The following is a 288,358-nucleotide window of genomic DNA, read 5'->3' as shown; positions in this document are numbered from 1 at the left end:
AGACTTGTGCATTTTTACGGGTGGGAGTGCAGTGTGGTTTTTTTTTTTTTACGGACATGGTTTGTACCAGAGGGTTTCTGACATTAAAACAACTCGTAGAAAGTTTTTTAACCCTATGAATGCTGGGTACGTGATACTGGCTTCAGACCAGCTATTTTATTTAATATCCCCATTACATCTTGACGCGGCTGCTGCTGCAGATTTACATTATCAGTACAAGTTGATTGAACTAAAAAAGGTACACATTGCTTCTTCACATCTAGTTTCGCATTTGGAGGAAGACTCCTGCAAAATCTTTCCTTCTGGTAGCTCCGAAATCATTGCAGCTCCTCACTATCTAATGAGTGAAGACTTTGGGGGGTTTGATTGGTAAAAACCAATAACCAGCTCTCACATTCGGCAGTCCGGGTCTGATGCCACTACTATGCCCCCTCCCTCTATCCCCCATTCTTTTTTATCGACTTTTCTCAAGCACGTTGGTTACACCACTACCTTGTATTAAGAAATCTATTCTACTCTAGTCCTTCCCTATTTTAGACTCGTACAGATAGCATAAACCTTTAATACCAAGGCAGTGCCACAGTGTTCCCCTGTTTTATGTGACATGGTCCCCAAAGTACAGGCAGCCCACTTAGTCTCCTAATCTTTTCTGATGGCTTGTCCCTTTCCCTTTAACTCCGACCTAGGTGATGGTCATTAGATCACTTTGGCTTTATAAACCTCGACCATGTCGCTGACCATGAAACATGGTGCTTTTATTCATTCGTGTTGGCACTAGTTGGGAGAGAATGCTTCACCCAGTCACCCTTTTGCTGCTAGAGGGGCATGTACAACAAGGTGTTCCCGCTTTCTGTCACTAGGTCACTTCGGTCCTACGAGGCTCTTGCTAAACAGGTCACGGTCATTGGGTCACTTTGGTCCTACGAGGCATGGACTGTTTAAACAGGTCATTATGTAGGGTGACCATACGTCCCGGTTTAGCAAATACAGTCCCAGATATTCATTCACGGTTTTTAGCTTTCCCCTGTTTGAACTCGTAAAACTAACGTAAAAAAAAAGAAAAAGAAAAGTCGTACCCCGTACAAAATAGACACCGCATGTTTTATGGGATCGGTCAGATCAAAGAATAAACATTTTAAATATATTGGTAAACTACTTAAAACGATTTATTAATATAAACCAAACATTTGGTTCGGAAACTGAAATAAATCAATAATACAGCATAATTGGGGACGCTATTAGGCAAATACCATTACAAAATATTTATTTTTTTAAGTGATGTAATTTATTTTAGAACCAATTTTTTAATGTGCTCAGGTTTCTAGTTTTGAAAATGTAGTTCTACATTAAGTACAGGTAGTCCTCGCTATTCAACGTTTCACTTTACAACTAATGGCATATCCAACGCTTTACAATGCAACCCTATGGGCCGTTTTTCGACACCTGAATGCGTTACCCAACGCTCACCGCCACTGATTAACATGGGACTCGCTTTACAACGGTTTCACTATCCAACGCTACCTCCAGAACGGGTTCCGTTGGATAACCGAGGACGGCCTGTACAGATTTAGCAAGGGGTGTGTTATGGGGATACGTATATGTTGCGATATTCTCCGCCATCACCGCCATTGAATCACATTTGTGGGCAACTGGCGATATTCTACTTTATCGGGTACAAAAAAAAAAATGTAAATGTATCTCCCGGTCAGTAGGTAATGTTAACACTACCTGGAACTTTCACTTTCATTTCAATGCAAGTTGCAGGCGAAAATAGACCTTTAAAAAACCCTCACCTCTTGCAAGCTGCGTTGCATCTGCCGCCTGCAGCGTGAGAAGAGTCTGGAAGCAATCTGAGGACTGGGGACTCATCATCAGATTGTTTATTGTAGGAAAGCAGCTAGGTCAAGAGCTAAACTCTACCCCAGCGCAAATATACTCACATATTGATACACCCCTTTCATAAGAAAAACAGGAAAGTAATATAAGACAAACCTATTCGGGTCTGACGGGCAGAGATGTATATTTATCCATAAATCTCTGTAGGTGAATGAGCAATGTTGTTCTAGAATATATGTTTTTCCAACTCACAATTTGTTCTAGCTCTCGGTGTTAAAGAAACTCGGCCAATCCGTGTGTAAACGGAGCCTTATCGCTATTAAAAAGGGACGCTTCTTAAAATTTGCTTTCATGCGTGCCGGCAGCAACACATAGCAATAATTGGCGTTGGCTTTTTCTCTCTTGGGCCCGTATTCAGGATGCTGTGACGATGTCTCCCCAGTACTGTAGGAGTGCAGCTGCAGTCACAGGTACAGGGCTGAAATATTCTCCAGCACGGGGAAAACTCCTTCACGGCATATTCAATAAGCGCCTCGTAGGGGTCAATTATATCACGACACACTTCCAAATGCCCTTGAACATTTTCTGCATACACAGCAATAAGATACAAGAAGTTGATCTTCATAACATTTCTTATATTTGAAGCACATTATGAGCCGACATTATTTATGCCATATCTAACTACACAGATATGTTTACCCCCCCCAAAAACAACAAGATTAAAAAAAGAGGGTTAAAAAAAAATAAGACAGGTGAGTCCATGTTCAATATGCTATGAAGCACCTTCCCCGTGCTGCGGAAGAACTCAGCTCCAGGCAACTCAATAAAACTCAAATCTTCTCCAGGGCAGGATTTGCAGAATATGGACTAGGGGTCCAGAGCCGAACAAATGTTTGTTAGAATTCTCCTGAGCTTACAGTGCAGTGTAAATATACAGCATGCAATAGAAATTACTGTAACCCTTCTGGCCCGACTGTAAAGGAGTTTACATGGAGTTGAACGATATACATGGCAGTGCTCAGTCTCTTATACCCTCGGGGTGCTGGGTCGGTGCAAGCTGGGCGGGGATATGCAGATAGAATAAGGATGGGCGCCAGGAACTTTAATAGTACAAAAAGAGCTTTATTCACATCCGTTTTTAAGGCTCGCCATACTTCACGTTAGACATATTAAAGCAGCGAAACGTGAAATCTTATATGGGGTATTTTTTGTTTTTTGTTTTTTAAATAAATCAGTTCTTTAGTATTAGTGACTTTATTTAATTTAATTTTTTTACTTCAACTCTCTGATTTCTACAGCAGGTTTTAACCCACCTCCCCAGCAGTGCAAGATCTTGCATCACTTTCCTGTTTGTGATCATTTGTTGCCAATGTTCCCAGCAGTTGTAACAATAGTCAATGTTACCTTAGTAATATCAGGATACAATGTAGCTACCGAGTGAAGGATTGATTAAACCTGAAAGGCGGCCATTTCGTTAGGCACATAATCACGATTTTTACAGATTCATAACAGGAGCACCAAACGATTGCCTGTTTAGGTAAGAATGTAGAATTATGCATTATCACAAGTTTTACATTAAAATTATTATTATGTATTTTTAAAGGGGGACGAGGGGGTAATGTAGTATTGCTGCTTTAACTGGGGGCAATCATACATTTACTCTGTGCTTCTTCCCCTGGTAGCCCACACTTCTACCCTGGGGAGGTACTTATGCTCGTTTCTCTTCGTATTGGTTAGATCAGGGGTGCACAAACTTTTTGCTCTGCGCCCCACCTGCCTGCTCTCCCCCACTACTCACGCCCCCCCCCCTTACCTTGTATCAAGCATCAAATGACAATGCGGGGTCATGTGACATCACGTAATGACGCGCTGCCATGGCGGCAAGTCGCCCAAAGCCGTCTGAATCAAGGTAAGCGAGTAAGAGTTCTCACGCAGTCCCCAGGCATTTAATTTAAATGCCTTAGGGAAGAGCACAGGGCCTCTGTAAACACCATGCGCCCCCCCCCAAAAAAAAATCTCGTGCCCCTGGGTTAGATTGTCAATCTCTTGCATAGCGTCAAAAGTGCTCCATCTCAAGTTGGTCCTTGTTGGGAATACACTCTGCTTTCTGGGATCAACATCCCATTACTGTGTACTGCATACTGGATCGGGAGTTTACCAAGGACTTTACGGTGGGGCCGATCCTATTATGCTCCGGAGCTACTACTCAGAGAACTCCTGCTAAACACTCCTCTTCCCACATCAGAACAATCTTGGGCTATTATAGGCGCCAACAATACAGGGCAGGTTTCTCAACTGAAAACAATAAACAGGGAGAAAACACTCTTAATACACATATCTATACACTTAAACATATTTACAGGAATCGCGGTGAGGCTCTCTGCTAGAACTGCGAGGAACTTGCTTCTAGAACATTGGGTGGAGATGTATATTCTATCTTCCTATGATGATATTACTGGTCACAAGACATGCAAGGGAGTGACAATCCCTTCTTCTGCAGTGTCATCCTACATCACATGATGGGGAGGGACAATACCAGTGTGATACCACCCACAAATACAGAGGGGGGGGGGGGGGGGGTTCAACTAATATAAGTGGCCCGGCTGAAGCTCCACCTATAAATACAATTCTAAAACTACAACTATAAGGGGGAGAGGGGGGATTATGATTTGTCAAGACCCAAGATTCTCTTCACAATTCATCACATTAAAACAGGTTGTAATTAAGTAACAGCAACTTTGATGGATGTCTTTAGCTGAACAGTCTAGCAGGTTCCTAAGTAGCAGATTTTTCTCTAACGGATAAAGTCCTGCGTCAGAGATCCTTATTGATAATACCAACCGGTTTTAAATAATTTATAAGCCTTTAGTTCTAAAGGTATTTATTGACAGCTTACAGGTGATTAAATATTTTGAGGGCTACTGCCAGCCAATAGCAGCCCTCCTCTGGGCCACTAAAAGCAATAAGGTGTTTAACAATGTAATGCTGAAGCGATGAACCAACAATGAAACTGTGCTTGTATAATGAAGAAATATTGATAACTGACTTCTTCCCATCAACATACGGACAAAATTACAGTCTTGGTCATGTCTGTCTAAATGTATTTTATCTTCCGTCTGTTTTCTAAGCTGTGCCTGTCCAAGGAAGATATCACAAGCTCTGCTCCCGGTGACAGGAGCACAGAGCATGCAGTCAATACCTGACATCTGGCTTAAGTGTCATTTTATGCGAGACACAGTGCCAAAGGGGATTAAACGCATTGCGCAGCAAGGCATTCTCGGCCCTTCTAGCACTTGAAGGGTTATCCAAACAGAGCTGCAAAGTCAAGAAGCCAAAGCCCGGGAACTTACAAATCTTCTGTTTGAGAGGGTTTTGGAAACCTTTAAAGTGTTTACTTGTGTGTGACAGCTGCCCTTTTGTAAAACAAGGGCCAGCAATGCAGACATGTGTCCCATCCTGAACACAAAGCTTCGGAGATGCAAACAAAGCAGCAGATTTACATTTAGCTGGTCCAATATAACAGCTAGTCCCTGCCATGGCCAAAGCGGCAGGTTTAATAGGATAAATGCATGTGGACTAGTTTTTTTTACTTTAAAAAAAAATAAGAATAGAGCTCTCTTCTGCTTTAAGGAATAAATGTTTGTTTGGCCTCCGCACAAAGCGATTGTCCGATACAATAACCATAACGCACCCTCCAGGTGCTGCAACAGAAGCAGAATCAATAAAGGCCAGGATTGAAGTCTGGCCTAAAAGCTGACACTTCCTTTGCTTATTCATACAGAACGATCCATTACCCTTCCAGTCTTGCAGTGCTATATGTATTTTCACTGATTTCCTGAAAGTGAGATCATGCTGAGATAACATCCAAGTATAATCAGCTCCAATTTATTTCCTCACGTGGAAACCTTTATAGACACAAGAACCCAGTGATTCTGAAAACAGGTTCAACGAGGTTAGAAATTGGGTTACAAAAATGATTTACACGAAGTGTTGTTTCCTCGACTTCTCCTTGTAATAAGGTCATTGTTTTGTAGTGTTGCTTAAAATCTACAGTCAAAACATTTGGCTGCATGCGAGCTGTCACAATGTAACAGGTGAACTTCAAAGAGGTGTTCCATTATTATTTTTTAAACCATCATTAGTATAACTTGCTTCCTTAGAAAGATTCAAAATGACTATGTGCTTTTTTAATTTTTTTTATAAATAAGTTGTGTAGTATTAGAGAACAATAACTGCACCTCTCTCTCCCCCCCCCCCCGACCCCCTACTCTTTACGCTATTTTAATTATCATTAATGTATTAAGTGTCCTTGGGTTGCAATAGCAACAGTTTAAGGAACCACAGCAGTTCTTCAATTGTCATAGTCGGCCATATTGGGTGCCCTGGGAAGCACGATCTGCGCTGATTATAGGTTGAACTTGATGGGCATACGTCTTTTTTCAACCTCATCTACTATGTAACTACATAACTATGATTGATCACGGGAGAACGCAGCGACCGGCAGCTTAGATTATTGCATTGCCGTAAAAGGTAAGGAACTGCAACATTTATTTTTTAAAAATATATATATTTTTTTTTTCTGAAGTAATGGTTTTCCTTAATTGTTTCTTGTCAAAAAAATGTATATGTTTTGCTATTCTCCTGGTCCACTGAATTCAAGAACATCAGCGATTCAAAAATACTTCAGCCTGTCCGATTGCTTCAATAAAAAGGTATCTATCAGCTACATTTAACCTATGAACCATCCCACCGCTGAGAAAAATTTAGTTTCATTCCCAGAGACAGCGGACACTTAAAGCTGCAGTTCAGTCTTTTTTTTTTTACATTTATTTTTTTACTTCAATAGTTTTATGTGTGCAATCTCTAATTACCTAAAGAACAGTATAGCTGCAGCTCAATTCGTTTTCCATGTATTGATAGGTCGAAATTTGGTGACATATTAAAAGCTGGGATTTGTTTATATTATGCTTGACTGGCAGTGGAAGCTCATGAATATTCATGAGCACTCCTGCACTGACATGTGCTAGAGGGAGGGCAGGGCTGACAAAGGGGTGTGCCAGGGCTTGTGACAGGACATGAAGGGGCAGTGCCTTAGCAAATGGCTGTTAAAATAGAATACAAGAAAATTGGTCTTTCAAAGTTGTTTTTTTAAAAACAGAAAATGCTAAAAGTATTTTTTCTTACTACAGAACTGATTTATTAAAAAAAAACAAACATGCAGGATATTGACTGAACTGTAACTTTAAAGACCACATCCTCCTCCGGCCCTTTCATTGTCCCACGCACACGCTTTGGGTACATTCGATTCTTACAGACGTGTGGATGTTTGAAAAGAAGGGATGGAACTAAACACAGAGACATTTTTTTCCCCCCATTAATTTGATACTCAAAATATTACTGTATTTGGCTTCAACCCTTTCATATAAAAACTGCAACTATTCAAACACTGCAGATGTGCAACATATTTATATGAGATATTTTACCTTTTGCCATGAAAGGGGTTGATATCAAAGTCTACTAAATACATTATTTCAAGATATATAGTGGATTACATTTTTTGTATTTTTTTTGCATGTTCTTGTATAGCGCGGCTAGTTTTTTTTACGTAGCGTTTTAAAGAGACATTTTACAGGCACAGGTCCCTGCCCCATGGAGCTTACAATCTATGTTTTTGGTGCCTGAGGCACAGGGGGATAAAGTGACTTGCCCAAGGTCACAAGGAGCCGACACCGGGAATTGAACCAGGTTCCCCTGGTTCAAACTCAGTGCCAGTCAGTGTCTTTACTCACTGAGCCGCTCCTTCTGCATCAATAACCAAATTATGGCACTTTTCCCTTACATCTCCCTGAGGAAGGTCCTGTTTCTAGGACCGAAACGTTGGACTTGATGTACCACTTTCACTAATACATTTGTGTTGAAAACCACCCTTTGTGTGCGGTCTCTTCATTACCAGACTTCGGAACGGTATCGTCTACATATAAGCCGGTCACACCAAGGCCTATATCTACAAATCGTTAAATTAGGGCTCATAATGAAACGTTCGCCAATACAGGAACAGATATGTTCCCTGAGCGAACATGGTATCCTCAATGATTATTATATACAAAAGATATCCAAACATCATCTTACTTGCATAGGCATAACACCACGTTATTATAGTACAACTATCTTCCAATAACGTAACGTTATGTCAAACCTTGGCAATACTCCTATCCCGACTCGAAATAGGGCTTTTGTTGAAGTGGAGAGAAAGAAAACCGAAGATGGAAAAACTGCCAGAAAATAAATCGGGTATTCAAATTATTCCTAATTGTGGCGTTACACCCATCTGACCCTATTTCAGGCTCTGGATGCGAGTAAAGCCAAGTTTAGGTATGACATAACTAATGTACTGTTAAGTCTCCACGTTAACCATAACAGGCTTTTGTGGATATACGATGTTATGATAACTCCTCATTTGTCATTATCACCAACACCCATTATAGTTGGCTTGCTATGCTCTTTACGTTGTGTTATTGTGCCTTAAAGATTACCAGTTAGTGTCAACGTCACCGTGTTAGTTTAACCCCATGTTAAGGGGCTTAATGGCACTTTAGAACCTAGGCATATGGTTTGTTTTTAGGCATATACAAGCTCAGAACCCAATATAAATATATAATACTATGGGTCTACTTTGTGAGCTTGCCAAGATTGTGTATGTCGAATTGTAAATAGTTGGGGGGTCTGTGGCCCCTCTTAGTTTAAGCTCACCCATCCCACCTCTATTTAAATCAGCAGGTCCAAGCGCAGTCAGGTCATTGAGCGATTTCTTCCCCAGGAGAAAGGTGGCGATGACCCTTCAGGAGAGAAGGAGCTTTACAGGTGAGAAAGACACTGACTGGCACTGAGTTTAAAGCAGGGGAACCTGGTTCAATTCCCAGTGTTGGCTCCTTGTGACCTTGGGCAAGTCACTTTATCTCCCTGTGCCTCAGGCACCAAAAAAACAGATTGTAAGCTTTACGGGGCAGGGACCTGTGCCTGCAAAATGTCTCTGTAAAGCGCTGCGTAAAACTAGCAGCGCTATACAAGAACAAACAATTATTATTAATTATATTATTATTGCTGCAGAAATAAGCTTGGGAAGTATCTTTTTTTTTTTTTTTACTATATTTATTAGGGAACTTTTTTTTTTTAACCAGTTTTTACTGCAGTGTAGCTCACACATACTGCACATCTACATTGTAGACACGGCATACACGTGATGCATCCCGTGCTGTTGGATATAATTGTTTTGCTTCCTCTTATCTCTACGAAGTGGAAGAAATACAAACGCCTCAGTACAAAATAGGTCGTGTATTTACCTGCTGACAGAGTATACACCTTGACATGATTGCAGGCTTGACATGTGTTGGCCAAAAAAATTGAACTACATGAACCATACTTTGGAGAAGAAATAAACATATAGCAATTAACCCAATAATGAATCAGATTGGATGTGCATTGGGGCTTCTTTGTTTACTGGGGAGCGGGTTTACTCACTACAAATAATTGTGTCTGAAAGTGGATGGAGAACTCCATGCAAAGCTGCAGATCTGACAATATTATTAGCATTTCCAAGTCATTTTCTTTTTCTCCTTGGTTGGAAAATAAGACATGCGTTCACACAATGGCACTAGTGTTAATGAGCAGTGTGACTTTTTGGACACGTTATACAAAAGGCCTTCTGTCATTTTCCCTACACATCAGCAAAGCCCAAGAAACTTTTCCACAATTTATGACCTGGTACCACAAATGGGAAACGTATAGAGTATGTCAATTAAGTACATGAAAAGAACATGTTCTCTCTTGATTCAAGTGTACAATAATATATTGGTCCCACAGCAGACATTACTGCTTGCAGGTTGAAATACCTTTTAATTGGGCCAATATGAAAGTCATACATAGATGATGTTGGTTTGAAACCAAATAAATCCCTTATTCAGGTGTGATGGTTTTAATAGGCTGTATATGTACCAAAGCTTAGATGTCATATCCTCTCTGCTTTTTTTCTTTCTTAAATACAACTTATTTCACAGGCTGCTTAGCAGAGAAGAGGTTACAAGTTCATATTTACCTCTTTTTCTACAGCAAACGGTCTAGCCATCTGTTCTCAGGTTTAAGAGGAATTTCTTAGCCAATTCCCTTCCTCGCTAAGAACCTTTCACTTGTGGTATTAAGTTCAGTCTTCTCATCCTGTTTTACAGGTTCACTTTTCACGGACTATGGTTATAGGTCTCCTTAGGCCCAAAACTGCTTAATAATTATTTTATTTTACAACATTTTTGGTAGCCAGGAAAGGTACCATTACAAGTAAACTGGGAATATCCAAAGTGGAAGAAAAACTTTCTCAGATGATTTGATACACAATAAATTTCCTTCGTAGACTTTAAACTAGACAAACGTTAATCAATGTTTTAATGGTCTCTTTGAAACTGCAATAGAACAAGACTTTCCTCCATGCGCATTTTAGGAATGATCTAGTAAGAGAATATAACAGTAACTTGGCACATAATTAAGTTACTATGAAGTCAAATGTCATATAGAGACATACACATGTTACAATTCTCGTCCTGAAAGTTCACACCATCTTTTTTGTTTAGGAATGTTGCAAATCAGCAAAATGTTCATACAAAGGCAATTTGTAATTACTGTACACAGTATTACAACATGCTTACTTCTAGCTTTTTGTATATGAATATTGCCAGAAATGTGCTGCGTGTGTATTGTCGTCAAGGAGCTTCCCATGGATCCTACTCAACATGCTCCATGACATGGAACTCAGAGATTATGGACATGGTGAAGTGGCTTCACAGCATATTGAATAGAAGCCAACGTGTTCGTGGTTGGCAGCTTCTGGTGGAGTTTCAGGTCTTCACAACTCTCCAGCCACCACTGCCCAATGTTTGCCAAGCTTGTGAACTTGCACAAAATGTTTTCCCAAAACGTACTCGTGTGGAAGCCTTGTGTGATGGGATTACTCTAAAAGCCCTTATTTACACATGAGTAATATAGCACAACAAAATGTTGATCATATAAGTTGTGGTGTCACGGAGACTATAGGCAACCCTTATCCCTAAAAGTATATATGGACACAATGGTATCCAGCACTCAACGGAAATAAGGAAGAGATTGAAGCCATTCAATGATGTTTAAGAACCTTTTGAGTACATTTTATATTTTATTACACACACAGTGTTGATCATATAGAACAATAGTTAATTATATTTAATTTAAAAACACACACACACGTACGTTTTAAGTTATGGTGGGTGAAAAAGGCAACAAGAAACCTCCACCGTATTGCATATAGCAAATAAAAAGATCACTTGTGAGCACATTCACATGTCTTAGGCAGGTCTGCCACCCTGCCTTTCACCATCATCACCCAGCATACAGTGTTTCCACTGCAGCAAGGGATTCTGGGAAATGACATGCAAATGAGCACACCGTGTCACCATTTGCCTGAAAAACCATTGTTAGTTACATGGAGCCCATATAAGCTAATGCTCGCTGTTAACACAGCTTTAAAGCACAGCATGGGAATCAGATGCAAAGCCAGAGAAACCATACACAGACATGTTTCAACCTTAATGGGTATCAGTGTGAAGTCGGTAACGGTCTCACCTCTTGCAGCTGATCAAAACGAGGTGCCAGAGGCAATCTCAGTATACAGGAGTCCCTTAGTTAGCAGCGGAACACCACGCACACTATGTGCTTGCGCGATGACGTCACAGTTCTACGCGTTTCCTCAGCGCTTGCCGACTTCGTCTGGCACCTCATGTTGATCAGCTGCAAGAGGTGAGACCGTTACCATCTCCCACTGTGCCTGCTCTCACTGTGACTGTCTGCGGGCGTTTCTGCTGTGTGTGAGCGTCCCAGCAGCAGGTCTAAAGGCAACTGGCTTTCAGTGGGTATACATAAAGGTCTCCCCCATCCATCACAGCTGATCTGTACCAGGAGTCTGTGTGTAAAGATACCTTTACGTGAATTTTACTCTTTATGTCTTGTAAGTGTGTATTCTCTACCTTACATTTATTTAAATACATTTTATTTCCCCTGCATCATAAGATAATGCACTAGGGGAGTGCGCTTTTTTTCTCTTTTTTTCTATACAGTACAGGCATACCCCGGTTTAAGGACACTCACTTTAAGTACACTCGTGAGTAAGGACATATCGCCCAATAGGCAAACGGCAGCTCACGCATGCGCCTGTCAGCACGTCCTGAACAGCAATACCGTCTCCCTACCTGTACCGAAGCTGTGCGCAAGCAGGGAGACTATAGAGCCTGTTACAAATGTGTTATTTACATTAGTTATGCACGTATATGACGATTGCAGTACAGTACATGCATCGATAAGTGGAAAAAAGGTATTGCTTCCCTTTAAGTACATTTTCGCTTTTCATACATGCTCCGGTCCCATTGCGTACGTTAATGCGGGGTATGCCTGTACTGGTTTGGGAGTGATTCTCCTGTGGATGAGCAGCCCCACTCCTACAATTGCATTGGATCTGGCTATTGGAAATCTTTCCCCTTTGTTTTTCTAATGAATACCCTTTTTCACTGGACTTGTGTTTGATGGACTGATCTCTGGGATTTGTACCTGGTACTTAGAGATAAGTGTATTAGTGCATGACCTGTATGTGTTAGCTCTGCTTTGATAGATATAGATAGATATAGATAGATATATAGAGATCTAGATCTATATTTTTTTTAACGGAGTTCATTATATGATCAACACTGTATGTATTAACCTTCTGAGTAAATTTCATATTTTCTTAAACATCACTGATTGATTTAAACCTCTTCCTTATTTCCATGGAGTACTGGACACCATTGTGTACACTTTCAAATCCCTGTTTGATAGAGCCACATATACCAGGGAAATGACGTAGCAAGGTAACAAATATTTCATAATTGAAGATGTGTTTGTTTTTTTTAAATAAAATGAAACCTTTCATTTCAGCTCCGGGGAACCCCTGCTCCCCGAGATACTGACCTTCGTAGTGGGTGCCGTAGCAAGTCCACGGGTTTAAAGGTCCTGCTCACCCACGCCAATGGGAAGCCACAAATGATGACGTCACGGCTTCCCATTAGCCCCACACAGCCCGCATGAGTGGTTACCGGCATCCCTTACGGAGGTATCTCAGGAAGCAGGGGGGCCCTGGGGCTGAAATTAACACGGTTCAGCTCCGGAGACCCCCTGCTTCAATCCTATAATACGAGAGGGAAAAAATGGAGGAGAGCAGGATTGCTGCTTTAAGTACTATGAAAAGTCTAAGGGCAGGTCCCCGCTGGCTACTGCAGCACCTGCTGTGGCAGACGCCGGGAGAAGAGCCCTCCCCAAGGGGGGGCTGCAGCGCGCAGAGTTTTTCAGGAACACCTGAAAATGGTGATGGCCACAGGCGATGGAGCGCATGGCCACGGGCGATGGAGCGCATGGCCACGCCCCCCGGCGGTTCAGCCAAGGAGGGCGAACCTGCCAGGTGACGTCATGGACGCGCCCCCGTGACGCCGCCCACCCCCGTCTTTCCCCCTGCAGCTCCCTGCAGACCGGAGAATTCAGCTGCACGCGATGAAAATATCCCAGAATGACAGTATCTGCTGCTTCCAATGGAGGCTAGCAAGGACTCACACCCAAATAAGGGCAACATGCAGTGATCAGGATTGATTTATGGAAAGTGCGCTGGACACAGACATTTCTCCAAAACAGAAAAATACTTCATTTCGCAAGTATGTGTTTAGGACAATGAAAGGAGAAGTATTCCAATTTGATCAAAATTAACAATAAATGGGGAGAGGGAGTTGTCATCTGGCAGGGATTGGGAATCCCGCATTGCTGGACATCTATGTTCTTTATAATCATGTTGAATGCGAGACAGAGAGACGGGGAGGCATGGCAGAGAGACGGGGAGGCGTGCCAGCGAGGGCAGAGAGATGGGGAGGCGTGCCAGCGAGGGCAGAGAAATGGGGAGGCGTGCCAGCGAGGGCAGAGAGACGGGGGGGCATGCCAGCGAGGGCAGAGAGACGGGGAGGCGTGCCAGCGAGGGCAGAGAGACGGGGAGGCGTGCCAGCGAGGGCAGAGAGACGGGGAGGCGTGCCAGCGAAAGCAGAGAGACGGGGAGGCGTGCCAGCGAGGGCAGAGAGACGGGGAGGCGTGCCAGCGAAAGCAGAGAGACGGGGAGGCGTGCCAGCGAGGGAAGAGACGGGGAGGCGTGCCAGTGAGGGCAGAGAGACGGGGAGGCGTGCCAGCGAGGGCAGAGAGACGGGGAGGCGTGCCAGCGAGGGCAGAGAGACGGGGAGGCGTGCCAGCGAGGGCAGAGAGACGGGGAGGCGTGCCAGCGAGGGCAGAGAGACGGGGGCATGCCAGCGAAAGCAGAGAGACGGGGAGGCGTGCCAGCGAGGGCAGAGAGATGGGGAGGCGTGCCAGCGAGGGCAGAGAGACGGGGGGCGTGCCAGAAAGGGCAGAGAGACGGGGGGGCATGCCAGCGAGGGCAGAGAGACGGGGAGGTGTGCCAGCAAAAGCAGAGAGACGGGGAGGCGTGCCAGCGAAAGCAGAGAGACGGGGAGGCGTGCCAGCGAGGCAGAGACGGGGAGGCGTGCCAACGAGGCAGAGACGGGGAGGCGTGCCAGCGAGGGCAGAGAGATGGGGAGGCGTGCCAGCGAGGGCAGAGAGACGGGGGGCGTGCCAGAAAGGGCAGAGAGACGGGGAGGCGTGCCAGCGAGGGCAGAGAGACGGGGAGGCGTGCCAGCGAGGGCAGAGAGACGGGGAGGCGTGCCAGCGAAAGCAGAGAGACGGGGAGGCGTGCCAGCGAGGGCAGAGACGGGGAGGCGTGCCAGCGAGGGCAGAGACGGGGAGGCGTGCCAGCGAGGGAAGAGACGGGGAGGCGTGCCAGCGAGGGCAGAGAGACGGGGAGGCGTGCCAGCGAGGGCAGAGAGACGGGGAGGCGTGCCAGCGAGGGCAGAGAGACGGGGAGGCGTGCCAGCGAGGGCAGAGAGACGGGGAGGCGTGCCAGCGAGGGCAGAGAGACGGGGGCATGCCAGCGAAAGCAGAGAGACGGGGAGGCGTGCCAGCGAGGGCAGAGAGATGGGGAGGCATGCCAGCGAGGGCAGAGAGACGGGGGGCGTGCCAGAAAGGGCAGAGAGACGGGGGGCATGCCAGCGAGGGCAGAGACGGGGAGGCGTGCCAGCGAGGGCAGAGAGACGGGGAGGCGTGCCAGCGAGGGCAGAGACGGGGAGGCATGCCAGCAAGGGCAGAGAGACGGGGGGCGTGCCAGCAAAAGCAGAGAGACGGGGAGGCGTGCCAGCGAAAGCAGAGAGACGGGGAGGCGTGCCAGCGAGGGCAGAGAGACGGAAGGCGTGCCAGCAAGGTCAGAGAAACGGAGGCGTGCCAGCGAGGGCAGAGAAACAGGGAGGCGTGCCAGCGAGGGCAGAGAGACGGGGAGGCGTGCCAGCGAGGGCAGAGAGACGGGGAGGCGTGCCAGCAAGGGCAGAGACGGGGAGGCGTGCCAGCGAGGGCAGAGAGACGGGGAGGCGTGCCAGCGAGGGCAGAGAGACGGAAGGCGTGCCAGCGTGGGCAAAGAGACGGGGAGGCGTGCCAGCAAGGGCAGAGAGACGGGGAGGCGTGCCAGCAAGGGCAGAGAGACAGGGAGGCGTGCCAGCGAGGGCAGAGAGACGGGGAGGCGTGCCAACGAGGGCAGAGAGACGGGGAGGCGTGCCAGCGAGGGCAGAGAGACGGGGAGGCGTGCCAGCGAGGGCAGAGAAATGGGGAGGCATGCCAGTGAGGGCAGAGAAACGGGGAGGCATGCCAGCGAGGGCAGAGAAACGGGGAGGCGTGCCAGCAAGGGCAGAGAAATGGGGAGGCGTGCCAGCGAGGGCAGAGAGACAGGGAGGCGTGCCAGCGAGGGCAGAGAGACGGGGAGACGGGGAGGCGTGCCAGCGAGGGCAGAGAGACGGGGAGGCATGCCAGCGAGGGCAGAGAGACGGGGAGGCGTGCCAGCGAGGGCAGAGAGACGGGGAGGCGTGCCAGCGAGGGCAGAGAGAGACGGGGAGTTGTGCCAGCGAGGGCAGAGAGAGACGGGGAGGTGTGCCAGCGAGGGCAGAGAGAGAGACGGGGAGGTGTACCAGCGAGGGCAGAGAGAGAGACGGGGAGGTGTGCCAGCGAGGGCAGAGAGAGACGGGGAGGTGTGCCAGCGAGGGCAGAGAGAGACGGGGAGGTGTGCCAGCGAGGGCAAAGAGAGACGGGGAGGTGTGCCAGCGAGGACAACAATACACATTGCACTGGTAATTTCTCAGGGAGCTGCTGGTTCAGAAGATATAACATTTTGCTGGGGACAAGTTACAGCCAGCATTCAATCAGCAAAGTAATATATTGTATAGTTTTTACTGGAAATTGCCAGAACATACGAAAAACAAAGCCCAAGTATACAAATCAAGAACAATTAAAAATGTAAAAAAAAAAATGCAACTGTAACATTTCTGATGCTCAATGAGTTTCAGGCATCTGCAGAAGTGAAACGGTTAAGACACGCCACATAAAGAACTATGGTGATACGGTATACCTGTATACATTGGGAATGGGAATTGGGAAGCAGACACCTTTAATATACACCACTAGATGGCAGGCTTGGTCAAGGTTTAAATATTGAACGGAGTTATTTAAAACGGGCTATTGCAATGGTGGGAAACTTGCAGGTCTACATAGGTTTGGGAGTATCTACACGTGGTTCCTCTAACCCAGGGGTGCGCAAGTGGGGGGTGCAAGATTTTTCTGGGGGGCCGCAGCATTAAATTAAATGCCGGGGGATCACGTGAGGCCTCTGCAATTCTAAACTTGCCTTCACTCTGCCAGCGTCAGCACTCGTGACGTGACATGACCCCGCGGTGTCACTCGACGCCACCTCCAGGTAAAGGGGGGGGGCTGAGCACCAGAGGAGGAAAGGCTGGGGGGCGCAGCAGCAAAAATGTGCGCTCCCCTGATCTAACCACTTGTAAGAGGCCTTATAAAGTCTGAAGTGGCTATTTTCAGCTAAAAAAAACCATAGACGTCAACTGATGTTTTTCGCCAATAAACAGCCCAAACGCCTTGATATTTAAATTAACCGTCTTAATTTAAATATCATGTAATACAGTGAAATGAATTACATTGAAAATAAAAAATAAACCTAAAAGTCTGCTGAGCATTACAGAAAACCCCGACATTGGCGACCTCAACAAACGCGCAGTCTGATTTTCAACTAGTTTTCCAAGGGAAGCAAATCGAAAGAGAAAAAAGGAGTATTGTGGTGCAACTTAAAATGTTTGTATCATCTTACCTAAAAAGGGAGTTTGTGTGTGAAAAATTACACTTACAGAAGCTGCTTGAGCTGCTTTGTACCACAGGCCATGGGCAATTTACTTTGATCGACCACCCACCAAATATTTCTCAAGGAACCTTTTGTTCATAGTTCTGCTATCCCTCCCCTGCTGTCTGTGCCACAATTTTGAAAACACAATGCGAACTTGAACGCAGCAAATCTGCAATGAATGTGGAACATGGTTAGTCTATTCTGCCTGTCTCCTCCCTGTCACGTAAGCCCTAGGCAGTCTAGGTTGACACAGGTCACCCTGTGGGCTTTCGACCCCCCTCATGCTCCTCGCTGATTGAAAGAAGTGTGGTGGTGACTCGTGGCCTGCGTATAGCCTATCAGGTATAGGTACAGACCTTGAGTCCTCCCCTTCTGGTTCCTCAGAGAGGCAGTGCCAAATTTAGTGAGTCTGTTACCCTCCTTCCTAAGGAGTGGGAGTGAGAGTACCCTCTCCTCCCTGCTGGGAGTGAGAGAGACCAGTCAGGCCTCATTGCTGACTGGCCTGGAAGTTCTTAAGGCTCCAGACTCAAAGAGCAAGCACCATCCAGAGGCCTGGGATCCTCTGAGACCTATGCACCGCTGTGAAAGATCAGTAGTGAATGCCACAATAAAGAACCCTTTGTTACTTTTACACCTGCCTGGATTTGAGTCAGTGGGCCATGTACTTCAGATGGGACTGCCTCTAGGATTCCTAGAGCCTAATAAAACTGGAGGCGCTGACCAGAGAATGAACCCGAGATTACATCAAAAGCCTGTCCTGGTCTCCTTTCCATCGCAGACAACTCAGCTCTCCTGAACCCTCACAGGTATGCCACCCCACAACACGTATCTCGTAGGGGGTGGTTGTACATGTGCTACACATGATAGGGGGGATATTAAATATTCCCCTATTTAACTGTATTTCAAATTATGGGGGGTGTGGGGGGGAAGAGGAGAGAAGAGAGAAACAAAAGTATGTACTCTGAAAACAAATGCTACGTGAAAGTTAATAACAAAAGGACAGACTTCTTCCATTAAGTCTGTGGAGTTAAACAGGGCTACAGCCTGAGTCCCACTTTTTAACATATACATCAATGATCTTGTAGCAGTCATAGAATCCTCCTCAGCACCTCGGCTCCCCTTGGCTGGAACAGAGATTAAGTCTCTACTATACGCAGACGATCTGCTCCTGTTGTCACCAACAGAACAAGGTCTCCAGCAGAAACTGGCAATTTTAGAAAAATTCAGTCAGACCTGGGCACGCTCTGTGAACCTAGACAAAACCAGAATAATGGTAGTCAAAAAATCTAAAAAACATCCAACCATATCGCATTTCACATTGAATGACAATGCACTGGGAGAGACAGCGAGCTAAACATACCTTGGTCTAACAATCAGCTCATGAGAGAAATTTTACCTGGACATAAATAGTCTGAAGGCCTGCAGAGCATTTTATGCAATAAGGAAACAGATATACCACCTCAAACCACCAATAAGAGTCTGGATGAAAATATTCAACAGCATCACACTCATCCTTCTGTATGGCAGCGAGGTGTGGGGTCCTGTGACATACCCAGACTCCACAAAATGGGATACCAGCCCAACCGAAATACTGCATCTGGAATACTGCAAACACCTTCTCCAAGTACACAGGAGTACATCAAACAATGCATGCCGGGCTGAGCTGGGCCGCTTTCCACTAAGGCTCACTGTACAGAAGAGAGCGCGGACATTCTGGGCCCACCTAAACAGCCATCCACCGTCTAAACAGTGTCATCAAACAACTTGTCCTCAGTCCAAGAACAAAACCCTACACAGATCAACAACGTGCCGAAAAAACAAATCAACTCAATCGCCAGCGAAATGAAGGAGCAGTATGTGACTATGTGGGAAAATGATATCCAGCGCTCAAAGAAGCTGGAGACCTACCACAGCCTACAGGGAGAATACACTGGCAGCCTACCTAATGAAGGTAAAAGACCCAAAGCAGAGACAGACCTTCTGCCAGTACAGAATGAGTGCCCACAGCCAGGAAATAGAAACAGGCAGACACAGACAGAACTGGAAGCCCCGGGAGATGAGAATGTGCCAAAGATGTAGGCTAGGAGAGGTAGAAGACGAAACACACTTCCTGTTGCGTTGCACACAATACTCTGAAGTGAGGAGTGCCCACCTGGAGAAACTCACAGCTCTCATCCGGAACTTTAATAATAAAGAAGAGAACCAAAAAATAGTGATCCTCCTGGGAGAAGATGAAACCACAGCAGGACTGGCTGCACATTATATCACAGGCTGAGAGACGCCCACTAACACCCACATCCCTATGTGTAATTGCCACCAATGTACTGTGGAATCATTTTACCCTACTCCTTGCTATTCATGCCTTCGCAATACTGAAATGTTCTTTCCTCATGCCAATAAAGCTTGGCTATTACCACTAATCAAGCCAAAGAAGGAGGAAACAGATTCAGGGCAAATTCAAAAGCAATTCTCACCAAGAGAGGTCACTCAAAGAGCAGACTCTAGAGTTAGGCTGCGCTTATAGTGCCGGCGACGCGACGTCACGGCAAAACAAATGCATTGCCGCCGTCGAGTGCGCTTATAGTAAGCGCGACGCGACGGATGGGTCGCGATCCCTGGAAGTCGTCTCTATTTGATTTTCCACCACCGTCGCCTGCACTATAAACGCAGCCTAAGGAAGGGACCGGGAGACCAGTCTGGGTCATTATCAGTTCACAGCTTTAACTCCTCTGGCGCCAGGGTGAAATTTGAAAGGGCTACGTAAACGGAAAGGTGTATTCTTTCTGGTATGCAGTACAGTTAAAAAAAAAAAATAATAATAAATAAAGTATTTTAATACTGCTTCTTACAAAATAAAAAAAAACAAACTCAAAGCGCATCAATCCTTAGAATATATAGGTGATAAGTGATCGTTAAACCTTGTGATGCTCTGAGCAATAATTTCCATTTAGGTTTTGTAATGTAGCACTCTGGTATCGAAATGTCTTCTTGTACATGTGCTTAGGGTTGCCATGTGGCTTCTCCAAAAATACTGGACACAATGGTGAAAGGTGTGACGCGCTCGAGACACACACACACACACACCTCTCCGCTCCATGTGGTTTCCTCCTCTCTTGGCCCCGCCCTCAGGCTCCTGACACCTCCTCCTGATTGGCTGCATTACCCAGCAGCAGCCAATCAGGATGGAGGAAGCTGCCCAGCCCCGCTCTCTCCCTGCTCGGGGAAATCCCGCGGCTCCACAAGCCGGTCAGGTCACTATGTCTAGAGAGGTAATACCAGACACATACATGTCCAGTATTATCTCATTTTTGACTTAGTGTCCAAATACAGGACAGTCCGGTCCAATACTGGACACCTGGATAATGTGCATGTTCTTGACCGTTTCTTCTTTTTATTTGTAAGGTGCCAAACTACACTTTAGTGCAGCACAATCGGGAGGGGGGGAGGGTTGGAAAGAAATGCACAAAAACAACAGCATTTTATTACAATAGGTAAGAAACCTACAATCTGAAACACAGCTCTTTTGCTCATGCCGAAAAATAAAGTATGGGGTATGTGAGATTGATTCATATTTTATAATGTTCAATAAGATCTGGAGAGAGAAAAAAATGAACGTTGTAGTTTTCCAAGTGTTTTCACCTCAAACCATTATATTTTGGAGGGTCCGCACCATTTAATTTATAATTGCCCACTTTTCATCAAACTGCTACCAAGTCCTCATTATATATTCATTATTCAGGATGTAACACAAATAAACCAGCAAGGACTGTATTGAAATCAAGTAAGCCAACCTGTCCCATTATACTTGGTTCATCAACAGTAAATCGCTTCTCCATCAATCTAGAAACATATTACAACCTCAATATTGGGTCACAATGTTGGCTCACCTCTTCCGATGTCAGTAGGTAAATAGGTGTTAAAGAAGGAGGAGCGTTCAATCCACAATCTAGACCAAGACTGACGAGGATCTGTGCCAGCACTTCATATCTCGTGGCGTTGCTCATCTTGAGAGAATCGAAGGTCTCCTTAGCATGACCAGTTAGAGACTCTGGTCCTACTTCCAATTTTACCTGCAGGAAAGAAAGAAATATTTCAAAAGAAATCCACCACGGTTTAAAAAATTAAATTATAATAAATGTCATTGGCGAGGGATTAAGAAGAGTACACAGATGGGGAATCCCAGGTTAGAATCTTCCGAGAGGAATTAACAAATAAGTATATAAACAATGCATATCGTTGTAGGTGTTCAATCTACGTTTATTTCTTGGTTACGAATATATCATTAACAAATATGTGAGGACGGAGGATAACATGGCGCACGACACTGGCAAGTAATGGTGCTCAACACCAACACCTCAATGCCCCAAAGTTACAATTCTAAACCTTGCGATACTTTACACGATGATGTATTTCTGCATCATCTTGACGGAGCAACCATTTTCATTCGCGTGAATTCAATCCTGCTCCATATGTATGAAGCATCTTATATCTGACGCTGAGCAAAGGTTATACTGCCACCTCAGAACAGGACAATTGAATGGACTCAACCCTGCTGCATTATAAAGATGCAAACGTTTACACATCACTTTATTCTCTTGCTCCGAGCAACTCTTTCCCCAACTGCTCCCCAAATTGCTGACACAGGTCGAACAAACCTACACAAAGCACCTTGATACATTGACACAAGAGTGATAAAACGTCAAAATGGATCAATATGCGTGTACTTTAAGTAATGCTCCAAATCATTGGAACTAAACTGTATGTTCAGTTCAGCATACAGTGGGAACACAGACATATGTGTTAGCAGTGAAAACATGCCAGATTTTCACTCATGCTCCATTCAATGCTCTGTAAAGCCATCTTCCCCTTTCTCCAGAAGATTTTAGCTAATTTCATTCTGATGGGGCTGACCTGTTCTCCTGTAGGGAATAGGGACCAATGTCTGAATAAAAACAGCCACCCTGAAGACATGAATAAAATGGAGCTACAAGAAGACAATCAAGCGGTGAAATCCAATGAAAAAAACTAAATGTCTTAATAACAAGGATGAGAGAACAAAAGTTAAGTGGATACCACCTGCGCGTTTCACGCTTTATCAAGAAGCTCCCAAACAACCATACAGAACGGACGGCAGAGCCGTGAGCATGCGAGAGCATTGCTTTTGGACATGCCTTGATAGGGTTGTTCTGGGTTCAAGGCTACTGTTTATGCTTACAGTGTGGAAGATATTTATTGCAACGTCATATCTGGTTACCATAGATGAAAGTACTCTGAGTTAGAAGGTCCCAGAAGGCGCTATTTTCTAGTAAGAAGTCGGATTCGTGATTATACATTATTGATAACTCAAGGGAGCTCCTGACATTATCTTTTAAGTACTAAGCGTTATTTTTAGTGATTTTTTTCATGCCCCCATATCTCTGAGCACCATAATCCCTCTGGACTTTGTACATCTTGAAGACATGGCTTATACTGAAACCCTCAGATACCTTACAGTTTGAGGAACGGTTGCTGCATTCATTCCTCTGTTAGCGGCGAGCTCCTTTCTCGCTTGTAATGAAAGCAGAAGATCCTGCTTACTTTATGAGGGCTGTTACTGCATTTTTCACAGTTAGGCCATGGGTCCCTAATTTAGCTAATAAAAACTTTTTAGGATTATGGGACCAGAGAACTGGCATTTTAAATAAATGCCAATAATAATGATGATAATAATATTAATAATCTTAGCCATACTGTATCACAACTTTTCCCATCATATCACAGTTTGAGTGCCTTCACTTAATTATGAATCTCGTGTTCACTGCTATAAGAGACTGAGAATTTAACACTTACTGTACATGCGATTTGTCAGAAAATCAAGGAATATTCTAGTTTGGGGAGTTGAATATAAGAAGTAAATTATGCTACGTATAATATTATGATAAGGAGAATTCAAGGAGAAAACTACTGTATGTATTCGCCATTGTGTTCCCCTTTCAACTTTTATGGCTAATCAAGTTGAAAAACGTACACTGTAAAACATGAACTCCCCATCTCCAAGGTGTACGGTCATACATGCTACTTATACATTCAAGTGTTGTGCACATAAACGGCCCTACATTAAAATAAAGAATGACAGGCTGCCAAAACCAGTGGTAACGAGTTGATTAATCCTTAATATGAATGTTGACAGTTCCATACAACTACCGGATTCCATACCGAGCAAAACGGAGATTTGATAGCTCATAAGAACGCTAAATCAATTATCATATAATACACATTTTTCATTAGGAACTTTTTGCGAAATACACAATGATAGGTGAAATAAACACAACATAATATGTTTCTCTGAAACAGAAAACTGCCAAGGAATTTCACTCTGGTCCATGTAATCATGATAAATGGGAGGGGTGTGGGGGGCGCGCAGGGGGGGAGAAATTGTATAGAAAAAAAATCGTTTTTAGATTATTAACATTAAAATTGAAAGATAAAAAAAATTAATTAGAATTAAGATTGGTTAAAAACAATATTTTGCTCTCATTTATAACAGTACATTGTTGATAGAATATATGATTAACTATAAGCACAAACAGTAATAACAGGAACAATACCTGGCAGAGAACGGCTTCCCCTCCATTGTCTCCATAGGTTTGGTGAACTATCATCAAGTCTTTACTATCACTGTTTAAATAACCCCATGGCTCCACTTGGTTATACTTTTCACAAGACTGTTCCTCAAACACTCTGCCACTGGCCATCACATCAAAACTCATTGTGTCGCAGTTGGGTCTGTCAAAAACCATAACCTGAACGGTTCCCGTTAGTTCACATTTGTTCCTTATTGTCACACTGCCAAAAGTAAAGGAGGAAGAAAGCCCCAACATTTTTCCACCTTTGGACAAGTAAGTCATGAACTGGTCATGAACATCAGCAGAAATTGGATCCTCCGCTGCTATGACCAATAACAGAGAGTTATCCATCCAAGGAGCTTTATGAACTTGATCATCCGGAAGGGGATAAATAACATACCTGTCTGAATCAAAGCATTGACGGAGGACCGACTTAACTTGATGGACACGGTCACTCGGTGTGGAGCCTACATATACAAGCACGTTGGGGGGCTTCCCAGTCTCATTTAATCTTGTATGCTCTTTTACCCAACAGCTCTCAACTGGGTTGTCTTCCAGGCTACTGAAGTCATCGGGTAGGTCGGGAATGTTCTCCGCTGAGGCAAACCGGACAGACTCAATGGTACGGGTCTCCAGTTCCAAGCATTCATGGCAGCTAGACAGATGCAGATGATGATGATGATCCCCGATGGCCCCCTCTTTCTCCCGGGGCACAGTGTCTTCAATCGCTTGGGGATATCCATTGCTCCCTTTTGGAGAAGACCCTTGAGTGCTTTCAGTCACCCCCATTATGGCTTTATCCGTCTCAGAACAAATCAAATGCAATTGTGGTGTGGTTGTACTCGCTGCTGTGGTCAGATCGGCGTCCTGAGTTACTGCTTCCTTATCCTCCAGAGATAACTCATTGAGATGTACAGCTAAGAATATGGAACAGTAGAAGGTTACAATAAAATTCTTGTATGATTACAATTTTATTTGTGGCTGGTCACTAAACTTTGGGTTATAATTGTCAATCTAGAATTCTTCCCATTAATGCATGTAAGGTACACTTTATCCTGAAGACAACGTTCATTTTAAGGGCTATTACATTTAACCTTGAAAGTGTCTGTGTGTGTCTGTGTGTGTCTGTGTGTGTCTGTGTGTGTCTGTGTGTGTCTGTGTGTGTCTGTGTGTGTCTGTGTGTGTGTGTCTGTGTGTATATATATATATGCACACACACACACACACACATACACACTATTGAAACATAATACAGAATTGAAAGTACAATAAAAGTATTGTTAAACTGTATGAGGCATCTACGGACTACTGATTATTCATCCAATTGTAAGGACAAAGTGGATTAGGATTAATTGCTAATCCATTTGTCTTCTGCTTCTCCTAGAACAGCACAAACCTGTCCATCCATTCTTCTGTACCTGATGTTTTAGCCTGCTGACACAAAAAAATAAAAAATAATCTATTTTCTAAACAAGAAGAAAGAGAAGCCAGTGCAATTAGTAATGAATCTCAATGCGCTGCAGCCTTTGCGTATCTCAACACTACAAATCCAAAATGTCCGCTTCATGATTTTATGAGAAGATTACCACCTTGATATCAGTTTTTTCTTAGATTTCCTTTTGTATAAATGCACACATTTAGAAGTATATTCCCCAAACATTCTTGGGCTATAATTATTTTTGTACATAAGTGACTCCCAACTGTAACCCGGTCTTCCTCACGCTCGGGAATGTCCTACTTTTGCATCTTTATCAAATTTCGACCAACATTACTTAATTTTCAGGTAAATAGAGAAGCCGTGTAAACAATTAAATATATTGATATATAAACATATAGAGCAGCGGCACAACTTGAACAATTTTTTTTTAAAAATGCCAAGAAGCCATGTGGCCGTATAACAATCTCAATAATAAACCATACATTACCCAAACCGAAGACAATGACAATACAGCACACAGTTGTACAGTGAAAAATATATATATTGCGTCCAAAAGGATTCAATGGTAGGAAGGCAGCGGGGACTCCTGATGCTGAAAAGGTCTCTTTATTGAATATACATATTCCTCCTTCGCGTTTCAGTCCCAGCTGGGACCAAAACGCGAAGGAGGAATATGTATTCAATACAGAGACCTTTTCCTCAATTATATTAGTGAGCCACTGCCTTCATACCATTCACACGACGGGATCTACCACGGGATCACACCCGACATCGTATGGGGCACATCAATTCTTTTATGCCGGTACAGTGAGCACTAAAAGGTGCGAGTGACAAAAAAAATAAAAAATAAACCTTTTTCTTAAGCCCAAAAGAAATGCCAAAGTTTGATTCTGGATTTCGAGAAAGGTGTTTCTTTTGGACGCAATACATTTTTTGTTTTTCACTATACAACTGTGTGCTGTATCGTCATTGTCTCAGATATATATATATAGATATATAAATATAGTTTGCGAGGATCCCTAGAGATCCAATATACCGGAACAGCACAAGAGAATATATAAATATATAGATTATAAAAAAAAAAAAATCAGTCATAAAGAAATGAGAAATACTTATGAACAGTGGTTGACAAATCACCAAAAAATCTACTCGCCACACAACAAAATCTACTCGCCACCTAGTACCAAACGTGTGCTGCTTGGGCCAATATTTACTCGCCCGGGGGTTAAATCCACTTGCCCGGGGCGAGCAAATGTATAGGTTTGTCGAACACTGCTTATGAAGGATATCAATAGATAAAGCGTGGCTTGCATTAAGACACACTTGCTTAAAGAAGTATACGAGTAGCACGGTGGCTAGTACAATACACATGATACATAAAGCTTGGCCCCCTGCAGAAGTACTTCCCAGAAAGCCCTCGTACTGTCTCTGTACGTTCATCCTACTTACCAATTAGATTGCAAGCTCCTCGGGGCAGGGACTGCTCTTCCTAAATGTTACTTTTATGTCTGAAGCACGTCTTCCCATTATGTGTTATTTGTATTATTTGTTATTTATATGATTGTCACGTGTCTTACTGCTGTGAAGCGCTATGTACATCAATGGCGCTATATAAATAAAGACATACAATACATACATGTCATGTAGAAAGTGCGCAAAATAAATTCCGTCTCAGATTATCAAGGAAAGCCAAATGTGACCAATCCCCACCATTGATCTGAAAGCCAGCAAAGCTAAAACATTAGGGTCGTGACATCGTGTGCTGGCCATTTTTCATGTTTGCAGATAGTAGGAGCTTGACCAGGTGAACCTTGCCGCCTACTTTAAATTGCAGCCAACACGACTGGCACTTCTTCCATTTCTTCTCGCTTACAGGCGGCGATAAAAAAAACATGGTTTCTTGTGGGCGTTACAGAACTCTCCCCAGTATCGCAAGGGCTTTCATCCTCAATAATATACTTTCGTTCTATGATAATCCTTTTGGTTTGTTGAATGACTGACTCTTTAATGGCGAGCCAACGGCACTCGCACGCTTGTTCTGGACTGATCAGATCTTGTTTGGGGATGCGTAGACCTAGTTTCTGCTATTTAACCCTTTGAGTGCCCGAGGGGTCGTGGCGACTTGGTCCCAGGGCCCCTCCGACAGTGCGGTCACTGGATAGATGGCGTCTTGCACTCCAGGGGAACGTAGGACGCCAACTAACCTGGAAAAAACAAGCCCTTTGAGTATGGCGTAGAGACTACGTCCAGCGGCCCTTCCAAGGGTTAAAGCAGCATTCCCTCCATTTGGGGATTTTCTTTTTCACAATTAGAATTGGGGGAGGGGGGTTGGGAGATTAGAGAGGAATTCTGCTATTCCCAGTGACGTTTGGAGATGGATTTCTCATATGGAACGAGAAACACTGGCACCTAAAAAAGGTAAATATCTTGGGAATCATGTGAGCTACAACTAACACGTTACAGCTGCAGGGCGCTCGCTCACCCCCTGGTCCCGATTCTGGCTAAAAACAAAAAAAAGAGAGGGGGGGGGGCGGGGTTCTGCTATAGCCCTTTCAGTGCCAGAGGGTCGTGCAAACTCTGTGGCCGGGTCAGATGTGAAGGACAGGGGGCAGGGAGCCCCCTTTAGTGTGGTGCGCGAGCGGCGCTAGTTCATGCACAGCCCCTAAAAAAAATGAACAAAGGCCAATGACGTCCAGTATAAGGCCCCCCCCGGGGTGATACTTTGACGTACACTGTACTGCACTGAAGGGGTTAAACTAGAAGTCCTTCAGTGCCTGTGAAATATACTGATGTTGGTGAATGAGTTAATAAACAATGCATGCCACACTGGGTGTTACTCTAATCTGATCCTTATGTCAAAGCACAAAGCAGAGACACACACACACACACAGGAACAAGCTGACATCAACCAAAAACTAAGCCATTCATTGTGGTCAATGTCATGGGGATACCAGCAAAAAGAAACTCGCCTACAAAACATCACATGGTAACTGATTTGTGGAATCAAAGGCCAAATCCCGCTTATCCACATATTAAATGTGCTAACAAGTGAAACCGGGTGATGCCTTGTCAAGCAACATATACGGGTTTTGTAATAGTACTGAGACTGCTGATTGGGCCACCTGTGCTGAAGCAGGGATATCCCCAATACCTGGCCTGTTGGTTGCCCTTGAGGACTGGAGTTGGCCGTCCCCCGGAGCAGAAATTAATGGCAGACCCACTTCTTCAACCCAGGGGGTTGGGGACTGCATTTACCCTGCCTAATCCCGATGAATTCTGTCAGCATTTGCCTTTGTTTTACACTGTTAATAGTTTTCTATGGTGAAGAACTGTGTGCGTTGGAAGTTCAATACAAGACTAACATGCCAATAATGTAGTGAGAACAAACTTACAAGTAATTCTCTGTGGCAGTGACCCGTTGTCCATCCGCAGCCTGTCTTCCATGAAAGCGATCCCAAGCTCACTGAAGTTATCCACACTGGCTTCTGCAAGCAACTTAGAGGAATCTCCAGGGCAGAGAGCCAGAGGCAAGCAATACTCAGAGAGGTTCAGAAGCTAATGCAGGAGACACAACCAAGAAACGTCCGTCACTTACTGTAACTTAAAGCAGCAGTTCCGCGTACCCATTTCTAACGCACGGTGGCGGGTTTTTGTCACTTTTTTTTGCCCACCATAACTTAGTGTGTGGCCGAACCCTATTCTACCTTCATGTTGCTGATACTATACATTTCATATATTGACCTTGGCTCCTTGCAGGCGCACTTACCAGAACACATTGCTAGTGTCTCTGTACGTTCTTCCTACTTACCACTTAGATTGTAAGCTCTTCGGGGCAGGCACTCCCTTTCCTAATGATGCTTGTATGTATGAAGTGCTTAATCCCATTATGTGTTATTTGTATTGTTATTTTACATTATTATGTCACGTGTATTACTGCTGTGAAGCGCTACGTACATTAATGGCGCTATATGAATAAAGATATGCATACATACATAGTAACGCACGTATAACTAGCATTACACTGAAGAGATGGAAAAGGTTGAAATAGCTGTCTGTGAGAAGGGTTACTGGCTATGCACTTCTTTAACCCAGGCTGTGCTGAAACGCTGTGTAATGCAGCAGCTTTAACCATGTTAAAATGGATAAAAACCAAAAAGGTGACACCTAGTACATTATATACAAGACATTGCATGCACAGGTAAAGATAAAATATATTATAGGCGTATGTAACAGTTACAGACCAGATTAAAATGTGAGACAGCTTTAGTTTTGAAAGACCTTAGACTGGTGGTGGCTGTGAGAGTCTCCGGTAGACTGTTCCATTTGTGAGGTGCACGGTCAGAGATGGAGGAGCGTCCGGAAACTTTGCTGAACCTTGGGACCATGAACAGGCTTTTGGAGTCAGATCTCAAGTGATAAGTGCTGCATGTGGTAGAGGTAAGGAGCATGTTCAGATAGACGGGTAGTTTGCCCAGAAAGTATTTGAAGGTAAGACAGGAAAGATTAACTTTGAGCCTAGACTCAAGTGATGACCAATCTAGTTTTTTGAGCATTTCGCAGTGATGTGTGTTGTAGTTGCATTGGAGGACAAAGTGGCATATTGAGTTGTAGAGGGTATCAAGTTTGCCAAGGTGAGTTTGGGGTGTCATGCCATATACTATGTCCCCATAGTCTATAATTGGCATCAGCATCTACTGTGCGATGTGTTTTCTGACCAGCAGACTTAGGGAGGAGTTGTTCCTATATATTACACCTAGTTTGGCATAGGTTTTGGATGTCATGGTATCAATGTGCAAACCAAATGTTAAATGGGAGTCAAACCATATGCCCAAATATTTGAAACTAGTAACAGGGGCTAGGATAGTGTAGCTCAACCCAGTTATAAGGTTGAGGGGTCCAAAGAATCACATCGTTTTATAAACGGATCGCGTTTGAAATAATTTACAATTGTATGCATTGTACAATAAAGTTTTTAAGACTACATTAATCGTGTTGTAAAGTATTCATAAATTCTAAAATTGGGAGCCACGCTTGCATCACGTTATAAGTGGATTCGCGTTGTAACGGATCGCGTTATATCGGGGTTGAGCTGTATTAAAGTTGGTTCTGATCTGTAGCTCCTTCATTGGAATCTTTAGAAATGTAGCCTTGGTCCAAAATACCATTGTTACAGTCTTGTAGTGTTTAGAAACAGTTTGTTTTGGGAAATCCAATTTGCAAGTCTCAAAAAGTCAGATTGAAGTACGTGTCCAAGGTCAGAGAGTTTAGGGCTGTGTGCATAAAAGATTGTGTCATCCGAATAAATGTGTATTGAGGCTCCCTTACAAGCTGTTGGAAGATCATTAATGAACACTGAGAAGAGTAGGGGTCCCAGAACAGAGCCTTGCGGGACTCCGCAGGTGATATCCAGGGGGTTGGAGTTAGAGCCTGAGATGGACACGTTGGGATCTACCTGATAGGTAGGACTGAAACCAGTTTAAAGCATGCTTCCCTATTCCAGAGCACTGGAGTTTGTTTAGTAAGATAACATGATCAACAGTATCAAAAGCCTTTGCAAAATCTAATATTGCACCAGTGAGTTGTCCCCGTTCCATTCCACACTGGATCTCATTGCAAACTTTTAGCAGGGTAGCTACCGTGAAGTGTTTGGGGCGAAAGCCAGATTGGAATTGGCTAGGGAAATTTGTCTTTGTATAGTAATCGCTTAATTGGGAGTGAACACATTTTTCCATGACTTTGGATAGTAGTGGGAGAAGAGAGATTGGCCTGCAGTTTGAGACAGTGTTTTTGTCCCTACATTTGAAGATTGGGACAACTCTGGCAATTTTCCAGATCTTAGGGATATGGCCTGCAGACAGGATAGAGTTGATTAGGTAAGCAAGCGGTTTGGCAATGGCTGGGGCACCAAGTCATAGGAACTTAGATTGCAGTAGGTCAGGTCCACATTGGCTGCTTAGCTCTAATTTGAGGAGCGCGTGTGTAATCTCCTCTTCGGATACTGGGCCAAATTGAAAACTGTTGGCAGTGTTGGGAGAGGGTGGGGCTATAGAGGTACTCCCAGAATGAGGTTCATGTATGTAGTTCAGGTTGCGTTTCGCTAATAAATAAATAGCTAACAAATTAGAAGGTTCATCCCCAGACTCCTGATTTTTTTTTCAATTTACTAATCATTCTGCGAACTTTTTATTTTTTTTAAATCTTTTTTTATTATTATTATTATTATTATTATTACCCATTCATTTTCTTTTTTTCGCATTCTTATCATAATAGGTTTACATATAATATTTGTCACTACAATTTCTATGTGGCATATTTGGAATACACCAACACTTTTAAGCAGTGATATTTATATTTACCTATACGGAGGTGGAGAAACGCCAACACAACCATTTCTTTAGACCCACACACACATTGAATGGATTCCCAGACACTGCCATTTAGAGACAGCCATTCCTATAAACTCCTGAAGTGAAATAATGCTCCCCCCCGGATCAAGTTCCCAACCCCGGACGGCCGTTCCGCACCTAAGTGCATCCTCCGTGGCCGATGATGTCAGGACATGAGCTGCAGTACAACCTAAACAAGGCCGCAGTAATATGATCAAAGCAGTGTCGTGTAGCATGGAAGCCCAGGTACAAGACATGCTTCCCATTCAGTCATGCTAAAGGTAAACAGGGACACTTTAAAAGTCAATCCCTTCCTGTGACTTGATGGGAAAATGAGCAGGTAGCCAATGCTTAAGGATCAAAGCAAAGGAAGTCAGACCTTGCCCCAAACAACAGGATTTCCCACAGAGGACTGCATGCAAAGCCCATTGTGTCCTGGGAACATAAGCTCTTCTTTTGGTGTGCCAGGTCAGCACAGAGAGTAACTGCCTTGTCCCACAAGTGCAATATACACAGAACAGGCAACCCCAGGGCAGAGAGGTGGGGGGGGGGGGGGGGTTGGGGGAGCGAGAGAGTAAATAAACTACAGCATGGCCCAATTACACAGGCTGAATCACAGAGCTATTATGAGCAAGAGACTTGGTCAAAACTATCTTCCATTATGCCCGATGCAGCAAACAAAAATATCACTTGTGAGCACATTCACATCTCAGACAGGTCTGCAAACCTCGTCTTTCCCCATTATCTCTTAGCATACAGCGCTTCCACTGCAGCCAGGGATTCTGGGTAATGACATGCAAATGAGCACTCACAATGTGTCACACTTTACTTCTTATCCAGTGTAACATGGACCCCTAGAAGTTTCTGCCTGCCGCATTACACAGCTTTTCAGCACAGCCTGGGTTAAAGAAGTGCAGAGCCAGTAACCCTCCTCACAGACAGCTTTGCATGATAAAACGTACAACCCAACAGATTGGTTCCCTGCTCTCAGTAAGAAAGTTGCTTTGTGGCGGCAGGCGTTGCATACAAACTTAAAATCGGTTAAATCTATATACTCAGAAGCTGCTCTCTGGGCTAATTTGGGCCGAAAACTCAGACTTGACTGCGGGGATGTTATATTTCCAATAAATCTTTTTTTACGGCTACTTGTGCCCAGCTTCCGCGCTTGCGTTTGCGGTGCTCCGCTTTTTCCATTTCACCGGCTCTTCGTTGTTGTCTCTTCCGAGTATATAAAAGGATCCCCTACATTTCTGCTGGAGTGCTTATTACCGTTCAGCACGTGCATCCGACACCCGAGATCTATTTTAATAAACTCATTTCCTAAGGTTTCAAACACTGGGTTACGATTCCTTCCAATCACTTTAACGGTCCCTTATGTAGCCACCTCGAGGCGGTTAGCCACAGTTTAGCCTACGACTCTAATAAACCCCCAGGTTATTACCACATTCATTCAAAGCTTCCGCAGTTTGTGTTTATGGGTTTAGAGAAGCCCACTTCCGAACATTACAATTGGGAGGTACAGTCTATTCAAGTCGATCCCTTCGGGGGGGAAAAGGACGTACGATACTGTGTGTTCAAGGGCCCTGCATCTCATTCCGAGTCCCAGAAGCGGTGGCGCGTGAGATAAGCCCATTCGCTGGAGTAGTTTTACACACGAGCTTATGTCGGGTTTCTGCTCGGCCGACGCCGACCTGGGGGACAAGAACACTGCCTGGTCGGGTTATTCTCACAGCTGCATGTAAAGGGAAGCTACATACAGCTTAAGGCTGCGGTCCCAGTCAGCACTGTGGTACGCGCGCCCGGCAGGGGGGGGGGGGGGATGGGGCGGCGCGTGCACAGCGCTAATCGCGATCTGCGGTCTTCCAGGGAGGGAGATTGCGACGGGAGGGGGTGTGGTGGGGGTTTTGCAGGGCGTGGCCATGACCTCACGCGGCTGGTTCGCCCTCATTGGGTGAACCGCCGTCGGGGGCGTGGCCACGCCTCCGTCGCAAGTTCTAAACTCAATTTCGTCGAGTTTAAAAAAACCTGGCAGTACGGCGCGGCTGCACCTTCAGCGGGAAGGTGCGGACTGGGCCCAGCCCCATTGAGGGGCGGTGCTTATACGCACGGCGTGCGCTGTAGCAGTCACTGGGACTGCAGCCAAAAGCAGCAGCCCAAGCTGACGTTTTTATTTTTTTCCATTTTATTTTTTATCCCTTTAATATGTGCGTCAATACAATCCACACAATGATAAGTAATTAGCTACGTTGCCGATCGATCCGTTCTCCTGGGATCGATCGGCGAAGATTCGGCTCAGGGGTTCGCTAAATGACTGCAGAGGAGTATTCTGCAGTCAATGGAATGCATTTACATATTAATATGACAACGTTCTGTGAAAAAGATCATGTGACCAGGCAGTCCCTAGATACAATTGGTGCACTGCTAGAGAGAGGGCGGGGCTCAAAAAGGGGTGTGCCAGAGTCTGTTTCAGAAGGGGATGTAACTTGGTAAATGGTTGCTATAGAAACAAAAAATGCTTGTTACATTATAATACATATGTTCTTTGTTGTTCTCAGAGTAAAGCTGTGAGTCCAACACTTCAAAGCTATTCGCTTTATCAGTGTTTCCCAACCAGGGTTCTGCAGCACCCTGGGCTTCCGTGAGAGGATCAAAAGGGGCCACAGGATTTCCCAGATCTCCCAGAGCAGGGCAGTTGCTAGGGGGCTGGGTAGTTTCATCCGCCCGGATTAGCTGCGTTGCTGGGTAATGCAGCCAATCAGGAGGTGGTGTCAGGAGCCTGCGGGGTGTGGCTAAGTAGAGGAGGAAACAGCATGGACAGGAGAGGGGTGAAGCTGTATGTCTCTGCCTGTCTCACTCTCCTGTGACTGCATCTGTCTCTGTCTTGTATCTTCTGTCACTGACTGTCCTATTGTGGGGGTGCTTCATTAACTGAGCACTGTGATTAAGGGGCGCCCGAAAAAAAAAATATATATATATATCTTTGACTTAAACATCTATTGGAAATGTTACACTAAAGTTTTCATGGGTAACTTCCACTTTTTGCAAGTCTATCATATGCCTTAGTTTTTACCTTTAATCTAAAGATGGCTTATATATTAAAGAGGTGCACTGAGATACTGTATTTTCAACTACAGAGGGGTTTCTATGCCTTCTGCAGGCACTATACGGCTGTTTTCATATTGCCATATTCTAGAAACACCCATTCTTTTCATTACTCTGTAATGCATTAAAAAAAAAAAGCTGCTCTTATGTGTCTCACGTTGGAAGAAAGCGTTTGCTCCGTGGATTAAATGTGCCTTCGACTATAAGCCTTTTGACTACAAGATCTAAAAACTGGGAGCAGAGTATATTTAAGAGTGCAGTGGTTTCATGTGTTTACGTTAGAAACCTTTTCCTGGAGGGATCGATCCTTTAAAGTTTCGGGCCCCGAGGTTTGCACAACACTCAGGGAGGAAGAGATACTGAAGTCTGGAACGCCACTCACCTTTCTGGAAGAGCCTGATGCGGCTGATAACGTTTCACTGGGTAAAGAAAGACTTTCAGTAATGAAGGCAATTTGCTCAGCACCGAGATGACTATCACAAGAGGATCCAAGAAGCAGGCGCCACTTGTTTAAATCTTCAAAGAGCTGAAAGAGAAACAAGGAGGCGAAAGCCATGGTTTTAAATCTGCCGTTATAGACACTTCACTCCTGTACAGTGTGTTACAAGACCCTCTGGCAATGGTGGGGTTAACGGAAAAACTAAATTGTAAGGCCATAGTATCAGATTTGCAAGGCAGGGATTATTTCACTTGTATAATACACATACATGTTATTTTCTGTATTGTATTGTATTGTATGTCTTTATTTATATAGCGCCATTAGTGTACATAGCGCTTCACAGCAGTAATACATGTGGTAATCAAATAAATAACAGATAATATAAATAACAGATCATGGGAATAAGTGCTTTAGACATAAAAGTAACATTTCGGAAGAGGAGTCCCTGCCCCGAGGAGCTTACAGTCTAATTGGTAGGTAGGGAGAACGTACAGTAGGAGGGAGTTCTGGTAAGTGCGTCTGCAGGGGGCCAAGCTTTATGTATCGTGTTTAGAATATCCACAGTGCTATTCATATGCTTCTTTAAGCAAGTGTGTCTTAAGGTGGGTCTTAAAGGTGGATAGAGAGGGTGCTAGTCGGGTACTGAGGGGAAGGGCATTCCAGAGGTGTGGGGCAGTCAGTGAAAAAGGTTTAAGGCGGGAGAGGGCTTTACATACAAAGGGGGTAGAAAGAAGACATCCTTGAGTAGAACGCAAGAGTCTGGATGGTGCATACCGAGAAATTAGGGATGAGATGTAAGGAGGGGCAGAAGAATGTAAAGCTTTAAAAGTGAGGAGAAGAATGGAGTGTGAGATGCGGGATTTGATCGGAAGCCAGGAGAGGGATTTCATGAGGGGAGATGCTGAGACAGATCTAGGAAAGAGTAGAGTGATTCTGGCAGCAGCATTTAGGATAGATTGTAGGGGAGACAGGTGAGAGGCAGGAAGGCCGGACAGCAGGAGGTTACAGTAATCAAGACGGGAGAGAATGAGGGCCTGAGTCAGAGTTTTAGCAGTCGAGCAACAGAGGAAAGGGCGTATCTTTGTTATATTGCGGAGGAAAAAGCGACAGGTTTTAGAAATGTTTTGAATGTGAGGGGCGAATGTGAGAGAGGAGTCGAATGTGACCCCTAGGCAGCGTGCTTGGGCTACTGGGTGAATGATCGTATTTCCAACAGTAATGTGGAAGGAGGTAGTAGGGCCAGGTTTGGGAGGAAGTATGAGGAGCTCTGTTTTAGCCATGTTGAGTTTAAGGCGTCGTGAAATACGTGTATTATTTGACATGTATTTTTCGATTAGTCTTTTGAATACATGGTATGTTCTACCCAAGTTTTCCTATATGTAGGTTTCTTGCATTACATTAATGTTACTCAAACTGGCTATTAAATCCAGATTAGCAGTATGATAAAGATCCAGCGGATCTTCTTTCGATCACTCTCACCCTATTGAATTGCAGGTATGATTGAGCTGTAAATCTGTTATTTAAGCAGCAATCCCGCTCCCCCCTAGAAGCCTACAGTATATCTCAAACTCCGGCTTTTGAGGTTAGACTGCACGGGGCTGCATGTTAACTTCCTGGGCAACTAATATTTCAAACACATATCTCCTGAATAGAGCCTCATATTGTAAAGATAAAGCCAGCGTTGGAAAGGGTAAGAAGAGATCTCTTCAAGTCAGTAAAAAAATAAATAATATTAACGAAAAAAGGTCAATCGGGGTAGTCTGCTGCTTTAACAACAACAAAATACAGCACAAGGGAAGGTCGCATCTGTCCTGGCTATACCACACACTATTGCTTTGATTCTGACACTACAGATTAAGCTATTAGATTAGTTCTTGTCTCGAGTGCAGCTGATGCCAGCGGTGGGTGTGGCACCACCAGAGGATTAATGCTACGAGGGGTCCCACTCTGAAGCATGGACCACCCCCCGCAGCGTGATTACAGCAGACCCCACATCTAGTTCCGTCCATTTTAGACAGCGAGTCTTGCATCAAATTTTAGGCAGCGAGTCTTGCTACATCTGTATGCCTTTCAATATAAAGATGAGCAATATTTCATAGGAACTGAAGGTATAGAAGAAATAAAAATAAATAAAGGTCAGATATGCATTTTTTTTTTTTTTTTTAACTTAAAACCAAATTTGTTCACCTAATACCAGAGATGGGTGGGAAGGGGAACTTTCTCAACGTTTCGGACCTCTAACGCAGCCTAAATACCCGCGGCTCATCTTTAGCCCTCCTACTATTCACACCCAGCCACGTGCAGTGCAGCCTGCGAGCAGCCGTCCTTTGATCGGCCTGCAGCCCCTTATGGAGGCGATGGCCCCACGCAGAGTTCTTTGTCTCTTCCTAAAAGCCCGCTTTAAATGAATGACACACGCACTGCTTTAAGTGAGGAAATGGTCACAGCTTTATTTAACAATCGCATCCAAAAACTGCCCGCCAGCCACCAAAACACGGGACACAGAACCACAAGTTCTGGACATACCACGGAGGGGTTGAGAGATCCTTAACTGCTGATGTTTCAGTTACCAACCTCCCTCTCCCACCTCGGATGGTTCACCAACAGTTCGCCTGTGGCTGCTTAGGCCCAACCGTACAGCTGGCACCCAGCGTTTCCCCCCAGTGATTTGGCAGAGCCGGCACCTCAAGTCTACCAATCTCTTTTTGGGACTCCCCCCAGGCCCGACCCTACAGCCAGCGCCTATGTCTTTACCTGTTTCAGCATTCTTAAGCTGGCTGGCATGGCAGTTCCGCTATCAGGAGGGCCCATTAAGCGCTCTTAACTGGGCCCGAACACCGACCCAAAGCGGTGGCTTCACCCTCTAACACACTAATGCTTTTAATGCCTTTTGAATATTGGAATTAACACCGTTCAGGCCCTTGTGCGAGAGGGGCACCCCCGTCGCCTCTATCCCAGTTGCCTTAGTGCATCAATTTGTGTGGGTGTTTCAGCACTTTACCACCGGAAGAGAGGAGGAACTTACTGGTAGCTTTTTTCCTTGATCTCTCAATCCCTGCCCAACTGCTAGGACCCCTTCATGACACCCTATGGTTTCAGACCACATTGTTCCATAAGACTTTCAGCCTAGGGCAGTCCGCTTGAATTTATAACATAAAGTCCATCAGTTTACGTTTCACCAAGTTGTTCCCACCCAGGTGAATAAAGTCTGGTTTCTTTTTGTCGCTTGCCGGAGCTTTAAGCAACAGGGAGTCCCAGCACGTACCTCTGCCCCAGCCAACATATGTTCAGCCTTTCTTGCGCTATACCTAGTTGCAGACCGTAGGTGTACGTCTTTCCTGGAGCCCAATGTATAAATGAGTGGCAAGAGTGCTCAACTCCAGTCCTCAAGTCACCCCAACCGGTCAGGTTTTCAGGATCTCCGCTTCAGCACAGGTGGTTCAATACTGGGCCATCTGTGCTGAAGCAGGTACTGATTGAGCCACCTGTGCTGATGCTGCGATAAACCTGACCTGTTGGGGGGGGGGGGAGGGCGGAGAGAAGGGACAGACTTGAGGACTGGAATGGAGCACCCCTGACCCATGAGATAAACCTTCGACAATGACATTCTTGTTAAGCATCCCTGTAATGTTCCTGTACTTGGCCAAAGCTTCAAGTTCGCCAATTGCAGAAGCCCCTCTTGTGCTGCAGTGGCCGCTGCCCCAGTCCTTGCCAACGCTCAAACACGCTGCTGCGAAAGAAGAATCCGAACAGCAGGTGTATTAACGCCTGGAGCCAGATAACATGTTTACAAATTTAATTTTGTCTGACAGAATTATCTGCTGGTGCGTCATAAAGGCATTGAAAAGGGTTATAGGACAGGCTGAGAGATCCTATTAATAAGGCAGTCACGAGGAAGGGATTGTATATGTTTCCCCTTTTCAAGGAAGCCTATCTGCCATGCTCCTAACATCCACCCCCACCAACCCCCAAATCCCTATAGGGACCTGCTTTGTAGCTGGACCAAACTCCATGCTAACACCCCATAACATCCACACCCTCAAACCTAAATGGGATCAGCTGTGCGGCTATGGCTGGACCATTCTCCACCCGGGGCATACTCCGTCCCACAACGAGCAGTCACTTTACCTTCTGTTTCTCTACATTGTCCCTTATTCCCTCTAGAGTGCACAGAGCCATTGTTACCTACGGTATCTGTTTGTGCTTGTTTGTTTAATAGACACAACTCTGTACCGCCCACTGTACCGCCACGCGCTTTACAAATAAACAATAATATTTCTGCTTCCCACATGTCTGAATACCCTGTTTGCCAAGAGGGAAGCACTGCAAGTGTTGCACGAAACACGCCTGCCAAATGCCAGCTCTTTGCAGGTTTCATCCAGCAGCTGCGTGCTTACCCTCTGTTATACAGTATAATAATTCCACATTATTTCTTATTCAGAAAGATTCCAATACGTCAGAAGATTGTTGATCAGCAGACAACGTTAGTTTATTCTTATTGTTACTTACAGACGAAAGTTCAATCAATGGTGGTAAACATGTGCTCTGATGTTAATCATATAACAAAAAACCCCTTGTCTCTCACATGCTGCAGCTTAGGCTGAGGCCATGCTAGGTGCGCGCACGCGCACGGCTGATGCAGAAGCAATTTCTGGCCTAGGGGGGAGACGCAGCTGTGACGTCACAGAGCTGGTTCGCCCTCATTGGGCGAACTGCTCATGTGACCCGGCCGGCGCGCCCCGTCGCACGCACTACGGCCGTCCTCATTGAGGTACGGCCTTTTGTCCGCGCACGCGGTCGCGCTCAGCATGAACCCGACCTTAGATGTAAATTGCAGTGTGATCTTGAGAGCGAAAGACATCCTGCAGAAGAGAAAGACTTGCAGAGAGCTACTGTATTTATTGATCACTAACTCCGCCCCCTTTCTCCTGGTGGCTTCTTGAGACAAAGAAACTCCAAACGACTTCACTCACATTCCATACTAGGCCTTGAAGAAGAGACTGCAGTTGCCATGCGAACACTCTACTGCAGGTGTTAGACCTTGTTAAATACGATAAAAAACAACGCCTAAAAATAATAAAGACCCATAGCTTGGGTCACAATAGGTCACATAGAGGGAAACTGCACCTATAGGATACACTTAAAATGTTAATACCTGCGAACCCTCGATGAGGAAGACTTTGTTTCCCAGCGTCAGGCAGACTTTATCTTCCCCCGAGACCTGGGTTAGACCACGTTTCTTTTTCCCTTGTCCCTGGGACGACACAGTGCAGAAGGTGAAGGAGCTGCTCCTATGGAATCTCCGCACAGAGCTGCGGATCAGCAGGGCGTAGCAGGACCGGAAACGCAGCCACATATACACGTAGCAGAGGGTAATGAGCATGGCGTTCGCAGGACAGCCTGTGGGGGGGCGTCTCAGAGCCCCGCGGTCAGAAATCTCACATCAGCGAATTCGGGAGCAAAAGCGGGTTTGTGGGCAAAGCCTTGCGGGCGTCTACGGCCATTTATCCACAGCACCGCGTCCGAAGCCTGCAGCAGGGTAAAGACAAGCACAAGAAGATTACAGGGCCTGTGCCAGGGAGGGCCAACTCCAGTCCTCAAGGGCCGCAAACAGGTCAGGTCTTCAGGATATCCCTTCTTCAGCACAGGTGGCTTATCCGTCCTTACTTCAGCACAGGTGGCTCAGTCAAAGAGCCACCTGTGCTGAAGTAGGGATACGCTGAAAACCTGAACCTGTTGGTGGCCCTTGAGGACTGGAGTTGGCTACTCCTGGCCTATACATTAAACTCCGATAAGTGCATTTCCCATTTGGTTCTGGATAGGCAGTTCCGTACGATATGCACGTTCTGGAAAATTAAGACGCTCGCACGAAATGACGTACTCGTGGGATATTCATTAAACTGAGGGAAAGAGAGCCAGAGACCAATTCAGGAGAGTGCCCAATTTTAATTTTTTTTAATAGGATGGGAACCGAGCGTGAAAATGGCTGCGTTCAGCTACAGGATACTCACGCTTCCAGAGATACTTACCGCTAAAGTTACCGAGGTTTTAATCTCCCTTCAAGGGAAACGAGACCGCTGCAACGCCTCAGGCCAATAGGAAGCCGCAGCATCACCTGTCGAGGCTTCCTATTGGATGTTCATTTAAATCCCCTTTTTAAAACCAGGAAGTAATACCAGTAACTTTGCAGGTAAGTATCTCAGGAAGTAATACCAGGTAAGTATCTCAGGAAGTAATACCAGGTAAGTATCTCAGGAAGTAATACCAGGTAAGTATCTCAGGAAGTAATACCAGGTAAGTATCTCAGGAAGTAATACCAGGTAAGTATCTCAGGAAGTAGTGGCGCAGTGGAGCTGGAAATAGAACAGTTCAGCTCAGGAATACCTCCCCCAGTTCCATTGGGGGTTAGTTTGGGGTAGGTTGCTCTCTTCTAGTCTCCCACAAAAGCCCTATTTTGGCTTCCTCACGGGATGTGTAATTTCTGTCCGTTTCTGGCCGGTATTGAAGCACATTGGGCGAAATCTGCATGCAAATGAGATGTCAAACCATGCGATCTATATGCATAAATAATACCCCATGAACACCGCGAGAACGCCAGACTTATTGCGTTAAATTACATGCAGGTTTGTGTCGATTTTGCACAGACAATATGGGCATTTATGGAATTGGCCCTAAATAACGGATAAGCCACGTGACGTGTTAACCTTTACAGTGCCCCAATAAGGTAGCAGGTACGTCATGGGCACTCACTATTCCAGAAACAGAAGAGGTGTTCCCTCTACTACCAGTTACGGCATCTGGGGTCCAATTGAGTTGAGTTATGTGATCGATCTCTCCTGGAGCAATCACAAGACTTGGAATGGCCTCCAACACTCTAAAGGTTAACAGTGATAGTTAGGAGTGTGTGTAAATAAGAGACTAGTGGGAAATTGGAAACTCCAGTTTGGACCCCTTCATTGACACAGGGGCCAGTAAAGCATTGTACAGCAGGGATCCCAAACCGAAGGTTTGCGAGGTGTCCCCAAAAGATTCACCCCCAAAAAATACCTGTAATAGCGGATCCCATGCAGTATAGTGGGTTCCTGAGCCGTGTTGGCACTGCGCACTTGCTAAAACCCCAAACTGGACCTTAGTGTAGGCGATATAGCTGTCAACTACAGCAGGAACTTCCAAAGCCGCTTCCCAAAATGCTTTGCATCCACAGCTGCAAGGCATTGTGGGAGAATGACTTTGGCACCTCCAGCAGTGATTGACAGCTATACTACCCATGTTTCCAAAAGAACATCAGGAGCAGAGTCACTTGAAATGGGAATAATATGCAGATCTATAGTGTAGCAGTTCTGAATGGGAATAATATGCAGAGCTATAGTGTAGCAGTTCTGAATGGGAATAATATGCAGAGATATACAGTAGTGTAGCAGTTCTGAATGGGAATAATGTACAGAGATATACTGTAGCAGTTCTGAATGATAATACATTCAGATGTCTCTTCACTCTCCACACATTCACATTCTACAAGTGATTTCGGGCTTCTCAAAAAGGTGTTTGTAGATTCTCTGTGGAAATATTCAGGTCACCAGCTTCTTTCAGTCTCCCCCCAATGTTCAACCAAATGTATGTTAGGGACTGGAAACAGAGACAACGGAATGCCAAATAGTGTAGTATTTTCCATATAATAAGTATAACATGGTCCCCCTGGTCCCCCAATGGCCTCTTACCTCTGGGTGCGGCTGACAGTGGAGTCTGTGGGGAGCGCGGGGAGATGTACAGGAGCAGAGTCGGGTTGCCGGTTGTGCAGGCAAGAAGACCGAGTCGCTGGCTGCTCCCATAGCAGGGCGCCGCCATCTTGAATATGGCTCGCATGCGCAGATGACTTGTACTTGTGCAGCCATTGCATAGAATCCCTCGCAGGGGAACAACAGTTCCCAGCAGCCCCAGGAGCTTCAGCCATGTGACGCTACACAGCCAATAGGGCTGCCCGTTCTCCCTGCTTTAGATAATAGATACATTTCACGTGCTAGGAGCACGCCAGTCGGAGCTGGGACAAGGAAGGGGTAGGGTGTGTGCAGGGTGTCTGTGACCCCTGCACTAGGCCAGAGACCCCCTTAGGCCCCGTCTCCCTGATTAACTTGTGGCTGCAGCAGGGACCATCCCAGTAGATAAGGACATTACCCTGTAGCACTAGCCTGAGGGACACAGCCAGGACGCGGCAGCGACTTGGCATCCGGTGGTCTGGGACCAGATCACCACTACAAGAGAGAGAGTATTACGGTGGGACCCTCCAGCTGGACACCACCCAACGTGGAGGCGGACTCGTCGCTGCCGAATACGGCGTGGGACCTGGACGGCCCCTTTGTCTACAGTCGGCGTTACCGGGTGCTGGAGTACCAGGCAGGTATCAACAAGTGCACCGACTATACACACATTAGTTGTGGGCAGCACTGTCACACATTGGGTAGGTTGCTTCTTGTGGACACCAGGGTGGTTGGGTGCCCAAGGGCCCCTCAGTACTTTGGGGAATATCCCATCAGGTGTGGGCACGGAGTTGGAGGGCACCGTGGGGTTACGGCCGTGCGTGTCCTAGTTGGTGGGGAAGTTATAGTGTTATCCCTTTTCTTATGCATGCAGTAAACTGTTATTCTTATCAGTGTGTGTATTATTACATTGGGTCCTGTGACGGGGTTATCCAACATAGTAGGATCCCGCACAGGTGGAGGCGCGGTAACCAGACAGATCAGGCACACCCGTGAGCCACAGGTAACGCACCACACACAGTAGCTGCCATATCTCCCAAGGGGTGGAGAAAACAGTGCTACATAAGAAAGCTGTATGATCAATATTATATACACTCAAATCGGGTCGGTTGAGTCCTCACGAGAGCGCATCGCTGTAGAAGTTGGGTCTGCTAAACCAAATTGATTTCTCAAAGCCTTTTTTAAATGTTTAGATTTTGAGTGTATATGATATTGATCTTTCTTATTGAACGGAAAATACTGCACTCTAGTTGGCTTCCTATTGTCTGTTTCCATTCCCTAATCTACACTTGGTTGAACATTGGAGGAGACTGCGTGAAATCACTTGTAGAACGTGAGTGTATGGCAGGGGTCCGAAACTCAGTCCTCAAGGGCCATCAACAGGCCAGCTTTTATGGATATCCCTGCTTCAGCACAGGTGGCTCAATTAGTCGAAGACCTGAGGACGGAGTATGAGACCCTGGTGTATGGGGAGTGAAGAGACATCTGAAAGTATTACAATTCTAGATCTGCTACACTACACCTGTGTATTTGTGTCATTGCATGTGACCACGCTCCTGAAGTTCTTTGGCAGGACATTTTGAAGGACTAAGTGAACGGTTATTTCTTTGGTTGAGAGGAATCACATTTGAGCACATTTTGCACATTATATTTTGGTGCACTAGAATTTCAGCGCAGTTTTTATTCATACGCATCACAGTGCGTTATAAATGTATTTATTCTGAGATATATTCACAATACAGTATTGAGCACCGTTTACACATTGACCGCAGGGTGTTTTTTGTGTGAAATGGGAGTGCCTTTAAAAGGTTTTTGCATGGATAACCCCCCCCCCCCCTCCATGATGTTTGCGCACACTGGTGAAGTTAGTGGTCTTTTAAGCATGTGTTCACCCCCACAAGCTCAGCGCACTATACTGCCTGGGGATCAGTCACATGGTTTGTTAGTAATAGTCTGATAAGTAGGAAATCAAATGTACTAATTAAGGGTTCGCGGAACAAATATTTTCTATCAGAGGGTGTACAGCAATAAAAACATAAAGGACAATGCTTTGCGAACGCCTCTGGCAGGGATGGTTTAATCCCACCTGCCTCCAATATGCATCTGCCTGCTAAAGTCTTTTATGATGCTAAATTGTTGCACACACTATTTTCCCGCTTTCAAAATTCCCTGAAAGTTACAGGGATGCTTATATTCATTGGCAATAAGGAGGCCAATTGTATTTCCCAACAGTGCTAATACAACAGAGGCATGGGGGCTTTTGTGGGAGACTTCCTGAATCAGGTACATTTTAAAAAGGTGTAATCCCACAAAGCCGGCAAAAAAAAACCCACAAGAATTTAAACAACCTAAGTGACTTCCTTAAACAATTGTAACAGTGCTTAAAGCAAATATTAGAGTTCTTTTTGTTTCTCTACAAGTTTTACTAGTTGCATTTCTTAAGGGATTCTGAATGTGGGAGTCAGTCAAGTGCATCTTTTAACCCTATCCAACCCTGCCCTTATCAGAATGCCAATAAAGATAAGGGGAGAGGGGAAGACAGTGGGGTGTCAGTGCAAAACTCTTGTTGACATCAGGCAAAAGGCAGCAGCCAGAGGAAATCAACCCCCTTCCAAGTACCAGCTCCCAATGTGTACAAACTCATTTTAATAAAGATCATTTAAAAACACATACATATCTCACGGATTTTCCTGGCAGAAGAGGCGTCACGGAATTCAATGGCGTCTCATACATAATAATCTGTACTTTTCCCTGAACGGTGCCACGTTACATTCCAGAAACCCCCAAAATCTCGCACATTTCAGTCCCTGGATGTTATCTCTGAGGCTGAAGTGAGATTAAATCAGCCAGTAATCAATGAAGAATTAGTGCCCAACTTCCAAAAATGATACGTTTTATACTTAAAAAGGTGTGAAAGCTATTCTTATCATATACCGGAAAGGAGTTTAGCAGTGATTGCCAACAGGGGGGTTCAGGAGGTGTTGCCCAAACAAAAAATCCTGTGTGGGGACTGCATACTTCATAAGACCCCAAACTGCACCTGTGGGGTATAGCTGTGACATACACCTGGAGCTTCCAAATTTGCTCCCCACAATGCTTCTGCATCCACAGTAGTAAGGCATTGTGGGGCGTGACTTTGGAAGCTCCCACAGTAACTGACTGCTATACCACCCATGCTGTCTGCACACACCGAGGTGCAGTTTGGGGGGCTTATTAAGCATGCGTGTCGTCCCCCCCCCCCCCCTACAAGTTCAGGACACTATACTGCCTGGGGATCGGTCACACAGTTTTGTTAGCAATAGTCCGAGTGCATTCATGTTTGCAGTGGGGTTGTACATGAGAGAGAGCCGTGGTACTCCGCAACCATTCATACCATCACACCGATAGCTCATTTACCCAGCAGCAGGGGTTCCCCGGACATGTAAAGCTTCACTAGGCACAGAACCAGAAGTGCACCGGAGAGTGTATGAGGTTTGAGCTGTGGGAAGCATGTGAAGAAGCCAGGCTCTGCCAGGGGGAGCACACAGTGTATTCATTGACTTCACATGGGGAGGGGGGGGAGGGGGGGGAGGCCTTGTACTGTGCAGAATAAAATCAAAATGTAACTCACATCCCCGGCTCAGGCTCCTAATCTGAGAACATCAAACCTCCAACTTCCTGCCCCAGGCATGCAGCCTTTCCCTGCCTGTCATACTGCTCTGATGGGCCAGTGCAGGGCCCTGTGTCTGCAAAGCAGGGACTTATTGGTCTGTTCAGCTAAAAACTCTCTTATCTGTCTCCTTACTGGTAGCTTGCTGACAAATGCAGGCAGCTCTCCTGTCATTGGCTGAGCTGGCCTACGCCCATTAACTGGGAAGTGCCTGAATTGCATACAAGAAAATGCAGCAGCAGCAGCAGCAGCAGCAATAATAATAGCAATAATAATGCTATTTTCTGTCCTATGGGAACAGAAATTATTTACACTTCAATACAGGCAACAACAAAAAAGGACTCTAAACTATCCACTGTGCATCTCTGGCAGTGAGGGCGTTACTCCTCACCCTGGCAGACAGTAATGTACGGAGCGGCAGTATAGAACATACACAGAGCAGAGGCATGAACCGCTCCTTACATCTGATGCAGCATGTTGGGGCAGGTGCATACTGCCGTCACCCGCGTGAAGCGGGAGCGTTTTTTGGACATGCAAGATGCGCCGCTGGGGGGGGGCCTCTAACAGTGACGTCACAGAGCTGATTCACTCTCATTGGACGAACCGTTCACGTGACCTGCCCGTGGCGCCGAGAAATCAGTTTCAACTGATTCCTCGCGCAATGCGCGCCCCCTCGTACATCCGGGCGCGGTCTCTGGGCGCAATCAATGCCTTAATGGTATGTGATTGCGCCGCGCAGTCAGCGGCAGCATGGACTTAGCCTTAGACTTGAACCCCTTCAGACACTGTGTTTTAGTGGGAGCAAATTAAGGGGAGTGAGAAAAAGGGGTGCACAGAGCTGCAGGAAGTGATACATCCCACTATAATCTGTGCACCATGTATCCCCTACTGACAATCCCCAAAGTGCAAAATGGGGCAGACAAGGCAAATTTGGAGTAAAATGCTTGGATACACAGACCCCATAGAATTCACTGCACTGCACAGTTGTATTTGGGCTATTGTACAATTGAACACCAATTAATTGGACAGTGCACTTCCCCAGAGGTCATAAGCAGCTATTGGCTGCAAAATGAGGATCCATATGCACTGGTAAATAGTGCTGGTGTTTGTTAGAAAGATAACTACTTTCTTAATAGAGTCCCTTTTTTTACGAAGGTCAGTTGTGGGATAATACCATTTAAGTAAATGGAAGTTAACGCTGAACCAGGTGCATTAACCCACAACGGACCTTAGGGAATAAGCCACTTTGCTTCTACTCCTGTGCACAAGATGCAGCCGGCCATTGGCTGACCACGAGGGTGACCATACTAAAATGTTGCCCCTCTACTTAGTGCTCTCGGGTGTTAGTACGTTAGGTTGACACTCTGTCAAGTTTTTAACATTTTTTAAATGGCCTTTATTTTCCGTATTTCATCTATTTTTAGTGTCCAATCAGCCAGTATATTTCAGTTTCTGAAAAATATTATAACACCCTAGATCCTACCTCCCCTCCTAACTATCGCCCTGTCTCCCTCTTGCTTCTAAACTTCTGGAACGTATTCCCTATTTACGTACACTTCACTTTCTCAACTCCCGTTACCTACTTGACCCTCTCCAATCAGGCTTCCGGACACCATACTCAACAGGAACCGCACTCGCCAAGGTAACTAATGGCCTCCATATTGTCAAATCTCAAGGAAACTACTCCATTATGATTCTTGACCACTCCAGCTTTTGATACTGTTGACCGCCCTCTTCTATACTCTGTCTTCTCTGTGACACTGGCCTCTCCTGGTGTTCCTCCCACCTCTCACTGTTCCTTTAGTGGCTCGTATACCCATTCCTCCTTGACCTCTATGGAACTCTCTATAGGTGTACCTCAAGGCTCAAATTTAGGCCTCTTACTATTCTATCTATATACACTCTCGCTGGGGGACCTCATTGATTCCTTTGTATTCAGCTATCATCTCTATAATGATGACACACAACTATATTTATCTACACCTGACCATACACCTGCAGCTAAGTTTGCCAGATGGCTTCTCCAAAAATACTGGACACAATGGTGAAAGGTGCGAGACATACACGCTCGAGAGACACACACATGCCTCTCCGCCCTCAGTCCGCTCCATGCGGTTTCCTCCTCTCCTTAGCCCCATCCTCAGGCTCCTGACGCCTCCTCCTAATTTGCTGCATTACCTAGCAGTAGCCAAATCAGGATGGTGGAAGCTGTCCTGCCCCCTAGCAACAGCCCTCCCTGCTCAGGGAAATCCCGCGGCCCCCCTAGCTGGTCAGGTCACTATATCCAGAGAGGTAATGCCAGCATACACATACAGGCCCAATATTACCTCTCATTTTTTTACTGGACAGAGTGTCCGAAAACAGGACAGTTCGGTTCAATACTGGACACCTACCTGTAGCCCAGTAAAACATTACAGGGTGTTAGTATTTAATAGGAATTTTCCTATTATCTTTCCTTTGTGAAAGTATATACAGCTCAACCCCCTTATAACGCTGTGCTTGGGGTCCAAAGAATCACATCGCGTTATAAGCGGATCGCGTAAGAAATAATGTACAATTGTATGCGTTGCACAATAAAGTGTTTAGGATACCAATAATCGTGTTGTAAAGTATTCATAAATACGAAAATTGGGAGCCACGCTGGCATCGCGCTATAAGCGGATTCGCGTTGTAACGGATCGCGTTATAACGGGGTTGAGCTGTAGGTATATCTTCTGCAGATCAGAAGTGTTTGCCCGACCTTGCCTGTCTTCTCACTTACCCCATGTAAGTGATTTATTTATTTTTTTACCCTTTTTTTTCACCATTGATAAGTGATTGCGTTTGTGCCCTAGTTTATTATTCTCTCATATCACTCATTTGTTTTATCTTGAAAAATACGCTTTAAGCTTATCAATAAGGTATAAGAGAAAATGAAAATAAATCAGGCTGTGGGGATATGTAGGACAATGGTATAGTGCAAATGTGCATACAGTATGTGTCAATTTGTGACAATCACATGTATGAAGCGTGTTAATCGTGCTTCTCCCGTGTTGCCGAACTCTTAGGATCACAGTTTAAAGGAACAATTCATGCCATTTTACGTTTTGTTTCATTTTTTTTTTAACACAGGATTGAAGCTGGGGTTCTTCGGATCTGAACCCTGTTAATTTCAGCTCCAGGGACCCCGTGCTTCTGGAGATATTTACCTCTGTATGGGGTGCCAGTAGCCGCTCTGGTTGAGCTAGCTGGGGCTGAAAGCTCCCGCGTTAGGCTGAGTCTATGCTCCCTGTTTGCTCGCTGAGGCGCGCTGAGGCTCAGGGAAAGCGGGTGCTTCCCCTGGCCTTGTGGTTGCTTACCGCACGTGCCGTCAGCGGGCCGTCAGGGGGAGGGCCGGGGGCGGCGCTTCACTGGCCGGGGGCGGGCCAGTGACGTCACGGAGCTGGTTCGCCCTCATTGGGCGAACCGCTCACGTGACCGGCCTGTCGCGCCGGCAAACGGGGGAATTTTAAATTCCCCTAAGACCTGCGCTTCCGGAAGCGCAGGTGAGCCCCTACTAAAGCCGCTCTAATTGCGGCTGTAGGGGCTCAGTGCTGAGTGGGAGCGCGCCTCAGCACGCTTCCGCCAGCAAGCGGTAAACATGGCCGAGGCCTTACATGGGCGAATAGGAAGCCGCACCGGATGATATCACTTCTGATTAACGCCAGGTGCTGGCCGTCACATCCAATCGCCCCGCGCCTGTCTCTATCTGGAGAGAGACAGATGGGCCATCAAGGGGTAAGGGGGGGAGGAGAGCAGGCCCCTAAAGAGCATGGGCGCCTGGGCTGCAGCTACGTCCCTGGTTAGCGGCCTAGCATATCGTTCACATATCGTTCACATCGTTCACATAGGCCTAGCATATCGTTCACATATCGTTAGCCCCCACCCGAGCATGTGTACACTCAGTCTAGGGGAAATAATTAGGGGTTACACTTCTAAGCCTGTCTGGTCATTATTGTTATTTTCCTTTCAACCTTTGGTTAATGATGGCAGCATAATTAGTTCAAACAAACCAGCAAAAGGATGGGGAAAAAAGTCTGAATTAACCATGTACAGTATCTGTATAAACTGCAGTTAAGAAACAGTTTTATCAAAAAAATAACATACGGGTAAGATCATAAAAATACTGAATTCCATTGGGGTTACCATGGAGACCGTTAAAGTTTAACAAAACCAAAAGGTCAAGACAGCTGTCCGTCAGTGAGTTTGCTGGCCATGCACGTTTAGAACCCAGGCCTTGCTGTAAAAGCTGTGTAACACAGCAGGGATAAGCTTGGAGAGATCCGTTAAAGTGGACAAGAAACAGTGACACACTGAGTGCTCATTTGCCTGGTCATTACCCAGAATCCCTGGCTGCAGTCGAAGCACTGAATGCTGTGTGAGCATGGAAGTAAGGCTGAGTCCCCAATGTAGGCTGCGGTGCGTGCAACACACCACAGCACAACCCTCGATGGGGCAGGCCCCAGTGGCCGTGCGTGTGTGGGCGCGCAAAGCGCGATGACGCGTACGCTGGCAGGGAAGACAAAAATGTTGTCTTCCTGTGCCTCAACGCGATCACGTGTCGGCACACAGCCAATGGAAAGGCAGATATGCCCTGTCATGGCCGCGCCCCTCCATCTTGCCCCCCCCCCCCCCCGCATCCCATCGCTCCCTTACAGACAGCACAACGCGGCTTTCAACTGTGCACACGCCGCCAGGCGCGCATACTGCAGGTAAGACTGCGGCCGTAGCCTAATGCAGGTTTAGGGGATCTACCTGAGACATGTCAGGGTGCTTATAGCTAGTATTCTTTATCAGTGCTGTTTTGCGATGGAGGGTTTTTGTCTCTTTTTTTTACCCACCATAACTGAGGAGTAAATAAAATTAAAATACTGAAAGTTGTGTTAAGCCATTTAAACAGCAGTTCACACTGCTTGCTATCTTTCTTTTTTTACATACCTATACCTGAGCTGATCTGTGACACCACCAACCTCTGTGGACCCCCTGGTTCTTTAATGCCAAGCAGTTGTGGTGGACACAAAAAGGCCGTGAGGTCTGGCGGCCAATAGAAAGTCAGGAGCTGCCGCTGGAATGTTCTATTCCGGAACCGGCAGCCATGTTTGTATTTTAAAAAAAAAGGGGGACAAAAAAAAAAAAATTCTAGTGAATGGGGGAAGGGAAGGAGGTCAGAGGGAACACCTGGTCCAGGTATGCTAAACAAGTATATATTTGGGGGGGGAGGAGGGGAGAGATTCTACTTTAAACGTGCCACTGGTTATTTTGTCCAAGGATATATAATTCTTTACAATATGATAACATGGCCCCTAAAAGTTGCCCAAAATATTTACCGTGGTTGTAAATAACCATGGACAATTCACGTCTGTGATTTGTATTCCTACTGCTTTTCTTTTAACTCAATGTGCAATTCTGCCATAATGTTTCATATCTTCCTGGCTTTTCTGGTGGCTGAAGGCAGCAGTGACTGATGGATTAACCAGCAATATCACTGCGGGGAGGTTGGGTGAGGATTGAGTTCATTATCTAGACCACATTCTCCATGAAAAGATAAGGAGTCGGATAAGTAGGATTTTAGGGCCTTAGGTCTTGGCCACAGCGTGTGAAAAGGTGAGTCTCTCTGTTGATAAACAGACTGATGCAGTGCTAGTGAGATGCTGGCCTGTCAATGTCTGAGTGAAGAGGCAGCATCAGTCTTAACTTGGTCAAAAGACAAAATAGGACCGTGCAGAAGTAAAAAGTGCAGTCCCATCTTCCTATGTGGTGTAAAGAAAACAGAAATGTTCCCTTTGTTACACTGATCACATACTGTACGTCATTGGGGAAATCTCCAAAAGATTTCTCAGTCAATTATTTTCTTCAATTATTTAGATACTCTTTGTGATTTTGTATCTTCTAAGGGTTTTCACCCACTGAGCCGCCAGAGCCGATATAGACCTTCTGCAGTACTAGAGACTCACTATAATGAATAGTCAATATCACCGGAGCCTGGGAGTCTCCATGTTCGAGAACACACACCAGTTCCATGTGTGCAATGTTACATTGTTAATAATAATACCGAATAATTTCTTGCAATAACCTACTCAACTGTTAAAATATGTCAATATTGCCTCAATGTTTCTATAAATAGATAGCTAGCATGCAGTGTTGTGATACAGATATTGGACTGCAGTCTATGGTAATATACTATGAAAATAGAAAACAGTAGACATAAAGAATATTAAAGTAACATAATCCCATGCTAACAAGATTTTTCTTTCTTTTTTCTTATCCTCCCTCTATCGTGCAGCAAACAACAATATTTCTACATTTCTAAAACAAAAAAAACAACAACTAAGAAATTTGATTTAAATGTATACAATACATTGTAAAATAATAAGTTTATTATATTTGACACAGACATTAAATCCTGTGCTAGATTGCCACTAAATCTGTGGTTTCCAAATTTTTTTTGGTTAAAGAATCCAATAATTATATTGTGAAATTCTGCAGAACCCCAACCCTCTCTAATAGCGCGTCTGAGATCAGATGCATTGTAAGGAACCCCAACCCTCTCTAATAGCGCGTCTGAGATCAGATGCATTGTAAGGAACCCCAACCCTCTCTAATAGCGCGTCTGAGATCAGATGTATTGTAAGGAACCCCAACCCTCTCTAATAGCGCGTCTGAGATCAGATGTATTGTAAGGAACCCCAACCCTCTCTAATAGCGCGTCTGAGATCAGACGTATTGTAAGGAACCCCAACCCTCTCTAATAGCGTGTCTGATATCAGATGTATTGTAAGGAACCCCAACCCTCTCTAATAGCACGTCTGGGATCAGATGCATTGTAAGGAACCCCAACCCTCTCTAATAGCGCGACTGAGATCAGATGTATTGTAAATTCTTCTGTATTTGGTACAAATTTGAAATGGTCTGAAAATTACATGGAAACCTGGTTGAAAAACACTGTACTAAAGCAGGGATGTGCAAACTGGGGGATGCGCCCTGGGGGGGGGGGGCGGGGGCGGCGCTTACAGATGCCCCGTGCTCTTCCCCACAACATTTAAATTAAATGCCAGGGGAGAGCGCAAGGCCTCTGTAAGTCCCTTACCTTGTCTCCGGCGGCTCCTAGCGACGCGTCGTCAAATGACACCGCAGGGTCACATGGCATCATGATGTCCGAAAACGCCGGAGAAAGGGGGGAGGGCGGGAGGGCGGGAGGACAGGCAGGGGGGTGCAGACAAAAAAGTTTACGCACCCCTTTACTAAAGGATACTGAACTAGCAAGTTTGGTTCATGCAGTTATGACAGTCAGCCCTAAAATCTCGTTTAAATTGCTAATTTTAACAGCTTTTTTACATTTTGTTCTGAAACTCCCAAACGTCACAATACCAAATAAACCATCCAAGCAATGGTGCTGCTGGTGTTACCTGCTTTCCTGCCACAGGCGCCTGCAGCTCACTGCTTTGCAATTATTATGATTTACGACTATGCGATATGCAGCAAGTCCTTCAAATGTGGGGTCCTATGAAAAATCCTGACTTTTCTTTTTTATGCTATTATTTTTGTAGAATAGATAATGGCCTCGTGATTTTGCAATGAACGGTAAACAAAAAAAGTTCAAAAAAAACTTGCGCAGGCAAAAACGACAGTGTGAAGAGTTCAATGTTTGTCACCGGGGGTAAAGTGCTGCATTACAAACAAAAACAACCTATAAATCAGGGACGGCCAACTTCTGTCCTCAAGGGCCACCAATAGGTCAGGTTTTCAGGATATCCCTGCTTCAGCACAGGTGGCTCAGTCAAAGACCTGTGCTGAAGCAGGGATATCCCAAAAACCTGACCTGTTGGTGGCCCTTGAGGACTGGCGATGCCCACCCCGGCTACAAACGATGGGAGAATATTTGCTAACAAACAGGGTAAACGGCTGCCGTTTCTCCAAAACCCAGTTTGGTGTTGCAGATAACTTTGTATTGCGGATAACAGGATACCCCACCTCCCACAACACAAGCAAAGGAAATGATCATTACCCCTGAAAGTCTTCATTGGTGTTTATGTCAAAACATCCCATCCAGCCTGGTTGCTTTGCAGGTTTGCTGGTGTTCCATGGGTGGGCAGGAAACCCCTTCAGGTTAATAATATATGTAGTCATTATGAGGTCAGTTAACCCCTGCAGTGCTGGTTGGATTAAAGACTGCAGTGTGCTGCTGTCATTTGCAGCCGAGAACTGCTTTGTGATGTCAGTGCAACAACTTGGCAATGATGAGGACCATTGGTATTATTGGCCCACAAACCCTGCAGGGCCACGATTGTACAATACTTTGGAATCTGTTGCTGCCCCTGAAAAGGTTCTAAGTGTAAGAACATGCATACTGTAATGGTGCTGGCTTACAATGGAGAAACCAGCCGGGAGAGGTTCTGGCATCATAACCGACCCGATCTTAAACCCAGTCCTGGTTCTGCCACAATTTAGCTTTGTTCTTTGGCCATGGTGATATCCCTTCTGAAAAGATAACATGGCGGTTGCCAACATCATTGCCAGTGAGCCTATTATTCGGTAAACCCTTTTTGTTTTCAAAGGATACTCTGCCACATTGGTTCTTGCGCTGGTTAATTCTGTGAAGGAAAATGCACACGCGCTCATACATGCTCATACACGCTCATACACGCTCATACATTGCTAAGGAATTTATCCCCTTCCCCCCCAGTAAAGGAATGGGCTATTTACTCATTGGACATTATACATTTGAAATATTTTTGGGCTACACACATGCTAAGGGCCAATAGTGTGAGACTCCCTGTTCATATCATATTGTATTATAATATCATTAATTCAGTAGTTCAATCTATCAGTATATATGACACGACTCCATTTTAACCGATGATATTATGGCTTCCTATGGCCCTGCGTGAGCCGCAAGGTTAGATGCTCAGTTGGATTTCCCTGCAGCGAGCGTTACCACGGCGAAATATTTCCCAAACGCACGATCCTCGGAGCTGGAAATTGCACAGGATTTCTGCTTTAACTCTTTGGGTGCCCCCAGACGCAGTCACTACGTCATGGGGTCTGGCACTCCAGGGGTTACATCATACATAAAAGGAGTGCCTTTTTCCGTCTTGAGGCCTCGATTATACCAGGCTGGGCAGCCGCGCGATCCGGTGATGTCATCCTCACGATGCCGCCGAGCGGCATGCGAACTGCAGGCAGGAGACAAGCAGAGGAGACGGGGAGGCGTGGCGGAGGCGTGGCCGCGAGCGGTTCGCCCTCATTGGCTGAACCGCTCACGTGACGCGGCCGTCAACAAATTCTCAAGTTTGCTCTCCAGTCGGCCGCCCTGCGGCTCCAGGCGGCGCGTGCGTCGCGTGAGGTATGTTTGCTTTAATTGGATTGCTGCAATTTGTTTTTGAGCCGTGCGGCGTCGCGACACGCCGGGCGATTTTAGTATAATCACGGCCCTAGATCGCGTCTTGCGTTCCCATGGACGTGACCTGAAGAGAAGGTAAATGGAAGAGGCCTCCTCCTCTTCTGTTTTCCAGGTTAAGGGCCGCGGCAGTCACATGACCGCGATTTCCCGGAGGGGCTGTTACACTCTGGTGCTGCAGCTCCTCCAGCATTCACAGGGTTAAACTATTGCCTTGATAATGGGAGAAGGAGCGGATCAGGGAGTAAAGACACACACTGGCACTGAGTTTGGAGCAGGAGAACCTGGTTCAATCCCCAGTGTCGGCTCCTTGTGACCTTGGGCAAGTCACTTTATCTCCCTGTGCCTCAGGCACCAAAAAATAGATTGTAAGCTCCACGGGGCAGGGACCTGTGCCTGCAAAATGTCTCTGTAAAACTAGCAGCGCTATACAAGAACATATTATTCTTATAATGCACCATGGAATTTTATATTAATTTGTTCTTGTCACTATTTTGCACTGTGACTACAACTTGTCTATTTTCAATGGCCCTTTCTCTTGTCCGTGCTGTTTCTCTCTCCTCAGCAGCTACTGTTCCCCACAGTAAACATTCAGTGACACATCAGTGCTGGCTGCTGCCTACGCACCCTGCTTCTCCCTCACTGATATGTGCGGCTCTGCTAATAAGTAGAAGGGAATACCGAAAAGCAAACGGGTATCCCTCGCTCAGCCTATCATCAAGCCAAGGCCAAGATCACAAATATATACTGTGTACTGTATATCCACCAAGTAAGGTCCGGTGGGTGCACGAAGGGGGAATAGTTTGAATAAAGAGAAAGGGACACCCCAAAGAGGGGGGTAAAAAAGGTAATTATAAACTAGCCACCGGGGTTTACAGCCTTAGATTATCTCACTGTATGCAAACCCAAGCATATCTTATAACAAATATCTCTGTACGAAGGTGAAATATATTTGTTTTTACCTTGATCTCGCTAGGTTGTGTTCTGACACTATTTTCTACTATATCTACTTTAATATATATATTAAAGATTATGTTTTAAACACTTAATTTACTTTACAGCGTCCTTTAGTTCTCACCACCAAGGTACACGTGTATATCGCATATATAAATACAGGTACTATCCAGTCATAATTTATTTTAAATGTTTTACCAGGAAGTAATACATTGAGTTACCGCTCGTTCTCAAGTATGTCCTGGGCACAGAGTTATAACAATACAGTACATGGCTACATGAAGTGAACAGGGTTATACAGTAAATTCACAGACATTCACATGGACAGTTAGAGTTGGAAAATTGGGTACAGGGGGTAAAAGGGCTGGTGAGTTTCAGATTGAAACTAGAGCAGCTTTAACATTAGCAAACGGCTGCGCCAAAGGCTGTCCGCCTTTGGGGCGACGCAGATGTATACTGAAAGGTGGTTGTGCATGCAGCACAGGCCTTTTTTACCCCCCCCCCCACCCGTTGGGGTTCGTTTCTCTTTAATAAGTTGAAGTATAACAGAAAAGTGAATATTTTCCGAACGAGCATTTTCTAAAACTGTAAACCTAAAATAAATGAATAAGTAGAATCCTCTTACTGGGTAAAGGCACCGTTCATAATACTCTGTTGGAAATAAATGCCTTTTAATGACGCCTAATAAAGGCCTTTTAATAAACATTTTAATGATCCTCAGAATTCTGAACAGACATATGTTTTGTTACGCTGGGAAAGAATATCTGCCGTTTCCTTTCACCAGAGATATATCGGATTGTTACCTAAAAAGTGAATTGTGTATTATTATTGTTGTTTCTAAGTAGTTGCATACTGTACATCCATATTTTTTCTCACGGCTGCTTTGGGTGGGATTGTGTTAGTAATAGTAACACATTTACATGTTGTGAGTAATTTGCAGGGATAATGACAGAGTGATGACAGTGCAAACTTGCCCTCAGACAGTTCCCAGTATTAGACAGGGGTGGCCACTAACAGGTCAGGTTTTCAGGATATTCCTGCTTCAGCACAGTTGGTTCAATCAGTGGATCAGTCAAAGACAGGGATATCCTGAAGTCCTGACCTGTTGGTGGCCCTTGAGGACTGGAGTTGGCCTACAAGTCATCTTCACAGTCTCCAGCAAGTGGCTTCACAGCAGAGCACTGTATACACTGCACACCTCCCCCAGCAGGCTTCCTGGATATCAGAGGAACACTCATTAAAACAGCCTCCTCCCTCTTCTACCTGAAGCCTTGTTTACTTTAGGTGAAGGCTGAGAGGGACTGAGATAAAGGTGCTGGCTTTCCAATGGTACTGCCAGTCAGTGTAAAACAGCCTGAGAGAGAGACATTATCCTACTCTCTCACCTACCCAACTATGGCTTCTGCCCACTACAGACTCAAGGCTACACTCTCTCACATGTGTCCCTGCTCCAGAGGCATCAGCAGCATGAGCGCAGCACACCCTGGGCAGCCAGAAAGGTAAGTCCCTACCTTACTTAAACTCTCCCAGCGTAATGCCCTACAGAATGGGATCTGCTGTCCATATAGCAGCACTGCAGGTGTACAGGGGAAAGATGTGGAGTATCTTCATACACTTCTAACCTCTCACAGATCTTTTTGTGCTACGTATAATCTTCATTTCAGCTGGAGTGCTGGCTTTGGGATATACCCACAGTGCTGTGACCTCAGTCCACAGGAAAGTCCTTTCTTATGGTCAAGTTTTCTGTTGCTGCTGGACAGGGAAAAAAAGGCTTTTATAATAGACAGTAACACATGTAAGGTCAAATACATGTGATGCCTAGCTGGTGTTTGAAAGAGTGCAAGCTTCCAGGACCACTGAGGTTTTTGGGCTCATTGTTACAAAAGGAACTGAAATAGCATGGCATACTTATACAAGGCTTACATTGTAGTACAACTGGGTTTACATGTTATGTTTATTATAAGTGATGGAAATTGTTAGTGTAACATAACACACACACAAAAATGTTTACTTTTTATTATTATTACAAACAAAAGTGTGTTTCTACTCTATGGGCTAACACAATACTATCTGCTATCTCTTTTGCTCCAGTACTTGTAGAGTGTTAATGGGCTTTTGAAGGCAGGATCTATTAGAATTGGTGGGGACAAGAATAATATGTTCTACACCTATGTTCTCTGCCAAATGTATCATGTACATGTATGTATTTTATGATATTGGTATCGGTATAAGGCTTAATGCTGCAGAAGGTGCTTTTTCAGAGTTACTGGGCAGTAATTGTTGCAGCAACACCAGAACAGAACGTTATAGAAATGAGTGTAACTGCTTGGGGACAAGATGCCTGAAAGGGTAATGTGTAGCATAGCCAGTAAGATGGATTTTGATACACAAGGGTGTGGGTTTTACAGCCTGCTTATAGATATCAAGAAAAGATAAGAAGGTCCTCCCAAATAGTGTGAAAGGTGACCATAGAGTCTACAAAATCGTGCAATATATATGTTCAAAGTTCTAATGGAGAATTAAAAATAAAATGAAATATAAGTGGGAAAATTATTAAAAAGATGATCAACAATAGGGAAATGCTGCTCCAACCCCCAATGGAAAGATTGTTCTCAAATCTTTCCAAGAAAAAGGATGTAAAAGAAAGAAATGGGAAGCGCGATTCAATAAAGTGCAAATGCAAAAAATATTATCCACATCCAGGTAAATGGAATCAATAAAATCTCTAGATAGGGAGCAAAAAAAGAGACGGCCCCAGACAGAAGTTCATCAGAACGCACAAAACCTCTGTGAAATGATCCCAAAAATACTGTCTCTTAAACTACAGCTACTGTATGTCGGTACTAAGCAGCAGCGGACGCGATCTGGCTCTACACGAATGAGACTCCTGATGAAGCCAAGGCTCCCTGCGCTCATGGTGGGGGTATTGCTGTGTGCGCACGTTACGTGCCCGCGCACTTTCTGAGCTCTTACCTGGTTTCCTATTGCAGTTCCTCAAGTGCCCGCTGCCCCTAGCGGCGCTGCAGCGCGTCGACGCTGCTACATTTTGGTCAGACAAGTCAATTTGTGATTTCGGGCTGCAGTCGCGTGACGTCAGCGTCACATGAGCTGGTTCAGCCAATGCGGGCGAACCAGCTTCGTGACGCATCCGTCATCACGCGTTCACCACGCCCCCGATTGCCTCCCCAATCTCCTGCAGCCAAGTGCACTTATCGCTGGGGCTGCAGGAGTGCGCGCGTGCCCGCGCCACCAACATGAGCGCGGCCTAAAGAGCGAAACACACAGTCAGATCGCATCTGCTGCCGCTCAGTACCGACGTCACTGCGCAGCCATCAACCTCCCATAGGACCGGAGCTGTGTATGCCGTGACGTCACAGACACACGCGAGTCACGAGGAACGCTTTAGGGGGTCAGGCGGCGGTAAGACTACCGGCACTCTGAATAGGGGCTTAAACTTCCAACCAATGTGGTTTTTTTTTTAAATGTTACATTGTGAGTGCGCATTTTAATGTGATTTTAATCATCTATAAAGTTTATCTGTTGCTACAATCTGCACCATTATCTGCTGCATCTTCCTCTCGAGGTATACAGTACTCCCCTCTGATGCATATGAACTCTCTGGAAAAGAAAAAGGCCTGTTACATGCTGTACAGAACTGTTTGTATCAGTATTTTAGAGGATCATTCCACAGAGGTGTTGTGCGTTCTGATGAACTTCTGTGCTGGGTCATGTCTTTTTTTGCACCAAGTCTACCGATTTTTATTGATTCCATTTGCCTGGGTGAGCATAATATCTTTTGCATTTGCACTTTAAATGAAGTTTGCACTTTATGGATTTGCGCTCCCCATTTCTTTACACTTTCCGATCTGGACATTTACATTTTCTCCGTGATATGAAGTTAGCTGAAAAATGGTCAATAAGAATTGTATTCCTTTCTACACTTTGGGATAAAGCACAAGAGAAGTGCGGCCGTGGCTTTATCACAGAGGTGGCTGCACTATTGCCTTTGAAGTGTCAAGGGTAGGAATCAGACAGATGTTATACAGAATGTTGTTAATATTACATTTTTAATATAGACGTACATTGCGCAGGTATGACATTTATATGAAATTGAGCCATAAACAGTTAGGAAATTCTGAATAAATATAATTGCTAGTTGGTTAAAAGCAAATTGGAGATGCTCTTGTAAGGATTTCAATATTTTTAGACATTATGTTTATGAAACAAAGGGAAGTCTTCTGCTTTTCTCTAACTGGGGTAAGCTCAAAAACATAAAAACAATATGGTTAACCAGGCAGAAAATACTCATTTGCTTCTGGAACTGGTTAATATTGTCGTCTAGCTCCAGATAACCTGAATACAGTCCGGAATTTGTATTGGAAATTGGTGGTTTAAAAAAATAAATAAATCTAATATTCCTGCTGATGATAAACATCACTATAATACCCTCTGTACCTGCTGTAGTAAAGCATAGGCACACATTAAATGTGCAGTCTCAATTGGTAACATATAAGTTAACATCCAAAAGTTCACTGCCACACTGGCCTGCATTGAACTGAACGGGTTAAATTGATTTGCTATAGAAAACAGAACCCTCCCCCTCCTCTTCCCCAAGTACAGGAAATATGATATGGATTTAATCTGTTTGCAATAAATACAAAATATCCTTAAAAGTATGTAATAAGTAAAAGGTGAAGATGGATTTCTCTCTTAGCGATTAAGCTAGGACTTTATTTCTTTAACATTTTTTTATTCCTTGTATCCACGATAAAAAGACAAATGGTAAGATATGTGTGTCAGCATGAGATAAATAGATCTCTGGTGAGGGGCTGGTTCCTAACTGTAGGAATGACTGTGGTGCTCCTGAAATCACAGTGATCAGTGCAGGGTTAAAGACTGCATACAGGCGGCATGTGGAGACAGAGAGACAGTGAGAGAGACAGACAGACAGACAGAGAGAGAGACAGAGAGAGAGACAGACAGAGAGAGAGACGAGCAGACAGAGAGAGAGACGGACAGACAGAGAGAAAGAGATGGACAGACAGTGAGAGAGACAGACAGACAGAGAGAGAGACGAGCAGACAGAGAGAGAGAGAGACGGACGGACAGAGAGAGAGACGGACGGACAGAGAGAGAGACGGACGGACAGAGAAAGAGACGGACGGACAGAGAAAGAGACGGACGGACAGAGAAAGAGACGGACGGACAGAGAAAGAGACGGACGGACAGAGAAAGAGACGGACGGACAGAGAAAGAGACGGACGGACAGAGAAAGAGACGGACGGACAGAGAAAGAGACGGACGGACAGAGAAAGAGACGGACGGACAGAGAAAGAGAAGGAGACAGACAAAGAGACAGACAGAGAAAGACAGACAAAGAGACAGACAGACAAAGAGACAGACAGACAGAGAGAGAGAGAGAGACACAGAGAGAGAGACAGACAGACAGACAGACAAAGAGACAGAGAGACAGACAGAGAGACACAGACACAGAGAGACAGACACAGACACAGACAAACAGTCAGACAGAGTGAGACAAACAAAATACCAGCACTGACAACATTTCTAGAATAAATCCCCCCACACCTGTTGGAAAAACCTAATAAAAATTTAAGTGAAAAAAATAAGAGTTTATTTATTCCATAGAGCACCAAGTTGCTCTATTTAATATATACTTCATGCACTTACACCCGCTTCTACATCCACCAGTTTACCTGACAAGACAGGTAGTCCTCAGAGGCAGTTTATTCAGGCGGGTGTGGCTATTTTTTAATTCGTTTGTATGTATATGACACCCCCCCACCCTAATTATTTCAGCGACTACGCTATACTAGAACGTTACTGAAATTCATGTAACTGCTTGGGACTAGGGGACAAGATGCCTGAAAAAGTCATGTGTAGCATAGCCAGTAAGTGGGATTTTAATACACAAGGGTGTGGGTTTTACACTCTGCGACCTCCAAGCTGCATATCCATTATCATCATGGTCATTGTGTTAAAACACTGGGTATCTTCCACACCCAAAGACTTAATGGCACTTACTCCGCCTCCCCCCCAGCAAGGTGCCTTGTTGATTTCTTTTGATGTTGGCCAATTATAGTGCAGAGTGAGAGGCAGGCGAGGGCGCTCACCGCTTACACCTTTTATCTTTCCAGCAACCCCACATTATGGAGACCCTGGGTCCCCTCAGCCGGAGACAGGGAGCTAGAAAGAGAGCAACGGCTGGTAAGTTCTAATTAGGCCGCCATCTTCAGGGGTGGGCAGGGATCTGAGGGTGACATGGGGGCGAGCTGCCAGGCCCAGGGCTCAATAGGCCTCTGTTTTTAAATAATGGCAGAAAGGAGTTCTTTTTTTTTTTAGGAAATAATGCAAAAAGAATACACTGTCATTTTAGTTTAGGCTGTTTATGTTGTTTCTCCTGTTCTCCGTGTCTTGGTTTTCCCGGTTTCCGGTGCGGCCGCATTGCGGCTACAGCTCTACCCCGTCCCAAGGACAGTAAGCAGCCCAGGAGGATTAACTATGCGGGGCGTCATGCTTCTGAATGGGACACTCGGGGGAGAACACCGCTACTCACCTTCTCACCGCTGCTCACCTTCTCGCCGCTGCTCACCTTCTCACCGCTGCTCACCTTCTCACCGCTGCTCACCTTCTCACCGCTACTCAGATTATCACCTTCTCACCGCTACTCAGATTCTCACCTTCTCACCGCTACTCACCTTCTCACCGCTACTCAGATTATCACCTTCTCACCGCTACTCAGATTCTCACCTTCTCACCGCTGCTCACCTTCTCACCGCTGCTCACCTTCTCACCGCTGCTCACCTTCTCACCGCTACTCACCTTCTCACCGCTACTCAGATTCTCACCTTCTCACCGCTACTCAGATTCTCACCTTCTCACCGCTACTCACTTTCTCACCACTACTCACTTTCTCACCACTACTCACTTTCTCACCGCTACTCACTTTCTCACCGCTCCTCACCTTCTCACTTTCTCACTGCTACTCACTTTCTCACCGCTCCTCACCTTCTCACCTTCTCACCGCTCCTCAGCTTCTCACCGCTACTCAGATTCTCACCTTCTCACCGCTACTCAACATTATTCACCTTCTCACCACTACTCAGCTTCTCACTGCTTCTCACCTTCTCACCACTATTCATCTTCTCACCACTATTCATCTTCTCACCACTATTCATCTTCTCACCACTATTCACCTCACTGCTACTCACCTTCTACTGCTACTCACTGTAACAGGGGACTTACCCCGTTCAGAAAACTTGCCTCTAATCCAGCAGTGTGCTGCTTAATTGACCAGCACCTGGCTGATTAGAGGTGTTCTAGGAGACAGAGCAGAGATTCCTGAGTCGCACAATTGGGGAGACTGACCAGAGGAACTGCTGTCTTGAGCTGCAGAAGGACTGGACTGTATGCTGATAGCAAGACAAGGGGACCAGACCTCAAAACCTGGACAGACATTGCTGTAGCACACAAAGGTGCTTACCCAGGAGAGCAGAGAGGACTTCCCCTACAGCTTCAGGAGAACAGATAAGACGTTCTTTTGGAACTGTAATATATCTGTATATATGTTTATATTTTGGGGCTGGTAAATAGCTTAGCTAACCAACCCAGTCAGAGAGGGCTGAGGTACATGTGTAGATAGTCTCCAAAGCAGAGATAGGTTTTTTGTTTTGCTTATTTTCATATATTTTTGCTGTGTTTAAAGCGACAGGCACAATAAAGCCTTGTTTTAATTTCACCTTAAAACAGTCTCCATTGTGTACCTCTGCACATGTCCTCCTACACTCACCTTCTCACCGCTACTCACCTTCTCACCGCTGCTCACCTTCTCACCGCTGCTCACCTTCTCACCGCTGCTCACCTTCTCACCGCTGCTCACCTTATCACCGCTGCTCACCTTATCACCGCTGCTCACCTTATCACCGCTGCTCACCTTCTCACCGCTGCTCACCTTCTCACCGCTGCTCACCTTCTCACCGCTGCTCACCTTCTCACCGCTACTCACCTTCTCACCGCTACTCACCTTCTCACCGCTGCTCACCTTCTCACCGCTGCTCACCTTCTCACCGCTACTCACCTTCTCACCGCTTCTCACCTCTGCCGTCTGTTGCCGTGCTGAAGGTTCGATGGCCCATTCAAGCGTAGGCTTAAAATTGCGGGGTTCCCATTCAAAAGGATGGACCCACACCGGCGTTAATGCTTCCGGGCTGCAAAACGTGCTGTTCTTGGGGCCACAGTAAGTCATGCTACATCTGTATGTCTGAAACCTTTACCACTTACTTGTACCCCAACGTTCCACAGATAGAAAACTGGACAATTGGTACATGTCTCTTACCCCCAGTCACTATCGTGGTGACCGTGTGAAATGTTTCCTTCATTCTGCCTGCTAATATCTTATTTTAAGCCTACAGGTGTGTCTGACATCACTACCGGTGACATCATACACTGGCCCTGTGCGGCCAGGTTTATAGAACAGGTGCTAGTGCCTGGAAGGTGCTCCTGTTTTACATGCTGCTGAAGACATGTAGGGCTGTACTCTATATGCTGAGAAGCCGCTTCTCTGTGATGGAGAAGCTGTGTGGTAAATGGTCTGTGAGTGGCGGAAGTATTGATGGATTTTGCATACTTTTTCTTCACAGTCACGGGAGACAGATGGTGAGCACAGCAATACTGGATCAAAAGGAGCCCTGGGATTTCAGCATCCTGTAAGGTAAGTGCAGTGACTTCCAACAGTCCTATTTCCTTCTTATAACGCACTAACAATATATGCTGCCCGAATAAGAAAGAACAAACATATAGACTTTTGTAGGCACAGTTAGTCGTTGCCACGTGGAGCTTACATTCTTATTCTTGGTGTCTGAGGCGCTGGGTCAGAAATCCCAAGATTTATAAAAACGGTGCAAAAGGCTTAACCCAGGCGTCCTCAACTCCAGTCCTCAAGCCCTGCCCCACCCCCTCAATAAGTCCCTGCTTCAGCACAGGTGGCTCAATCGGTCCCTGCTTCAGCACAGGTGGCTCAAGCAGAGGCTCAGTCTTTGAGTATTGCTCGCTCCTGTCTAACCACTTTTCATTCTTGTTTCCTTGGCGTGTATGTTAGTAAGTAGATCCATTTGTACAGTACCTGGCTAAACAGGTCAATGTGGCTAGAGCCTATTGGTGATTGGTCTTTATTTCTTACAACATTACCCATTCAACTTGTGCATTTTGAATTATCTTGATCCTAATGTCTTGTGTAGTGACCTGTTGCGCAGAGACGCGCAGAACAAAATAACTGTTCCCAAAGTATGATCTACACATGTTACACTTTAAATTAACAATTGCATTGGCAATCCCATTCAGCATAATGACAGCGTTAATAAATTGCTAATTTAATATTATTTTGTCCGACACATACTCTTTCAACAATAATATACTAAAATCATAATTTGTTTAGCGACGGGGAGCGCTTGAGGTTACCCTGAGTCACCCTTAGGTAACATGGCATCCTGGTCGAGAAACCCTGCATTATGTAGACACCTCCTTATTAAATAGGCATTATTTTTTAGATGACAATCTGGAAGAGCTGCTAAGTGAAATGATCACCCCCCACTAAACGTAGAAGTTGAGGAAGCAGAGGGGACCTATTTGCCTAATAGAAGGATGAATTCTAAAGTGCTTCTTTTGTATTTACCAGATTGTACATGCCCAAGTCCAAAACCAATGAATACCTACAGCACATGGGAAAGAAGGTCTTGGCCAGTTTCCCAGTGCAGGCCACTATTCATTTCTACAATGACGACTCTGACTCTGAAGACGAAGACGATGACTATGAAATGGAATTGTATAACCATTATCAAAAATCCAATCGCGATGCAGTGAAGGAGTTTGGAAGCTCAGTGGAAGAGGATTCGATGTATTCATCAAGATGGTCTCTGTCCCAAGAGAAGCAGCAGTAGCAATTAAGAAAACTGTATCACTGCTCATCGTGATCTACGTGCAGAGATTGCTATGGTACCAGGCCTAGGTGGACATCTTTTGAAGCCCATGCTACGAGAATAACCTAGGACATGGTCATTATGATGGATATATTTAGCACTTTCTGGTAACAAGTCAATGTTTGGTAAACAAAATGCTATTACTGGTGGAGCATTTCCAATGGATAAGGTGTTCCAGCAAATCCTGTCCACTGAGGATCAAATATTTTAATGATGACATGCAGCGTCACGTTGACTAGTTTAGCCGTGTACAAATGGATCTACTTACTAACATCTCCCAGCTGCAGATCTAGGGCAAATCCAGTGCAAAGAGAAAGCAATGTATATATCATGTAATACCAATCACATTGAAAGCAATGGGAGTGTTTCTTTTGATACATCTGGTCTAATTCATTAGTGGCGGTTTTGCCCCAGTTTCTAAGCTGGGTTACATTGGTAAATAGACCCATAGTGTTGTCACTTTTTGGGAGTGATAAAGGACAAATGAAAGGCCGGCCAATCAGTATTAATGCAGCTATGTTGAGGTCAGGGGAAGCTACAGTGCATCTCATTTATTGGTTGATCAACAATTGAACAATTACAGCAAGTTGACATTTAGCATTCACCACACAAAGCCGATCAGTACAGTATCTTCACTCAGACATCGTCCCTTCACTATTTTAAAGGAAAGCCCACACAATCCATTGTATCTGCTTTCCTGCTACAGAAAGTTGTGTGTTTTCACTGTGCAGTGATGCAGGGCTCTGAACAAACCTGAGAGACGTCCAGTGTTGGCATCTGAGAATAATCCCACCTTCATTTTATTTATACAGAAACAACTATTGGTGTTCTTTGTTTCTTTTACTATGTACATTTTAAACTTGCACACCTGCATCATTTTTTTTTTTGTAAATATTTTGTACGTATGTTAAATATTTTGACAAATGTATATTTGTTGTACTGCAGTAAGGTTGTTTCATAGTTATTTGTACTACATTGTGTTAATTAAAACTTTCTTTAAAAAAAACCATGAAATAGATTATAAATGACTATGCATAAGTACTTTTCACAGTCAAAACATTCTTCTACATGACATAAAAATTTTTTAAAGTATATTATTTAACATCAATATTTTTCTAGAATAGAAAAGGACTCAAATTGAAATGTAATTAATTCCAGATAAGTTGGGAGGACCTGCTATTTGAGATGCCTGTTCCTCTCCCATACACCCTACTGCAGGGGTGCGCAAACTTTCTGCACTGCGCCCCCCTGCCTGCTCTCCCCCAGTGTCGCACCCTCCCTTAACTTTAAACCGGTGTCAAATTATGCTGCGGGGTCACGTGAGGTCACGTTACCATGGCAACGCGTCACCCCGAAGACGCAAATCCAGGTAAGTGAGTTACAGAGGCTTTCGCGCTGAAGAGTGCGGGGCCTCTGTAACTGCCGCACCACCCCTCCCCCCACCAAAAAATCCTGTGGCCCCCCAGTTTGCGCACCCTTGCCAGCTGTACATTCTCAATGCTCTTCTGTTTCTCTCCCTCCCCTATGTTTTCTGTAATTTCACCCATACAGCTTATCCAGGTATTCTCAGAGCAGGGGGGGAGAACATGAAGTAAATGTGAGCGGAATCCAGGAGTAGATGCCCCCACACATTGCAGTTTGGGAGATAAGGGTTACATGGCAAAGGAAAAGGATCCAGAGCCCAGCGGATTTTGTAATCACGGCATGCCGAGTCACTTGATAAAGACCACGTTTGTTGGTCGAAACGTTGTGTGGCTAAATACATTTCTACTTTGATTACAAAATCTGCCTCGCTCTGGGTCCTTTTCCTTGACTAAATCTGGATTACTCTGACAGGTACTCCTTGAACCAGCAGCACCTGTATGTACTTAGTTACATTTCTTGTGTGTAGCATATTAACATTGTATACATGGCAAAGGGCCAGGTGCGCTAAGCTCCGTCAGATCAAAGCAAGTAATTTCACGTTATGTAACTAGCGGGCGGACCTTATTTTCCCTGAGTTTAACGGGTATCCAATAAGCGAGTTATATGCAAAAGCTACATCCATCACCAAAAGCAGTATCGTAACCACCAATGCAGTAGTGGGTATGTTAACCAATAGCACACGCATGCGCATTAAAAAACAGAAGTGTATTCCACTTCATGTACATGCGTTCCAACTGTGTAACACGTGTGTTACCTTAAATGTAATGCCCACGCGCACATTAACATTCAAATAAATACATTGCACAAAGGGATGGTCATTAGCCATTGTAACCTAACGCTACAGATGCTGGCTGAGGAGGCTTCCGCTGCTGCTAAAACTGCTCGATTTAAGAAGAATGACGGTTACTGATAGGGAGTTGGGCATCCTAGTTAATGGGGCAGTGGATAACCACCCCAAATTATTAGGAGAACTGTGCAGAAAAAAATCTAGAATTTGGCACCACATTCCCACTGACATCATTGCCCAGGAGAATACAGTGCGCACAGCGACTGCGCTCAAAAAAAAGATGGTCTGCAAGTAAGCGGGAACCAGAAGCACAGGAGGTTGACCACTGCCAGAGCTAAAACTGGCCCAATGTGAGAAGACAATGATGGCCAGCTTCACATCTCCGGCTGTGGGCCTTCCATCACTGGTGGACACAAAGGATCTTCCTGAGGAGAAACCTGGTAAATTCAAACACACAACTTATATAATGCAGTGTACAGCTAGCCAATGTTTACCTGTTATATTATTTCAAACCATGCACAGTGTTACATACATATGATGATAGTATTACTTACACGTCAGTCACACATACATGTGTGAAGCGCTATGTACATTAATGGCGCTATATAAATAAAGACATACAATACAATGTGGTGGGTATTTCTCCATATAAACTATATGCCAGATGCTTATGTTGAAGGCCTCGTAATCTTTAAGTGTAATACAGGCCACGACTTTACATTTCAAACATGTAACAATTATTTGCAAGGCATCCATCATCAAATGGATCTCCATATTACTTTTAATTAACAAATACCTATTACATAACATAATTAATCTCTTATATACTTATAATTACATTAGAGATATAATCATTTATTTATCATCTTATTAAAGGATTATACACCCACAAAAATACTTTATCCACACACAAACGATAGCATTTTCAATACATTGTTTTATTATATTACAGCATCGCCTTATAATTTTTTTTTAAAGACCATCGCACCATTGCATTATGTGAATTGCAGAGCTCCAGGGATGTGTCTTGTGAGGGCAAGGACCAAGAGGAGACGACAGTTACCCCTAGTGCTCACTGAAGTGCAGCCAGAAAAGTATCACGCTCCTGCATCTGCTTCTGCTCCAGCTGCTCGGGAAGCTGAACACTCTGGAGAGCAGTATGACGAGGCCATTCTCAGTGATCGGCAGCAGCTGATACAAATGCAACGTTCTGCATACTGTCATATTAATTCCCATTTGAGCCAGATCTCACACCATGATAGCCACCATTATAGAGTGATAATGCCAGTCATGCGGCAACATACAGTAGCACCAATGTCACTTTCAGTTTGGCCTTATACAGTAGGTGCTGTATATGGCCTAACCTGGGCAGAACAACGAGCAACAGAGAGTTTGCGTGCCCAATCAGTGTCTTCTCTGGCAGCATCCAGCTAATCCTTGCAAAGCTCTGTATACTACTGTCTATAGCCTATCATGGCAACTCTTGCATACATACCCTACATTTGATCTAAAACATTTTGCACTTTAAAACATTAATTATTTTACACGTACTCAGGTGCATCTCTTGATGTGTTTGTTAATGTTATATTCGTTATAATGTATATCTTTGTCTGACACAGAACTATTTTAATAGAAAGTGCCAAAAACATATAGTCAGGTTTTCAGGATACCCCAGCTTCAGCACAGGTGGCTCAATGAATCCCTGCTTCAGCACACATGGCTCAATCAGGGGCTCTGTCTTTGATTGAGGCACCTGTGCTGAAGCAGGGACTGTATGAGCTACCTGTGCTGAAGCTCGGATATCCTGAAAACCTGACCTGTTGGGGAGCATTGAGGAATGGAGTTGAGACCTCCTGTATTAGGCCTCGGGCATGGTCAGCGCTTACGCGCTGAGGCGCGCTTGCACTTACCTGTGAGCCCCTACAGCCGCAATGAGAGCAGCTTTAACAGGGGCTCGCCTACGCTTCCGCAAGAGCGCGGAAGCGTAGGTCTTAGGTAATTTTAAAAATCACGCGCTTGCCGGAGCGCAGGGCCGGTCATGTGAGCGGTTCGCCCAATGAGGGCGAACCAGCTCCGTGATGTCACTGGCCCGCCCCCGACACGCCCCCTGACGGCGCGCCGTCTAAGGCCAGGGAAAGCACCCGCTTTCCCCGAGCCTCAGCGCGCCCGCCGGAACCCTGGGCGAGGCCTTAGGGTATCAATTTGTACTTTGACATTTATCTGTCTTTATAGGGAAATCTATGAAATGTATTTATTTATTTCTAAAATGTTTTACCAGGAAGTAATGTATACATTGACAGATACATGGTTACATGAAGTGAGCAGGGTATACATTATATACAAGACATTGCATGCACAGTAAGAGATAATACATGTTACAGGCGTATGTAGCAGTTACAGACCAGATTAAAATGTGAGACAGCCTTAGTTTTGAAAGAACTTAGACTGGTGGCGGCTGTGAGAGTCTCCGGTAGGTTGTTCCATTTGTGAGGTACATGGTAAGAGGAGGAGCGTCCGGATACTTTGTTGAGCCTTGGGACCATGAACTGTCTTTTGGGTCAGATCTCAGGTGATAAGTGCTGCATGTGGTAGGGGTGAGGAGCTTGTTCAGATAGGCGGGTAGCTTGCCCAGAAAGTATTTGAAGGCGAGACAGGAAAGGTGAACTAGATAATGTTAGGATAATCATGGTCTGGATGGGCATAATGGCAGGTTTTGGTGTGACCTATTTATCGTAACGTTATTTCCCTGCACTAACATTAGCGGAGTTTAGTGCATCTGCGAGGTTAGGTTACCAGCTCATTAGCATCTGATTTACATATGAGTAATCCTACCATCCGTAGAAATGTAGCGATACATTATTTCAGAGGTCAACTCGAGGTTATCGTAACGTTAGTCTCTTTAGTGCAGGCACGCCAAACTCAGCTTGGGGGACGATTCTTAGGCTGCGTCCTCGCTAGTGCTGAGCTCGCTGAGCGGGCGGTGCTTGGTGAGGTGACTTGCATATCTATATATGCAAGTCCCCGCTCACGCGATGCGAGTGGTTCAGCCAATGAGGGTGAACCGCTCACGGCCACGTCCCCGCCACACCCCTTGGTCTACATCTCTTGCCTCCTACACTATAGGCAAAAAACCGCTGCTACAACAGCGACGAATGACATCACAACGTTGCTTCGCCGTAGCCAGGACTATAAGCGTGGCCTAATTCTGACTGCAAGACTTGGGCCGCAACCATGAGCGCGGCGGAAGGAAAAAATTAAATAGTCACTATAACCTATGGCGTACACTTTATTCTTGAGCTTTCCTTTTTCAAAATAGGTAAACATCACTGGTATACCTCTCTCCCTCTCTCTCCACAGCACCTTTCTCCCAAGCCCCTCTCTCACCCTCTCCCCAGCCACTCTCTCTCCCACCCCTCTTACTCCCTCCCATCTTGTCCCCTCTCCCCAGCACCTCCCTTTCCCTCTCCCCACAGCAATAACGTAACGTCGCTGCGTATGATGTCACCTACGCGTTTCGTGTCGAATGACACTTCTTCAGGGGTAGATTTGACACAAAACACGTAGGTGACATCATACGCAGTGACGTCTCCATGCGCTCCTATTTTTGTGTGTGATGTGCTGAGTGTGCCCCGCTGATCACGGGAGACTAGCTGCAGGGGAGACTAGAAAGTCGAGAGAGAGCATTTGGAGGGACAGTGTGCACAATTTCCTTGTATCAACCAACAGCGGAGACAATGGTGGTGGCGAGACTTCGACCCACCTGAAATCCAGTTGTATTTATGCGCATTACCTTTTGTACATATTGTAAGAGCACATTTTGATTTTTTTTAAACATTTTTTTGCTTGATATAAAGTCGTGTAGACTGCCTGTACTATTGTTCATTATCCTTCCACTATTCTGAGATCCGCTGGACACACCGTGATCAAATCACCATATGAGGGTATTGATTCACTTCAGTCAATGACGAATCCCACGCTCCTAACAGAGAGAGATTGTGTCTCTGTTATGCTGCGTTAATATCTGAGAAATGTGAGTATACTCGCTATTCCCTACACCACAAATCACAATCGGTGAGAACATATTACACCATATTCTGTTTATTTTCTTCTATTTTTTTGTCCTGAGCTTGTCCTCCCCTTAACTCAAAACATTTCTCTACAAATAGAAGAACTTTTGGAACAGTTCTTCATCAGGGTTTCAGCTGCTCTACAATTTCATTCTCACGCACTTATTTTCACTATTCTACCACATTTGTGTGGTTAACTAGATCACTCATAAACCACTTTAGATCACATTTAACTATCTGGTAATCTTTGACATCACTTTGTGCTAGGTCAGCACTTTATCCCTCATACTATTTATACGCGAGTTGATTTTTTTTATATTCACATCACTTTGTCAATTGAACATAAATTTTGAGATTGTCATTTAGTTTATTTGCAAGTTATACTGTATATTGAAATAACACTTAATTAGGAGCGCCCATACATACTTTTTGGACTACATATTATACTGACCGAAAGGTATATTATCAAGTCAGTTTGTATGATGGTTGTTGGACTGTATGAATGAGGCAGTCAGGTTACTTGAGGACAGCACTTCTTACAAAATCCTATCACAAGATCCAACAAGGGAGTTTCAATTAATCTGTCAGAGATACATTTCAAAGGCCCAGGCGCTTGGCATCATTAACAAAATGGAATATAATTTGTTGTATACAGAATTTACAAGAACTCACATCTTTTATCACTTGCCCAAAGTGCACAGGTGTTTGTACAACCCTCCAGGCAGACCCGTCATCTCTGGGGTGGAGTCGACGACGTCCAGCGTCTCTTAATGTGTAGATTACTATTTGCAACCCTACTGTAACCAAACTCAGGTCCTAGGGACACACTGCACGTCATTGGCTCAATCTCAGAGTTTAAGTGGAAAAGCACTTATAAATGGGCATCTTGTGATGTTACACCCTTGTCTACATGCATCATGCACTCTAAGGCCTCGATCATGGTGCGGCAGACTGTGCGGCTAAGCGTGCCTTAAGGCGGCGGTGTTAGCGTCCATGTGGCATGCGGGTGCGTCCGCACGTGTGCCGGAAACTGATTTCTCAGCGCGACAGACAGGTCACGTGAGTGGTTCACCCAATGAGGGTGAACTAGCTCCGTGACGTCACTAGTAACGCCCCCCCCACGGCCCATCTAGCATATCCAGAGAAAGCACCCGCTTTCCCACAGCCTCCATGCAGGAGAAGGCACCATGTCCAAGGCCTAGGGGTGTCCAAGCAATCAAGTATTTTTTGTAACCTGGTGGTGTGCTTCCTCTTACACAGAGGCAATTTGTATTATCTAGTATGGAGTTCATTCTAAATTACAATCATTTTTTATATGAACAGATGTTTTATTTACAGATCTGTGGAACGGCGTCAGGGACCAGGTTCTCCCCCAGCTATTCCAATCTCTATATGGGATTGTGAGAGGACAATCATGCCTGGAAGAACACACGGCTGGGGGTGGGCCTGGTGTACTATGGCCGTTTCATAGATGATATTATTAAGATTTGGGGACGGTGAGGAGGAGGATCTCAAGAATATATTTTTGTCTTTCAATTGAAATGATATGGGCCTAACACTCTCTTTCAATATTAGTTCTGGTTCTATTTTGGGGGGGATTTGGTGCTCTCTGTAAATGATGAATGAAACAGAAGAACCAACAGTCATTGTAAATCTGTTGCTGCCAACAGTTATTTACATGCCACCAGCAACCATCATAAAAATGGCTTGATAATATACCTTGCAGTCAGTATAATAGAATACAAAGAAACTGTTCCTCAGAGGTTGATTTTCTGTAACAATCTAAGATCCTTGTGGATACATTTCTTGCAGAGGGCTATAGTAGCAAGCTTCTATCCAATGCATTTCATAAAGTGAAACTTTTTGATATAAAGAAACTATCAGTTTAACCAAAAATCAGGTCAGTCAAGGGGAGATGCCTGGTAGATTGACTGAATCAATGTCAAAAACAAATTCTCAGATTATTGGTAATCAGGGTTATCCCAGGTTTATTACCAAAGTCATTACTTCCGTCATGTGAGGTCTAAGGAAAACAAACACTCCATTAGCTCCGGAGAATAAGCAGAAAAAGAGTGTTTTATTGAGTGTGCCTTATCTTTAGCTGCCTTATGTAGATCCTGGTAACAAGCAGTGTGTATGGCTAAACACTAATTTATAGAGGAGTAGCAGGACACTGCATGCTAAGTAAGGTCTGTGAAAATATAGACAATAGCCATACCTGGCTACAATACTTACCATCTGACCCACAATAATGGGAGACCTTAACACTTCAACTGAAGCATATAGACAATGCTATATAGACTGAAGCGAATTGTTGCATTAAAAGAATTCAGTTTTAATCAGTAATGTCCAACTCCAATCATCAGTGGCTGCACAGAGAACTGATTTTTACCCATATGCTCTAAAGTGAATTATTATTATTATTGTTTATTTAGAAAGCTCCAACATAATCTGCAGTGTGGTACAAGGGGGAACAGAGCTACATAAACAGAATTACATACCAAATAAGAACAGCGAGCGCAAATAGATAGAAAAGGTAATGAGGGCCCTTGCTCGTCCGGAGAGCTTACAATCTAGAGCAGGGGTGCTCAACTCCAGCACTCAAGCCCCCCAAGAGGTCAGGTTTTCGGGATATCCCAGCTTCAGCATAGGTGGCTCAATCAGTCCCTGCTTCAGCACAGGCAGCTCAATCAGAGGCTCAGTCTTCAACTGAGTTGCATGTGCTGAAGCTGGAATATCCTGAAAACCTGACCTGTTTGGGCGGCTTGAGGACCAGAGTTGAGCACCCCTGACATAGAGGATGAATAGGACTTTGCGTTCCTTAGTGCCTGATCATCACTTATATACTTGCAAGCATAACCCCTATAATGCCCTGTAAACAGGGACATATCCCTGTTTAAATAAAGCAGCCTCAGAGCTCTGAGAATCCAGCAGAGAGATAGTTAATTGCAGCCACTCAATTAACTAGTCTCCAGCTGGACTAATGAGAGCTCTGTAAAAAGCCTCATGTGAGAAACAGGAGAGAGATTCCTTAGCTTACATTTGGGCTGACAGAAGGAGAGCAGAGAAGCCTGCACTCAGACACTGTCTTGAGCACAAAGGCTGTGCTGAGATCAAAGGGCACTGCGGATTTGAGCAAAATAAACTCATTTATTGGCTCAATAAATGAGTTTATTTTGCTCAAATCCGCAGTGCCCTTTGTTCCTTCATTCATCTGTCTTGGACTGATTGCAGGCTTTCGTGCAAACACTGGAGCACCGGTAATTGTATGTTTTTTCTATTTTTGAGGTGTGCAGCATCACTTTATTTGTTCTGGACTGTGCTGAGATCAAGACACCCAAAGACCTACATTTCCGGGACACAGAGGACCCAGGAACCTGCCAGAGACTGACATGGAGGGCCACCTGCTTAAGGTACCTCCTGAGACTTTGGGGTGATAGGCTGGTAATGGGAATATCCCTCCAGTCCTGCGGATAGGGTCTGGAGAAGTACAGTAAGTTAGCCCTTACACAGGGATAGGGGTTTTGTTATTTTGTTGTTTTTGTATGTTTTGCCTGGATAAAGGAACAGGCTCAATAAAGCCAAGATATAATTGCACCCCAATCGGTCCCCAGTAAATGTACCTCTGCACACGTCTCTTACATGCTCGTTATGTCTCAAGATGCTATTCCTCTATGTGCAAAAGAAAAGGCTCTGAGAAGAAAGCAGGAAAGTAGCATCCTCTAAAAAACAATATTCAGCACTTTTTATTTTGCTTCAGTTTTCAAATCTCCTTTTTGGAGCTCACATATACACACGATGGAAGAAATCAAGTCAATAGAAGTCAGGACAGCAAATTCCTTTCCTAGCCCCTCCCGCAGCACAAGGAAACTCTACAAACAGGTGTATCTAACGTGGAACTTCTAAAAGGGGAACGTTAAGAGTCACCATACAGAAGTTAAAACACGGTATAGGAAAGGGGACATTAGTGAAAAAATATATGACTCTCATAACTAGCCATTTCCTTTGACCCTTTTTGCCACTGGGGACGGCAAATGGAAATGCATATCTTTGGCAGTGACGGGGTTAAGGTCAAATGGTTTGGGGATATATTGAATAAGTAGCCTGTTTGTGGCACTTGAGCAGTGGGCGGAGCTCTCTGTTTACATACCCATGGGAAAGGAAAAGACTTGGAAGTGAGGTGTGAAGAAGTGGAACTTAGTCAACCAGAAAGAGTGCAATTAGTGTGTATTTTTGTCTATCTCTACGTTTCCATCGCAATCTGTGTCAATCCGGCATTTATATTGTGTATGCCAATCCGGCATTTATATTGGGTATGCCAATCCGGCATTTATATTGTGTCAGCCAATCCGGCATTTATATTGTGTATGCCAATCCGGCATTTATATTGCGTGTGCCAATCCGGCATTTATATTGTGTCAGCCAATCCGGCATTTATATTGTGTATGCCAATCCGGCATTTATATTGCGTGTGCCAATCCGGCATTTATATTGCGTGTGCCAATCCGGCATTTATATTGCGTCTGCCAATCCGGCATTTATATTGCGTGTGCCAATCCGGCATTTATATTGCGTCTGCCAATCCGGCATTTATATTGCGTGTGCCAATCCGGCATTTATATTGCGTCTGCCAATCCGGCATTTATATTGCGTCTGCCAATCCGGCATTTATATTGCGTCTGCCAATCCGGCATTTATATTGTGTCTGCCAATCCGGCATTTATATTGCGTGTGCCAATCTGGCATTTATATTGCGTTTGCCAATCCGGCATTTATATTGCGTATGACAATCGTAAGAAAAGTGTAATACAATTAAAAAAACAAATAAAAGGAATTCTCGTCAAATCTCTTCCGATAAGAAGGTAATTCCTAAATTCAAGATGATACAAACCATGGAATTAAAGAGAGAGACAAAGCAGACAGAACTAAAAAGGAAAAAGATCCACAGAAAAACCTACATGTCTGGCTGTTGATATGTTACCTTATTAGTTTAATTATGAAACTCACTTTTAAGCTAATGTAATGAAAATATGCAGCATATGCTGTACAGATGTTATAAATACTTGCATATCATTCACACTGTAATTATTTTTTTGAAGCACAATAATGTTTAAGTCTTTTTTTAAGTGCTTCTAAAATGATGCTAAAATTCCTGGAATTCTCGTCCAAGACAAACAATATGGCCGGTCAGCCTCACTCTGACAGCCAATAGAAAGCGTGATGTCACTGTGAGATGACATTGCCGCTTCCAATTGGGTGACCCTGCAACATCTTTGGTTTTCCTTTTCTTTACAATTACCGACAAAGTAAAAAAAAAAATAATAATAATAAGTGTGTGTGTGTGTGTGTGTGTGTGTATGTATATATACACACACACACGCACACCTCTCAGCAATATTGTGGGGATTTGCTGTTTTAAAGAGTATAAAAATAAGTGTTTTAATATTTGCAGCATTTGTTTACCTTTATTGAAAACTTATATCCGGCACTTATATTGCGTGTGCCAATCCGGCACTTATATTGCGTGTGCCAATCCGGCACTTATATTGCGTGTGCCAATCCGGCATTTATATTGTGTGTGCCAATCCGGCACTTATATTGCGTGTGCCAATCCGGCATTTATATTGCGTGTGCCAATCCGGCACTTATATTGCGTGTGCCAATCCGGCATTTATATTGCGTGTGCCAATCCGGTATTTATATTGCGTATGCCAATCCGGCATTTATATTGTGTCAGCCAATCCGGCATTTATATTGTGTCTGCCAATCCGGCATTTATATTGCGTGTGCCAATCCGGCATTTATATTGCGTGTGCCAATCCGGCATTTATATTGCGTCTGCCAATCAGGCATTTATATTGCGTCTGCCAATCCGGCATTTATATTGCGTCTGCCAATCCGGCATTTATATTGCGTCTGCCAATCCGGCATTTATATTGCGTCTGCCAATCCGGCATTTATATTGCGTCTGCCAATCCGGCATTTATATTGCGTCTGCCAATCCGGCATTTATATTGCGTCTGCCAATCCGGCATTTATATTGCGTCAGCCAATCCGGCATTTATATTGCGTCAGCCAATCCGGCATTTATATTGTGTGTGCCAATCCGGCATTTATATTGCGTGTGCCAATCCGGCATTTATATTGCGTGTGCCAATCCGGCATTTATATTGCGTGTGCCAAACCGGCATTTATATTGCGTCTGCCAATCCGGCATTTATATTGCGTCTGCCAATCAGGCATTTATATTGCGTCTGCCAATCCGGCATTTATATTGTGTCAGCCAATCCGGCATTTATATTGTGTATGCCAATCCGGCATTTATATTGCGTGTGCCAATCCGGCATTTATATTGCGTCTGCCAATCCGGCATTTATATTGTGTCAGCCAATCCGGCATTTATATTGTGTCAGCCAATCCGGCATTTATATTGCGTCTGCCAATCCGGCATTTATATTGCGTCTGCCAATCCGGCATTTATATTGCGTCTGCCAATCCGGCATTTATATTGCGTCTGCCAATCCGGCATTTATATTGCGTGTGCCAATCCGGCATTTATATTGCGTCTGCCAATCCGGCATTTATATTGCGTCTGCCAATCCGGCATTTATATTGCGTCTGCCAATCCGGCATTTATATTGCGTCTGCCAATCCGGCATTTATATTGCGTCTGCCAATCCGGCATTTATATTGCGTCTGCCAATCGGGCATTTATATTGCGTATGACAATCGTAAGAAAAGTGTAATACAATTAAAAAAAACAAATAAAAGGAATTCTCGTCAAATCTCTTCCGATAAGAAGGTAATTCCTAAATTCAAGATGATACAAACCATGGAATTAAAGAGAGAGACAAAGCAGACAGAACTAAAAAGGAAAAAGATCCACAGAAAAACTTACATGTCTGGCTGTTGATATGTTACCTTATTATTTTTAATTATGAAACTCACTTTTAAGCTAATGTAATGAAAATATGCAGCATATGCTGTACAGATGTTATAAATACTTGCATACTGTACAGTATCATTCACACTATAATTATTTTTTTGAAGCACAATAATGTTTAAGTCTTTTTTTAAGTGCATCTAAAATGATGCTAAAATTCCTGGAATTCTCGTCCAAGACAAACAATATGGCCGGTCAGCCTCACTCTGACAGCCAATAGAAAGCGTGATGTCACTGTGAGATGACATTGCCGCTTCCAATTGGGTGACCCTGCAACATCTTTGGTTTTCCTTTTCTTTACAATTACCGACAAAGTAAAAAAAAAAATAATAATAATAAGTGTGTGTGTGTGTGTGTGTGTGTATGTATATATACACACACACACGCACACCTCTCAGCAATATTGTGGGGATTTGCTGTTTTAAAGAGTATAAAAATAAGTGTTTTAATATTTGCAGCATTTGTTTACCTTTATTGAAAACTTATTACCGAAGCTGCCGATAGATTCGTTCTCCCGTGATCGATCAGCAAAGATCCTGCTTCCCAGGGTTCACTTAATGGCTGCCTTTCAGTTTCAATCAATCCTTTATTATTACTCTATATTTCTAAGGTAATATTATCTATTGTTACAGTTTACGGCTGGGAATATTAGCAACAAACGATCAAAACAGGAAAGTGTTACAAAGATCTTGCACTGCTGGGAAGGTGGGCTAAAGCCTGCTATAGAAATCAAAGGATAGTCAGTATGTTAAAACTCATTAAAAATGGCTTTAAGAGTTGAATTTTAATATATTTTTAGTAAGTTTTATCTAATACCACAGAACTGATTTATTAAAAAATTAAATAAAAAACATGTGTAGGATACTGAATGTATTGTTCCTTTAAAAGGGAATCGGCTCTGTAGGTAAAAGCAAAGGAAAGTGTTAATATTCCTGGTTTATCTATGACACGGTGATTAAACAAAGCAAGCTCAGGCAGTGGGATAACTGGCAACATCTTACAGTCAGCCAGAAACGTGAGTTTTTTGTTCTTTGTATAAATGCAGCTCCCCAATGTGTTAAATGCCTGTATTCCCTTTACCCTAACAATGGAGCGTTGGTTCCTTACAAATGCACAGACGGTGCAGTAACATTCTCCACGATAAATGTATCTGTTCGTGCATTTGAGGTCACACAGCAGTGAAATCACAGCTGGGAATATTGTATCAGTTTGAGCTGAATCGTTGGCAAAGTTTGGATTATCATATTTATTTCTATTTTAACAAAGAACAAACTCCTGCCATGCAGTGATTTGCAGATGTGTGTTCAAATACACAGACAACTTATTTCACACCATTAAAAAAAACGTCTGTCCTAAAAATAATTTTATTGCACCAGATTCTTCAAAAACATATAATTTAAATGGAACACACCCATAGAAATGACAGCATTAAATTGTTATCGCACGCAGAGCTAAAGTTTCAGCCCCAAACGACCTTCATCAGGTCCATGTCGTCTCAGCCCAAATAGTGGCATATATATACCTACATCTTCATTGCTCACATATAAGCTTATGTCTGGTTGAAAAAGTTGTCACTGAGTAGGTTTACTGGCTCTGCACTTCTTTAACCCAGGCTGTGCTGAGAAGCTGTGTAATATGGCAGGCAGAAGCTTATAGGGTTCCAGGTAAAAATGAATAAGAAGCAAAAAGGTGACAACACTGTGTATTGCTCATTTGCATGTCATTACCCAGAATCCCTGGCAGAAGTGGAGGCATTTTATGCTAAGAGATAATGGGGAGAGGCAGGTTTGTGGACCTCTCTAAGACATGTGAATGTGCTCCCCAATGGTATTTTATTTGCTGTACATAATACGGTGGAGGGTTTTAGATTTTCAGCAATATAACACACTCTCTACCATTCTCTACCATTTTAGAGATAAGCTCATTAGCGTAGCAACTGCGTGTGGTTTAGATCAGGGGTGGGCAACTCCCAGTCCTCAAGGACCACCAACAGGTCAGGTTTTCAGGATATCCCAGCTTCAGTACAGGTGGATCAATCAGAGGCTCAGTCATTGACCGAGCCTCTGATTGAGCCACCCGTGCTGAAGCAGGGACAGATTGAGTCACCTGTGCTGAAGCTGGGATATCCTTAAAACCTGACTTGTTGGGCCGGGGGGGGGGGGGCTTGAAGACTGGAGTTGAGCCCCCCTGGTCTAATGGACAATCCAGTAGGCAATGGGAAGTGCACAATAGACAACAGAATAGAGAAATGGTTTCTGGGATGTTCTTCGGTTGTAATCCAACACTCACTCTACGTGTGTACTGTATGTGTGCCGAGAACCCAGGTCCTGTAGTGTCTCATTGAACTGGAGTAGAACGTATGGAAATCCATGAAAAACAAGATAGAGAATCGCAGGTCCCACTAACCCTAATATCCCTAGTATTTTTCCAGAACATTATCATAAAAAAAAGGAGAATTGATCATTTGAAGACCTAAGTACAGTATTATACTGAAGAGGAGTGAGCAATGATCAGGTCCTGAAACTGTGGGTGTACAATGCTTTGAAAGCTTGTGCCAGTCACACCACGACCTGCTCCTAATTGCTGGCCATTCTGAAGGGCTTGGCACAGCCGCTCTCCCTTGTCAGGAAACAGAAACATACAGTATATTGCTCGGCCAGGAGCGATTCCATGGACTGGCAGGCGAGCCAGCGTGCACGATTGGGAGGCGGGGGGAGGCTTAGCAGTGACGTCGCTGGGCCAAGAGCCTGCGAAGCGCCAACGTCACGGCGTCGACGTCATGACGCTGCTTCGAGCTGATTGGGTGTTTTCAGCCGACAGGTTCTGCTGTCGGCTGAAAATCCCTGCGTCTCAGCACGCCTGCGGGAGCCCCCTCTCAAGACATCCTCATCGAGGATGACGGAGCTCATCGCGGAGCGTCTGCACGGCTCAGTGTGGCTCCCCCCTCTATGGACGCAGCCTGCGCTTATAGTGCCTGGTGACGCGACGTCGCTCCAAAACAAATCCATTGACCCCGGCGCAAGCGCTTATAGTAAGCGCGACGGCGACCGAGTGCCCCAAAATGTTGAAGCCGGGTAAATTTGATTTTTTAGAGACAGTCGCCACATGTGACTGTCTCTAAACCAATCAGAAAGCGCTGCCCGCCCCCTTCGTGACGTCACTGGCCTTGTCGCCAGCGACGTCGCTTAAAACTAAAATATAACTTTTGTTAGTGGCGACGGCGACGGGTGACGTCATCAGATGCGTCGCCGGCACGATAAGCGCGGCCTTAGTAGGGCACCAAATGCGCAGAGGTGAACAGGGGAGAAGAAAGCCCTGGTGCAGCAGCACGACCAGCGCAGACAAAACTTCTCACCACGGATGCATTTTAATTCAGCGACTTTGATTTCCCGCACTCATGGTGAGCCCCCCGGGACTTCAGGCTAGGGGTGCATGTGAATTTTTTAAACCCACCTAACCAGTTTGGCTGGGGTACTTACGCACACTGCATTGGCAGCACGTGGCACTGTTTTTTTTTTACAGAGCACAGCACAAAGCCCTTAGGCCAAGGACATATACTAGGTTAGCGCGCGATGGAGCGCGTGGCGTCACGTGCGCCGACCGTAGAGGCGATGTGTGGCCTAGGGGGAGACGCGACGGGGAGGCGTGGCCGTGATGTCACAGACCTGGTTCGCCCTCATTGGCTGAACCGCTCACGTGACCCGGCCGTCGTGCAACAAAATCAAATATTTTGTCGCGCGGGAAAGCGGCCGCGCCATCGCTCTCGTGCACGCGCTCTATGGCCATCCTCATTGAGGTATGGCCTTTTGTTTGCGGCATGCGCGTCATCATACGCGCCATCGCTCTCGTGCACGCCCTCTATGGCCATCCTCATTGAGGTATGGCCTTTTGTTTGCAGCATGCGTACCGTCACACGTGCTGCCGCTCTACCCATAGCCTTATTCTTTGTTGTTTCGTTTGACTTTTGGTTTTAGTCACTGTCTCTCCCCGAGAGAAAAAGACGTTGCTGGTGAGTAGGCTCCGGGTGCAAACCACTGCCTGGGTTTCTCTTCCTGGCTGAAGAAATCCCAGCATGGATGTCCGGGATCTGAAAGGTGTCAACACCCTGAGGATCCTGCTGGCCTTACAGCTGAAGAGGATCAGGGGAAAGTAATGGGATCAGTCAGACTACCTCACGGCGAAGTACACAGGCACAATGGGCTCTCACAAAAAGGTGACATTATGTAAACTCCTTTTGATTAGTGCTTTAAGTTAAAGTGGTCTTGCTGTAGTGTATGAGGAATAGAGGTAACTAAATGAAGATGCTGAATAATGGTATACTGTATAACACAACACTCAGCATTGCTATACACTGAAGAAAGTTTATTTTCAGGGCTTCTTTCACGTCTTCTTTTATAAGGACACTAACAGCATATTAAATATATTACACCTCTGGAATGCCCTTCCCCTCAATAGCCGACTAGCACCCTCTCTATTGACCTTTAAGACCCATCTTAAAACCCACCTCCTTAACGAAGTATATGAGTAGGTCCATGGCTGATTCTATACACCTCATACATAAACCTAGCTTCCCTGCACACACACTTTCCAGAACGCCCTCCTGCTGACTCTGTACATTCCTCCTACCTACCAATTAGATTGTAAGCTCTTCGGGGCAGGGTCTCCTTTTCTTAAATCTCACTTTTATGCCTGAAGCACTTCTTCCCATTATGTGTTATTTGTATTATTTGTTATTTATATGACTATGATGTGTATTACGAATGGTGCTATATAAATAAAGATATACATACATAAGATTATTATTTCTGGAGACACTTAGCTACTGTACTCAACAACAAACAATGGGCCTCATGCAGAGAGCAGCGCTATTTCAAATCTCGCCATTTTTTGGGGAAATTCGCGCAGAAAACTGCCGAAAATGGCGAGTTACGGAAAACGCGCCATTTTTTTTTTTCGTTTTCAAAATCTCGCCGCGCGGCTGGCGAGAACCTACATCTCGCCAGTTTTAAAAATATCCTAATGCAGAGAGCTGCGAACGGCATCTAGCGGCTGTTCGCGCCAAGAAAATGGCGCGATTTGCTAGTATTTGCCTCGCCAAGAAAAGTTGGCAATTACATGGAGCTCGCCGCCTATAGGAAAGGGGAAAAAAATGCGCGATTTTTTTTTAACACATTTCTGCAGCGCGCATCTCTCCAATTCTAACTCGCCACACGCATTAATGCCAAACATTGCAGAATTCGCACATTTCTGCATATGGAGAATAAAACTCTCCAAAAAAGCTACTTTTTTTTAAACTCTCCAATTTTAAAATTCGCTGCTCTCTGCATGAGGCCCTATGTCTTAATTTGCAATATATTTCCTTAGTATAGATTTAATACATTTATTGCAGGTACTCCATTATTGTGTAAGTTAAGGAACACACCGGGGCATACAGTGTGTATCAAGGCAAATGTGTGGCAATAACATTGCTCCAGATATATCAAAGAACCAATTGCAATCATTTCAATAGGACTTCTTTCTCTAAAATATATCTTGTGGTGTTTGTTTGCCCCAGAATTGCACAACTCTTTCCTTAAAGTAGCAATCAAAGCTGGCAATATATATATATATATATATATATATATATATATATACAGTGTTCGACAAACCTATACATTTGCTCGCCTCGGGCGAGTGGATTTAACCCCCGGGCGAGTAAATATTGGCCCAAGCAGCACCGTTTGGTACTAGGTGGCGAGTAGATTTTTTTGTGTGGCGAGTAGATTTTTTGGTGATTTGTCAACTACTGTATGTATATATATATATATATATATATATATATATAATTGAAGCAGGGGTGTCTCCGGAGCTGAACCCCATTAATTTCAGATCTGGGGACCCCCTGATTCCAGAGATACTTACCTCCGAAATAGGTGCCGGGAGCCGCTGAGCAAGCAGGGCTTTAAAGTTTAAACCTCTGCCGTCACATGGGCCAATAGGAAGCCACACCAATTACATCACAAGTTCCTATTGGCCCACAGGGCCCGAGCTCTTTAAACAGTGGACATATTGTGAACCCTGGTAGCCGAGGAGAGCTGCTGCTAACACCTAATGCGCAGGTAAGTATCTCCGGAAGCAGGAGGTCCCCAGAGTTTAAATTAACGGGGTTCCGCTCTGGAGACCCCCTGCTTCAATCCTATATACAAATTAGCAAAAACATTCTCCGGCTTGGATTGCCTCGTTAATGCATAAGGCCCATAATATTTTCATCACTTATTTATTTCTTTTTTTAACATCATGTCAATTACAAATATATATACAGTATATATTTGAAGAAGGTGGAAGGGTAATAAAACGGTGACATGTAACAACATGGAGGGGGAAGGGGATGCTGCGGGGGGGTGGGAGGGAAGTTGTGGATAGGAACTTTGGCAGAGAGGCAGGCAGGATAATTACAAACAATTGTGATAGTGTGTGAGAAACCCCATATCCGCATTAAGTCCTCTTGTTTTGGTGTCAAAGAGTCTTATCATTCTGAGTTCAAATGTTTTCCGTTCTTGGGGGTGTTTAAACATTCCATTGATGATTTTTAAATCATTTATGGAATGATCTGGTTGTGAGAAATGATGTCTCAAAGACTATTCAAGACTATTGCCAGAACTATTGCATCTGCACTAAAAGCCCCACGAGAACACCGGCTACAATACAGACAGAGAGAACCTACCACACGCATACCACTAGTGGCCACATACAACCCTACGCTAGAGGGAATACGAAAAATAATCAAAGATCTGCAAACCATACTGGCAGAGGATGTGACATTAAAAGAAATCTTCCCCAAACCTCCCATTCTTGCGTTCCGGCAACCACCAACCCAAAACAGAAATTAGTCAACAGAAAACTTCATAATGAATTTAAAGACACTGATAATGGCATAAAACCGTGCAACAACACACATTGCAAACTCTGCAAACATATACTGTATGCCAAGATCCCACAGCCAGTCACAACCATGGAACCCTCAATGTTAAAGGATCATACAGCTGCACATCCAGGAATGTGGTTTACTGTATATGATTGAATGCAACAAATGTGACCAAGGATGCTACATTGGGGAAACCAGCCAAAAACTACAAGGCAGAATGAATATGCACAGACACTCTATACTCCATCACGAAGAAGGAAGATACGGCTCACCTGTGGGACATAATTTCTCACTACCAGATCATTCCATAAATTACTTAAAAATCAAAATCCTCATTTGTCACCCACCCTTATCTAAATCTCTGTTTTTTTCTGCTTTCCAAACCTCTGTTTTAGCCATAGATTCCTTTGAAAAACAATATTGCTGACCTGGGGAAGACAGGAGAACTCTTGAAAGTTTATCCTATGACATAAATTGTTAGTCCAAATAAAAAAAGGTATCACCTAATACTGAAGAATTCATTTATTCTGCACTATATATATATATATATATATATATATATCTCAATAAAACTCCATACAACATAACTTAGCGATGAAACTAACTAGTGTTGATGATTAGCACTAATGTGACATTAAAAACAAATGCAAGTCCCTGCTCAAGTCCCAAGGGGTCATGGGCCTCAAAAGAGCCGGCCTGTGTACTTGGAGCAGAAGGAGGGATGGTCCAAGCAAGGGTAGATACCCCGGGGCAGTGGACCTCAGGTCGTTAGAGACCAGGAAAGGTCCTTTTATGTTCAACAAATATGTTTGTCCCCCCCTGTTTCCCCTTTTGTGTGTTCCCTTCCCCACTCCAGGTCCCCATCTGGGAGGCTCTAGAGGTTGTGCAGCTCGACGGAGATGACAAGGCAGGCCAGCAAGATCAGATAGGAGACGGGTGAGCAATACTGTTAAAGACACTATACACATTCGCACATGGCTGTAATAATTTTATCTCAGAATGTTAAGGGCTTCAATAGTCCACAAAAGCGGAAATTAGCTTTCACAGTTTTAACAGGCGAAAGGCAGACATCCTGTTTCTCCAGGAGACGCACTTTAGTGATAGGAGTAGCCCTAGATTTCTGGACAAAAGATTCAGACAGTTTTGGTTGGCGTCAGCAAAAGCAAAGAAAAAAGGTGTTGCCATCCTATTTAAAGAAAGAATTAAAAAAGACGTGGAGGGTAGATACCTCATTATGGTGTGCCGGATCAATAACTGCAAAGTAACATTAGCAAATGTTTATGCGCATTGTGAGGAAGAACCCCAGTTCTTCAAATCTTTTTTCCAAACACTAGCTAATGGGCGGAAGGAAACATCATATTGGCAGGGGATTTCAACAAAACCATTGACCCTTTATTAGATAGGACGACTCAGCAAAGAAAACGTAAAAGCGCAGGATCTCTAGCTCTGTTAGAAGGAACGGGGCGGAGAAACTTAGTAGATATCTGGAGGGAGCAGCATCCTGGCGAGAGGCGATACATCTTCTACTCACACCCACACGACAGTTATAGTAGAATCGACCACTTCTTTGTGTCAAGCAGAATGGTCCCACAGATCTCCGATTCTAAGGTGCATGACATTACATGGTCGGATCATGCGCCTATAGAGCTGAGGTGCACGCAAATTGGGCTGGAGAGCCCAGGAGCAAATTGGAAACTTAATGAATCCCTGCTTAAGGTCCCTGAACTCAAATGGTCCATTGAAACCGAACTATCGTAGTTCTTCCAAATTAATGTGGGCAGTGTGGAGTCCAACGCAGTGCTGTGGGAGGCTCACAAGGCCACATTGCGAGGGAAGCTAATTAGCATAGCAGCAGGTAGGAAGAAGCAGAGAGACACCAAATTGACTCAGCTGAGGACAAGGCTGCATGAACTCTCTAGCCTAGATAGCAGAACAGGTAGAGAGGAAGTACTAAAGGAGTTAAAGGATGTAAGAATCGAGCTTAACCTCCTACTTACCTCCCAGGCCGAGAAGGCAATGAGTTGGACAAAGAGGAAATTTTTTGAAAAGGCTAACAAGCCAGATACTATGCTGGTCAACAGAATCCTCAATAGGCAGCCAAACTATAACATACAGGCCATTCGGACACAAAACGGAGAGTTAACCTCCAACCCCAAAAAGATAGTGGAAGAGTTTAAAACATTTTACGAAAAACTATATAACGGGGAAAAGGTACACCATAGCATAAAAACGAGTGCGGCAAGGCAGACGTTTCTGACAGACGTGGCCTTGCCAAGGTTGAGTAGATTGGAGCGCGAGGCATTGCAAGCAGACTTTACATTAGAGGAATTAAAAGAGGTGGTTAAAAACCTAAAACCATCCAAAGCACCGGGACTGGATGGGTTCTCCAATTTATATTACAAGAAATGTGTGGGGATCTTGGCTCCACACATGCTTAGGGTGTTTAATGCAGTCCTTGCAGGAGAGCCCTTCCCGGAACAGATGCTCCAAGCGTCAATCTCCCTGATCCACAAAAAAGATAAAGATCCCACTAACTACCAAAGCTACAGGTCAATATCCCTTATAAACTCAGATATCAAAATTTACTCCAAATTATTGGCCAATAGATTAAGCGCTATTCTGCCCCGGCTGATTCACCCCGACCAGGTTGGGTTCATTAGAAATCGTCAGGCAGCAGACAATACCAGAAGGATAATAGACATAATAGACTACATAAATACTAATAAGATCCCAGGTATAGTGTTAAGCCTTTACGCAGAAAAGGCCTTCGACAGAATTGACTGGCCAAACATGGGGGCCACGCTTGGAGCGTTTGGATTTGGTGACAAAATTCTAAGGGTAATCAAAGCGCTGTACACTACTCCAGCAGCGAGAGTGGTTCACCAAGGCTTCCCCTCAGAGGGGTTTCGAATTAAAAGTGGTACAAGGCAGGGTTGTCTGCTTTCACCCCTGTTGTTCGCCTTATGCATGGAACCACTAGCAGCTCAGATCCGCAACAATCAGAACATTGCTGGAATCCAAATTCATTCACAAACACACAAAGTGGCTCTTTACGCGGATGATGTTATATTAACTTTGACAAGGCCACTCACCTCGCTACCCAATTTATTTGACCTATTAGGGAGGTTCAAAAGGGTGTCAGGCTTCAAAATGTATCAATCAAAATCCGAGGCTATTAGCCTAAATGTCGCCAAAGAAATGGAAAAACTAATAGAGATCAACTTCAAATTTAGATGGAAGCCAAATTCTATAAAGTACCTAGGTATTAACCTCACAAAGAATGTGAAATCCCTATATCAGGCAAACTATCCCAGACTCTTACGATCCCTGAGGGACGAATTACAAGAATGGTCTTCATTCGGAATTTCATGGATCAGTAGAATCTATAGTGTCAAGATGAATCTCCTACCCCGTTTGCTGTATTTGTTTCAAACTCTTCCAATACCCGTGGTTCGATCTGAGTTAATTACCCTACAAAGACAGATCTATAAATTTATATGGAAAAACAAGAAACCACGGATTAAGGCAACGATTTTGCAAAGATCAAAGGAACATGGTGGCTTAGCAGTACCTTGCTTGTTATCGTATTACAAGGCGGCACAATTAACCCAAATTATACAATGGCACACAGAGCCTGAGGAGAGACGATGGGTAGCATTGGAGAAGGAGATGTGCGCCCCAGTAGAGCTCGAACACTTAATTTGGCACCCCAAAGTTAGCTTAAAGGAGTCAGACAAGCCGCTATCCTCAATGCTCAACTCAGTATCGGTTTGGGAGGCAGCTACATTTAGACATTCCCTGTCCTCAAGACACTCACTGATGACACCCCTATTTGGCAATCCAGAATTTGCTCCGGGGCTTGATAGTAAAAGTTTTGAATTATAGCGACACAAAGGCCTAAAGAGGCTAAGAGACCTGGAGGGGAGAATCAATCTAAAAACATTCGAACAAATTAAGTCAGAAAAGGACATCCCCAACACAGAATTTCTTAGATACCTCCAGGTCCGGGCATATTATACCAAACACGGGACACGACCACCTTTGACTAATTTTGAAAAGCTCTGTGTGCGCGGCTCAAGCACACGTGGACTAATATCTGGTTTATATAAGAAAGTGGTAGGTCCAGGCAAGGACTACATACACAAGACTCAATTTATGACACAATGGGACACAGATTTAGGCACGACATTAGAGGACGAGGAATGGACAGAGATATTTAACGCAATGGCCAGAAGCTCCATATGCACAACATTAATATGCACATCATATAAAGTTTTGCTACGGTGGTATCTCACCCCAGTTAGATTAGCTAAATTTGTTCCGGGGTATTCCCCGCTCTGTCCCAGGCAGTGCGGGGAAACAGGGGATCTGTTGCACATGCTGTGGTCTCGTCCTCAAATTGCACCCCTATGGAGGGAGATTCGGGATTGGATACAGAGGATTTTGGGCCTCTAAATTCAGCTGGACCCGTGGTTATTTCTGTTGAACAAACCGACTCAGGAAGGGTCCAGAGCAGGCAATAAATTGATAGCACATTTTGCAACAGCAATGAGATGCGAGACTGCAGCGTTGTGGAAACAGAATGCAATTCCATCAATAGAAAAAATCAGGAATAGAATGTGGTTTGTATGCCAGATGGAGAAGCTGACAAGTTTGGTCAACGACACTGGCCCAAATTTCCAAAAGGTCTGGACGCCTTGGTTGGCTCAGACAGATAAACAAGGGGTGAGCAATGCCACTATTTGGCTTTGATAGTAGGTAAATGAGTTCTCCTCGAATGAGTAGCTACGGTTAGGGATACAAGTCCGACAAACACAAATTTAGGCCCCCCTTACCAGAGAGTAAGAGAAGATGCTCCCCCTGCCTCAAAGAAAGAAAGGAGAGAGCCCACAAGTGGGCCCAGAGGAAGTCGAGTCGAGAACAACCGAGCAAGGAAGAGCGTTACACCACAGCAACCTCCTACCCCCACCCTTCCCTTCTTTCCTTGTCTTCCCCTTCCCTTGTCTGTTATTTGTTGTGTGACATGGAATGTTGTATAGACATGGAGTCGGTGTCATAGATAATTTGATGAGGAAAAAATGTTTACATGTATTTTTACGTGGCTCCATGTTTTTTCAACAAAAACTCAATAAAACAGAAGTTAAAAAAAAAAAAACAAATGCAAGTGAGCTTGAAGCTATGTGATTTTGTGACTTTGTGTCCCTGGCATTCTGGGTCAGAGATACATACAGCAGAATGTTGGGAAAATCAATTGTCTCTATTGATACAATATTGTATTTCCTCCCCAGCACATAATCAATCATGTTTGCTGCACATCATATCAATGGTTGTCAGAAAATCGGCCAAACTGACGGCTAAACCTTAATTGGGGAAAGTTACTCCAAATAGTGAGCAGGTAAACATATCCTGTGCTCTGAAAAGCCGTGTCCCAGAGCTGCCTTCCACTTGTGCATTGCTGTGCTGTTGTGGCAGTGATAAGCTGTGCACTGTAGGTACACCTTCTGACCTCTGCTCACCGTGATGGATGACTCAAAGGTCAGCCGGAGTCACTTGGGTCACACTCTTGACAGTTCATATGGGTGTAGCCAGAAGCAAAAAAGGGACAACAACTGACACAAGTAATTACATTTATTTATGCTCACTAGTATGGGATTAATGTCACTAGTTAGTTTCATCGCTAGCTTATTTTTTATGGTTATATTTCTAATGGACATAAGGTAAAAAAAAACAGTCACTGATGAATACATTGTGTTAATTGACTTACAAAATGACGGAGTAGCTGTATTACATTTATATACGGAAATACATTGGCATGTTAAGACATTTACAGAACAACAAAGTGGAACTGGGCGCTTCTAATAGTAAAATAACTGAAGTGAATTAGTGGTAAAAAAATAACAGTGAACCTAAAAAGACAAATAAATATATATAAATATAGTGAATAAATAACCTTCAGCAAAAAACGTGATCCATAAATATTAAATGTGAAATACAAATAAATACAGCAGCTCTACACCCTTTTAAAGGACTGTCCAGGTCCAATGTAGTCTTGCGTTGTCTTCCAGGTAGGAGGAGCGCTGTGGTTCTCAAGATAATATGTGAAAAAATGGAAAAATAATATAATAGTGCAGATGGTATTAAAAATAATTAATATGCAATAGTCTCTGTGTTACTGTCACTCACAAATTGATCAGATATATCACACGTATCAGAGATCCATCTCTCTCTGATGGGAGCCCTTTATTGGAAGCCCTCTGATGATGGAAGCCTTATAACTGTGGATCTGGTAAGCTTGATGTATGATGGATTCATAAAGTACTCAATGTACCTCCCAAGGAACGTGAAGAAAGGAAAGAGAAAGCGCACAATAGTGTGGTATGAAAAGGGTATACAGGCATACCCCGCAATAACGTACGCAATGGGTCCAGAGCATGTATTTAAAGCGAAAATGTACTTAAAGAGAAGCACTACATTTTTCCACTTATCAATGCATGTGCTGTACTGCAATCGTCATATACGTGCATAACTGATGTAAATAACGCATTTGTAACAGGCTCTATAGTCTCCCCGCTTGCGCACAGCTTCGGTACAGGTAGGGAGCCAGTATTGCTTTTCATGACGTGCTGACAGGCGCAAGCGTGAGCTGCCCTTTGCCTATTGGGCGATGTGTCCTTACTCGCGAGTGTACTTAAAGTGAGTGTCCTTAAACCGGGGTATGCCTGTATATTGCACAAAATAAGCATACAAGTAATGCACTCACATTTGGGCATGAGACAATTCGTTGGAGAGAACTTTTGGTGACTCGTGGGAGACGCCGGTGTATTCAGTCACTGGAAAGCTTCCGCATGCGTCATATCCGCCTACGTCACATCCTGTGACGGCTCTGATCAGGGCGGAAGAAGCTGCCTGGTAATCCGGCCTCCGTGACTTGCCAGCACCTCCCCGTACTATTTCCCCAATACACAGTGTCCTCCAACAGCTGATTCTACGCGTTTCGCTGTTGCTTCATCAGGAATCAATGTTGATTCCAATGTAAACTCCTCAGTGTTTTTTTTTTTTTTTTTTTCACACTGAGGAGTTTACTGTTCCAGCTGAATTTACCTTTGGACTGTTCCTGTATATGCTGGCCACAAGTCTACTTCAGTGGGTCATTAACCTTGTAGCACCATACTTTGCCAGTTATACTCCTATAATCTGTCACTGTGTTTTCAGGCACTCCTACATGAGATGTGTGCTTCCCAGTTTACCTGTATTTTGCTTGGAGTACTAGCAGTAGCTCTTTATATATCTTTGTTATTCCATTGTTTCATTTACCTCTGTAATTTAGTGTCAGTGTGTCACTGTGTATTTCAGGGACCTAGTCACAGGGTGAGGGAAGTACCAGGTGACTTCGGTCTACCTGGGAACGGGCCAGAAGGGGTCTGTACCCCGAAACGTTACGTTGCCCCCCTTGCCCTGCACTTTTTATTTCCTGTGTTTTTTTCTTCCTCTCCTTTCCTCTCTTTCCTTCCCCATCCCTGTCTTTGTTCCTGTTCCCGTATATATACGTTGTCCCTCTGTTGCTGTTTGACGTTATATGCATCGTTAATGTTTAATTAAATTTGACTTTTTGGCTGATACTTTATTAGTTCTTTTTTCTTGGTGTGTTGGGAACATTTATGTTCTATTTGATACATTTGAACTGAACACCCATTTGCTTACAGTAGCTAAGCTTCTCCAGAGATATTGATCTTATATGCAGGGTACTTATTGTGCGCTCATTAGCACTAGTAACCTGATGGGTGAAGCAGGCGAGCGTTTGAAATCTCACCAATGTTAAGATGCCGTTCATATTTAAACAGATTACTTTATTAACCCTTTGAGTGCCGGGAGCGGAGGGCAGCGACACCAGAGTGCCACAGCTCCTCCGGCACTCGCGATCATGTGACCGCTCCGTCACTGATGACGGGAGGGGAGGAGTCATCCCCATTCTGTTCATCGGTGTAGATCGCCTCGGCGCAGAACGCGTTGTCCCCTAGCAAAACGAGCATTTTTTTTAAAATAATGTAGCTACTACATCCCATGATGTAGTAGTTACAACTTGGGGCTCACAAAAGGGTTAAAGCAGCAACCCTCGACCCAGAATCATTTTTCCCCCCTTTAATATCACCTGCCCTGGTGGGGTTGGGGAGGTCAATGGATCTGAACCCCAACACTTAATCCTCAGGGATTCAGTGCTTGATATATTACATTTTCCCCCTGTATATAAAAAGCCAAACAAATATGGCCGCCTTTGGTCGCCAATAGAAAGCTGTAAAATCCTCTCCTGGTGATGGCTTTCTGGCTCTAGTTCATACACTTGTTTATCTGTAAACCATTTACACTAATTGAGGATGAGTCCATTAAAGCTGCAGTTCAGTCTTTTTTTTTTTTTTTTTTTTACATTTATTTTTTTACTTCAATAGTTTTATGTGTGCAATCTCTAATTACCTAAAGAACAGTATAGCTGCAGGTCAATTCGTTTTCCATGTATTGATAGGTCGAAATTTGGTGACATATTAAAAGCTGGCATTTGTTTATAATCTGCTTGACTGGCAGTGAAAGCTCATGAATATTCATGAGCACTGCTGCATTGACAAGTGCTAGAGGGAGGGCGGGGGTGTGCCAGAGCTTGTGACAGGACATGAATGGGCAGTGCCTTAGCAAATGGCTGATAAAATAGAATACAAGAAAATTGGTCTTTCAAAGTTGTTTTTTTAAAAACAGAAAATGCTAAAAGTATTTTTTCTTACTACAGAACTGATTTATTAAAAAAAACACACATGCAGGATATTGACTGAACTGCAGCTTTAAAAGCATAACAACATGGTCTTTTTGGGGGGGCTAGCATTTATTGAGTGAGATTCAGACACCTGAGGTTCTCCGGAGCTGTGAGTAACGTAGTACAGATATTGGGAGCCCCCCTGGTCAATTAAAGTGGTAAATAAACAGAGTAGCATGGATTGCTGCTTGAAGCCTTCCCGTGCCAGCGAAGCCTGCCACGCATTACTAAAAATAAAAGAGAACTATTGTGCACTAAGTGGAACTGCACCCAGAAAACTCAGAAGTAAAATGGTATTGCAAACTAAAGAGTCATTGCATATTCGCCAGAGCGGCCGTTTTCGGCTGAAAACCCTCATTAACTTCCAGAGGGATTTTTGGTTGAAAAAAATGGCATTTACATGCATTTCAGCAAATATAATTGTATTTATTTTTTTCTGTGAGAGGAGAGCTCAGAGATAATTATCCTCGCTCTTCCCCTGGGCTTGTGCACGATTTCTGTGAATCAGCTGGCACACACTGTACGCTTTTTAGTGGGCATGAGTTCTTTAGATCAGGGGTGTCCAACTCCAGTCCTCGCGAGCTACCAACAGGTCAGGTTTTCAGGATATCCTTGCTTCAGCACAGGTGGCAGTCAAAGACTGAGCCATTGATTGAGCCACCTGTGCTGAAGCAGGGAGAGTTGGCCACCCTTGCTTTAGATCATACTGTCTTAACGCTATAATACATTGTGGAGTGACATCATCGCGGAAGCACTCACGCCTTCTCTGCTATTGATAGCATTTGTTTGATCATTTGGTATATTTCTATTAGGACAGCGACCCATCAATACCGCAGAGTTACAACACATACAGCATTCTCTGTGCTGGAGGAAGAATAATGCTGCCATTGCACAGTTGCAGTGACCATGTATGTATACATGTATATCTGTATTTCTATAGCGCCAACATTGTACTCAGGGCTTTATAAAAGTGGCGCTGCAATGCAGCTAATTATAATACAATAACTGCAGCCAACTAAATCAGACCAAAGGAAAGGAAATCCCTGCCCCGGAGAGCTTACAATCTAAGTGGCCATGGCTGAGTAATTAAGCCATTCTTAGGCCGCGCTTATAGTCCCGGCGACTGCGATGCGATTTCAAAACAAGTGTATTGAATCCGTCGCGTGCGGCTATAGTAGGAACGACGGCCTGGTCGCGATCACCTGAAGCCAAAGAAAATTGATTTTTCAGCGACCGCAGCGTGACATCAGCGGGCGCCGTGAGCGGTTCAGCCAATGAGGGCGAACCACTCACGGCCACGCCCCCGCCATGCCCTCTGGTCGCCGTCTCTTGTCTCTAACACTATAAGCAAAAAATCGCTGCTAGAACAGCGCCGAATGACGTCACGCCGTCACCGTAGCCAGCACTGTAAGCGCGGCCTTAGAAACGCCACAGTTCCAGACATTCGCCAAAAAGATGCTACGGTATATTTCTTGCAAATACAACACTTCCCCAAAGATTGCACTAAGCTGGGTGCGAGCAAGATAACAACGCGGAAAATCTCCAGGCAATTTGTAAAAGCAAACACAGGAGAATGGTGTTGCTGCACCTTCAAATAAGGGAGCCCCCGGCAACGCCTTCAAATAAGGAAGCCCCCGTCACGCCTTCAAATAAGGAAGCCCCCGTCACGCCTTCAAATAAGGAAGCCCCCGTCACGCCTTCAAATAAGGAAGCCCCCGTCACGCCTTCAAATAAGGAAGCATTTATATAGCAAGTCAAGTGAGTCAACTGCAAGAATGCAGGGAACAAAGAGGCAAATCTGAGTTGGGACATGTCACGTTTCACGTGGTGGATTTCCAGTCAGTGAGGACGGAGCTGCTGGAGTTATGTATCAGGTGTAGATGTCAGCCCGGTGCTGGTATTATTACACCCTCCGTGCTATCTCCGTGCCTGATTCCATGGGTTGTATTCACAGGACATGATGTGAAAGCTACAGCTATGCGGCACCGGAAGAAATGAGGAGAAGTCACTGTACTGTTAGAACATCGTGGGCACCAATGCCCATATCCAGTGCAAGTCACTGCCCAAACACTGGAAAGGCCTCGTCTTCTCGCTGTCTTGTCCTACGAGGTTGATGATCATAAACACTCCATTCCACTTAGGAATATAAGAGTAACATGACTGATTAAAATGATGTTTCCTTTTTTTTAAATATTTGTAAGGTATATTTAAATACTCTGGTTCCTGAGGTCCAGTAGGTTTCTCTCCTTGGACACAATTTGGCTGCCGGGGTCAGCCTTGTCCTGGTGGACAATACAAAACTGTAATGCCATCGGATGTCGTTGCAACGTTCCCCTGCCATATTTGTCGTTTTGTTGTGTGTCAAACACTGTCACAACAAACCACAAATATCTCGGGGACCAGGGGGTCCATGGAGGTCAGGGGACTATGGATCGGTTTAGGGGAACCCCTCGATTCAGGTACATAAAAAATGGGACAGCTACTTTAGGTTCATTCACTTTTTTCAGCTCTAAGCGATTTGCGTTCTTCGTCTTGCTCAGGAAGATTTAAGCTTGAAAGGGGCCTAAATATTTCTGAGCGAGAGAAAGTCGGCTTCATACTGTAGCAAATTAAATAGGAGGTGCTAAGCTTTAGCATGCCTCAGCTCCCATTCATATGGAAGGATTTTAGGGGTCTAAATATTTCCTGTTAGCCAGCATGAAACACAATAGCAGTATTAAGAGCAGGATTACTAGAATGGTGTAAAGCAAATGTTTGGAAACACTCCGTGTTAGAACCTTCTTCCATTCTTTTAGAAGACGAGTAATATACGGAAGAAGATTCTAACATACTGTGTCCCGGAGTCATCAACGCACGATCTGCTGCATGGCGCTCGAGTTGGCGATATCGACTATTAAAGTCGATAGCAGATATCGCCGATTAGGGAGAGATACAGCAGATCGTGCTTTGATGACTCCTGGGGCACTGTTTCCAAACATTTTGCCTTACACCATTCTGCCAATACTGTAGGTCTCAAATTTGTGGCCATGGAAAATATAGCAGCGGATTGGAGAGGAAGGGATAGGACTATGTAAGTAGCCAAAAAGAAACCTTTGGGATATAGAAGTTGGAAACCTCAGAGCCAAGAGGTCTCAATATAGATCTAGATGCCTTTATTTCTTTACTATCCTTCATATTTTTATGCAAGATTTTCTCTCGGTCGATGTCTCGCTTTGGTTTTTATTTTGGTTACTTGTCAGGAGTGGGATTGATCCAAATAAACCTTAGTTGCCCATTTTTATAACGAGGAAGTGACAGTTTTATAATGTATTTCCGTTTACCAAGGAAACTTCCGATGCTAGAGAGCAAGAAAGACAGGGCATTAAAACAGCAGGACATGCTCAGGGGGCAAGATTCATTATATGAGCAAAACTCATGTAGGTTTCTGGGGGGATTGCAGCTTTATTTCATTGTCACCATGTCACATCAGAAAATAAATATAGGGCTAATATAGATAATGTACATAATGTCATGCATTGGTCACAATATGTACAACCCCCTATGGCTGTCATCATTCTCTGAGACTGCAGTCATGTTGAAAATGATGTCACTTATCCTTTAATACTAATCACGTTGGTGTCAAGAAGCCACTGATAAGATGAAGCCAAGAGGTGAAAAGGAGGGCAAGCCTGTTACTTAGCATGACCCAAACCTATCTGTTTGAGAGAGTGGATACCTGATCTGACTTAGTTTACTGCAGGGCTCTGAGTAAATCATTACACTTGTATGTCATAGGAGGGGGAAGAGTTAAAATCATCATCAATGTTTGATGTGAGTAAGGTTTGTTTGTGATTTCATTTGTGTATTGTGAGCCGATGATAGGAGCAGGTCTTGTAAATGCAGTGAGAGATGGATGTGCGCTGTATGCCCATCAGCAGGTGAAATTCAGTTCTTGTACATCAGCTTCCAGGCTGAATAGGATTCATGAAAGGCATGTTGATAAGAGCAAGAGGCAAAACTAGTTCTTGTTTGGGAATCATTCATGCACGTTAGGTCATAAACTGGTGCCATATGTCTTGCATCTTCTTCTTTAACATTACACACAAACTAAGTAGTAGATATTCAAATCAGTAGACGTGTCTGCCAAAAACTTGTGTGTCCTGCTCGTTGTCATAAAAATAGTTTTGTGATTTTGTGGTGTAGTGAGAATGTGTCTATTTCTACAGTAAGTTGTTTGTTTTATTTTTTAAGTACAATTGAAAAGATTGGAAGAGAAGATAGTCCCCTCACTAATCGAATCGCTTGCCGATGTGATACGACCATTGTAAATGGAAGAAAAAGCATCTTTATTGAGGTTGCATATCCCTCCTACACGTTACTCTCCCAGCTGGCACCATTGTCAGGGCTTGATAGAAATGCGTAGGAGGAATATGAAACCTCAAAAGATATTTTTTCTTCAATTTACGAGCGCCCTGCTGCCTTTCTACTAATGAATCTGTTCCAAAACTGGATCTACTACAGGATTAGACCTCCGACAACATACGGTGCACCACTATTATCCGTTCTGATACGGTGAGTACAAGGCGTGCAAGCTTTTACAAATCCTAAATACTACCATTTGAACCATGGTTAACTTTTGCATGGACACTCGTTCCCAGTTACTATCTTAGGCTGTGGCCAGGGTGGGAGAGCGCTCGCTGGCACTCGAGCGCCGTGACGTCAGGGTGCTGGGTGATTCCTGGCCAGCCAGTTGCATGCTCAGGGGGCGTGGCTATGACATCACAGAGCTGGTTCGCCCTCATTGACGAACCGCTCACGTGATGCGCCAAGCAGCCGAGTGCCGTGCGCTCACATGCGCGCGAAGCTTGGCCATAACAATTCAGAACTCAGCCTGGACGAGGCCTATGATAACATGTTTGTCAGGCTGTTTGTTGTGTGCAAGGTGCTGACCTCAACCATAAGCTAATCCACATTGGGTACGGAAAGATGTGTGTTCAGTGCAATATTTCCTGTTTTTCAATGGAGAGCCCATTTTGACACTTAATGTATACATCCGTTTGGGTTTTTTTTGTACCTTAAAATGGGAGTTATGTATATTGTTTATTTATACATTTTATAAATAAATAAAAGTGATAACAATATCATTACAAACTGCAGCAACGGAAAGCAGGGAAGCAGAGCACTTGTAAATGTCACTCCAAAAACGTATTGTGTTCCAAGTTGCATTTCACATGGGCCTGATCTGTGTTGGTTTTCCCTTAACTGCGATTTCTGTAAAGTTAAATGCAATGGCAAATTCATCACTGATAGGATCTGACTGTGACATGCAGCTCTTTCATCTTCTTATTCAAAGACTCAAATGCCCTTTTCCCAGCAGTTTCTTATATCAAACTGCAAGAAGGCGTGTGACCTTGTTTGTCAGACGTCACGTGTGCTGCAATACTTGGAAAACAAGACAACGCCAGGAAGCTTTCCTTCTTAATTGGGTTAGACGGCTATTCCGGGAAATATGCAACCAATCTTAACCCATTCAATACAGCAAGCGAAAAGCATTAGAAAGTAGATTCTGATGTGGGAGCACTTTTAGAGATATTATTTATTTAAAAAGCCCAAATATATTATGCAGTGTAGTACAAGTGACTTTGTGCATAATCAATAACAAATACAAGAAGTATTACTTTATCATGTACCGGTACAATATGTCAGATATGCTTCTAAAAACAGGTGCTTTTAAAAAGTGCCCCATGTTAAATGTGTGCAGAGTGGGAGCCTGATATTCTGAGATATTCGCTACCATAAATATCCGCCATTCCCAATTTACCGTTCTTAAAAAAAACTATATATATATATATATATATATATATATATATATATATATATATAATATATATGTCAAATTCTTCCATGGCAATAAATGTTAATTATTCCCTGTTGCTCTCCTGAACACTTTCTATTCACTATAGCAAAGCAGATGCCAATTATAGACTATTGGGACATAGTCAGGGGGTGCCCAATGCTATATCCAATTGACAAAACATATAAAGTAATAAGTATAAAGTTTAAATACTTCAATAATAATAATATTTACTTGGTTATTTAGTTAAACCCTTTGGCCAAAGCGTCATAAGCCTGCATACCACGTCTAGGTAAACCAAATTAATGCAGGTCCTACACTACACTGTGACCCCTTCCCTTTACCTCTGTATGAGGGGAAGCAACCATTGTAGATCATGTTCTTTGCAGCAATGTGAAAAGACCTCCCAAGTTAAAAAGGTGCGGAGGAGTGAGCTCTGGGGGTATTGGGACATAGTATATGCTACAGCACCCAGGCCCATATTTAGGCATAGACCGGGCCTGGGACGGCAAATTTCAGAGGGGCCGGTGCTGCGGTTACAGAGGCCCCACTGTCTTCCCCACAACAATTAAACACTGATTGCCGGGGGAGAGCGTGGAGCCTCTGTAAATGTCTCTTACCTACTCCTGCAGTGTCGCCCATCTTCGGCAGCATCAAAGCGGCAAATGATACCGCAACGTCACAAGGTGATGCATTGCTATGACAACGTGATGTCACATGGCGTCCCGCTGTCATGGCAACGCATCGCCACTTGACATTGGGACTCTGCAAAAGGAAGAGGCTAGGTAAGTACCTATGGGCGAGAAAATTCTAAAATTGGCCCTGACAGAACCCCAAACTCACCTTGGCAAACTAGACACCCTCTACAACTCATTATGCCGCTTTGTACTACAATGTGACTACAACACACATCACTGCAAAATGCTCCAAGAACTAGACTGGCCATCACTTTGAGTCCAGACGCAAAGTACATTTTTCCTGTCTTGCCTTCAAATACTTTCTGGGCAAGCTACCCACCCGAACCTGACGAAGGAAATTGAATTTCCGAAACGCGTTGTTCCGGGAATAGCGTGGAGCCTTTTTGACCTTCTGCAGCTTCCGTAGTTGGTTCTAGTATCCGGGACTCAGCCCTGTATCCGGACGCAGTGAAAGGGACTCGCTGTTACCTGAACTGTACCCAGCCACGGAGACTACTCTTTTTTTAGATGTAAGTCTTTGAGTTTTTACTTATTTGTTTAATAAATTGCATTTTAACCCTCTGTACTGCCTGGCTTCTATCCTCCCTGGGCTTCACCGCAAGACATCATCAGTCCTGGGACTGTAGACGCGGACGTCACCAACCGAGGAGAGCCTGTTGCAAGCATTTGCCCTCATATTGCCTTCACTCACACTAGCCCGTGTGAGTGTATTTTAATTTATTTTAAATTATCATTGGCACCAGTGTGCTCCACTTCCCCCCCCCCCCCCTTTCGTCACTCACCCTGGACCTCTGTTTTCTCCTGTTCTCAACGGCCCACATGAGAATCAGCACATGACCATAAGAAGCACCAGGAGCAGCACAGAGGACCACACTAAGTGATTTGACTCACACATGCCCGTGTGAGTACATTATATAACTATATATATTTTTCATCATCTCTGGTAAATCATCCTGGCAAATTCACCGACTTGAGGCCACTCTGACTCTCTCTACTGTTCACGAGCTTATCCCACCAGACGAGCCTACTTTATGACCAGAGGGAGAACCTCCAAGACAACGCTGAGGGATTTTGCTCACATATGCCTGTGTGAGTACCCATAGCCTTATATTGCTATCTCCTACCCCTGTGTTATTGCACATTGTTCTTCTGCATATATTTATTATACACTTTGTCGTTTCCTCTTGCATGTGCTCATCTCCACTCTATCTACACAAGCTACCCACCTATCTGAACAAGCTCCTCACTCCTACCACACGCAGCACTTATCATCTGAGATCTGACAGCAAAAGACTATTCATGGTTCCACAAAAAATCCCTCCGCTCCTCCTACTCTTACCATGCACCTCACAACTAGAACAATCTACCAAAGACTATCGAAACTGCCTCCAGTATATGTAATTTCAAGACTTTAGCTGTCTCACATTTTATTCTGGTCTGTAACCATCACATACGTCTATAATCATATATTATCTCAAACTGTCCATTTAATGTATAGCCATTACTTCCTGGTAACACATTTTTATAAATAAATAAAAATATTGGCTTCACACTGGTAAAGAGCTAAAACCCGTCTCAGATACATATTATGCAGAGGTGAGTTTACCCAGTAAAATTGGGATGATGTTTCAAAGATAGTCCAAATTTCCCTTAAGAAGTCTTTGTAAATAATTAATTTCTCCTAAATAAATAAAAATAGCATGCAAAGAAACTTTCTGGTCTTTATAGCATACTGTATAATAAAATTGTACTACTGCTTGGCCTACATTTGTGGGCAGTAAGCTAGCAAGACAACTTGAATGATCACTATTGAAAAATGTAGCACACAACAAAACTATTTTTGTCTTGTACATATATTATTGCATTACATTGTCACATTGATATATATATCTTTACTTGATCTGGGGAGTACCCTTGAGATAAGGAGTTCTCCATTCCATCAAACAGTTTTCCCACACTATTTTGTATGACAAATATTCAGCAATTGTGAATTAATATTTTTAATATATAAAACCAAAACAGGACAAGGACTGTCCACTTCAGGGTCCACACTCACACCGCGTTAAAATCGGATCCGCGTTATAGCGGATCGCACTATAACGGGGTTGAGCTGTATATAGTTCTTGCAAAATTAACATTAATAAAGCAGCAATCTGTGCAATATCCTACATGTTTTTTTTTTTTTTAAATAAAATCAGTTCTGTAGTATTATTCAACTTGTAGCCCTTGTACCCCTCCTAAGTGAGATTGGGGTGGGTATGCTCTTCAGGAGGGCTGAGTGCTCTGCGATGGTGTGAGGAGAAACAGGACAGGGGTACAGGTTACCTTGATCTTCCTCGGTGCAGCGCCTCCAGACAGTATGGATCCTCTGTGTTGAGCAGGGGATGGCCCATACTGACAACTCTCCTTTCCCAGCAGCAGACAGTAAGCACACTCCTGTGTCTTTTCATGGGTTTTATTGCATGCAGGATATTTAACAGAGCTCTTACAATTCTTTTCTCGGCTTCCTTAAGGACAGTGCTCTGATTCAGGCATTAGGCCCAGATCAGGCCTGGTGTACCCCTCCTCCATCTCCTTATGAGGTAGAGGGCTGATGTTGTTCCTCACTCCACAGAGAGAGGAGAGAGAATGAAACAGGGCCCCCTCAATTTGGGAACGTGCCAATATTTATAACCTGAGGTGGATGACTGTAACCCTGCTCCTTAACAGAGCAGGTTGAATACTGATTGGTTATCACACACACTATAGATGAACCAATCAGTATCCTTCCCTCAGACTGACACTTTCTGGTTGTTGCTAAGGCCCTCCCTTGGATACATATCCAAGTCTGCAAAACACACAGGGCCTAAAAGAAGGAATTAACCTCTCCACTGCCTGCACCTAACAGGACTTACACTGGAAAGGTCCGGTCAGAGAAGTAGCGGCTGTTACGCCGGTGCTGCCCGCAGACCAGACCCGTCCCTTGTACTGAGGTGGGTCGTATGTGTGCACGCACCCGCAACCGAAGGAGCGTGTCCGGAGTGTGGTATTCTGGTGTTACCAAGCTAGGTGGATATAACTTGAATTATACTTGCCGGTACCGGGTATAGAAGAGACGTGGTAGTTGCCGTTAGCCAAGGTCAGGGAGTGGAGGGGTCCGGATAATCGAGATACGAGCCGTGATCGAGGAACGTGAGAGACAGCGTCATCAGGAGGGTGCCGGGGTCGAGAGCCAGAGAGAATAGTCCGCCAAGCCGCGTCATAACCAGAGTAGCAGAGAGAAGAGGAAACCAGAGTAGACATCCACAAGTGGAGACTATGTCGAGCAATGTGAAAGAGGTAAGACAGGTACTATATACTGCGGCTGACTAATAGGGAGCGGAGGCAGGCCTGGAGGAGCACGAGGAGCTGTCCTGGATTGGTTCCTATGATAGGCAGCCAGGTGGGCAGCTTTAGGGTAAGTTGTAGCCAGCGCATGGGTTCACTGCTAGTGCAGTGAATAAATTAGCCTCGCCCGGTGCGCGCTCTGTAATGTCGGAGAGCGCGCGCCCGGGACTAAAGGAAATCGCCAGAGTGCTGGTTGCCCGCTGAGCGGTGATGGTCCGTCGGGGACGGCCCCGCATAGCGGGGGCCGGGTGAGAAAGGCGCGGGTGACATCTCACGGCAGCGGGGGCATTCAGAGCTAAGGAGGGGTCGCGCGTGAGCGCCACAAGCCCCGAATCCTTACAGCGGCCGGAGGCTAGGCTACAAACGCAATGCCATTTTTAATGAGTTTTAATATGCTGAGCATCCTATCATTTCTATAGCGGGCATTATTCCACCTCTCAAGCAGTGTAAGGCCATGGTGACCGCCCAATCGTGTGCGTGCGCGTTGTAGCGGGACCATTTTGTGTCCAGGCTAGAAGTGATGGGGAGGCGTGTCTGGGGGCGTGACCGTGACATCATTACATTATTAATATAAGAATACACTGTAGCTGCGGAGTTACACTGACTGAAGGATTGACTGAAACGGAAAGGCGGCCATTAAGTGAACCCAGGGAAGCAGGCTCTTGGCTGATCGATCACGGGAGAATGACTCGATCAACAGCTTAGCTAATTAGTTTCAATAAAAAGGTAATCAAACGCTGCATATATAAATATATATAAATAAAAAATAACGTTTTTGTTTTAATAAGTGTCACTTGGATTGCCTCTTTAATATAAAACATCTTGAAAATGAACAAATAAATTAACAAAATAAACCAATCCTGAGACGCAGATTAAACAGGGAGTGCTAGCGGAAATAATTCCTGGTGTCATATCTTCGGGCTGAAAGAAAAAACATCTTATTGACGTCACTGATCGGAACATCCTTCAGAGTAGGAATAGCATCATCTTCACATTCCTTGGTCTGCTGATTTTTTGCATAAGTGTCTGTAGGAAGATATTAGACATTTAATACCAAGTATGTTTCTATGAGCAGTATTATGCTGCTTTGTTTATAACCTTAAAACACACTTGCTTAAAGAAGCATATGAATAGCACTGTGAACATTCTGAACACACGATACGTAAAGCTTGGCCCCCTGCAGACGCACTTACCAGAACTCCCTCCTCCTGTCTCTGTACGTTCTCCCTACCTACCAATTAGATTGTAAGCTCCTCAGGGCAGGGACTCCTCTTCCTTAATGTTATGTTTGTCTAAAGCACTTATTCCCATGATCTGTTATTTATATTATCTGTTATTTATTCGATTACCACATGTATTACTACTGTGAAGCACTATGTACATTAATGGCGCTATATAAATAAAGACATACAATACAATACAATAACGTCTGAGATTTTTAAATTTCTTAAAGGCAAAAAAAAGAAAGCAGAAAATATATAACACGTCAGAGAAAGCAATATTTTGCGTAATTAGAAAAAAATTATAATAAATAAAAAGGATGATCCTTAAATGTTTGGAGTTGTACTGTATAGCTACAGTTGCATTGGCAAACAGAAGTAGACATTTGAGATGGTTTGGTAGAAGTCAGAATGACCTCGTCTAAAATAAAAACCCATCTAGAGAACAATTAACAGAAAACCAGCTGAAATAGTTCTGTTGTTGGAAAAATTTCAAAAGAGAATATAATTAAATAATGCTTCAGAAAGCTGCATAGTATTAAACAGAGAGGGATCACGAGGACTAAGTCATAAAGAAGGATTCTAATGCGTGGTTAAAGCTAAAGACAATTGCATATATACTTCTACCTGTAATGTGCTGTATATGGATACCCTGAACTGGAAGCGGTTTGTGAGCACTGTTCAATAAATTAGAATTCATTTCTCAAATAATATAACAGTATGTTATTTATATTATAAATAATATAATATGAGGCCCAAAGCTACAAAAGCGTGTTAGGCTTTAGCACAGGTGTACCCTTATTCATATGAATGGAATCGAAGGAGTGAACCCCCTTTTCTGGATCGGGGCCTTACATTTCTCAGTTATTGTTGGTGTGTGATGAATAAAGAATCATTTCGCATAGTTTCTTAACCTCTCGCTCACATTTTGAGATGACATCACTCACAAGGTTTTCAAATCCCACAATCCAAGTAAAAAGACCATGTTTCCGTTACCTGTTACAGTGTGTGTGGAGTTCAGAGGGGCAGTACTCATCAAGTTTATGCCGAATAAAAAGATATAAGCAATGCCTAACATAACAAGGAGGTACACAGGCAAAGCCACAGCCCAGTACCTGAAACGAGAAATGAAAATACTTAAACAAATATTAACATTATGTATTATGAAATGATAGTAAATACTACAAATATGGCTACAAGGTCAACAATACAGAACCAAGAGGTCATCTCGTTATTACATTGCGGCTATCTACTGGTTTCTGGAGTATGGCCAACTCAGAGGTTATATGTCCCACGTGCAAGATTCTTGTCTGGTTTATAGTAGGGAACATAGCTTGATGAGGGCCCACGGTTCAGGTAAAGCAAAAATAAATATATATAAAAGCGGTGTGAACAAATAATATATACATTTCCTTCAAGACTTCAGTCAAGAATGTGTTTTTTGGATTGTTCCATAGAAATGCGAGGAAATTATTTCTGTACATTGCAGTCCTTGTAATGAATTTATTTTGACCATCGTACATCTGGTCTCAGCTGCAAGGAGACGCTTTCCCATTTATACCTTGATTAGGTTTTACATTTCCCCTGCACTTACCTGAATACTGTATATGTCCCTGTACTCTCAGTACGGAGCTGCTGGCTCAGCCCTAAAGTACTTGGCCAATAATAGTAAACCATCCATTATAGAATTAAATCACAGGGTGCTCTTGCCCAAATTATATATTTTTGGCTACAAAAATACCACTTTTTAATATCATGTATTAATTGGATAGATTACATAATTAGCAACAAAAAGGCATCTGATTATGGTTACGGTGTCAGGAATTCTAGAACACCAATAACGTAGTAATGCTGTAAAAAAGGGTTTTGTACTAGGCATATAACTAATGACCTACAGTTTATAGCCAGATTCACAATAATGTGAAAGCTCATTTGTGTTCCTGTAGTGAAACTGGTTTCTGAAGGGAGTCTAGCCCAGGGGTGGGCAACTCCAATCCTCAAGAGTTATCAGCAGTTCAGGTTTCAGGATATCACTGCTTCAGCACAGGTGGTGCAGTCTTTGACTGACCCATCCGTGCTGAAGCAGGGATATCCTGAAAACCTGACCTGCTGATAGCTCTTGAGGACTGAAGTTGGCCACCCCTGGTCTAGCCATTAACCTTACCAAGGCTTCATGCCGTACTTTCACAGAAACACACTGTAATGTTCCCAGGGATGTGTTGCATTACTATACATTTTATGTACTAGTACAGGGTGAGCAAACTTTTTACGCCGAGCCCCCCCTTTTCATCCATGAAATTTCTCGGGCCCCCCCTGCCTGATGTAATCAAAATCACATGACGTCAGCGCACGTGAGCTGGTTCAGCCAATAAGGGCGAACCAGCTTTGTGACGCGTCCGCCAAGCCCCCACAATCTCCTGCAGCCAAGTTCACAAATCGCTTGGGCCGCAGGCGTGCGCGCAGGCAGTATACTGGTATTGGATCACTGTTTATTTTATTGTTTGCTGGCATCTGGTAATATGTTTTTTCTGGTGCACAAAGGCAATCCATTTGAGGGGGCATTCATCCACCTCTTTGCTACCTCCCTTCCCTCTTCCCCCCCCTTTTTCCCCCCTTCCCCTCCCTTTTTTCCTTCTCCCATTTGCTTTCCCCAGGGTCATCCACTCCTACCTAGCAGTATTATGTATTATTTATTTATTCCCGTTTTAAATGTTGCCAAGGGATCCCCATAACCAAACTCAAGGGGGGTACTGATGAATCTCCCCTGCTGATCTATACTCCCAAGTGACCTCCCTGACCCAAAGAATAACCCTCAGCCCCCCAAAACTCATCCTCCTCCCAAGTCCCTCAATTCTGCAATTTCTGCTTGACCTTCATCCCTCCGTTTAGCCAGGCGGGGGGGGTGGGGAGGAGAGGTGGGGCTCCGTTGACCTCTTCCTGGTCCTGCTGGAGCTTTCTGGGGATAGGCGATCATGAGGTGGGGGCCTGCTCCGGCTCCTCCAGGTGCTGGTAGGCCCTGCTACCAGTGGGTGTGCAGCTCATTGGTCTGAAAAGGGAACCACCTCCTCCCGTGCCAGAACACACACTCTCTCTCTCTCTCTCTCTCGCCATTGTGTCTTTCTCTCTCATCTTTCCCCAGTGTGTCTCTCTCTCACCTTCCCCCCCGTGTCTCTCTCTCACCTTCCCTCAGTGTCTCTCTCACCTTCCCCCAGTGTCTCTCTCTCTCACCTTCCCCCAGTGTGTCTCCCTCACCTTCCCCCAGTGTCTCTCTCACCTTCCCCCAGTGTCTCTCTCTCACCTTCCCCCAGTGTGTCTCTCTCTCACCTTCCCCCAGTGTCTCTCTCTCTCTGACCTTCCCACAGTGTGTCTCTCTCTCACCTTCCCACAGTGTCTCTCTCTCTGACCTTCCCCCAGTGTCTCTCTCCCCCCAATATGTCTCCCACCTCTCCATGTCTCTCTCTCCTCTTCCCCCAAATATGTCTCCCACCTCTCCATGTCTCTCCTCCTCCCCCCAATATGTCTCCCACCTCTCCATGTCTCTCCTCCTCCCCACAATATGTCTCCCACCTCTCCATGTCTCTCTCCCCTTCCCCCAATATGTCTCCCACCTCTCCATGTCTCTCTCCCCCTTCCCCCAATATGTCTCCCACCTCTCCATTTCTTTCTTTGTCACACACACTTCAGGAAGTCAAAGCCTGTGCTGCATAAGCTGGGTAGCACAGCGCCACCTAATAGCTGCAGGAGAAATTGCAGCTACAGACTGCCTTTTTCTTTGCTTCTCTGCAAAATCGCCCCCCAGTTTGCGCACCTCTGTACTATAGCATGCGCTCAATTCAAAACCCTTGGGCGATTGTAATATCATTGGCGCAAATTCGTACTGCTACCTACAACCTTGGTAATATCAGCTATGTTATGTCTCTCATTTCAATGTACTGCTCTTCCAGAAATACTGTCTGTCATGTACGGCCCGCACGTGACCTGCACACGGGACAAGGGTTAATGCACAGCTCACAAGCTAGCCCACTTTTCACCTTCACAAAGGTCCCTCAAATGGACAATATCTCCTCTCAATTCGTCCCCATATACCATCTGTCACAAACCACATGACAACTATACAACCAGGGTTAATACACATAGCTACTCTAGCCAACTCCCCTTTTGCCTGTGCAAGGTACTTTCAATGAGTTAATATTTGCCTCTCACTCAATTGCAATCATATTTATACGCTGCCACCACACAAGAAATATGCAGACAAAATATGCAAGTATATATCTGTCAGGGTCTAAGGTCCCTGTTTATTAACGAAAAACTATGCACTTACACAAAAATCTGTGGTAGCAAAATGTGTCCGAAAATATACTTTACTCTATACAAAGCGTGCTACAGTTCATTCAGATCCAAAAGGATCACTCATTAAAGTTTTGTTTTAATATCTATAAAAATAGAGTGCTTAGGTTACAGAAAAAGAGTATTACAAGAGCATACAGTTACAATAAATGTATAACAGTTTCGTAAAATAAAAGTATATAACAGAAATCTCTATATCAGGGGCGCGCAATCTTTCCCTGTTGCGCCCCTCTGTCTGCTTCCCTCCCTGTTCGCGGGCCCCCCCCCCCCCTTACCATGTCTCCGGCGTCATTTGGGGTCACATGCCATGCCAAGTGACGTCACATGACCCCACGGCGTCATTGACTCCGCGTTGCTATGGCGACGTGTCGCAGAATGCAAGGTAAGTGAAGTTGCAGAGGCCTCACGCGATCCCCGGCATTAATTTAAATGCCTTGGGGGAAGAGCGCGGGGCCTCTGCAACTGCGCGCCCCTCCTGAACAATCTTGCCCCCAAGTCTGCGCACCCCTGCCCTATAGAGTACGTTACCATATGTCATAGGTTTTTCTCAGAGAGGTCACTGGCGTAGAAAGATGAAAATTCATGTGTCAAATCTCAGACACACCTCTGTTGAATTCTTTCATAACTTCTTGCTAAGGCCGCGCTTATAGTGCCGGCGACGGAAAACAAATGCATTGCTGCCACTGCGTGCACTTATAGTAAGCGCGACGGCGACAATGCGACTTCGCAAAAACTGGTAGCCGGCACAATTTGATTTTTCAAGGTCTGTCGCCTCATGTGACGGCCCTTGAACCAATCAAATGACCGGAAACCCGCGCCGCCGCCCGGCGAAATATAACTTTCGCCTGTGGCGACGGGTGACGTCACCCGTCGTGTCGCCATCGACGGCACTATATGCGCCTAAGCCTTATGTACCATTCTTGACCCATTGAAGCAACATGAGCCCACCCCTGACGTAAATCCGCTCAAGCTGACATTTTTATGACTTAGAAGGAAAAATAAATAAAATAAACACTTCTTCTTTGTTATGTTTAAAGTCTGACTAAATATATGACAAACCTCATGTAATTCTTTTCTCTAATACTTAGACAGACACAAGTCGTATCAATAGATCCAGGCGAGTTTGCTGAATGTAACGAGACTAATTTTGACAGAATTGCCCCTAAGTTTTAGCGACAAATGAATATCTGTCCCTTGTCTTCTCCTAAACATGAAGGGGTTTAAATGATTTGATTTGTTTAATTGCAACATTGACAAATCTCTATCCGGTGGTATACTTCAGAATAGTTGTCGGTCCATGATCTCTTTATATTTCATATTTTTGAATGGCAGGGTGTGTCATGCCCCTTGACACAAATGCTTTGAAAGTACCTTTAAACAGTGTCCTGTTTGAGTGTCAGAAGAGCCATAATTTATATATTCATCTCTGGCAAAACAGGTGTTCCTTTATCTAGATTCTAACCACTCCTATCAACTGGGACTGGTCAAGGATGTAACAAGCCATAACTTGTTTTTTTGTATTTCTTAAGTCAAACTGTAACCACATTAAACCCGGAACTACAATATTGAGTAAAATACTTAATATTCCCCGCCATTTTTATTACACGGTCATCCTTAAAATAAATGATCGTGATAAACGCATGGCTGGTTTGAAGAGGTGTATGGTCAACGCCCGTACAACCACGTAGCCTGCGCAACTTTACTTGCGTTTCTTCTGTTTTCAGATTCTGGGAATGGGTCAGAGGACAGGCGAGCAAGGATTGTAATCAAAAGAAAGTTCATTTTTATTTGTTTTAGAATGAATGCAGGATCTCAAACACAAGTGAGATAGAGATAGAACTCATCTCTTAAATGATCCTTCAGGCGAGTTATACAGTATATGCTGAAATCCCAATGTGGTATTGTACCAGGGACTTACCCCTGTTAAGAAACGTGCCTCTAATCCAGCAGTGTGCTGGTTAATTGCACACCTGCAATCAACCAACCCCACCTGCCTAATCAGAACTCTGTCAGAAAAAGCCTGTTCTGAGACACAGGAGGAGGATTCTTGAGTCTCACAATTGGGGCTGACCAAGGAAGGACAGATGTCTTGAGCTGTCAAAAGACTGCAGGCTGACAGAAAGACAAAGGGGAGCTGTATACCTGGACAGACAGTGCCTTAGCACACAAGGGTGCTGACCCAGGAGAGCAGAGAAGCCTTCACCTAAAGCTACAAGAAACAGAAAAAACTTTCTTATGAGACTGTTATATATTTGTATATATGTTTATATATTTGGGGCTGGTAAATAGCTTAGCTAACCACCAAATTAGAGAGGGCTGGACTACAGGTGTAGATATTCTCCAAAGTGGAGTAGGTTTTCTTTTTGCTGTGTTAAATGGACAGGCGCAATAAAGCCTAATTTTTTTCGAGCTCAGTGACGTCATCGTTGGGGGCGGAGTTTGCACTATGTAATGCTAGCCAATGGATGGCTCTTTCAGACTGAGTCTCGCGAGTTTTCGAGCTCAGTGACGTCATCGTTGGGGGCGGAGTTTGCACTATGTAATGGAGTAGCAGGCAGACGCGAATTTACTTTTTGATAAAGGGACGCTATGTCCTGAAACGCGTCAAAGTCACCATGTACTTCGCCTTGACCACTTAATAAACCTTTTTTACTTCAACTGGCTGCAGCCCCCGTTGTTTGTTGAGCAGTGCACCGTCATTGGACCTCCGGGACCTCCCTCCTTCCTCAAAGCCTAATTTTAGTTTCACTTTAAACGGTCTCCATTGCGTACCTCTGCACATGTCTCTTACAGGTATGCAACTGGATTATCACCCCCCCCCCCCCATGCTCAGTGCAGTGAAGACCAGCAGTAAATTAAATCTTGCGTATTATGGAATGTAATTCAAAGATGGCAAGTTGACCTACTGCCAAAGACTCAAACTTTCAGTAGCGTCAGTCTGCAGATGATACAGTTCAATAATGCCGCCACTTATATTAAACTGGCCAATCAGGTGGCCACGAAGCTTTCACCTTTTTGGTACCGGAAGCACGACGGCGTGACCGTGTGGTGGCGAGTAGAAAAGGAGTCACCTCCATCTCCCTTAGAAAACGTGTAAAAATGGCATGCCCACCACGTGACACATTCAGGGAACATTATAAGGGACACTCTCTGACTTTCTACAGCCCTTTTTGTTTTGGTAGGTTTAAGGATGGGATGCTTTCTTCTTAAATGTTCGAGAAAATTAGATTGCCAAGTTCTTCGGGGGGGAAAAAATAATTGTCTAAGATTGTGAAATCAGTGCTACATACATGTCAATACCATATCCAACATATCATTGCTATTATTATTATTATTATTATTAATAAGAAAATGGTTGTATGCATGTACTACTTACTTTTGGGGCCAGTATGCCAGTCGTAATGAGTATAACCAGGACTCGGGGACATAAGCCCATGTCAGATAGAGAACTGAAAATACAAAATGAGTGAGATAGCTAATTAACACAAAATGAGACAAAATATGGAGGTGTGGGGGAGGGGGGAGAGGTGTGAGTGTGGGGGAGGGGGGGAGAGGTGTGAGTGTGGGGGAGGGGGGAGAGGAATGTGTGTGTGGGGGGAGGGGGGTAGAGGTGTGTGTGTGTTAGGTGCTTTGGGAGTAGGGTGTTGTGGTCTCCCAATGTAAGCCTAATCCAGAAACAAAATACATATATTTCTTAATACTTACTAAAGCCAAACTGTGAGCCCAAGTACATGACAAAGCCATAAATCGCTCTCTCAGGCAGTGGGGATGGGGAGTTCTCAACCATTTTGAAACCTATAACTAAAAGTGTGGGGGGAAAAAAGAGTGACAGAAGATTTATATTTCTGTTTAGAAGATTAGCATGGTAACAAAACTGTCTGATTTCTACCGTGACTAGAAGGCTGAATCAGCTGAACATTTGGTGTTTTGGTGTTGACGTTTGGGGAGTGATGAAATAATATTGATGAAATAAATATACTGTTGAAATGGATGATATATTACTGAAATGGACTGGCGGGGTCTCTGGAGGAGAATTGATGCCGATGTTCTGTTTCTATTTTGTCTGTTCTGATGTCTTTAGTGTCCATTTTGTGTGTAAGAATGTGTGTGTGTGTGGTGTGAATGAGATTCGCTCATAGTAGATTTACGACTGTGCCTGTAGTTTACGCCCACATTCCTGGTATCAAGACGTACCTGATTCCTATAGAAAACTGTTTTAATGATCTGTAAAATGATTGACTTAGAATAAGGGAGTATTTATTATATTCTGCCTAGTAACCTATTTTAAACAAAGGAATCTAAGAATGTATAAAAAGCCTGCTTGGACCCTCCCTTGGCAGAGAGTCTCATTGACTTTTATGTATGATCATACTCTGTGCTGTACAGGCAATAAACTACTCATTATCTACGAACCTGTGTTTGTGAGTTTGCAAACAACGACAGGAGCATATCAACACAATATATATATTGCATACATTTATACTGTTTCAGGGGCTCAGCATAGAAAGGTACAGAGCAACCACTGCATCTTTGTGATCATGGTGGCGATATATATATATCTATGTGCTCGACAATCGGCGAGTGGATTTTGTGAGCTGGCAGGCAGGACTGACTCAAGACAGGAGCGGGACTGACAAGATGGGAGCGAAGAAGCTGGCAGCGGGAGAAGACGATCACCATGTCAGCAGGGCAGCAGGAGGCGTTAGATAGCGGGCGGCGGCAGGTGAGTATTCATATCCATGTGAGCAGCAGGAGAAAAGCCGGCTGTGCTCCGACACGGAAGTCTCCAGTGACTTTACTGAAGACGTCCGTGTCGGAGCGCAGCCGGCTTTTCTCCTGCTGCTTACATGGATATGTATACTCTCCTGCCGCCGCCACCGCCGCCCGCCTTTCGCCATCTAACGCCTCCTGCTGCCATGATCGTCTTCTCCCGCTCCCGTCGCGAGCCAGTCCTGCCGCCGCTGTCCACCTAAGCCAGGTAAGTGAGGGAGGTGAGAGGAGGGGGAGAGGGATGAGAGAAAAAGAGAGAAAAAAATCAGATTACGCAAAAGGTTTTTTCCTCTTAGGGGTGGTGGCGAGAGCCATTTTCTTTTTTTGGCTAGTGATATTTTTTGTAATTTGTCGAACTATGTATGTATGTATGTATGTATGTATGTATTTATTTATATACATATACACACACATCTGATATTATTTTAATGTAACATGGCAGGCATATGTTTATAGAAATCCATGTTGCAATTGATAAGTAAAGAGCGACAGTGTGAGTGCTCATTTGTATGTCATTACCCAGAATCCCTGGCTGCAGCGGAAGCATTGTATGCGAAGAGATAATGGGGAAATTAGGGTTGCAGACCTGTCGGAGACATGAATATGCTCACAAGTGCTATTTTATTTGCTGTATACTGTACGATGGAGGGGTTGCTACTTTTTTTACTCACCAGAACTTGTTTTGTCTCTGATATTATTGTGAAACGATCAAAAAAAATCTGGTCCATAAAGGTGCCACAATCTACACTGAAATGAGACTCCTGCAAGACCAATGCAACAATGAATAAGAATTATCCATCGCAAAATAAGTGTAAGCACTTTGGGGCATAACTCCCTTCTCCCAGTGTTAAATTGTACAATTCATTCAGTGATCACTGTTTTGCACTATACTTCTCCGTATAACATCTCATTTACCCTCTCTTTATAGTGATGTGTAAATTAATGGTGCTATGTATGCATAACGATATGAATATATCTATGAAGCGGCATGGCCACCGATATGGTGATGTTGCATGTGGCGCAGGGACCTTGAGCCCACCTTGCCTGGATACGTCTGGAAAGAGCTTCCTACTTGATCCTTTTTCTCTGCCCCACAGCTCAGAACCTGAGAGGAGGTTGTGAGCCAACCATATGCACTATCTGCAAGCATAGGAACACGAACATCTGTGAAAAAGAAGTGTAATGTTATATAGAACACAATGCCTCAGTGACACAGATAGTCATTTAACATGAAAGGGCGCCACCTACTGGAGTGTGAGAAAAGTATAAAACCTTCATAGTGAAAAATGTAACTTTCAAATCAATGCCCCAAGATTCTTGTTTCTCTCTTTCTGCAGGTGCCCTATAAGAAACATTACACATAGCAAGCAAGCCAAAAGTATTATACAAGTTAAAAGAAATGGATTATTAAAGGGCTGGGTACATCTGTGCAAAATAGCAAGGAGTATATTTCTTTTCTCAGCACCTTGAAGCAGTAATCCCCCAAAATCCTATACGAGTGTAACGATTATATGTTAGTACCTAGTTTTTTGTTTTTCCAATGTTTTTCAGTGTTCAAAAACATGATCCCCTCCCTCCTCTTCACTGGGCTCTGTGGAGAGCTTCATTTTAATATTCACTTACTATTTCAAACGCTTAGATCTCCTGAATGAAGCAAAGTTTAAGTTCACTCTACTCAGTTTTTCAATCTCCATCATCTCCCTCCCCCCCACCCCCCATTGGCAACTGGGTCCGTGTCCTCCATAATATACTGCTGGCACCTTCTCCAGTAATTACCTCAGAAAACAGGGGGTCCCCAGCGGTGGTAAAGTGGTCCAGCTCCTTAGAGCAGGGGTGGCCATCTCAAGGGTCACCAACAGGTCAGGTTTTAAAGATCGACTGAGCCACCTGTGCTGAAGCTAAGAGCCTGCTTCAGCTCAGGTGGCTCAATCAGTGGCGTAGTCTTCGATTGAGCCACCTGTGCTGAAGCAGGGATAAAGAAAACCTGACCTGTTGGTGGCCCTTGAGGACTGGAGTTGGCCAGAGGGAGCCCAGTTCTTTGAATATTTGGGAACAACCTTGCTATTAATATAGTAACAATTATTAACAGACAAAATGAAGAGAGAGAAAAGAAAGAAAGAAATGTATGTTCATAGGAAAACTATGGCATAAAAAAGAAAGAAAGCTGGAGACACTTGAATACTTTTTAAGGTTAGACTTGATTTTCAGTCAAGCGGAACTGAATACACACAGAAGCTAGATTACATATGAAACACGGATTGCTGATAACAGAAGGGCTGGGAACAGAAAGCACATGAAGTCAGCAAAAGTTCATCACTGTTAATCAGCAACTTCTCCTGGCTGGTGTTAGCACAATAATGGTCATTGGAAGGTCATTACATCCCCCGAAAAAAAGCAGTGCGTCCCATCACACGTCGGATACACCCCCCCACCCCCTAAACACTGCCCGGCTCCATCATACATACCGCAGGTTTATTAGATGCAGAGTGATGAAGCACAACGTTTCCGGGAAAGACTTCGTCAGGTGCAACAGAAAGATTTCCCGAAACGTTGCGCTTCTGTCATTAACCATCACTCTGCATCCAAAAACCCGACTGTATGTAAGATTGGGCCAGGCTGCGTGTAGTGGAATTTATCTGAAGTGCGACAGGACTTGCTGCTTTTCTAAGAGTATCTTGATGTGATCACGGTTCCTCGTCTCCTCTGTACCTGCGCCAGGTCCGTGACCACAAAGTTGTGAGTAACCACTGACGCCATTTTCTACTGCCCCAAGGGCCTCAGGTGGCCAGGGGGGCACATTCACTATTTGTAGCCAATGTGTAAGAGACCAAGAGCAGAAATGTGCCTTTCTTGTTTCTATACATACACCTAGAAACCGTTCTTTTTTTAGCATCCGCAAACACATTAGAGATTATTGAGCCTATTTTGGTTCAAGATTGGCTTGTTGACATTCAACGCACTCCATGCCCAGGGTCCCAGCTCTCTGAGAGAGCTTCTAGTTCCCTGCACGCTCATTCGCTCACTTTGATCTGCAGATGAAGGACTCCTAACAGTTCCCAGAATCCTTAACTTCCTTTGGCGCCCGAGCTTTTAGCCACCCTGCTCCCACTCTTCGGAACAATCTGCCTCGTACGGTACGAGAGGTCCTGTCTCTGGGAGGCTATAAAAACAGGCTCAAGCCCTACCTGTTTACACAGGCATTTAATTAATGAACCACAACCTGTCCGGCATTTAATAACTACAGCACCGTCCCATCCTGTGTTGTATCTTTCCTTGTGTTTTGTCTCGTTTATAACCTTAAATGTTTTCATCTTTTCCCCTTTTTGTAACTGTGAAGTGCATTGAGTCCCATTGGGAGAAAAGTCCTATTATTATTATTTTATAACTCATCCAGTACTAAATAGGGTCTCTGAATACAGCATAGAATGTGCTACCAAATTAAATCCGGTTTTATTTTGTCGTGGTAAAGGAAAGAAAAAGAGAACGATGAGAAGGAAATCAGGAACAGGGAATAATACCAGCACTCATTTGGTATTTCTCCTGCTCCCTAAAGCTGTCTATGTGTAGGTGGAGAGACTGCAAGAGGTCCACCTCACTGTGTATAGAATCGGAGGCTGGCACCTCTTCAGAACAAGGCTTCTCCTCAGCAAACAGGGCAGGGGCGGAGGATTTCAAGTTCAGGTCAGTTTAATTAACCCTTTCAGTGCCCCGCAGGGTTAGCCAAGTGTTTTCCGATATGATTTGTGCAGAACCCTGGAATGGCTTACTTGGCAGGGCCTGGAACAAAAGAAGTGACCCCCCCCCACCCCGCACCGGTCCTCAAGCCCCCCCAACAGGTCAGGTTTTTAGGATATCCCAGCTTCAGCACAGGTAGTTCATCAAAGGCTCAGTCAAAGACTGAGCCTCTGATTGAACCACCTGTGCTGAAGTAGGAACTGATTGAGCCACCTGTGCTGAAGCTGGGACATCCGGAAAACCTGATCTGTTGGGGGTGTTGAGGACTGGAGTTGAACCCCCCTGTAGAGAAATAGAGTCGTCCTATTATGGGAACCTTCAACCAGACAGGGGGACAGGAGTGACCCCTATTCTTTTTGTCAGGCCCCTTTTCTTTTATATTGAATTTTTATTATCAACATTTGTCTTCCCCATTGCCTGTTAGATATGGGCTGTATGCCCGCAACCTCACGCTTTAGTGTGCGAAATTATTTATAAATGCTTCGTACAAAAAGGACTTCAAAATTGGTAAAATTCTGAGAACAGTGAACCATAAAAGGGCTGTTCTGTTAACCACTTCACTGCCAGCGGGATCTGCTTCTCTGGCAGCAAAGAGGTAACAGTTTAGGTTTCTTGAAAAATGGCAGGCGTTTGTTCTCTTGTTATTTAAATATGAAATCCAGGCTGACCACGTATTCCGAGCCAGAAAAATAGTCCCTGGTGTATGTGCACGCATGCACGCACGCAGAAAAGTGAGCTTGTTATAAAAACACTAAAAATATGCATTTTGACACTAAAATATATTATACGATATGAATTACCATTGCAAAATGTAAATATACACATACACTGGTGTGTAATACACACACACACACAAACATATATGCCATAACTTAGGCAGATGAACTCCAGTCAACCTCTACTAAGCAAACAGAGTTCACCTAATGAAATGTGATCGGTATAAGATGTGACAGAAATAGGATGAGAAATGGGTGTCACTTGCTTTGATGACAGAAGGTCTAGAGGCCACCTGAACATGAAGTGTTTGTTGCTGTTTAGCTAGCGGAAGATCTGTAACTCACCAACTCGCACAGTTTGGCTACTAACCGAGAGCCGGGCTATTCCTGCGACCTAAACCTGAACCTTGGGTTGGCCCAATAACCATCATTTCCCCACAATAACCGTATTAGAAAAACTGTCGTTAGAACGATATTTATCACAAAACATTTTCTCAGTAGGGAAAAAGGGGTTTAATTGATGAAAAATAACTTTTCAGAATAAATGTTTAACATAAAATGGAATAACCATCCAAATTATTTCACAGCAACGACTAATTAAACAACTTAAAAACCTAAGTCCATTTTAAAATAAATAAAACCAGCCCCGGCCGCCTTATTCCTTATCATGTACAGTAGTGACCAAGGAGGGAAAGGGAGTATGATACCTTTTATTGGGCCAACTGGTAGTTGATATGTTACAAGCTTCTGCACCGGTCTGTAGCGTATGGCCCCGAGAGGCTGGAAAGCTTGTAATAGATCAACTACTTGTAGGGCCAATAAAAGGTATCCTACTCCCTCTCCCTCCTGTGTTACTACATAGAAGAAAGGACCAACACGGCTCCCAGCCCATTCTGCTTATTCCTTATCAGAGATACAGTAGGGGTGGGGATGGGATTAGGAGGAAGGGTGCAGTGACCTCTTTGGGGTAGTGGGTGCTGGGGTACTGACATTTACACTGGCAGTTCTGCCGTCTGTAGTGTATGTGTTTTAAACTTAACGTCACTAGCCGTCAATGGTACATCCAAGGCCGACTATTATTAATCTCAGAGTAATACCCAAATTAAATATTGACCCGATATCTTTCATTATCACAATAATACTATCGTATCGCTATATTACCTGTACCCATTCACCCTCCCTCATTGGAACAATCTGCCCATTAGTGATAACGAGCTTTTACATTAGTTTAAGTACCACAACTATCGCTAAGGCCGTGATTATACCGGAAAACGCACGCGGCATCGTGTGTAGCAGCGCCGGCAAAACAAGTGGCACAAATCCAATGAAAGTGCTTATACCGCTGGCGACGGTCGCGGCGCCGTACTGCAAAGGGGACGGCTGGGGAAGAGACTGACACATTTGTTTTTTTCCTGGCGACGGCCTTGTCACGTGTGCGGTTCAGCCAATGAGAGCGAATCGCTCACGGCCACGCCTTCTCTGCTCTCCCTCCCCGCTATAATCAAGATGCTGCTCGGCGGCAGCGCTGGGTGACGCCACGGGATAGCGCCGCCGCCCTGCAGCACTTGGTATAATCTCAGACTAACCATACATCATAGTAAAAGTAGCACCATTCAGTTTAAACAAATAATAATAATAATAATAATAATAATAACAATTAAGCTTCATTCGTTCTAAAAATGTTACAAACAGCCCTCTCACGCGGTTTATAGTTTGAATCATCCAAAACATGATTTGGAGACCAAGGAGGGAGATGTAAACAAAACCAAACAACGTTATCCTTACTTTGTATGTCTGGCCCACTGCTTAACCCTTTCACTGCCAGGAGGGTGCAAAGGGGTTAGTAGATGTTAAGAATCCAGCTACCATTGTCGCTGTATTCATTTGGACACCGTTCCCTCATCGAGACTGCTGAGATTGCATGAGCTTTGTTCTAAACAGCGTAACTAATGACCCGTTATTATGTCAGAAGGTTGGAGGGAGTTTGTACCACAGAGAATGTATTTAATTTTTTTTTTTAAATCACACATTTGCATTAGAGCGTCATCTAAAATCAGTGGATCTCAACTGCAGTCCTCGAGACTTAACAGGTCAGGTTTTCCGGATACCCCTGCTTCAGCACAGGTGGCTCAATCAGAGGCTCAGTCCTTGACTGAGCCACCTGTGCTGAAGCTGGGATATTAAGAACCTGACCTGTTGGGGGGGTCTTGAGGACTGGAGATGAGACCCCCATATCTAGATAACTGTGAGAACTGGGTCACCGTTTTTCCCGAGCTAGAGGTCACAAGTAGCGCTGGAGGACACAGCCTGTTAATCAGGTCCCCCAGCGGCTTCTTCCACCTCAAATATTTCATAGTGACATTAGCTGTAGGGAATGTATTTTATCTTTCCCATCTCCCCCAGCTCTCCTCTAGCTGCTGCGGTGACATAAAGCTATTTACTTCTTGCTGAAGCTGCTGATAAGATCACTCAGGGAAAAAGGCTGCTGAAAATCCTAATGGGGGCCCTATAAACTCTTCAACTCTCTCACTTTTACTTGGTGCTTGGAGAACAATCAGTACACTTAGGACAAAAGTTCACCCAGATGTTACCCCTTCAGCCTCTGCGGGTCCTGCAAGCCACGGGTACAGAAAGGGCCTTCAACACGGTGGACGCTCGGGCCGGGTTAGCAGCAGGAAATATTTGTGCATGGAAACTTTATGGCCTGAAAGGGTAGCTTGCTGCCATTGAAGTGGGGCAACCTGGTTGCAACCCCAGCATCAGCTTTCCTAATAACCCAGTCATTTCTCCCTGTGCATCAGGACCCAAAATTAGATTGTAACTTGCAACGACAGCTTTACCTGTCCGTGTGTTACTGCGGGTCACCAACTGTCCTAGTGACAAAACCGCTGTGAGTGTATCTTCCTGCAAGATGAAGGCAAACTGCTAATCAATGTATCGAGTGTCTGATTGACTTAACCAATGCTGTTTTTGTCAAAAAAATAAATAAATGAAAATAAATAATAGGTAACAGTACCCGGAGAAACCGCGGGGCCTCTTACCTTCTCCTCCAGCTACGCCACGAGGAGAAGACGGCGGAGATGAGGAGCAGGAAGAGAAGGTAAGAGGCACTCTGGGGGAAAAAAAAACAAGGTGCCGGTACGGTGCAAAATACGCCCTGGAGTTAACCCTTTGCATGCCCCGTGTCGCCAGGTCTTCCAGACTGGGGAGCGCTGCACCTAGCTGGCAGAGTGGGATGTGTCCGGTCACGGGCTCGCCATGTGCCGGAGGGACTGAGGCCCTCTGGTGCCCAGGCTTTGCCGTCACTCGAAGGGTTAATGAAGCCGCCATCCTTAATATGTACAGTGGTTTGAAAAAGAAAGTACACCCTCTTTGAATTCTATGGTTTTACATATCAGGACATAATAACAATCATCTGTTCCTTAGCAGGTCTTAAAATTAGGTAAATACAACCTCAGATGAACAACAACACATGACATATTACACCGTGTCATGATTTATTTAACAAAAATAAAGCCAAAATGGAGAAGCTATGTGTGGAAAACTAAGTACACCCTTACTGCTTCCATAGGAATTAAGATGCTAAGTAGCAGACAGGTGCTGCTAATCAAATGCCCTTGATTTATTGATCATCAGCAAGTGTGACCACCTCTATAAAAGCCGAAGTTTTAGCAGTTTGCTGAACAGGAACATTCAGGTGTGTGTTAACACATTGCCAAGGAGGAAAGACATCAGCAATGATCTAAGAGAAGCAATTGTTGCTGCCCATAAATCTGGGAAGGGTTATAAGGCCATTTCCAAACAATTTAAAGTCCATCATTCTACAGTTTATTCAAAAGTGGAAAACATTCAAGACAATTCCCAATCTTCCCAGGAGTGGACGTCCCAGCAAATTCACCCCAAGGTCAGGGAAATTGCAAAAAAAACAAGAGTTACATCTCAGACTCTACAGGCTCAGTTAGCATGTTAAATGTTAAAGTTCATGACAGAACAATTAGAAAAGACTGAACAAGTATGGTTTGTTTGGAAGGGTTGCCAGGAGAAAGCCTCTTATCTCTAAAATGAACATGGCAGAACGGCTTAGGTTTGCAAAGTTGCATCTGAACAAACCGCAAGACTTCTGGAACAATGTCCTTTGGACAGACGAGACCAAAGTGGAGATGTTTGGCCATAATGCACAGCGCCACGTTTTGGGAAAACCAAACACTGCATATCAGCACAAACACCTCAAACCAACTGTCAAGCACGGTGGTGGAGGGGTGATGATTTGGGCTAGTTTTGCAGGACCTGGGAACCTTGCAGTCATTGAGTCACCATGAACTCCTCTGTATACCAAAGTATTCTAGAGTCAAATGTGGGGCCACCTCTCCGACAGCTAAAGCTTGGCCGAAATTGGGTCATGCAACAGGACATTGATCCCAATCACACCAGCAAATCTACAACAGAATGGCTGAAAAAGAAAAGAATCAAGGTGTTGCAATGGCCCAGTCAAAGTCCAGACCTCAACCCAATTGAAATGCTGTCGCTGGACCTTACGAGAGCTGTACATAAACAAATGCCCACAAATTCAATGAACTGAATCAACATTGTAAAGAAGAGAAAAATTCCTCCACAACGATGTGAGAGACTGATAAAGTCATACAGAAAACGATTACTTCAAGTTATTGCTGCTAAAGGTGGTTCTACAAGTTATTGAATCATAAGGTATACTTAGTTTTTCACACATGGCTTCTCAATTTTTGCTTTATTTTTGTTAAATATATCATGACACGGTGTAATCTGTCATGTGTTGTTGTTCATCTGAGGTTGTATTTACCTAATTTTTAGACCTGCTAAGGAACAGATGATTATTATTATGTCCTGATATGTAAAACCATAGAATTCAAAGAGGGTGCACTTTCTTTTTCACACCACTGTATGTATAGCTTTATTTATATAGCACCATCCATGTACATAGTGCTTCACAGCAGTAAAACATGTAACATAATAATATAACACACAGTGGGAATAAGCACTTCAGACATGAGAGTAACAACAGGAAAGGGAGTCCCTGCCCCGCAGAGCTTACAATCTAGTACCACTTAGGGAGAACTTACAGAGACAGTATGAGGGTGTTTTTTTTTTTTAAATAACTTTTTGCATTTAATATTTTGACCATGAAAGTGAGACTAACACACTAGCATTCGAGCAGATATGGGAGTACCCAGTATGCCAGACGTTGGAATTAAAAATACTATTGCTGTACTATGGTTTCATATCAATAAGTAAACTAACAACTTACAATGTTATTTTGAACATTTAATCAGTTGCGTAGCAGCAGCTAATAAACATGCGAGTGCCCCCCGGGCAGGCGCGATCGCCCCTTGCCGGCTGCTAGTGCGCATGCGCGACCGGCATGTGCAGAGCGGGCCCCCGGGCTTTGCCTGGGCTATAGCTACGCCCCTGCATTTAATATCCTTTTTGAATTATGCAAAATAATAATAAGATAATGAATGGAAAAAAAAACAAAAAAGCAGCCATTTCCACATTTGGCCTCAGGGAGGCGCTGGTAACATCCCATAGAAACCGGGGATTTAATGGAACACAGGTTAACAAGCACTGGACTAAGTCAGGGTGCTCAACTCCTGTCCTCAAGCCCACAAAAGGTCAGGGTTTCGGGATATTCCAGGTCCAGCACAGGTGGCTCAATCAGTGGCTCTGTCCAAGACAACCTCTGATTGAGCCACCTGTGCTGAAGCTGGGACTGATTGAGGACTGTAGTTGAGCACCGCTGGTCTAAGCAAAGCACAGAAGGGTGGGCGGCCGTGGTGGTCCTCTCTTCCATGTAGTAACAAAGGAGGGAGAGGAGAGGGCGTCGGCGGGATGACACCTTTTATTGGATCAGCAAGTGGTTGATAAACCAAAAGATAGTACCAGCACTCTCTGTCTCACCGCTACAGATATAAGCGAATACCAGTGTAGGGAATATGAATCATTTAATGACACTAATAATAAACTGAAAAAATAGCAACAATAGCCAATACGCCAATGCAAGAATAAATATCACCATAGAGAAAATCAAAAAATAAAAGGGGGTAGAGGGGAAAGAAGGAGAAGGGGAAAAAAAACATGAAAGAAAAGGAAAAAATCACAAAAATGGAAAAAGGAAAGCAAACTAGGGGGGCGACCTCTTCATCCGGCCCATTCACCCTGGTCCCAAAGGGTCCCAGAGGTACTTCCCTAAGCCTTCCCTCCCCACTGTCAAATTATCCCACACTCAGCTAATGATATACCGTAAATCTAAAGTCTAAAGAGGGCAAATCACATAAGCAGATATCAAATATCAAACAATAAATGTAAATACAAGAATATTGTAAAAGACACAGAACATATGCAGATATCAGATGTCAATCAGTGAACAAGTATAAGCAAACCCTCTATCAACAGCTCCTGGTGCCCTGTCGAGTGCTTGGGAACCACAAGTGGTTGATATGTTACAAGTTTTCCTACCTCTGGGGGCCCTTCCTCAGGTTCCACGGACCCTGATGAGGTCCGAAAGCTTGCAAACCATGCAATGAAAGTGAATGTTAAAGCAGCAGTCCCACGTTATAATGTTCGCACAGTGCCGGCGGCCTTACGGATGTGTGTCTGCATATCAGGGGAAGGACGAGTTACCTTTCACTTTGCCTTATTGTGCAAAAATGTAGATTGGATGTTTTACGGTTGAAGAGATTTTTTTGGACGGCCAAAGAGTATGTCCCGCTCTTTGTTTTTCTAGTGTCAAACATGATTTACTTCATCTCCGGCTTCTGAAGTTACCAGAGTAACTTTTAAACAGCAGCGGACTATGGGGGAGAGCTTAATTTTAACCCTTTGAGTGCCTCAGGGCATAGTAGCTACAGCTAAAAAAAGAAAACCGCTTATTTTCTTATGGGACCAGTTACAGACCAGATTAAGATGCGAAACAGCTTTACTTTTGAAAGCACTTAGACCGGTGGCGGCTGTGAGAGTCTCCGGTAGATTGTTGAATTTGTGAGGTGCACGATAAGAGAAGGAGGAATGGCCGGATACTTTGTTGAGCCTTGGGACCATGAACAATCGTTTGTAGTCAGATCTCAGAGGATAAGTGCTGCATGTGGTAGAGGTGAGAAGCTTGTTCAGATAGGCGGGTAGCTTGTTAGGTAAATACAGGAACCGCTTCTGCTCAGCTAATTGGTTGTATATAATTATTAATGGGAGGGGTGCATACTGGGATAGAAGATAATGATAGAAAACGGAAAAAAAGTATCCCTATAATGCTTGCACTCAACCTCTTAAACAGAACTTTATTTTTCTAAAAGAGGTGAAAATTCACCTCCACTAAATAGTATTTTATTGTTTTGTTAGCACAATTTTATATCTTTAAAACCTATATTCCAATAAGCGTATCAGATTAGTCTTATCTATAAATGAGACTAATTTGACAATTTTGCCTTTTGTAATTTGTAGGGTATATCTCAGTTCTCATACGCATTTGTAAATGAAGTGTACTAAAATTAAAGGAATAGTGTAATACCAAGTGAATCACCAAGTTTAAAAACATAAATGAAGTGCATTACACTATAAAGGTGCAGACATATATATCGTTGTATATCTTTAGTGGTAAGTTGTGGTGTATAATATTAATAAAGTCATTGCAACCTTGCATTTTTGTGATTACAATGCGTATGGTTAATTTCTTCTCTTTGTTTCGCTTCATAATATATAAAGAAAGCGAAAAGATATATATTCCTCCTTATTATAGATCCTAGTATCTGTATCAGTCAGAAGTACTTAGTAGTACAGGGTATAATCATTCAGACAGCCTGTAATGGTTTGCTACATGCATGAACGCCGATTCCTGACACATACATAGTGATTGCATGTGTCCATGCAATACTTAAAGAGAATATTTAGATCCCTTTAGCAAGTGCTTTGTATTTTCCTTAGCCTCCGCTGCTCTGCGTTTTAATGCTCACACAAAGTATTGTATATATTGCAAATCCTTAGCGTCTGTGGTATCCTATTTTCATTAGTCACATTCGTGACTTGGTTCCCACTTTTGCTAATTGTGCATAAACTTTGTGCTGCATATATTGAACGTAAGTGTATATAGGAGCTAGTTGTTATGTGGGTGATTGGAAATCATAAGTTGCTATGTGAAGCACTATATCTTTGCCGTTCCCAATGTCCTCCGCTTTTATCTTTAGTTCCAAGACATATACATGCAGAGACCTAACTGCTAGTGGGTTCCTTCACGGCCCACATCTTAGTTACACTTGCTATTAGATACATAGAATCTTTACAGGCAAATAGGACTCGCAACCTTTGTTGCAGTCTCGCTTGTAGAGATGACTGTGATGTCATCATCACCCAACGCGCGTTTCGTTCGCCATCGGGGTTGAAGGCAGGTAGCTTGCCCAGAAAGTAGTGTTGTACTGGGTCCTACTTTAAAAAAAAAAAAAATCAATTGTTCTACCCGGCCGGGTACCCGGTTACCACTTACCTGCAGGGTGGAGGAAGACCGCGGCGACATCTAGGAAGGTCAGCAGAGGTCCTGTGGCGGTGGCAGCATCACCACCGCCAAGGGGAACCATGTGATCGGAGCAGGAGCGTTCCTATTGGACAGCCGGCTGTCCCCCTAGATGTCGCCGCGGTCTTCCTCACCTTCCGTCGCTGGCAGCAGGTAAGTGATGATGTTTTTTTCAGCTACTCTGACATTACTCGGCCCACTTCTCAGTTGCCGGGTCCAGGTAATGTCCAGGTAGCTGAAAAAGCGCCGGGTACCGGGTAATTTCCGGGTACTCAGTACATCACTACCAGAAAGTATTTGAAGACAGAAAAGATAAACTTTACGCTTAGACTCAAGTGATGGCCAATCTAGTTCATTGAGCATTTCGCAGTGATATGTTGTTGTGACATTGGAGGACAAATCGGCATATTGAGTTGTAGAGTGTGTTAAAGCTGCAGTTCAAGCTCCCGTTTTTTGTTTTTTTTTAGGTTTTTTTTTTACTTCAATAGTTTCATTTGGGCAATCTCTATTTACCTAAAGAACTGCGTAGCTGCCGATCAATTCGTTCTCTGTCTTTTGATTGGCAAAGTTTGGTGACATCTTTAAATATGGGGAATGTAAATAATTGCTATAGCAACATGCATGCTTTTAAAAATAGAATACAAGAAAATTGGTCTTTCAAAGTTGTTTTTTTTAAAACAGAAAATGCTAAAAGTATTTTTTCTTACTAGAGAACTGATTTATTAAAAAAAACACACATGCAGGATATTGCTTGAACTGCAGCTTTATTCCCATGATGTGTTATTTATGTGATTGTCAAGTGTATTAATACTGTGACACGCTATGTACATTAATGGTGCTATATAAATACATACGTACATACATAGTATATGGCATGGCACCCCAAACTTACCTTAGCAAACTTAAAGCTGCAGTTCAAGCACTATCCTGCATGTGTGTTTTTTTTAATAAATCAGTTCTCTAGTAAGAAAAAATACTTTTAGCATTTTCTGTTTGAAAGACCAATTTTCTTGTATTCTATTTTTAAAAGCATGCTTGTTGCTATAGCAACCATTTACATTCCCCATATTTAAAGATGTCGCCAAACTTTGCCGATAAATAGACGGAGAACGCATTGATCGGTAGCTATGCAGTTCTTTAGGTAAGTAGAAATTGCCCAAATGAAACTATTGAAGTAAAAAAAACAAAAAAAACGGGAGCTTGAACTGCAGCTTTAAGGTGGTTCTTAAAAGGTGGATAGAGAGGGTGCTAGTCAGGCATTCCAGAAGTGTAGAGCAGTCAGTGAGAAAGGTTTAAGGCGGAAGAGGGCTTTAGATACAAAGGGAGTAGAGAGAAGACATCCTTGAGCAGAACGCAAGAGTCGGGATGGTGCATAGCGAGAAATTAGGGCTGAGATGTAAGGAGGGGCAGAAGAGTGTAAAGCTTTAAAAGTGAGGAAGAGAATTGGGTGTGAGATGTGGGATTTGATAGGAAGCCAGGAGAGGGATTTCAGCAGGGGAGACGCTGAGACAGATTTAGGAAAGCGTAGAGTGATTCTGACAGCTGCATTAAGGATAGATTGTAGGGGAGACAGGTGAGAGGCAGGAAGGCCGGACAGCAGGAGGTCAGAGTAATCGAGACGGGAGAGAATGAGGACCTGAGTCAAAGTTTTAGCAGTCGAGTAACAGAGGAAAGAGCGTATCTTTGTAATATTGGGGAGGAAAAAGCGACAGGTTTTAGATATGTTTTGAATGTGAGGGGAGAATGTGAGAGAGGAGTCGAGTTTGACCCCTAGGCAGGGTGCTTGGGCTACTGGGTGTATGATCGTAGTTCCAACAGTAATATGGAAGGAGGTAGTTGGGCCAGGTTTGGGAGGAAGTATAAGGAGCTCTGTTTTTGCCATGTTAAATTTAAGTCGGTGGAGGGCCATCCAGGATGATATAGACCAGAGACATTCAGAAACTTTGGTCTGTACAGCAGGTGTAAGGTCAGGGGTTGAAAAGTAAATTTGTGTGTTGTCAGCATAGGTGTGATATTTAAACCCAAGAGATGTGATTAGGTCACCTAGAGAACATGTGTACAGAGAAAAGAGAAGAGGTCCCAGGAAAGAGCTCTGGGGTACCCCCACAGAGAGATCGATAGAGCAGGCGGTGTTAGCAAAAGAGACACTGAAAGTACGTTGGGAGAGGTAAGATGGGATCCAGGATAGAGCTTTGTTACGAATACCAAGATTATGGAGAATGTGAAGTAGAAGAGGGTGGTCAACGGTGTCAAATGCTGCAGAAAGGTCAAGTAGTATGAGCAGAGTGGTAGACCTCTGTCTTTGGCAGCATGGATGTCATGAGTTATTTTAGTGAGGGCTGTTTCAGTAGAGTGAGAAGTGCGAAAGCCAGATTGTAGAGGGTCTAGGAGAGAATAGGTGTTGAGAAAATGGAGCAAACGAGAGAATACAAGAGGTTTATGGAGTTTGGAGGCAAAAGGCAGGAGGGAGACAGGTCGACAGTTAGAAAGACAGGTAGGGTCAAGCTTGTATACTGTCCCAGGTAACGATGTCCAGTTTCCTTCATTTCTCTCTTTATTCTCGTGTCTCTCTTCCATATGGCTCCTGAAATACACAGTGTGTGAACGATTCTCTGTGTTAGAGAGATCAGAGTCAAAACTCGGTGTCTCCATATCTATTTTTTAACATAGATCTCCTTGGAGTAAAATGATGAGACCGTTCTCCAAATCGCTGATAATTCCTGGACGTTTTTCTATAGTTGGTGCTCTGGGGCATCACAGCTGTTTTTTTGCCACACGTACACTTTGTTCCGTCGGTTTTATCCCGTTCAAATTTTGAATGTCTCTTAGCCATGACGGGTTTTATTTTCCATCGTATTGATATTCTTAGACAGTCTCAAATCATTGTTGGCAAAAGCATTCATTGTTTCAAATTGGTAACGTTTCTTCTGCAAGGCTTTAATTTCTGTTTCCAGAGTTACCTTTTCTTTTCTATTCGTTTGAACAATCATTTTAATCAATTTGGTGGAACATTCACCAGAACCCTTTTCCAATTATCCTCAAACTCTTGGTTATGGAACCTGAATGTAGGTGATTTTTTTTTATTTATATGTCAACCTCTTGGGATCCTTTTAACCTTGAAGGTAATTCTCCAATGTGGTACTGTCCCACCAAAGACAAATGTCATGAATGAGAAGCCTCTGTAAACCCTGCGCCCCCCGCAGACAATCTCGCACCCCCCACCCACCAGTTTGCACACCACTGAAATATACCACATTCCTGGATGTGCAGCAGTATGATCCTCTTTTTTTTCCAACAATTTTTTTTTATTGTGTGCATATTACAGGCTGATAATATTCTAACAACACATTATCTTACAAATCCGTATCCATAACACATCAAGTTTTGCACACTGAAACACCTAAACCAACAGGGGAAACCAACTGACTCACAAGAACATAGACCGAGACATTGGGAGGGGAAAAAGGGAGGGGGGATGAACAGTCCTGGATATCTCTGCTTCCATTCTTATCTGCTTATCTCTGGCGCATTTGGAGAAGGTCGCCACCTATGACCCTAGACTTAAGCCCGGTCGATTTTTACCTCTCGTCTGCCCTAACAGCAGTATGATGCTTTAACATTGAATGTTCTGTCTTTGGCTTGTATCCCTTCTGTCTGAATGACAGATGTACGCACGCACTCACACATAATTAGCACTTCTATTGTGTGAAGTTACAAAAATACCATGACTATGTTGCACATGACACACAGAAGATGAGCTTTAAGCTGTTTTACTCACAGGATACATACACTAATTACTGTGTGTGTTTGAAGCACTGAGCGGCCATCTTTAATTCGGTACAGAGCCCTCACACTACGCTTACTGAATCCAACCAAACCCCATGTCCGAGTGTTTAAACCCCGTGTGAACACGTATACAGCACACATTGGCCTGTTATACAGTATGTACGGCACTCACCCAGCTTGCCGGTGACACCGCAACCATGACACTTCCGGGTTGTAGTTAACACCTTCAGTGCCTGGCTTCGGACTGCGGAAGGCGCTCCCCCGAAGCTCCAGCAGGGGTCGCCTGTACTCGTTGTCAGGCCTGAAACGCAAACGTTGCGTTCCACGCCTCGTTTTGGAGAGAGTGGACCCATTGGCCCAGGCCGTATCTGCCACGCCCCTAGGAAGGAGGGGCCTATGCGAGTGTTTTTGTTGGTGATTATGCAGCGCCCATGTTACGTCATCATTAGCAGGAGAAGCGCTGGCGTCAGACGGGCGCGGGTCTGTGAGGGGGCGGGGGGAGAAGATCTGGAGGAAGCAGCGTTGGCCTGTGAGAGGAGACCCGGATCTGTGAGGCGGGAGGAAGCAGCGGCCTGTGAGATCTGCCGGTGAGAGATCTCCCGGGGGGAGGCGGGAGGAAGCGGCGCAGACCTGTACCGCTGCTGCGGGAGGCCTGGGGCAGGCAAGGGGTTAATGGCGGGAGGTGCGTTCTCCAGAGAGGCCGCTGTGCAAAGGGACAAGTGAGGCCTCCTACTGTAAGCACACGTGTCTCTGTACACGTGTTACATATACATACACACACACTGCTCAACCAGTGTCACTGTGTACACGTGTTATATATATATATATATATATATATATATATATATATTACACACAATGTAGCCCTCTTTCCCCCTAAATAGAGAAACTACCGGTGCTGCCGTTACCTGTTGGCTCACAGAGGGCCCAAGCCTCCTCCACGGGGAGCCTGGGGTGGTATAATTATTGTCTCGGTGCAGCGCCTCCACCTGCGAGGGATCCCAGCGTAGTGGGAGGAGCCCCTCACAGGAACCAATAGTAAACACACACGGTATATAATAATCTTTACTGACAGCACATATAACATAACACCACCACACAGTATAGAGAACACCCAGCCCTGTACCACCAGTGACTGTCCCAAAGTGCATCGGGTGCTAGGCACCAATGCCCTGATGTCGCTTTCCCAATGTCCAGCCCACCCAAAAGTGCAGGGAGTAGCGATATCCCGTGAACTGTTGGTGCACTTTGTTGTGGTGCCTGCCGAGTACTCGGTGCGTCCGACTTAGCAACGAGGATGCGTCTGAGCCAGCGACATGGGCCTCCGCGATGGCGTCCTCTGCGTTGGGTGGACTTCGGTAGGAGGGTCTCACCATTGTATGTCTTTATTTATATAGTGCCATTAATGGACATCGCGCTTCACAGTGGTAATACACGGGGTAATCAAATAAATAACAGATAATATAAATAACAGGTAATGGGAATAAATGCTTCAGACATAAAAGTAACATTAAGAAGAGGATTCTCTGCTCCGAGAGCTTACAGTCTAATTGGTAGGTAGGGAGAACGTACAGAGACAGTAGGAGGGAGTTCTGGTAAGTGCATCTGCAGGGGGCCAAGCTTTACGTATCATGTGTCCAGTATTATCCACAGTGCTATTCATATGCTTCTTTAAGCAAGTGTGTCTTAAGGTGGATAGAGACCTTTTTAAGAGCGTTTGATAACACTACGGTGGTCTGGTCACAGGTCGCGATCACCGCGTGGCGTCTTTACTGTGTCCCTGACACTGCAGTAAAATGAGGAAGCGTCCGTATCTAAGGGCCTTCCCTGAAGCGGCCACAAGCTACACGTGATTGGGGCCTATCTGGGACCTAAGGGGATTCTCTGGCCTAGTCTGTGTGCCACTGATACTCGGACCCTACCTTCCCCTTGTCTGTCCTGGCTCCAACTCCTAGTGTGGCTCCAAACACGCGAAAATGTTTCTCTTCTCGGAGGATCGTAACAGCCCTATTGGCTGAGCTGGGCCCCATGACCTATGCCCCAAAGCACTATGGGGCTTGTAGTTCCTATGTGGAGCCTGTATGTAATGGCCACTGCAACTGTGTAGCCCTGCGCATGCGTGATACTTGTAATGGTCGCCGGGTGCTCTGCTGCGCATGTGCAAAGCTCCCTGACGTGGCGGCGTCCGCTGTGGGTCTTTGGCGATCCGCTTGCCCGCATCAACCTCCTCGCACCCGCGACTATCCATGCTGCCACAGGCGGGTAAGAGGAGGGGGGGGGAAACGTGCGCGGAGGAACCGGGGACCAGCGGGACCTGGTTATATTTATATATACGCTTCTCAACCTGTGTCTCTGTCTGTGTCTCTGTCTGTCTGTGTGTCTCTGTCTGTCTGTGTGTCTCTGTCTGTCTGTGTCTCTGTCTGTCTGTGTCTCTGTCTGTCTGTGTGTCTCTGTCTGTCTGTGTGTCTCTGTCTGTCTGTGTGTCTCTGTCTGTCTGTGTGTCTCTGTCTGTCTGTGTGTCTCTGTCTGTCTGTGTGTCTCTGTCTGTCTGTGTGTCTCTGTCTGTCTGTGTGTCTCTGTCTGTCTGTGTGTCTCTGTCTGTCTGTGTGTCTCTGTCTGTCTGTCTGTGTGTCTCTGTCTGTCTGTCTGTGTGTCTCTGTCTGTCTGTCTGTGTGTCTCTGTCTGTCTGTCTGTGTGTCTCTGTCTGTCTGTCTGTGTGTCTCTGTCTGTCTGTCTGTGTGTCTCTGTCTGTCTGTCTGTGTGTCTCTGTCTGTCTGTCTGTGTGTCTCTGTCTGTCTGTCTGTGTGTCTCTGTCTGTCTGTCTGTGTGTCTCTGTCTGTCTGTGTGTATCTGTGTCTGTGTGTGTATCTGTGTCTGTGTGTGTGTCTGTGTGTATCTGTGTCTGTATGTATGTATGTATGTATATGTGTATTTTCTTCGGTATTAGGTAATAACTTTTTTTTATTTGGACTAACAATTTATGTCATAGGACAAGCTTTTGCGAGTTCTGCTCTTTTCTTCAGGTCAGCAATACTGATATACAAAGGAATCTATGGCTAAAACAGTGTTAAAACCCCCCCAGATATGTACTGTAGATAAGGTAGGGTGTTAAGTGTTTGAAGCCAGGGGAGGGTGACAAGGAAAAGTATGGAGGGGGAGGGATGCTGGGGGAGGGGAGAGAAAGTGTGGATAAGAATAGGGGGAAGCAGGATAATTACAAACAAGTGTGTGTGTGTGTGTGTGTGTGTGTGTGTGTGTGTGTGTGTGTGTGTGTACCCATATCTGCATTAAGGCCTTTGGTTTTGGTGTCAGAGTTATCATTCTGAGTTCAAATGTTTTCCATTCTTGGGGGCGTTTTAAACATTCCATTGAGGATTTTGATTTTTAAATCATTTATGGAATGATCTGGTTGTGAGAAATGATGTCCCACTGGTGAGCAGTATCTTCCTTCTTCGTGATGGAGTATGGAGTGTCTGTGCATGTTCATTCTGCCTTGTAGTTTTTAGCTGGTTTCCCCAATGTAGCATCCTTGATCACATTTGTTGCACTGAATCATATACACCACGTTCCTGGATGTGCAACAGTATGATCCTTTAACATTGAGTTTTCCATGGTTGTGACTGGCTGTGGGATCTTGGCATACAGTATATGTTTGCAGAGTTTGCAACATGTGTTGTTGCACGGTTTTGTGCCATTATCAGTGTCTTTAAGTTCGTTGTGAAGTTTTCTGTTGACTAATTTCTGTTTGAGGTTTGATGGTTGCTGGAACTCAAGAATGGGAGGTTTGGGGAAGATTTCTTTTAATGTCGCATCCTCTGCTAGCATGGGTTGCAGATCTTTGATTATTTTTTGTATACCCTCTGGGGTGGGTTGTATGTGGTCACTAGTGGTATGCGTGTGGTAGGTTCTCTGTCTGTATTGTAGCCAGTGTTCTCGTGGGTCTTTTAGTGCAGATGTAATAGCTTTGGCAATGGTCTTTGGTTTGTATCCCTCCTGTCTGAACGATTCGGTCAGGGTTGTGAGATGACGGTTTCTGTCTTCAGTGTCAGAGCATATGCGGTGGTATCTTTATATAGCCTGGATGTGTATGATAACTTGTGTGGGATGGAAGCTGGAGTTATGGGGCTAACTGCATCTGTCTGTTGGTTTCTTGTATACAGATGTGTGTAGTTTGCCATTTTTCAGTGTTACTGTTGTATCTAGAAAGTTTACTAGGTTACACATACACACACTACTCAACCAGTGTCACTGTGTACACGTGTAATATATACATATCTATAGCATATCTATATACACGAAATACAAAGGTGTCCCAGCACTCACTGTCTATGAAGAAAAGCTCTACTACAAGAGTATGCCTGAAATATGCAATAAGTTTTAATGAGAACACAAGGAAAAAATTACTTGGAGTTGCACATCATATTGGAAACAGAGTCTTAGGGAAGGGGATAGGGAGACAAGGTGACAACACACTACAAAAACAAGGGGGGGGAAACACACTAAAAAGGAGGATGGTATGTAAGGGGAGCAACGACCGTTTCGAGGTACTAACCTCTTTCTCAAACCCATTCCCTCTGATCCAAAGGGACCCAGAGGTACTTCCCTATATACAATGCGCCCTGTCCTACAATAGGGAACAACTGAATATCTGACCAGATAAGGCTATTGGTAATACAGATACAGCAATACAGCAAACGAAGACCAGCAATAAAGCAATCAAGATCCAGTAAAGACCCCTGTATACACTTAAATGTCCTACAATAAGGATCAACAGTATATGAGATCAGGCAAGGTTATTGGCAACACAGAAGTAGCAATCCATCAATAATTGAGAAACAGCAAAAGTAGTCCAAGATAAAGCAATATGTGCAAGTCAAGAAAGCAAACCGCCCTTTGCTGAGTCACTGCTCCTCTGTGTCTCTGCTACTGACAAGCGCTGGTCAGTACACACAGCTTTTAAACGCTATTGAGCACATTGCGAGGTGATAATGGTTGAAAGGCAGGGTTGCAGACCTGTCTAAGACATGTGAATGTGCTCACAAGTGATATTTTTTATTTGCTTATGCAATACGGTGGAGGTTTTCTGTCGCATTTTTCACCCACCATAACTTAAAATGTAATGGTAAACCTACCCAGCCTAGAGATATTTAAAGGCAAGTATAAACCAACCTCACACTGATGATACCCATCAAGGTTGAAACATGTCTGTGAGTGGTTTGTACTTGCTGTGCTAGTCCCATGCTGTGTTTAAAAGCTGCGTTAACGGCGATGCATCAGCTTAAACGGGCTCCATGTGAATGGATACTGTATTCCAGGCAAAAGGTGACATATTGTGTGCTCATTTGCATGTCATTTCCCAGAATCCCTTGCCGCAGTGGGAGCACTGTATGCGAGGTGTTAATGATAGACAGGTCTGCAAACCTGCCTTTCAAAGACATGAGTGTGCTCACAAGTGATATTCTTTATTGGATATATATATATATATATATATATATATATATATATACATACATACATACATACATACATACATACATACATACATACATACATGCGCGCGCGCTCAACCAGTGGGACTGTGACTCGCTCTCATCAAATAAGCTTTATTGGCATGACAAAAGAACATTTCAGTATTGCCAAAGCATGAGTTATAGGGGATAGTGTACAATGATTACACAGTAAATGAGTAATAGGGGTAGGGTATAATGGTTACACAGTACATGAACAGGGGGTTGGGTATAATGATTGCACGGTACATGGGTAACAGTTCCACATTGGGATGTGGGCGTCTCTCAGCTTGTGACAGGTGCTGGATATAGTGTGCAGCCAGTTCTGCTGTGGTTTCATATTCTCCCAGGAGGATCGCTATTTTCTGGTTCTCTTCTATAGTGTTAAAGTTCTGGATAAGAGCTGTGAGTTTCTCCAAGTGGACATCTCTCGATTACATAGATAGATATGTTTGTTTTCAGGGGTGGCATTTTCCCGGAAGGCTTCTAACACTTTGTCCCTGTGTTGAGCCGTAGAGCTGACTGATATCTGTGGTCAGTTGAAAAAGCAGGATCGGGTGCGCTGGGACTGGTGGTGACGGACGGGTCAGTCAGCACTGTGCCGTATAGTGCTGAAGTGGGAGGGTTAGAGAACCTGACTGAGAGAGGGTGGCAGAAGTGGTTACACGGAAGGAGTGTCGGCGTGTTTGAGTCAGTGAGAGTGTATGTCACAGTTGCACACACACACACACTGACAGATGCAGACGGAGACGTTTAGTGGTCGGGGGAGAGGAGAGACTGGACCAGCTGCACCGTGCAAACCACCATCTCCCTGCTGTTCAACAACACTTTGCTTCCTAAAAATTCTAGCTGGCTCCTAAGTTTATTTTTTTTTTTTATTATTATTATTTGCTCAACCCATGTACAAATATAAATTGAGTTACAGGTATAGTGGCACTCCACTTAACAATAAACTGCCTGGGTGCAATAATCTGCAACAAAAAATAGTACAAATAGTGAAGAACAAAACACGCCAGGTCCTGTAGTAAAAATAAAAAAGGTTTATTAATAAAAATCAATGTTTCGGCTCTCATTGGGGCCTTGTAGAGCCGAAACGTTGATTTTTGTTGAACCTTTTATTTTTATTTTATGACCTGGTGTGCTTGCTGCTCTACCAGCACTCCTAAATCCTTCCCAATCAAGGGTTGACCTACTTTTGTCCCATTTTGCGCTTTTTCTTGGCTGGAGCTTGCTCCTGGTATATTGGCGATCAGCTGTTGGCTTCCAACTGTTTGTATTTCTCATATTTAGCCTTATTGAAGCCAGTGTGTGACATTGGGGGTTGCGGGCTCAATGGATCAGCTCCTTACCAGGGCGCGCTCCAGTTCGTATGGTCTCCCCTCCCTGCAATCTTCACCCTCCTACCCAGTTACATGGTCCACATCTCCACATTTCAGTGACCATGTAATAGTATACTGTGTAAGGAAAATGAAACCACCCCAATCATGTTACAGGCATACCCCGGTTTAAGGACACTCACTTTAAGTACACTCGCGAGTAAGTACATATCGCCCAATAGGCAAACATCAGCTCACGCATGCGCCTGTCAGCACGTCCTGAACAGCAATACTGACTCCCTGCCTGTACCGAAGCTGTGCGCAAGCGGGGAGACTGTAGAGTCTGTTACACATGCGTTATTTACATCAGTTATGCACGTATATGACGATTGCAGTACAGCACATGCATCGATAAGTGGAAAAAAGGTAGTGCTTCATTTTAAGTACATTTTCGCTTTACATACATGCTCCGGTCCCATTGCGTATGTTAATGCGGGGTATGCCTGTATAAAGTTCTCCTCACTAGAACATTTAGAAAAATTAATCTACAACAGTTTCTGGCTGACCTTACCAACTGCCCTTGGTACAGAATCCACTTAATTCCCGACCCTGATTCTGCGCTCGACTATTTCCAATCTGAGTTCTTAAACATCTGTGATACCCATGCTCCACTACGCAGAATAAGAGTACGGGGGGCCCACCTTGCGTGGGTTACAACTGACCTTATAGCGCTCTACCAGTTCAGGGATGCCTTGTGGAAAAGCTACGAAGTAACTGACACTACTACCAAGGATCTTAATAACTACAGATGCCTGTGAAATATGTGCACAAGGCCAACAAGACATACAAAAGAACAATATTACTCTGACAATCTTCACCAGAATACATCAAACCCAGCCAACTTCTGGAAGGTTATCAATAATATATCCCAGCATTTTACCCATCAACAACCAAGTAATATCACTAAGGAGTAAGGAGGATATTACTCTGACAAATCCCACTAACATTGCAAATGCATTCAATGATTACTTTGTGGGGTGTGCTACTAACTTATTAGCGAAATGCAACCCAAACCACAAACATGAACCTCATTCTGAGAGTACCCCTATAGCCCCACCCCCTCCCAACACTGCCCACAACTTTCAATTTGTCCCAGTATCCGAAGAGATTACAGAAGCGCTTCTCATTAAGACTTGATGCCCCAGCCATTGCCAAATCAATTGCTTCCATAGTCAACTCTATCCTGTCTGCAGGCCATATCCCCAAGACCTGGAGTTGCCCCAATCTTCAAAAGTGGGGACAAAAAAACTCTCAAATTACAGGCCAATCTCTTCTCCCAATAGTATCCAAAGTCATGGAAAAATGTGTTCACTCCCAATTAAGAGATTACTATACCATGACAAATCTCCCCAGCCAATTCCAATCTGGCTTTCGCCCCAAACACTCCACGGTAACCACCCTGCTAAAAGTTTGCAATGAAATGCAGTGTGGAATGGAACTGGGACAACTTTCTGGTGCAATATTCCTAGATTTTGCAAAAGCTTTTGATACTGTTGATCATGTTATCTTGCTTAAACTCCAGTGCTCTGGAATAGGTAAGCATGCTTTAAACTGGCTTCATTCCTACCTATCGGGTAGATCCCAACATGTCTATCTCAGGCTTTAACTCCAACCCCATGGATATCACTAGTGGATATCACCTCTATTCCGGGGCCCCTACTCTTCTTGGTGTTCATCAATGATCTTCCTACAGCTTGTAAGGGAGCTTCAATATACATGTAGCAGATTACACAATCTTATATGCACACAGCCCTAGCCTCTCTGACCTTGAACACATACCTCAATCTGACTTTTTGAGACTTGAAAATTTGGATTTCCCAAAACAAACTGTTTTTAAACACTGACAAGACTGTAACAATGGTATTTGAGACCAAGGCTACATTTTTAAAGCTTCCTATGACTGAGCTCCAGATCAGAATCAACGCTAATACCTTCCTAGCTCCTGTTACTAGTTTTAAATACTTGGGCACATGGTTTGACTCCCATTTAACATTTGCAATGCACATTGATACCCTGACATCCAAAACCTATGCCAAACTAGGGGTACTTTACAGGAACAAATCCTCCCTAAGTCTGCTGGTCAGAAAGCGTATCACACAGCAGATGCTAATGCCAATTATAGACTTTGGGGACAGTATACGGCACGGCTCCCCAAACCCACCTTGGCAAACTTGACACCTTCTACAATTCAATATGCCGCTTTGTCCTCCAATGCAACTACAACACACACCACGGCGAAATGCTCAAAGAACTATATTGGTCATCACTCGAGTCTAGGCGCAAAGTTCACCTTTCCTGTCTTGCCTTCAGATACTTTCAGGGCAAGCTACCCATCTATCTGAACAAGCTCCTCGCCCCTACCACATGCAGCACTTATCATCTGAGATCATACTTCAAAAGACTGTTCATGGTCCCAAGACTCGGCAAAGTATCCGGCCGCTCCTCCTCCTCTAACCGTGCACCCCAAAACTGGAACAACCTACCAGAGTCTCTCACAGCCGCCACCAGTCTAAGTTCTTTCAAAACTAAAGCTGTCTCGCATTTTAATCTGGTCTGTAACTGCTACATAAGCCTATAATATATTTTATCTCTAACTGCATGCAATGTCTTGTATATAATGTATAACCCTGCTCACTTAATGTAACTATTTGTATCAATGTATTATTTGTCATCTTAACTCTATGCCCAGGACATACTTGAAAACGAGAGTTAACTCTCAATGTATTACTTCCTGGTAAAACATTTTTATAAATAAAATAAACATGCATTGGGCTCAATTTCTTCATTTTTAATCAGCCTTGCCTCTTACTACTGTAATTGCAGCCTTTACAAATTTATATAGAGATTTACCTTTACTTGGTTATCGCTATATAGCATCAGAAATAAGGTTTATGCCCTATTTTTTTCCCCCTTTGTATGTAGACTGATTAATTTATGCTTCCCAAACTCCTAACCGGAGATTTCTTTGTTAAATCTCATCTGCAATTTACCTGCCCAAGTTTCCAGTCTATCCATATTGTACCGTAGAGAAATGGCATCCTGCTGTGATTTTACATAATTGACGCCAGCAAAGATGGAGACTTTTTGCTCTGTGTGCAAACTTCAAGGTCATTAATAAACAAGTTGAAAAGCAGGGACTCCAGTACCGATCCTTGAGGTGCTCCACTTCCAACTTGAACCCTTCCTTAAAAGGTTCCATTTATGACCGCTTTGCTTTTTCATATTGCATTGCCCTGATCGAAGTTCATTCTTACCTCCTTCAGAGAAACTAAGGCCGCGATTATAGTGGCCGCGGCGCACGCACGCCGCCAAAACTGAATTCCGTGAAGGGGCACATAGTGGGCGTGACGGAGAGGCAGAATCCTGGAGAGACAAATTATTTTGTTTCGCCATGGCCGCGTCTCAGCCAGTGATGGCGAATCACTCGCGTGACGTTACGGGCCACTCCTCTGTCGCCTCCTGACTTTTCCTGCATACTGTGCTCGCGAGCGACGTGCGTGCCCTGCAGCACCCACTATAAACGCGGCCTAAAACAAGTTAGTTTGGCATGGCCAGCTCCACATAAATCCATGCAAATTTTATCCTGAATATTGTCATTGAATAAACCTTTAAATAAGTCCCCCGCTATTTGACAGGCTTATAGGCCTATTATACCCTGGTTGTGGTTCAGCCACTGTTTCATTTTAGGCATCACACCTGCTTTAAGCCATACTTTACTTTTTTTTACGTCAACGTTATTATACATTTATAACTTAAATGTTAAAATCAGAAGTGAACATGGCAAGCTGCAGTAATGTTTTCACCTTGCTAATGTGAATTCCAGCATACGTGGTTATCTGATGGCTTCGGGGTGCTGCTTGACTGTACGCATGTCAAGAAGAACATGGGAATAAGAAACGATAACTATGGATTGAAGGCTTTTATCCAACATTACATGAGTAGGAAAGCGAGAGCTGGAATTGTTTCAGCGGTGAGACGCGCTACAAAATCTAACCCCTATTACAGGGAAAGGGATGTTACCTTGGGCAATAGGGTTGGTACATACTTTTGTAGTATAGTTCTGTTTGGGTGCTGGACTTGCAGCGCTACGGTTGACCATGGCCGCGCTTATTGTGCTGACGTCACACTGCGGTCGCTGGAAAAATCAAATTGACTTTTATTTCCAGCGATCGCGACCAAGCTGTCGCGTAACTTCTGCTGTAAGCGACGGCGGCAATGCATTTGTTTTGCCGCGCCATGGCTGTCGCCACCACTATAAGTGCAGCCTTACTGGCGTGTGCTGAATCTGCCTGAGAGCTGTGGTTGTGTGCAGTGCAACTCATGGATTGAAGATTTTAAGAAGCAGACTAGTTACAGTTGCTCCTGACCAGAAACTCTGCAAATAGTTGCCGATCCTGCCATAAGCCTGTCCCATCCCGTCGGTGTCCTGCTACCATGGGCTGTGCGTAAACCTACACTGCTCCTCTTAATAGCTGCTCCCAAGGGTTGAGTCTGCATCACTATTATAGTGTTAACCCTGCTACCAAGGGCTGTTCCTATACCCTACGCTAAGGGTGGGAGACGCCAGTCCTCGGGCCACCAACAGGTCTGGTTTTTAGGATATCCCTGCTTCAGCACAGGTGGCTGTCTTCCGACTGATGGAAGCAGGGTTATCTTTAAAACCGACCTGTTAGTGGCCCTTGAGGCCTGGAGTTGCCCACCCCTACATTTACTGCAGTATATATGAGTTTCTCTTGTTTTTATTCTGCTGAAGAACGCTACTTTTGCTGCTGTTGAAAGTCTCTTGCATTGCTGAATGAGCAATATTTTCTGCTCATCTGCACTCTTGGGTTTGCCTCTACGTGTCCCCATTACAACCCTCTTCAATCAAAATCTAGGAACAGGGCACGTCCCAGTTGTGCAAAAAAGAATAAAGGATGCGAAAAGATGTAATTTTCTTTATAAAATATTATTGAATCAACATCATCGATTTTAAATAAAAAGAATTGCTTTGTCACATCAGTCTCCGTTCTCCAGTGTCCTGTGTGTGCTATCAGCTTTGAATCTTGGAGTCCAGTCTCTGTCCACAAACCGCTTGACGCTTTTCTTGGTCTTTACGGTTGGGGGTGATGGGCGCTTGTGAGCTGTAGACCCCTGGTTATTAACAACAGCCCCGGCTCTACTCTACAGTGTGCTCCCCTTCCTCCGACTGACGTTCTCTTTACTGCGGGACTCCGGAACCGACGTAGCGGCCCGGGATGACGACTCCTTCAGCTTGCGTGTCCCAGATGTTCTGCGTTCCACTGGAGCTATCGATCTTTACGCAGGATGCTGGATCTCACACAGGATACTGGATCTCTCGCAGGATGCTGACTACAGGGGGGAGAGTCCAATTGCTTGATTTACAAACAGACACTTTATTTAAACCGGTTTTTGGCATTGATTTACAGTACCAGCTCCTTGGGTCACTTGACCACGGTCACCAATAAAATGCCTTATGACATTATTGTACCTCTAAAATGCTACTGTGTGCAGCATCTACAATGTGTACCTGTATTTACGATCACACCAAGACTCCTTTATCAATGAATTGCTCATCTTCTTCTTCTGTCTCCGACAGATACAAATTATAGAACCAAGATGGCCGAGGAATACTGCTCCGCTTGTAGTTATGCCTGCCGTTGTTGTGCTTCATGTGCCAAGGTAAGAAGATCTGTTTACTTAAAAGTTGTGATACTTATGTACATCATCTCGTAGGCAAATGTGCTTCTGAAGGAAAAATGGTAACATCAGAGTTAATTCAATGGTAGGAAGGCACCGGGGCACTCCTGAAATTTAGGACAAGGTTTCCTTATTGAATATACATACTCCTCCTATGCGTTTCGGGCCCGGCTGTGGCTGAAACGCGTAGGAGGAATATGTAGATTCAATAAAGAAACCTTGTCTTCAACTTTGTGTGTGCCGCTACCTTTGAATTAATTCACACGACTGGATCTGCCACAGGATCAGACCCAACATCATATGGGGTACACCAATTGTTTTATTCCGATTTACATAGAGCACTAGAAGGAGCGTGAGCTCTAAAAATAAATAAACATGACCTCTTTCTAAACATTAGTGTTAACACATGCACCTATTCATTCAAAAGTATTGTTAATCTCACTTAATGCTTTTAATTTGGACTTAAATGCACATTGTGTCACCTAATGTAAAGTTTACAGCGTGACTGTAGGGGAAATTGTAGCATTTCACTGATCTTATAAACGTTCTGGGTAGAGCGAGAACAGGGATCCTTTTTATTGGTGCACACGCTAAAAGTAAGGCAGGTATAAGCCATATAGGCCAACAACATCAAATTAGAAGAAAACCATGTTGGTGGTCTATAGAGGCAGATAATGTCTAGTTAAAGCCTAACCAGTAGCAAGATTAAGCTAATGAGGGCTACTGCCAAATAGTGAGACCTGATAATAGTTTTACCCTATGGTTCATTAAAATTGTTTGTTTTTTTAAAGGTAGTTATTAGCAGCACCTATAATTCCAAGTGCCTGCTACCATTTCATTATCAGGTCTCACTATTTGGCAGTGGCCCTCATTAGCTTAATCTTGCTACTGGTTAGGCTTTAACTAGACATTATTTGCCTCTGTAGACCACCAATATGGTTTTCTTCTAATTTGATGTTGTTGGCCTATATGGCTTATACCTGCCTTACTTTTTAGAGTGTGCACCAACAGAGAGGATCCCTGTTCTCTCTACCTATTCCTAGCTAATTGCATTTTGATCCTTAGGTGGCACCTCTATTCAATTTTAGAAAGTTTTACACTATGTTCATAGTTGGAGCGAAGCATCCCTCCTCCCCCTCTTCTCCCTCCTCCCCTCCTCCCCTCCTCCTCCCCCCCTTTCCCTCCTCCTCCCTCCTCCCTCCTCCCCCCCTTTCCCTCCTCCTCCCTCCTCCCTCCTCCCCCCCTTTCCCTCCTCCTCCCTCCTCCCCCCCTTTCCCTCCTCCCTCCTCCCCCCCTTTCCCTCCTCCCCCCCTTTCCCTCCTCCTCCTTCCTCCCCCCCCCTTTCCCTCCTCCTCCTTCCTCCCCCCCTTTCCCTCCTCCTCCTTCCTCCCCCCCCTTTCCCTCCTCCTCCTTCCTCCCCCCCTTTCCCTCCTCCTCCTTCCTCCCCCCCCCTTTCCCTCCTCCTCCTTCCTCCCCCCCCCTTTCCCTCCTCCTCCTTCCTCCCCCCCCCTTTCCCTCCTCCTCCTTCCTCCCCCCCCTTTCCCTCCTCCTTCCTCCCCCCCCTTTCCCTCCTCCTCCTTCCTCCCCCCCCTTTCCCTCCTCCTCCTTCCTCCCCCCCCTTTCCCTCCTCCTCCTTCCTCCCCCCCCTTTCCCTCCTCCTCCTTCCTCCTTCCTCCCCCCCCTTTCCCTCCTCCTCCTTCCTCCTTCCTCCCCCCCCTTTCCCTCCTCCTCCTTCCTCCTTCCTCCCCCCCCTTTCCCTCCTCCTCCTTCCTCCTTCCTCCCCCCCCTTTCCCTCCTCCTCCTCCTTCTCCCCTGTTCAGCTACCTCCTACAACGCTAGGCCTGGTCCGTGGTGTGACAGGCTATAAAAACAATTCTTTTCTTAAGACAATTTGCAACTTAACATTAACCTCTGGTGTGCCAGATTGATTAAAATAGTTTACTGTCTGCCATGTTCATTAAATGCAATAATAATACTGTGGGTTAAAAATAAAATATCACATGAGAACTTATCTTGCAAACGGTCAGAGTATAAGGAATTGTGGTGCCTCGCTCAAATCCCTAAACTAAATAAATGAGGTTGCGTGCTGCCAGGGATAGGTACGCAGACAAAAGGGATCCAGAACATGCAGACAAAGTAGCCTTCAGCTGCACTGTGTATACTGGCACCTGCCATGTAAAGTGTGTGTGTGTGTATATATATATATATATATATATATATATATATATATATATATATATATATATCTCATTAAAGTCTAGGACTATGAGACAGTCACTGACAACTGGTAGTGACATACAGTGTTAACGTATACATACTCACCTGTACACATTTGTGGAATTTGCCAGCAGGCCACTGCGTAGACACACTCTATTGGGGAGCATAGTCGGCTGCATTTATAAAATTCAGTGGGTAAAGTCACAGTACATCTTCGCTCTGCGGAATAAAGTAGTGTAAGAATTGATAGGGTAAACTGATGACTCCAGACACGGAGCAACTAGATGAAACCTATAGGGATCTGATATACCATCCTAGATGGAAATAGACATTTAGGGAATTTGAATCAGAGATTAAGCATTGAGACCTGTACATTCCTACATCGTAATCGGCATTACTGTTTACCGCTACGATCCTGCATACCTATATTAACAATACATATAGGTGTCTAGCAGGTCACTCTATACTATACACTAAACCTTAGACATATCTCCACTTATCAACCCAGGGTTAAATTACAGGTATATTAATACCTTACCCAATGATTCATCCAAGAGGAGTTTTCTTTGGGAAGGGTGAAGCTGAATGAGTTAGTTATTTCACTTTCGTATATATTTTCCTCATTTGATGCACATCTTTTGAGCTAGTTACTAGCACCAGAGAGGCACTAGGAGCTTCATGATTTTAAAGTTATTTATGTAGTGATTTAGTCTATCATGTCCCAATAAACTTGTATATGTTGTATGTTTGCGTACTCAAGGACCATGATTTAATACAACTCAGGTCTGTGGTGCGCCCTAGTGGGGATCTATTTGTGTGCTCTTCACACTCACATCCCTTTTGCAAACGGTCAGAGTAGAAACAGAAATAATTTGCCCGTTTCCTGTTCCTTTTTATGTTTAAGGAACACATGCTCTGTAAAAACAAATCGCGGCTTCCTATTGGCCCACGTGAGAGACATTCTAAAGCTACAGAGGTACGTATCTCGGGTGGCAGGGGGTCCCCAGAGCTGAATTGAGGACAGTTCTGCTCCAGAGACCCGCTGCTTCCTGGGATACGTACCCCCGTAGGTGGCACCGCTAACAGCTCTGCAGGTTTAAATGTCCCGGTCACGCAGGCCAATAAGAAGCTGCAAGGGATGACCGCACGGCTTTCTTTTGGCATGTGGGACATTTAAACCGCCATTATGATGGCCCCAACTAGCCCAGCAGAAGCTGCTACTGGCAGATACCGGCACTCCCTTCGGCGGTAAGTGTCCCGGGAGGCAGGGGATCCCCGCAGCTGAAGTTAATGTAGTTCGGCGCTGGCGAGACCCCCTTTACGTCAAACCTATATATCAGAAAAAAGAAATCTAAGCTTGTGTGCTACTTTTAACATGGTTTCTATTGAATCTTGCAGGAGTCTGAATCTATGAAGCTACGTGGTAATGACGAGTTTGCAAAAGGGCATTTTGGTTTGGCATCAGAGCTGTACTCTAAAGCTATAGAATATAGGTAAAGGTGCAACTTCTGTTTCCCACTATCTGTTTTATCTATCATTTTTCTTTCCACCATTTCTTTATTCCAGGGCTGCTCAACTCAAGAACTCTGAGTCACCTGTGCTGGCGCTGGGACATCCTGACATCCTGGCCTGATGGGGGGAGGGGGGGGGGAGGCTCTTGAGGACTAGAGTTGAGCACCTCGGATTTATTCCTATCTGTTTTCTTCACTGTTTATTTTCTTTCTTTTTTTCCCTTTTACTGTTTTCTGTTACTTCCTTTTCTCTTTCTCTCTCTCTCTCTTTCTCTCTCTTTCTCTCTCTTTCTCTCTCTTTCTCTCTCTTATTTGAACCCCTTATTTTTGCTCTTCTCTGTTTCTCACACCATGTGGGGCATAAGCTGCAGAAATGTACATTCTGGGGGTGGCTATGCAACATGGCTCACAGGTAACCACCATGGAGAAGTGTTGTTGTTCATGTCTAGCATGGCGTTAACTTTACTTCTGATTCTCATAAGCCATTTTTTCCCCCCCTCTTTCCAGCCCTGAAAACCACCTTCTCTTCAGCAACCGGGCCCTCTGCTATATACGTATGGGCAAATACATGTAAGTAATTGGCGTACATAAGATTGTATTGTGATGGAAGAAACTTAAAACAGCAAAACGGGCTTTCAGAGATACTTGCCTCTAGCGGTGCCGGTATCTGTGCACCAGGGAACTGTGTGCCTAACATAATGGCAGTTTTTTTCAACCAAAAAATTTTTTTTATTGAGTGCAGGGTACAATCATCACATACGCTACCAACCCATTGTCTCACATAACGGTACCCCGAACAGCTCATTTTGTATTTGGGGTCACAAAAGACATACCGGGGATACGCACAGACCCACCAGACTTACGGCCAGACTACACCGGGAAAAAGGTGGGGAGGGGGGGTGGGGGGAAGGGGTGGGGCTGCCCCAGACAGGCTCCGGGTCAGCTGGGCTCGTCCTGGCTATCACAGCCGCAGAAAGGCTCCGGATCATTTGGGTTTCGGAGGCTTCAGGTTCGTCAGATCTCGGGTTAGCTGTTATCTTATTGTTTGCGGACGTCTGCGAGTATGTACACTAGACCCTGTTCACTCCCTTTGCTGCCAAATTTAGCTGTTCCTCTTTGTTGACTGTATTCTATGTCTCCCCGTCAGCTACACTCGTCCAAGGAGAACGCGCCTATAGCTATTAAAGCAGTATGTTGGAGGCATTGATCCCTGGGAGATCGTTCAGGGCTCACCATGGAGCCCAGACTTTTAGGAAGTTTGTGCCGGTGTCGTTAACCAGACTCGTTAACTGTTCCATCCGGCAAACGTGCCAAATTCGATTTCTGATTTTTGGGATATTTGGTAGTTCGGGCTGCTTCCACAATGCTGCGATTTCGCACCTCAGGGCAGTTGCAAAATGTGCAATTAATTTGTGCTCCGATCTGTTTAACCCCGGGGTGCGTCTGGCCAGCAGAAACAACCAGGGGTCCAAAGGGATCGTGCGGTCGAGAATTCTCTGGAGCCAATTTCTGATATCTTCCCAGATTGGGAGTATTTTGGTGCAACCCCACAGCATGTGCAGCAAGTCTGCCTGCTCCCCACATTGTTTAGGGCACAATGGAGGGTAGCCCCTGACAACATAATGGCAGTTTTAAATGTCCGGCGAGCCAATAGGAAGCCGTGGCCTCATATGTTGCTGCTTCCAACCTTTTTTCAATTTTCTTTTCAATTAAACCACAATGTATCCTGTTTTTGCTGCTTTAATGCTCATGTTTAGCTGTACCAATTTCAAACAAAGGTAAAATATGTATCTGTAGTGAACACATTTCTCTTTCCATGCCGGGAAGCTTAGGGTTGTCATTTTCTAACTGGGTGGCTGGTATTGTGCATGTGGAAAACAATCTAATATCTCACCCGAGGGAGTCTTTCTCTAATCACTTTGGCGGATACTGACCAAGGTCACTTGTGTGGTAACACACCAGATCCGGCATGGATTTTCCATTGACTTGAATTTCCCCACGTCACATGTGTTATCCTACAGCTGACGTTGGGGAAGCTCTCGCTTTTTGACGCAAAGAGAAATCTTTATCTGCTTGCCGCCATTCTTGCCCCCATCACATTTTTCATTATTTAAAATATTAAAATAAATAAGCGCATATTTTAGCCCAAAAACATCATTCTCAGCATCGGAGCAGCACATACCCTCTCTAGTATTAAGAGACATGCATCTCTCAATAGTATTTGGTACCTAACTGAAGGAAAGGCGCTGCATCAATGCCAAAGGTAGGTGTGCTATAGAGAAAATTAAGCATATGTGATCCCGTAGGGGAAAGGAAAAAGCGGTGCCTTGCTATATGAAATCGGTATATTGGGATTATCGCAACATCCTAAAAAGAGGAGGAAAGAGGACAGGCAAAAAAAAAAAAAACACCCTCTGATGTGTTTCGTGCCTACGGCGCTTTATCTGAGAGTAATTTGTCCGTCTCCGGTAGTCTCATTAAGTAGAGATCTGTACTGGAAGATTCGCCATATGTGCACATCAAAGGTTTTCCACAGGTTTGACGTTGCTGGGATGAAACGGTTAAGCTGTGTAGGTGAGCAAATGGCGACTTCATGGCACCTACGCAAAGAATCCAAGTGTGTGCATGAAAATTCTGTTCTGTCTAGTAACTATTTATAAATAGAGGATACACAATTTAACAAAAGCGAGCATATTTAAAGCAATAATCTAGCCACATTTTACAATCTTCCTTCGTCTCTGGCTTTGTCAGTCCCGAAAGGTAAACTTGTGTTGTTGCGTTTTTTTTGTTTCACGCAGCAATTAAAAAAAAAAAAAAAAATGTTTGCCCTGGGAGCAATGAGATGCACGTGGGAAGTATGGCTTAAATGCCAAGGGAAGTATGGTCTGGTAGCATCCCCCTCACAGCTCACCCCCATCTTCCGGAACCCCAAATTCCCACCAGGGTGTTCCCCAAGTCAAATTGACCAATTTCAGAGTCACAATATTAGGATGGTGGCCGATCTGCTGCAGAAAGATGAGATCGCTACTTACCAGGCGCTTAGAGACAAATTCGAGATCCAGGGCTTCCACCTATTCAAGTACTTGCAAGTCCGACACTTCCTTTTGTCCCTTTCCCCAACCTCCAAATTCCCCCAACTAACTAAATTCGAAACTTTGTGTGCCAAAAGCACTTACCAAAAAGGTCTGATCTCCGAAATATACAAAGGATTGGAGCCACCTCCCACTCCACCGAACCACCGGTACATGCAAAGATGGTCTGAGGAACTAGGCCTACCAATAGACCTGGAGGACTGGGAGGAGATCTGGGAGCAGGCCTACCCCGGCACAGTTGACCTGTGCTGGCGGGGATGTGGTCAAAAGGGGGACATGGCCCACATTTGGTGGTCATGCCCGGAGATTCAGAGGTACTGGACCATGATCCAGAAGCTTATACACGAGGTCTCGGGACTATCCCTACCCATGGACCCGCTGACCCTGGTGCTGAACAAACTAATCGAGGACCTACCCCCGCCAATGTCCAGACTAATAACGGCCATATTGACAGCGGCCAGATGCTCTATAGCAGCCGCATGGAAGCAGATTAAAGCCCCCTCGAGAACGACCGTTACTAGGAGAATTAATGAAGTTATGACTATGGAGAAACTAACAGCCATGCTCCAAAAGAAAATTCCCCAGTTCCTGAATACCTGGGATCCCTGGCTAGCAAGATAGATCCAATCGAGCTGGGCCGCGGTGGCAGGCGCGCGCTCCCCCCCCCCCCCCCCCCGGTTCTCGTGGGGGGGGGGTGGTGGGGGATCGCCTGGTTGCCTCTCCCTCCCTCTCCTTGACCCTCCATCCCCTCCTTCCCCTCCTTCCCCCCTGTATGTCTTCCTCCCCCCCCCCCCCTCTCGCCCCTCCCTCTATTCCCCCCCACCAAAGGAAACGGAAATTGTTATTTGGTCACTCACAGATTGTAATAAGCATCACTGTCATGGGCTCATGACACCCCTGTATGTACTGCAATATCTGAATGTCTCCAATAAAAAAATTGTTATAAAAAAAATTAAAAATAAATAAATAACGTTTACGGTTTGTAAAACATAGTCATATCTCTGCTAATCCTGTCCTGTTTTTTTTAGGAAAGCTATGTATGATGGGCAGCAAGCCACTGTTCTCAAGTATAAATGGCCAAAGGTAAGTGTGGTTGCTGCTGCTTGTGCGCGTTGTTCATTGAAAGTTGCAGCCTCAAAGACAAATTATCTAATTCTGCGCATCAGTGTTAGAGTAGAATTGTATTGTATTATGTTTCCAATTGCAAGGCTTTCACTGGGGCTTGTCTTTGTGGCAATGAGGTACAATATTAGAGCCTTTTAGTGTTTATTTCCCTAAGCCATTTTGAAAAGTGTCTCTCTCTAAGAATTTCTATCCAGCATCTTTCTGACAACGTCCCTGTGTCCACTGTTTCTGCATTTACCACTACACTATTCTATTTATATGGCCTCGAGGTGTTCCACAGTATAATGTGGGGGAAGAGCAAATCCTAAACCGCATGCAATTTAAAGCTGCAGACCAAGCTATATCCTACATGGTTTTTTTTATGTATATTTTTTTTTTTTTATAATAATCGGTTCAGTACTATGAGAAAATACTTCTAGCATTTTTTTTTTAACAACTCTAAATGGGGGAGGGGGACTGACTCATGGGGTCGCCATTTCTGCGCATGCGTAGAACGAACCAGTCCAAGGTCGCGAATGCGCAGAACGGGGGGGTTTGCCGAGATTGCGTATTGCGTAGAACACCGAAAATCGCCGGCTCTGCTTTCCGGCGATTTTCGCTTTGCGGTGGGCCCTATGAAAGGAACCCGCCGCATGCGTGGTGCCCTTCTGTTTGTGTACCTTTTTGTATATTTGCTGTACATGTATATGCCCACAACCTTTTCAGTGTGAGGTGGCCAGGCAAATTTGTGGAGATAAGGAAAGCAGAGGTATTAAACAAATTCTTTGCCTCTGTATTTGTCAGGGAAGAATCCATTTCGATAGTAGTGCCACAGGAGGAAGCCACAACTTCCTATTAACAAACAATTTTGATTAACTGAGGAAGAAATTCATAGGCGACTTGATACAGTTTAAGTAAATAAGGCACCTGGCCCCGATGGCATACATCGAAGAGTTCTTAAGTTCAGTAATAGACAAGCAATTACATTTAATATTAAAGGACTCCATTTCCACAAGCTCAGTACCACAAGACTGGCGTAAAGCAGACGTGGTGCCTATATTTAAAAAGGGAGATGGATCACAACCTGGGGAATTACAGACCTGTAAGCCTGACCTCAATAGTGGTAAAGCTACTTGAAGGTTTAATACGGGATAATATTCAGGAATACCTAATGAAAAACAAAATTATTAGTAATAGTCGGCATGGATTTATGAAGGATAGATCTTGCCAAACTAACCTTATTTGTTCCATTGAGGAGGCAAGTGGGAATTTAGACTAGGGTAATGCAGTTGATGTGGTCTACTTAGATTTTGGAAAGGCTTTTGATACGGTTTCACACGAGGTTGGTGTACAAAATAAAGCAAATTGGACTCTGTAATAATATATGCACCTGGATTGAAAACTGGTGAAAACACAGACAACAGAGGGTTGTCATAAACTGAACTTTTTCAGGTTGGGCTAAAGTCGTGAGTGGAGTACCTCAGGGATCGGTACTGGGACCCCTGCTTTTTAACTCGCTTATTAATGACCTTGAGGTTGGCATCGAGAGCAAAGTCTCCATCTTTGCTGCTGATACTAAATTGTGTAAGGTTGATGTGGTCTGCTTAGATTTTGGAAAGGCTTTTGATACGGTTCCACTCTAGGTTAGTGTACAAAATAACGCAAATTGGACTCTGTAAAAATATTTGGACCTGGATCGAAAACTGGTTTAAGGATAGACAAGTCGTCGTAAATGGAACCTTTTCAGGTTGGGCTAAAGTTGTTGTGAGTGTAGTACCTCAGGGATCAGTACTGGGACCTCTGCTTTTTAACTTGGTTTTTTTTTTTATGACCTTGAGTTTGGCATAGAGAGCAAAGTCTCCATCTTTGCTGATGATACTAAATTGTGAAAGATACTAAAATCACAGCAGGATGTAATTTCTCTCCAGAAGGTCTTTAATATACTGGAAACTTGGACAGGTAAATGGCAGATGAGGTTTAATACAGATAAATGTAAGGTTATGCATTTGGGAAATAAGAATAAATAGGCGATTTACAAATTAAATGGGGAAGAATTGGGTGAATCCTTGATGGAGAAGGATATAGGAGTGCTTTTAAACAGTTGGTTTGGCAATCGTGCCCAAAGTCATGCAGTAGCTGCAAAGGCAAACTATCTTATCTTGCATTAAACGTGCAATGGATTGAAGGGAAGTAAGCATATTTATATCCCTCTATAAAGCATTAGTAAGACCACATCTTGAATATGGAGTACAGTTTTGGGCACCACTCCATAAAAAGACATTATGGAACTAGAAAAAGTGCAGAGAAGAGCCACCAAATTAATAAAGGGGATGGATAATCTGAGTTATGGGGAGAGGCTAGCTAAATTTGTTTTTTTTACATTAGAAAAGAGGCATCTAAGAGGAGATATGATAACTATATACAAATATATTCAGGGACAAAACAAGGAGCTTTGAAAATAACTATTCATCCCAAGGGCAGTACAAACGACATGGGATCATCTCTTAAGGTTGGAGGAAAGGAGATTTCAGAAGCAACAATGGAAAGGGCAGTACAGTAAGGGCAGTTAAAACATGGAATTCATCACCTATGGAGATTGTGAGGGCAGATACAATGGATATGTTCAAAAAAAGTTGGACCTCCTTTTTAGAAAGGAACGGTATATAGGAATATACCAAATAAGTGAACATGGGAAGGATGTTGATCCAAGAAGAAATATGATTGCTATTATTTGGAGTCGGGAACGAATGTATTGTTCCCTTTGAGATCATTGGATAATGTGTCACTGTTTTTTTGTTAGTTTCTCCTCTGGATCAAAATAAAAATATAGGATAAAGTATCTGTTTAAATTTAGCATAGGTTGAACTTGATGGACGTATGTCTTTTTTTATCAACCTCCTCCACTGTAACTACTTGTTTGCCCAGGGAGTGGATGAGATGAGGCCCTACGACAGAGCCTTGGGGAACACCAACATTGAGTGGGAGTTGAGGAGGTGCTAGCCAAGGCTGCCAGATAGGAACAGAGGGCAGTGCCACGAAGGCCAGTGTAATGGGGAATAGGATAGGGGGATCGGTTTAGTGTCAAAGGAAGCAGGTCTAGTAAAATTAGTAAGGAAACTGTCCCTGTGGTTTGTCTTTAATGATATCAATGATATCCTAGAACGGTTTCTGTGGAGTGGTTGGAGCACAATCCAGAGTGAATCAGAGGGAGTTGGAGGAAACAAAGTGTCTTAAGGTTGTAAACAAGATGTTCACATTAACTGAAGGCAAAGAGGCAGAAACAAGGCTAAGTTGAAAGAAACAAAGTTGAAAGTAGAGAACAATAATTAGGTCGAGATGATAGTGGTGGCGCCAAAACAAATTCCTGAAATCCGTTGTGGGTGGCCACAGTGGCGCGGGTCCAACGACGAGGAGACCAAATTGAGACTACAATAGATTTTGTTTTGAGACGCGACGGCCGCGTGACGTCAGTGTCACTTGGAGCGGTTCAGCCAATAATGGTCGCGTTATGTCACTGGCCACGCCTTCGGCATGCTTCAGCAGTGCGCTCCCCAACCCCCCCACAGGGTCTCCTGCATCTACAGTGCAGGATTCGCGTGCATGCACCGCCGAGCTTCCCATTATAATTTCGGCTTTAGGGTTTGGAGGGCGCTGGACATGAGTGGAAATAGAGGGGTACAGCATTGTATGAAGAGAATGAATTTGTAGTGTATAAAATCTGACGTTCTGGAGGCAACGCGTTGGACTGCCCTTATAAAGGTGGCGGCAGTGAGTTGTGACAGGAGTGACCTGGTCAAGGTAAGGTGAGGATTTGCAGAGATGCAGCTGAGAAGTGTCTATTGTGCTTACATTTTAATGCATGAAGTGGGGAATGGGGTGACACACCAGAGACTGAGGGAGAAAGAATAGAGGCGGAGGTGGTCAGTGATTTTAAATATGGTGTTTTGGAGCAGACCCAAAAAAACATGGTTAAGTGACCATCATGATATGCAGAATAGTTACTACTCTGGGTGAGACCAAAGGAATAGGTTGGGGTTTAAAACCAGCTGTGGTGTTAGGGTTATCTATATAAATGTTAGTCTCCAGGAATGAGCGAAGGGGAGAGAGGGCGAGCTGGGGCAGTAGTTATCCAAATCCTGAGGTAGGCCCAGATGTGCGATATGACCGCAACACAGGGAGAGATGGGAGAAGAGCCGAATAATGTGAGCGGTTTGGCTGGTATTGACAGGAAGTAAAGCGCATTCCAGCGGTTAGTTCCATGTTAAAATGCCTCATAACCTCGCCTCAGCAATCTCTTCTACCTCAACATACCTTTTTGTTTCCATTCGTGTTGGACTGTAAGATTAGAGAAAGATGGAGTAATATGAGACACTGCAATCATGAGCCAGCAAGGGATGGGTTGATGTTTTAGTGCAGCGTAGGGTTAGTTTGGAAAAGATATGCAAAATATCTTCTCAAGATATAGGCAGATACAGCTGCATGACACTCGCAAGAATTGCACCAGGTCTACTGTATTGATTGATTTTGCCTGAAGATAGAGACGTTTGCTACTTTCCCAAAAATCTGCTAACATAGGAACAAGACCACACAGCCCCCTACATAATAATAATAATAATAGCAATAATAATAATACAAATAGTTTTGACGTGCCAACCTATTCTGCAGCATGGTAAAATGGGGTACAGTTATGTATATTACATTAACAGTTGCATTACAATAGAGGAGAAACATGGACAAATAGATACAAAGAGGTAATGAAGGCCCTGCTTGTGAGAGCTTACAATTTAGCGGGAATGAGGGATAATGTTGAAACAAGAAGGTAAAGTGGCTGCTCATTGTAGGAGGTGTGGCTCGGGTTGGAATATGGTCTCTTTTTTAGGGGGCGTGGGGATATATTACATAGGGTTGTGATTGGTCCAGCCACACAGCTGGTCCCAATGGGGTTGGCAAGAAGGTTTCCTTGAAAAGCTGAGTCTTCGGACAGTTTTTAAACATCTGAAAGCGGGGGGAGCGTGGTAGGGAAGTCCAGGGAGCGTGGGCCGCATGAGAGAAGTCTTGGGAGTGAGAGGAGGTAATAAAGTGGGAAGAGAGGCAGATGTCGTGGGAAGAACATACGGTGCATTTGGGTACAGTAAGCCACAGAAAGAAGGTAAAGCCATGGTGTGGGACACATGTAATATGCATGAGTAGGAAAGTTTAAATAGGGATACTGTTGTGTGTGTGTGTGTGTGTGTGTGTGTGTGTGTGTGTGTGTGTGTGTGTATATTTATACAATGGCTTTTAAAGAGATTTGTTGTCTAGAACGGGTTACTTGTGCTCATCACACGAGGGCAGAGCTGTCATATTAATCCTTTTTGCTGAGGCTTAAATAAAACTAAATCTACTTTGAGAGAAGTTTTCATGTCAGACTCCCCTTTAGTTGAACTCCGCTATTTGCTTTGGATTGTGTTAGCGCAGGGCTCTCCTTACCTAAAGAGGTATATTATATTCTTGTGTTTTTATTGTTCTGGTCTTTCACAGCCACATTGTACTGCACTGTAGAATGTCAGCGCCATTTATAATATACAGTGGTTTGCCGAAGTATTCACCAAATAATGTATGTGCAGTTTTTCAATTAACGTTTTTTTTATTTAGAGCTACAAAGCTGTAGGGGTTAAACTGGGCATTTTGTGATGAGGAGGTTAAATGTCGGCAAAGGAAATGTACAAAATGAAATGATCTGGTTGCATAAGTGTTCAGCCAATGAAGTCAGTACTTGGTAGAAGCAGCAATTGCTGCTATGAATCTTTTTGGCTCGGTCTCTGCTAGCTTCGCACAGTTAGGATGGTGACCTTTTTGTCCATTCTTCATGGAAAAATGGATCCAGTTCTGATAAGTGTGATGGGGATCGTCAATTGACTGCAATCCTCAAGTCTCGCTATAAATGTTTGTTTGGATTCAAGTCAGGACTTTGACTTTGGGCCACTCCAGAACATTCATTCTCTTGTTCAACCCCCTCCAGTGTGGCTTTGTGCTTGGGTTCATTGAAACAGCGAGTCAGCCAATACTGTCTGAATTTCACCCAAACAGGTTTTCCTCAAGGATTCACCTGTACTTCGCACCATCCATTCCCCCCTCTATCCTGACAAGCTTCCCAGTCCCTGCTGAAGAGCAGCATCCCCAGAACATGATGTTGTCACCACCATGCTTGACCGTTGGGTTGGCATTGACCTTGTGATATGCAGTGTTGAGTTTGCGCCAGCCAGGTGTAACACTTGGCATTTAGACCAAAAAGTTCAATTGAGTTTGCAAAAAAGCATATAGATGATACTGCAGACGTGGGAAATGTTTCATAGTCAGACGAAGAGAGAAAGCTACCGTTTGCACGTTCCCTAGGAGGTCCGCAGAGGCTCAATAAACATGGTTCAGCTACAGAGACCCACTGCTTCCCACCCATGTAAAGAAAGGGGGGTGGGGAGGAAATGTTTGAGTTTCCCAATCTCTGCAGTGTAAGTAATGCACGTGCATTGCCTTTTGTGAGTCAGATAACCACAACCTTTGATACTAGAAATATCGGAGGTTGAAGTGCATTACGAATGCCTGGCTTTCGTTTCCTGGAACAGGGCAAACCTGTCGGCTTTTGCATTCCTAAGCCAGTATCTCAGCCCGAGAGCAGCAGGGAGGCAGGTTTCTGTTCCAGGAGAAGGGAAGCTGAACGGGAATTAGCAGGGACCTGCAGGAGGATTCAGCCTCACTTTCTGCATCCCGTGCTCGAAGTACGATCTCAAAATCAAGATCGCTACTCCATGGGAAGGAAGTAGGAATACCTTGAACTTTTTGTTTCATTTTGTACAGCTCCTTCTGGAGTATTCAGCGGTATAACTTGTATTTATTGTGTAGATTTGCTGCCTGAAAGTCTAAACAAAATGTTTTGTTTACTTCCATTTAAAAGTGAGTTCTTTCTTACAATCAAGTTAACATTTACTTCTGTTTGTTTCTGATCTTCTTCTACTTTTTTCTTTCACTGAGCAATCTCTAACGTATTGTAAAAATAATGCCTATTAATAAAACGTTTAGGCATTTTTACCGTTTTGTTTAGCACTTGGGATATCCTATCTGTGTGCTTTTCTGGGACAAAAAAACGGACATTCATTTAGTAGTTCAGCAATAATCTTGCTGCCTGTTCATGTAAATGCCAGCACATGTATTTAATGTAGCATGCAGCTGTGTTATTGTAGAACTGTGCTTTTTAAGAAATGCTTTAAATATCAGGGACCGATGACTGACTATGTCTCCTGATTCTGGAGACTGTGTCTCTAGTACAGCAGTGGGCAACTCCAGAACTCAAAGGCCACCAACAGGTCAGGTGTTAAGGATGTCCGTGCTTCAGCACAGGTGGCTTGGTCAACGACTGAGCCACGTGTGCTGACGAAGGGATGTCATTAACGCCAGTGTACAGGCGGGAAGCGTATTTCGGAGAAAAGTGCTAGAATAAGAGGTCATTCTCTGAATCCCGGGGTGGCAGACTATGGGGAGATGTGAGGAAGTATGTCACGGAGAAGGTGGTGAATTCAGTTAGTAGCCTCCCAACACGTGTGGTAGAGACCAATACAGTAAGTGAGTTAAAATAAATGATTGGGGTGGATATAAGGTGAGAGCAAAGGATCAAATGGCATCTGTAGTTTTGGAGCAGGTAGAAAATGGACAGAGTAGATTGGGGGGTAACGTGGTTCCTACCGGCTGTCAAGTTCTGTTCCTACGATCATTCTGAAACTTCTGTCTTGTGTAACAGGGGCATTATCGGTTCTGTGACGCCCTCTTTCTGCTCGGAGATCAGGAAGGAGCGCTAATGGCAAATGAAAAAGCTCAAGACCTGTGCTGGCAGAGCCCGGAAGGCCTGCGCGATCTTGTTCAACAAAATGCAAGGTTCAGAAAGCAGATGGAAGAGCAGAAAGGTAAATGTCCCCTGTGCGGGGGGCTCTCCCTGTGCGGGGGGCTCTCCCTGTGCGGGGGGCTCTCCCTGTGCGGGTTGCTGTGCTTGGGCTCTCTACCTTTGCCGGTTGCTGTGCGGGGGGCTCTCCCTTTGCCGGTTGCTGTGCGGGGGGCTCTCCCTTTGCGGGTTGCTGTGCGGGGGGCTCTCCCTTTGCGGGTTGCTGTGCGGGGGGCTCTCCCTTTGCAGGTTGCTGCGGGGGCTCTCCCTTTGCGGGGGCTCTCCCTTTGCGGGGTTGCTGTGCGGGGGGCTCTCCCTTTGCGGGGTTGCTGTGCGGGGGGCTCTCCCTTTGCGGGGTTGCTGTGCGGGGGGCTCTCCCTTTGCGGGGTTGCTGTGCGGGGGGCTCTCCCTTTGCGGGGTTGCTGTGCGGGGGGCTCTCCCTTTGCGGGGTTGCTGTGCGGGGGGCTCTCCCTTTGCGGGGTTGCTGTGCGGGGGGCTCTCCCTTTGCGGGGTTGCTGTGCGGGGGGCTCTCCCTTTGCGGGGTTGCTGTGCGGGGGGCTCTCCCTTTGCGGGGTTGCTGTGCGGGGGGCTCTCCCTTTGCGGGGTTGCTGTGCGGGGGGCTCTCCCTTTGCGGGGTTGCTGTGCGGGGGGCTCTCCCTTTGCGGGGTTGCTGTGCGGGGGGCTCTCCCTTTGCGGGGTTGCTGTGCGGGGGGCTCTCCCTTTGCGGGGTTGCTGTGCGGGGGGCTCTCCCTTTGCGGGGTTGCTGTGCGGGGGGCTCTCCCTTTGCGGGGTTGCTGTGCGGGGGGCTCTCCCTTTGCGGGTTGCTATGTGCGGGGGGCTCTCCCTTTGTGGGTTGCTATGTGCGGGGGGCTCTCCCTTTGCGGGTTGCTATGTGCGGGGGGCTCTCCCTCTGCGGGGCTGCTGTGCGGGGGGCTCTCCCTTTGCCGGTTGCTGTGCGGGGGCTCTCTCCCTTTGCCGGTTGCTGTGCGGGGGCTCTCTCCCTTTGCCGGTTGCTGTGCGGGGGCTCTCTCCCTTTGCCGGTTGCTGTGCGGGGGCTCTCTCCCTTTGCCGGTTGCTGTGCGGGGGGCTCTCCCTTTGCCGGTTGCTGTGCGGGGGGCTCTCCCTTTGCCGGTTGCTGTGCGGGGGCTCTCCCTGTGCGGGGGGCTCTCCGTGTGCGGGTTGCTGTGCGGGGGCTCTCTCCCTTTGCCCGTTGCTGTGCGGGGGCTCTCCCTTTGCCGGTTGCTGTGCGGGGGGCTCTCCCTTTGCCGGTTGCTGTGCGGGGGGCTCTCCCTTTGCCGGTTGCTGTGCGGGGGGCTCTCCCTTTGCCGGTTGCTGTGCGGGGGGCTCTCCCTTTGCCGGTTGCTGTGCGGGGGCTCTCCCTGTGCGGGGGGCTCTCCCTGTGCGGGGGGCTCTCCCTGTGCGGGGGCTCTCCCTTTTGCGGGTTGCTGTGCGGGGGCTCTCCCTTTGCCGGTTGCTGTGCGGGGGGCTCTCCCTTTGCCGGTTGCTGTGCGGGGGGCTCTCCCTGTGTGGGGGGCTCTCCGTGTGCGGGTTGCTGTGCGGGGGCTCTCTCCCTTTGCCGGTTGCTGTGCGGGGGGGCTCTCCCTTTGCCGGTTGCTGTGCGGGGGGCTCTCCCTGTGTGGGGGGCTCTCCGTGTGCGGGTTGCTGTGCGGGGGCTCTCTCCCTTTGCGGGTTGCTGTGCGGTGGGGGCTCTCCCTTTGCGGGTTGCTGTGCGGGGGGCTCTCCCTTTGCGGGTTGCTGTGCGGGGGGCTCTCCGTGTGCGGGGGCTCTCCCTTTTGCGGGTTGCTGTGTGGGGGCTCTCTCCCTTTGCCGGTTGCTGTGCGGGGGGCTCGCCCTTTGCCGGTTGCTGTGCGGGGGCTCTCCCTTTGCCGGTTGCTGTGCGGGGGGCTCTCCCTTTGCCAGTTGCTGTGCGGGGGGCTCTCCCTTTTGCGGGTATCTGTGCGGGGGCTCTCCCTTTTGCGGGTTGCTGTGCGGGGTGCTCTCCCTTTGCCGGTTGCTGTGTGGGGGGCTCTCCCTTTGCGGGGTTTAAATCCTCTTTTATTTATTTATTTATTTATTTTTGACAGCTATGAAATCAAGAAAAAATCACAGTAAGAAACATTTCAATGAGAAAAAGTAGGTACCTTATTTCCAACCTCTTTATTTGTGTAGAAGTATTGGTGGCGATATCTTCTTCACAATGTTACATAGTGTGATCTCCCCCCTCCGCCCCAATTGTGCATATCACCTCTTCAGCGCACACTTTATTTTAACTTGAGCCTGATTGGCCAACCAAGAAATAACTGCCTGAAATGAAATTTCTAAAGCGAAATACGTCATTTGACCATTTAGGACATTTTTCAAATCTGTCTCTAGTTAAAGATGCAGGTTTGTGTGCCGGGTTCATTGACCAACAACATATAGAGGTGCACTCCCACATTGCCGGCCAGGAAACGGCTGTTTTGTAAAATATATTGTTTTTTCGGTAGATAAAACAAACTGTGGTGTCTGTTGAACCTCCGTGATGTGTGGGAGGCGGTAACCTCGGGCATGTGTGGGAGGCGGTAACCTCGGGCATGTGTGGGAGGCGGTAACCTCGGGACGTGTGTGGGAGGCGGTAACCTCGGGCATGTGTGGGAGGCGGTAACCTCGGGACGTGTGTGGGAGGCGGTAACCTCGGGCATGTGTGGGAGGCGGTAACCTCGGGCATGTGTGGGAGGCGGTAACCTCGGGACGTGTGTGGGAGGCGGTAACCTCGGGCATGTGTGGGAGGCGGTAACCTCGGGACGTGTGTGGGAGGCGGTAACCTCGGGCATGTGTGGGAGGCGGTAACCTCGGGGACGTGTGTGGGAGACGGTAACCTCGGGGGCGTGTGGGAGGCGGTAACCTCGGGGACGTGTGGGAGGCGGTAACCTCGGGGACTTGTGGGAGGCGGTAACTTCGGGGACGTGTGTGGGAGGCGGTAACCTCGGGGACGTGTGTGGGAGGCGGTAACCTCGGGGACGTGTGTGGGAGGCGGTAACCTCGGGGGCGTGTGGGAGGCGGTAACCTCGGGGGACGTGTGTGGGAGACGGTAACCTCGGGGGCGTGTGGGAGGCGGTAACCTCGGGGACGTGTGGGAGGCGGTAACCTCGGGGACTTGTGGGAGGCGGTAACTTCGGGGACGTGTGTGGGAGGCGGTAACCTCGGGGACGTGTGTGGGAGGCGGTAACCTCGGGGACGTGTGTGGGAGGCGGTAACCTCGGGGACGTGTGTGGGAGGCGGTAACCTCGGGGACGTGTGTGGGAGGCGGTAACCTCGGGGACGTGTGTGGGAGGCGGTAACCTCGGGGACGTGTGTGGGAGGCGGTAACCTCGGGGACGTGTGTGGGAGGCGGTAACCTCGGGGACGTGTGTGGGAGGCGGTAACCTCGGGGACGTGTGTGGGAGGCGGTAACCTCGGGGACGTGTGTGGGAGGCGGTAACCTCGGGGACGTGTGTGGGAGGCGGTAACCTCGGGGACGTGTGTGGGAGGCGGTAACCTCGGACGTGTGTGGGAGGCGGTAACCTCGGGGACGTGTGTGGGAGGTGGTAACCTCTGGGGACGTGTGTGGGAGGCGGTAACCTCTGGGGACGTGTGTGGGAGGCGGTAACCTCTGGGGACGTGTGTGGGAGGCGGTAACCTCTGGGGACGTGTGTGGGAGGCGGTAACCTCGGGGGACGTGTGTGGGAGGCGGTAACCTCGGGGACGTGTGTGGGAGGCGGTGCACTAGGGGAATAACATACATGGAACCACTGGGACAAACTGCTCTCACCGATGAAGGGAAAGATGGTCCAAGAAAGGCCCCAATGGCGCAGTATGCACTCGGATCCTACACTATAGTGTTCTAGTAGTGGGGGATACTACCCACTTCCATGTCCTGTAGAGAGTACCCTTCACTGAACATTATAGTACACAATCTGCTGATTATATACAGCGGATGTTGAAATACATTGTTACGATTGATGAAATATTTAATGTACATAAATAATAATTGGTGTAGTTATTAAAATGAATGATCTGATTGCTGAAGCTGAAATTTAGGCCACAAGTTAGCCCTGCAGAGCCCGCTATTTGGTACCTGTATATATATGTATACAGGCGGTCCTCGGTTATCCAACGGAATCCATTCCGGAAACTAGCGTTGGATAGTGAAAGCGCCATAAAGCGGATCCCATGTTAATGGCGTGCGGCGGATAATCCGTTCCGTGGATTGCATTGCACTGCGTCGGATAGTTTTGGTCGTAAGGCGAAGCGACGGATAGCGAGGATCGCCTGCGCGTGTGTAGCAAAGGAGGCACTACGATTTGTGCTAGTTATTGAAGTGAACTTTGTTCGTGGTAAAACACAAGGAAAAATAAAGTAACATCTGTTTTTATTGTGTGCACAAATCACTGTTGTGCTGATGGTAACATGTACAACGTTGCAGCACATTACACAGTGGTGATTTAGCCACAAGCACTCATGGAGGAAATGCTGCTCAGGTGTAACTACCTAGTGGCAGCACTCAATTGGCTGTGCCAAATCACGGTCTAAAAAGGCCTCTGCAGTTTCTATCTTGGTTGCTAGGCTGATGATGTCGCCCTGCGCTGCTGCCGAGCGGCATCTTGAACATACAGAGGAGACGCGGAGGCGTGGCCGTGAGCCGTTCTCCCTCATTGGCTGAACCGCTCACGTGATGCGGCCGTCACCTGCCCAAAACAAATACCTCTGTATCCTCTCCAGCCTGCCGCCCTGCAGCTCCGGGCAGCGCACATCGCTCTAGGTATGTGTGCCTCAATTGGATTGCAGCATTTTGTTTTTGTGCGACGCCGCCAGCGTGTATTAGTATAATCACGGCCTAAGTTGACGTATGGTCTATAACACTGGGAAGCTAAATTGTGTCTACAGTATATGGGGTTAATAGCACAGTGACTGTCTGCTGTGCCTACTTTGTACATCGTTACAGGTTGTGGTAGTCACTGTTGCTGAGCTCTGGCTATATGGGACATACCAGTATGGTGACTATAGTAAGCAAGCTGTATCGTCACTGCGTTGGCAGTTTCTATAGACTTCTATTAGATCTTGTAGTTATTATTCTCCCTGGTCAGTATTGCAATGAAGTGGATAGCTCAAACTGCACACAGGATGGTAGACAACGTCCTAGTACAGTATGCTGTCCCTACTTAGTAGATTGTTCCAGGTAGAGGTAGTCGCTGCTGCTGTGCTCTGGCTGGACAGGAGCTATCAGTCGGATGACCGTAGTAAGTAAGCTGTATTGAATCGCTGCTTGGGCGGTTTCTATAGGATTTTATTAGATATTGACACGTTGGTCTGCCTGGTCCGTAACATGGAGCAGTCGCTGGGTCTGGCGCTCTGTTCTGTGCGTGTATGGGAAAGAGGAAAACCCTATATGAATGGTTAGAGGTAGATGGAAAGCTGCTTCTTTGCTAGGCTTCCATATATATCAGAGGGCAGTATGCGCGTACGGAAACGCTGTCGTATGTTGCAGCTCCAGGGATACCCGAGATACAGACCTCCAAAGGCGGCGCATGTATCTTGGCATAGTTTAAAGCTCCCGTGTCAAATGGGCCCACGGGAAGTCGCACCTAATGATGGCTTCATATTGGCCCGCAGGGCGCGGCAGCTTTGAAACGCCGCCATTACATGAACCCTGGTAGCGGAGCAGATACATGCACCTCCTACAGAGGCAAGTATCTCGGGAAGCAGGGGGACTCCGGAGCTGAAATTAATGTGGATCAGCTCTGGAGACCCCCAGCTTCTATCCTGTTAAAATAAATAAATAAAATGTGCCCCCAAAATTGCATGCTTGGATTTCCTCTAGCACAGCCAATTGAGTGTTGCCACTAGGCAGTTACACCTGGGCAGTCTTTCCTCTATGACTGCTTGTGGCTAACATGCTGCGACGTTGCACATGTTACCGTCGGCACAATAGCGATCTGTGCACGCAATAGCGGCAGCGATCTGTGCACGCAATAGCAGCAGCAGCGATCTGTGCACGCAATAGCAGCAGCAGCGATCTGTGCACGCAATAGCAGCAGCAGCGATCTGTGCACGCAATAGCAGCAGCAGCGATCTGTGCACGCAATAGCAGCAGCGATCTGTGCACGCAATAGCAGCAGCGCTCTGTGCACGCAATAGCAGCAGCGATCTGTGCACGCAATACCAGCAGCGCTCTGTGCACGCAATAACAGCAGCGCTCTGTGCACGCAATAACAGCAGATGTTACTTCTTTTTATTTTATTGTATTTTTTCCTTGTGGTTTACCGCGAACGCATGAATAACTGCTAACTATTTTTGCTAGTTATTTAAGCTAGCTCGGCTCAGGATGGTGCGTCTCATTGGCAATACATATACTATATAAATAGCCAATAGCACAGACTCTGCAGGACTGCCTTGTGGACCAACGTTCAGCTTCAGCCATCAGAGATCATGTATTTGAATAACTATGCCAATTATTATTTGTGTACATTATATATTCTATTAATCGTAACAATCTCTATTATTTGAGCTTCCCCATTATACTCTTTTCTGAACATTATAGTACACCATCTGTTTTATTATACTTTATCGGACATGGAAGTGGTATTATCCCCCATCACTAGAGCAATATATTGTAGGATCCGGGTGCATACTGTACAATTGGGGCCTTTCTTGGACTATCATTCCCTTCATCTGTGAGGCCCGATTGTCCTAATTGTTCTGTGCTAATTAGCTTTCCTTAGCAAATCTAACCATGCTACTAGTTTTTTAACTTTTTTACTAAAGGTTTTGCTGCTTTCATATTTTTTTTGCTAATTAATTGAGACATTTCCCTGAATGTGAGAGTCGGGCAAGTACCGTAGTTTTTCTTAGCCACTCCCTGTACTTATCGGGGAGAGATTGGGCTCTGGGTGTAGAAACACTAGTTGAACACAGCAACCGCAGAAAAAGGGGAACTAGCTAACTTCCTTTTGGATCCGGTTGGCGGCACCATCAGAGGTCCGTGCGATCTCCCCCCCCTCTAAAGAAACGAGCACGTTACGACACCATACCGTCGGTGCATTAGGTCTGCAACCAGCCTTTCCCCATTATCTCTTGGCATACAATGCTTCCGCTGCAGCCAGGGATTCTGGGTAATGACATGCAGATGAGCACAGTGTCACCTTTTTTGCTTCTTACCCATTTCACCCTGGATCATCTTAGAAAGTCATATTTTCCACACATCATGGTTGTCATTTGACTGGCTTTGTGTTTTTTCTCCCCCCTTGTAGGCTAGCGGCACAGTTTAATTCTCAAACCCCTAAGGAAAAGAAGACTATGCAATTCAATGCTAAAGAGGAAGTCCCCATCAAGGTAAACTTGTTAAGACAAACAAACAAACTGTTTTTTATCTGTGCGGATTTACTCTCATACACTGACCTGCATTGCCATTCTGTACAGAAAGATTCTGCTTCTTAACCTGTTCAGCTCTAGATGAGCCCATAGCACGTACATGCTTTATTGCTGCGGGCTTAAAGCAGGGGCGCTCAACTCCAGTCCAAGAGCCACCAACAGGTCAGGGTTTCCGGATATCCCAGCTTCAGCACAGGTGGCTCAATCAGTCTTCGACTGAGCCTCTGAGCCACCTGTGCTGAATCTGGGAAGCGGGGATATCCTAAAACCCTGACCTGTTGGGGGCGCTTGAGGACTGGAGTTGGCCAACCCATGGCCTAAAGGATCCAAATGTTATAACACAGGTACTAGAAAGTGTGTGTATCAACCACACGTGATTTCCACCACCCCGGCCCCCTAATAAATATCCACATGAAGAAATCCTTTACTTCCAGAATGTTAACATTTGGCAAGTAACAATAAATGGTTTGTAATAGCTAGCACAGATAGATTGTAAGCTCTTCGGGGCAGGGACTCCTTTTCCTAATGTTACTGCATGTCTGAAGCGCTGCTTCCCATTGTTTTATATAATGTCCCGTGTATTACTGCTGTGACGCGTGACGTACATTAACGGCGCTATATAAATAGGCATGCACGCACGGAACAATAACCCCGCGCACCTGTAGCCACTCTGAGGGGTTGGCCAACGTCCTCTCTTCTTACGATCACTGGAAACCACCTCTGAACCACGAAGAGATGGCTGCAACCTGGGCCGGCATCTGACGGGGTCCATGGTGGGAACGAAGTGTCGTCCTCTTCCATTCAGATTGCATTCGGGATTGCTACTTGTGGTCGTCTTCTGGCACTGAAAGGGTTAATGGTGCACGTTGATGAACTTTGGGAACCCTTGTCTATAGGAATTGAAACCAAAAGGGGGCGGGGGGGGGAGAGAACATGTAAAGCGAAACGCGCAGGGGAGTGAGTTGAGGACAGCAGACCACTGTGGGTTAGCAGTATTCCATGTAGTCTCTGGCTGCTGTAGTGATGTATGGAGTGTTGCTGGTAGTTGTAGGTAAAGTATAGTATTGACAGAGAAAGGAGATAGAGGACTCATGTTGTTCCATAAACGCTCCCCAGAAAAGGACTGATCACGGGGTATATTTGGGGATGGAGTCATCAATAAATACCCCAGATCATAAGTATATGATCAAATGGGCCGAAGACCTCAACCTAGAGATAGATGGGGATGACTGGGAGGATATCTGGGAAGCAGCAGCAAAAACTTCCATCTGCACATCAACCAAAGAGAACATATATAAAATCTTATTCCAGTGGTACCTTACCCCAAATAGACGGAGTCAGATTTACCTGGAGGCTTCCAATCTGTGTTGGAGGACAGAAAGGGGATATGATACATTTGGTGGACGTGCCCCGCCATTGAAAAATTCTTTGTTATGGTCCAAAAAGTCCTTAGGGATATAACAGAATTCAAAATCTAAGTAGACCCACTGATCTTTCTACTGGCCAAACCAGTAGAGCATATTGATTGCCCGTTAAGACGTTTTGATTTCATTCGTTCTGAAGGCGGTAAGATGCTCGAAAGCGGCTGCATAGAAGAAAATTGCCCCCCCTTCTAGACAGACTGTAGAAAAAAAGTTAAATGATGTAAGGCTTATGGAAAAGCTGACCGCTTTCCTGAAACAATCTATTGACGAATTACACAAAACCTGGGACCATTAGCTTGAGAGACAAGACTAGACACAGGTGACTAAGGCTGAATTGACCTATTATTGCCCAGCCTCCGGGTCAAAAGCTGAGTCTATATGAGCCCACTTTTTGTGACTAGGGCAGGATAGGAGGGTGTGTGCCATGCTGGGAGCTTTCCTCTTAAGAATTATAAATGAGCTTCACTCCGATTGTGTGTATTTGTTAAAGGGCCATCCCACAAAAATAGTCAACCATCTTTTTTAACGTAATCCTGCATAAAGCACACATTATGGTGCAAACACCTAAATACACAGTTACCAAATGTCAGTGACATGTTGTTTAAGGGGTTACATCAAGAAGATATGAGCACTGTTTTACCCGCGTATGATGGCAATAACTATTTAAAGTTGATATGTAAAATTGGTGAGCAGATACGTGGCAGTGATTTGACTTCTTCTGACTGCTCCTGTTTGTGGGATGTCATTGTTCAACAATAGTCAGAACCCCATTTTCTCCCTCTTTGGCTTTCTTATGACACCGGGTATGATCAGGGTAAAGGAAACACTGGATTTACAAACACTTCTCTCTTCTAAGGCCTCGGGCATGGTCAGCGCTTAGGCGCTGACCCGTGCTGAGGCGCGCTCTCGCTTACCAGTGAGCCCCTGCAGCCGCAATGAGAGCGGCTTTAGCAGGGGCTCACGCACGGTTCCGCAGGTGTGCGGAGGCGTAGGTCTCAGGAAATTTTTAGATTCAAGCGCTCACGGGAGCGCAGGGCCGGTCACGTGAGCGGTTCGCCCAATGAGGGCGAACCAGCTCCGTGACGTCACTGCCCCGCCCACCATTTAATCTGGTTAAATTGAGAAAAGAACCGGACCGTGGACTATTCTATATATTTTATTATTTTGAAAGGGTGGGACATTTATTTGCACCCATCTAATGAGCAAATGTTCATAATCCGTTACTGATTTACCTGTATTTAAAAATAAATAAATACAACACAAACAGGATATTGCTTGAATTGCTCCTTTTAGGACCACCCTGATAAACCGGGCAATGCTGTTTTCGTTTTGATCCTAAGAGGGTGTGTTGAATCTTTTATTCTTGAGATTCATAAATTGTAGCACTCGCTTCCTGACAGACAAGTTCTTCAACTTAACTACAAGTAACTTGAAATGGGTATATGGTATTTACATCAAGATGACATGCCTCGTCCTAGATGGTTTCGTAGAGGTTTTTCCTCCTCCGGTGACGCTCTAGACCAGTTTCCTATACACAAAATATGTATGTAGGTATATCTTATTCTGAGGGTATTTCTTTACAAGGACCTAATAAGGTCTTTTGCCTACCTGACATTTTTTGAATATCTTGTTACATACAAAGAATTCAACATTTACTCTTAAGAGCCAGAGAACTAGCTTGGCAGCTGTCACATAATATATTCAAACATACACTATTATTAGAAGAAGGAGGAAGGCTAGAATAGAATAGGAATTCTTACAGGGGGGTTGATCGAAGGTTTCTCGTTTTTTATGTATACATGTTGCACGCTTGTTTCTTTGCTTGCGATTTTGTTTCTTTTTGGCTTCTCCTCTTTCACATACTTGGCCTGCTGCCTGGTTGGGTGACTAATGAGCTCTCTCCCTGAATTGGCCAATGCAAGTTGAGTAACTAAAAAAAAAAAAGGGGTGTGTTAATGCTGCAACGGGAAAGTCTGCCGTGACTTCCGAATGCAGTGGTCTTCTGGATTGCTCTGTGTGCTGTTGCTTTTGAATTTTGTCTTTAAAACCCTGATAGATGATACGGTCAATGGGGACATGTTACCAAGTGAACTGCGCCCCTGATTGTACGTTTTGGTTGCCTCATGAATCGGTTGTTACAGTGCATAATGTTTTGGCTTCTTCAAAAACTTAAGGTGAAGACTTTGCAGTATTTTATCCTGCATAAAAAAAAAAAGATTAGTGCTTTGAGTTTGAGTGCGCGTTTCATCTGGCTCACAACTCTGCATGGGATTTGGATTTTTGTTACAATTGTGTACTGTTTCTCAGTTTGTGTGGTTTCTTTGTGCATGCAAATACATTTTTATAGTCTTTCTTGTGGAGTAGCAAGATTAAAGGAACGACTTTCACTATTGTGACTGGCTAATGCATATTACAGCCTTGTGTAAAAAATCGGCTTTTTTTTAAACTCTGTTTTATGGAGCTGTAAATTGTGACCGGGGCATTTTCATTCATTGCTGGGGGGGGGGTGAGGGCTCTTAATAATAATATAATAGCATGTTCTTGTATAGAACAGTGTATAGAGACATTTTTTTGCAGACACAGGTCCCTGCCTCGTGGAGCTTACAATCTGTTTTTGGTGCCTGAGGCACAGGGAGGTAAAGTGACTTGCCCAAGGTCAAAAGGAGCCGGTCCCCGGGAATTGAACCAGGCTCACCTGCTCCAAACTCAGTGCCAGTCCCACTCTAGCATTTAGTTGCAAGAATAATGAATGTATTGCAATGCAGAAATGCGTGTGGCAAGCTGTTTGGATGTATAATACACTGCTGGGGTCTAATGCATGCGTTTCTTGCTAGGGCTCTGCTGATGGGACCCGTTTTGAAAATAGAGACTTGTTTTCTGAAGCAAACGGTAAGTGACTATCTTTCAAAATCTATATTCCTAAAATTAACTGAAAATTAGGCTTTATATGTGTGAAGCAAATACACATTTTGTTTTCAAATAATTTAAGTGTATTAGTACTGTGTAGATATTCTAGTAACCAAATATAAATTTTAAATCAGACAAAGCTCAGTGCACATCCAGAAAAACGTATATACGGTAAAGTGCCTAAATATACATGTTTTTTTCTGGATGTGCACTGAGCTTTGTCTGTGTTTTATGTTATGTCTCTGGTTTTAAATATCTATATATTGCCATGCTCAGTAGCACTCCTCTGTGAAACTTATATGCTTTTATATATATATATATATATATATATATATATATATATGTGTATGTTGTGGATATTTTGGGGGTTCAATATGAGCTTGTAGGTGTTCTGTATGTTTTTTAACCAAATATAAAGTAATGTATGTGCTGATAGAGGGCAACATGAAGAATTATTGTATTTCTTTCAGGGCAACATCCGAAGAAGGGAAAATCCAAGGGAAAAGCTGGCGAGTCTGAAAAATCGAGGTGAGCTGTGTAGCAATTAGATGGACCTTGTAATGCAAGGGTGGGCAACTCCAGTCCTCAAGGGCCACACGCAGGTCAGGCTTTCAGAATATCTCTGCTTCAGCACAGGTGGTGCAGTCTAAGACTGAGCCACCTGTGCTGCAGCAGGGATCTCCTGAAAATCTGACTGGTTGGTGGCCCTTGAGGTCTGAAGTTGCCCACACCTGTTGTAATGTCACAATGATTTTGAGCGTACACCAGGTGCAGTTTGAGTGTAGTAGATGCATGCCTGGTTGTGGATGACCACAGCTGATCTTCATTAGCTCTGTCCCATTGTACTGGCTGTTTTAGTAAATAATATTATAAACCTGTAAGGATATCTACGCGCGTTCCATAACATAGTGTGAACATGCGATTGAGTTTCTTTCCCTTCATCTTTTCCGATCGCTGTTTCATGTATGCAGCATGCACCAGAGTAAGTTGGGGCTTGTTTTACTGGAGTACTGACTCTGTAGTGTACTTTGCAGGGGTCCTAATGGTTTGAAGACTGATATGATGGACCCACAGAAGGATAAGTCGTGTGCTTTACAGGTAAGGTACTTTTTGGAAATGAATTTCTTGAGATGGAAAGATGGTTACATTGTATTGCAATACATTTAATGGGACACGGATATGTTTTGATATAAAACATCCATGTCCCCAGGGTCACAGATACATACAGTAGTCATTTCACTTAACCGCCACCAGCCTAGTAAAAATGTCACATACTATGAACTTTTTGGGTCCTTGTGATGTTCAGGAGATGTCCTATGGCAGGTTTTTCCAACTGGCGGCCTGCAGGCCAAATCGGGCCCACCGAGTGTATTGATGTGGCTCTTAGTAATTTCATACAAGTTGCTTCAGCATCGTAGTACAGTTTTTCACACCTGAAACTCACTTGTAATTTAAGTTGGTGTAAATCTATATGGTACAGATACTGTAAATCTTGTAAAATGTTTAATACAGTTTTATGCATCACATTCAATTACTGTAAGCTTGTGGCCCTTCTGGTCTGACTCCTTTGGAAGACCCGCTGCTCTTAGGGCTCCGCTCTGCCTATACCGCCTGCCTGACCTCATCCCCTCTGCGACCTCTACACTGCAGGTACCGAGGACCCCACCCTCCAATCAACAACCTGGTGGCCCAAGTCAATACTTGGGCCCCGTAAACGCTGTCAGTGGGCCTAAGGGTTAAATGTGTACAGTTGATAGTAGTGGGTGCTGACCCTTAAATCTCCTAATATCCCTTGTAGTATGTCCCTCCTGCAGCTTGTCCATTCTCCCGTGATCAACGGGGTCAGCAATATTAAACACTATAAAACAGAAAAAGAGCGCAAGGAGAGACACTATTAATAAAAATTAGTACTTTATGTCAAAAATATACATCGTAAAAACGTACATGTTCTGATCTCCCCCATATCAGGATCCAGTTGTTATTGGACCTGGTCCCAGCCGATGGAAAAGGGGGGGGGGGGGGCTTCGCACACACCCAGATGACAAGATGAGGTGGGGGTGTTAAAAGGCCCAGGGGGGACCAGTTATGGGTAAAGTCCAGTCATGACAGCTGCAGGTGACCCGCTGTTCGCGGCGTCCTCGTTGCGGAGGCTGACGTCAGATCTGTCGTCACAGCTTTTTTTATTGTGTGTCTCTCCTTGCACTTTTTCTGTTTTTGGTGTTTTAAGTCTGTACAGAGCTATTAAAGCCTCTTCTGTTCCCCTTCCCATCCCCCCCCACCCCGCCCCCAACTACTCGACAATCATGCTGGGTATACACACACAGAATATATACATTATTTTACACTTCTAGAGAACCAGCATTCTAATAATAACAGGTAAAAATGCAGGCCCTAGACAAAGGATATACGGTGTGAAAATAGATCTGACGTCGCAAGGCACAAGTGAAACCATGATGGCAGGTGGTAATCCTACAACGGATTTCTGCAAATCTAAACTCATTTATCGAGCCAACACAACGTTTCGACCTCAAAGGTCTTTATCGTGTGACAGTGCCACTATGTCACTTGATAAAGACCTTTTGAGGTCGAAACGTTGTGTTGGCTCGATAAAAGTGTTTAGATTTGCAGAAATCCGTTGTGCCCTGTGTTCCTTTTACTACTGATCTAGGACTGGAAACAGAACAGGCTTTCGTTCAAGCACGGGAGCACCGGTAATTGTATCATTCTAACAATTTTTTAAGGTGTGCAGCATTTACTTCATATACCTATGTGGTAATCCTATACATTCCTCTGGTGCCGTTACTGGTCTCGATCTACAGATGTAGTGCGCGTTTTAGCGTGACGCGCACTAGCGGGTGGTATTACGCGCGTGCAAAAAAGGGGGTGGGGCCAACATATTTCATCTGCTGGCGCAGTTCTATGTGCTTTGTTACAATGCATTCTGGGATACCTTGTTCTGCGCGGGACACGGCTACACTGTGTCTCCCTGATAAGGAGCCTATGCCAGGCTGTGTGTGCTGGAGCCAAAGATCATTCCTGTGGCAGAGGTTCTGATGTTGGTCTCTCTGCTGAATCTTCTTGGCCCGAAAGGCCTTGTTCCTGCTCTTCTGCTGTTGTACTTTGTATGTCCTGTGAATGTAAGCGGTTCTGCTATATCTTCTGTGTAGCGTCACAAAGGCAATCTGGTGCTTTGAGACACTGTGGCCCAGTATGTGGTCTTTGTTTGTCTTATTTTACTGGTGTCCAACATCTGATTTCCCCTGCCGCAGTCCTGTTCATATACAGTTTGAAACATGCTGACTTCTCTGATGGCTCCATAACAGTGTTGGGATATGATGTGGTTCGGGGACAAGCAGAAGGACGCATTATATATAACGCTGCATTTTTATGTTCTTTATTTGCAAATCTATTCGCAAATAAAACGTGATCTAGCTGAATGAGCCAAAAAGATTTTGCACATGTAACACACCTCCGGATATAAAATGATAACTCTGCATTGTAAAGCCTGTCCTGTTGGTATTGGATCCATACTTTAACAGTCTGTTATTCACGGGCTACACGGTTATGTATACAAAAACGTGAACCGTTACATACAGGTGAGGACAATCCGATACAAAGAGGTAGTGAGGGCCCTGCTCGTGAGAGCTTACAATCTACTCGAGAGAATGAGGGACAAGATTGAAACTAGAAGGTGAGGCTGCTCATTGTAGGTTAAGGTGTGGCTCAGGTTGGACTATGGCCCAGACTAATGGCTGAAGACATTAAGGCTACATAGGGTAGATATTGGTCCAGCCACACAGCTGGTCCCGATGGGGTTGGAGGTAGGGTGAGTAGGCTTCCTTGACAAGGTGAGTTTACTGTTTGTCTTTAAACATCTGAAAGCTGGGGGAGAGTGATGGTGCGTAGTAGAATATTCTTGAGGGGGCAGCATGGGAGAAGTCTTGCGAGAGTGAGGAGGTAATACGGCGGTAGGAAAGGCAGATGTCGCGGGCAGAACGTAGGGTGCGTGTATATATGTATTTGTGGAAGAGGGCTGAGATGTATGGGGGGGGGGGTGTGCAGTGTCGTTGAGACATTTGTAAGTCATTACTAAGGTTTTAAAAGTAATTCTAGACACTATATGGGAAGCCAGTGTAGGGCTATGCTTAGTGGAGCTGTAGAAGTGGACTGGTGAGTGAGGTAGATGAGTCTAGAAGCGGCATTTTGGATGGATTGGAGTTAGGAGAGGCGGACAAGGAATGCCAACTATGAGAAGGTTGCAGTAATAGAGGTGGGACCTGATAAATGGATTAAGATTTTAGATGCATTACGAGTGAGAAAAGGGCGTATCTTGGTGATGGATTTAGGTGGAGACTGCAGGACTTTGTCAGAGACTGAATGTGAGGATTGAAGGAGAGATCGGTCAAAGATGACCTCTAAACAGCGGGCTTAAGGTGCTGAGGAGATTGTGTTGTTGTTGACAGCGAGGGAGTGTTGATGTAGCTGTGGAAGGGGTGCAGATTATTAATTCTGTTTTGGACATATTAAACTTCAGGTGATGTGAGACATAATGGAGTCCCCCCACTGATATATACATTATCACCGTTGTAGAAATTTCTGACGCATAGTCTCGGCATGTATCTTTAAATTGGCTATCCCAGAGCAGTTTCTCCTTATTCGCAGGAACTGTCCTGTGGGTATCCCTTTAATCAGGGATACAGGATGATGATGACTGTCTGCTCTGAGAGCTGTTCCTGGCTGTTTTTTTTTTTTTAGAGTAGGTGGTTGTATTAATTACCCCTTCTGCGTTAATGCTGATGCATAGGTCGAGAGAGACTATACTCTTTTCACTGATTTCATGTGTAAGCTTCAAATTGTGGTTGTTGGTATTGAGAATTTCCACGAACCTGATAAACTGTTTTTTGCTCCCTTTCCAGAGGACGCACACGTCATCAATGTAGCGTAGCCAAAGAATGATGTTATCGGTGAACTCTTGGAGTGTATCACTCAGTATAGTCTTATTCTCCCACCACCCCAGGTACAGGTTCGTATATGTGGGGGCACATGCTGTGCCCATGGCGGCACCCTGTACCTGGAGGTAGACTTTGTCATTGAACAAGAAATGATTGTGTGTTAATACAAAGTTCAATAGGTCACATATGAATTGATTGTGATTAGTGTGCAGTGTGCCCCTGGTTTGTAGGAAGTATGCTGTGTCGCCTGTACACCAACAGAGTGTTGAATGCTGGTGTACAGGGACTCAACATCCAAACTGCACAGGAGGGGTGCCTTTCTCAACCGTTATCCCCTCCAATCTATGTAACACATCTCGTGTATCCCTGACCTATGAGGGGAGCATGAGAACAAAAGGTCTCAGGACTTTATCTAAGTATACACTCGGCCCTTCTGTTATATTCCCTATTCCAGACACAATTGGTCGTCCAGGAGGGTGGGATCTGTTTTTATGTACTTTAGGGAGTGTATAAAAGGTTGCTGTCTGTGGTGTTTTATTAAACATAAGCTGGTATTCGTGTTCCGAGATTAATTGTTCCTCCAGACCCTTATCCAGAATCAGTTTAAGTTCTTCTTGAAACTTGACTGTTGGGTCTCTATCGAGAACACGGTAGCAAGTCACGTCACTGAGTAATCTCATGTTCTCTTTAATGTAATTGTCCGTTTGCATTAGAACAATATTGACCCCTTTGTCGGAGGGTTTTATCCTTATGTTTGAATTATCCGACAGTTCCCTTAGTGCTTCCCTCTCCTTTTGGTTCATGTTGCCATCTTGTCTGACATTACTTATCTTACCCAGATCTTGTGCCACAAGTTTAACAAATGTGTCAACGTTGCTGCTATTGTACATTCCTGGTGTAAATTTGCTGGGAGGTTTGAGTTGTGTATAGGGACCCCTCCCAGGTGGGGTTTCACCTTCCTCCCACAGACTAAGGAGTGTATCATTGCAGACTGCATCTAAATCGCTTGGTCCTTCCATGCCTGCCTGTTTGGCTTTATTCAACTATAGTCGTTTAAAATATTTATGCAACAGAAGTTTTCGCGCAAAGAGCGGAGTGTCTTTGACATTCTCAAAGAGGTCCATTGTGGCCGTGGGGGAAAAGGAAAGGCCTTTCCTCAGGACCCTAATATGTTGGTCTGTTAGGTCTAGAGGAGTGAGGTTAATGATGAAATTGTCATTTAGTTGTATGTCGGTTTGTAATAACCCCCTTTGTTGAAGCTCCTTTGTCTTCTGCTCCTTGGCCCTCTTCTCTCCCCCCCCCCCCGGCCCCTCCTCGTCCTCTTATATATAGATCCGGTGGACCTGGTAGAAACTCTGTCTCTAAAAAAGAGGGGATGGAGCTAGTTGATTCTTGGCCTTTTTAGATGTAGTGTTCATATAGCTCTTAGCGTTCTCTATGTGTTTGTTTTTGTTGGGTTGAGCTGTCTGAATCAGAGGAATTCCCATCTGTGGAGTAATCACTTGGAATGGCAGTTTGTATATTAATTGATGTTTCAGGTTCCATTCGGCCTGTATTTTACAGCTACTATACTAACAATATTCAGACTGGGAATTACATATGCCTATTTAGACGGATTCGCCATTTCCATGCTCCACACACTATATATAGCGGCTTCAGATTATACTGGCTAAACCTACTCTTGTCTGGTACTAGGATATTCCTACTCTGATAGCACGCTGCATACCTACACCCACCCATTATTTGGCTAGAGGTTTATTATCAGACTACACTTTGTCTGCTCAGGTGATCTATAGGCAATACCCACACCATTCATGTGACACTAGGTCTAGTAACAGCTATATATAACCTCCGTTATACTTAGGGTGACCAGGTGTCCCGGTTTAGCCGGGACAGTCCCGTTTTTTTAACCTCTGTCCCGGTTTTTTAGTCTCTGCCCGGCTGCCCTGCATCCTGTAAAATGTTCCGTTTTTTGTGTGGCTGTTCCGCTTTTGACCATCAGAGCAGGGGAGGGCAGCAGAGAGCAGACAATGCATGGAGGAGAGCAGGGGCCGGGTCTGAACTGCGGAGCCCAGCAGTAAGACCCGGAAGTGTCAGTGAGAACTTCCGGTGTCTGCTGCCAGGGCTCAAGATGGCTTCCCCCACCCATGCAGGTATGGTCCAGAATGGGACACACTCACACAATGGGGGGGGGGGGGGGACAGAGAGGCACAGGCACAGCATGAGGAGAGAGAGAGAGAGACACACAAGCACAGCATGAGGATAGGCAGAGAGAGAGACACACACACAAGCACAGCATGAGGATAGGCAGAGAGAGAGACACACACACAAGCACAGCATGAGGATAGGCAGAGAGAGAGACACACACACAGGCACAGCATGAGGAGAGGCAGAGAGAGACACACAAGCACAGCATGAGGAGAGGCAGAGAGAGAGACACACACACAGGCACAGCATGAGGAGAGGCAGAGAGAGAGACACACACACAGGCACAGCATGAGGAGAGGCAGAGAGAGACACACACACACAGGCACAGCATGGGGAGAGGCAGAGAGAGAGACACACCCACAGGCACAGCATGAAGAGAGGCAGAGAGAGAGAGAGAGAGACACACACAGGCACAGCATGAGGAGAGGCAGAGAGAGAGAGAGAGAGAGACACACACAGGCACAGCATGAGGAGAGGCAGAGAGAGAGAGAGACACACAGGCACAGCATGAGGAGAGGCAGAGAGAGAGAGAGAGAGACACACACAGGCACAGCATGAGGAGAGGCAGAGAGAGACACACACACACAGGCACAGCATGGGGAGAGGCAGAGAGAGAGACACACACACAGGCACAGCATGAAGAGAGGCAGAGAGAGAGAGAGAGAGAGACACACACAGGCACAGCATGAGGAGAGGCAGAGAGAGAGAGAGACACACACACACAGGCACAGCATGAGGAGAGGCAGAGAGAGAGAGACACACAGGCACAGCATGAGGAGAGGCAGAGAGAGAGACACACAGGCACAGCATGGGGAGAGGCAGAGAGAGAGAGAGACACACACACAGGCACAGCATGAGGAGAGGCAGAGAGAGAGAGACACACACACAGGCACAGCATGAGGAGAGGCAGAGAGAGAGAGACACACACAGGCACAGCATGAAGAGAGGCAGAGAGAGAGAGAGAGACACACAGGCACATCATGAGGAGAGGCAGAGAGAGCGAGACACACACAGGCACAGCATGAGGAGAGGCAGAGAGAGACACACACAGGCACAGCATGGGGAGAGTCAGAGAGAGAGAGAGAGAGACACACACAGGCACAGCATGAGGAGAGGCAGAGAGAGAGAGACACACACAGGCACAGCATGAGGAGAGGCAGAGAGAGTGACACACAGGCACAGCATGGGGAGAGGCAGAGAGAGAGAGAGAGACACACAGGCACAGCATGAGGAGAGGCAGAGAGCGAGAGACACACACAGGCACAGCATGAGGAGAGGCACAGGCACAGGATGGAGAGAGACAGTGGGGAGAGAGGCACAGCATGGGAAGAGGGGCACAGAGTGTGTGGGGGGGAGAGAGACACAAAGAATGGGGGAGAGACAGAGAATGGGGAAGAGAGACAGAGAATGGAGGGGAAAGAGACAGAAAATGGAGGAGATACAGAGAAGGGGGGGAGAGAGAGAGACAGAATGGAGGGGAGAGAGAGAGACACACAGAATGGGGTGGGGGAGAGAGAGACAGACAGAATGGAGGGGGGAGACACAGAATGGGGGAAGACACAGAGAATGGGGGATTGAGAGAGAATGGGGGGATTGAGACAGAGAATGGAGGGGAGAGAGAGAGGCAGAGAGAATGGGGGGGGGAGAGAAACAGAAAATGGAGGAGAGACACAGAGAATGGAGGGGGGAGAGACAGAGAATGGGGGGGGTGAAGAGAGAGAACGGGGGGGAGAGAATGGGAGAGAGAGGGAATGGGGGGAAGGGAGGGGGGACAGAATGGGGGGAGAGAGAGAATGGGAAGAGAGCATGGGGGGGAAGAGAGAGAATGGGGGAAGAGGGAGAATGGATGGGAGAGAGAGAATGGGGGAGGAGAGAATGGTGGGGGGGAGGTGAGAGAGAATGGGGGGTTTCACAGAATTTGGGAAGACAGAGACGGGAGGGAGACAGAGAATGGGGGAGAGAGACAGAATGGAGGGGAGTGGGAGAGACAGAGAATGAGGGAGGGGATAGAGAGAGAATGGGGGAGAGAGAGACAGACAGAATGGGGGGGGAGGGAGAGACAGAGAATGGGGGGGGGGAGAGAGAGACAGGAATGGGGGGAGAGAGACAGACAGAATGGGGGGGGAGGGAGAGACAGAGAATGGGGGGGAGAGAGACAGAAAATGGAGGAGAGACAGAGAATGGGGAGGAGAGAGAGACAGAATGGGGGGGGGGGGAGACAGAGAATGGGGGGGAGAGACAGAGAATGGGGGGGAGAGAGACAGAAAATGGTGGAGACAGAATGGGGCGGAGAGAGCGAGAGAATGGGGGGGAGACACGGAGAATGGGGGAAGACACAGAGAATGGGGAGATTGAGACAGAGAATGGGGGGGAGACACAGAGAATGGGGGAAGACACAGAGAATGGGGGATTGAGAGAGAATGGGGGGATTGAGACAGAGAATGGAGGGGAGAGAGAGAGGCAGAGAGAATGGGGGGGGGAGAGAAACAGAAAATGGAGGAGAGACACAGCGAATGGGGGAGGGGAGAGAGACAAAGAATGGGGGAGAGAGATGGAGACAAAGAATGGGGAGAGAGAGAGACAGAGAATGAGGGGAGGGAGAGAGACAGAATGGAGGGGAGAGAGAGAGACAGAGAATGGGGGAGAGAGAGACACAGAATGGGGGGGAGAGAGAGAGACAGAATGGGGGGGGAGACAGAAAATGGAGAGGGGGGGGGAGAGGAGAGGGGGGGAGAATGGGGGAAGGGAGGGGAGAATGGGGGAAGGGATGGGGGAAGGGAGGGGAGAATGAGAATGTAGGGGTGATGAGAATGTAGGAATATGGGGGGAGGGAGAGAGAAAGAGGGGGTGTGAAAGAAGGGGGGGACAGAGCGGGGTAGAGAGACAAAGGAGAAGGGGCCCAGTTAGTGATATCATTTGTTTTATAACATTTTTTTTCTTTTGTAAATCTGGTCACCCTAGTTATACTAGTACTCCAGCCCCACACCTCTTCGGTCTCTCTTTATAGTTTTGTCCTGCGTTAGTGGTTTCCAAACCGTTTCATTTTACGTAATCCAATAAAGAATTTGTTTTGATTAGGGCGTTTTTTTTCTTTTGTGCCACATTATAGGGATTCTTGTCTGTCCTTGTTCACTACACTATTACCTCTATTCCCTGTGAGCACCACCCCATACATTCTGTTTTGGTTTCTTTCCTCCCCCTTTTTCCCTCTCGTGTGTTTGAGCAGGGTATATGCTGCATCACATACTACTGCAGCTTTCGTGTGTGTCTGTGTGTGTGTGTCTGTGTATCATCCTGCCTGGTATCCTTGAAACAACATTAACCCATCCCTTGCCGGTTCACCCTGGCCAAGTATTCGAACAAGTCTTCCTCCTTACCCAGAATCCTCTTAGTGTAAAGTCCAGAGGTTTCAGGTCCAACAGGTAAGAATCAATCATAGATTTTAAGTACAAAAACAAATATAAATTTCACAGAGAATATGGATAAATTAACTTACCCTAGAGGGTGCGACATGTCCACTTATTATATAATGTTAATGTAATAAAAACATATATTCTTGGCTTTCAAACAAGCTTTGCAGTAATCTAAGCTGTGCATGTTTTTGTTTGTAATTTTAAATGGGGTTGTAGAAAGGGGTCCCAGGAATTGAATCCCATTAATTTCAGCTCTGGGGGGACCTCCTGCTTCCCGAGATATTTGCTTTTCGTAAAGGGTGCACCTGCACCGCCTACAGAGACAAGTATCTCTGGAAGCAGGGGGTCTCCGGACCGGAGATTAATGTGGTTCAGTCCCTGGGACCCCCTGCTTCAATCCTACTTTAAAAAAAAAACCATGCACATCTTGGATTACTGCCTCGTTAAGGCACATGGATATCCTGTATCAATTTCAAGCTGCAGTGTTGGTTTTGTACAGACAGATACATTTGTGTGGCCTTGATTTTGCAGCGAGCAAACAGATATTTGTTTGGATTAGCGCTGCTGCTGTCTGTAAATTGAAGCCAGCGTTGGTGTTTGTGTCTGTAGTAAAGTTCCTTAATATTTCGGACGGGTGGAGCCAGCAGTTGTTACGTTTTACCCCATGGTTTGTTTGTTTTTATGGCTGTTGTAGATGGATTTATCGACACTGCAAGAACTGGTGAAGTCCCTTGTGCGGCAGGCGTATGCAGCCCTAACAGACCGGCGCTGTCACAGTGCTCAAGGGGCCTTTTCTGAATTGCTGGAGATCTTAGAACCATTTGACCTCAAGGTAATTAGTTTGCATGACTTCTGTGTGTGTGTGTAATTTTAGACATGTTTTATATTTGAGCACACTGTTAATTGCTTTAACGATGTTCTCATAATGATGTGGCACTTTGCATCTTGAAGGTAAGCAAGTGATGCAGAGACGTTTCTCGCAGCATCTTCACCTTTTTTAGGCATGGTAACAATACAGATAATAGGACAACAGGTCCTTGTGTGATAGATTTGCACCACTGAGCTCTCTGGCCTGATCTAGTAAGAAAGGACTTGCAGGGTTCTACAATAATAACTAGTGCCTTGTACAGCTATGTTACACACACACACACACAAACACCACAATCATCTCTCTCACACACACATACACATACACACACACACACCTCTCTCACACCACACCATCACACCTGTCCTCGCCTAATATTTCTGTATCTTGTCTGTCTTATAGTTTATGTGGTACAAGATGTCTGACCACAAAGCTTATTTAGTATTCAGGTGTCCGGTTGTGTATTTACACTCTTGGTACAGGCTTGCCTCATTTGCCTAGTGGCTTTGCTCCAAACAGCCTGGCTGACTGGTTTTATATTTTTGGGTCCTGTAGTCCAACATACCTGCAAGTAGGAACAATACAAATGTGTCCTCGGCTTAAACTGGCAGTATCCCTCAATGAGAAATGTTGTATTTCTTTTGCTGTTAACAGACCACTCTTGATTCAGTAAATATTAACCAGTGTTCGGTGGAAAATGAAACTGTCCTGACGTATTGCCGATCCAGTCAAGCCTATCTATGCCTTCCTGTTACTTTTTGGCCTTCATTGCGAGCTTCCATTTTATTTGGCTTGTGCCGATCTCAGGACTTTAACTGCAGATGTACAGTATCTCTGGACCTGGCGGATGTGGTTCTGCTCTTGTGTGCACACAAGTTAATTTACAGGGGCAGCGCCTTCTTGCATCAAAGTGAACTAATGGCAGTGGCATGTTGTGTGTTAAATATAGGCAATTTACACGGGCGAGGGGGTCTGTTTTTAAATGTATATATTTTTTCAATTGTAATGTCTCCATGGTAAAACAGCAGGCATTCAATTAAATGGATCCATGTTGGTGGATAAGGAGGAAAAACCATATTCTCTTAAGGTGCTGAGCTTTCGGACGCCCTAACTCCTCTTCATTTGAATGGGTGTTGGTGCAAGCTAAAGCTTTGCACCCTCGTGTGAATATGGGCCTAAGAGTTCTCATTTGCATGCCATTACCCAGAATCCCAGAGTGCTTTGTGGTTATCAGGTAAGGCAGCTTTGGGGACCACGTGAAGGCGCTCATAGGTGTTCACGTGTACTAAAAACATTTAACATGTATACAAGAGCGACAGTCTACATGCCTGTCCAGCTACTTCCATGTAGTGGTGACACAAAGTACATGTATGTTCACTAACCCCATTACGGAAGCCTGCTAGTTTTGAGGCAGTTTATAGCTGAAGGACATACTTTGTTTAACCCTTTGAGTGCTGGAGGAGTCTGGACCCCTCCGACACAGTGCAGTCACGTGACCTCGGGCATTTTGGAGGACATGAGAGGGATCCTCTGTTTCCTTACAGGTTAACAAGTGTCCTGCGCTCCATGGCAACGCTGGACTCGATTTAAGCGAAATAAAACCCCCTTACTTGGCATGACGCGGTAACTACGTAGTGCGAGACAGGCACTCCCGGGGCCCCATGTAGTGACCGCGTCATCTTCAAATGGCGTGTTCGATCGCATCCTGCGTTCCCATAGAGCAATCTAACCTACGCGGAAACGAGGCAGGCGGATCCCTCCTCTTCAGTGTCCTTTAACATGGCCACCGCGGTCCCACGCTGCTTCCCCGAGGGGTTAATAGTCGTTGTACTTTTTCTATGTTAATGCATTGCAGCTAAAATATATATATTTGTTTTTTTCCCCCCGTAAACTATAACAGAAATTGCATCTTACAACTATCGACTATGTTGTTCTCCTGTATGGACACGCCAGCGCGTTGCTGGGCATCGGGCACTGCGAGGTGAGTCGTACACGCTTCATCATTCCAGCTGGATCTTGAATGGGTCCAAGAATAGAATTCAGAACTTCTTGTCGTCTTTCACTTCCGTCGTTTTGCTCTTTGCTGCACTTTTGCAGGATGTGGTTTGACCTTTCTTTTCTCTTCCCTCCCCCCCCTTCTATTTAATGTGGTTTCGTTGAAGGAATTAACGGAGGCTGAAAACCAGTTAAAAAGAATTATACATCAATACAGCAAGGAGAAGTTTAATTGCTTGGTCTTTTATGGGATTGGAAATGTTTATTTTAGACAAAACCGGTAAGTAATTTATTTATTTTAATAAATATATATTTCTAGTTTTACTTCTCATTTGAGAGAAACCATTGGACTGTATATGCAGGCAAATTGTTTATTTATAGTTTGTACAACTTTGACTTTATTTTCATTCAACTCCCACCATTAGCTCGGTGAGTTTAAGGGAAGGATTACCAAGTACTAAATGAGATTAGAATTGCCAAAACCCGTAGAAAAGAAACCTATTAATTTTTCACTGGAAATCTGTTTTAAGGATTTTTTTTCTCTAAGAAAACCAATGATTTTGATCAATTTATTTTACAAAAAATATTAATAAATGCTTATAATAAAAATGTTTGCCTGTTGGGTGTGCGCCTCTCGTTAACCCCCTGTGACCATGCTGGCGATATAAAGATGCCGTGCAGATCTTTGTTCTGTATCCCTATGTGGATTCCATGCCTGGTATCCCCAGCGCCCTGTAATCCAGTTATAACCGCTTATCACTACTGCCAAACTAGTCCTGTTTTATTCTTGTTTGGTGGGGCTTAGAGGGTGTAATGGTAGTTGGCTATATTTTTTGCGCTGCCATCATTGAAAGTATGTGTGGGTGCATAGTATGACAGTACTGTGCATGACCTTTTTCAGATCCGTTTCCTTGCAAACTCATTTTTTGGTGTCTGTGGTAATGGAAATAAAAGTGAATTGTCAAACGTTACACTCAAACGAGTTCACTCACTTTAAAGCCAGTGGCATTTCCAGGCCTCTAATAATACAATACACTTCAATTCTGGCCATTTGGCTTCCCTTTTTATCATTTGAGTGTTGCTCTCAAAATGTCTAAGGTTTTAAAGATTAATCATTATTGTTTGTCATTTTTTTTTATCAATAACATTTTGTTTTTTGATTTGATATTAAACTACTGTATTTAATTGTGCAAATGATTGTCATGTTGGGAAAGCGACTAAACCTTACAAAGCTTATTGTGTTAAAACACGAATGCCTCAGTATACATGATACAGTATACATGGCTCGGTACAGTTGGCAAGCCTCGGTATACATGATACAGTATACATTGCTCTGTACAGTTGGCGAGTTTCGGTATACATGGCTCTGTACAGTTGGCGAGCCTCAGTATATATGATACAGTATACATGGCTCTGTACAGTTGGCGAGCCTCAGTATACATGATACAGTATACATGGCTCTGTACAGTTGGCGAGCCTCAGTATACGTGATACAGTATACATGGCTCTGTACAGTTGGCGAGCCTCAGTATACATGATACAGTATACATGGCTCTGTACAGTTGGCGAGCCTCAGTATACATGATACAGTATACATGGCTCTGTACAGTTGGCGAGCCTCAGTATACATGATACAGTATACATGGCTCTGTACAGTTGGCGAGCCTCAGTATACATGATACAGTATACATGGCTCTGTACAGTTGGCGTACCTCGGTATACATGATACAGTATACATGGCTCGGTACAGTTGGCGAGCCTCAGTATACATGATACAGTGTACATGGCTCTGTACAGTTGGAGAGCCTCAGTCTACATGATACAGTATACATGGCTCTGTACAGTTGACGAGCCTCAGTATACATGATACAGTGTACATGGCTCTGTACAGTTGGCGAGCCTCAGTATACATGATACAGTATACATGGCTCTGTACAGTTGGCGAGCTTCAGTATACATGATACAGTATACATGGCTCTGTACAGTTGGCGAGCCTCAGTATACATGATACAGTATACATGGCTCTGTACAGTTGGCGAGCCTCAGTATACATGATACAGTATACCTGGCTCTGTACAGTTGGCGAGCCTCAGTATACATGATACAGTATACATGGCTCTGTACAGTTGGCGAGCACAGGGCCTACAGAATATTCTGATTTGAAAGGACAACTTTAGTCCTCATCGCCCTGTATAAAAACAGAACTACTTGTTTCCTTTTTTAGAGGCACAAATCTGTGGCTACACAGTGATTTTTGTCCAAGGTTTGGCAGCTGATGTTCTGCCAAGAAACACACGGAGCACAGAAAGGAAACCTTTGCAAGGAAGTGAATAATGAAAGTGAAAAACTTTGTTTAGATTTTCAGACGCCTTAAATCAGTATGTGAAGTCTCACACCATGGTAAAGCATAAGATAGTGCCGGGAGTGCTAACATGGCCCACCACATCTGTTGTCCTAGAAGAGACCCGGACAGAGAAATTACAGGTAAAACCCAGGAAAGTGGCAGGAAACTGCCTGATGGTGACTTTAATGACACTATATTGTGTTAGACACTTTTTATATTCATTACTCATTCTATATAAAAAATATATGGTGTGTGTGTATAGTGTGTGTGTATAGTGGTGTGTGTGTATAGTGGTGTGTGTGTGTATAGTGGTGTCTGTGTGTATAGTGGTGTGTCTAAACAGAATTAGTGAGCTCATACCTATCCATGTAACATAATGCATCAGTAACACTCTTTCAATACCCTAGATACCTTAGGAGTGCTGCTAGGGAAAGTAATTGGCCATACATTACTTGGGGAAAAGTACAAAATGATTGTGCTGCTTTTCAAACGATCATGCCATTTATTAGTGAAAATGTGTCATTTTTTTTTATCCAAGTTGTTTAACAAAGACAGTTGGTTGCATCTTTTTGATTAAAGTATTATTCATCCCACTAATCCCGTCAAGGTAAACTCCATTTACTGTACATTAAATGCAAAATAAGTCTTATTGTCCTGTGCACTAAACATGGCCACTATAACAAGAGCTGGTAACAGGCTGGGACTGAACAACAAGGGAACATGTGGAATATGGGACAGTGCCCAAAGGGTTAAATGAATGAAGCATGCATGTTATCTGCAATTCAGTGCAATTAAACCTGGCAGAAACCAGAAATAAAATTCCCCCAGCATTATGAAGGAAACATTGAGTGCACAAGATCCTTTGTGAAAATGTATAATATACTATCCCACGCCCACACCCCTTGTTTACGTCTGTCACAGACACTCGCAGTGTCTGGGTTTGTACCCACATGCAAATACATGTTTCTTACATCCCTCTTTTGTGGTGCTTCTCAAACAAGACTTTCTGGTTTGTCTCAGAAGTTGCAACAGGGCTACCGAGTCAGACTGCAACCTCTGGGGTGTAGGAGGGGAACGAGTGAATACATCTTAAACCATATAGCGTTGTAATTTTGCACTGGCATTTGGTAAGATAGAATTGCGCTCGTCTCATCTACAGTGCATGTAAAAGAAGACTGTGCAATACAGTTTTCTTAAATCATTTTCAAGTGGCAATCCAAGCTGACCGTTCCCCCAGCCCAGATTGAAGCAGGGCGTTTCTGGAGCTGAATCCATAGATTTTACTTCCGGGGTCCCCCTGCTTCCGTAGATACAGAACTCCGTAGGGGGTGCCGCTAGCAGAGATCATGTAACGGCGGCTTTTCAAGCCCACCCCCTTCAGGCCAATGGGGAAGCAGCTTCCTATTGGCCTGCATGTCCGGAGGCTTTAAACTCCACCAAGACACTAGCATCCAATATGGATGTAAGTATCTGCGGTAGCAGGGGGGGTCCCACGCAGCTAAGGTTAATGGGGTCCAGCTACGGAGACCCCATGCTTCAACCCAGTGTAAGGAAAGAGACTGCTTGGATTGCTCCTTTAAGAACCTGTTTAACATACTGAAACACAAAGGTGAAAGGTCACTGCAAAAGTGGCCGATCAGTCTTGTCGAGGCGAGGATGTCCGGTTCCCGTCCTTCAGAACGTATGGTCCTGTTACTTTGTATGGTTCTCCGTTTGTGATTTGTTCTTTTATTGCAGTTGCTTTTGGAAAATTGTATAGAAGAATGCAAGTTTCCCCCAAAGCCTGCTGCTGTTTGTCGCTATGACCAGTGCCTCAGCCTACCTAAAACCCAAATATATTTTACAGACCCCGGTTTCAAGGTAAGCGGTAACCTCCGTGGCATTTCCTTCAGTTCATTTCACCTTCAGTGGGGCAATTGTGGTTGTTTGGGATAAGTCTGCATGTCCTGCAGGAAAGAATAAGCGATGGTGGGCAACATGACAAAAGGTAATATTCGTAGTGTAGCAAACCCGATCTACTGGTACAATATACAGAAAGGGAACGGAATGTTTGGCCGCGTCCAAATAGCCACCGGTGCTCCGCCACCAGGACGTCTTGCCGCTGGTCAACTCGCCACCATCTTTAAATGTCCTGCCCAGCCGCAGGGCAGCTCGTGCTGCTGCCGCTCCGACAGCATTTCGTGAGCGTGCGCCGCTTGTGTGCGCCCCGCAGGACACTCTGCGGCCACCAGCAGCCAGGACACATTTTTAAATCTCACGCGCGAGTTGTCCCAGTGGCGGTGGCGATTTGGTCGCAGTTAAATGGCCACGGCCGAACGTCCTAGAGCGGAATGTTAAGGCCTTTGTGTAAATGGTATTATAATCTAATCACAAGTGAGGAATGAAGGGACAGCGGCAAGACTAAATCCAGAGACCTGACCCCAACCCCTGCCCATTAACCAAGCAAGTTTTACTAACTAATGTGGGTGCTATATAAATGTTATAAATAAGGGGCTAAATGGAGGCACTGAAATCCGAGCAAGTTGTTTTTTACATCGCCACATCATCCGAACTCCAGAATTAGATGTATTTATCGCCTTAGTATCAAGTGAAAAAGGCTTTGGGTGTATGGATTTTATTGTGCGAGAGGATATGGACACTAATTTATCTTGTATTAACTTTTAAAAACCATTTTAAAGTGTGTGTGTGTGTGTGTGTGTGTGTGTGTGTGTACACACACCACATATAAAAGTGAAATCGGTTTATTTCATACAAGGTCTTAAAGTGCTTCGTTTTGAACCACTTTGGTTCTTTGAGCCCCCAATATCTTATGTATACACACTTTATTTTTATTTTTTAATTAAATTCACCCGCCTCTTTATTTTCCAGGGCTTTATTCGTATGATGTGTTGCCAGTTCTGTAAAGTTGAGTTTCATGTTTGCTGTTGGAAGAAATTGAAGGCCAGCATTTATTTTGATAAGAATGATAAGGTAGGCGGCTGTTTGCAGTAACTGTTTTCTTTTTCTTGCGTTAGACGTGACTGCTGTTTCTGCTCCGATGCAGAACTCGCACAATCTCAAGGCCACAGTGCCAAAGCGTGTCCTTTCCGGCCGCTGTGTGCGAGCAGGGAGGTATGTTTGTGAAAGTGAAATTCATTCGTCGTCTTCTTTTTATTCCACAAAGGATTTCCTTAAAACATCCTGTCTCACCCCTGACTGTAAAGGAAGAATTTCTAATATTGCTATCCGCGATTCCACGGGACTTGTAAAATGTGAGGTAAGTGCAAGATACAGTCCAGAATCTGTCGTTCCACTCCGTTATATGTTTGCCGTTTATAACAAGTATGAGGAAGTAACTTGTGCTTGATCGCAAATCTAAGCAGGTTCTATCATAAATGAATTCCAGCTGCAGTATTGGCCTGATATGCACAGATTCAGCAAATCCGATATGCAAGCTCAGTTTAGGGACACATAAGCATTTAATACTTGATAAAAAAAAATTAAATTCAAGATTTTTGTTGCGCGAGTTGACGCCACAAAGAAAATGTCAGAATTCTTCCTTGAGTGGGAAGGCAAAAATCTGTTTTTAATTTAAATCCATTTTGCTTATTTTTTTTTTTTTTTTTCCCCCTCTTCTAAAGTTTGAAGATAAAACTATTAAAAAGAGAGAACCACAAAGAGCGATTGTTAAGCAGAAAAACACAAGGTAAGACTCCAAAGGGGGGGTGTATGTTTCCTAATGAACACGGTGAACCTTGTGTTGAGTGCGGATCACTTCCAGTAACGAAGGGGTTTCCAGAAATGTGCAGTGCAGGATGCATAAAGAATCGTGAATAAGACATGCATGTGTGTGACCAGAATAATGTACTCACTGGGGGTGTTAAATATTCTATCAAATCTAAAGTTGGGAATGACCATAAATACACCCACCTATATACAGTATTAAATATAACCCAGGTTTGTTGTAAAAAAAAAAAAAAAATGTGCGTATAAAATATAATTTGGAGCCGATTTGCTCAAGTATTGGGTGCCCGCAGGACTTCTGATGACCCCTTACAGCAACAGAACGAGGTTAAGCTCTTACTCGTTGCATCATTACTTTCTAGAAATACTTTCTTTTTCTGCGGCCCCTTGGCTTTCATCAAAAAACCATTGTCCAATTTACAGGTGTGATTTTGGTCCCACTATGAAAGCAGCAATCCAAGCGGACCATTTCTTTTACATAGCATTGAAGCAGGGGGTCTCCGGACCTGAACCCCAATTAATTTCAGCTCCGACGACCCCCTGTTTTGCAAGACTGTTACCTCCTGAAGGGGGGGCGGGGCGCCTGTATCTTGGTGCTGTTTAAGGCTCCTGGTCACGTGGGCCAATAAGAAGCTGCACCGGATGATGTCACGGATTCCTATTGGCCCGAGGGACACGAGAGCTTTGAACACCTCCGCTACATGAATGGCAGCTGGGCTGGTTAGAGCTGCTACCGGTGCCCCCTACGGAGGTAAGTATCTCGTGAAGCAGGGGCTCCCTGGAGCTGAAATGAATGGGTTTCAGGAGACCCGCTGCTTCAGTGCGATTGTAAAAAAAATATATTCTTGGATTGCTGCTTTAAGGCGTCTTCGTGGTGTTAAATTTTTTATTTTTTTTTGGCCAAAAATATAACGTCCGCCCCCTTTATGACTAAAGATATTGTCCACCAGACTGCATGATGCGCATTACTAATAGGAATTGTAAGAATTTAAAAGTATTAAACTTAAAACGGAGTAATTTGAAATGAACAGTATTATGAAGGTTTTGCTCAGTGATGCTCGGGATAATAGGTTTAAGATAAATCGGCGACCTCGCTCCCTCTCTGCATGGTGTGTGCCATAGCCTCTCCGCACGGTGTGTGCCGTAGCCTCTCCGCACGGTGTGTGCCGTAGCCTCTCCGCACGGTGTGTGCCGTAGCCTCTCCGCACGGTGTGTGCCGTAGCCTCTCCGCACGGTGTGTGCCGTAGCCTCTCCGCACGGTGTGTGCCGTAGCCTCTCCGCACGGTGTGTGCCGTAGCCTCTCCGCACGGTGTGTGCCGTAGCCTCTCCGCACGGTGTGTGCCGTAGCCTCTCCGCACGGTGTGTGCCGTAGCCTCTCCGCACGGTGTGTGCCGTAGCCTCTCCGCACGGTGTGTGCCGTAGCCTCTCCGCACGGTGTGTGCCGTAGCCTCTCCGCACGGTGTGTGCCGTAGCCTCTCCGCACGGTGTGTGCCGTAGCCTCTCCGCACGGTGTGTGCCGTAGCCTCTCCGCACGGTGTGTGCCGTAGCCTCTCCGCACGGTGTGTGCCGTAGCCTCTCCGCACGGTGTGTGCCGTAGCCTCTCCGCACGGTGTGTGCCGTAGCCTCTCCGCACGGTGTGTGCCGTAGCCTCTCCGCACGGTGTGTGCCGTAGCCTCTCCGCACGGTGTGTGCCGTAGCCTCTCCGCACGGTGTGTGCCGTAGCCTCTCCGCACGGTGTGTGCCGTAGCCTGCAGCAGTGATTCCCAACAGGGGGGTTTGTGAGGGTTAGCCGAAAATAATAACTCTGTAATGGTGGATTCCCATGTAGTATAGTGTGTTCCTGAGCATGTGAGCGGACCGTTTTATTTAGTATAAGCCTCAAACTGCACCTTAGTGTGGGTGGTATAGCTGGCAATTACAGGAGGAGCTTCTAAAGTCGCTCCCCACAATGCTTTGCATTCACCGCAGCAAGGCATTGTGGGGCGGGGCTTTGAAAGCTCCCGCAACAATTGACCGCTTCATACTACCCATGCCCTCAGCACACACCGAGGTGCTCTTTGGGGTCTTATTAAGCGTGTGTTCCCGGCCCCCCCTGCTTTTGTCTGAGTAGGAAATGAGTTTGATTTTAAAGGTTCATGGACCAAATATTTTCAAGCAGGGGGCAAATCTAATGCTAAATGAATGCGGTTTCATAGTTATGGCAAGAGAAGCATCATTTAAAAGGTTAAGATGAGGCCTTGCCTCCATTAGCTAATTACCTCTGCAAGAGTCATCAATCTATTACTTGCCCATATGGTAGGAACTAAAAAAAAAAAAAAAAAAAAATTGGCACATTTATGCAAATAAATTGACACCCGTGTTTGTCTGCACCCACCACTTCTTGCGTGTGAATTGTTTTGAAGGTTCTGTGTTTCGTTGGCAGTAACGAATTATTTGCCCATGTTTTTTTTTTTCTCCCCCTTGCTCCGCTTCAGCAACAATAATTTTAAAATGAAGCCGGAAAGTAAAACGAGGAAGAAAACGGAACAGGAAGAGAGTATATGCTCGGCAACCGATGAGAAAGAGGAGAAGCCGCGAGAAAGTAGCCCCTCCAAGCAAATGGATATTAACGGTGAGTGAAATCATTGCAGGATTCCCCGAACGCCGCCATCTTGTTGTTCACCGTTTTGTATCGGCAGGGTGATGCCCTTAAAGCAGCCATGCTACATTTCACCGTCTCCTCCCCCCCTTTTTTTCCTTCTTTTACTATGTAAAGCATGTGACAATGTCTAATTCTATTTCCTTACCTAAACTGGCAATAGTGTGGCGCTCCTGTTATAAATCTGTCACAATCCTGATTGTGTGACCAACATAATGGCTGCTTCAGTCCGTGTAACTCTGGAGCTACAACGTATCCTTTTATATTACTAAAGTAACATGATCTATTACAGTTTGCAGCTCAAACTGCTGGGAACATTGGCAACAAATGATCACAAACAGGAAAGTGTTGCAAAGCTCTTGCACTGCTTGCGAGGTGGGCTAAAACCTGCTGTAGAAATCAAAGGATGCTTTAATACTCATTAAAAATGGCATTGGGTTGTGTATATATAAAAATGCAATAAATATTATCTAATACTACAGAACTAATTTATTAAAAATAATAATAATGTTACCATACCTCATACATACCAAGTATTGCTGTGATAAAAACATTTTTGGTGTTGGCTGGTACGGTATATATTTAAAAAAATAAATTGCAAGTGGTTTCTGTTATTCTAGGGATGAAGCCCTCAAAATATTGGCGTGTGTGTGTGTGTGTGTGTGTGTGTGTGTGTGTGTGTGTGTGTGTGTGTGTGTGTGTGTGTGTGTGTGTGTGTGTGTGTGTGTGTGTGTGTGTGTGTGTGTGTTACAGTTTGCAGAAGTATTCACCCCCTATCAATAATGCCACAAGTTGTTGAATTACAAATGAATGTATGCACAGCTTTTCAAACTTTTTTTTTAATTCATAGTTAGAACGCTGTAGTGGTTAAACTGAACACTGTTAATATGAGGAGGTTAAATGTCCGCAAAGGAAATCTGCAACCAGTAATTTTTGATTTTCTGCAAGTATTCAGCCCTTACTTGGTAGAAGCAGCTTTTTGCAGCAATTGCTGCAGAGTCTCTCTTGGTTGGTCTCTATTAGCTTTGCACAGTAGGCTGGTGACATTTCTGCCCATTCTTCACGGGAAAATTGATCCAGTTCTGATAAGTTTGTTGGGGATCGTCGATGGACGGCAATCTTCAAGCCATAAATGTTCTATTGGATTCAAGTCAAAACTTTGACTGGGCCACTCAAGAACATGTATTCTCTACTTGTTCAACCACTGCAGTGTGGCTTTGTGCTTCAGGTCGTTGTCCTGCGGAAATGTGACTTTCCTCCCCGGTTTCTTGGCTGACTCAAACAGGTTTCAGTCTAGGATTTGCCGGTTCTTTGCACCATCCCCCTCTCCTGACGATCTTCCCAGTCCCTGCTGAAGAGCAGTATCCCCATATCATGCACCCACCACCACTTGACAGTTGGGATGGTGTTGACTGGGAATGTGCAGTGTTGGGCTGGCGCCAGATGCAACACTTGGAATGTAGAGCAAAAAGTTACATTTATGTCACCACCTTACCAGAAAACCTTTTTCCACGTCTCCTGTATCACCTCCTGTATATGCTTTTTTTTAAACTCATACGTGATTTTAGATGTCTTCTTGAGTAATGGCTTCTTTCTTGCCTTGATGTCTGAACACCAACTCCCATCTCAGACACAGAACTTTGCAGATCTCTCAAGGTTCCTTGCTGGCTTCAGAGTGACATCTCGAACCAGTTTCCTTTATAGCCGGCTGTTCAAATTGGGAGGGAGACATGACCTGGGTGGTATCATGGAGACTCTGCTCAGGGATAATCGATGCCTTGAAATTTCCTTTTACTCTTCTACTATGTCCTCTCTATTACTTTATCCCTGACTTGTCTCAAAAGCTCCTTGGTCCTCGAGGTTGCTTTGTTGGATCACTGTGGGTTGCAGTTTGAAAGTCTTTATATACCTGAGGGACCTTATCTACAAGTTAAACCACTTTAATTACACACAGGCTGAAACCATTTCACTAATTTTGTGACCTTTCAAACCATTAATTTGCACCTGAGCTGATTTTGGGCTTCAATAGCAAAGGGGTTGAGTACTGTACATATTCATACAGAACACCTACAAAGCTCATATTGGACCCCCAAAATACTCACAACATATATATAAGCATATACGTTTCACAGAGGAGTGCTACTGAGCATGGCAATATATATTTAAAACCAGAGACAACATAAAAACACAGACAAAGCTCAGTGCACATCCAGAAAAATTTATACACGGTACAGTGCCTAAATATACATGTATAAATAACTAATAAATAAAATGGTCTTTTAGTTTAACATTTTGGCCAAATTGTTGTAAGCCCCTGAGCCACTACAAGGCAGACCACGTGGTCTGCCGTGCAGTTGGCTCAAGGGCTTACAACAATTTGGCCAAAATGTTAAACTAAAAGACCATTTTATTTATTAGTTATTTATACATGTATATTTAAGCACTGTACCGTGTATACATTTTTCTGGATGTGCACTGAGCTTTGTCTGTGTTTTTATGTTGTCTCTGGTTTTAAATACTGTACATATTCATTATAGTCTCTATGCATTTGCTAACTGTGTGACTTTGGAGTCGTTTTTGTAGATTCCACATGTAAACTCTTATCTGAAAGTGTTGTGGGATACGCTCCGGAGCCGACAACACGTGAAACGTTTGCAGGGCGTGAATACTTCTGCAAACCACTATTTTATATCCTGTCTGTGTACATTGTACTGTGCTGCAGAACCGGTTGCCGCTATATTAATAAAATGCGCGCACATGTTTTTAGTTTTACAATCCAGTACTCCGTGTTGCATACTTCATGCCTTTTGGATTAGCTATTAAATATTTAGTGGCTGTCAGTAGACTTGGAAGACGTGAGGAAGAAGCACTGTACTAGCTCACTGACGGGAGGGGATTGACGTTCTCGCTTTCAGCAGTGGGGGTGACGGTTGCGGTACAGTAAAGAAACCCGCTGCTGGAGATAGTGGGGTCTGTCCTAAGCCTGAAAAAAACAAATGAACGCTGCGGTTTCACAGCTAGTAGGAAAATGGGCAGAGTAGCTTGCTTTAAGTGGCAACAAAATCTGTTTCTCTGTTTTACTTGGCACTGTTTTTGAATCTAATGGGTTGAAGGAGCATCTTGGTGGTAAGAACACTCCTTAGATGAGCCCCTTTACCTCTGCGTGCCTTGGATACCAAAAATTACATTGTTAGCCCTTCGGGGGGTTAAGCACTGTTGTATCTATATAATTCATATTCTTGCTATGTAAGGGAACATGCTAACTTGTTCAATCCATTTCTTTTTATTGAGGTCTATGTTCTTGGGCTGTACATGGCGCGCATATGATTTGCTATGTGAATCTGACTTCATTTTTCTCCTCTCTTCCTCCCCCCCCAGTTAACTTTTATTGGATATCGGACAATGACCCACTGTTGGCGGAGATGCTAGACAACGAGGACATGATGAAGTTTGGAATACCCGACACCAACGAGTTTTGCGACTTGTTAGTTTCATGGAGGATTATAAGCCAGGAAGAACTTGATGCCTTCTCCTTTGCCACATCCTGTTGTTTGTCATCTGCAGAGATGCATCTTCTCCTATATCATTTGTACGAATTAAATAATAAGGTGAAGACTAGGATATTTCTCTACCTGCTGACCAGGTGTGGCTATAGCTTAACGTTTGAGCTTCTCGGATGGCTATTATTCATTGACGACTTAGGTAAAGTATGGCCTTTTTTGTTTCCTTTCTGTCTCTAATTTATGAGTGGTCTGAACTTGAGGGTACTCCCTGGGAATGCTCTAGTGACCTTTTGATGTGCTTATTCTTTTAATACAAGTTCAAGGGATTTTTCGATCACCTGATATCTTTAGCGCATTATACTCTTGGCAATGAAGGGTCATCTGCATTGGAAAATACTCGCAGGTCCTACATAGCATACAATGTGCAATATAAAATCGTGCCACTTTAGAAAACCAATATCGTCACGATGCTAAAATACTGCAACCTGTGTGTTTCAGGTTTGGAAGCGGCAAAGAACTTTTGCCTTCGCTATGCTGGGTTACTGAAAAGACTTCACTTTGGGCCTCTAGTTAATCAGTGGAATGAAACGTATGGAAAGAATCTAAACTTCCTCATCTCTGACTGTCCAGCAGAAGAAATGGTTGAAATTTTTAATCGAGTAACTCCAGAGACGTTCCGCTGCTTTATATGGTTCTTAGAGGACAATAAAAAGAGTTTCTCCTCCGCAGAACTGGATGATGCGTTAGATGTGTACTTTTCAAAAATGGGTAAGACGTTCGGTGGCCATTGTGTGCTATAAAGCAATTCACCGTATAAAGGCCCTTGCATGAAGAATTTGTTAATATTTGTGTTTTTAGAACTTGGCTCTTCTCGGCAATATCATTAGTGAACCATACAGAATAATACATAAACTATCGCTGCCTCTCTATTTACAGTAGCAAAGCCTCTCATCTTGGAACCAAGTTGTTAAAGTAGGATGGCTCTGGTGCAAATGTCTCAACCCTCTTCAGACACCTTAGTCAAGCCATGTCCACATACAGTATGTAGAGTAAGGGCAGAAACGTGGGCTTCCCAGTTCACCGGTAATTCATGCATTCTTTGAGATTCCCAGGGAGAGGGTTGAGAAACTCTGCTCTAGTTGGTACCAAGAGCTGCAAACTACAATGTTACTGGAGTTCTTGGACACGACCCAAGAAGCCGGCACTGTGCACACTAGTTATTCTGACGTTCCTGCTTTTCCTTTTGTTACGGATGTGTATGTGTTTATCATGGTACGGAGGCGGAGAAACTTTTGGCATTTGTCAGTTTCAGCCCTGTGGTTTTTTGGCAGCAGCATCATACAAACAAGCTGAAGTTCCAGGCAGGTTGGGCTAGCAGCGTTTTTCCTGCATGCTGTCCTATTAACTTGACAAGGAGGTGGCACATTTATGAATTAACGTAAACTTAGTGTACAGTATTGCTAGTGCAGGAGTGGCCAACTTCAGTCCTCAAGGGCCACCAACAGGTCAGGATATCCTTTCTTCAGCTGAGCCACCTGTGCTGAAACAAGGATAGCCTTAAAACCTTGCCTGTTGGTGGCCCTTGAGGACTGCAGTTGGCCTCCCCTGCGCTAGAGTATACATAATCTGCATTCAGTTATTTCATCACGTGATCGCTGATATGGTTCTCTTGCAGATAATGAAGATATTGAGTTTCCGAATGAAGAGCGCCCGGTAGGTTGGCATTACTGTAAAATGTTTTCTAATTTGATAGAGATGGATAGATATATCTATATCTATCTTCTTTTGTCTTTATTGTCCTCGCACTCTAATAATTTCTTGTATCCTCACTTTTGTGGGTTTAATATATATCTATATATCTATATCCCTCTACATTTTAGACTTATAGTGACTCAGAATGCATTTTTATTGAATATCTGTCGGAGGCTAAATGAGCCACTAACCGCAGATGTAAAGTACAAATTTGATGGAGCAAATGACAATGTGTGATTTCAATATGACCGTGATGTACCAATTTATTTGGAACCTGATAACTGCTTCTCCCTCAGTTATGTTTCTTTGTTACGTTTTGGCTCATTGACTGTTTGTTTACTTAAAGCAGCAGTCCAGTCCAGTTTTTTTGTTGTAGGATTGAAGCAGGGGGTCTCTGGCGCTGAACCCCTGTTAATTTCCGCTCCGGGGGATCCTACTTCTTCCCCAGAGATATTTGCCTCTGTACGGGATAACGGATTCTCGGGCAAGTTTAAAGGTCTTGGTCACGCGGGCCAATAGGAAGGCGCCAGGGATGATGTCACCACTTCCTATTCCTTTTAAACGCCGCCATATAGTTAGGCACACAAGCTTCCATGGCTGCAGAGATACCGACGCCCCCTATGGAGGCAAGTATCTCTGGAAGCAAGGGGTCACCAGAACTGGAATGAATGGGGCCTCAGCGCCAGAGACCCTCTTGGAACCAAGAAGTGATATGGGGAAGATCAGGGATACGGGGACTTTCTTGGTTAGCATTGCATTGCACTGCACTTTAAGAGCCTTATTTTTAGTTACCTGGGTGGTCTTTTGAGTTTGTATCTAAAAGCAGTTGTTATCCTCTGATGTTTAAATGTGTTTGATTTGTACGAACAGATGCGTCATTTTTTTCCAAAGAACAAAACACTGTTCGTTTCTGTTTTTTAGACTAATTGTATCAAGGTTAAAAACAAACACAAGAAAAAGAAGCAGAATCGGCCAAAGGTGTGTGCGTCTCTTTACTGCTTTCATTGTATTTTTTTTTTTTTTTTTAATCGTTTCACTGCTTTTGTACTTGCTGCTTAAAGACTGGGATTCTTCATCCACCTGCAATAGTGCCAATGGTGGCACAAAAGTCCATGGAAATTTCTGCCATAGTACCCCCATCGGCACCATCACTACTGAATGAATAACCCCCAATATTGCAGTGTATGCCATGAAAAGTCAATTCTTACCAACTTTGCGCCCCCCGCCCCCTCTCGCTTATGTCTGTTGCTCCATTATTTTATTCACATAAATACTAAACTATTGACTTGTGACAGTTTTGAGATCCATGCATAATGTTTCCTTAAACATTATTTAATTGGTTACAAATTCGTATACTTGCTGTGCTCCTTTAAGCAAAATAAGAACTAATGTTAAATGTGCACATCGATACTTAAGTAGATTGTAGAGCAAATAAGATCACAGGTCAGCGAATGGTTAATAAACAAATTGTGTACTATTCTAAATCCGCTTGCTGCTGCATATCAGTATAACGTGTGGGTTTTTTTTTTATTTTTTATTTTTATTGTGGCCCCGTGAAAAAGCATGGCTGGTTCCTTGTAGATCCCCACTAGCTAAATCACCCCACTATGAGCAGTAGCCTTGCAGAATCTTACAAGGAGGCCCTGTATGGATGGATCCACTAAAAGAAAATACTCCTCGTGCTTTTAAACTTTAGAATCTCAGACTGCAGTATCTCTGCTTCTCTCTTGATGAAATACATGCACTGGGCCAGACGTAGTGTTACTAGCTTATTATGAACTCCTATTTGCACGTTAAACTAGTACTGTAATGACCTTTTATACATGTCCTGTGGGATGTTACACAATCTGCACTTGTTGTTCTATCTGATGGCCTTGCCCCTTTTTTTGCAAATGTACAAATGACTAATAACCGTGCTTGGCTTCAATTTCTAAGAGAGGATTTGGGCTTACACGATAGTATTTTACTTAAAGATGCCGCTTCTAAAATGAGAAGCAGGATATATGCTATTATCAACCACAACAAAATGTACAGCCAAAACAATACACTGAAGTGATTTCCGTGCACGTACAGTATGCAGTGAGCGCCTCCGTGTGCTTATAGCAGGATGGGAGCTAGTGGTAATGATGCATTCTGTACACCTCCGTTATGGACGGGACATGTAACATGCAGATGTTTCTACCTCCTCTCTTATCCCCAAAGCTACTACAGCTTCACAAACCATCCCTTTATATGCCAGGGGTGGCCAACTCCAGTCCTCAAGGGGCCACCAAACAGGTCTAATTTTCAGGATATCCCTGCTTCAGCACAGGTGGTGCAGTTATTCTGGAGCAAGGACATCCTGAAAACTTGACCCGTTGGTGGCCTTTGAGGACTGGCGTTGGCCTCCCCTGGTATAGGCTATTACCCATAGACAAGCATGTATTGCACGCACGGGATTTCCTTGTTGGGCTTTGGCCTGGCTAGAGGGGAAGACAAGGTACATACTGTACACCGTGAAAGTGAACATCCCCTATTAAATACAATGTGGGTAATGCAGTGACTTCCATTTAGCGGACACCATGTTGGATAGACGTAACCTACCATAGGAAGAGGTTGGGGAGGGAGGGAAGCCTGTCGTGTCAAGCTGTGTAAAGTAGAACTTTAACCCTTTGCCCCAACCTTAAACGACTGCTTGTGGTGGTACTATTCATGTGCCCTCCTGCCCAGACCCGCGCGCTAACCATCGCACATCAGCATCATTGAAGAGGCTGAATGTATTGGCCAGCTTTGACGTGTATTCCATTTGAAGATAAATAATAGTATGTTTTTGGGGTTTTTCAGCCTGTTTTAAAATTGTCTGGTGCTGTGAGTACCAGATCGCAAGAGGAAGACATTTTCACAGAAGAAAACACTTTGTAAGTACTGTTTCTCATGTATTTGTAACATAACCTGAGCGGCTTTCTGAAGTCGATGTTTGTGACCTGCAGGCATGAAAAGGCGAATATTATAACTTTATGAACGGGAAGATAACTTGTCGCAGTGATTTAGTTAATGTGGACTCTTTCTCAAACTGCAAAATCAAGTAGTGTTTTCCAATAGGATGTAAAATAATAAACCACTTAAATCATACATTCATTTCTCCCTGTGATTGTGTTAGGGAGAAATCACGCCTAAATGTTTAATGAAGGGAAAGCATGTAAATAAATTAAATAAATAATAAAAAACAGACTGAGAAATGTGAGATTAGCAGTTCCCAACCTTTTTTTAATTTTATTACATTGTGTACCCACTGCTAGAAAAGATTTGTTCTGCGGATCCCTAATTAATGAATTTTATTGCCTACTCATCAGACTAATTGTAACTAAACTGTGTCACCCATCCCAGTATATAGATCCCTAGGTGTGTATAGATCCTCGGTGTCCTGAGCTAGTGGGGGTACATGCTTAAGGACCCAAAGTGCGGCTTAGTGTATGCAGACAACATGGGTGGTATAGCGGTGGTTGTTGCTGTGGATGCAAAGCATTGTGGGGAGCGACTCCTGTAATTGACAGCTATACCACCCATGGACAGGTGCAGTTTGGGGCTTCATTAAGCGTGTGCTCTTCCCCATGAGCTCAGGACACTATACTGCCTGGGGATGTATATTGGGAGCGGTTTTGTTAGCGATACTCTGAGTAGGCAGATTATTAATTAGGGGTTCGTGGAACAAATCTTTGCAAGCTGGGGGTACTCAATGTAAAACAAAGCTTGGGAACCGCCGGTCTGTCACATTTCTCAGACTTCTGTTTTGTAATATGAAGAAAAAATAAAACTTTTAGGCAGGTTTTTTCTATAATGCAATCGGGCTCAGGAACACTATCCTGCATGGGATCCCACATTCAAGATTATTTTTGGAGATACCTCCCGAACCTCATGTTGGGAACCGCTGTGATAACCCAATCCACCAGTAACCGTAGCTTTGCTCTTTAAATAGTGGTTTTGGTTTGTTTGTTTGTTTTTTCTAAGCCCAATAATGTGTAAATATACTTGTTTTCTAAATAGTTAATACCTAATTTACGATTTTCTTCTATTTTCATGTTTTTGGCTAGTAAGTATGTTGCCCAGCAGAAAATACACTGGGTTTTCCCTTAAATTCCAGTTGTCCTTGCCAGTTTGACATTATGGTAACAGGAGAGATATACATGTTTTAATCACTGCTGACCCGAGCTGGTGTATACGTAAAGAATATATTCTTGCACATTCTTCAGATGACACATACTAGATCAGGAGTGGGTAACTCCGGTTCTCCAGGGCAGCGAACAGGTCATGTTTTCCAGGTATCCCTGCTTCAGCTCAGGCAACGTTGACTGAGCCACCTGTGCTGAAGCAGGGATATCCTAAAAACCTGACCTGTTGTTCGCACTGGAGAACTGGAGTTACCCACCCGTGTCTATAAGGAAAGACCCCATGCTTAATGATGTGGACTTTGGGGTCTGTCTGCAAAATGAAGGCAGCACATTGGATCTGTACCTTATGTGCTAGTCTTTTGTAATATATGATCTTACTCAGGATCACTAGACTGTAAATACAAATATAGGATGAGTGTCGCTTATACTTAACATAGGTTGAACACTATGGGCATTGTGTCCTTTATTCAACCTTCTCTCCTTTGTAACTATATTGCTATCAAGATATCCCTTTTTTATTTCAAATCCTTTTTAACCGCATTGTAACCTCTCTTGTAGAGAGACGTGATATTTTTGTATTTCCCGTAAGCGCTTTAAGCCTATTGGATATAATTATCTTTAATTGGCAAAATCACTAGAAATGCATGATTTGTCCATAAAACTCCTGCAATCGAACATAAGGAAACCCAACTACAGGCATACCCCGCATTAACGTACGCAATGGGACCGGAGCATGTATGTAAAGCGAAAATGTACTTAAAGTGAAGCACTACCTTTTCCCACTTATCGATGCATGTACAGTACAGCAATCGTTATATAAGTGCATAACTGATGTAAATAACGCATTTGTAACAGGCTCTATAGTCTCCCCGCTTGCGCACAGCTTCGGTACAAGTAGGGAGCCGGTATTGCTGTTCAGGACGTGATGACAGGCGCATGCGTGAGCTGCCGTTTGCCTATTGGGCGATATGTACTTACTCGCGAGTGTACTTAAAGTGAGTGTACTTAAAGCGGGGTATGCCTGTACTTGCAAAGCACGAGGGTCTCTACAAAAGCTCACGGCGTCCATTTTTCATCTCAATTTAAGACGATATTTAAAACTAGAGCACATAATAAAATAATTTGAGTTGTTCTCCAGAATCTGCTTGACATGAAATCTTTATTTTCTATTTCCCATTCGCAGAAGTTTGCTGGATCCCACTGACCCCTTTTTAACGCCTGGATATTTGCGCGATCAAGTAGAAGAGTTTGAAGCCCTGTATGAGGCCGTTCCAGCTGGAAACCGCTTCCAGGAGAAACTAGATCACAACGCAGATAACATCCGAGAAACTTTATTTGAGTAAGGCAACATTTTATTTCTTTTTTTAAGCTTAGAAGTGCTATTTATGGCAAGTTTTTGTTGCAGATCCTTTTGGAAAAACAAAAGTTAAATAAATGCTTTGAATCTTCTGCATAATACTCTCTCCAAAGCTCACCCGTCTGCCACCCTCTGCTCTGAATTTTTGGAAACGTAAATCTTGCAGCAGCTGATGCAACTGCTGAATGGGGTCTTCCGCCACCCCCTCCCCACCCCAAAACCGTATATTGCGCTTTTCTAGGAAATACGCGCTTTCATTTCAACACCGTGATGAACCCAGGAATACACCCTCCTACTATATCTGTAAATTCTCCTTACACTTTAGATTGTAAGCCTTTCGGGACAGCGCCTCCTTTTCCTGATTATCTTTTGTCCGTAGCGCTTATTCCGTTGTGTGCCATTATGGCACGTGTATTACTGCTGTGAAGCGCTAAATAAATCATTATATACGTACGTTATAAGCCACAAATGTATTGCATTTTCTCTTTGATTTTCACTTGGGTTGTGCATTACTTTTTTCTTGGAGGGTAAATGGTTATTCATGAAATTGTGATGATGCTAATCAGAATAATGAATAACACACTCATTCTTTAATTTGCCTTTTTCATGCTAATTGCATAATTCTAATGACTTCTAACTGCATAATTATCCAGTAGTTTTCTGCGCTGGTTAAAAATATATATTTTAGGTTTACCTTTTTGAGAGGATATTTAAAATCTGCCATTTATTTAAATGACCATGTGTAATACGTCTATGAAGACTCTGGCATGTTCCCTTCAGTTACTGGGCCACCAACAAGTCGGGTTCTAAGGATATCCCTGCTTCAGCACAAGTGGTTGTCTGAATGACTGAGCCGCCTGTCCTTATACATGTCCTTATGCTACATATTCCGTAGCGCAGTACAATGGGGTTGGAGGACGAAAAACAATAAAATAATTGTTACAGTATTTAAGGACACAATGTGCATAGAAACATAAGACTATAGATACGTGGCTTGTTTGTCTGCCGTCAGCACCTACTGGTGTGATGCGTCACTTCCGGCAATCCGTCGAGTCACTCCCGGTTTGTGTCTATGCACATTGTGTAAATGTAAGTGTAATATTTGCTGTTTAAATAAACACATCAATTTAACATACAATATTGCACTGAAAGTGTCATCTCTGTTATATTGAGGGATATCACGCTGAGACCGGTTGCCTTCTATCAATGGGAAGAACCTAGACCACATTGATTTACCTATTGCTGTTACCCAATTGGGAAAGTGAGAGTCTCCTTTTCTGTGAATACCTAGTTGTCGTTTATATTGGAATTACTACACTATATTATTATGGAATTTAAAAATAATTTCAACAAACTCCCATTCCTTTTGGTTATAGATGTTCCGGGAGTAGAATTTAGTATGTGCTTGTTACTGCTGGAGTTGGAACTCTAGAAATAATAAACTGTAGTAGGAAGTGTTAGTTGCAGGAATCCATGTAACTATTCAGTGTTTCGAGAACGGGGGCACATTCCAACTTGCAGTATTTTCTGCTGTTAAAGTGAAAATAAGCAGATTGCAAGTGTACACCACTTCAAATTACTCCTTTCTTACTCAAAGTCTTTCTACTTCATTTGATTAGTGTTAAGCATTTTGTCTTCATGGACGTATGTATGTATGTATGTATGTATGTATGTATGTATGTATGTATGTCTTTATATAGCGCTTCACAGCAGTAATACACGTGACAATCATATAATTAGCAAATAACACATAATGGAAAGAGGTGCTTCAGACATAAGTGACATTTAGGAAAAGGAGTCCCTACCCCAAAGAGCTCACAATCTAATTGGTAAGTGGGAAGAACGTACAGGGACTGTAGGAGGGTGTTCTGGTAAGTGCGTCTGCAAGGGGCCACGGTCGATGTATGAGGTGTATAGTATCAGCCATGCAGCTGCGATAAGGAGGTGTGTTTTTAAGATGGGTCTTGAAGGTGGATAGAGAGGGTGCTAGTCGGATATTACAGGGGAAGAGCATTCCAGAGGTGTGGGGCAGTCAGTGGGAGAGGGCTTTAGACACGAGGGGTAGAGAGAATCATTTGTTCTTCTGAATCATTGGATCCAGTTCAGTCTTGCAGACTCGATAACGCACATGGAGTAAGACATTTCAGAGCAATATTTATTTATTTATTTTCTCCCCAGGTATTTTTATCAGATTTTGGAAGAACATGGCCCTGTGGAAATGGATGATTGGATTCTTGTAAGGGAATATATGGACTTCCCAGAAGAAACACACAGGCTTGTAGCAGAGGCAGGTGGTCTGCCGGCTTTCCTGCTGCAATCGCCTCGGTTTGGCATGGTGGGAAATCTGATCGGACTGATGAAGCACGCAGTTTTACTTGAAGGATGCTCCGAAAAGCCCATGCTGAACCCAACCGCTAGAGAATTCAAACCTTCCTCCAATAAGCCATTTAGTGCACAGATAGGACATGATGGGGTGATATCTTCTGATATAGGCACTGTACAAATGCCTTATACCTTCATTCCGTTATCTAATCAAGCACCAATCTTTGAAAACCCTCTTATCAATAATTATGTACAGTCTATTCAACCAGGTTACTTTATAGATGATAGAACATGGCCTATAAGGCCTATAATGCCCTTGGGGCCATTTGTGCCTATTCCTAGCATTGGTTTACAGCCGCCTTTAACTGTTGCTGGCGGTGGTATGGATATGATGGGCGTGGGTGAAGGTGCAGAATGTGAATCTTGTGTGGTAGATAGGCCGGATACACCGCAGCACGCATACCATATATCGCAACCAGATGGACCGCATGGAAAGAGTTTGGGCCACGTTAATTGGGGCATCGGTACGGAAGCGACTAAATCACCAACTATTCAGATGAAGAAGAATATACATACAGCAATAGTAGCCGTACAGGTAAGGAATTAGAATATTGACCTGCTCAGGACCTCTTTAACCAGGGGTTGTCACGTGTTATAAGGGTTGTGGTTTACAAAAAAATGATAACTCCACATAAGGGCATCACTATTTTGATTCATCACTTGCAGAAGGGTCAGCAACCAATAGCAAGGTGATGCTTTTTGGCGAACGGCTATGAATAAGTATTCATCATTTAATGCATTATATTTGCACTCCTAAATTCAAATATTTTACCACATTTCTGATTTGTAGATATATGAAATTCTTGAAACGGATTCCCCCACCCCACCCCCTTGGGAAAAGGGGCCTACGGTGAGAATGTTGCGTGAAATGGTTTAATGTGGAACCACATTCCTTTCTCACGTTGGGTGCCTCCCCCAGCAATGAGCTACTACAGTAGTTATGTACTGCAGTCCTCAAGGACTCCTAACAGGCCAGGTTTTAAGGATACCCCTGCTTGAGCACAGGGGGTTCGGCTAAAATGATTGGGCCACATGTGCGAATGTGAGGATATCCTTAAAACCTGCCCTCTTGGAGTCCTTGAGGACGGGAGATGGGAACCCCTGAGCAACTGCATGCGACCCTAAATTAGAGACCCTGGAAATATCATTGAATAAAGGGATGAATAGATGTCTGGTTCCTTCTAAAATAGTAGCCATAATTAGCTACGAACACCAGCTCTTGAGCCAGCAATTATCTACATAAATAGGGATGTGTTGTACTGCAGTGGCCATAGACCCGAGGGAACCAGAAACCTTGTCCTAACTGTACACTACGAATGTGTGTGTTTATTTCATTTTACCGCTGTGTTGTGCACCAAGCGTGCTTCATTTGAACATGCAGGTGTACTCGTTGGTTCCTGGTCTTTGCTGCTGTTTGGAAGGTTGAGAGTTTAATCCTTTTTTTTTTTTTTTATATATACTCTGTATAACCTTGTTGTGTCTGGGTTGCAATCGATACCAGACTCACCATGCAGAATTCGTAACTATGGCCAAAATAACAAGTCTAGACTGAGGAAGCCTGAGTGGACTTCCTGATTCTGTGCTTAAAACGGGCTTTGCTGCAGAACTTGTGTAATGCAGCAGACAAAAGCTTGAAGAAAGCCTCTATATTTAGAATGGATAGGAAAAATTACAGTTTAGTTCCTGTATCACAATAAGTTTAGTATTTAATGTGTACATTGGTCATTCTTGTTCTAATTCACAAAATGTTCATGTTGAGAAAAATAGCACTGCCTGCTACTGAATGCAACAAGGTGACAGTAACCCTGCTGGGTTTGGCCACGTGCCGTACTGTGGGCAAAACTGGCCTACATGGAAAACCTACTTTGTCTGACTAAGGCCGTGCTGCGTATAATGCCCGCGACGGGCGCCGGCGCCCAATACCAAATACATTGCCGCCGCCGCGTGCGCTTATAGTAAGGGCGACGGAGCATCGCCAAATTTGGAAGCTGGCAATATTTGATTTTTCAAGGGCTGTCGCCTCATGTGACAGCCCCTGAACCAATCAAATGTCAGAAAGCCTGCACCGCCGCCGCAAAGCGAAATATAACTTTCTCTAGCGCCAACGTGTGACGTCACCCGTCGCCTCGTATTCCTTTGCATTTAGAGTGTGTAAACCCGCAAAGTAAAATGGTTTCCTCCTTGTCATTTTGTTTTTAGGTAGATATAGATTTGTCAGAGAATGAAGTTAATACTGATCCATTTCATCCCTTTGAAACACAACAGGTGAGTGGTTCTTCCAGTCCCACTTCTCATCAGTACATTCCCTTGTGCACAGACTGTGTGGGGCTGGCAATAGTTTTCTGGTATCTCCCCTGAGCAGGGGAGATGTAAGGCTGAGTCCATGCTCCCTGCTGGCTCGCTGAGGCTCAGGGAAAGCGGGTGCTTTCCCTGGCCTTGCGGTTGCTTACCGCACGCGCCGTCAGCGGGCCTTCAGGGGGCGGGCCAGTGACGTCACGGAGCTGGTTCGCCCTCATTGGGCGAACCGCTCACGTGACCGGCCTGTCTCGCCGGCAAGCGGGGGAATTTTAAATTCCCCTAAGACCTGCGCTTCCGCAAGCGCGCGGAAGCGCAGGTGAGCCCCTACTAAAGCCGCTCTAATTGCGGCTGTAGGGGCTCAGTGCTGAGCGGGAGCGCGCCTCAGCACGCTTCCGCCAGCAAGCACGTAACATGGCCAAGGCCTTAGTGTCAGACAAACAGATTGAGAAAATGAAAGCACTCTTCCAAAATAGAAAATATTTAGTAGTCTGCTTAATCTTTTTAATATCTTGATCGGAATCATGTATATGCTTTTAATGAACATATCGCAGAAAGGGATTCCTATGACCATTTTTTTTTTTTTTTTTTTTAATCCACAGAATTGTGTTTATTTTTATTTTTCACGGGAAAGTTCTACAATATTAAAATAAAGCATTCAAATGTTTGCTAAATTGTATTAACAAAATGAAGATGGATTATATTACGTATTGCATTTTTGATTTGTGTACTTGTTCTTATCAGTGTTCAGTTGATTAAGCAAGGTCATGGTGCTGGAGACCATTTTTAACATGGAAACAAATGTGAGCTATTGGCATTGAGCTGCTGTAAGGAGGGAGAGAGCAGTGAGTGTGAATACTGTGATATACACACTCGGAGAGCGCAAACCCCAAATCCACAGTTTGATGTACTTGATAATACCCACTGGTGGGCTACTGGGGATGTGATCTTAGATACTCAACTGAGGACAAAAAAAAAAAAAACCTTAATGCATATAATCTATTATCTGTATTGTCTTCTAATAAAGGGGAATGTTCGGTTTGGGCCAAAAGATACTGTTAAACCTGCTGCCATGTCACGATTTGTTTTCTAATGTCAATACACCTGTGCTAATGCTAGATGGATACAATCGATCAACCAATGGAGTTTAAGTTCTCTGCCAACTTTTCAGGCAGACTTCTTTTATAGCCAAGTAGGTTAGACCTTGGGGCTGCAGTGTTTTATCCATGTGTGACTGCTCCCTCTTTAAAGAACGTTGCTGAATATAAACATAAGGATCTTTTCCCTTTAGAAGCTTTTATTAGGCAGCAGGATCATCCATTTCTGTTGGTGTCTGATCCAGGGGAACAAATGGTATTCTACTTTCACAGGGCTGTGAAAACATTTAGCAAAAGTGGGATCAGGTGGCTAATAATCAGCCAAATGTAGCCAACCACCGGTCCTGTTGTAACAAGTGCTTTTATCACTACAGTATATACTCCTGAGGCAGAAGCTTCCCCCTGTCCCGCTTTTGTTACATTTTGGGTAGTATAATCAGACCAGATCTAACACAGTCCACCTCTTCTGTTGAATTAGTGAGTCCCTGAAATAGTGAAATTGCTTCTGATCACTTTCCTGTTTTTGAGGAGTTGGTCACAGGTCAGAACATGATATTTGGATGGGTATGCTGCTTTCTTTTTAATTTCTCACCTTCTATTCCACGGGTGGACAACTCCACTCCTCATTGCCCCAACACGCCTGGTATTAGGGATATCCCTGCTTCAGCATAGGTAACCGTCATTCTGACCGAGTGACTGAGCCACCTGTGCTGAAGCAGGGATATCCTGAAACCGTGACCCTAGAGGACTGGAGTTGACCACCCCTGCTCTAATCCATCTGTTTTGCTGCATAAGGAACATAATTCACACCTGCGTCTTGTAAACGCAAGATGAGTGTGTGTTGTATCTGCTTATATGTGCAGCTGGTACGTATTTTTTGTCAGAGGAATAGTTTGACGTTTCCAACTGGTAGCTACTGTTCTAGGAAATACCAGTTTGAATTCAATCTTATTTTGTCCTGTACCCTTACTACTGTAATAGAACTTTTACTTGCTGGTATCAAAGTATCTAAACCTATCATTTCCATATTAATATATCCTTATTAGTTTTAAGTAATCATTTCAATGTAACGGAAAAACAGTCATTTGTAAATATGGCAAACTAAGTGCCTACGTATATATGTATAGATATCTATTAAATGGTCTTTTAGTTTAACATTTTTGGCCAAAATTGTTGTAAGCCCCTGAACCACTGCACGGCAGACCACATTTCCAGGGTTCCCTAACACTAATATAAATTCTTAATAGCCTGTGCATTACCAGGAAGAATGATTTATAATAAATCTGTCATAATTAGTTGAATAGTTCTAAGTCTGAAGCTTTTATTAACCTGTACATTACCAGGAAAAGCACTCTATTAGATTTGTCACAATCAAACTGCAAGCAAGTTCCCCTGAGAGTGGGAGATGCAATGGAGTGAGCTTTTAACCATTTACATAATCTAGACATCCTGTTGGTTTCCTCTGTTCCAGGGTGATATGTTGAGGATGGAGAAGGAGCATCTAGTACTTCAAAATCAGCTTGAAGAAGCCACAGAGAAATATGAACATCTGCAGTGTCACTGCCAGGAGGAAATAGCCGATCTGTATAAGGAGATAAGAGAAACTGTGGAAACTAATAAGGTATTTGTTAAAAGCATTCTCACAGAACTCGTTCCTTTTGTGCAGCGCCATTGTTTTCTTTGTTAATTCTGCCTATAGTGCGTCACAGAGGAAGATAGAATGGCCTAAAAAGGTCAAGTTGTGCGCCTTGCACTACACAAATGGGGATATGGGGAACCAATAAATTGTGAATGTGTGATCTTGAAATAGCTGTTTTTCTAAACATAACAGACCTCTAAGTTCATTTACCTTTGAACCTGTTGGTCTGGTACATATGTGTGTGTATATATCCGTATACTAGCATTAGCTGGCTCAACAAATATACTATATTATTCTGAGCACACACACTATATTAAGCTATACTCTCCATTTAGATGTAGTCCTCAAACTATATAGAATTGTATTGGTATAACTACCACTGTTGGTATAATCATATAGCAGTGGGACATTCTAAAATAGTTATTCCTAGCATACACTGTTAGTTTGAACTAGGCATACAGTTACCTCCTCCGTTTTTAATTTATTTTAATCACTTTGGTTAGTTTTTTGCTGCAATAAATATATTTTAATCATTTATTAATAAATAGTCATTTTTAATATAGGTATAGGTGTTCTCTTGTGCGGCTATTAGGGAGCTTTCTTTCTTTTCTTTGCTTATAGTGCGTCACATCATCGTTCTAAAATACCGTAAAGGGGAAAAAAGCCGTGTGATATGACTTTCTTACAATGCAGATACACATACGAAGCGTGTTTACAACTCTTACAGTGTTACAGAAATGAATACAATAAAGATATGACACAATATAACGCGGTAGATGAGAACGCAGAAAATAAATGAGGAAAACGTCTAATACCGTTACCACTGCATCAGGGCCAACGCAACTGTTCACTTGAGGTGCAGGGCGATGAGACCATGACGTCACCCTTCCGGGGCCTACATCGGGTGTATCTGACATGATGGAGGATGGCTACTTTCCCCAGACATTTAGCCTCAGTTCCAAGTGTTCCCTGCCCCCTTCCGTAGAACCCAACTCGTCCCTCGGGCTTCGTGTTGCCCAATCCGCTCTCAATACCATTTGTAACAGTGCTGTCCACCAGTATGTAACACAGACTTTTTTTTTTTTAAGTCTTAATTTCACCCCTTCCTCATCCTGGGCTCATGCTTCCCTGTAACATCTTCCAGTAAGTTTTCTGCTTGGGAGAAATGCTGAAAACCTTTTTACAAGGACTTTTAAAATAACTGCCGAGGGGGAAGTGAAGCAGTTCTTCTGCCCGCATTAAAACGGAAACTTGCCAAACTATTATCAATGTTAAAAGCCATTTGTTTTATACAGGTGCTCATTTTTTTTATTAACCTTTTTGTATCTCCTGCTAAATAAAGCAGCCATACACTCCCCTCCGTACTCCCCCTCCCTCCACCCCCCCCCCCCCCCTCCCATAATTATTATTTTTTCCCTAATAAACGTATCTCTAATGTCAGAATGAAGAAGAGAAGGTAATGCCACGGGTTTTTGTCGGAGTGGAACGCGCGCTTTGTTGTGTGTGAAAAGTCACGTGCGTCGTCTGTGCTTTTTTGCTTTGTTGTCGCGCATTCTTCAGAAAGCGAAGTATCCATCTTCACCGGCCACAAAACTTCTCCTCTTGCAGATTTCTAAGAAAGAACTCGATTGGCTCAATCAGGATTCGGATAACGAGGCGAAGAAATGGCAGCAAGAGAAAAAGGAAAATCAAGATCGGATAAAAGCGATCAGGAATAATATTAAGATGGTTACGGAAGCTAAAGAGAAGTGAGTTCTCTGAACTGTGTGGCATTGGAGCTGAAATCCCGTCTTGCACCAAAGTAAACCAATGTCCGACATGTGCAAACTTTTTGCACGTGGCGCAGAGCTGCTATTTCAGCACTTAAATAAAGCGATGGGAAGTTTTGAACAACAGGATAGCACATCGTTACGGTCATTGACATATTTAACCGGGGAAGTCTTGATTTTTATTTTAACTCGAATCTTTAAATCATTTAATGCTTAAAATGTAACCAAGAGAAACTGTGTGGCGTGCGTCACCGCGTTGATGAGCTGGTCCCATTTTCACCCTCCCTTTCTTCCATTTGGTCCCCTGCAAAGGAGGAGGTAGACGTAAATAAGGCACAAACTAGGGATTTGAGATGTACAGGCAGTCCTCGTTTTACAACGCTTCGCTTTACAACGAATGCTTATTCAACGCTATGCAATGCATACCTATATTCATTTTTACAACACCAAAATGGCTTATCCAGCGCTCTTACGACGCTTTGCAACATTGTGTATGTGTGTATATATATACACATTCACATAAACAACGTTGCAAAGCGTCGTAAGAGCTTATATATATAATATTATACTATATAATATTATATTATACTATATAATATTATTTATTATGTTATATTATATATATAATACAGTATATACACTATATAATTTATGTGTGTGCTGCATATCTTATTGCCTGCATAAAATATTTGGTGTATTTTAGTGTTAAAAATGTCTTCAGGAACGGAACCTTTCATTTAAACAGTGTTCCTATGGGAAAACGTGTTTCGCTTTACAACGTTTCGCTTTACAACGCCATTTTGAGTAACGCATTGTGTCGGATAACCGAGGACTGCCTGTACTGTTAATGTTCCCTAGTAATATAAACGTGTTGACCTTCTTGTGTTAATATAAAATTAATATGTTAATGTCTGCAGGTATTCAAGAGATATTGAAGAGAAGCAGAAGCAATATAAAGCCTATTTACAGGATTTTCTGCAGATATGGTAAATGGTGTATTCATATCTTACTTTGCATTGCGCACAGCGAACCTTCTGTACCAGAAATGGAATGATAAAGCCACGCAGGAAGGACTGTGGCTCTCTTGTGAACAGGGCGTTCCCAGATCTGAACAACGCCAGGTTTATTCCTGGTACAGAGGTAGCACAACTTACTGCTGCGGTCCCGTGACGGTCACAGTCCAGATAAATTAACGCTGCGGGGGGTCCGATCCAAAAAACATGATCCCCGCGCAGAGCTACGGCGGCAGACGGTGTCCCCAGCGCCGCAGCTGTTGGCACTGTGGACAGTAATTTTTGCTACATCTGTAGATCCGCCCCCCCCCCCCCCCCCCCAATTCAGAAGAGGGGTGGGAAGGAATTTGCCGTTTTAAACAAATGGCGCCTCTATTAATTCAACAAAACATATCTAAAACAATAGGGTAAGTGTAACAGGGAGTTCTCTGTTAAAGCAACTTGCCTGTAATCCAGCAGTGTGCTGGTTAATTGCTGGTGTGCAATTAACCAACCACCTGGCTGATTAGAGCTCTCTCAGAAATAGCCTGTTCTGAGACAGGAAAAAGGATTCCTGAGCTGACCTAGGAAAGACAGACTACAGGATTTCCTTAGTGGGCACTGGACTGACCAGAGGACAGATGTCTTGAGCTGCAAAGAGACTGCAGACTGACAGCACGAAAAAGGGGAGCAGACTATACCTGGACAGACATTGCCTTAGCACACAAAGGTGCTGACACAGGAGAGCAGAGAGGCTTCCCCTACAGCTACAAGAAACAAATAAGACTTTCTTATGGGACTGTTATATATCTGTGTATATATGTTTATATATTTGGGGCTGGTAATTAGCTTACTAACCACCCAGTTAGAGAGGGCTGGAATACATGTGTAGATATTCTCCAAAACGGAGCAGGTTTTTCTTTGGCTTATTTTCATGTTTTGCTGTGTTAAAGGGACAGGTGCAATAAAGCCTAATTATAGTCTCCATTGCGTACCTCTAAGCACGTCTCTTACAGTAAGTTACATATATTTAATTTTTCACGTCACTGAGCTTTTTACCACCTACAATCCAATAACACCTCAGAAGACAGGTACAACTGTACTGTAGTGAGGTGTGTTATATTTTATTGTAATGTGAACACAAAGCTAACCATTTGCAAAGTTATTTCCCCCCCTCCCCTTTTTTTTTTAATTCGCATTTATTTAGTTAATCAGTGAGTCCCTTTCTGTAGGAGGAATGTGGAGATAGACAGCACTCAAAAAAATGCTTAAAACTAGGTCCAGCAAGGGAATAGGGAGGACCCTTATTCCTCCAAATAATATCAAAGGAAAAAGGGGGGGGGGGGGTTCCCAGCACTCACTGGCCATTCACAGATATGAAAAACTAGGAATATGCCAAAATAGAAATATTTAATCATGAAAGCACAAGAACATAACGCTGGAACAATGTCATACACGAGAGCAGCAAAATAACTCTAATGGTGATCCAAACTCTCAAGGGGCAAGGGAAAAACACAGGGGGAGGGAAAGACAACACGGGGGAGGGAAAATGGGGGGGGGGGAGACATTTTGGGGTAATGACCTCCTCCTCAGGCCCGTTCCCTAAGGTCCCCCTATTGGTTATTTTGCTGCTCACGTGTATGACATTGTTCCAGCGTATTCCTAGTTTTTGATATGTGTTATAGCATGTACAGATGTAGCAAGTCTTGCTGTCGTCTTGCTGTCTTGGGCGTAGTGGTCAGAGAAGCATAAGGCCTCATCCAGGTTGACGCTGAGCGGGCACTCGCGCTGGCCGCGATGAAACACATTGCTGCAATGTGTGTGGCCAGCGTGAGCGAGCGCCAGCGCATGCTCGGCGCTTACCTGCTTGCAGAGGCAAGCAAATTTGACTTTGCTGCTCGCTGGCGCGTCACGTGAGCGGTTCGCCCAATGAGAGCGAACCAGCTCTGTGACGTCATGGCCGCACTCCCCTCCGACACGCCCCACACGCACATATCTAGCTGTCCACAAATCTCGCGGCCGACCAGAGCGCGCGACGCCACCGAGCTCCCTACCTGGCCGCAGCCTGTCTGCAGTGCTTGGGGACAGTGCCACCATTGAGTTAATACTTCGGTGCCACGGCTGTGTGACCGCGAGCGACCATGACACTGGAGACGGGAAGTGTCTTTGCTACATCTGTACCTAGCCTTTTTTTCTTCCGTGATTTAAATTCTTTGATAAACCTAAAGAGGTTGATGTCAGATAGTGCAGCGTCTAAAACATTTCTGTCATTCGCGCTTGGGTGGCCAACTTATAAATCTGATCTTCTGGTTTTCAGTTTCAGTAAGTTTGAGAAGGCAAAAGCAAAGGTTGAAAAACGTACTAAAAAGGGTCAAGATGATCTCCAAGAGGCCATAAAAAGAGCTGTTGCTGCTGAGGTAAGAACGGTTCATTTCCTTGATATGAAGCCAAATAAGATATTGGGGGGGAGAGAATATAGGAATATTATAGGAATATATGCTGGAAGAAACTGCACAGAATTCTCATTTGTGGTGAATAACAACATGGGACTGGGGAATCCACATCCCTTCCTCTCCTTTAGCTGTTCATCCTTCTCACTATGAGAGTTTTTATCCCCGTCTCTGTTTTTTGTTTTTCTTTGATATGTACCTGTGACTTCTCTCTGAACGCGCTCCTCTCTGCCATTGTCTTGCACGTGTGAAGATTGGATATGAGGGGTGTGGCTCAGGCTATATGAAAGTGGGCTGTCATCACCACCATTTTGATTCAGCAGCCATGTTGTCTGTATGTGAGTTACGTGCAGGGCGATCGTGCAGAGCATCGCTCCTGGCAAAGACCAGCTTCCAATAGTTCTTCTTGGACTCTCAGAGAAACTGATGTCACCGTGCTTCTCACAGTCTGTGGGATTACTGCGAAACGCGCTGCTCCCCTTATCTTACAGCTGCATTCCAAGGCTGGGAAGCGTTCACTCCTCAGGAATCCACCAGGCCCCCACATCAGCACAAATATAGGGTAAAGGTTAGCTAGCTTACAAAGCCAACTAGCTAGCTTGGATACGTCTGTTTTGCATTATATGTATAATTTCTGTTTTTCTATTTGCTAAGCCAGCCCCCTTAAGGGTCGTATTACTAATCTCCAGCACTGTGATAAAATAAAGTGTCGGTTGTCTTTCTGGTCAGAGAGCTCGTTTTGAATTCTCTCTCTTGTGTACACACAACAAAACTCACCTGATTATTCTGCTGAACCTGTGTTTATTTAAAAAAAATTACGCCTTTTGACACACGTTCTGTCTGTTTTCTATCTTTTTCCTTATGCACGGTCTGTCTTGTGTGTTCCTCATTTGTCCAGTATTTAATGTTTAACTTCTTTTTCAGGGGCAATTTCCACTGTTTTGGATCAGTAGCTTGGCTTATCCTCTTTGACTAGCTAGGAACTAAAATGACCAGTTTCTCCCAACTATCGTAGACTGGCTGATTCGGTTTTGGCTCTGTGGTTTAATCTATTTCTTGTAAATTGCAACTCCCTTGAGCGAAAATCTATATGGTTGGAAATTGTAATGATAAATAAAGCCTTGTAATCTGCATCAGATTGCTCTAGGACTAGGTAATCAGAAGAAAAACTCTTATCCTGTTGATGGCTTGAAATCCAGCTCTGTGGGAAAAAATGGTTGGTCTCTCATTGAACGAATATGACATCCCGGAGATGCAGTCCATCAATCTCGTAGCAATCTGAAGACCTAGGAAAATCAGCATGAGCCCATTAAGATTACTGTATAATTAAATTATTTTAAAACTAATCACTTTGCACTCCCATCCACTCCCATGCGTTCCAATAGATTTCTCCCCCCCCCCCACTCCCATGCGTTCCAATAGATCTCCTCTTCCCATGCCCCCCCCCCACTCCCATGCGTTCCAATAGATTTCTCCCCCCCTCTCTCCCATGAGTTCCAATAGATTTCTCCCCCCCCCACTCCCATGCGTTCCAATAGATCTCCTCTTCCCATGCCCCCACCCACTCCCATGCGTTCAAATAGATTCCCCCCCCACTCCCATGCGTTCCAATAGATTACCCCTCCCACGCGTTCCAATAGATTCTCCCCCCCACTCCCATGCGTTCCAATAGATTCCCCCCCACTCCCGTGCGTTCCAATAGATTCCCCCCCACTCCCATGCGTTCCAATAGATTCCCCCCCCACTCCCATGCGTTCCAATAGATTCCCCCACACTCCCATGTGTTCCAATAGATCTCCTCTTCCCACGCCCCCTCCCACGCCCCCCTCCCACTCCTATGCGTTCCAATAGATCTCCTCTTTCTCTCCACCCCCCCCCCCCCCACACTCCCATGCGTCTCAGTAGACCCGCTCCCATGCATCCCAGTAGACCCGCTCCCATGCGTCCCAGTAGATCCGCTCCCAGTAGACCCGCTCCCATGCGTCCCAGTAGACCCGCTCCCATGCGTCCCAGTAGACCCCCTCCCATGCGCTCCATTAGACCCCCTCCCATGCGCTCCATTAGACCCCCTCCCATGCGCTCCATTAGACCCCCTCCCATGCGCTCCATTAGACCCGCTCCCATGCGCTCCCATGCGCTCCATTAGATCCACTCCTATACATTCCAATAGATCCACTCCTATACATTCCAATAGATCCACTCCCATGCGTGCCATTAGATCCACTCCTATACATTCCAATAGATCCACTCCCATGCGTTCCAATAGATCCACTCCCATGCGTTCCAATAGATCTCCTCTTCCTCTCCACCCCCACACTCCCATGCGTCCCAGTAGACCCGCTCCCATGCGTCCCAGTAGACCCGCTCCCATGCGTCCCAGTAGACCCGCTCCCATGCGTCCCAGTAGACCCGCTCCCATGCGTCCCAGTAGACCCGCTCCATGCGCTCCATTAGACCCCCTCCCATGCGCTCCATTAGACCCGCTCCCATGCGCTCCATTAGATCCACTCCTATACATTCCAATAGATCCACTCCTATACATTCCAATAGATCCACTCCCATGCGTCCCATTAGATCCACTCCTATACATTCCAATAGATCCACTCCTATACATTCCAATAGATCCACTCCCATACATTCCAATAGATCCACTCCCATGCGTGCCATTAGATCCACTCCTATACATTCCAATAGATCCACGCCCATGCGTTCCAATAGATCTCCTCTTCCTCTCCACTCCCATGCGTCCCAGTAGACCCGCTCCCATGCGTCCCAGTAGACCCGCTCCCATGCGTCCCAGTAGACCCGCTCCCATGCGTCCCAGTAGACCCGCTCCCATGCGTCCCAGTAGACCCGCTCCCATGCGTCCCAGTAGACCCGCTCCCAAGCGTCCCAGTAGACCCGCTCCCATGCGTCCCAGTAGACCCGCTCCCATGCGTCCCAGTAGACCCGCTCCCATGCGTCCCAGTAGACCCGCTCCCACGCGTCCCAGTAGACCCGCTCCCATGCGCTCCATTAGACCCGCTCCCATGCGCTCCATTAGACCCGCTCCCATGCGCTCCATTAGACCCGCTCCCATGCGCTCCATTAGACCCGCTCCCATGCGCTCCATTAGACCCGCTCCCATGCGCTCCATTAGACTCGCTCCCATGCGTCCCAGTAGACACGCTCCCATGCGTCCCAGTAGACACGCTCCCATGCGTCCCAGTAGACACGCTCCCATGCGCTCCATTAGACCCGCTCCCATGCGCTCCATTAGACCCGCTCCCATGCGTCCCAGTAGACACGCTCCCATGCGTCCCAGTAGACACGCTCCCATGCGTCCCAGTAGACACGCTCCCATGTGCTCCATTAGACCCGCTCCCATGCGCTCCATTAGACCCGCTCCCATGCGCTCCATTAGACCCGCTCCCATGCGCTCCATTAGACCCGCTCCCATGCGCTCCATTAGACCCGCTCCCATGCGCTCCATTAGACCCGCTCCCATGCGCTCCATTAGACCCGCTCCCATGCGTCCCATTAGACCCGCTCCCATGCGTCCCATTAGACCCGCTCCCATGCGTCCCAGTAGACCCGCTCCCATGCGTCCCAGTAGACCCGCTCCCATGCGTCCCAGTAGACCCGCTCCCATGCGCTCCATTAGACCCGCTCCCATGCGCTCCATTAGACCCGCTCCCATGCGCTCCATTAGACCCGCTCCCATGCGCTCCATTAGATCCGCTCCCATGCGCTCCATTAGATCCGCTCCCATGCGCTCCATTAGATCCGCTCCCATGCGCTCCATTAGATCCGCTCCCATGCGCTCCATTAGATCCGCTCCCATGCGCTCCATTAGATCCGCTCCCATGCGCTCCATTAGACCCGCTCCCATGCGCTCCATTAGATCCACTCCCATGCGTTCCAATAGATCTCCTCTTCCTCTCCACCCCCACACTCCCATGCGTCCCTGTAGACCCGCTCCCATGCGTCCCAGTAGACCCGCTCCCATGCGTCCCAGTAGACCCGCTCCCATGCGCTCCATTAGACCCGCTCCCATGCGCTCCATTAGACCCGCTCCAATGCGCTCCATTAGATCCGCTCCCATGCGCTCCATTAGATCCGCTCCCATGCGCTCCATTAGATCCGCTCCCATGCGCTCCATTAGATCCGCTCCCATGCGCTCCATTAGACCCGCTCCCATGCGCTCCATTAGACCCGCTCCCATGCGCTCCATTAGACCCGCTCCCATGCGCTCCATTAGACCCGCTCCCATGCGCTCCATTAGACCCGCTCCCATGCGCTCCATTAGACCCGCTCCATTAGATCCGCTCCCATGCATCCCATTAGATCCACTCCTATACGTTCCAATAGATCTCCCCCCCCCCCCCCCACTCTACTTGGTTATAGAACCCCGACATTAAATTTAACAAGTAACCTTGCTTTCTAATAGCTGTAGCTTTCAATAAATAACTTTTTTGAAAGCTCAAATTGTGTTGTAGTTGGTTTACATAATTTGCCCATGAAAGTAAATGTAGCTGTAATGTGCGTTAGTGTAAAACTTTTCAAAGGATTGCCTCGAACAAAGACACTTGGGCAATGAGTGGAGGCCAAATTTCAAACCCAGGTGGGAACCTGCCAATAATCATCTTTGTCACCAAACGTAGGAATTATATTGTTCTTTTCATGGAGCTCTGTGCATTGGAAGTATTGTCTAAAACCATGTCTTAATGTAGGTAAACGTGCTGGAAAACAGATGGCAAGCTGAATTATTAAAGCGAAGGAATGTGGCGTCAAAGGCAGAGCTCAGTGTCAACGTGTTAAAAACAATGGCCGTCAGGTAACATGTTTCACTTATGTTTCTCCTGCGCTTAACGGTTTATCTGCACACAATTACCACTTTACACTCCACAGATCATAAAAGTCACTATGCTATTGGTTTGCAATTGCTGTTCAGTATGTCAGGTGTTTTGTAGCATCTTGTATTGTAGATCCCATGGCATAAGCCATGGATTTCATTGCTACTTCACATGAAGGACCTGTTGTAACTGCACGTTACTTTCTTTAGATGCCACAAACATATGCAATGTGCTTCCAAATTAGTTTATGTAGACCCCTCAAAATACAGACAATTGTTGTCCAGATAAGAGTACCAGCTGAAGATATCATTTGGTGCATATTACGTAGGTGTGAGTTTTAAAATGTAGTTTTCTTCTGCAATCTGATTTTCCCAACCATGCAGTTGACCTGGTGCTGAGGGATAATTGTTAGATGCATGTAAAGTATTTGTTTAAAGGTGGGTTCTAAATGGTTTTAAAAATCCGTAGTCCAGAGCACACAACCGTTTGAGAACCCTTATAATGTTCAGAAATAATTCAGGTATCTACATGTACATTTATTTTGAACACTGTCAAGATTTAACGTTCTCTGCCTTCTTTTGCACTTGGTTCCCATAGTCTTGTTAACATGCTTGGGGGCTTGACTTGTTTAGGGGAAATAGGGTACCAGCTTTGGATGTATAAGGAAGTCCGTTTTTACCAAGCCGTCGTCTGCCATAAGACATGTCAATGCTGGAAGAGACCTTAGGGCCCTTCAAATCAATAGGCTGGAGAGCCTACAAGAAGGTGTTTTATGGCAGAAGATTGCTTAGTAAATATGGGCCCTAATTTTAATTCACAAAACCTTGGTAGTACTTGAGTGCGCAGTAATATCAACTTGTAGTTGGTGGTTCCAGTGAAATGGGACTGGGCTGCAGGCAGAAGTTTTGGAAGTCACTTCTGTGTCTTCTGCATGGTAGTGATGCTGGAAGCCAAGAACATTCTTGAGGTTATCGAGTGCAAGTGGAGCACACTTACAGACGTAGTTCTTGTTCACGGGATTGCATCAAAAACCCGCCAAATCGCGTGATTTGTTAACCGGCGACTCCATTTGTTTGTATTGTGTAAATCCCACCAACGTGTTCCAGTTTAGAATAACGGGCGCCACTTCTGTATGTGACATGTTAAAGCAGACTTCTTGTACAAAGATTGCCATGTTGGCAATACGCGCTTTCTCCAGCTATGGCCAAGTGATGTAAACTTGTATATGCTGCTGATGAAACGAGAGTCCAGTTCTTACTGTAGCATTGCATGTACATGCATCTCCTCCTTCCTCCTTCCGAAAACAAAATACCCATTTTGTGATGTAAAATCAAGTGAATTGAAATGTAGTGCATCAAGTTAAAGCTTCTTCATTGAACAGCACCGACCCCAAACCCCAACATATTAGAGTAAAACCAAGCTATAGCCTTGCTGGCGGCACCTTCCAGACCCTATAGATATTCATGTTGGTTATCACTGCAGGATACAATACAGAGCATTGGGCAGAATCAGCATACTACCCCAATAGTATCCGTATATAGAAGAATCCAGGATAGGAAAAACGGAGCACAGCAGGCAAAACACAGGGGCTAGGCACAAGCCAAATAGGTTAACAATTTATTGAAATTGGGGGGACATCATGGAGGGCGGCATGGGGGAGTATCAGTATATATGAAAAAATATTGGTGTAAAAAAGCTCTCTGGTCACATAAAGAAAACCTTTTTATTTAAAATTAGCAGTTCTCTTAAAACACAGACATGAAGAGAGATGAGGTAAATGCTTTACATTTTATTCTGGCATTAAACCTTTTGATGTGTAGAATGTGCAAGAAAATGTTGGCTCCTTTTTAAAACCAATAGCAAAATCGTGATTATTTGCAGTGTGTGGAACACTGACCGGTCCTGTTGGTATATTCCCAGGGGAAACGCCGTACTGAGTATTCCGCCTGAACGTTCGGTTTATGCCTCGTATCTCCTAGGCCTCGGCCATGTTACTTGCTTGCTGGCGGAAGCGCGCTGACGCGCGCTCCCGCTCAGCACTGAGCCCCTATAGCCGCAATTAGAGCGGCTTTAGTAGGGGCTCACCTGCGCTTCCGCAAGCGCGCGGAAGCGCAGGTCTTAGGGGAATTTTAAAATTCCCCCGCTGGACGGCAATGAGGGCGAACCAGCTCCGTGGCACCCCCGGCCCGCCCCCTGACGGCGCGCAGGGAAAGCACCCGCAAGGCCAGGGAAAGCACCTGCTTTCCCTGAGCCTCAGCGCGCCTCAGCACGCCAGCGGGGAGCCTGGCCGAGGCCCTATGCTTCAGAACTGGGGACCGTTTCATAGTTTAGTTTTCAGACCACTACTTGCTTACACATTGGCACAGTAATATTTTAGCCTCTTCCTTACACACACAGGCCACATCTAAATATTTCATTGTGAAATTAACAGCATATAATTCTTTGGTGTTAAGTGTGCAATTTATTTTCAGCCTTCTGTAGATTGCAAACCCTCCTGGCAGAAAAAGGGCTTCATTGTATAAATCTGAAATATTACTTGTGGATGTTAAAGGGCCATTTCCTCTTACTCGGTCTTTGCATTAGTAAATGCAGCAGTTCCTTATCTTTGCGGCAACGCAATGATCAAAGCAGCCAACCGATCCGTTCTCCCGTGGTAGGTCAGCGAAGATCTCGCTTCACAGGGCACGCAATATGGCTGCCTATTTCAAGAGGAAGATCTTTGACTTCCTAAATAGTTGCTAAAGCTACCCAAGGAAGCTTAATACGTTAAAAATCATTTAAAGAGGGGTAACGCGTGAAATACAAAAATTCAGTATTATCTAATACAGGGGCGCGCAAAGTTTTTAACCTGTGCCCCCTGATCTAATACATACACAACTGACTTACTAGAATAACACATTGCATATAGGATTATGAATGAAATGCTGCTTCATTGACAGTAGTATATTTATAATTAGCTGAATTAGCACTTGGACTTATTCCCCCTGTATTTGAAAGCTGCTCTCTGCTTTTGTAGTGGCTCCGCTTCTGCTCAGACCCTGAAACAGGTGAGCGCTTGGGAGTCGCTTCTGCTGACCTTCAACCTGGAAACTGAAAAATTAAAGGTGAGTCTGCTCAGCAAATCGACCTTTTAACGGACGTAGCATTGGAGAATAGCGGTATTTCTCCTCCTAGTGAGAATACGTTTGGATCATAGTCTGGCATTACTTTCGCCTTGTACAGCTATTGTTCAGACATCCTGCTGGGTAGGAAATACTGTTCATGTCTCAGTATGTGCGAGAGCCTCTGCTTATTTTATTCAGGTTCAGTGTACCTATTGCATATCAAACGCCTCCTTAGTTTGGATTTTCCCAACAACCCTTCGCATATAGCTGCTGCGTGTCAATTATTAGCTTTCAAATCCTGCATGTATGCTGAAACGATGCTCAGCTGTGTACAGAGGACAGCTGATCCGAATGTACATTGTTTCGTGTTAACCGTTCTTATCTGTGTTTTGCTCTAGTCCCAGTTTGAAGAGAGAATAAAATTAGTAAAAGATGGCACGGCTTTGAGTAGTCTCGCGGAAATACAAGTTCCCAGTTTGCAGCCCCCTCCGAATGTCTCTGTAAGTGGATCTTCCAATGCAATGCATGTTTACCACCGAGCAGTCTGGGGGCGTTCTGTATTTGTGACACGTGTAAAAATGTCATTGTCGATAAGGTTTCAAACTGACAATAGAATAGAGATGTCCTGGGATAGGAGCACTCCCGATACTGTAGGGTGCTCTTCCAGCCGAATCCGCACTCCAAGGGGGGGGGTCTGTGTTTCGCATATATAGCAAATATGATGGCACTCTAGCGGTCACTATACAACGAAAAGGTCATTTATTGATTTAAAAAAAGTTTCGGTCCACATTTTTACCAGGGTCAGAGTGGACCACAATGTTGTTTTTTTTAATCAATAAATTGCCTTTTCGTTGTATAAAAACCTGGAGTGCCATTGTTTTTACTATATATGATCTATTATAGCGATGACCAGACAAACGGTCATACAAATGTATAGTTCATACAGGACTGGGTGCTAAAGACTAATCTACCCTGGTCAATACAGACAAGTAGTACTAACCGCAATGGTCAAGCATACATAAATAGCCACCAGGTCATGTAATAGTCCGTTTATTGACTTCAATGATGTGAATAAAGCATCCCCTTGTTTACATGATTTGAAGTAATAAAATTGACGACTGCATTAACCTGTTGACTTTTTTGTGGTGTGTTTGACCATTGCTGTTTAAGCAATTGATTTTAAGAATATTCTAATGTCCATCCAGCTAGCTTTCGTCTGGAGCAGATTAGGACTGTCCGATCTCGTCACGTGCAACACATTGTTGGAATATTAGTATTTACTATCACATGGACACTGGAAATTAGCAAACTACTTAGAATAGTTGCCTAGTCACGTACGCCAAAATGTTGATCCAGGGATCTTCAATGAAGTGTGCCCGACAGCGCTGATTATTCACTTTCTGCATCGGTGTAAATTTCAGCTTTTTGTTGTGTTCTGAATGGAAGTCTTTTTACTTTATAAATAGATACATTTTGGAATGGTGTCATTTTTATTATTCTTATTATTATCATTTCTTTCCATTATGAAGAGCAGTCTGGCATGATGAGTAGTAGGGCAACCTCTGAACTGGTTTATAAAATCTGTGGAGAATATATGGAGCCGTCTGTCCTTCAAACAAAATAGTTGGTTCACAGACTTGTAATTCATTGCATACGGTATCTCTGTTTAAAGTGTCTGCGTACGTATGCAGGGCCGAGCAATCCACTAGTCCAGGCAGACTGCAGGGTGGCTGCCACTCACCCACTCACCACCAGAGCCTCCAAACTAGCGCCCTACAATGCATTGGGCTGAAAGGCAACAAATCGCAACCGTGAGGCATTGTGGGGGCGCTTCTTTGGTGGCTCCGGCAGGGAGTGATAACCACGCTGCCTGCACACACCCTTTAATTTGTCACGTGGAAGTGCCTGGTCCAATGATGAAAAGGACAGTGTTTCACTCCGGGCTGGTTGAGTTTGACCCGTGTTGCCTCATTGACAGAGGTATGACAACGTCTTAATTGGGGGGTGGAAGGAGTCCTGTGGTCAGACGAATTGGGTGGTCAGTCTGTGTGAATATGTGGCGGGCGACACTTTCCTTGACTGAATGTTGGTGGTGTTTTTCCAGCCATGTACAGCATTATCTAACACCCTCTTAATCTTTCTTTCCAGGCATTGCAGAATCAGCCTTTTGCCCCTAACTTCATGCCCTTGTCCTCGGCACCATTACATCCCAATCCATCATCTCTACTTGCAAAGCCTCCGTCTCTAGCTCCAGTTCAATCCCCATTAAAGAAGACCATTGGAAGTGAAGCAGCCATATATAAAGAGGCTGATAAAGCGCACGCACCACCAGTGTCTATTAATGTTCCTAAATTGCCTGTACCTGTTACATCGAAGGTACATTGGGAAATTGGTCAAGAGAGAAGAGAAAATCTACAACCAGACGTAAAACAGGTGTTATCTCCTGGGAAACAGGTGTTATCTCCTGGGAAACAGGTGTTATCTCCTGGGAAACAGACGTTGTTTGATCAGATTATTGAGCAGTTGCAGGTCATATTTCCTCATTATAAAAGGTACATTATTATTTCATCTTCACCTTCACTTGTGTGGCAGCTGTACATTGTTTAAATGAACATCTGTAAGCAGTAAAATGTATGCAGGTCTCAGCACAATAAGTGTTTATTTGTCTGACTGTATGCTAGATATTTCCATACATATGTTTATAATATAGCAGCCATTTCAAAGTGTACCATTAACTGCCTCAACTGCAGTCTTTGGTCCCCCATTGGACCAAATTGAGTTGACATTACTAATGCATTTAAAAATACATAATTGCTGTTGTCGTGACCATTAAAATCTGATAAAGATCAATAATTTTTCAATCCGATTTGAAAGATTATCCTGACCTTTTTGTGAAGCTTGTGACAGTTTAGGGCACATGTTACTGTGTGTATCCCAGGTTATACATCTACTCAAGGCGACGGCTCCTGCCATACACTGGTTCAGGACATATCTAAAGATTCATTTTAGAAACCACTGTATCAGAAAAGTTCCCTGTAGCACTTGAATGAAGTTGAAATGTTACAGCATACGATGTGCATAATGGGTGCCCCTTAAATCTGCACAGTATCAGTACAATTGTGCACATTGCTTGTTATGCAATTCCACGTTCTTTTTTATTTATTTATTTTTTTAATGTCTTTTGTACAGTAGGGAACTTGCGAACTTCATCAAAGACGTACGTAGTGCAAGTGGTGGAACTCTTGCTGGTATGGGACATGACGAAATCGTCAGCAGGGTCATAGAGCACATATTGGACCATCAGGCCAAGTCAGCGGTAGCAACCTCTCAGGTGACTAGAAATATATGGGTTACATTTTATTTTGCTATTGCCTTGACACACCGATTTTAATATGTGGGAAACGGAAATGAAATCCTTCCATGTTTTTTGAACCGTACAGGAAGTAATTGGCGTTCTGCCTTACGTCATGGAACTATTTCAAGGATTGGGCCTTTTATGGACAGAGCTGTCTGAACTCTTGAATGTTTCTCCTCCATCTGCCCATGTTAAAGTTTGCACTTTATAAAACAACAAATAGTGGCTCGCTGGAGACCTTATTTGATTATCGACACTAGTGATTAGCTTTATAAATCGCTCAGTGGCCAACTGCAATAGTACATTCATCCATTGCCATAAAAAAGGTTTGCAATGTTTAGGACCTGTCTCCAGGTTGGGACCGTAACATCGACCATTTTTAATGCTAAATACACCTTATACAAGTCCACGCAAGTGCTCCAACCTTTCTTATTGATGTGCCACGTAAAGCCGTTTATGTCCATGTGTGCACCCGTGGCAGTAATTCCTATCTCACGAGTACTCCTTTGTTTTTATATCACATTCAGCAATGTGACACACGCCACCCAACCTCACGCATGATCTTATTTGCCCTTCGCTCGCTCCCAGCAATAATTTCTTGTACAGAGCTTGGGGCACCTAGGCTGCTTCAGCTAATGGAAATACGCAAAACCATTCCCAATTTCATATGGTCAGCTGAATGTACACCTTGCGCTTACTGACACCAGCCTTGTACATGCGTTTATATTTAACTCCATTAGCAGCATCAGCTTGGCTGGTCCTTCCATTGCGACCCTTCCCTTCAGCCTGCAAAGCATATGCTTGCAGCAACTTCTGGTTGCCCTCCGCTTGTGAACTGAACCATATGATGGATCAAGATGTCCACGCACCCTCCACATGGGAAAACGAGGAGAGCTGGCAGATTGCATGGCTTTTAGTGAGCGGTATAAGAGATCTGGTGACACACATTCAGATTCTACAAAGAGCTTCCGCTTAGGTGAATATTCAGTGCAAGAGGAATGTGCACTGCATTAAGAAATAAATAAAATATATACAAAAACAAATTAAACCTTATGTAATCAACTGTATACCACAGCAGTGGTGCGCAACTCCGGTCCTCCAGACCCCTGAAACAGGTCAGTTTTTAAGGATATCCCTGCTTCAGCATAGATGGCTCAGTCAGAGACTAGGCCACTGATTGAGCCACCTGTGCTGTAGCAATGATATCCTTAAAACTTGACCTTTGGGGGGGAGGGGGGGGAGACTGGAGTTGAGCACCCCTGTACTACAGTATAAAAGAAAGAAATAACGGGCAAATATTCCGCACCGCTTTGCTTGCTGGAAAGAATGGACATTATGCTTTCTAGTTAATATTACCAGGCTGTGCTGAAAAGCTGTGTGATGCAGCAGGCATAAGGTTGTGCGGGTCCATGTCCTAATGGATTTGAAGGAAACGGTGACACTGTGATCATTCACATGTCATTTCCCAGAATCCCTTGCTGTGAGATGGTGGAAAGCAGGGTTGCAGATCTGTCTGCGACGGAAATGTGCTCAGAAGTGATGTTTTCATTTAGTTACTATTATTAATTCAGTTACAAAGATGTTGAGCTGTATGGGGTAGATAGATAATACATAATATACTTTGCCACTGGTGGAGTCTTGAGCCTCGTATGGCCAGAGGCTCCCAGACCTAGTTCATTGCTAACCCCTCGACTGCAAAGTGATACGCGAGTTGTGAAAATAGCTGTTAACGCATTGTAGGTTTTTGTAGCTTAACCTTGAAACATGGCCGTTTTTAAAAGATAGTGTTGGTTGGGTGCAAATAATTCTGGAATGTGCGCAAGCCCTTTTCAGAAGCGTTTCCCAGAGTGCACATTACGTTAACAATAACAGCGGATTTCTCAGGTAATTGTGCATATTTTTAGTGCCAAACAGAATGAAAATTGCATTCTGGGAAATATGCACATGAATAATAAAAAAAAAAGCACATTGGTTGGAACAAACTATTCTCTATAATTTATCTATTTAGCACATTTACTACTGAAATGAAACTGTTTCCCCTTTTTAAGGTTTCAATGTATTCCTCTTTAGTTGCTTCGTGATGTTTACCTTCATTTCTGTGTATTTCTTGCGTTTCTTGTACCACTCTCTGTGCTTGACGCCTTGTTTTTGTTCATCTTTTTCTTTGAGAAAATCCTGTTTGGACATCTTGCACGTTATATTTGATCTTTTCCTCAGGGTGTGCAAGGACCCAAGCCAGCAGCTGGAAAGGCACCTAAACCAGTGTTGGCTAATCTGCAGTCTTTTTCCAAACCTGCAATGGCCAGTAGCCCCATTCCTCCCCCACCTAAGCAACCCTGGAGAGTGGTTCGCGGAGCATCAAAAAAGTGGCAGAAGTCGACTGCATCCGAGGTACAGTGTGTGTTCTCTGTCCCTTCTCCAGCCGCCTGGAACACGAACCATCTCCTGCCACAGTGCATTGCAATGAGCATTCAGCGTAGTATAGTAGTGTCATTTACGGCTGGGTAGAACTTCTATCTGGTTGGCCTTTTTGGCGGATTCAGTATGCTTATCGTTGCTGTTTTTTCCTTCTTGTCCGTGCAGTCCTTCAGCGATGAGCCCTGTATGATATGCCTGGATGATGTCAGCCAACAGTCCTTTCAAATGCTGGATTGTGGGCACCGCTTCCACGAACACGTAAGATTTCGCTTGACGTTGTTGTACAGTCCAACTTTTTTGGGAAAGTTTTGAGGGATCAGTCGGTTACTTTTAACATTGTTGTAGAATACAGACAGAAGCGCTAAATAATGACCTTGTCCTCCATTTAACGATCCATCAATTGTAAACCACGTTCTTTCTACGTTGTCGGACTTTGCCGCAAAGAGGCTAGAGGACCCTTATGAGAGTTCCTTATTGATTTATGTAGCACATGATCCTGAGTGTCATGTGCTAAGGCAGGGTTCTCAACTCCAGTCCTCAACACCCCCGCCAACAGGTCAGGTTTTCAGGGTATCCCTGCTTCAGCGCTCGTGACTCACTCGGAGAAGCAGGCTCTTCGACCAAGCCACTTATTAAGCCACCTGTGCTGACGCAGGGATATCCTTAAAACCTGACCTGTTAAGGGGGTGTCTTGAGGACTAGAGTTGGGAACCCCTGTACTAAGGCGCTATGAAGAATGATCACACTGCTCTGATCTTGCCTTCACAGCAGGGCATGTTTCAATGTGCAGCTTTACCCAGCGCAGGCAGAAAGGGGCATTTATGTGATTTTTTTTTCTTTTGCACTTCACACTAAAAGAGAAATAAAACCAACTGAACGGGCCTGGCACTAATCGTCCGGTAATGCTTTGCTCTGAGGGTATTATCTCTTACCTGCTGTCTATGTTCTTTCTTTCCAGTGTATTAAAAAATGGCTGAACACAAAGAGCACGTGTCCAACATGTCGAGAGCATGCTCTTCTGCCAGAGGACTTCCCTGCACTTTGTGGACGAATGAGAAATGCTTAGATATATTTATGCCTTATTGTCATTGCTGGAGATAATTGCCCATTATATTCCAATATCTTTATTGCAAATAAAATTATAATATGTGGTGCTTTTAATGCACATGTCTGACACGTCAAAACAAACTGCCTTTCCCCATTATCTCTTGGCATACAGGGCTTCCACTGCAGCCAGGGCTTCTGGGTAATGACATGCGTGTGTCACTTTTTGCTTCTGGTCCATTGCAACGTAGACACACTTTTTTATAAGCATTGCCTATCGTATTACACAGCTTGTTCAGCACATCCTGGGTTACAGAAGTGCATAGCCAGTAAACCCATTCACAGACAGCTATTTCGACTTTTTCGGTCTGAATGTGAGATTGGTTACTGGTTTTGCAATGGGAAGTGGCTACGACCAGACACACAATAAGTTATGGTGAGACACACTCCCCCGTACAGTGTACAGCAAATACAAATACCACATGTGAGCACGTTCTTTATTCTAATGGACACATTTTACCACAAGCTTTAAACTCCCCTCTTCCTTTGCTAATTAGGGAATATTCTTTCCATGATGTAAATTCTTTGTATTGAACCCACTCTAAATGTATTGCTATAGTGACAAGCGGTGTCCATGCTCCTGAAAGGCTGTATGTAGAACAAAATCATGTATATTTTTATGTTGATCTAATAAAAGATAAAAGCCCATATTTATGAAGTGGTGCCAAGACATAAGGGGTCTTGGGCAGCGTTTATAGTACTGGCTACAGCGACGCTACCCGTGACATCACACATCGCTGGCAAGGGGCTGTGTGATTGGCTGCTGTCAGTCATGTGGTGCGGCAAGGGGCTATGTGATTGGCTGCTGCCAGTCACCTGGTGCGGCTCTCTGTAAATCTCAAATTCTTTAGACTGCAGTGATTTTGGTCACTGTGACATCAAACTTCGCCGTCGCGCCCAATATGGCCGCTACTGACTACTTTGAGTTGCTTTGCGGCTGCAAGCCGTCGCTGTAGCCAGGACTACAAATGCAGCCTTAGAGCCCATTAAAATAAATCGGCCTCGAGGTGCTTTAAAGCTTTGCGCTACTTGGTAAATATGGCCCCTATCATTCGCTTTCCTCATTTCTATTATAGCTATTAAAAGGTTACACTTTTATTCATCAAGTTACTATTTTCTTAAGAATATAAGTTATTCTTGGCTTTCTTTTTGTTTGGGATGATTGCTTCTTAAATTAAAAAAAAGAATATATTTTTCTGTTTGATTTGGGTTGGTTAGCAAGCGATGAAAGCGAGTAATTTGACGTCTGCATATTAATTGTGAGGTTTATTTGCATCGCTGTTCTGAATCGTGTTTCTGTGAAATATTTTAATACATGTAGAATAGATAAAAAAAAATATTTACACAATCTATATGAATCAATCTATAGCACCCCTCTCCTCCCCTCTCCTCCCCTCTCCTCCCCTCCCCTCTCCTCCCCTCTCCTCCCCTCCCCTCTCCTCTCCTCCCCTCTCCTCCCCTCTCCTGGTTTGATTCCATGAAGATGAGCGTATGGCTGCGCGTATAGTGCCACCGACGTCACGTCAAAACAAATGCATTGCCGCTGTCGCGAGCACTTATAGTGCCGGCGACGCGACTGAATGGTCGCGATCGCTGGAAGTCATCTCTATTTGATTTTTTCCAGCGACCGCAGCCTGACGTCGCGTCGCCGGCACTATAAGCTCAGCCTAAGACTGGAGATTTTCTTGACACAGGCAGGGTTTGTCCGAGTGATGTGAGCTGGTTTTTCCTACTTTAACCCATGCACTAGGGGAGGGCAACTCCAGTCCTAGGGCTACCAACAGGTCAGGTTTTCTGGATAGCCCTGCTTCAGCACAGTGGCTCGGTCAGAATGACACCTGTGCTGAAGCAGGGATATCCATGAGGACTGCAGTTGCCCACTCCTGCTACCGTGCACGGAGAAACGTTATGAGTGAAACACAAGTTAACTTTAGTCCACACACGAATCCACTCAATAGTGAGAAGAACAGTTTTTAAAGAAAGATGACCCGGGCCGCGCATATCATTCATTCTGTGGCACTGAGCAGCGTTTCGTCAAACTGAAGTTACCGCATGTGCGCCTATCCCTGCGCGCTTTTATTGGAAATGTTTCTTTTCAAGTCGGCGTATTTGACCTGCATGTTACAGAAATGCTTCTTGTATTCCGTTCTCATTCTTTACTCTTGGTCAAATAAAACTTCTTTAGCTCTAAATGACTTGTGTTTTATTTAGTACTGTAATGTGTCTTTAAGGCATCTCAGAAATGGTTCCCTTCCCAGCTGCACTGTCTGAGACCTTCCATCTGTGTACCGGATGAGAAATACTTTGTAGACAAAAGTTTGAAATCCTGCTACTGTGACATTTTAACATAGAGTAGTTTAAGAAAGATGATTTAAGTTGTTTGAAAAAGGTTGACTTTTGCCCAGCTATGCGAGATTGCCTATACAGTAGGTCAGGGGTGCGCAAACTTTTCAGTCTGCGCCCCCATGCTCGTGCCCTATCCTCCCCCCCCCCACCCCCCCCACATGCTCACAACCTCCCTCGTCTCCAGCGTTCTGATGTCATGTTGCCATGGCGACGTGTCTCCAGGAGCCGCCGTGGATGTAGTGAGTTACAGGCCTCGCGCACGCTCCCCGATTATTTAATTTAAATGCTTTGGGGAAGAGCTCCAGGCCTCTGCAAGAGCCGCGCCCCCCAGTTAGTGCACCCCTGCTGTAGGTGATCAACGAGCAGCTTTTGTTTTAGCATTGTTACTTTTCCTTCCATACATATTGTCAAGTCATCTGTCAATATGTTGGCGCTTAACAAAAAAACAATAATCTGTAGCTTCAGTGTGTAAAATATTTCAATACGATCATCTGCTTATTAGACATTTAAATGCTTTTAGTTATCCTGAGTGTCTATTTTAAAGACCATATGCCAATCTAGGGCACGTTGTCCATGTCCAACATAGCGTATGAGAACCCCTCGGCATCTCCCAGTTGGATCGGTCTCATTAAATTAATTGGCTGCAGTTTATTAAGCAGGTACAACATGTACAGGGGAAATGCTGCTGGGAAGTTCACAGTAAATAGCTTTCTGAAAATAATCGGTGGGATTTACACATGGAAGCATGGTGCCATGTAGGAGTTTGTCAGCAGTTTGGGCTGGTAATTAATAGCAGAATTAATCACGTATGGAATGTGATTTCAAGGTGAGATATTACTACTGTTGGTTACATTTCTATAGATAATTTACAGTCGGTCATGAAAGTAAACAGGACTCTAACACCAGTTGCAAAGTGTTCTACCTTCTCATTTCTAATTCTTTAAATGATCTCTAGGCCTTTGACACTGATACTACTCCTTCGAACTATCCACTCCATTGGCCTTTAAAGAAAACCGATGACTGGACTATGCTATAGTCTGACCACTTATTCAGCGCCTCCTTTGCTACCATCTCCGTTAAAATAACACACGCCACTAGTGTTCCATAAAGTGGCTCTTTCTGCGCTTGTACTTCGAAATCTTACCTTGAAATTCCCCTAAGCGCCGTTTGAATGGTGTAATTGTGCCATGACATCACACATCGCCCTCATTGGCTGAACCACCTTACCCTAAACGGTCATCAAGTGATCCTCTGCACCTGGTTTGTGGTGCAGGACTGTTTTCTTGGTGTGGATTTGGCACCACAACTCCCAATCCACCTTTTTTTTAAAGTACATAACCACGCATGAATGCCTTGCTCTACACTCTCTGAACAGAGAGATAATCTAACCTTGCGAGCTGCAATGACATAGTTACCTCACTGACGTGAGTAACTATTACACACTCATTGTATCAGCAGTCACTCAGGACTTGTACTTACCTTTGGCAGAGTCGGTTAGAGACACTATTGATCCAGCCACTATACCTAGTAGTTCTGTGAATATTTATAGAGGTTCCTCATTTAGACAGGTACATTTGTTAACATACCCAATTGTAAACATACACTTGACCTCTTACTACCACAGAACGATGTGGTTAATTTTGTAGGTTTTACCACATTTTGCACTTTATTCACAGCATTTGGATGCCCATTATTTTATATAAGATTTGAAATTAAGTATTTTAATTCATTCATACAACAGAAGTACTGTGGTGCGCCCTAGAGGGAATTGGTTTTTCCCCTCCAGTACCCCAGTGTACTTCTGCTGCTTCTAGCCTTTCCCAGGCAGCACACAGTAACATCACAAACATCAGATTAGAGTGAGGTCCCCCATACTACTGTATGCCTTGTAAACTAGAAAGAAAATTATACATTGAATCGGTACAAAATGCGAGGTAGTTTATGCTAGCAGGCGATCGGTTGTATCTTCTGCGACAAAGGGGTCAAGTCTCTAATATAACATTTGTAACAGGAAATAATATTTAGTAATATCTTTAAAAAAAAAAATATTCATAATAATCTTGGCCTTTACACAATCACTAATTAAGTCAGTGCCTTGTGTACATCTTCAAATATGGACTATGTAGCCAAATGTGTTGGCTTGATGGGCTGGCAATACAGATGGTACAGCCCAGATCATCAAGCCAAGTAATGATCTGGTGGGAAATGACTGAGAATTTGCCAAAAGACCGCAGATGTCTGTCCCTTTTGCTGGGAGACACGTCTGTGTGCTCTCCTTGTTCAGGGCCCAGGGAAAACTCCTGAACTGATTCAAGTAACTATTGTTTGAAAGAAGAACCCTGTTTTCCAAGAATAATCTCCTGCTCTTCTAGCTGTGTATCTGCTTATGATCTGACCTCTCTCTGCTGGCTTCCTATTCATTTCCATATAAACTACATGATTTTAAGGCTTTACACATCTCCACCTCCATATAACTCCTCTCTAGTTACAGCCCTACTTGCCTCTTAGGCTTGGTCCCCGCTATGGCGGGGACAAGATCTGCCCCTCAATGGGGTCGGGCCCGCTGCAAGGCGAGTTTTTCGGGCATACATGAAAATTGGGATCAGCTTTAGCGACGAAGCGCTAGGCCACGCCACTCGGCGGTTCAGCCAATGAGGGCGAACCTGCCGGGTGACGTCACGACCCCTGTCTTTCCCCCCGCAGCTCACTGCAGACCGGGGAACTCCCTGCACGCGCCGGCAGACGCGCGTGCAGCGCAGGCATTGGGGCCGTAGCCTTACATTCAACCCAAGATTGTCTCCTCTTTGCACCTTTTACCTCTACAGCCCTCCCCCATTTAACCCCTTTTCACTGATCTTTCCCTACCTATGGTAAGTTCTTCCACTTAATTCATCCAGAACCTGCACTTTCCACACTCAAAGCCCGGCCTAATAGAAGCATCGCCTTAAATTATGTATACCTCTACTTCGACCTCCAGGTTCACTTGACCTCTACTTCGACCTCCAGGTTCACTTGACCTCTACTTCGACCTCCAGGTTCACTTGACCTCTACTTCGACCTCCAGGTTCACTTGACCTCTACTTCGACCTCCAGGTTCACTTGACCTGTCCTGAATACACTTTGTATAATGCACTTTTGCTCTCACTGCCTCCTAATGTACCACTTAGCTTGTAAGCTCTTCAAGGCAGGGTTTCCCGGTGCCGTGTGTTGTCACTTAACGCTGCACTTATCTCTATTCTACGGTATTTACCTTGTATTGTAACGTCGTAGAGCGCTGCGTATAAATGGTACATACAATTAGCACTCTTGTTTTAGGAGACATTTGTTGGGAACCCTGGTTTATTCAAACTACTCTATAGCAGATTCCTGCATAAAGTAAGCACGGGCAGAGAGCGCCCACGTTTTACACAAACTATTCAAAGTCATTTACCGGGACAATGTGTTTCACAGGTTTGTTCTCTTATTGGTCAGGAAAAGCAACAATCCAGGTGAACAGGGCAGAAATATTACTCATCTGGGAAAGTGGTTTCTAGGTTAAAGAATCTTTGGATAGTGAAGATTTTGGTAACCCCACAGATATCTGGTGATTTGTAAAAAGTGAATGGGAAAGATGGTGAGGTCGAATTGAACCGTGTTCTCTTTGGCCCCATGGTACTGATTGCTCTGATCGATAAAAAGAAGGGGGAAAAAGACAGGACTTTGTAGTGGTTCTACCTTGTTTGCAGAAACAAAAAGGTAGTGAAATTACCAAAGACCCAATTTATTCCAGCATGGTGAACTAGCCTTGGTAGCATGGACATTGTGCAGGTCCGCCTGTTAAGTTGTAAAATTCTATTTGGATGCCAGAATTTTAAACGATATATATTCTGTTATTTGTCAAAAGTCTTCTAGCTCTTTCACCTTAGTGGCTAGTGTAATTTTATAGTTCATTTATTTAAGTAATGAGTGTTGGGGTTCTTTTAGCTAGTTATCTAGTGACTAGTACAGTAACTGAATCATTTTGCTGCATGGAAGTGGATTAGACATTAAAGCTGCAGATCAAGTAATATCCTAAATCAGTTCTGTACTATGAGAAAATACTTGTAACATTAAAAAGAAAAAAACCTGACATTTTTAATGTATAATAACGTAATGAGCATTTTTTTGTTTCTATAGCAACCATTTACAAAGTCACATCCCCTTCCTCTTCTGAAACAGACTCTGGCACACCCCTTTTTGAGCCCTGCCTCCTCTCTAGCAGTGCACCAATTGTATCTAGTGACTGCCTGGTCACATGATCTTCCCCACAGAACTTTGCATCTTTGGTCCTCTTCTGCTGCACTGACATCCATTTAGTGAACCCCCGAGCCAAATATTTGCTGATCCTGAATAGCTACTTTAGACAATATAGAATTACCCCTTAAGGAAGCTGTGTCTGAAATGAAGAGACATTAAAAACTTGCATATCTTCGTCAATTTACATAGTTGCTCTCTCCGGTAGTTTGCATGAGTGTGTAATTTGGAAAACTGTCAAGTAAACGTTATGTAAGTTCTAAATAAGGCTGCACTTATAGTGCCGGCGACGTCGCGTCAAAACAAATGCATTGCCACTGGCGCGGCGGCTTGGTCGCGATCGCTGGAAGTAATCTCAATTTGATTTTTCCAGTGACCGCAGCCTGACGTCATCAGCACTGTAAGCGCAGCCTGATGTCGCCGGCACTATAAGCGCAGCCTGATGTCGCCGGCACTATAAGCGCAGCCTGATGTCGCCGGCACTATAAGCGCAGCCTGATGTCGCCGGCACTATAAGCGCAGCCTGACGTCGCCGGCACTATAAGCGCAGCCTGATGTCGCCGGCACTATAAGCGCAGCCTGATGTCGCCGGCACTATAAGCGCAGCCTGATGTCGCCGGCACTATAAGCGCAGCCTAAAAATAGAATGCATCACATTCTCTCAGCCAGTCTTTTTTTTTTTTTTTTTTTTACAGATTTTCCATAGAATTCAATGCCCGTCATAATGCCGAATACCACAGAATAACCAATAACCAGCCAGCGTGTGCAATAACCGTGGCTAATTCTGCATGTTGAAAACTCGGCCAGCCTTGATGTGTCAAATATAATAGGCATTAAAGCAGCAAAACATGTGAAATCTTGGTTTTTATTCATTTCTATTTGTTATAAATCAGATCTGTAGTATTAGATTGATGTTTTTTGTTTGCATTGAGAGTTGAATTTAAAAAAACTTTTCAATGTTTTAAAGCAGCGGCGCCCAAACTGGGGGCGTGCACAAAATTGTTTGGGGGGGGGGGGGGGGCAGCGGTTGCAGAGACCCTGCACTCTTCCCCCAAAGCATTTAAATTAATGCCGGGGGATCGCATGAGGCCTCTGCAACTTCACTTACCTTCTTTGTGGCGATGCGTCGGGCACATGTGACGTCACTTGACCCCATGGTGTCATTTGGCGCCGGAGAGAAGGGAGGGAAGCAGGCAGGGAAAGATTGAGCACCCGTTTTAAAGCATCTTTTGATTTCTATAGCCCACCTCCCAAGCAGTGCAAGATCTTTGCAACACTTTCCTGTTTGTGATCATTTGTAGCCAATGTTCCCAGTTGTTTGAGCTGTCAACTGTAACAATAGCTAATGTTACCTTAGTAACGCTACGTTGGGATAAGGATTGCATAAGGATACATTGTAGCTGCTCAGTTACACTGACTGAAGGATTGATTGATTGATTGAAAGCAGTCTCCCGGCATTTAATTTAAATGCCTTGGGGAAGAGCGCGGGGACTTTGCAACCTCCGCACCCCCCCTAGACAAATCTCGCGCCCCCAGTTTGCGCACCCCTGATGTAACCTATTGATGTTAATATAGACGCATGTTCCCTACCATTCTTCGTAAACATGCTAATTTATCCAACATATTGCAATAATGGGTGTACAAAATATAAAAATGGTTGAAACTCTTGGTTGTACGTGTGTAGTCCCATACACCGCGTCATTAAAGCTGCAGTTCAGTCTTTTTTTTTTTTTTACATTTATTTTTTTACTTCAATAGTTTCATGTGGGCAATCTCTAATTAGCTAAAGAACAGTATAGCTGCAGGTCAATTCGTTTTCCATGTATTGATAGGTCGAAATTTGGTGACATTAAAAGCTGGGATTTGTTTATAATCTGCTTGTCTGTCAGTGGAAGCTCATGAATATTCATGAGCACTCCTGCACTGACAAGTGCTAGAGGGAGGGCAGGGCTGACAAAGGGGTGTGCCAGGGCTTGTGACAGGACATGAAGGGGCAGTGCCTTAGCAAATGGCTGTTAAAATAGAATACAAGAAAATTGGTCTTTCAAAGTTGTTTTTTTAAAAACAGAAAATGCTAAAAGTATTTTTTCTTACTACAGAACTGATTTATTAAAAAAAACACACATGCAGGATATTGACTGAACTGCAGCTTTAATCAATACTATGAACACGTGCATCAATGGCTCATCTGATTAAGCGATATGGGCAACAAGTTATTTTTTCCTGGAAAGAATACTCTGCAGCCATATATAATAAAAGGCGGTATGATCGCCTAAAATTCATGCAGCACATGTATTAATGAATAAAAACGGTTATGTCCATTAGACATGTTTTTTTGCATGTAGTAGTAGCCTTACGTTAATATGTGCAATGTATGTAATTGTGGTACTTCTTTATGACTTGTTAACGCCCCTATTAAACATATACATATTTATGGTGTAATATTCATTATGTGCCACTGCTCAGGCCAATGAACTACGCTTTTGAATTAAGTGTTTTTTCCACTGCCCCATGCCACATAAAAACAAGCGTTTTAAAGCACTGGCACATACTGTATCTAGTGATCCCTTCAGTGGCCCTACTTTTAAGTCTCATCCACTATATTGCTGTAAGCGTGGAGGAAGCTACAGGATTTATTAGCACTAAAGAGCACTGATAACTATACATCTAAGATCAATTAGCTCTCCAGATTCAGTAGATATACTGTACAACTGCCATTGGGTGCAACAGCCGGCAATACCTGACCACAGGTCAAAGCTATATACATCCCCAGAAGGGCCATAAAAAGGAAGATCCTCACTTGCTGAATCCAGATTTGGTATCTGTTTCAAGTGCTTGTGTGGCCCCATCTATATGGGAAAAACCCATTAGGATGCTTAAAGCATGAATTTGCATTGGTCAGAGATTAAAAAAAGTAAAGAAGAAAAATTGAGGGCAAGTGTGATATAGATGGCAGTGTGGTACACCATTCCTAGTCACGTGGAAACCACCTGGCAACCTTACAGTGTGTGCCTATTGCCAAAAATAAGGAGGCCAGTGAGAGGGACAGAATGCTAGAAGCCAAGATATACAAATTATGAACTTTATCCCAAAGGTCTGAATGAAGACTTTGAAGATCATAGATGGTTCCTGAGACTTTAGACTATTTCGGCTACTAAGTGGGTTTGACTATTAATTAATCAGCGTTGGAATACTTAAGCTCAACCATCCTTCTGTGGAGTACCAGATCGTAGCACACAGCTAAGTAATTTGATAAGCAGGAGCTCTCCTCTGCATACCTCAAAATGAAGGCATGGACTCCCCAGTAGCTACATATTACCACATATTAATTGTATCATTGACACCACGTTCCAGTTTATAGCCATGTAAAGTGGTGAGCAGTAAATCCCCTCTTGCGAACACGTATACTGGCGATACAGACCCCCTGGTACCTGATGATTGACTCTGCAGCACACCTGCTGAAACCCGTTCATAGTGCTTGCGCATGGATCATCTGATACTCTTGCCAGTTCTTGGCTTATTAGCACATAAATGTGCCTTAGGTCCCCTCAGGTGGATATCTACCCTAGTGCAACGGACTCCCTGGCATTGCCTTGTGAATAATCTTGCCTGTACCATCATTTAATCTTAATTATGACTACAATACTTGCACATCTTGTGCACATTCATGGATTTCCAATGGCATCTCGTCTATCCAATACGGATAAACCACTTATGCATAGTTTGTAGCTCAGGACAACATTAAATGTGAATTTGTAAGTATATCTATATCTCTATATACTTAAAAAAAAAAAAAAAAATCTATTACTCGTTGGGATGGCCATTGACCCCTTCTGGTTCTCTGTAGCTCTTGTAACTATTTGTATCACCCTAATTGCACCCATCTTTAAGACATTTTGTGTCACTAAACAGTTACATGTTTAATTTTCCTTAGATAGCCTTTGTTGCCTCTCCGTTAGCAGCATGCTTAGAAACATTGTCCCTACTGCACTTATCCAGGATTACTATGCTTTATTTGTGGTTTGCTCTTTGACTGTCCTGTTTTGTTGATTTCTACAATCATGAGGTGTTCATGTGTACACTGACTTTTTTGTTTACACAGTGCCTAGCAATGCTTCAACACATAGTACAGGGTTGGCCTTTTGCTTATATTCCAGTCTGTAAAAATATATATCTTTTCCCCGTAGACCCCAGCCTTGATGAAGGTCATTAAGGGGCTGAAACGACAGCCGTTGTAGACCCCAAAACTATCTTCTTTTTGCATCATATTACTACTGAGTGCATGTATCCTACACTAACCATGCAAATGTAATGCATAGAACTGTCTTCATTATACGATCTGTGCACAAACCACTGGATGGGATATGTACCATGAGGCGTACCCCTTGCTGCTTTCTAACATCCATCCTAAACAATCATTACAGCCACTGTCCAGATTTCCAATGACCTGGAGAAATTATAATATGAAAAAGCAATTGACATTTTGCATTGTATATTAGATTTTCTGTAAAGCGTTTCACAGAATAAGTGATCTTTGAGAAAACCAGATTTAACCTGGCTAAAAGATTTAGAATTTTTGCACTAGTTGAAGCAGCAAAATATGTGAAATCTTACATGTTTTTTTTTTTTTAATAACAATCAGTAGTATTAGATATTTACTTTTTTATTTAGTAATTTTTTTATTATTATTATTATTACTACAACTCAACTCTGCCATTTTTTAATGCCTCCTTTGATTTCTATAGCAGGTTTTAGCCCATCTCCTACCCAGTGCAAGATATGTGCAACAGTTTCCTGTTTGTGATAAATTGTTGACAATATCCCCAGCAGTTTGAGCTGCAAACTGTAATAGTTACCGTAGTAATATAAGGATACATTGTAACTGCTGCGTTACACAGACTGAAGCAGCCATTATGTGAGGCACACAATCAGGATTTTTACAGATTTATAACAGGAGCACCAGACGATTGCCAGCTTAGGTACGAAATAGAATTATACATTGTCACATGCTTTACTTATACAAATCAGGGGGGTAACGGGGGAAATGTAATATTGCTGCTTTAAAAGTAGACATTTTCATTCAACGTGAAAATACTGGGGGATTCCAATAGTTTGTATGAAATTGCAGACCTATTTGTCTTATGGATTATTCTGGCAATTTACCAACCTGTTACTATTAAATGAAATGTTTAATAAAGATTTAGCAATAATAAGATGAGAACATTTTCTTGAAACACATTAGTTAAGTAGCTGGACTTTAGTAAGAAGGTGTGGAGTTCATTCTGGCTTCAGAATGAATTCAAAGTCGGGCATAAGCTCATTAAAGTAATCGTTGGGATGTTCTGCTTTCATTGTGGCTTTTTAGTGTAGTGCTAAAGATCCATTTTGAATTGGCACATTGCACAAGGTAATTGAAAAACCTACTGTATGTGCAAGAGTAGTGTGATCAGACGCACCAGAATGAGCTTCTGACATCAATCACTGTTTCTGTGTGAACTGTACTAAAACCTTTAGAAACTGCAGTGTTTATTGCTGCTCACACATACCGGCAAACCAATAAAAATAGAGGATATGACTGCGATTAGAGCATTAAAACAAAAGTGATGCGAAGGAGAAATTCCAACCTCAAATTTGTGCAATACTATATATGAACTGACAAGACTAACATGTAAACACAGCTGTGCTAGTACATATGCAAAAAAGGTGTTTGATTCATTTTCACTTGGATCCAAACTCATACGTAAAAAGGTAACAAACCATACTGCTTTAGTTTTTATTCAGTATCTGAACAGGAGGCTCTCCCCGAGCTTGATCACTGTAACCCCAGGTACAGGGACCCCGGTTTCCGGAGATATGTTCAGTGGCCACAACATGGTTCATAAAAGGTCAGAAAAGTTCCAGCGCCCAATAAAAAGTCACAACCTCTCTCTTTGCATAAAAATATCGGCCCCATCAGAGATTTTACCCTCGCTACGAAGTGACCAGCGCCAAATGTAACAAGATAAAACAGCTTCATACGTCACTTATACAAATTGATGCCGATGCTAATTTGCCGAGGGCAAATTGATGCCGAGGGCAAATTGCACCATCTTGATACCTATCCCACCACTTTCTTATTTTGTGCTCTGGATAATATGTTCGCTTCAAGGTCAAGCATGAGTCGTGCATAGAGAAAAGCCAGCACACGTTATTGTTGTAAAGGTCAAACAAGGTCAGGCATAGGCGTATTTGAAACATTTGATACTATTTCTATTTCTGGTACTTGAGTAAAGCATTTTTTTTTTTTTTAAAGCAATACATTTTTTTTCAGAGAAGAGCTTTCAACTTAAAAAATACTAATAAGGTTCTTTTTTACTGAGCGTTTGCTTGTGACTGCAAAAGTGTCTCTATTCAATCAGCAATGAATCACCCATTTTGGTCCCATCTCGGTCTAATGCTCTCGTTAGCTCGGAGGTCCTGTGACATTCTGTTGCAAAGCAGAGCACTTCCCGCGGGTGGTAAAGCCTTAGAAAGGTGCATACAGTCCCATGAACTAGCGCCCTCGCTAGTCTTCGGGATCTCACATTCGGCAGAGCTTCAGTGGGAAATTCTCTGTGATGAGGTGATCATCATGCAGGACTAGGACCACATTAACTTCAAATTCTGCAAAAAAATAAAAAGGAAGGTCAGTGACATCTGATCAAAACAATATTGTGTGCACCGGGTGCCTGAAAATCCTTTAAAATACCTTATTATATTATAAAATGAAGGTGACACAGGTCTGTGGAATTCAGGGTCCCAATTAAAATTCCCTTTTAAAATTGTGAATCCATTAAAAGCCTTTTTGGATAACCGAATCAGCCATGAAAGGGCCATTTTCCTGGAGAATAAGAATACTTCTGCTGGATAGGCGCCCTGTGCTCCAACACTAGCAATGTGCTGCGGTCGTAGGCGAGGGTGGTGCCAGACTCACAAAGAGTTGCAGACAAGACCATAGCTGTTCCTCCCACTATGTGCATATGTCACATGTATTACTGCTGTGAAGCGCTATGCACATGGATGGCGCTATATAAATAAAGATGTACAGTATGTATATCATGCAGTATCTACAGTTACTGGCTGGAGACCCACAACGAACAGTGCAAAGAATGCAGCACCAGATACACAGCTCATCCGGCTGGAAAAGTAAACAACCATTTTACAGGGGTAGATATTTTATAGAAAATAAACCGCTCGTCCTTAAATTCTATTTGTGTATTTATGTTTTGCATGACATGGTGCATGAGGATAGGTATACAGAATACAGGGTGGGTCAAAAGAAGATCCAAAAGAATCCTTCACTAGTTGCACTCTATGTTTATTTTACAGGTATCATCCGGACAAATGGTCAATGCATATTCTCAATATGTGTAATGGCTTACTATTGTAGCTGAATCAGAAACCCAGTTAAAATAAAATAATAAAACTTTATTACATCAATTAATAAGTGACTCTGTGCCTTTATTTAGTGTATATTATTTAAAATGCTTACAGGAGTTTTGTAGAATATATGCTCCAAATACCAAGTTGATAACTTACAAACACATGTGTTAGTGTGTCTATGGTGTGGTAGCTTATATCTACTGAGACATCTCAAAATAAGGTAAGTATCTTTATAGTCAAGAGTATGTATGTATGTATGTATGTATATTTATAAATATGCTATTAATATAGCTATCAGATATACTCTTTTTAATAACCTTATTTGGTTCCCAATGAAATAATGCGTCTTTATATGTAACTATATTGTCTCAATCAGTATGGAGAGTAATTGTTACATAGTAGCTATATATAACCGTTCACAACACAATATTACAGATAGAACCCATAGTGTAGTTTGTAGATATACTATACACATGGACCATTTGTCCGGATGATACCTGTAAAATAAACAGAGTGCAAATAGTGAAGGATTCTTTTGGATCTTCTTTTGACCCACCCTGTATTCTGTAGACCATTTTATAGGACCTACATTAAAATGTTTTTACATCAATATTTCTCCAAAACAGAAAACATGTATAGAAGTATGTCATAAAGACCATTTCTATTTGAGTTTTAAAAATGCAGAATTATAGTACCTATTTTGAAATTAGTCGTTTCCAGGGTGGGGCAGGTAAATAACCGGGGGAACACCATGTAGATGGGAATGGGCAATCCTCTGCACACATCTCCCTCAGCTATTTGGATATTTTGGATCTCGGTGGCATCTCGAGCGTAACCTTCTGCGCAGCCTTACAAAACAAAAAGTGGCACATACTTCATTACACAGTTGAAAATACCTGCAGTTATAATAAAATCCAAAACATATACATTGCACCCTCTAGCTCAGGCGTGCACAAACTGGGGGGCACGAGATTTTCCAGGGGGGGTCGTGTGGCCGCCACAGAGGTCCTGCGCTATCACCCAAGGCATCTAAATGAAATGCCGGGGAGACTGCGCAAGGCCTCTAACTTCTACCTGGTCTTTGGCGACACGTCGCTATGGTAACCCGGCAGGAGCCGTGCAAGGGGGGGTTGCAAGCAGGGCAGGAGAGCAGGCAGGGGGAAAAACTTTGCGCACCCCTGCTCTAACAAATCTGGAATGATTGCACAAAGTTAGCCAACTGAGGATATAACCACCAGCTTAATTAGTGTTTGGAGGTTTAGACTGTTTTTCGGTACAGTGTGAATTGTACCGGTCCGGTGTCATCGCATGGAAAGCACTATTGAAGCTCCACTGAAGCGAATGTGGCTTTCCGTGCGATAATAGGAGCCCTAGCCTGATATACTATATTGTGTTGTAAACACACTGGGGAACTCTACACTGCAATGGGTAGCAGGCTTCCCAGCACCAACAGTTTTAAGATCAGATTTACAAAGAGGTGATAAACTACAAGGCACCGTCTGCCCTGTTCAAATGAAATGAATGGCTAATAAGATGCCCAAGGAAGAAGTTTAGTGTAGAAAAGAGTGAAAAAACAGGCGCTACTTCGTGAATGGAATAAATGAGAAAAAGTGGTGCAGATAGGGTTAATAACCCAACCCCTTGCTCAAACCTCACTGGTGGGACCTGTGTCACGGGTTCCAAAGGTTAAGTATTGCTCAAAACATCCAGGGGGAGCATGTGGGAAGATAAGAGAACAACATATAAGTGCAGACGTCAAGTGATGTGTGGATATAGATGCAATGTCTTGGCTCTTATGGTTAATCTACTCACAGGAGCAAGGTGATAATCTGAGCAGTTGGCAAATTGGGTTGCCACCCTTGAAGATGTCTATGGGCTGTACCCCCCTGGCGATTCTCCGTCGGCAGTGTATGTATAGAGAGAGGGAGAAGGCTACATAGTGCGATCAATATGATATTTTATATGGAAAAAACATAATAAAAAATGCGCACTTACAAATTTCACAAAATTTAAAAGCATGTATCACAATGTGTGAATGGAGCTGTTTCGGGAGATCCTCCATTCACACATTGTGATACATGCTTTTAAATTTTGTGAAATTTGTAAGTGCGCATTTTTTATTATGTTTTTTCCATATAAAATATCATATTGATCGCACTATGTAGCCTTCTCCCTCTCTCTATACATACACTGCCGACGGAGAATCGCCAGGGGGGTACAGCCCATAGACATCTTCAAGGGTGGCAACCCAATTTGCCAACTGCTCAGATTATCACCTTGCTCCTGTGAGTAGATTAACCATAAGAGCCAAGACATTGCATCTATATCCACACATCACTTGACGTCTGCACTTATATGTTGTTCTCTTATCTTCCCACATGCTCCCCCTGGATGTTTTGAGCAAGGAAGAAGTTTAGCATATACAGCTCTTAATCTCTTGCTCTGCAATACGTTGCAGGCTACAGTCCCACAAACATACCACATGTTTCCACTCTTACTAGCTGGAGTTCAATACTTTTGATGGCGACTTCAGAACTCTCCACGACCAGCTCCCCCGTCAGCGGCTGCATGATGACACAATTTGTGGAATCTAGGTGACCTCTGATGAGAAACCTGGGAAGCGAAGCTCTCTAGAAAACAAAAAAAAGATAACACATTATCGCAAAGGTTTGCCACTCTTTCAACCTAAAATACATTGGAAATTTAGGTTAGATATTTGAAGGAGAGATGCACATAGACTACTGCCATGTAAGGAAAAAGGGTTAGGAATAACCGTCGTTTCTGGACACGTCTGCATAGTAATCACTCCCTTTAGTTCATATAAAACATCAAGGCCCAAGTTTACTAAGCAGTGCTAGGCCGTACGACACCTTCCAGCGACGATAGACCTTCCCGATTAGTTCAAGCAAATGGGCTACAAGGACTCTTCCGGTGCCAGAAGCGTGTGTTATGGCAGAACACTACTTCGTAAATATAGCTCCAGATTTCATTTAATTTGCACACAGAAGAGCTAAAATTCAGAGATCAGCAATGACAAGTGCTATTTTCCACACAAATCAGTTCTGCTGTGAATGATAATTGACCAGAGAATAATTAATTGTGACAATACCCATCAAGAAGCATACCACCGACTGTGACCTGTGGGTCTAAGATTTCAAAACACATTTATAATTGGCACAAGTGTAATCAATAGGAACACTAGAACACACTACGGGAGTTTTATTTCTAGAGGCAACACTCATTCAACTGGCATGAAACATTCTTAAAACATTCTCATCAGTTAACCCAAGATGACCTATGTTTTAGTGAACGTTAATCTAAAATAATATTTGAAAATTTGCTTAAAGCATAGTTTACATGTACATACACTGACCGGTACACCCTGCAAATAAGATTGCAATTCACAGGAGCATGATGGAAAAAACATAAGGGTTATACAGTTACATAGTAGATACATGTCTACACGTTCCAGCTGCCCGGTAAAATAGTAATGCGCCCTGCGCTGCTGGCAAATGGATGTCCGAGATATATAGATACATCTAGATCTGAAAGCCAGCCCACTCTTGTTAAATATCAAAAAAGTAAAAAAAGTTTTATTTAAATACAGATAAATGTTTTGATCCGCAATGGGACCTTTGTCAAACCGAAATGTCGATTTGTATTATGGTGAAATAAAAGTTTAGTCACGAGTGGGCTAACTTTCACAACCGCATATAGGATTTACCTGGCCGTGCACCTCGCTCGAACAAACCTACCTTCAGGAGTGGGTATGTATGCCTACATTTTTAATTGCAGCAATCAATACTAGAGAAAGTGTGTGTGATATATATTTTTTTTTACCCACCATAACTTAACTAAGTATGATAGACCCTATCCCTTGCTTTGTTTTTGCATAGCCAGTATAACCAACCCCACACTGAAGAGATCCATTAAGGTCGAAACTGTCTGTGGGTGGGTTTACTGGCTATGCATCTTAACCCTGGCTGTCTATAACGGTGTTTAAAAAGAAATTAAATCAAGTAACAAATGCACCAGAGTCTCCTCACATATGTAGATATAAATACGCCTACTAAATAATAATAGTAGGGCAATGGGGACTGAATGGTGCAATCAGCCAGGGTAAAAACCCACAGGATGAATATATAGCACAGATGGTATGTTGACAGTGTTGACAGTGGAGATAAATACAAAAATTGTCACTGACGAAGCTCCGTAGCTGGAGGGAAACGTGCGTTGGGCACGTAATGTTATCAGTCTCCGTTATGGAGCTGTTTTAATACAGTGTTTTTCAGTCAATGGATCGATTCTATAGATTATATATGCCATCTGGCTACTGTTAAAGTGTTTTTCAGACAGTGAGGGTAGTGCATCTGCTCTACTCCACTTAGCAACATTGTGGGTTCACACTGTGCCTCCTGATGCACTCATGCTGCTAATACACTACATGTGCACTTATGTTGTGCAAGGAGTGCTAAAGGCGTTCTGTTTTGCTGTGGTTCCCATAGCTAATTGCGGCTGCATTAAATCGATATATTTATATTTACTACTCATGTCAGTGCAGTACACATTATACCAAGTACTATCTGGTGGGGATTTAATAATCAAATGATGTTATTCCCACCTATTTATCTCCACTGACAACATACCATCTGTGCTATATATTAATCCTGTGGGTTTTTACCCTGGCTGATTGCACCATTCAGTCCCCATTGCCCTACTATTATTATTTAGTAGGAGTATTTATATCTACATATGTGAGGAGACTCTGGTGCATTTGTTACTTGATTTAATTTCTTTTTCAACACCGTTATACACACACTCGGTAATATATATGTTTTAAGTAATAAAATAAAGGTTATATCTTAACTAGTGGTGTGCATTTAAGTGAATTTTCTTCGGAGTACAATCACTTTGTACTCTTTATTTCACTTTTCAGTTCACACTTTGCACCCATTTTCTAATTATCGATTTGGATTTGTCATTTATTCACTTATTATTTCAATTAGTATGGTTCAGTTGGTCACTCCCTAATCTCTCCCTTTTGTAATTAACCCTGGCTGTGCCCAAAGCTGTGACCATGCAGCAAGCGTAGGCCTATAGGGGAACCATGTTGAATGGTTTTGAACCAAAAGGTGGCACCATGTGCTCATTTGCATGTCATTTCCCAGAATCCCGTGCTGTAGTGGAAGTGCTGGGTGACAATGGTGAAAGGCAGGGTTGCAGACCTGTCTAAGACAAGCAAATGAGCATATAGTAATATTTCCATTTGATTGATACACACTATATTTAATTCACCTTAACATACAAGTGAATTTCAGTGTTAAAAACAACACTTATCTGCCTAAGAGGGTAGCAAGAAATTATTAGGAGGGACACATCAAAGCTCTTAGCGGGCTGCATTTGGGCCGCCGATTGAAGAACCATTCTTTTTGAACAGCAATGCAACTAAAAAGACAGCCAACACCGGGAATTTAGTTTAAAAATAAAATTATTCTACCCTCATTGATCGGTGGGGTGCAGGCACCTAGGAGTTTTTTCACTTCCGCCACAGACATTACGCTGTTTAGCCACCGGCTGTTTCAACCCAAAGGTAATATATACCGTAACTCCTTACCCTAACCCAGGGGTGCGAGGCACTTGGAGGTCCCGAGCTCATCCCCACAACATAGAAATGAAATGCCGGGGGAGCACAGGAGGCCTCTGTAACTCGCTTACCTGCTCTCCGGCGACACGACACCTTGACAACGCGGTGTTAAATGACGCCGCCCATTCCAGAGAGCAGATAAGGGAGGGGGAAGAGGTTGAAAGAGAAGAGCAGGGGGCGCAAAAAGTTTGCACACCTCTGCCCTAACCCGTTAAGCCCTTACCCTAAAACCCCTAATGCCAACATTAGTCTTTACCCTAAAACCCTCAACATTAGCCTTACCTACAGTAAAGCCACTATAGTAAAACCCCAATGCCAACACTAATCACGTACCTGCGGGGCGATATGGCCGGTGGCTGACTGTCCTTGGCGGCAGCAGCGGCGGAGGGGAAAGGTCCTATTCCATGGTGCAGGGGGTAAAGTGACTTGCCATGATCACAGGAAGACCAGACACTTGGAATCAAGCTAGGTTCACCCGCTTCAAAGGCAGAAATATTACCACTGAGCTACTCCATCATCCCTTGGGAAAGCAGCATAGATGCCCTGGTATTTTCCCTTGGTGTCATTTGCATTATGGCTTTTAACCACCTCAAAAACAGTGAATATGGTAGCTCTGGGTCCATGGTGTGCAGGCAACATTAAATTATACAGTATTTGATTGCAGCAGAACAAACTTTCTGGTTGGGAGTGTATAGAGCATACAGTACAGTATTAGTAATTTGAAGGGTTAGAATTCCTATCTATCTCAGGCATGAAATGGTGGATTTACCCTACAACAGTAAATACAGAAGGGGTGAAACAGCCTTTTCACCCTTCAATGTGGGTCTGCACTTTAAAAGTGCCAAATGTCCTTATGTACGTAGCACCCTTGCTGACCTCTATAATAATTTGGAAGGACTACTCTGTACTCTTTCGATGGAGCAGAGCGTAATTTATTTCCCTTCCTGCTCAACCTCTCCAAAACTCCAGTCTTGCCAGATTATGACTAATGATCAGGCAGCTTTGTGGTAGAGAAACTTCCATCTATTCGAAGTCACACAACATCACCAGTCACCTTGAATTAGACCCTAGGGTGAGCGACAGACAGTACATATTAACATACCAAATGGAACTTAGTACAGTGCCTTCAAAAAGCTAAGAACTAATCTTTCACTACTGCAATAAAAGGGAAACATTGTGTTACTGTGCTCTCACAGGGACAGACAAAAAGCCCATCATGTTCCCTACAGCAACTGGATTCCTGATGCTTGAAGCAGGGCTGGTACTAGAGAAGTCTAAATATTATTAGTTTTCATTACTGTCAAGTGAAATTGATCATGCAGATTTGGAGAAAACAGTGGGGGGGGGGGGGGAGAAAACAGGGGGAGGGGGGAGGGAAAGAAAAAAGAAACAGCACTTTACAGAATCCAACCTGTAACACAATCTGCATCCACACATCTCGTCTCTCTCTCTGACAGTCTGGCAAGAAGAGTTATGATTGCATGTTATGTAGATCATGCAGCGCTGTCCAGAATACTTTGTTACATTAAGTCCACATGTAACTTCAACAATATGTTAGAAGACAGTAGAAAACAAAATGTACCTCTTTAACATTCTGTAAAGTTTCCGGAGTAATTGTGAAGTCCACAGGGCTGGGTGGCTGCTTTGTCTTCTGTGGCTAATACAACAAAAAGAAACCCACAATATTGTGTAAGCATACTCGATTATGAAGGTGTAACACTTCATAACATCCTCAACAGGATTCCAACATACATGTACTGATCAAAGAAGTGAGGCCGGTGTCAGTCTCTTGGCTTCCACCAATCAGAATGCATCTACAAATTTAAAGTAGCTCAACCTATGAGGAAAGACCTAGGAAAAAGGATCCTAACCCCTCCTGTGTAAGGGGCATAAAAGCACTTTGCACTGCAATATGTTTACACGTCCTCCACCTTGGAGTGGCCAAGTGCATATTTTTTCCCAACACATAAAGCTAAAAGTGTTAAAAATATAAGGCACAGATGTTACAAATGCTTGAAAACCACTGAAGTACAGCAAATTTTTATGTTTTCTTCGGTAGATACAAAAATTGCGTTGCAGTACTGTTCTACCCATTTTTGTCTAATCCAGCCCTTTGCAAAGTTAGTTGAAGAGCAGATTTAGTGGGTTAATTAAAATAACATGTTATTTAGGTGTGTGTGTAATTAAATGTAACATTTATTTAAAAAAAGCAATCCTTATGATTGACCAAAATATTAGTTGCCTTTGCCCAATTGAATATACTTTTCTTCATCTTCCAATGGAATGCCACCTACTTCCGAATGTTTCACCAATACACGGAACAGTTCGAGGTTTTATTATAATCAGAAGTCAAATTGGATGATACAAATAATCTTTAACATTCAACCGTTTAATGTTATGCATGCCTGTCTGTTTCATTTACAGTAGTTATATCAGAATCAACATAACAATAAAGAATCAAAATGAGAAAAATAAATATTTTAGCCGTCAAATGGCAAGATGATGTTCCCATAAATTATGTCAACTATAAATAGCAATAAACCTGATAAAATCCTACCAATAAAAAGGTAGCCATGAACCATACAACCCACAGATGCATTTGAACCAACAAAGATTTCCCATGGCAGATTTTGTCAATATATAAAAGCCTACTTTACATATGCTTATGGCATACTCACGATTTGGGCAAAACCTAGAGAGAACCAAAGTTATATTTACCAACTATATTCCAACATTTAATAATTGTATGCCGTGTGACTAAAGTTTCTGGATGTAAAAGGAGCAGACCACATTAGTATACAGGTATATCAAAAATCAATGGATAGGTTTCATTTTCTGTTAATTAAAATCAATGGGTAGCTATAGTTTGCTGTTAAATTGTTGTTTTGATTCTACGACTGTGGTCCAAAATGATACAATAGTAATTGTACTCAATGTGCCATGTTGCCTATGTAAGACAAGAGAAAAGGACCCGTCCAATCAAAGTGAGAATATCACAGCATGTAACCAGGGCCGCCTGCAAGGAGGGAAGAGTTGGGACAGGTGTGCCACTGGGCCCAGACTCTCCCCCCGCTGCAGGCCTCTCCCTCACTCTGTCCCACGCCAAGCTTCCCACGCTGGCGCACGACGGGCCTCTGACCTCAGCACACGCTGCAAGCTTAACCCTGCTTCTAGCGCGCGCCAGCATGAGAGGGAGGCCCGGGCGCGCTGACATCAGAAGCTCGGCGTGGGACAAAGTGAGGGAGAGGCCTGCAGCGGGGGGAGTGCAGGGGCCTGGTGACAACTACTTTGTCCGCCTTCCGGGCCCGCCGTGTATATGTATATGTATGGGGTGGGTGTATTTTTTTTTTTTTTTTAATATGTGTTGGGGAGGGGGCATATTTGTATATGTATTGGGGGAGGGGCATATTTTTATTTGTATTGGGGTGTATTTCTATATGTGTTGGGGATGGGGGTATTTTTAATATGTATTGGGGGGTTATATGTATTTGGGGGCTTTTGCTATGTATTTGTGGAGTGGGGGTTTTATGTATTTAAATCTGTGGGGTTTTTTGGTATGTATTTTGTGGGGGGATTGTGTGAGAGTGGGGTAATTGACAGAGGGAGAGAGGGGATGAGGGAGTGAGTGAGGAAAAGAGGGAGTTAAGAGTGAGAAGCAGGGGAGAGAAATACATGGGAGGCGGGGAGAGGACAAGTGAGAGTAATTGATGGAGGGGAGAAGATAGAGGGGCGAGTGAGGTAGACGGAGATACGGTGGGGAGAGAAATATATGGGAAGAGTGGGGGAAATAGAGGGGCTCATGAGGTGTGAAATAAGGGGGGGGACCTCCCCCAGATGCAACTCTAGTCCTGGACCCCGGGAAATGTCTGCGGCCCTGCATGTAACTGCAATTAGATGTTAAAACATCATCAGGTTGCAGAATTATTTAGTGATTACAAAACTAATATGCTGTACCACTAGATAGCAAATACAATGAATCAACTATGGTAATATACAAACACTATTTCTAAATGAAAGAGGATGTGATGTAATCAGACTAAATGAGGATTACAGATCTCCATGCTGTTTTATGATTTTCCATGTTTATGTCGCTGTGGCGACACCCCTGTCATTTAAGGGGATCACAGACCTCTTTCTTGTAGCTCTTCCTACACGCCTCAAGGACTAACAACTTTGACCTCAATCAACCCCAGACAGACCCGACTTTAGAAATAAGTGATGACCTAGCATTACATTTGTGAACGCACTAAATTTACACTTATTGGTTGGTTATCTCCAAACCTGGTGTTCCCAGAGGATACAGTTGAAAAACCCTGCCCTCTCTCAACATTTGCAATAAAATTGATAAATAAGAATGGAAGATTTTTTGCTTCCATGCATCACATTCAGATTCTTATCTTGAGGAATCTGGCCCATATTTACTTGCTATTCCATAAGATACTTTCCAGTGTCTTGTGGAATAGCACCACTTACAGAATATGGGCCTTTATGTTGATGGCTCACTGTTGGCTAACCATTTGAACAGACACCAGCATTTACATATTCTGAACACTTCAAGCAGCAACATGCTGCGTGGCAGTGCACTGCAATCCTATATAGCTGTAGAGTGTTAAGGGATGCTACAAGAAACATTTTGCTTACTTTCCATGATCATTTTATTGTGCCACTTTCTCTTGCAGACAGTTGACATTTTTTTATTTCTATTAAAGGATTGTCCTATTAATATTCCATTTTAACGCAGCCAAAGCAGTGAGATTTATGTCTTTTAGTAGTTTAAGACATCTTCGGCTAGATACGTGACCTTCCTAGAAGGATTCTGGATATCTATAATATTACTGATCATAGAGAGTAGGGCTTTGAGGCAAATGGCTTCTGGACCTCAATCTTCAAAACATATTGAACATTAGGAAAGAACAGTTAAGAAAGTGTTGCATAGCTGAGTGACTACTTTATAGCAACTCAAATGTTTTGTCTACTGGCTTAATATAGACCAATTGTCACAGTTGCCATAACACTGTGGTTCATTAACACCACTTTACTGCATATTCAAATTCCTATTGTATCTTCACCACTGCAGACTTCGTACAATCCTTTACTAGTGAACAGAGGGGCGACTAGAAATAAATCAAAAACCATGCAATATAATTGAAGGCCTCCAATACTTTTGCTCAGGCTTGGTTAACCCATCTTCAGTTGCATAATAAATCATTGTCCAGATTAAAAACACTACAGCGTTTCCGTTTTGTCTGACATGACTTTGGACAAAGTGGCACACGTGTATTGGTAGAGGCAGAGTGCTGGAGGAGACTTCTGTGTGCGCCTGAAGCACCGTTAGAGGTGACGCACCTGAATGGATGTCAACACCTATTTAAGTTAGCTTACCAGTAATGGAGCTTGATGAATTTGAGGGTTAAACTTTGATCAGTTTTTAAAGATGGCTTTGTTTTTATTGTCGTCATCTAGGGAACTTCATAATATCTTATCTAACGCACATGTGAAACCCATGAAGGACATGACTGATTGCTTTAAATGTTATTAAGTGAATTGGCTACCGGCTGCCAGACAGACTAATCAATGATTAGAAATGAAGGGATGTGTTTGTGACATGCGTCTGCGGGTTTCCATAGAAACCTTGAAATCAAACGCTGCACAGTCTTTAAAAATATAAAAAAAATAAATTGGCTTTCATGGAGATGAAATATTATCAGAGGATGTACACCCGGCTCTCAGACACAAACAATATTACACCGTGTTTAACGTTTTGCCATCATTTAACTATTTGTTTCCACATTACAAATCAGGCGCAAGCCATCGGCCATTCAGATGAATTCTCCGATGCTAATCAAACATTACTTCATTACAAGAAGCAACAGCAAATATTTGGAACTTCCTTTCATAAGAGACATTTAGGCCCCGGGAGGAAAAAAAATAAAAAAACAACAAACACACACACTAGGAAGACAGGATGGTAACAGAACTATCTGGCAGCAGGAGGGGAGGCACTGGGTACAGTACATAAACAAAAAAAATAAAAAAAACTTAATGCAGCAAAATAAATTAATTTGATAACTTTGTAAGAATTAGATTACTTAAACAAATATATATAGTAAGTTAACATTTGACATGAAATGTAATATTTAATATTTGAGGTTTGCAGTATAATATTTTTTAGGAAAATAACTGGCTACTACTCTACGTATAGCTTCTAGCATACACTAGTATATAATAGGATTTTAGTCATCACGGATGTCGGTGGTGGAGCGGTAGCGCTGCAAGCCGACTAGCAGGACGTGAATACCTGGTTGTATGGCGTTGTTTACACCCTTTCACTGAGCATTTGTTTTCCATTTGCACACTATGCAAGCAGGTCCTATAGCAACCTAATCGAAGTCTTGATACACTCAACCCTGCATGACTGACACCGGGACTTCCCGGTTAACAACAGATAGCTGAAGGTCAGGTCCGGACATCACGTGGCATTTAAAGTGTATAGGACGGCATACAAACCCCTTCCATTCAGACTAATTAAGTCGGTTATATGTGAATATAGGTTGGAGTATACATGTCCCGATTAAAACGTTATTCATACATACCCGGTACCAACCTTGGGTTTACTTCTGCAACCCCAATATATATGTTGCACCAGGTACTCCACGAATTGATATTATTTACACATACGGCTAGCTAATTATCAGCTATATTTTTATGATTCAAACAACTGTGTCAATTATATCCTTGATACATCTCTCTGAACCACATCACACTGCAGTGTATATGAGGACATTGGCGTCTGTTAGGACGAGTCCATGGTCGTCGAGACCGCGCGGAGGAGTGACCACGCAGTGCGATCACAATGCCTTAAGGCAGGGGTCTCCAAACTACGCCCCGGGGGCCACATCAGGTCCCCCACAAAATTTTATCCGGCCCGCAGCAACTTGGAAAAAAAAAAAAAAGATTTTTTCCCCCCTTTGGCACACGAAAATGTGTAGAATATACGATGCGTCCCTCGTACTGAAAAGTTTGGAGACCACTGCCTTAAGGCAATGATCGCTTCCATAGACCGCGAGTGCGCCAGCGCAAGGGGGTGCGCAGTGCGTGAGGAATCAAATAAATATGGTTCCACGGCGCGGCGGCCAGGACACGTGAACGGTTCGCCCACAGCTCCGTGAAGTCATGGCCACAACCCCCAACACGCCTCCATCGCGTTTAGCCTGGGCACAAAACGCTCCCCCTATAACGCAGGTACGTCACGCGCAAAGACACCATGGACCCAGCCGTACCTGCCTTTGAATTGCAGACACTGTTGCCAATTGGTAACAGTTTCAATTCATCAGTCACCACTTAGTACCAATTATATACTTGGATACAGTCTGCTAAACTACTATATGGGACGTTCATATGGTTGACAATAGAATTGCCTTTGGAGTGATATTTTTATTCTGGGTGTATTAACTCCTTGTGGGGCTATCCCTGTCTGTACTACTTAGAGTGCCTCTTACGTCAATAACCGCACCACCATGTGTATTTTAACCCACCCATTTGTGTATATATACACCCTCACGACCGGTTTCCTACTTTTTGATGTAATAAAAGTTTATTTTATTGTGATTGCCCAGGATTAATTTTGAACGGCCTTGAGGGAGCATCTGGACAACATTATCCACATACACACGAACCTTCCATGAGTGCAATTAAAAAGGTATTCTTTTTGGATTCATTGTCTTCTTCACCCAATTCTGTATACATATTATGTCTACGTATAGACAATGTATTGTTACATTATGTATCGTACGTTGATAAGTATCAAATGTACCAAAATATGGGCCATGAAATGCGAGTATTTGAGGTGAAAATACTAGCAGTACGTTATTTAAAGCGACACCTGGGGACTGACATTTCCTTGCTATAATTGGCAGATAATCAATGTTATTTAGGAGAATACATTATGTAAATCGATATGAATATTTAAAAAACACCAGGAAATAGAAGGGAAAAAAAGTCAGGCAGATATGCAGTGTGTGATAGATATATCTATATCATACAATTAAGTAGGCACTCCTAGATAGGCAAGGCATTTGAACATGGCGTGTGCATGTATCAAGGTCATAAAAATGGTATACATCACCCAAACAAGAAGCCTGGAGGAAGGGTACAGCACACATTGTATTGTAGTCCAAAAATGAAACCAACATTTTCAGTCTACAATGGGACGTTCACCTTGAGACACACACACACACACACTACTTACTAATGAGTGAATGATGAACTCGCATGTCTTCGTCAAGTCTTTTGCCAGCAGAGAACGTTTCATATCACAGCGTAGAGTATACTGTGGGAGACAAAAGATATGCAAATAATCTCGCTGTGTTCAGAAAATTATTATACAGAAGATACTTCAGTAATAATCCCAGAAGAACAGGGCGTTACTGGCCAATAATGCCCTGTTCTTCGGATATTATTACTATAGGCTTTTTTTAAAACATTTTTTCATTAAAACAAGAGAGACACTTTTGTAGTCATATTGATTTTTATCAGCATGATTGTCTACATTCTTTTGCTTTTATTGCAAGTTTTATTAAAAGGACATTGTACATTTATTAAAATTGAAATGGTCCCCCCTTTATATACACTGCAGTACCCCCACTATGCACACAGACCCTGAGATAGATTATATATATATATATATATATATAAAAATGGGGAAAGGCGGGGTTGCAGACCTGCCTAAGACATGCAGATGAGCATACAGTTATATATATACACATACACATACACATACACACACACACACACACACACACACACACACACACACACACACACACACACACACACACACACACACACACACACACACACACACACACACACACACACACACACACACACACACACTCTGCAGTCCCCCTACACACTGAGCCCCCCCTCTCTACACTCACTCACTGTTCCAGCGCGACAGATTCGTTTTTGATGTTGTTGGGAGCACTGTTGCCGGTCGCAGTGGTGATTGACAGATCAGTCAGCACTGCGCACAGCATAGGCACCAGTGGAGAAATGTTAGAATTTTTCCATCCCAGGGTATGACCTAACATAGCATTAACTCCCCATGTTAACCATAACAGATTATAGAGGATATACGATGCTAGAACGCCTCATCTTGCATGTCATTATAAGCAACAGCCATTATAGTTAGAGCCATGCTCTTTATGGGAGAAAATGTGGCATAACAAAATGTTTTGTTATTGTCCTTCAAAAGATACCATCATGTAAAAATGAACAGTAAGTTACTACATTCCCCCTTTTATTCTTTGCTTATGTAAAGCATGCGACCATGTATAGTTCTACATTCCTACCTAAAGTAGCAATCATTTGGTGCTCCCGTTGTAAATCCTAATTGTGTGCTTAACGAAAAGGCCGCCTTCTGACTGTACTTCAGTCTGAAATGCTCCAGCTGATATGCAACATTTTATTACTAAGTGTAACACATTATTGTTACAGTTTTCAGAGTAATAGTATTTGACAGTCTGCTGTTTGGAACACAACAGATCTGTTTGTGATACTTTGTTGCCAAAGGGCAGAACTTCAAACGGTGTGAGTCACAGCCTATTTCAAAAGAGGAAGTGGATAGCACTTTCTAAATGGTTGCTAAGCAGCCAAAAGGATGATCAGCACATTAAAAAATAAAATTAAAATTAAAAAAAAAAAACATTAATTGCAGTACGAGGTGTAAAAAAGAAATAGATAAATAAACCCATCTAATACACAGAATTGATTTATTAAAAACCGTACAGTATAAGATTTTTCATGTTTTCCTGCTTTAATGGAGCAGTGTGGATATGGGCCTTTGGGCTCAACGCCATCCAGGAAGAATCACACTAACAATTCCTGCCTTATTTTGCTTAGTAATGAGTTGATGGGGTGACTGCAGAAAATCTGAGCAACTATAACACAGCTAGACATGGCCTGAAGATTTGTATTGAGCAGTCCAAACCCAAAATGTTATGGAGGAAAAGAGACAACAACAAAAAAAAAAATCACCGTCATGACAGAAGATACTCAAGAGTGCATCTTCAAGTATTTCAGAGGATAATATAGGAATATTTTTATATACTGCCGTCAGTGCAGTTTGTCTGGTCACAAAGAGCTGCCATTGGGATTCTAACCTGGTTCGCCCACACTATTCTTACCACCAACGCTGCTCCTACACCTCAATGATCTCTAAGAGACACCACAGAATACAAAATACATATCAAAGATTACAAATCATTACAACAATATCCACAATAGTATATACGTTGGGATGCTTTACACATTATGTACACAGTATGATGCTTTACACATCAAATACCACGTCCATACTAGTCTTACTTAAACACAAGTCTTTTTTCTTTCTCATTTGGAAGCCATGTAGAAAAAAGAAAGCAGCTTCTGTTTAGAAACCAACATGTATCCAGAACCATGTAGTACTTTGCAGCAAAGGACACATTTTGGTTATTTAGATCGCCTATTTCCCACATATTGCAAGAGTTTGAACCAACATGATCCATCTCTCCCCGCCCCCTCTATTTAATATTACCTGATGTCTAAGACGACCATCTTTGTATTCTTTTACTGTATACAAACACTTGCTCGGCTGGAAGGCTGATCCGTGTATCTCTTACCTTTTTAATAAACTGCTGAGAATACAAATAAAGTTGTATATATCTGAAAGGCACCTAGTAATTACATTGGTTTACCTTAGGGGAAAAAGGGACAATCAAATTAAAGGGTCTTACCTGAATGTTCACAAACACCCCATGGTATGTTTCATAAAGGACCTTGTTGCTCTTCATGACTAGTGGGAATTCAAAGGGTATTTCAGTTTTGCCACTTGGAAGCTTTCCAGGTTTTAACATTTCTACAGTGTTGTTAATAACTTGAATAGGCTGGAAAACAAAAACAAATCTAATTCGCAGAGCTGGGGGGAAAAAAATACACAGTATATATAATTTCACTTCTATGCCAGGGGTGTCTAAGACCAGTCTGCAAGGGCCACCAACAGGTAAGGTTTTCAGGATATCCCTGCTTCAGCAAAAGTGATGCAGTCAAAGACTGAGCCACCTGTGATGAAGCAGAGATGTCCTGAAAGCCTGACCTGTTGGTGGCCCTTGCAGACTGGACTTGGACACCCCTGTTCTATGCTGAAACAGATAAACGTGTGATACTTTGCAGGTTGCAATTCCATAAAAGGAGACCTGTTAAGTGTAGATAGAAACTTATTTAGCCTCAAACAAAAATGAAGGTTCAACAACATATGAAAATCATGTTATAAAGACTCAAGATAGACTTTCACAACTTAGAAAAATACATGTGCGTGTAATAAATTAGGCCAACTTTAATTTCAAATGAGTATGCGTCAAATGTTTTTTGCGGTAATTTGAGCCACTATTAGCATTCATTTTTACTTCAATCGTTGCTGAGCTAAAACTTAAACTACACTGCAAAGCTTGTTTCTGTGTGTTTAATAAAAAATGTGCATGTGTTTTTAAATGGAGCACAAACAATGCAAATCAGGTATTCTATTAAGTATTTTATGAGAATGGGGGTACAGTTGTGCTAAAGTTTAGCACCCCTTTTGTGGATCTGGGGCTTACAGCTTTCCTAACTTACTTGTCTTCAAATGTCTCCCAAAACGAAACTTTATTTTAAGAATAATAGAGCAGCATACCATCCTCTAAATGTTAATACTTAAAGCTTGAATCACTATATTGAAACATTTTACCATATTTCCAATTCTTTGCATATTTATAGTGTACAACTATGCAATGTCACATGCCAGCCATACACATACATACATAAAAAAATTAGCGCATTGAAATATATTTGCAATAGTGTGGAATACTATCTTCCTGGTGCTGTAACATGACTGTGGTATAGCGAATTTGTCTTTTGCTCTTACTAACACAACCCTACAGAGAAAACACTTACCTTAACCGAATTATAGAAAGCTTCGAAGACTCCAACACTTTTAGCACTGAGCTGCAAATTAACTGAACCCTCCATTGTCAGGATGATTCCTTGGTGCTGGACTGTGTCCTTACTCATAATAACCACTACTCCAGATAAGATTTCCTACAAATGAGACAAGACATTTCTTAATTCAAGAATGATACTATATGCGCTTTCTGATGCCACGGTCCGTCCAGAAAAGCACGGTAACATGACAGTCATTAAACCGGAACTGGAGTCTCCCCCTTCCATTTCCCTTCACTGCAGATCGCACTCCGTGGGCATGACATAGCCACTATGTCGTCATGGGCCCCTGGAGTACCAGACCCCATGACTATGTTGTGGGAAACCCAAAGGGTTAAAAGGAAGTTGAAAAAAATGTCGATCAGCGCAGAACATTGATTTAAATATGCAGTTCAAGCAATATCCTACGTTAAAAAAAAAAATCAGTTCTTTACTATGAGAAAATTTTTAAAGACTTTTAATGTATTATAATGTAACAAGCATTTTTGTTTCTATAACAACAACCATTTACAAAGTCACATCTCCTTCCTCTTCTGAGACAGGCTCTGGCACATCCTTTTGCACTCTCTCTAGCAGCGCACCAAATTGTATCTAGTGCCTGCCTGGTCACATGATCTTCCCCACAGAACTTTCCCTCTTGGGTCCTCTTCTGCAGCACTAACAGTGATTTGGTGAACACCCGAGCCAAATCTTTGCCGATCGCTCACAGGAAACTGATAGATTGGCAACTTAGCTAACCAATTGTCAGTGTGCAGATTGTATTGATGCACATATTGAATTAAAAAAAAAAAAAAAATGTTTAAACCGGCAGCTTGAACTGCAGTTTTAAGTGTGTACATTATTTACACACTTTCATTTTACAACACAGGGGTTACTGATATTTACAGTGTACCCTCTCATTCAAGAGTTCCTCCACATTTTGCAAAACACTGCGATAACACCCCACCCATTTAATCTGGGGCATAGATATTAGGCAACATTTTTTATTTTATCCATCACACATGACTATTTAATCATGCTTGTATGATTGTTTAACGTGACCCACAACCACATTCCTCATCTATATATAAATAAAAAATATATAAGAAGTGGTGCCACATTAAGTTACTGTAGCTACAAATAAAAATGGTGGTGCATCAAAATCTGTCCACCCATAACCTTGATTTTGTCCAAATAAATATTTTTTCTACTTTTGAAAGAAGACGTCTGTTGTGCAGCTTTTTTCTCCTCTAGGGGGAAAGTTCTTGGACATATGGGTTGTGCCTTGAGTGGGGCGTGCACCCCGTGGCAATTTACATTTCCAAAGGCAAGGAAGTGCACCTTTTCCTTCATTCCAATCATAACATATAGGAATCATATTCAATATGGAATTTCTAAAATAGGGCACAGTTAAGGCTGTCCAGGGTGTGTAATGTGGCTCTTGCTGATATGGCAGTTTTGCCTGGTCAGAGAGGTTCGATTTGTAATACAGAAACTTATTTGTATTAAAAACTTGTTGCAGAAATGCAAAATTTCCATTGGCCACCAGATGGCGACTACGAGTTGCTACTCATAGGGTTAGAAGTTTCTCACGTTGCCCTGTTCTCTTTTTCTTGCAGGTTGGTGACCTTTTGATCGGTCATGAAACCATTTTATCATTACTTATTTGGCCTATGTACCTTCCCATGTCTATACTAGCATCCGATGATACTATGTACCCGTATACAACCTGGCATCCCTGCTGTTACATGGTGTGTCAGATATAAGTCCAGAATACATATTAACCTAGAAGATGAAACAGATTGTACTGGCACCATCACATTTAAATAGCCAGTTTTGGGCAAAACCACCCTGGACAGGGCTGCTCAGAAGAATAGGACAGTTTTCTTGGTCTACCATCGTTATGCTGCACCTTTATGCATTTTTTTTTCTTCTTTGCGATATGCTATAGGAGCCCAGAATTAATATATTGTATGTGATTCCATGACACCCCACCTCCCAAGTTTTTTTTTTTTTTTTCCAAACCAGACAAAATATCAGAAACCATTAACACAACTACCATATTTAATTCAAGCAATACGGGGTAGTAATAAAGCTTCAACCCAGCTGCCTGACCAGAGCGATCATGATGATCTTAAGTGTCACACTCAGAATTGAGAAATGTTGAAAGTGTTTACTGCAATGCTCCTTTTATTTTATTTTTGTATTATGAATAAGGACAGTTCATTACGGCACACAGAGTAACTTCGCTTATTTACACAATCTCCCTTCACAGGCAACATGTAACAAACTAATGGTCTTAATTTAACAAATGCAATTCTTAAAGAAGCAATCCCGCATACAATCGTTTTTAAATTTAAATTTTACTAGAGGTGGAGGGCTTGTTTGGGGTACCCTGGCCCATGACCCCTAGTACTGGAGCAGCGAACTCAGGGTCCACCGGGCAAACTGCAAGACCCAAAATTGCCAGGACTCAACTCAGGCAGATGGCTCCGTGTTTTCAATTGTGATCCCGTGGGCATGTTGGAAGTACAGCATCGTATTTGTAGTTTGTGTCACAACAGGCACACAATACAAATATTCTGAGTCGGTGGGTCCCCAGACACAGAGGGACCATCAATCAGCTCCACGGGATCCCACGGTACGGGTAAGCTATTTAAAACAAAAACAAAAAAGTTCACGGGTCAAATTGCTGCTTTAAAAACACAAAAAAAAAATGTGGCCTTTTACGTTTCTTTGTAACTTAAGCATTACTTATTTTTCGTCAGTGCTTCTGAATGAGGAAGTATTTGTCAACCAAGTACTTTCTTTACTTTTATCCCAGCCAATAGAGATGAGGGGAGGTGGAGACACAGAGACATTTGACTAGAGCAGGGGGTGGCCAACATGTGGCCCTGCAGTGTCTCATGTGTGGCCCCTGAAGGGGACCAGCTCCTTTTCTGAGCTCTTATGGACCAGCGACCCCTGGGGGCTCCCAAGCAGCAGTGTATATACACCCTGCCTGCTGAGAGCTCCATGCAGTGCTGGCTGTGGAGACTGGAGGGCAAAGTAGGTACAATCACCCCACTGCTCCATCGCTTTCCCCCCACCTGTACTCTGTGTCAGGTTATACCCAGTGTCCACATATAGTGCAGTCATATATATACATACATATCCTGTGTTAGTGTGTACTTACAGCAGGCTTTATACAGTCAGCCTATAGAGCCGTCAGGTTATATATACTGAGTCAGTGGTTACAGCGGGCTACACGCGGTCAGTGCATAGTGCCGTCAAGTTATGCTCCTAACTACACAGAGAGCATAACCTGTCAGCACTATACACTGACACAGTCAGGTTATGCTCTGCTTCAGTGTGGATACAGGTATCACTTTGAATTTTTTTGTTTCTTATTGTGGACCTTTGACAATGAGATAAGAAAATTCTGGTTTCAACTCCGTCAGGCTGGACACCCCCGGACTAGAGTAGCCAGGGGACACCAATCCCCTCAAAATTGTCAGCTCAATCTACAGAATGTAAAAAAATATATAATATATACGCATCAAATGTAATCCCTTAAAACTTGTCACCAACTCTTCCTGCCTACAAGGTAAGGCACCATATAAATCACAGGGTAATGCATGTCGCCACTCACGGCATTGATTTTTAAAACAGAAATAAAAAAAACACAGCTTTAAGAACAAGGCGGTCGGCGGCTCCCAGTGCAGGCTCCACCAGCCCCCACTAGTCTGAAGCTAAGGCTGCGCTTATAGTGCCGGTGACGTCAGGTGGCGGCCCCTGGAAAAATCAAATTGAGATGACTTCCAGTGATCGCGACCAAGCCGTCGCTCCGCGCTTACTACAAGTGCACACGACAGCGGCGATGCATTTATTTTGACACGTCTCGTCGCTGTCACTATAAGCGCAGCCTAAAGCTGGAAACAGACGGCTACAGCAGTGGAGGGAGTTAAATAGACCCGAAGAACAATTAGACTGTAAAGTTTAAACTCTTCTGCCAAAGTTATCTTGCCTGTAATGTTGGAGTTTTTCCACCAGGGAGACCCCCACCCATTGTATGCGAGTTACCCCACCAGGGATTCACCCGTCTCTACTATTGTTATTCTATGTTGTTACAAGCTCCACCTGGAAGATGAGTTAAGCAAGAATAAAAGCACGCGATAAGGTCAGCGTTGCAGCCATTGCGTCCCTTACCCCTTCCCGGTAGACCTTATTAGCTCGCTTGATCTTGATGTCCAGCGCCGTCCCCATGTTGATGCTGTCTACGGGATACACCACCCCCTACACGGGTGGAGAAGTCATGTGACGCGCGGAGCACATGACCATTACGTCATGCGAAGCGTCGCAGAAAGAAAAAAAAATTACTCAACAAGCTTTATTATTATCTCCGCGCTGACACAGGGAGGTGTGACGCTGCGCGTTATCCTTGCACGGCTTGGCAGTGCCCCAGGGTTACTATGCCAACGGAGGGGTGGTTGACGTCATGTTATGACGCAGGTTAGATGGAGAAAGCGCGGGAGAAAACACCCCCCCCCCTTTTCAGTTACTCATCGCATTGTCTCTGAGGCAGACATAGGTACAAGCGTTTTGCTTTCTAAAAATACAGCTTTCGTTAGTTTTGTACTGTACTAAAGCGCTGCTTGTGACCGTTACAAATATTTCACTTCCGTGCACTTAATTTAAAGCTTTATTCAGCAACACTGCTGCACTACATCCCACTACATACTGCACTACATCCCCCCAATCAATCGCTCATACACATTCATTAGTTGACCCCTTTTGTTGGCAGAGGAGTTTTTCTGCAGTGCTGATCCCTCTCGCACCGAAAGAGCCAGACCTCCTGCGGACGAAGCGAGCCACGCCAGTGCGGGTGGTTAAATACTTCTCAAGTCACATCACACCGAGACGTGATTTATAGATTTCTTCCCCCCCCCCCCCCCCCCCAAAAAAAACCCCACATAAATGATTAGCATGCTGGTGAGCCGCTGTGGTCATGCATTCCTGTAGGGGGGCTTCTAATACCCCATTCGCCTCACTGCAGAAGCCGTTTGATCTCGAGTGTTCAAAACGATGAGAAGGTTCGCACGTCACGCGCCAAGCACATTCACTGCTGGGAATGACAGCCAACCTGCGCGCGAACGCAGCTTGAATTGCTATTGGTCAAGCGTTACGAAAGTGGGCGTGGTCAACCATGGTTGTTGTTTTTTTTCCCGCCTGCGGCGCGCGCTCTGCTTCGGTTTAACTGTCAATTATTTTTCCCTCCATCCGACTCCAGTGTTGCCTCAACTAGGGATCTGTCTACACATGTAACAGGGTTGTTGTTGTCAACCGCCAACATAACACGTATCAGTGAGGCTTGGGGTGTTCTGGAAAATAAAAAAAGTTGTGTGTGCTGTGCACGCGCATAGCAAGTGAAACTTCTTTGACTTTTGTCACAGAAATTGTATTTGTATTGGTGATGTTTTAATTAAAAATCAAAATACAATGTCATTGACAAAACGCAAATAAATTTGACTTATAATGCGCGTGCTCGGCACACATCCCCTGTATTAGCTATTTGCACTAAGTGTGAATTCCTTGTGTGTATGTGTGTCAGTCAGTGTGTGTGTGTATGTGGGGGGGGCCTGGGGGGGTCAGTCAGTGTGTGTGGGGGTCTGGGGGGTCAGTCAGTGTGTGTGGGGGTCTGGGGGGGTCAGTCAGTGTGCGTGGGGGTCTGGGGGGGGTCAGTCAGTGGGGGTCTGGGGGGTCAGTCAGTGTGCGTGGGGGTCTGGGGGGTCAGTCAGTGTGCGTGGGGGTCAGTCAGTGTGTGTGGGGGTCTGGGGGGGTCAGTCAGTGTGCGTGGGGGTCTGGGGGGGTCAGTCAGTGGGGGTCTGGGGGGGTCAGTCAGTGTGTGTGGGGGTCTGGGGGGGTAAGTCAGTGTGTGTGTGTATGTGGGGGGGGGTCAGTCAGTGTGCGTGGGGGCCTGGGGGGGTCAGTCAGTGTGCGTGGGGGTCTGGGGGGGTCAGTCAGTGTGTGTGGGGGTCTGGGGGGGTCAGTCAGTGTGTGTGGGGGTCTGGGGGGGTCAGTGTGTGTGGGGGTCTGGGGGGGGTCAGTCAGTGTGCGTGGGGGTCTGGGGGGGGTCAGTCAGTGTGCGTGGGGGTCAGTCAGTGTGCGTGGGGGTCTGGGGGGGTCAGTCAGTGGGGGTCTGGGGGGGTCAGTCAGTGTGTGTGGGGGTCTGGGGGGGTAAGTCAGTGTGTGTGTGTATGTGGGGGGGTCAGTCAGTGTGCGTGGGGGCCTGGGGGGGTCAGTCAGTGTGCGTGGGGGTCTGGGGGGGTCAGTCAGTGGGGGTCTGGGGGGGTCAGTCAGTGTGTGTGGGGGTCTGGGGGGGTCAGTCAGTGTGTGTGGGGGTCTGGGGGGGTCAGTGTGTGTGGGGGTCTGGGGGGGGTCAGTCAGTGTGACGCAAATTCTGCACACACACACCCCCCCCCCGGACACAAAAAGTTGTGTGTGCTGTGCACGCGCATAGTAAGTGAAACTTCTTTGACTTTTGTCACAGAAATTGTATTTGTATTGGTGATGTTTTAATTAAAAATCAAAATACAATTTCATTGACAAAACGCAAATAAATTTGACTTATAATGCGCGTGCTCGGCACACATCCCCTGTATTAGCTATTTGCACTAAGTGTGAATTCCTTGTGTGTATGTGTGTCAGTCAGTGTGTGTGTGTATGTGGGGGGGGCCTGGGGGGGTCAGTCAGTGTGTGTGGGGGTCTGGGGGGGTCAGTCAGTGTGCGTGGGGGTCTGGGGGGGGGTCAGTCAGTGGGGGTCTGGGGGGTCAGTCAGTGTGCGTGGGGGTCTGGGGGGGGTCAGTCAGTGTGCGTGGGGGTCTGGGGGGGGTCAGTCAGTGTGCGTGGGGGTCTGGGGGGGGTCATTCAGTGTGCGTGGGGGTCAGTCAGTGTGCGTGGGGGTCTGGGGGGGTCAGTCAGTGGGGGTCTGGGGGGGTCAGTCAGTGTGTGTGGGGGTCTGGGGGGGTAAGTCAGTGTGTGTGTGTATGTGGGGGGGTCAGTCAGTGTGCGTGGGGGCCTGGGGGGGTCAGTCAGTGTGCATGGGGGTCTGGGGGGGTCAGTCAGTGGGGGTCTGGGGGGGTCAGTCAGTGTGTGTGGGGGTCTGGGGGGGTCAGTCAGTGTGTGTGGGGTGAACAAAAGAAAAGTGCGCAACAACAATATATAAATAACGTGATGAATGTGATACAAATAAATAGGTGACCTTGTGTATAGTATGAATATTTATGGAGCGTCTGCAGCTGTGACACCAGGGATGGCTCTGGTCCCCCCTAAATGCACACAAAAAAACAAGAAACACAGCGCACAACGCTCATAGTGCATTAAATGATATCTTTAGTAACCAAAATAAGAAGGTAAGTATTGTGCGTACATAAAACAAAATTTAAACAAGCATTTCAGGGTTATTGTTACCCAAGCACCAACGGACGCCTGTGATGGTCTCGTGGCTCTCTCCTTCTCACTCCAACAACCTCGATGTAGGGCCTGGAAAATCTCCACTCCAAACGCTGGTGTTTTGGCCTCTCGCCTTAGGGAAAGGCTAGTGCAGCTTCAGCAGTCCAGAAAAAGACCTCCGCTTATATGCGTTGTGCCCGTCACTGCATAAATCTCGTGTATAACGGAGCAGCGGAGTACACGCGGTTTTGCGTCCTGGTCGAGAGCTTCTTCCGGGTCTGTGACGTCACAAGATCGCGAGACTTCGTCGCAAGTCTGCAGGACACCGGATCAGTTTTCTGGGAGTGCTGGGATGTAGAGGGTTCGCAAATGTCATCAATCCTACGCGTTTCGAAACCACAGAGGGTCTCTTCATCAGGGAATAAAGACTTATGAGTCTATTGGCATTTTATACCCCTCCAGCGTCACTGATTAGTCCCTCAATTAGGGTTTGAACCAATCGCAACGCAACGGGGAGGAGTCAGAAAGCTCCATGGCAACAGAGAATGCATCCTAACAAAAAAACTAAAAACAACTTTATTTAAACATATAATAACAAACAATTTCAAAAAGAGGACTCTAAAATAAAGAAAAAAGAATTAGTACACACTAATATTTGTAGATGTGTTGGAATATATATAGTGATTCTAAGAACCACCAACAGGATTATATTCGAAAAAGAAGCACGAGCTAAAAAATCAATAGATACCTTAAAACCATAAATTAATAAAATGTTAAAAAGATTTTTCTTTAAAAGCTTAATATATAAAATATACCAGCTCAGAATATAAATGTAATTTCTAAATACATGACCTAGCTATATCACCAGTGTGAGGTGGTCAGTAAAGGGACCATATATCTATATCCTCATTGAGACCTCCCGGATATAATGTGCCCAATTTATATATCCAGAAGGTCTCTTGAAAGGATAAATCCTTAACCCTATCCCCACCCCTTCTGCTCCTGGGCACGTGTTTGATACCCTTAAAGCGCAGGGATATGGGGTCTTTATTGTGATGTAAGGCATAGTGCTTAGAGAGGCTATGAGTTAACAGACCATGTTTTATGTTTCGTATATGTTCTTGTATACGTGTTTTTAATTGGCGTTTAGTGCGCCCTACATAGAACAAGCCACACGGGCATTCAATTAAATATACAATATGATCCGAATTACAATTAATAAAATCAGATATTTCATAAATTTCCTCAGTTTTTGGACACACAAGAGTTTTGCTATTAGAGTGTAAGTGTTTGCACACTGAACATTTTCCACATTTGAAGTTTCCACAAGGTTTTTTAATATTTAACCATCTTTTTTCTCCCACAGGTGTAGTTTTAATATTTATGTCACTAGGGGACAGAGCATTCTTTAGATTTTTTGCTCTTCTATAAATAAACCTTGGGAACTTAGAAATGTGTGTTCCCAAAATTGGGTCATTTGACAGGGTTGACCAGTGCTTCTTTACAATCCTCTCTATATGTGAAGTCATGGAATTATAATTTGTAATAAAAGCGACATTACATTTTTCCTCACTTATAATTTGTTTCTTTTGATGTTTCGTTTTTGGAACGAGCATTTGATTCCTATCTATTTTTCTCACCCTATCAAGATCATCAGTAAGTTTTTTGAGGGGATAACCTCTTTCTAGGAATCTTAAGGTTAAGTCACCCGCCTGTTTTTCAAAGTCTGTGTCCAAACTACAGTTTTTTCTCAACCTGTAAAATTGGCCCCCAGGTATATTTTGAATCCAAGATTTTTTATGGTTACTTGAGGCCATCAGGAGGTTATTTGAATCCACTTCCTTGAAATAAGTTTTACTTATAAGGTTTCCCTCATCAGACACCCTCAAATTCAAATCTAAGAAGTTAATTTCCTTGACACTTTCCACATGGGTAAATGTCAAGTTTCTGGTGTTATTGTTTATATACTTCAAAAAAAGGCTTACAGAATGTTGGTCCCCATCCCACAGACATATAATGTCGTCTATAAAGCGACGCCAAATAATGATATTTCCTCTAAAGGGATTGTTATTAAGGATGCACTTATGCTCCCATTCTCCCATATACAGGTTTGCGAAACTGGGGGCAAATCTAGTGCCCATCGCAGTTCCGCAAACCTGCAGGAAAAATTCCTCCAGAAACATAAAATAATTATGTTTCAGGATAAAGTTGATGGAATCCAGGATGAAGTTTTTGTTTAAATCATGTAATTCGGCATCGCTAGATAGAAAAAATTTACCGATGCTAGGCCCTGTTGATGTGGTATATTGGTGTATAGGGCCTGCACATCACAAGTTAACCATCTATACGAATCCTTCCACTTTAAGTTTTGTAACAAGTTGAGCAATGACGTGGAGTCCCTTAGATGGGAGGGGAGTTTTTCGACATAGGGTTGCAAAAAGTGGTCAACATACTGGGACAAATTGGCTGTTAAACTATCTATACCTGAAATTATTGGTCTGCCTGGGGGATTTGTTATTGATTTGTGGGTTTTTGGGAGGTGATAAAATATCGGGATCTTGGGGGAACTTGTAAACAAAAATTCATACTCAATCTTGGTGATAACACCAGAGTTTAATGCTTGATCCAATAGTGATCTAAGTAAATTTAGAAAGTCCACTGTTGGATCTTTTTTAAGCCTAGAGTATGAAGTGGTGTCATTCAGGAGTCGCAAAGCTTCTCCTTCATAGTCCTTTCGGTTCTGTAGAACGACACCACCTCCCTTATCCGCCTGTCTAATTATCAGATTATTATTCTCCTTTAGGAATTTTAATGCTAAATTTTCTTTTTTAGTGAGATTATGTTTTATGTCACTCGACTTCATATTACTACTCATTAGATTAAAGTCATTGTTAACCATGTTGAAAAAGGTCTCAACATGGTGACCTTTAGAATGGGAGGGGTAAAATTTAGATTTCCCCTTAAAGTGCGTGTGCCTCAAACCTTGTGTGAGTTCTAAATTCTCACCTATAACAACCTCGGGTGGAACAATAGACACTCCTGTTTTATTTGGAACTTCATTACCTTCCTTATCTAGTTTAATAAAATGTCTCTTTAATGTGAGGTTTCGCATGAATTTTTGGAGGTCAGTGTATAATTGAAATGAGTTCGGTAGGCATGAACGTGAAAATGTCAAACCCCTGTCTAGAACCTTTTTTTGGTCAGTGGTTAAAATAACTGAGGATAAGTTAAAAATACCACGAGAGGGAGATGTCACACATCTTTCTCGTAGCCTCTTTTCTTTAATTCTGGCCCCTCCTCTAGTTCCTCTTCTGGTAGGGTTCTTTTCTTTCTCTCCCCTGACATAGATTTTTGGGAGGTTTCCACACATTCCCCCTTCTTTTTCGGATCCAGGTGTCTTTTTCTGACTGAGTCCAAAAAAGAAGACGGGGAATGCTGGGCTGGTGATTGAGTTTTGGCAATAGGTGTATAGGGCCTATTATCCCTATGTGTATCAAATTCTTTCTGGCCGTATCTAAAATTGGGGATATAATTCCTCCCTTTATAATTGGGATTTCTAAAATGCCCTTCATGTCTAGGGGGAGGGAAATGTTCATCAAATCTGGGGGGACCTCTTCTCTCCCCATAATATTGATTCTCCCATCCTCTATTGGCAGGGTGGAAATTGGGATTTTGATGTCTTTGTGTATTGTTGACTCTATTTTGTGAGTAGGAAGAATCCCTACCTTCCCTATTTTGAGAATGAGTTTTGGAGGGTCTACCCCTCTCAGCATCTTTTGCCCAATTTCTCTGTCTGTTATTGTCATAATCAGACTTATCCCTATAAAATTTCTCGTGCTTCTTCTTCAAAATTTCACCCTCCGCATGCTCGAGCTTCATGCGGAGGTCATGCTCTATTTCTGAGCAATCATGTTCTATTACAAGTGGCTCAAGTAATTTAACAACATCTGTTACCTCTTTGTCAATAATTTTTAATGACTTGGTTCTTTCATAGATAATGAGTTTCATGAGGGCCATGGAACAGTCATCCAAAATTCTGTTCCACTCCTTCATGAAATGTGCATCATCTTTACCGAAAGTAGGTAGTTTTTTAATACGTAGGCCCCTAGGGGCCCTATCACATTCTACATATTTTTGAATTGTTCTTTTTTCAAGATACAATTTATTTTCGGTCAAGAGTAATTGTTCTAAAACTTTAAAATGCTTCTCAACTGAAACCCTCATATCCTCACTCTCAGGGACCACTACATGATTATCAGAGAATAATAAGTCAAAATTAGCATCACGTTTCTGTCTGCAATTTACCAGACTCCACACCATATTGGAGGAGGGGTGACAGGTAGAAATGAAAGTGTGCAGCACCAAGAGCAATAGAGTAGTGAAATAGGTGAACAAAAGAAAAGTGCGCAACAACAATATATAAATAACGTGATGAATGTGATACAAATAAATAGGTGACCTTGTGTATAGTATGAATATTTATGGAGCGTCTGCAGCTGTGACACCAGGGATGGCTCTGGTCCCCCCTAAATGCACACAAAAAAACAAGAAACACAGCGCACAACGCTCATAGTGCATTAAATGATATCTTTAGTAACCAAAATAAGAAGGTAAGTATTGTGCGTACATAAAACAAAATTTAAACAAGCATTTCAGGGTTATTGTTACCCAAGCACCAACGGACGCCTGTGATGGTCTCGTGGCTCTCTCCTTCTCACTCCAACAACCTCGATGTAGGGCCTGGAAAATCTCCACTCCAAACGCTGGTGTTTTGGCCTCTCGCCTTAGGGAAAGGCTAGTGCAGCTTCAGCAGTCCAGAAAAAGACCTCCGCTTATATGCGTTGTGCCCGTCACTGCATAAATCTCGTGTATAACGGAGCAGCGGAGTACACGCGGTTTTGCGTCCTGGTCGAGAGCTTCTTCCGGGTCTGTGACGTCACAAGATCGCGAGACTTCGTCGCAAGTCTGCAGGACACCGGATCAGTTTTCTGGGAGTGCTGGGATGTAGAGGGTTCGCAAATGTCATCAATCCTACGCGTTTCGAAACCACAGAGGGTCTCTTCATCAGGGAATAAAGACTTATGAGTCTATTGGCATTTTATACCCCTCCAGCGTCACTGATTAGTCCCTCAATTAGGGTTTGAACCAATCGCAACGCAACGGGGAGGAGTCAGAAAGCTCCATGGCAACAGAGAATGCATCCTAACAAAAAAACTAAAAACAACTTTATTTAAACATATAATAACAAACAATTTCAAAAAGAGGACTCTAAAATAAAGAAAAAAGAATTAGTACACACTAATATTTGTAGATGTGTTGGAATATATATAGTGATTCTAAGAACCACCAACAGGATTATATTCGAAAAAGAAGCACGAGCTAAAAAATCAATAGATACCTTAAAACCATAAATTAATAAAATGTTAAAAAGATTTTTCTTTAAAAGCTTAATATATAAAATATACCAGCTCAGAATATAAATGTAATTTCTAAATACATGACCTAGCTATATCACCAGTGTGAGGTGGTCAGTAAAGGGACCATATATCTATATCCTCATTGAGACCTCCCGGATATAATGTGCCCAATTTATATATCCAGAAGGTCTCTTGAAAGGATAAATCCTTAACCCTATCCCCACCCCTTCTGCTCCTGGGCACGTGTTTGATACCCTTAAAGCGCAGGGATATGGGGTCTTTATTGTGATGTAAGGCATAGTGCTTAGAGAGGCTATGAGTTAACAGACCATGTTTTATGTTTCGTATATGTTCTTGTATACGTGTTTTTAATTGGCGTTTAGTGCGCCCTACATAGAACAAGCCACACGGGCATTCAATTAAATATACAATATGATCCGAATTACAATTAATAAAATCAGATATTTCATAAATTTCCTCAGTTTTTGGACACACAAGAGTTTTGTTTTTTTAGTGTGTGTGGGGGTCTGGGGGGGTCAGTGTGTGTGGGGGTCTGGGGGGGGTCAGTCAGTGTGATGCAAATTCTGCACACACACACCCCCCCCCCCCGGACGCAAATTCTGCACACACACCCCCCCCCCGCGGGGTACATGCGCCCGGCACGGGCATGAGTGACCGAGCCCCTGTGCCGCGCGGGTTGCACCCGGGTTTGCGCCGTGTGCCCCCGTGTTCCTGGGGGCGCGCGAACGCCCGCGTCAGTGGAGGGCTGAATGGCGCCGCTGCCAATGGGCGTTAGGAGCGTGTGGGTGGAACGACGCCGCTGCCAGCCGCTTCGGCGCATGTGTGGCGTCCATCAGCGGCGCCATCACAACTGCGCATGCGCGGCATGGCAGCGGTCGTGGAACAGTTAGGCGGGCCGTTAGGAGCTGCGCCGGCTATCGCCGCCGCATATCTCAGCAGCCGAGTGTGTGTGGGTTGTGTGTGGGGGTGCGGCGGCGATTAGGAGCGGCGCCGCATGTGACAGGGGACGTGTGAGCGGAGCGGCGTCCATTACGTGACGTCACTTCCGTTTCACATTTCGCCCCCCATCTATCCAGTTTTGCTCTATCAAGACTAGGTGCCACGAAAGAAGTTTCACTTCAAAAATTGTTTTGGGGCAGGGTCTCCCTTGGCCTTACAGTATGTTGTCTTTTACCTGTTGCCCATTTTTTGTCATGTATTTGCCTTCTATTGTCATGTAAATCACTGCGTACATGCTATACAAATAAAATGATACATAGCCCCAGCCCCTACCAACACTGCCCACAATTTTCAATTTGGCCCAGTATCCGAAGAGGAGATTACACAAGCGCTCCTCAAATTAAAACTAAGCAGCCAATGTGGACCTGATTTACTACAATCTAGGTTCCTACGACTTGGTGCCCCAGCCATTGCCAAACCAATTGCTTCCATAGTCAACTCTATCCTGTCTGCAGGCCATATCCCTAAGACCTGGAAAACTGCCAGAGTTGTCCCAATCTTCAAAAGTGGGGACAAAAACACTGTCTCAAACTACAGGCCAATCTCTCTTCTCCCAATTCTATCCAAAGTAATGGAAAAATGTGTCCACTCCCAATTAAGCGATTACTATACCAAGACAAATTTCCCTAGCCAATTCCAATCTGGCTTTCGCCCCAAACACTCCACTGTAACTACCCTGCTAAAAGTTTGCAATGAAATCCAGTGTGGAATGGAATGGGGACAACTCACTGGTGCAGTATTCCTAGATTTTGCAAAGGCTTTTGATACAGTTGATAATGCTATCCTGCTTAACAAACTCCAGAGCTCTGGAATAGGGAAGCATGCTTTAAACTGGTTTCAGTCCTACCTATCAGGTAGATCCCAACATGTGTCCATCTCAGGCTCCTACTCCAACCCTCTGGATATCACCTGTGGTGTCCCGCAAGCCTCTGTTCTGGGGCCCCTACTCTTCTCAGTGTTCATCAATGATCTTCCCACAGCTTGTAAGGAGGCCTCAATACACATGTATGCAGATGACACAATCCTATATGCACACAGCCATAGCCTCTCTGACCTTCAACACACACTTCAGTCAGACATTTTGAGACTCGAAAACTGGATTTCCCAAAACAAACTGTTTTTAAACACTGACAAAACTAACAATGGTATTTGGGACCAAGACTACATTTTTAAAGCTCCCAGCGACTGAGCTCCAGATTAGAACCAACGCTAACACCACCCTAACCCCTGTCACTAGTTTTAAATACCTGGGCATATGGTTTGACTCCCACTTAACATTCGGGATGCACATTGATACCCTGACAACCAAGACCTATGCCAAACTAGGGCTACTTTACAGGAACAAATCCTCCCTAAGTCTCCTGGTCAGAAAGCGTATCGCACAGCAGATGCTAATGCCAATTATTGACTATGGAGACATAGTATATGGCTCGGCACCTCAAACCCACCTTAGCAAACTTAAAACCCTCTACAATTCAATTTGTCGTTTTGTTCTCCAATGCAACTATAACACACATCACTGCGAAATGCTCAAAAAACTAGATTGGTCATCACTCGAGTCTAGGCGCAAAGTTCACCTTTCCTGTCTTGCCTTCAAATTCTTTATGGGCAAGCTACCCAGCTATCTGAACAAGCTCCTCACCCCTACCACATGCAGCACCTATCACCTGAGATCAGACTCCAAAAGAGTGTTCATGGTCCCAAGGCTCAACAAAGTATCCGGCCGTTCCTCCTTCTCTTACCGTGCACCCCAAAACTGGAACAACCTGCCAGAGACTCTCACATCCACCACCAGTCTAAGTTCTTTCAAATCTAAGGCTGTCACACATTTTAATCTGGTCTGTAACTGTTTCATACGCCCATAATATATATTATCTTTAACTGTGCATGCAATGTCTTGTATATAATGTATACCCTGTTCATTTATGTAACTGAATTTGTAACCATGTATTATTTGTCTTAACTCTGTGCCCAGGACATACTTGAAAACGAGAGGTAACTCTCAATGTATTACTTCCTGGTAAAACATTTTATAAATAAATAAATTCAACACACATTAAAGACCCAACCCCCCCAAAAGCAAGTCTTTACCTGAACCAGGGGGTACTTTGTTTCAAATAAGATAGATAAAAAAACAGCAGCACAGGTTGCAGCTTCAAATTCTGAAATTGTTCAGGCCCACCTGGCAGTAAATGGGTTATATTTAATATTTTGTTAAAAGAAAGCAAACAACATTTTTGAAATCCTACCAACCCATGGAAAACGGTGCGATGTACATGGAAAACCAAAGCAGACTCTGTTGCCTTAGGCCTCACGCGTGACGTGAACAAAGAGACGGCCACAGTCCGCGAGTGTATTCACAAAGCGCGATGGCGCAACCACATTTTAAAACGACAATGTGTCTTTTGGCGAGGTGGTGTAAGGAATCGGGTGCCACGTCCCTTGTGGTGTGACCCCTCCTTACCCACTACCAGTACTGCAGAGGCTGCTGCCCCTGCCCCCCGTCGCCACCCATGCCGCCGCCCAGTGCATACCTTGAACTCTGCCGTCGCCATCTTGGATTCTGGCACTGGTGTTACAGACTCTCAGCTGTGCTCCACTACTTCCTGGTCTCTCAGCCACTCACGAGCAGCTCCTCGACACGCCTCCACCATGCCCCTCGTCCGGATTGGTCACTGTCGCTTTAAATATCCTGCTTTGGCTTCACTTCCTGGCCGAGCATAGATCCTTATGGGATGTTACCTGTGTTTCTGCCACAAGCCCTGTTATTCGTTACGTATCTCTGTTTTTGTTTCCAGTTCGTTGTACTCGTCCAGTTTCCTCCAGGCCTGCTGCTGCTACTCTGAGTTCCTGAGTTCCTTGTTCTTAGAGACCTGCTTCTTTTGCGCTGTAACACGGGGTTTCTAGTGCTGCCTGGCGGTGTGCCCATTGCGGTCAGTCTTCTCTCTCCTAGACCGGCGCCATGGGTCATGGACGCCACTCGCGTAAACCTCGTTCCCGACCTGCAGCGATTGCGCTGACGCAAAAGGACCAGCTTGATGTCCTGTTGCCGACTCCCTGCTTGAACTACGACTACCCGGATATCTCCTACCCCGACTCTGGCTCGTCCAACAACTATGTTGTTATCTCCAGTCCTGAACCCGGCCTGTTTGACTATGAACTTCGCACTCCGGACAAGTCTGTGCGGTCTAAGGTCGGGGATTTCATAACCCAGCCTCAGCCCCGCGGTCCGGTCCCGGTTTGTGGCGAGCACAACCGTGACAGGTGGCTGAGCGATGGCCACGTCACGGCGGTGGTTCAGCCAATTAGGGCGAACCAGCCGTGCGATGTCATGGCTGCGCCCCTGCCATGCCTGCCCTGAAGTCCTCAGATAGTTCGGGTGAAGGGCACGAGCACCACCAGGCGCTCCGTCGCAAACGCGTTTTCACTGGGGCCGTAGCCTTAGGAATTTATCATCTACTACTGTATATGGTACAGGATTTAGAAGCAGATGAAGTCTTGGCTGCTATTTAGGGTTGCCAGGCTTCTTCAAAAATACTGGACACAATGGGGAAGGGTGCGATGCGCTCCACACACGTGCGCACACACCTCTCTGCTCTTTTCTCCTATCCTGGGCCTTACCCCCAAGCTCCTAACACCATATCCTGATTGGCTGCTGCTGGGTAATGCAACCAATCAGGACGGAGGAAGCTGCCCAGCCCCCTAGAAACAGCCCTGCTCTCTCCCTAATCGGGGAAATCCCGCGGCCACCCCAGGCCGGTCAGGTCACTACATACATGTTCAGTATTACCTCTCATTTTTTACTGGAGAGAGTGTCCAAATACAGGACAATCCTGTTCAATACTTGGACACATGGAGCTGGTGTTGGCCTTGACCAGTAGTTTCACTCATAATCCAAAATGATGTTTGTGGCCGTTTACATAGTACTGAACGTCAGGTCTTGTCCAATTACATATTCGCTACTACAGTCCTTACAGATAATGACAGTGCAGTTAGTTCCTCTCAAACCTGACTAACGTATTGCCTTGTTCCCCAATACATGTCCCTCCCTCTCTTGTCCTCATTTTCATTGCAAAGTATTGCACAGCTATCTTTCCCTCACCTTGACCAGGCTCAAAAAATTATAGATGTTAATTAGTTGTATTAATGTGTTTATTACAAATATTAAATCATATACACAATAACTGTAAGATTGATTTTCAAAACATTAAAATCAATGCTTGTTATGAGAAAATGAGATAACATTTTATAGATATGTTGTATATGAGTGCAATTAAAAGCAGTTATAAAAGAGATAAATTAGTGTACATAAGTGTATGTGCAAACACTATAATCGCATAAACTGAAATGAACAGAGAAATAAGAGACATTATTATATCCCACCTTCCCAATAGAAGATTATTCAATTAGGCAGGGGTAAAATCCCTTTTTTATTTCTTATACAAAAGTCATGATTATTAACCTCCAACAGAAACGTGTCCTCAATAAAAAAAGACAAAGAAAGTATCCCAACCAGAAGATGTTTTGTTTTCTTGCATGAAATTAGTGACTGTCAAAGTAGGGCACATTCATTTCTTATAACGGGAGGCCCACTGGTTCAGGATACATTTCGTTTTCATTTAAAATTGTGTTAATACAACTGATCCTCAACCATTGTATTAATAGCTCTCCTCTGTTTAGAAAGGAGCTGGCAGAGAACAGTCACTATGATAGGAGAGTTGCATTATACTGTAAGAGATACATTGTTACCAGATTCCCATAAACATCACAAAATGGTCTCAGATTTCCAAGGAAAGAGAAATTCGCCAAATTGTAAAGCAGGGTGGTGAGTGTTCGCACACGGATAGATGGTAGCGCTGGTAGGGAAGGCACCCGCTCCCGGCTCGTGGTATAAGCAATCACGTTCCAGGTGGAAAAGAACTATAAAGGCTCGCCCAGGGTGCCGCTGAGCGGGCGGGCGCGCTCACGCTGACCGCGAGGAAACACATTGATGCAATGTGTGTGGCCAGCGTGAGCTTACCTGCTTGGCGAGACAACCATATTTGATTTGGCTGCTTGCTGATGCTTCACGTGAGCGGTTCGCCCAGTGAGGGCGAACCAGCTCGGTGATGTAAAGGCCACTTTTGGAGAGTGAACACTACAAGGAGCAGACCTCAGCATCAATCCCTAGTTCCAGCGGACGGCAGAGACATGTGGCGAGGAGTAAGCGGCGGCGAATAGCTCCAGCGAGTGACGTCATTTCGGACGAAAAATCTCGCGAGGGTTGGCCTGCAGGGACGCCGAGCCTGAGAGTGATCGGAGGAAGCGCCGGCGGCCATTATAGAAGCACCACGCGCCTAGGAATAGCTGAAACCGGACTACACCTCCTGTTATTACTGCCTGAATACTCTGGATTGCTGTAAGTAGGATTCCGGTTTTACACACCGGAACCTAGACCTGCTCCCCAGTTCACTGCCAATTTTAGTATTTGTCCTAATAAATCTCTGTTCTATTGTCAGAGTGGAGGATTGAAGGAAAGGTTTATCCTAAAACAAAATGAGTGATATGATAGATATTAGCCAATAGGCTGAATGAAAAAGACTATTCAGAAAGAGATGCCAGGCATGCTGATAACTTTGGTTGATACTCAAGGCACTTCATAAGAAAAAACACATTATTATATATTTCTTTGCATCTTCCTAGAAATATAATTGTCTTCGCAAAATATATATGTATTTAAGAAAAACATCTATTTAATAATTATTTTATGTTCCAAAATTCATATTTTTTTCCCAATGTTAAATTCTTTTCCTCTATGTTAATCAAAAGCTTTATAACGCAACTTACATTTTTACAGTTACTGTTTTCTGATCATAAGATTTGTTACAAAATGTATGGATATAGCTTGTTACCAAAACTCTTTTGGAGTGAAACTTCTTTGCACTCACCTACACATGAGAAACATTCTGTGGCAGTAAATGGACTGCATGGTGACGGAAGTGACGGCACTGCTGGCAGAAGAGGCCATCAGAAACTCAGCTTCCAATAGCAGTAGTCACCGGAGAGGAGGAAGGCAGTGCGGACACACACACACACAGACTGACACACTCACACTGACTGACACATACACACACATTGACTGACACACAAGGAATTCACAGTTACTATACATATAGAAGTGCAAATAGCTAAAGCACGGGTTCTAAGTCAAACTTCTTTGTGTTTTGGCACTGAAATTGTGTTTCGATTTGTAATTAAAACATCGCCATCACAAATACAATTTGTGGCAAAACAGTGACAAAAGACAAAGAACTTTCACTTAAAATGCGCGTGCTCTGCACACACACAGACTTATTTTTTTACCTTCCAAAATACTAATAAACAACCCCCCCAAAAATCCGCGTTTTGTTGGGAGGACCTCGAATATCTACCCCTATCTAATTCTGGAGAGACGCTGTAAATAAATATTTGCTTGTTGAATAATTTGAAACGGACTATCTCTAATATTGTGGAAGACTGGTCTCTTGTGACCTTATTGTATCCTTGGGTAATATCTTCTAATGAAAGGGGTATCAAACTAACCACATGAGCTGCAGACAGGGAGTCATTTAAAGAGCTTATGTCATCGCCAAAGCCAGCAATATCAGCGAGCTACTTCAATTTGCCCCAATGCAAATGTAAGGTTGACCGTTGCTAGTGGATAATTAAAGTGTGCAGCCATAATCGCCATAGTATATTTTTCTCAACTACCCTCGCGGCTAAAATTCATTCTTTTTGGTAAGAATGCAAAAGGAATAATATACGTGATGACATTTACAAGAGTGCTGCTTGGTTGTAATCATGTGCAAAAGCATTAAGAACCCCAACAGGGTTAATGCAAAAGCATTAAGAACCCCAACAGGTAATCTTCACCTTTAAATGAACATTAAAGACCCAACCAACCCCCCAAAAGCAAGTCTTTACCTGAACCAGCGGGTACTTTGTTTCAAATAAGATAAATAAAAAAACAGCAGCACAGGTTGCAGCTTAAAATCCTGAAATTGATTAACATTATTTCTAACTTTGTTCTCAAATAGTTTTTTCCCCCACCCCAGCAACTAAAACAAAGTGCATTTCAGGCCCACCTGGCAGTAAATGGGTTATATTTAATGTTTTGTTAAAAGAAAGCAAACAACATTTTTTTAAATCCTACCAATCCATGGAAAACGGTGCGATGTACATAGAGAACCAAAGCAGGCTCTGTTGCAATAAATAGGAAGCTTGTCCACACATTTGTAAGGATTACAATTTTATATGTAACAATATATAATCTCTACAGTGCCTTCCGACTTCTTCTTGGGCGAGCTCCTTCTCTATAGATTCTGCCTTCTTCTGGCAGCTGCTCTTCACACTCCTGGCTCATTTGGATCAGATGAAGCTTTGTCTAGAGCTTGCTGCACCAGAGTAGTGTTGTAGGGTTACTAGATGTCCTGTTTTATCCACACTCTTTAGTGTCTGTGACACTGTCCAGGCAGATTTCTGACAAACAGGATGTTTTTCTGCCTGGCACTCTCTCGCAGGCCCCGGATCAAGGGCATCTTCAGAATTGACAGGGAGGGCAAGTACCCTCCCCGGGAGGGCAAGTACCCTCCCCCCAGAGAGAAGTGTGGCCAGGCTTCACCATGATTGGGTTCCTGTCTGTGTGAGATCACTGCGGAGGGTTAGGAAAGTGACTGCGTGGGGGGGGGGGGAGGGCTGCTGTGCATGGGTGTTTTAATGTGGACCGTGTGTGCAGGAGGGGTGTCTGAAAGGAGGGGGGGGGGGGGCTGAAGTGTGTGGAGGAATATGGCTGGACTCCAAAAAGAAACCCTTTTGTTTGTGGAGGAAATTGCCGCTTTTAAGGAGAATATTCAGCCAACTCAACATGCACGTGTGGACCTGCATCCCATCACTTGTTCCAACTGGCTCTTGTTAGAATAAATTGTACTCACATCTCTCTGTGCCTCCATTGGTCATCAGGATGTTATTAATGGTGTTACAAGAAAACTCTCCTCCTCCTTTGCTCCATGCTGATGAATGAATGATAGCTCCTCCTGGATCAGCATTTATAGCTGACCAACATTCAGTTTCATTATGATGTCCCGATGAGCTCACGTGACCTCACAATGCTGTTGTCAGCTGCCTAGCTATCTAAAGTTCGACAGTATTTTGACCAATGAGTGATCACTTGCAGCTGCAACTTAGCCACACCCTCCCATTCTGAGGTCACTGATGGCCTCAGTGTTCTGGCCACAATGTTCTGCTTAGTTGTATAACACCTCTACCCCCGGCCAATAAAAGAGGGCCACTCTAAAATTCTCCTGTGTCTTTAAAGTGGGGTTGCTTATGTGCAGGTGATGCTCAACTGTCTTTTACCTTGTCTGTCAGGGTGCTGGACTTCATGCAGGACTGGTATGGTGAGCAAAAAAACAGCTAGAGGGCACCAGGAACTTTTCTTTAACTTTATTTGAACCGTCCAATAATACAACTTCTTCTTTAGGGGTGCTCATGCAGCATGCCACAAAGAGGCACAATTCTTTCCCTTGTTGTAACTTTAAGGCAATGTACTTGCCTTTGCAAATGTGGCCACTCCCATCTTCACTGGTAGGGTGCCCTCAAGTTTGAGGAAGCACACCCTCTCCCCTGACATAGCTTATGCGCCCCTATTTTGAGGACAGCTGGGAACCTATCCCTTCTGGCAGCTATGGGGTGATACTGGAAGGAACCTATCACTAAGGAACCTATGATGGAGTGCCTTGCCATCCCCTCTTGTGAGTAGAACGCACCTAAGGGCCATATAGGGGGACCCTGTAATTGATTGTTATTTTCCAGTGGGGAAAAGTCACTAAGGGCTTCTTTCCTAGTTACTATAAACATATTTACAGGTGAGATCCTCTCCTCTGGTTCCCCCTGGGATCTGAGAATGGAGAGTCAAGTCCCTTATATTTATAGATTTTCCCCCTATCCGTGTACCTGGGCAGAATAAGGGAAGGGCCCAGCCTAGCTGTCATCCCCTATAAGGTGACCCTTCTAGCACATTCCTGAAACCAGTGAGTGGCCAAACACCTGTCTATGTGACTTGCAACATCGAATTAGTTACATAAATCCTGCAACATGATACTAGGGCCTGTACAAGAATGAACCCTGTAACTTCCTGTAGGAACCAGGAACCCATTAATATAACTTAGCACGCCCCCAAGGGTGCTACAGTAGTATTCATACTTTATGAATTAAATAGAAATTGCCATGTTAGTCCAGTTGCAATAGTGCAGAATAAAAGAGTACTGTAATATTAGGTGATACCTTTTTTTATTTGGACTAACAATTGATATTATATAATACTATTAAATGTAAGTCCAAATAAAAAAAGACAATAGAAAAAAATGGGTGAACCCAAAATACCGAGGCTACAACCAGGTAGTAAAGAGCACACCGTAGCCACTTGATTGAAGACTGACACCAGCATATATAAGAAAATAAAGCTATAAAGGTCTCCGGTAT

General features: G+C 44.3%; 5 protein-coding genes across 18 annotated transcripts in view; 2 read left to right on the top strand and 3 right to left on the bottom strand.

Annotated features, from left to right (window-relative positions):
• HLCS (holocarboxylase synthetase) overlaps nucleotides 1-46,682 on the bottom strand; it is a 209,010-nt gene extending 162,328 nt beyond the window's left edge. Inside the window, exons 1-6 of one of the 3 annotated variants that reach the window (XM_075593777.1) lie at nucleotides 46,535-46,682; nucleotides 40,326-40,699; nucleotides 35,114-35,257; nucleotides 28,636-28,798; nucleotides 23,788-24,722; nucleotides 21,088-21,270 (exon numbers count right to left, since the gene is read on the bottom strand). In XM_075593777.1, the coding sequence (XP_075449892.1) occupies nucleotides 21,088-21,270; nucleotides 23,788-24,722; nucleotides 28,636-28,798; nucleotides 35,114-35,257; nucleotides 40,326-40,553 (1,653 nt within the window). In that variant the 5' untranslated portion in view covers nucleotides 40,554-40,699; nucleotides 46,535-46,682. The remainder of the gene's footprint in view (nucleotides 1-21,087; nucleotides 21,271-23,787; nucleotides 24,723-28,635; nucleotides 28,799-35,113; nucleotides 35,258-40,325; nucleotides 40,700-46,534) is intronic. The other 2 variants (XM_075593778.1, XM_075593779.1) reach the window with 2 other exon arrangements.
• An 11,532-nt stretch (nucleotides 46,683-58,214) lies between these two features.
• On the top strand, nucleotides 58,215-67,905 carry RIPPLY3 (ripply transcriptional repressor 3). The gene is made up of 4 exons (XM_075593776.1): nucleotides 58,215-58,441; nucleotides 63,098-63,167; nucleotides 65,600-65,670; nucleotides 66,634-67,905. Exons 1-4 carry the CDS (start codon nucleotides 58,269-58,271, stop codon nucleotides 66,893-66,895), a joined length of 576 nt encoding a protein of 191 aa, XP_075449891.1. The 5' UTR covers nucleotides 58,215-58,268; the 3' UTR covers nucleotides 66,896-67,905.
• A 38,642-nt stretch (nucleotides 67,906-106,547) lies between these two features.
• On the bottom strand, nucleotides 106,548-133,158 carry PIGP (phosphatidylinositol glycan anchor biosynthesis class P). 4 transcript variants are annotated; one of them, XM_075593772.1, is made up of 7 exons: nucleotides 133,034-133,158; nucleotides 117,134-117,258; nucleotides 116,766-116,855; nucleotides 115,030-115,125; nucleotides 114,701-114,773; nucleotides 107,974-108,092; nucleotides 106,548-106,783 (listed from the first exon to the last, which is right to left on the bottom strand). In XM_075593772.1, exons 4-7 carry the CDS (start codon nucleotides 115,109-115,111, stop codon nucleotides 106,644-106,646), a joined length of 414 nt encoding a protein of 137 aa, XP_075449887.1. In that variant the 5' UTR covers nucleotides 115,112-115,125; nucleotides 116,766-116,855; nucleotides 117,134-117,258; nucleotides 133,034-133,158; the 3' UTR covers nucleotides 106,548-106,643. The 4 variants fall into 4 exon arrangements, with proteins under 4 accessions (XP_075449887.1, XP_075449890.1, XP_075449886.1 ...); XM_075593775.1 differs by having other exon boundaries at nucleotides 117,134-117,234; XM_075593771.1 differs by lacking the exon at nucleotides 116,766-116,855.
• Nucleotides 133,159-133,294: 136 nt separating this feature from the next.
• On the top strand, nucleotides 133,295-235,530 carry TTC3 (tetratricopeptide repeat domain 3). 5 transcript variants are annotated; one of them, XM_075593766.1, is made up of 40 exons: nucleotides 133,295-133,448; nucleotides 145,344-145,426; nucleotides 149,060-149,154; nucleotides 149,680-149,742; nucleotides 153,293-153,347; nucleotides 161,140-161,302; nucleotides 163,362-163,410; nucleotides 168,546-168,627; nucleotides 172,925-172,979; nucleotides 173,468-173,525; nucleotides 174,032-174,095; nucleotides 184,265-184,402; nucleotides 186,339-186,419; nucleotides 186,601-186,713; nucleotides 188,791-188,917; nucleotides 190,515-190,637; nucleotides 191,646-191,747; nucleotides 191,941-192,033; nucleotides 192,398-192,462; nucleotides 194,975-195,111; nucleotides 198,517-198,840; nucleotides 199,140-199,409; nucleotides 200,317-200,354; nucleotides 201,315-201,371; nucleotides 203,217-203,290; nucleotides 205,725-205,880; nucleotides 208,077-208,815; nucleotides 210,480-210,545; nucleotides 213,144-213,293; nucleotides 214,920-215,059; nucleotides 215,998-216,066; nucleotides 218,390-218,489; nucleotides 223,235-223,338; nucleotides 226,374-226,461; nucleotides 226,860-226,961; nucleotides 228,610-229,013; nucleotides 229,651-229,792; nucleotides 232,034-232,207; nucleotides 232,400-232,492; nucleotides 233,193-235,530. In XM_075593766.1, the coding sequence occupies exons 2-40, from the start codon at nucleotides 145,364-145,366 to the stop codon at nucleotides 233,298-233,300; spliced, it is 5,124 nt and encodes a 1,707-aa protein (XP_075449881.1). In that variant the 5' UTR covers nucleotides 133,295-133,448; nucleotides 145,344-145,363; the 3' UTR covers nucleotides 233,301-235,530. The 5 variants fall into 5 exon arrangements, with proteins under 5 accessions (XP_075449881.1, XP_075449882.1, XP_075449883.1 ...); XM_075593767.1 differs by lacking the exon at nucleotides 133,295-133,448 and adding an exon at nucleotides 143,414-143,714; XM_075593768.1 differs by lacking the exons at nucleotides 133,295-133,448; nucleotides 145,344-145,426; nucleotides 149,060-149,154; nucleotides 149,680-149,742; nucleotides 153,293-153,347 and adding an exon at nucleotides 159,987-160,164.
• Nucleotides 235,531-245,715: 10,185 nt separating this feature from the next.
• Nucleotides 245,716-272,503, bottom strand: VPS26C (VPS26 endosomal protein sorting factor C). Of its 5 annotated transcripts, XM_075593761.1 has the most exons (9): nucleotides 269,745-269,905; nucleotides 269,181-269,267; nucleotides 264,969-265,112; nucleotides 263,777-263,926; nucleotides 261,250-261,330; nucleotides 254,584-254,658; nucleotides 249,837-249,987; nucleotides 248,053-248,205; nucleotides 245,716-246,598 (listed from the first exon to the last, which is right to left on the bottom strand). In XM_075593761.1, the coding sequence occupies exons 2-9, from the start codon at nucleotides 269,235-269,237 to the stop codon at nucleotides 246,516-246,518; spliced, it is 894 nt and encodes a 297-aa protein (XP_075449876.1). In that variant the 5' UTR covers nucleotides 269,238-269,267; nucleotides 269,745-269,905; the 3' UTR covers nucleotides 245,716-246,515. The 5 variants fall into 5 exon arrangements, with proteins under 5 accessions (XP_075449876.1, XP_075449880.1, XP_075449877.1 ...); XM_075593765.1 differs by lacking the exons at nucleotides 269,181-269,267; nucleotides 269,745-269,905 and adding an exon at nucleotides 272,401-272,503; XM_075593762.1 differs by lacking the exon at nucleotides 269,745-269,905 and having other exon boundaries at nucleotides 249,873-249,987; nucleotides 269,181-269,665.
• Between the last annotated feature and the right edge of the window lie 15,855 nt (nucleotides 272,504-288,358).

This window comes from Ascaphus truei, chromosome 3 (genome assembly GCF_040206685.1).
Source record: "Ascaphus truei isolate aAscTru1 chromosome 3, aAscTru1.hap1, whole genome shotgun sequence".
NCBI classification, from domain to species: Eukaryota; Metazoa; Chordata; class Amphibia; order Anura; family Ascaphidae; genus Ascaphus; species Ascaphus truei.
The sequence above is the reverse complement of the archived record's forward strand: the minus strand, read 5'-3'. Positions and strand labels throughout refer to the sequence as shown.

Excerpts from the sequence above, each read along its gene's own strand:
- PIGP (XM_075593772.1), bottom strand. The coding sequence starts at position 115,111 with ATGGTTGAGAACTCCCCATCCCCACTGCCTGAGAGAGCGATTTATGGC. Across the intron at positions 114,774-115,029 it reads GGGCTCACAGTTTGGCTTTA|TTCTCTATCTGACATGGGCT; the intron begins GTAAGTATTAAG and ends TTGTATTTTCAG. Across the intron at positions 106,784-107,973 it reads CTCCACACACACTGTAACAG|ACACTTATGCAAAAAATCAG; the intron begins GTAACGGAAACA and ends ATCTTCCTACAG.
- TTC3 (XM_075593766.1), top strand. The coding sequence starts at position 145,364 with ATGGCCGAGGAATACTGCTCCGCTTGTAGTTATGCCTGCCGTTGTTGT. Across the intron at positions 186,420-186,600 it reads TGGGCATCGGGCACTGCGAG|GAATTAACGGAGGCTGAAAA; the intron begins GTGAGTCGTACA and ends GTTTCGTTGAAG. Across the intron at positions 226,462-226,859 it reads TGGAAACTGAAAAATTAAAG|TCCCAGTTTGAAGAGAGAAT; the intron begins GTGAGTCTGCTC and ends GTTTTGCTCTAG.
- RIPPLY3 (XM_075593776.1), top strand. The coding sequence starts at position 58,269 with ATGGTACTGCCAGTCAGTGTAAAACAGCCTGAGAGAGAGACATTATCC. Across the intron at positions 58,442-63,097 it reads CACCCTGGGCAGCCAGAAAG|CAACCCCACATTATGGAGAC; the intron begins GTAAGTCCCTAC and ends TTATCTTTCCAG. Across the intron at positions 65,671-66,633 it reads GGATTTCAGCATCCTGTAAG|ATTGTACATGCCCAAGTCCA; the intron begins GTAAGTGCAGTG and ends TGTATTTACCAG.
- VPS26C (XM_075593761.1), bottom strand. The coding sequence starts at position 269,237 with ATGGGGACGGCGCTGGACATCAAGATCAAGCGAGCTAATAAGGTCTAC. Across the intron at positions 249,988-254,583 it reads CTTTACAGAATGTTAAAGAG|AGAGCTTCGCTTCCCAGGTT; the intron begins GTACATTTTGTT and ends TTTGTTTTCTAG. Across the intron at positions 248,206-249,836 it reads AGTAAGAGTGGAAACATGTG|GCTGCGCAGAAGGTTACGCT; the intron begins GTATGTTTGTGG and ends TTGTTTTGTAAG.